General features: G+C 46.6%; 5 protein-coding genes, 4 long non-coding RNA genes and 1 other non-coding gene across 17 annotated transcripts; 6 read left to right on the forward strand and 4 right to left on the reverse strand.

The window, feature by feature from the left end:
• Positions 1 to 402: 402 nt before the first annotated feature.
• On the reverse strand, positions 403 to 170,614 carry HDAC3 (histone deacetylase 3). 2 transcript variants are annotated; one of them, XM_070525397.1, is made up of 8 exons: positions 170,432 to 170,614; positions 169,679 to 169,761; positions 134,873 to 135,015; positions 124,339 to 124,420; positions 114,441 to 114,611; positions 72,482 to 72,649; positions 26,898 to 27,233; positions 403 to 682 (listed from the first exon to the last, which is right to left on the reverse strand). In XM_070525397.1, exons 1-8 carry the CDS (start codon positions 170,487 to 170,489, stop codon positions 464 to 466), a joined length of 1,260 nt encoding a protein of 419 aa, XP_070381498.1. In that variant the 5' UTR covers positions 170,490 to 170,614; the 3' UTR covers positions 403 to 463. The 2 variants fall into 2 exon arrangements, with proteins under 2 accessions (XP_070381498.1, XP_070381499.1); XM_070525398.1 differs by having other exon boundaries at positions 403 to 695.
• On the reverse strand, positions 119,399 to 119,473 carry TRNAF-GAA (transfer RNA phenylalanine (anticodon GAA)). Its single transcript has one exon. It is a non-coding gene; the product is annotated as a tRNA-Phe (tRNA).
• A 13,799-nt stretch (positions 170,615 to 184,413) lies between the features above and the next one.
• LOC139050204 (uncharacterized) lies at positions 184,414 to 186,548 on the forward strand. The gene is made up of 2 exons (XM_070526408.1): positions 184,414 to 186,214; positions 186,534 to 186,548. The coding sequence occupies exons 1-2, from the start codon at positions 184,574 to 184,576 to the stop codon at positions 186,546 to 186,548; spliced, it is 1,656 nt and encodes a 551-aa protein (XP_070382509.1). The 5' UTR covers positions 184,414 to 184,573.
• A 168-nt stretch (positions 186,549 to 186,716) lies between these two features.
• LOC135915568 (uncharacterized) lies at positions 186,717 to 199,787 on the forward strand. 4 transcript variants are annotated; one of them, XM_070525401.1, is made up of 8 exons: positions 186,717 to 186,912; positions 187,498 to 187,687; positions 187,758 to 187,967; positions 188,072 to 188,122; positions 189,309 to 189,428; positions 194,088 to 194,141; positions 194,227 to 194,355; positions 197,190 to 199,787. In XM_070525401.1, exons 2-8 carry the CDS (start codon positions 187,498 to 187,500, stop codon positions 197,192 to 197,194), a joined length of 759 nt encoding a protein of 252 aa, XP_070381502.1. In that variant the 5' UTR covers positions 186,717 to 186,912; the 3' UTR covers positions 197,195 to 199,787. The 4 variants fall into 4 exon arrangements, 3 of the variants coding, with proteins under 3 accessions (XP_070381502.1, XP_070381504.1, XP_070381503.1); XR_011508495.1 differs by lacking the exon at positions 186,717 to 186,912 and having other exon boundaries at positions 187,301 to 187,687; positions 194,207 to 194,355; XM_070525402.1 differs by lacking the exon at positions 186,717 to 186,912 and having other exon boundaries at positions 187,308 to 187,687; positions 189,333 to 189,428.
• A 2,270-nt stretch (positions 199,788 to 202,057) lies between these two features.
• On the reverse strand, positions 202,058 to 203,138 carry LOC135915569 (uncharacterized). Its single transcript, XR_010568656.2, has 3 exons — positions 203,102 to 203,138; positions 202,327 to 202,516; positions 202,058 to 202,256 (listed from the first exon to the last, which is right to left on the reverse strand). It is a non-coding gene; the product is annotated as an uncharacterized lncRNA (long non-coding RNA).
• A 3,629-nt stretch (positions 203,139 to 206,767) lies between these two features.
• LOC135915567 (uncharacterized) lies at positions 206,768 to 215,969 on the forward strand. 2 transcript variants are annotated; one of them, XR_010568651.2, is made up of 3 exons: positions 206,768 to 206,821; positions 210,580 to 210,728; positions 213,569 to 215,969. It is a non-coding gene; the product is annotated as an uncharacterized lncRNA (long non-coding RNA). The 2 variants fall into 2 exon arrangements; XR_011508496.1 differs by lacking the exons at positions 206,768 to 206,821; positions 210,580 to 210,728 and adding an exon at positions 211,081 to 211,175.
• A 6,003-nt stretch (positions 215,970 to 221,972) lies between these two features.
• Positions 221,973 to 223,629, reverse strand: LOC139049404 (uncharacterized). 3 transcript variants are annotated; one of them, XR_011508213.1, is made up of 4 exons: positions 223,526 to 223,629; positions 223,206 to 223,387; positions 222,415 to 222,858; positions 221,973 to 222,283 (listed from the first exon to the last, which is right to left on the reverse strand). It is a non-coding gene; the product is annotated as an uncharacterized lncRNA (long non-coding RNA). The 3 variants fall into 3 exon arrangements; XR_011508214.1 differs by having other exon boundaries at positions 221,974 to 222,283; positions 222,415 to 222,759; positions 223,206 to 223,607; XR_011508212.1 differs by having other exon boundaries at positions 221,975 to 222,283; positions 223,206 to 223,607.
• A 15,599-nt stretch (positions 223,630 to 239,228) lies between these two features.
• Positions 239,229 to 240,647, forward strand: LOC139050205 (uncharacterized). Its single transcript, XM_070526409.1, has 2 exons — positions 239,229 to 239,868; positions 240,001 to 240,647. The coding sequence occupies exons 1-2, from the start codon at positions 239,229 to 239,231 to the stop codon at positions 240,645 to 240,647; spliced, it is 1,287 nt and encodes a 428-aa protein (XP_070382510.1).
• Positions 240,648 to 241,765: 1,118 nt separating this feature from the next.
• LOC139050206 (uncharacterized) lies at positions 241,766 to 244,363 on the forward strand. The gene is made up of 3 exons (XM_070526410.1): positions 241,766 to 241,858; positions 242,273 to 243,166; positions 244,196 to 244,363. The coding sequence occupies exons 1-3, from the start codon at positions 241,766 to 241,768 to the stop codon at positions 244,361 to 244,363; spliced, it is 1,155 nt and encodes a 384-aa protein (XP_070382511.1).
• Positions 244,364 to 271,696: 27,333 nt separating this feature from the next.
• On the forward strand, positions 271,697 to 276,681 carry LOC139049687 (uncharacterized). Its single transcript, XR_011508497.1, has 4 exons — positions 271,697 to 272,079; positions 272,149 to 272,317; positions 274,494 to 274,726; positions 276,510 to 276,681. It is a non-coding gene; the product is annotated as an uncharacterized lncRNA (long non-coding RNA).
• Positions 276,682 to 288,358: the final 11,677 nt, after the last annotated feature.

A 288,358-nucleotide genomic window follows, 5' to 3' on the forward strand; every position in this document is an offset into this window, starting at 1 on the left:
ATGCACAGTTTTACTTCTTCTCGTGATCATTTTTCACTAGGTAATCACTGTTACAATGTCATCGCTCAAAGCAAGATATGTCTTGGTGTATCAGAACTTTTTCGAATGTTGTCGCCGATTCTATAGTGAAAGAATCTTGTCGATAATCAGATTGTTTGTGTGAAATGAAAAGTAGTGTACATTCTGAACGTACATGAGCACCAGTGATTATGCTAGAAAGTACGAGTCCTGTACAAATAGCCAACACTCCTAACCCGCACATCAGATTTCGACAACTGCATTTGATACTATCATTCTTTTTTTTAAGAGACAAGTCTGCCCAATAAAAAGCTAAATTTGTGACTCGGTGTTGGCACTGTGTAATTCTTCATGGTCACCACAACATGACAATATCAACAAAAGGAGGAGCAGACACACATTTATTGCGAAGTCACATGGCGGAAGCCCTGCCAGCCAGCAGCAGTCAGGCCTCAACGGCCAGTGGCGTCGTGTTGCCGGAGCTGCCGCCACTCGGGCTGGTGGCATCCTCGGGGCCAGGTGAGCCGGGCTGCTTACGTGAGCACGGCAGCATGTCCGGCGGCACGTGATGCATCTGCACACTCGGTGCATGCACCAGGCACTTGAGGTTCTCGGCCACGGCGCGCACAATGGCCTCCAGGTACTGCTTGCTGTTGGCGTTCTCCTGCGTGACACCACTGCTTGGCATCAGGCTATCACGAATGCTGCACGGCTGCACACACACTTGCTAACCTTTACAGTTTTATCGTATAATGCCTGATTTTTATACTGATTTACGATTGCTGTATTGACATATTTACCAATTTTTTATTTGCATGTAGTTTAGGGGCAAACTCAATTTAAAAAGTAAACAAATGTAGTCACAGAGTGATTTATTTAGCCCACTTTTTGGGGACTCATTCACTATACAAATGTACAAGGGTGGCAGTAACACCAACTGAAAATACCAGTGTGCAACAGCAACCAAATCACCAACAGTCATAAAGTGAATATTTCATTATCAATTTTCATGAATAGTTCTGCTTGTCTTCGGTGCAAATCATTGTTGCCGAGACTGTATGTAGCACAGTAGCTGTTCACAGTATTCCTAGGGGAGAAAAGTCTCTACCTTCAATAAACAGTACACATATTAAATAACCAAATAATTAGCCAAGCGAGGAAGACAGACATATGGCGCGCCCCCGACTACTGTCGGCTTTGCTATCACTGTGGGGAAGCCGGACATATCTACTGCCGATGCCCATACCGCAAAATAGGACTACGAGGATTCGCCGTTAATGCTCCGTGCTCGCAGCAAGGTGAACGCCCTTGCGATATTGTCGACTACCTCGCCGCTACTCAGTGGAGCTCTCGTCGACAGTCCCATTCGCCAACACCAGGCCGCTACCTGTCGCCGCAGCGCCGTCCATACACTGGCCCAGCCCAGGGACGCTCTGCGAGCCCATATCCGGAAAACTAAAAGCAGCAACGAATGGAGGTGCGGTTGCTGTTAATAGAACTGACGAAGACCCTCCACCACCGATCAAGATGCCGAAGAGACTATCTCGACGACGCAATAACACACCGCCATCCCGACGAAGTCTAGAAGCAAAGATTACGCCGACAAAAGATGACCTGATGATGCCACGCAGCAGCCACAGGTCAACGCGACGCAGCCGTGATTCGACGCCAGGACCTAACTCTAACTCAAGGCAAAGAACCACTGACCTCGATGTGCTTTTCGACGGCCATGCAGTCGTCATGAGTGGACACATTGCTGCCTAGTTGAAGAAAGTTATGGGAAGGTCCTCAAATTCGCACCGCTGGAGGACACCTCATTACGCCGACTGGAATCTGCACGGCAACAATTGTCGTTCATGACCGGACTCACTCTGCCACCTTCATTACCCTCCAACAGTGTTCACGAAACATCATACTCGGCATGGACTTCCTGAAGCAACATGGCGAAGTCATCGACCTGAAGTCAAAATTGATAATGCTGTCGGAAGATAAAGTGTTACCGCCGGAGAGCTCTCGTAGTTACCACGCCTTGAGTGTGCTCGAAGAACAAATGAGCATCCCACCGCGCTCTAGCATTATTATTTCCGTCAACACCGAAACACCCGCTGACGTAGAAGGCATCATCGGGGGTGACCAACGTCTACTACTCGACCGTGAAATTTGTGTCGCAAGAGGGATCACTGCACTGCACGGAGGAAAAACGAAGGTACTGCTGACAAACTTCAGCCAGGAGTTCAAGCACATCAAGAATAGCACGACAATCACGTACATCGAGGAAATTCTGGAAACCAGCAATGCGCTTGTCCTCTCTGATTATGCCGCATCTACCCTAGTTCCATAGTTCTCGAACCAGACTTCGACATAAATCCAAGGCTCCCTATGAGCAAGCAGCAACAGATCAGAAGTCTTCTACGACGATACAAAGAGTGTTTTTCGAATGTCAACGAGGATTCGACAAACACCAGTCGCAAAGCATCGCATAATAACTGAAGAGTTCACTCGACCACTCCGCCAGAGCCCTTACCGAGTTTCACCACAAGAATGTGACGCTATTGAGCAACAAGTAGACGAAATGCAGCGCGACGACATCATCCAGCCGTCGAGAAACCCGTGGGCATCTTTTGTAGTCTTGGTTAAGAAAAAGGACAGAACCCTTCGTTTCTGCGTCGATTCTCGTCGACTGAACAAGATCATGAAGAAGGACGTATACCCCTTTCACGGATAGACCGACGCATTGGATCGCCTCTGCAACGCTAAATACTTCTCCTCGATGGACCTCACGTCTGGCTACTGGCAAATAGAAGTTGACGTGAGAGATCGCGAATAGACCGCCTTCATCACGCCAGACGGCCTCTACGAGTTCAAGGTCATGCCATTCGGACTGTGCTCGACGCCTACGTTTCAGCGTGTCATGGACACGGTGTTAGCAGAATTGAAGTGGCAGACGTGACTTGTTTACTTCGATAACGTGATTGCCTTCGCTGGAAATTACGACGATCACCTTAGGCGGCTTGCGACAGTATCAGAGGCCATCAAGTCATCAGGGCTCACTCTGAAGCCAGAAAAGTGCCGCTTCACTTATGATGAGCTTCTGCTCCTTGGCCACGTCACCAGCAAATCTGGAGTCCGCCCCGACCCGTAGAAGACAGCTGCCATCGTAATGTTCCTGCAGCCCATCGACAAGAAGGCAGTGCGTAGATTCCTTGGCATGTGTGCCTAGTATAAGCTATTTGTCAAGGACTTTTCACACATCGCGGAGCTGCTAACACATCTAACCACGTGTGATGTCGAGTTCAAGTGGGAAACGCCGTAGGCCGATGCATTTCAAGAACTCGAATGACGCATGCAATCGGCGCCGGTACTCTCACACTTCGACGAGGATGCCAATACTGAAATCCACACTGAAACCAGTAGCCTAGGTCTCGGTGCCGTCCTAGTCCAGAAGAAAGAAGGACTTGAACAGATTACAGTCGAACCTCGATATATTGAACAGCACGGTGATCGCAAAATAGTTCGATATAGCCAGAATTCGATATATAAAATCACGTAGAAAACGCGTCAAAAACTAGCACAAATCAATCAATGAACCAATCGTGGCGCAATAGATACTCACATGAAGCTTCAAACAAAGTATTTATTTCGTTCGCTGAAAGTACTGAAGCAGCGTAGTCTGCTTCATATTGGCAACCGCGTGCTTGACCACGGCGTCCTCAACATAGTCCAGAAGAGACGGTCCAGTGCCTTCTATTGCGCCGCAGTAGCGGCGTACAATGGCCAAAGCAGCTACAGCCTCAGTTGCAGTCGGGAGCGGGGCAACATCAGCGCTTGCTGGATCAGCCTCGGCAGCGTCTTCGTTCGGCCGCTCAGCAGTCACTTCTGCCGCAATCTCATGTCTGTTAGGGCCGATTTACGCTCGAGCCGCCCATCGCTGCAAGCCGCACCGCACGCTTGCGGTCGCACGAAAAATTGCACTTATCCAGCACTTGTGCACAAATTACGATTTACACTGTGTGCCCAGTGTATACCTTACACATTGTAAACCGAAATTTGTGCACAAGTGTTTGATACGTGCAATATTTCGCGCGACCGCACGCGTGCTGTGCGGCTCGCGGCGATGGGCGGCTCGAGCAAACTCCGCCACTGTTCCGGTGCTGTCGTCACCGCCAACGAAGTCCTCAATGCACATGCTGTGTGGCTCAGCACCGAAAAAGGGCAAGCGCATGTGATCGAGGCGGCCGTGCTGGCTCCAAGCCGCCGCGTGTGTCCGCCGCTACGTTCAAATGACGCCCTCGGCGCAACCGATGTGTGTGGGCAGCTGTCGTACGCAGTAGTCCGGAACGCCCATCGCGCCGCCGCTATCTTCGAGAGTGTTGCGGGAAAGCTCGCCTCCTGTCAACAGAGCGCACTTGGTCCGGGCGGCGGAGTTCGATATACCCATTTTACATCCGGCCCCGTTCGAAATAAAAAATTAAAAATGCATGCGATTTTCCATGTGATATAGAAAGTGTTCGATATACACAATAATTCGATATATCCGTGTTCGATATATCGAGGTTTGACTGTATATCTTATGCTAGCCGGTCACTGTCGAAAGCGGAAGGCAATTATTCTAGGACTGAAAAGGAATCTCTCCCCATCATTCGGGCTACAGCTAAATTCCTTGGCAGGCCATTCAATGTCGTCAGTGACCATCACACATTGTGTTGGCTAGCTTACTTAAAGGGCCCTTCAGGACGGCTGGCACGGTGGAGCCTCAACTGCAAGAATATGACATCACGGTAATCTACAAGTCCGGACGAAAACACTCTGATACGTACTGTCTATCACGCGCCCCCATCTATCCCCCGCCTCAAGACAACGAGGACGATGACGCCTCCCTTGGAATAATAAGCACGGAAGACTTCACTGAACAGCAATGATCAGACCTGGAGCTAAAAGGCCTCGTCGAGTATTTGGAATGGAACACCGACATTGTCCCTAGGGCATTTAAGCGCGGATTGTCTTCGTTCACACTACAAAACAACCTGCTCGTGAAGAACTTCTCATCAGTCCGCGCCAACTACCTTGTTGTTGTTCCGTCAGTGCTGCATCCGGAAGTACTGCATGCCCTACATGACGATCCAACCACTGGGCACCTAGGATTCTCCCGGACGCTGTCGAGGATACAGGAAAGGTATTACTGGCCACGCCTGACCACCGATGTCACCCGTTACGTCAAGACATGCCAAGACTGTCAGTGACGCAAGACACCACCGACAAGGCCAGCAGGATTACTACAGCCGATCGAAACTCCTTGCCAATCATTTCAGCAGATCGGGAGGGATTTGTTAAGACCGTTTCACCGAGCACATGTCGGTGATAATACTTGTGGGGCAGTGTTGTGAATTTTCATCCTTCGCAACTGTGATGAGCATGTGACACCCCCTTGCACATAACCTTTGTTGGCCCGGTAGGCTCTGTGGCCCACCAGGCTCGGTGGCCAACATTGATCACAGCATCAAATAAAGACCACGAGCAGAGTTGCTCGCGGTCTGTCAACGCTCGCCACTCCCGCACTCTGGAGCGTGCCTCGAGCCCACCCCTCGTACACGAACCCGGGCGAATCGTGACACTGGGGACATGTGCAGTCAACTGATCGACCCACACAGCCACGAGTGGCGAAACACTGCCCCCATTCCTGCCACCATGCCACTGCACGGAAGGCTCGAGCTGTTGGAGGGAGATGGGTCCTCCTGGCCAGTCTACGAAGAGCAAGTTCATATGTTCTTCCGGGCAAACAACAAGCCTGAGGCAGGACAGGGGGGACATTTTCCTGGCCAGCTGTGGAACCCATGCCTTCAGTCTCCTGGGGTGCGATCTTGTACGCGTTCCAAAATAGAACGGAGGCGGTCCGTTCCACCGAGCCGCACACGCTTGGTCAGTTTGAACGGTGTCGAACGCCATGACGTCAATTGTGAAGTGATATCTGCTGTCACTCATTCCGTGTTGTCTGCTATCGGACGAACGCAACGGAACGGACCGCCAATTTCGCGACGGAAAGAACGGACCGCCTCCGTTCGAGTTTGGAACGCGTACAAGATCGCACCCCTGATCGACCTCATCAAGCCAGCCACACTGAATGTTAAGATGCTGCGTGAGCTGCTCACCACACTGCACTCGCATTTCAGCCTGACACTGTCCACACTAATGCAGCAGTTCCACTTCAACAACCGGAACCACGGAGAAGGAGAGACCCTCGGGCAGTTTGTCACTGGGCTACAAGGGTTAGCAAGTGCCTGTGCCTTCAGGAACCAGCTGGACTCGCTGCTCCGGGACCGTTTGGTCTGTGGCATAAACAACCCTGCCATGCAGACATGACTCCTGGAGCTTCCCGACCCCTCGCTGAAGGACGCCGTGAAGGCAGCGCTGGCGATGGACGCTGCAGCCAAGGATGCCTGCGAGAGTGCACGTGCAGCTGACTCACCATTGGCGAAAGCGGTGGTCAGCAAGTTAGCGACAAAGGGCAGTATTTGCAGTCACTGTGGTGGTGCCTAATCCCCCTCACAATGCCAGTTCTCCCAAGCACAGTACTTCGCGTGCAGGAAAGCTGGGTACCTTGCATAGGTATGCTGAGGGTGGAGGACAAACAGTGGAGAGCAGCAGCAGCTTGGATCCAGCCCATGTTCCACACTAGCCTGCAGCCAGGGTGGCCGTCGCAAGGGTACACAGTGGAGACGTGCGGCAGCAGGCTCAAGTTCCTCCGTGGCCAGGCTTCAGGTCATGGCCGAGGACCAGACGATTTTCGACATGCGGTGCACAGACCTTGTTCTGTCGTCTGTGCCACCGTACATGCTTACCGTCGAAGCCTGCGGGCACCCGATTTTCATAGAGCTGGACACAGGGCCCAGCGTGTCGGTCATGGCTGGGAAACTGTTGCAACTGCTCCAGCATGTCTATCAAGGTTTCAGGCGTCATGATGTGCAGCTACTCCAGACAGCTCTCCTAGGTCCAAGGACAGGACCAGGTCAGCGTTCGTCTTGGCGACAGGGAGGCAACTTTCCCCTTTACTTAACCAACTGGTTGTCACTGATGCTGCTGGGCCGAAACTGGATTCACACATAGGGCGTTTGTCTACTGGAATACCAGGAAGCCGTCCTGCATGTGGTGAAAGACATCCCAAGACTCCTCACCGATTTCAAGTCCCTGTTCCTGCCAGAGGTGGGCACATTTTCCAGCACAATAGCCGGCATCTATGTACTTCAAGGAGTCCGGCCTCATTTTTTTCAAGCCTCACTCACTCCCATTCACCCTGAAGGACGAGGTCACCCAGGAGCTGCAGCGGTTACAGCGAGAGAGCATCCTGGTGCCCATCAAAACGTCTGAATGGGCCGCTCCGATCATATCAGTCCAAGAGTGAGACGGCAGGGTCAGGAACGGCAAGGATATGAAGGTTACCATCAACCCCATCGCTATCGTCAAGTACCCGCTGCCCAGGTTTAAAGATCTCTGGTCAGCGTTGTTCGGGGGACACAAGTTCACCAAGCTCAATCTCAGAGACACTTACCAGCAGCTGGTGCTCCAGAATGCCTCCCTGAAGTATGTCACAATAATGTCACATAGTAGTGAAAGTAAACTACACAGTAGCAGAACTGTGAATGACAAAACTAAGTTTTAAAGGGCGAACCTGTGCCCCCAAACTTGCTTTTTTATGTCAGTCATCAAATGTTCGAGTAAGTGCTGGTGCCCGCGTGTGTTCCAGAAAGTTCTACACCCTTCGCGTCGCGCATACTTGAAATCAGACTACACAAGGTTCGGTAACAACAGAAAGTGGATAGAACCATCGATCCCGTTCGAGAAATTTCTAATACATGCAGGCGCGTCCTGCACTGTGTGCTAACATTTGTTAGGTGGTGAAACGTGGTCACCCGATAAACAAGTACACGCGTCAATACCCCCCTCTTAGAAAGCATTGTCTCGATGCATTAACATATCTGCCAACCTGGCGAGATGAAAAATCTGCAGACTTGTTTGTTCGCGCCAATGGGGGGGGGGGGGGGGGTTGAATGCACTGTTTCAACTTCCGGTGAAACCGGGGTGAGGGTGGGGGGGCTTCAAACTTTTAGGCAGTGTTCGATGAGTCCTTTTGCACGGACTTAGCAGTAGCAGACTTTGCTCACTTCAAAAATTTGTCCGAGTAGCTTTGCTCAAAACATGGTCCAGACTGACGGCACTTCACTAGCAGCAGGCGTTGGAGGGTTGTGTTGCACATTGATGAGCGGAAGTCAGTTCTAGTTTTTTGCGCCATGCTAAAATCCTCTCACACTCTGCCTTGCTATGCGGTATCACGAGTAAATCGAACATCACTTTAGCAGCTCGGTGAAACATGTTTTTCATCAGTATTTTTCCTTTTTCCAACCATAGACCACTACACGTGCCACCTTTCTTCATTCAGAATGTGCCCTTGAAGACTGTATGCCTGTAGTGTGGCAAACTCAGCTTCAAGAGCATCTAAAGCGTCTTCAGCAGATTCATTGGAATCGCGGGGCAGCAGCTGAGGGAAACTCTGAATAAAAAAACGAAGACTCGAGAGCGATGCCTGTGAAATAAATTTCAGGTTGGCCACCTCCGCATTCTTCCGAGTTGCATTTCAGGGTTGCGTCGACATTCATAACGCTTCACGTCGTCGCATTTCGGAAACATTTTCCATAGAAGAGGCCCAACATGGTCATTGACATTAAGGGGCAGGTTGTGTTTGATGAGGAATCCCGTAAACAGGCACTCTACACATATGACACTATCATCGCAGTTGTTCCGGAAAACGTTCACTATGTTGTCTTGCTGCTCAGCAGTGCGCCGTGGAAACGTGCAGTTTTATGTCCCTTTGCCACCATGTGCCGACGTCGCATCCACATGTTGTACAAAATGCATAATGTTCTCCTTTTCTTTATGTCAAAAAGCACGGAAATTCAGAAGTATAAGATCGCAAAAACTTCTGCAAATACTTTCTTGGGCTTTGATAGCGCCATGGCATCAAGCACACGAGGATTGTAACATTACACGGTGCACCACATACACACGGCCTAGCCAACACTAATCATACACACAAGCAGCAACGCCTTGCAAGCAGCAGCAACAAGATGCACCGTGCAAGAAGGCCTGCATGAAATGCAAGAACTACATTGGCTCTGGCTTTGGTCGGCTTACTAGGCACCGTAGTCGGCTGCTTACGATGATACCGATGGTGCTAGAGCGGCCGTTGTTGGTGATGCTGATGATTACGATGTGGCTGTAGATTTCGCAGTGCTGGTTTCGAAAAAGCAATTATTGCGCAAACAGAGACCACTTTTCGGGAGATATAGGACAGTGATTGTACAATCGCAAAGTTCAGTAAAAAATCTGGAGTCTCCCGGGCAAATCGGGAGGGTTGGCAGGTATGCATTAACATCAATCTTTTATATGACTGCAGCGCTGCTACTACTGCCTACACTAACAGCTTTTATGAATTTGGCTTCGAATCATTGCTTTCCCTTGCAACTAGGTGTAGTTAAGGGGCTTCCACCACCTTAATAGATCACATATTTTCCAACCTTATGTGCCCTCCAGATTGCGGTGTACTTGAAATTAACATCACTGACCACTTTCCTGTCTTTTATAAACTTTCTTATCAATTATATAAACCTTATGAATTCTATAAACTGTGATTAATAGAGAAGACTTCATCGCTCGTGTTGGTGAGCTAAATTGGTGTTCTGTGTTTTCAGAGTCAAATGCTGAATCTGCATTTATTGACTTTTAGGAGCACAAAAAAAAAAATGCATCACTTATTCTACAAGCTTTGTAAACTGCAGAAGACATGTCCCAGCATTACAGAACCCTTGGTTAAACAATGGTCTACTAACTAGCCTATGTAAAGAAGATAACCTGTACCAAAAAGTTAAACATAGCCGTTTCAAGATTCGACTCAAAACTCCCTATAATATCTATTGTAACTTGCTAAACCGGCTGCTCAGGGTATCCAAAAGAAATTATTATGAATTCAGAACCGCCGAAGCCGGCACAGATTTAACACGACAGTGGAAAATAATAAATTCCTTCTTGAACCAACCCCATCGGGCTAAACCAATGAGTAAGCTTCATTCATCAGACGCCACGTATGAACAAGCAGAAGAAATCGTGAACCCATTTAATGAGTTTTTCTGTGACCATTCCTTTGATCATACCACTGATACTCAACTACCATTTCAGTGATGCTTACAATCACTGTACCATTTCCAACTGGCCCAGATGAAATAATTATTGTCCTACATGATTTCAACAATACAGGAGCAAGCCTGGACGAAATCAGTTCTATTAATATTAAATTAGTAGCTTATCTTATCGCTCGCCTGTTGTCTCGGGTTACCAATTTATTTATTTTTATTCAAAAGAACCTTACAGGCCCTATGGCAGGGCATAAAGTAAGGGGGGCATGTTAAACAGTAAAGGTATAAAAAGTACAAATTTCCAACAGGAACAGTGCTATAAAAAGATTACCATGTTACATAATATTGAAAGCACTAGGGAATACAAAGCAATATCTGAAGGCACACGAACACTTGTTACTGTTAACAGAGCAAAGGAATACCGTTTATGAAAATTATATACAACATCGCAAAAATGCACGCTATTGCTATCGTCAAGAAGTACCCGCTGCCCAGGTTTAAAGATCTCTGGTCATAAAGTAAGGGGGGCATATTAAACAGTAAAGGTATAAAAAGTACAAATTTCCAACAGGAACAGTGCTGTAAAAAGATTACCATGTTACATAATATTGAAAGCACTAGGAATACAAAGCAATATCTGAAGGCACACAAACACTTGTTACTGTTAACAGAGCAAAGGAATACCGTTTATGAAAATGATATACAACATGGCAAAAATGCACGATAACACACACTATATTGGTCACTCGTGAACGGTATTAAATGGGAAAAGCATAATAACTGAGAGCGGAACGTGTCGGGATTAGATATGAAGGCTATGTTATCAGGGACGTCATTCCAGAGACGAATGGCACGTGGTAGTGCAGATAAATTAAATCCATTTGTTTTACCGTGTATGCACATGAAACTGAACTGATTATGTAATTTGCATGAAAAAGAGTGGGGTATTTGTAGTTCTAACCGAGTTTGTTTATTAGTGTAAATATATTTCTGGAATAAGCACAGAAGAGCGATGTTACGATTTGATCTTTAAGACTGGAGTATTTCCAAGTCAACTAAAAAAAAAAGCAAAAATTATTCCAGTATCTAAAAAGGGTGACCGCTCCTACACTTCTAATTATCACCCTATTGCTATTCTTTCTTTCTGTAGCAAGGTTATAGAAAAATGTATTGAAAAGCGCTTAACCAAATACTTCTCAAAATTAAAATTTTTTTCACCAAATCAATTTGGCTTCAGGGTACAATCCTTGACTGACTGTGCGATGCTTCCTTTCACGGATAAAATAAAAAGCTTTATAGATGCCGGTTTCTACGCAGGATCAGTTTTTATCGAATTATACAAAGCATTTGAATCCATAAACCACGTAATCTTACTTACTAAACTACCGGCAGTAGGCATCAATGGCCCAGCATTAGCACTTATAAAAAGTTACTTAACAGATAGACAACAAGCTGTGTATTTTAGTTCCTCATTTTCCAAATTCAATTTAACCGATAAAGAGTCCTACAGGGGTCTGTACTTGGCTCACTACTATTCCTGCTTTATATAAATGATTTACTTGGTTGTTTATCAGAAACTGAGGCCTTCCTTTACGCTGACAACACCACATTACTTGCAACCAATCGTTCACTAACTTCCCTGACTACTAAGCTAAACACCGACCTGAAAAATATTTTAATGTGGTGCCAGCTTAACTCACTAAGAATAAATCCTACCAAAACGCGTTTCATGCTTTTTCATTCGAATCATAGGACACCAGAATTCATTCCCACTGTCAACGTAAACGCTCTTGACATCAGGCGTTAATGAATGCTCATGGTATAATTCTTGACTCAAACTTAAAATTTACGAAGCATATCGCCTATTTGAAATGCAAAATTTCTCCCGGTGTTAGAATATTACTTACTAAATCTAGGTATTATTTTATCAAACCAACATTGCTAATCTTGTATTATTCTTTTATTCACAGCCATCTAAATTATTGCATTACAGCATAGGTTAACCAGGGTGTCTACCAAGTTTACATTTCAATATTCCCCGAGTTTTCTAGGTTTTCCCCGAGTGCTTTTGCAAAATTCCCTGAGTGATGCAGAGCTATGTTTTATGTCAAGACGGGCTGAAACCAGTCGCGCAATGCTGTCACTCTCTAGTAAGCATATGAAAAAAAATTAAAAAAATCTACTTAATCCAATTTCAATACTAAGTAGTGTTTATGTTATTCAAAAAGAGATATTTTTAAAAAACTTCTGCGCAAAACAAACAGGGACAAGGAAAAGGAGCAACAAGGACGAGCGCTTTTTAAAAACAGGTTTCATTTGCAAAGAACCACCTGCTTAAATACCCACAGGTCTGCGTGATCTAGTCAACAGAACATGCCTATAGCGCATATAACAAGACTTGCGATAAAATGCCATGGATCAGCACTACCCGGCCAACACAAACATAGTAAAGCGCATAAAACAAGCACTTAAGATGAAAATGCATTAAAGATATGATGACAGAAGCGAATGCTCTTCATCCAACAATGAAACAGAAGGATGGCTGATGCATTCTTCCTTTAGTTTTGCAATCCACTGAGCTTCCACAACTCCTCTCGCGATTTGATTTGTATGCCTAAACAATATGTCGGTGCTTCTAAGACAAGGTGAGCAAGCATGTTCTTCACAATGGATTGCCAAATGAGTACTAGGGCGACCTTTCAGACTAGACAAGTGTTCCCTTAGTCTCGTGTTAATGCAGCTCGCAGTCTGCCCAACGTACACAGGACCACACGTCATAGGAATCTGACACACTACGTTCTCCGCGCAATCGACAAAATGATTCTTACGCGGATCTTTAGTACTATATTCTTTCTTTGCATTATCCTTACTTTCGAACTTACTTTATACCCTAGAACACACACTACCTATTTTGTTTTTAGCCGAAAACACCACTTTTACTTCGTAACTCCCTGCCACCTTTTTAAGTCTGTATAAAAGGCTGTGCACATACGGAATCACTGAAACCTTGGAAGCTAAATCTTTCTGCCTTTGATTCTTTGTGCATAGTTCTTTATCCTGTTTAATTTTTTTCATTAGTCTAGCGCATGTCGCCAGCATCACAGTGACCGGGTGTTGGCTGGTTCTGGTCGCGGGGTTCCTTCAGAAAATGTCGAATTCCTTAGAAGTACAGGATCCGTACTTAATGAAAAACTCTGAAGGCCTTGTGAATATTCTGGCATCGGACAGTACAAGTTGCAGCTCGGGATTCAACATAGATATTCAAGATCTCTACTATACCTTGCCGCATGGGCCCCTAATGTGCAGTGTTCATGATTGCATAGCAAATGAGAATGACGAGGTGTCTTTCCGCAACACATGCGGGATGAATGATGAATCCTTTCTTGAACTACTACATTTTTATTTAGTGAATACACGTGTAGGATTCTGTGATGAAACGTATATACAGGCAAGGGGTGTGTGCATCGAGTCAAAGGTAGCTCCCATGCTTAGTAGCATTTTTCTGGGAAGCATAGACAGAGAGCTGGCAAAAGAATTAGACGGTGTAGTATATAAGGTATACAGATATGTAGATGACTACTTGATTTTGGGCTGTCGTGTAGAGAAGGATGCTTTCAGGAATAGGGTAGTAGAAGCCTTTAATTCTGTGGCAAGGGCTTGACATTTACTTTGGAAGTACCGGTAGACAATAAGCTACAGTTTCTTTATGTCAAGTTAGAATTTCTACCAGAACATGTGTGTTGGTCGTTATCACCCCGAGCTGGAAAACCACTAATGATCTATGCCTCAAACCATTCCAGGCTTGTGAAGAATGGTATAATTATTTTGTGTTTCCGGTAGGCGTTGTTGAAGTCATGTCACCACACTGTAAACATTGCATTTCTTAAGCAAATTGATCGGTTGTGAAAGGCTGGGTACCCGCTTGCTGTGATGCTGACGGCAGGCGCTAGACTAATGAAAAGCTTAAACGGGATAAAGAACTACGCACAAAGAATTTAGCTTCCAAGGTTTCAGTGATTCCGTATGTGCACAGCCTTTGATACAGACTTAAAAAGGTGGCAGGGAGTTACGAAGTAAATGTGGTGTTTTCGGCTAAAAACAAAATAGGTAGTGTGTGTTCTAGGGTAAAAAGTAAGTTTGAAAGTAAGGATGATGCAAAGAAAGAATGCAGTATTAAACATCCACGTAAGAACCATTTTGTCGACTGCGCGAAGAACATTGTGTATCAGATTCCTACGACGTGTGGTCATGTGTATCTGGGGCAGACTGCGAGCTGCATTAACACGAGACTAAAGGAACACTTGTCTAGTCAAAAAGGTCGCCCTAGTACGCATTTGGCAATGCACTGTCAAGAACATGCTTGCTCACCTTCTCTTAGAAGCACCGACATATTGTTTAGGCATAGAAACCAAACCGCGAGAGAAATTGTGGAAGCTCACTGGATTGCAAAACTAAAGGGCAAATGCATCAGCCATGCTCATTTTCATTGCTGGATAAAGAGAATTCGCTTCTTGTAATATCTTGTGTCAGCTTCCAGTTTAGGTTTCAAATCGGCTACGTCAGGGCGCCACTCAGCGCCAAACGCTGTAAGTACACCTGCTGCATTTCCCCTCACTGGAATAAAGTGATTCTTTGTCTGGTCCCCTACTTGAGCAGTCCAGCTCTTCTCTGCGGCGTTGCGCACCCCGGCCACTTAGGCCTTAGGCAGTAGGTCCTCCGTCCAGCCGCCCCGTCGAAGCTACTACACTTCTGCCATCATGTCTTTAACACATTTTCATCTTAAGTGCAAGTTTTATGCGCTTTGCTGTTGTTACGTTGACCGGCTAGCGCTGATCCGTGGCATTTTATTACAAGCGTTGTTATTAGCGCTATAGGCATGTTCTGTTGATTAGATTGCGCAGATCTGCGAGTATTTAAGCAGGTGGTTTTTCGAAAATAAAACCAGTTAGAAAGCACTCGTCCTTGTTGCTCCTTTTTTTCATGCCTGTTTGTTTTGCGCACAAGTTTTTTAAAAATGAATCTGTTACAACTAGGCCGACTCACAGTTATGCTTCAAAAAGAGAATAGACAGGAGGGGTTAGTAAAATGCAGAGTAAATAAAATGGCTTCGTAAAAAATTGCAAATCGAGTCGGACATTCTCAAATACGAATAAAAAGGAGATGCATACAGAAGCAAATATTTTCGAATATGAGCTATTTCTATCAACTGATTGCCAGCTCAGCAAAATGAGGCCCGAACTTTGTCACAATTAAGATTCTCTCTCAACAGCCCGTAAGTCAACCTCAACTGTCCTGACATACTCTCAGCCCGCGTACGACACCTCAGTGTTGTGTTTCACTGCTTTAAAGAGTTTATTTTGGTTTGGATGAGGGGGGATCTCTGCATCTCGGCATCAGCCAACACTTTGTTTTTTGAGCTCAAGCTCCTTCAAAGAGGCAGCGGCACACTTCCTTTCCCGTTAATTTCTCAATGCATAGGTCCTTTCTGTTCTTGTCCTCATTCTGCCATTCGTTTGACCCACGGGGCATTGGAAGCATTCTTTTGGTCAGTTGCACAGTCCACGTCCGATTTTTCGAACTTCCTAGGGGCTGCGAGGACGTCCGAGAAACCGGTCAGTTGGAAAAAATAATGCATGTTATTTAATGCCCTTAAGGGCTCAAACCACCACAGGCACATTCGAAAACGCTCTGAAGGCCTGTCAGTACACGTACTAGGCATATCGGTTCTCATACTGTGACAGGAGATACTGGGTGCATGCATCTATAATTAAGGAATACATACTGCGTCCCGTGGCAATAGCCCCTTCCCACGCTTGTTATGCTTCACTGCAATACTTTTGTGTATCCTTCACCAAGTAACATTTCTGCAGGGAAGAAGTTTGGGCGTGTTGGTGGGATACATACAAACTGGGATACATAGTGCGAGAATGACACAGGGACAAGCAGGAACACAGGAGGAGTGCTCGTCCCGTGTTCCTGCTTGTCCCTCTGTCATTCTCGCACTATGTATTCCAGTTTGTATATAACATTTCTGTACAGAAGCAAAGCTGAGTTTCGGGAACCGGCATTATGCAAAACACCGTGCTTCCCAAGCTGCTAAGCCAATCGCGAGGACCACAATGGCAGAGTTGGTGCCATTGCTGACAGCAGTGAATTCTTTCAATAAAAAACACGGCATCCAATTGCAAGAAGCTTCATAGCGAACGTCGAAGCAGCTAGGCCCAGCGTTGCTGCAGTGGCGGCTACGGCTGCCAGCTGATCTGCGTGTGAGAGTGCCTGTTCGAGGCGGTGAGGTAATCAAAATGGCAGCGTGGTGGCTTTGATTATAGCTGTTTTGGACCTGCGGTCATGGCAAAAAGTCTGGAAAATCAGACGGCGAAGAGTTCTTGCATCCGAAATTTCAGACGTTCTAATGCATTGTCTCTATGGGGTGGAGCCGCAAAGCCGTCCAAATTATTGGGCATCGGGAAAGTCGGTCATTGACTGTACACTGGCAACTTCTCCAGCCAACGACAGGGCGTCAAAGATGACTCATTGCGATTCCTGTCTGTTACTCGAGCCAGCATTACCACAACTTTTGACCCTTTCAATAAAATTACTGCTAATTTTCCCTGAGAGAGGCACAAGTTCCCCGAGTTTTTCCAGATTACTCAAAATCCCTGAGAACTCCCGGTTTTCAGGCAACCTGGTAACCCATATCCAACTCATATAGCACCACTACAGCATTTACAGAATCAAGCCATCCCGATATTGTTGTTCAGCTCATTCTACTGCAATACTTCAGATATGCTTCTCAACCAAAGAATACTTTCAGTAAAAAATCTTGTTAAATATAAATTAGCCGTAATGTTATTTAAGGTAACACGTAATCGTCCCCCAGTAAATATATTTCCTGAGGCTACTATGGTTAACTTGAACCGCACAAGATTTGCAGCTGACAATTTCTTATTGCCATTAATGCCGTATTTACTCGCATAATGATCGCGCCCCCGAATTTTGTAGTCGAAATTAAATTTTTATTATATTCCCGTGTAATGATCGCACCCCAAACTTGCCGCAGCGATATCTCGTGTGCCAAGTCTAGCTAATAATGATCGCGTTTATCATCTGTCGAATGCTACACGAACGACTCTTCAAGACAAACCAAGTGGTCTGCATGCACCAAACATTCTTAAGCAGATGCACCATTTCATTCCATTCATCACTTGCCGCACTTCCATGCCAAAAAGAAAAGCCGCAACCAAACTTGCCTTTATTATGTGTAGGCTTTATAATGGTTGTGGTTAACAACAACAAAAAAGGCGCCTTTCGATTCTTCTCGTCTGCACTCGTGAGCACGCAACAAACCGCGAGCGGCAACGATAGCAGCCACGCTTACACTGATACGTTAGAAGTGTACCCTAACCATACGCCGACGCTTGTACTACAGCTAAGATATTCACCCAATCTTACTGGAAACGTGCCGTATCAGGATAGTAGTGAAGACAACTGCCACAGTTTCCGCAGCATGCTCGCCATGTGTTTCTGTCACTGGCAGCTAAGCGTGCCCATCTGCTTCTGTCCCCTCAAAGCGGCCATGGCTACGTTATTGCCGCAAACTTGCCGATATTAATGATATTATTCATTACTGATACGGAAGAAACTGTTTCAATGCACGTAATGTACTCGCGAGAAAAAAAAAAAAAAAAAAATCGCGCTCGGCGCATTCGGCTTGCTCCACCGGCTGCCATTTTTGTTTTGGTGTCCCGCACTACATACAGCGGCAGCCACCTATTTGTTGTCCTGTTGTCATCCCGCAGCAAACACAGGTTGAAAAAAAAAGTTTTTTTTTTGCGGAAAATTTAACCCGCGTAATGATTGCACCCCTGAATTTGCGTCAATTGTTCAAAAAAGTGTGATCATTATGCAAGTAAATATGGTACATACTAATTATGGAAGATAATCTGGATATTTCAGAGCATTATCTACTTGGAACAGCCTCCCACTAGATGTCAAGCGCTCTTCACCTTTAGGTTTCTTCAAGAAAACATTATTCACCTTTCTGCTAGATAGCCAAAGTAATCTACATATTTAAGCTATTCACTTCACTCCTGCTCATTTCCTCTCCATTTTTCATTCTTTAGTTTTTTTTTTCATTTGTGGCCTTTATAAATATTTTTAGTTTGTTCTGTTGCGAATGCCTTAAACTACTGTTTTAATTGTAAGACTAGCTATTGGCTTTATATTAATTTGCAGTTTGTACTACATTTACTTTGCATAATCTTCCACTTAGTGACTACTATATTGCTGTTTTATGCTGTGTATTTGCTCTGTGTACATTTTCTGACAGGAGGTCCCCTTTCAGCCACATGCACTGGGACCTCCTTCTGTATACTTGTGTACATGTACATCTACTTAATAAAGAAATAAACTGAAACTGAATGAAAGAGATAAACAAAAACACAAACAGCAAAGAAACAACAAAATGATGAAGTTCGTCAGCGTGCATAAAAAGGCTCAAGACGCACCATGTGGACCACTTCAGATCGTGTGCAGCACTGCTGTGATTGCAAAATGCTGTCTGGCACGACCTCATAGTCCAGTGTGGCAGTACATTGGAAGATCTTGTAGAGTCCGAAATAGCATTGCAATAGTTTCTCACTTAGTCCTCGTTAGCATATCGGGGTCCAAACCCAAACGTGGTCACCGGGCTGATATTCCACGTAGGGTCGTTGAAAATTGTAGCGTCGGCCGTCGGTCCTCTGCTGGTTCTTGATGCGCAGGCGGGCAGGCTGTCAGACTTCTGCGGTGTGCAGGAGATAGGTGGTGACGTTGATATTTTCTTTGTCGGTGATGTGAAGCAGCATGACCTCAAGAGTCCTTGTCACGTTCCTTCTGTAAACCAGCTTGAAGAGTATCATTTTAGTTGTTTCTTGCACTGCCGTGTTACATATAGCAGGACAGCATCCCACATCTTGTGCTTCCCGTAGACGTACATTACTAGCATGTCGGCGAGCGTCTTGTTCAGGTGCTCTGTAAGACCGTTCGTCTGTGGGTGGTAGGCAGTTGTCCTCCTGTGGCTTGTTTGGCTGTACTGCAAAATGGCTTGGGTGAGCTCTGCTGTAAACACTGTTCCTTTTTCGGTGATGAGGACTTCTAGGGCACTATGTCACAGCAGGATGTTCTCGAGAAAGAATTTCGCTACTTCTGCTGCACTGCCCTTCATCGGCAGAGCTTTCATTTCAGTGAAGCAGGTGAAGTAGTCTATCGCCATGATGATCCACTCGTTTCCTGATGTTGGCATTGGAAAGGGTCCCAACAAATCCATCCAGATCTGCTGAAACGGCCGCAAAGGTGGCTCAATCAACTGTAGTAATCCCGCAGGCCTCGCTGGTGGTGTATTGCATCGCTGGCAGTCACAGCAGGTCTTGACATAACAGGCAATGCCGACGGTCAGGCACAGTCAGTGTTACTTCTCTTGTATTCTTGCAAGTGTATGCGAAAACCTGACATTCCCGGCTGTCTGATCATCACGCAGAGCGTGCAGGACTTCTGACCGGAGTGCTGCAGGCACGAGGAGGAGGTAGTTTGCACGGGCTGGAAAAAAGTTATTCTTCACAAGGACGTCAGTCATTTCGCAAAAATGAAGACATCATCATCATCATCAGCCTATTTGATGTCCACTGCAGGACGAAGACCTCTCCCTGCGATCTCCAATTACCCCCGACCTGTGCCAACCGATTCCAACTAGCACCCGCGAATTTCCTAATTTTATCGCACCACCTAGTGTTCTGCCTTTTTCTACTGTGCTTCCTTTCTCTTGGTACCAATTCTGTAGCCCTAACGGTCCAACGGTTATCAAACCTGCCCATTGTATGACCTGCCCAACACCATTTTTTTCTCTTAAAGTCAATTACAATATTGGCTATACCCAACTGCTTTCCAAACCAAACCGCTCTCTTTCTGTCTCTCAAGGTTATGCCTAGCATTCTTTGTTTCATTGACCTTTGTTCGGTCCTTAACATGTTCTCAAGCTTCTTTGTCAATCTCTAAGTCTCTGCCCAATATGTCAGCACCGGTAAAATGCACTGATTATACATCTTCCTTATCAATGATAATGGTAAGCTTCCAGTCAGGAGCTCACGATGTCTGCCGTATGTGATCCAACCCATTTTTATTCTTCTATGAATTTCCTTCTCATGATCAGTGTTTCCTGTGATTAATTGACCTAGGTAATAATTATGCAGAAGACAAAGACAATGATGAATAACCAGACAAAGGAACAAGAGTTCAGGATCGCCAGTCAGCCTCTAGAGTCTGTGAATGAAAACAATCCATGCCTAAATATCCTTGGGGTAAAGTTGGTCTTCCGTTCCAACTTACTTTCACCAGATGTCACGTATTAGTGACGGTAAACACACAGTAGCAAAACTGTGAATGATGAAACTAAGTTTTATTGGGCGAACCTTTGCCCACAAAAACAGGCTACAGTCAAAGAACAATGCTAGCGGCGAACACAGTTGGCGATAGTTGAAAATCTGATCAACACGTCAAGCGCGTCGGCTTTTATAAGTCAGTCAACAAAGGTTCCAGAGTAAGTTCTGGTGCCCACGCGTGTTCCAGAAAGTTCTACACCATTCCCGTCGCACATACATGAACTCATATAAAACAAGGTTGGGTGACAACAGACAGCAGATAGAACCATCCATAACGTTCGAGAAACTTCGGATACATGCAGGTGCGTTCTGCGCTGTGCGATAACATTTGTTAGGCGCTGAAACGTGGTCACTCGATAAAGATAAACCAAGTACACGTGTCAGTATAGACAACCTTCGGGCTCTTCAAGCACACGTGCTTACTGTTCGGCGTGGCTTCAGCCCCAACCATTCTTTAGAGGAAGATGGACAACCTCTTTAGGAGCATGAAGCTCATGGCGGTGTACTTGGGCAACATCCTGGTTACCGGCACCGACGACAAGGACCAGCTGCAGAACCAGCACCACATTCTGGCACGATTACAAGACACCGGTCTCAAGCCCAAGTTAGAAAACTGCGCTTTCCTGGCCCCCAGTGTTGCGTATTTAGGACATATATATAAAAAAAAAAATACCCCGCAAGGGGTCCTTAAGGTAATGAAATGAAATGAAATAATTTCCTAGGCCAGTTTGGTCCCGACCCCCCGCAGGACGTAGACGCAGGAGCAGGACGTGGTCTTCCAACGCAGCAAGGAGCTGACCACCAAGGCTCCAGTGCTGGTACATTTCGACTAGGCCAAGCTTGTCGTCCTTACTGCAGATGCATTGCCATACGGCGTGGGAGCCGTCCTGGTGCATCGGGACAAGGACAGCCAGGAATGCCCTGTGTCATTTGCTTCCCGTCAGCTTCATGCTGCAGAGAAACGTTACAGCCAGCTGGACAAGGAAGGCCTGGCTGTTACGTTGCTCTGCAGCGCTTTCACCAGTATCTGTGGGGCCAGAAACTTGAGGCAGTCGTGGATCGCAAGTTGCTGTTGGGCTGCTGGGCCCTGACAAGGCTGTTCCTGTGTAAGCATCCCCTCGAGAGGTACCCCTGGGCCTTGAGGCTGGCAGACTACAGCTACCAGATGGTCTCCGTCTGGGAGAGGACCTGGAACCTGCTGATGCCCAGAGCCGCTCGTCACTGCCAGAGGTGCCTGCTGCTGTTTCACAGCCTGCTGAAGTGTTCATGCTGGAGCACACGTACCCAGACGTACTCTTCAGATCTGCGGTGTCGCAGGCGACCAGCCGGGATGGACCTAGTCCTGTCTCAGGTGGCCAAGGCAGTGTCCAGAGGGGAGAAGTTAGTTCAGTGGGCCCATAGCCACAAGGTCACCAAACTAAGCCTGCAGCAGGGCTGCCTACTGTGGGGTTCCAGGGTGGTGAGCTCACAACGTCTCCAGCCCAGGGTCCTGCAGTTGTTCCGTGTGGGTCATCCTAGCATGGGAAAGACAAAGATGGTGGCCCGGTCCCACGTTTGGTGGCCTGGCCTGGTTCAGGACATCACTCACATGGTGCAGAGCTTCTAAGTGTGCAAGGAGCATCAGTGGGCCTCACGTCATGTGGAGATCACCCCCTGGCCATTTCTACAGAGACCCTGGTCCCGCCTACATGTGAATTTTGGGGGCCCTTCAAGGGCCATTACTTCCTGGTGGTGGTGTATGCCTTTTCAAAGTGGGTGGAGGTTCTGCCTATCACCGCTCCATCAGCAGGCACAACCAACCATTGTGGCTCTGCAACAGGTCTTCCCTGCCCAGGGGTTGCTGGACATCATCGTGTCTGACAATGTGCTGCTTTCGCCAGCACAGAGTACCTGGCCTGGGTGACGAAGAATGTATTACACGGGATAATGGTTCCGCTGTACCATTCTGCTTCATATGGTGCAGCCGCGCAGGTGGTACAGACCATCAAGGACAAGCTGAAGAGCCAGGCTGGAGATTTCCGGATGTAGGATTTCCGGATGTACAGGGAACTTCCGTCCTGGCCCACCGTGGTCCACCGGACAAGTGGTATCTCCTGCTAGTGCCTCATCGCTGCTCATCCGCATGGGACCACGTGGCACCAGCACACCGAGCATGTTAGGCCTCGCGTCAGGAGCCGGCTTGCACCCTCGGCCGCCACTTCTGAGGTCCAGCCCGCTGTGAGACCAATAGCAACACCAGTCGCAGCCAATGAAGCACCGCCCACCTCGGAGGCGGCAAGTGTTGCCAGCTGTGCGGCGTCCGTTGAGCCGGTGTCAAGTACGGCACCACTCTCAAGACCTGCGACTTGTAACGCGGTTTATTGAGCACTCCGAAAAGCGACCGTCTCAGTCGAGCGACAGACACCAAGAGCGTGAGCCCCTCTTTGTCGGCGGGCTGATGATGATAGTGCGTCCATAGGGCGCGCCAGTCTTCTTCGCTAAAACTGAACCCTGGAGAAGAAGGAGCCATGTTGGCGACTCAAGCAGACGCGTGGACAAGGGGGTCATAATAGGGTTTAAGCTCCTGGAGAGAGAGAGAGAGAGAGAGAGAGAGAGAGAGAGAGAGAGAGAGAGAGAGAGAAAACATTTATTTGTCATCAGATTGGGCGACTTCCCCGCAGGGTGGAGCCCTTAGTTCAGGGCCCCATTGGCCCGCGCCACTCCGCGTGCCCGCCGGATCAGCCGTCGCTGCTCTTGCGGGTCTGAGCTGGTCAGCGCAGTCTCCCAGGAGGAAGGTGAAGGTCGTGCACTGCCTCGCGTCCGCGACACCTCGTCAGTGGATGGCGTTAGCGGCTCGACGACGTAGTCGATTGGCGTCGTCTGTTGTACTACGCGGTAGGGATTGTGGTATTGAGTGAGGAGTTTTGAGGATAGACCAGGGGTGCTTGAAGGTATCCACCACCAGACTAGTGAGTCTGGCTGGTAGGTGCAGGGAGGTTGGTCATCATCGCGATGGAATTTTTGGAGACTTTGGTCTTCTGCCATGAACGAATGGGCCAGCTGACGGCATTCCTTGGCATACTTGCAGGCTTCAGACAGAGGCGTGCCCTCTGATGGGCCAGGCCGGTAGGGGAGAATGGTGTCGAGCGTACAGGTAGGTTCATGGCCATACATGAGAAAAGGGGCTATTAGAGGGTTGAACCTTTCCAGGCTCAAGCATTTCACTTACTTGGTTTTCAATCACACGGCGCTCGGCAGGTGATACACGATAAGGCCTCTGGTGCAATGGTGCGTGGGTGCCAGTGTCGATCTTGTGACATACAGTCAATGGGCGGCGTAGTGGGGCTTGTTGACAGTCGAACGTAGATTGGTATTTCCGTAAAAGGCCGAGAAGCTGCGAACGCTGCGTAGGGCTCAAGAGGGCATCTACTGAGCTATGGAAGACATCTTGCGTAGGCTGGGAACAAGGCAAGCTATAAGACAAGTTCACGCCTGAAGAGGTGTTGTCAAAAGGTGCGTCAAAGATGGTTACTGAGTCGGCAGGCTGAAGACGTCCAAGGCACTCACCACGACGTAAGACGAGGGGCGTGGCCTTAGCGTTGGAAACGAGCAGTCGCATGCAGCCACCGCTGGCAGGATAGCGAAGGGAAGAGAACATCGTCGGCGAACAAAAATGTCCGATGGGACAAAGGGCAGTAGTGTCAGTGGCAAAAGCAGAGCAGGCATTTGCAATCCCAGAGGAGTGCGGAGGGATCGTGGCGTCTTCTGCAACGACCAGTTTGTCACTAAAATCGTCAAGGTCATGTAAACAGGTATCAGGAAGCGGCGAAAATTCAACTTCGGCGCGAGAACAATCAATGATGACCTGATGATTGGAAAGGAAGTCCCACCCCAAGATGACGTCGTATGAACAGGAAGAGAGGACGATGAATTCTACTGTATACGTGTATCCTTGAATGACGATGCGGGCGGTACATGCGGCAACAGAGGTAATGCACAGGGAACTTGCTGTCCGGAGTGACAGCACAGATAAGGGCGTCATTACTTTTCGAAGCTTGCGGCAAAGTTCTTCCGTAACTACTGAAACGGCAGCACCTGTGTTGACTAATGCCAGTGTGACGACTCCTTGTACAGATACTTCAATTACATTCGTCGGAAGAGAGCGAGGCTTTCTGTGGTTCGACTGGAACGCAGTTCTCGCCTCTTGAACTGCGGTAGCCAGTTTTCCTGCTCTGATGGGGCCGGACTCTGCCACATGGGGGAAAGTGAGCGGTGACGAGGGGATGGCAAGCGACGATCATGGGCAGAAGGGATGATGTTGCTCGTAGACAGCAAGTGCGAGTCATTTGGTGGCAAGAAGGACGAAGCTGGCAAAACGTAAGAGTGGACAGGTTGGTCATTACCTTGAAGCCATAAGCGACGGCGACAGTGCCGTGCCAAGTGATGAGGAATTCCACAGAAGAAGCACATGGGGCGATTGTCGAGTGTACGCCAGGTTCCCATGTTAGCTGGTGATCTGGTGGTGTACACTGGAGGGATTGTACGTGGCGGTGCAGCAAACAGTGGTGCAGAAAAAGTCGGTGGAGGTGGTCGTGCTGCAACCTCGGCGTAGCTTAGAGTCACAAGCAATGGTGGTGCTGCATGAGGGGACTGGATAGCTTCGGACACTTGTTCCTGGAGCATCTGACGCAATGAAGGAGCCAAGGACGGCGTAGGCCCTGGGACGGCGGTGAGTAGAGATAGCTGGCGGGCGACTTCAAAGTGTATAAATTACTTCATTTCGCCAAACAGTTGATCTTTGTTAGTCACAGCGGCTAAACTTGCATTGGAAGTATAGGGGATCGAAGAACGTCGAGTGAGTAGACGTTGCCTCCCGAGTTCGTCGTAGCTTTGATAAAGTTCAGCGACTTCGACCACGGTCCGGAGGCTTTTCAAGAGGAGCATTTGGAATGTGTCGTCTTCGATACCCTTCATTACATCACGGATTTTGTCAGACTCAGTCATCGATGGATCGACGTGCTTGCAAAGGTACACAACGTCTTCTATGTACTTGGTGAAGTTTTCACCGGGTTGCTGGGAATGGCTATGCAAGCACTCTTTGGCACGTAGCTTCCGCACCCTAGAACGACTGAAGACTTGCGTAATGCACTTCTTGAAATCTGGCCAGGTGCTGAGGTCAGATTCGTAGTTGTGGTACCACACGCTTGCGACACCCATGAGATAGAAGTTCCCGTAACTGAGCTCCGCAGCATCGTCCCATTTATTGTGGGCACTCACCCGCACATGTATCAAGAGCCAATCTTCTACATCGTATTCGTCGGAACCGCTGAAGATGGGAGGATCGCGTTGACGCACTGAGCCAGGAAAAATCGATGTTGGCGATGCCGGAGGTGTTGTTTGGCTGGCGTCGTCAGGCATGATGGCCGGCAGTGTCCGATTACGTAGTTCCAGGGTGGTTGGGGAAATACTACCCAGCACAGCTCCACCAACTATGTAACGCAGTTTATTGAGCACTCAGAAACGCGACCGTCTCAGTCGAGTGTCAGACACCAAGAGCGTGAGCCCCTCTTCGTCGGCGGGCCGACGATGATAGTGCGTCCATAGGGCACACCAGCCTTCTTCGCTACACATTGCAGACCCTCCAGATGAAGCGAGGCTGGCTCAGGCAGCACCCAGCTGCGTCGCCACACTCGGCCCATCAATAGCGGTGCCCAGGTGGAGTACTCGACCGCGGAGGCCACAGGACCATTACTCACCTGGATAACAGGTGCCGTCGACCCTGCTGGGACAGCGACATAGTCTCGACCAGGTGTGAACCTGTTACATTATTTTTACATAAGCCTTTATGTATTTTGTTTGCATTGAATAAACTGGAAGTAAGGAGTGTGAAGAGCATGTGACACCCCCCTGGGCATAATCTTCATTGGCCCGCCAGGCTTGGTGGCCCACCAGGCTCGGCGGCTCGCCAAGCTCTGTGGCCCACCAGGCTACGTGGCCTGCCAGGCCATACATGGGCAAGTATGTATAATTGACAAGTCCAAAAAATTGAGTCAGAGAACTACTCAGTGCCTGTATTTGTGTGTGGTTTTGCCCTAAAGCAAATGAAAAATTTTGAGTTATTTGTGCCACTACAGTAGTCATAAATAAGCACTGTTAGGTTCAGCATTCAGCATTTACGATAAACATTAGGATTAGCAATATAAGCATTTATAATTTTTAGCATTCAGCATTTTACGATAAAATCATAAAAATTGACAGATATGCATGCCTAAGAAACCATCACACTACCAAAGTGATGACTCACCTGCCGAGTGACTACTTCAGGGTGCAAGGTGAAGTCAGGGGCAAAGTACTCAAAGTATTCATTGTAGGGGATCTCAGCGCTGACCGGCTCATCCAGCAGCAGGGATGTCTCATAAGTCCAGGCGCGTGCGACATTGCGCACCGTATAGCCACCACCTCCGAGCACCAGCAGGGGCAGGCCCAGCTCCCGGATGAATTTGACACACTCGCCATGGCCGCGAATGCTCAGGTTAAAGCAGCCCAGCCGGTCACCTGCCAGCGAGTCGGCTCCACACTGCAGCACAATGCAGCTAGGCTGGAAGAACTCCATCACTCCCTGAATCACGGGCTTGAACACCTGCGCCGAGGCCATCCTCGAAGGCTGAGGGCTTTGACCTAGCAAGTTGATGTCCTTAAAATTTTTCATTAAACATTCATAGAACAGAGACCGAAATTTCAATTGCTGTTTTGACGCCAAAGGTGCATAGACTTTTGTAAAGTAGTACATCGGACCATACAATGAGAGAAGCCAAATCAACACACTATCAGACAAGTCGATAAAGCACGCAGTGAGGTCCGATGAGACGAAGCGTTGTGGTGATTAATTTGTGCCGCCATACAAAAGAATATCAACCTTTTTTTTTTCAACTGCGCCAAAGCATCCATGTCAAGACACTAAAGCCAGCAAAGGTACATGCGTTCTTATTTATTTTTCTACTTGAACTTTATTTGCGAATACACAGTGAGCCGCTTTTTTTTTTTTCCTCCCTACCCACGGGCTGCCGAACCAGTCAGAGCGCATGTGTTTTTCTCGGGTTGCATCGACCCCCGCCCGGCGCACTTCGATGCGCATTTGTTTTTCTCTGACTGAGTGGATTTTCGCCTGGCAGAGTTTTGGATGCTTTCTGGCTAGCAGACGCAAAAAAGAAACAATGCATGTTCGCTCGCCGCCATCACTACGGCGACTCGACGGATTGAAACACATTCACTTGAGCGCAACCTCTCCGGAAAATTTTGTCTCACCAGTGTAGGATACTGAGCAGTATGCGTATGGTTCTCTGTGGACCATGCGTCTCATGCTTTCTTCGATATTCCATCGGTAGCCACACTAGGTGCTCGAAGTAGGCATTCGATTGTAGCCAACATGGTTACCTTTGCGTTATTTCATTTCGGCACCCCCCGCCCCACAAAAGAAAAAAAAAAGACTGTCGCGGTGCAGCAAATTGTCGCATGGTGAAAGTTTAATTTTATTACTTCTTTTGCGGAAAGTAATGGGCCACGGGACGCTTCAGTTGCCAGATACTTTTATGATATTATTGTGACAGCAGTTATATGGACACTCCAGGCACATTCCTGCCATCGCTCTCATTTACCGTATTTACTCGCATAATGATCGCACTTTTTTTGTCAGAAAAATTGATGCATATTCAGGGGTGCGATCATTACGCAGATTAAATTTCCCGCAAAAAAAAAAAGTTTTTTTCGCCCCGCGTTTGCTGCAGGATGCGAGATGGCGGGTGCGGGACACCAAAACAAAAATGGCGGCCGGCGGAACAAGCCGAGCGCGCCGAACGCGATTTTTTTTTCTTCTCGTGAGTACATTACGTGTATTGAAACAGTTTCTTCCGTATCAGAAACAGGTGGGCGCGCTTAGCTGCCAGTGACGTAGAAATGCACGGCCGACGTGCTGCGGAAACTGCGGCATCTGTCTTCACTAATCCTGAACGGCACGTTTCCGCTAAGGGTGGGCGAATATCTTAGCTGTGTTACAAGCGTCGGCGTATGAATAGGGTACACTTTTAACGCTTCAGAGTAAACGTGGCTACTATCATTGCCGCGCGCGATTTGTTGCGTGCTCACGAGTGCAAAAGCAGATGAAAAGAATCGAAATGCGCCTTTATTGTTTTTGTTGACATCAACCATTATAAAGGCAAGTTTGGTTGTACCTCATTTTGTCATAGAAGTGCGGAAAGTGATGAAAGTAATGAAATGAGGCATCTACTTAAGAATGTTTGGTGCGTGCAGGCCGCTTGGCTCGTCTTGAAGAGTCGTTCGCGTAGCATTCGGCAGATGGTAAGCGCGATCATTATTAGCTAGACTTAGCACACGACATATCGCTGCGGCAAGTTCGGGGCGCGATCATTACGCGGGAAAATAAAAAAAATCGAATTTTGACGACAAAATTTAGGGGTGCGATCGTTACGCGAGTGCGATCATTATGCGAGTAAATACGGTATTTATTTATTATTTATTTATTAGAAAAAATTGCGAGCTGCTTTTTGGCAGCCAAAGCAGGAGTGGTACATAGAAAATAAAAAGGGATACTGTACAAGCAAAGAAAATGTCGAAATAAAATTCGAACACAGCAAGCTCACACACAGTGCAACACAGATCATACTTATACGCTACTGCGCAGAACAATATCTCTGAAATGAAAGACACGAGTTGAATAAAAATTCGGTATGAAAGGAATTGTGTGCTTCGCTCACAACTGCGAAATAGCCAATAAGAAAGAGTGGACAGTACACTTATTCGTTACCTCTTGTGGAAGCCTGTTGCATTGTCTTATCGTTCTAGGAAAAAATTAAAATTGATAAGCGATAGTTCTAGCCTGGGGCACAATAAGGGTAAGTTCATGCTTTCCGCGGGTACTTCTACACGAGTTAAACAGTAAGTATTCGTCAAAATTCATTTTAGTTTGGCCGTTGACTATCGTGTAAAGCATCTTCAGACGGTGTAGCTTACGGCATTCCTCCAGTGTTGGAAGACCAGACCTTGAACGGAGATCAGATAGTGACACTTGTCTTCCGTGGGCATTAAAAACAAACCTGAGCGCTCTTTTTTGTACTTTTTCCAGCCTATCTGTATCAGTCTTAGTGTGCGGGTCCCAAATGACATCACCATATTTAAGTAGAGGACGCACCAGTGAAGTATAACCAACTAGTTCTGTCTTGCTTATACAGTGCTTCAGACATTGCCGAAGTAACCATAGTCTTTTTGAGGCTGACAAAACTATGTTTTTAATGTGTGCATTTTATCTTAAATTGCGAGATATTTCAATCCCCAGATATTTAAACGTATTGACAAGAGTAACGCCAATGCCGTTAATTTCGTATGCATGCGATAGTGGACTCTTCTTTTTTGTTACAGTCATTTGGGAGCACTTAGGGATACTTAGGCTCATTTTCCAGGTCTGGCACCAGTTAGAAATTGATGTTAGAGAATTGCTTAAGAGTAATTGATCATCTTTAGTTTGAATGGCATGACAAACAACGCAGTCATCCGCGAAAAATCGGCATTGTACAGCAGTACCATTTTGCAGCATTTAAAGAAACAGCTCAAGGTAACTAGATTCGTGTCGGACGAGGAGGTGAAAGAGTCAGCTACAGACTTTTCGAAGCAGCAACCCAAGGAGTTCTATTAGACGGGAATCACGTGACTCATTAGTCAGTGGGACAAATGACTAAATGGTCATGGAAACCACTTTTAAATAAAGGGCCCCATTTCTAATATATTCGCATTAGCTCACTTTCATTTGATTTGCCCTCGTATATATTACAGAACTCCTGCTTTTTATATGTGCTCTCTGTTGCGACTATAATTTCGGAGCAATAACAATACACGACTGGTGACAGCTGCTCCTGTGCAATACATTCTAACAAAGGACGGCGTCATTGAGATTTTTCCCTGGTCGTTGCATATGTACAAAAATGTAAACAAGGTTCTTGAATGACAGAGAGAGAGCTGCAAATGAGAGAAAGGCAGGGAGGCTAACAAAGTTTTATTCAAATACTTGTCCTCAACTTGTTCATTTCATGGCCCTCACATTTTTTATACCAGCGGCATGCACTGCGTTGCTGGTTTCAAACTGATATAGTTCTAAAGTTTGTGTGATATTTGCTTTACTTGTTAAATATACAGAAAACATGGAAGTACTGATATCGGTTATTTCGGGCTACAATTTTTGAGACATACGAGTCTATTCTTTTACGCAAAAATACATATTTTACTAGTCTTGACAGGGCGTAGCGTTCAAGAATTCGTTTACAGCATTTTTGGCAATGGCAACGCAATTATTATCAATGTTTATTGTATTTGATCCGTCGACGATTTCTATGAGGAGGAGACTGAGCTGCAAAGTGCACCCCCCCCCCCCCCAACGAAATTTCTGGCTACGCCACTGGTCTGAGTGTCTTGCGCTCAGTGTATATACGGTCATAGCTGTCGAGATGTGAATGCGGGCACACGGTGCCGGTGTCTCACCGGCATAAATCCCGAGTGCAGCGTCTTGGACTAGTGGTTTCAGAGCACATTCTTGTGCTCGGTGTATGCACACATAGCTCTCAAGATCTGAACGCAGGCATGTGCTGCCGGTGTCTCACCGGCTTAAACCATGAATGTAGAGGCTTGGGCTACTGGTTCCAGAGCACACTCTCATGCTCGGTGTGTACGCTCATAGCGCTCGAGATCTGAACAGGGGCATGCGATGCCAGCATCTCACTGCTCAAACCATGAGTGCAGCGGCTTTGACTAATGGTTTTAGAGCGCACTCTCGCATTCAGTGTGTACGCTCATAGCTCTTGAAATCTGAATGTGGGCAGGCGCTGCCGGTGTCTCACCGGCTTAAAACCATGCGTGCAGCAGCTTGGGCTAGTGGTTTCGGAGCCTGCTCTCGTGCTCTCATGCTGGCATGCGCTGCTGGCGTCTCACTGGCTTAAACGATGTGTGCAGCAGCTTGGGCTAGTGGTGTCAGAGCGACTTCTTCTTTAGAGCGACACAACCTTCTTCTTTAAATGCCCAGCCATGATGGGCGTGACACACGGTCACGGTCGTTGAGTGCAGATAGCTCTACACCCGGCCACTGGTGATCGAACATCGCAAAAATCACAAGTCCACCCTGTTTCCAAAATATCAAAGCAGAATACAGCCTTCCTCCATCATTCTGACATGACGTAAGATGACTAAACAATGGCAGCTGAATTTCACGCGATCAAACTCGATGGCACAGGTAGCAACAAGGCGATGATAGAAATTGTTTTCCACACAAGTACTCTCGCACCCACCACCCTAAACGCTTCCTCAGGCCTACAGCAGGGGACGCTCACGTTTTTGCAAAGTGTCCATTATTTAAAGGAAGCTAGCATAAGATTAGAACCAGAGGAGATAAACCAAATGGACTGCATATTGAAAACAAGCACATAACATTAAACACAAAACACTACACATATTTACAAGTTTTAAACACATTATCTCACAGAATAAATTTTCTTTTTCTGAGACCCCCTTTAAACCTCGATATAACAAAGTCGGTAAAGCTGCTTGATATTATTCCTGCCGCTCCCTTTGTTTCCGTCAACAAAGGTGCCTGTGATCTTGTATTCACAGTCAATAAAACAGTAAAGAATGTCACAGGAAGTTTGGGAAAATCAAAAACAATTTATCTTATGAAACTTTTTGATACAAAGGGGTCCTTTATGCATGCATAATTTAGTTACAAATGACAAACTCAGTGGGAGGAAAAGCAAAATGATGAAGACAATGTATATTCATACGTAAACGAGATGAGATGCATAACAAAGGTTGGGTAACCTGCAATTGGAATCAGCGGCAGCTTAATTTTATGGTAGGCCATAAATGTCTACAGAAATCTGTTTATTTCGATATCGCCAAACAAAGCATGCAACAGAATTGCAATGCAGGAAATCGGCTGTAATTGCAGGAGCAACCTTGAGTAATGCTGAATGTTTCTATCTCCATTGAATCAAATGCTGAATGCTTGTTTTTTGTTCCTGAATCAATCATGAAACAGAACGTCTTAAACTGTATCATTTATTAGCACTGCATGCATCTCAGAAAGCAGTACGAAAACCTGTGCTCGTTAACCGCCAAACTGATATGCGATGCACATTTGAAAGCATCAGTCTAATAATTACCCCTAAAATACTATTTTGCCACGAGGATGCTCGTTATCATCATCATCACCATCATCATCAGCCTGGTTACGCCCAATGCAGGGCAAAGGCCTCTCCCATACCTATCCAACTACCCCGGTCATGTACTAATTGTGGCCATTTTGTCCCTGCAAACTTCTCAATCAATCCCATCTGCCCACCTAACTTTCTGCCACACCCTGCTACGCTTCCCTTCCCTTGGAATCCAGTCTGTAGCCCTTAAAGGGGTGGAGACATCAAAATTTTCGTTCATGCGTTTGTTGATTCAAACGTTGCGTCATGCTTCAGGGAGCACGATACACACAACGGGATTCATATATATCCGATAAATAATTTAATAATAGCATTATTATACCGAGCGATTTCGGTTTCGGTTTCTGGGCTCCGGGGGATGCTATGACGTCACAGAGGAGGAAACGCAACATGGCTTGGTCACGTGGGCCACAAAAAATGGTGACGTAAAACTATGCTGCGTCGTCTGCTCGCGCATACGCGTGCTCTGCCAGCAGAGGTCAACTGGCGATTCGAAGTGCATGTCGCGATTATTATAATTATTGCGAAGAGCGACAACAACGGTAAGAAAATATTGCGGCTTGTGAGGGTCGGTGATTCATTCCGAAGCGCCGTAAGCTTTAGCTTCGAAGTGAACCGGAAAAGGCCTAGCCACGACATCGGCGGCGCCGAACAATCAGAGGCGGTGAAGCTGCCGTCGGTGCACAGAGTGACCACTCCTCGGACGCTGATTGGCCGCTTCGCCGTACGGCTGCAAATGGGTCCCGGGCCTCTGCTCTCTACGGCTAGGAAATCTCGCCGTTCGCGAGCAAAACCGCCGTCGCACGGGGGCCCGCGAACGGCAAACGGCGTGCGGCGAGTTTCCGTGCCGGTAACGTGGACGGGCCTTCACATTGAGAAAGGCCAAGCGAAGGAGAGACCGCTCCGAGCTGCCGAACTATGCGACTATGCGAGGAGAGAAGCGGACAACACGAACGCCGCATATCCTGGTCCCTTTCGGAGTCGGCCGGCTACTGTTTTACACTAAAACGTGCAAAGGCCCGTCTGCACAGCAACTCGCCGCACGCAGTTTGCCGTTCGCGGGCCGCCGTGCTGCGTTCGTGTTGTCCACTTCTCTCCTCCTGTGTCCGTGTCTGCACGCCTTACCCCTTCTTTGCATTAAGAAAGGATTTCTGTATGCCTGTAGCTCGGTCATAGTGGAGGCTATGCTCGGTCGCTCGGCTCAGCAGACTCCGTAATCGGCATTTCATCGCTACTCATCATACGTCACGTTTTTGTGCTGGTGTGCTATGACGTCAATATTTTCGTTCCTCCTCTGTGACGTAGTAGCTGCCGCGCTAGCGATGGGTCTCGATTACGAGAAGGAGTTTTTAATGACTTTTTGGAGCTGAATTAAAATTATTTTGAAATGTTTGCAGCGTCCGATACCTCGTTCTGGGTGTCCTTGCATACGGAAGCAGCCTACAACATGCTTTTTACAGACTCAAAATTTGGTGTCCCAACCCGGGTTGGGACACCAAATTTTGAGGACACCACTACGGTGTGCCTCATAATCAGAAAGTGGTTTTGGCACGTAAAACCCCAAATATTATTATTGAACTGCGATTCCCGCAACATGATCGTCTACTGCTACACATATTGGCGTAACAGGGAGCCCGAATGCAACGTGGAAGACACAAGCAAATGTGTCATCAAGATGCTCCGTGTCAGCGAATGCACAGTATTCAGGGGGATGCGGGAGGTCAAAACATAGCATTTTTCAGGTGGAAAACTGCCGGCGCCTTCGCGAAAGCACCCACAAAATGCGGAGAAGACACAGTACAAAGCAGAACAGCTTCACATTGTGCAAACTGGGGTCATGCGCACAATTTCCTTCATCACAACAAGATATCAACGGCCGAGAAGATCACTAACGAGTTCTCAAAGCGTATGGATCTCCCATCACTGAAGCAGTACACTGTGCGTCGCCATGGCGGAATCACTACCTTCGTGACTTGGAGCACTACCGGGTGGAAGGCCAAAAGATGTTCCTGGACAAAACATTGACGGCATAACACACTCGGTCGATCTCGTGAACAGACACCGTGGTGCAGAAGAGTGGATGCCTGTATACTCGAGCAATGGGTCTGAAACAACCTTCTGAGAAAGGGTAGCGCCTGATCGTGACGCACATCAGCAGTGAGGATGGCTTCATCAATGGCTTCATCGATGGCTGCTTGGATGTATTCCGAGGCCAAAAAACAAGTGACTACCACGAAGAAACAGACAGCAATCACTTCGAGAGATGGTTCAATGACGTTCTGCAGAAGTTGCCAGCTGGTAGTGTCATTGTTTTGGAGAATGCACCTTAGCACTCCCGGCGAGAAGAGAAATTGCCGACGATGGCCTAGAAGAAGGAAAAAATAGAGGAGTGGCTCAAAAGCAAGAACATCACATACAATGCAAGGATGGTGAAGAAGCAGCTGCTGGAGTTGATGGCATCTGTAAAGTCACGCTTTCTGAGCTACATCGTAGACAACATAGCAGAAAGGGCCAGTTGCATTGTACTCAGGCTCCCACCGTACCACTGCAAATTTAATCCCATTGAGCTCATGTGGGCAAAGGTGGCATTACTGCAGACAACATAGACTTCAAGCCATGAAATACATCTCGAGGAGAAAAATCAAGCATGTAACTGCGGAAGACTGGAGAATGAACATTCACCACATGATGGACCTGGTGGCAAAGCTCAGACTTGACACGTTTAGAGTGACCACATCCAACCCATCGACATCCAACTGGGCAAGATGACACTGAAGAAAGCCACTCCGACTGCGAGCTGTCTGGCATTGAGCCGCACGATGAAGCATAATGGCTTCTTATTAAGGGAACAGCCTTTATTATGGCTACCAAGATTTTGCCAGTGGCTTCGCACCAGCTAACCATCCATCCTGTGACCACTCAAATAAATAAGCAGTTCATTTCATGGCACATTCCTTTTATTGGAAGCTCAATTCTGAAAAAGTAACGTCCTGCATACATCGTGCTCAATTTAATGCTGACATAGAGACATGCTAAAATGCTCGCAAATTCGAATGCAAACACAATTATTAGGCCTGAATAATAACTATGTGGGGCCCCAAATGCTCATTCGGGCAGCCACTGCCCAGCTTGACAGGCCCTGTGGTGAAGTAGCACTAGTTAATGTGAAATTGACAGCCACTGTTGGCAGCCTGCATGCCAAAGCACATCCATGTGGTTGCATTGTTCATTCTGGTTATCTGGCTCAGGCAAGTAATGTGAATATGAGAACAATTATAAAACATCATTAGCTTAGTGAGGCCAAAAATGCTGATTCGGGCAGCCATTGTCGAGTTCACAGGCCTTATGATAAAGTAGCAGCAGCCGAGTCAATAATGACTGCCAATGAAAGCAGCCTGCATGGCAAAACGAAAACAATTTAAGTGGTCACGTTGGAGGCATCGTCAAGCTTTACATGCCCTTAAAGGCCAATAAATGCAGCCAAGCAATAACAAAAACACACCATCGGCTCAGTTTACACAAAAGCACAGTCATTGTTAATTTTATAAAATGAAGCCGACAAACACTGACACCAAGGACAACATAGGGGAAATTACTTGTGCTTAATAAATGAAATAAACAAATGATAAACTAATGGAAATGAAAGTGGAGGAAAAAGCAACTTGCTGCAGGTGGGGAACGATCCCACAACCTTCGCATTTCACATGCATTACATGTGCACTTCTGGCGAGCTGCCGCATGCACTGATGCATAAACATATGAACAGAGGTAAGAGACGAAATTACTGTGCAACCCATGTGATGCTTTTAAGAAAATGTATCCATAAAACTTTCCGTTGCCATAGCTGATTGAACTTTGTTTTGTGCAAGTTGGTTAATCCCACTGTGACAACAACACAAGAAGCAAGGGTAGAAAGCACAGCGAGTAGGCAGATTCAGAAGGTGAGGTAGATGAGAAACGCTTTAACGAGATGGAAGAGGCCTGCCCTGCTGTTTGCAGGACTTGGTAGTTTTAAAGAGACGAGCTAATGAAATTGTGGAAAAAGACCTAGCTGAAAGAAAACTACAAAAACAAATGCTAATATAAAATAAAAGGAGAGAAATAAGAATGAACACAAACACACACTTCCATATGTGTTTGTCACATATACACACACATGCACACAAACATGAGCGCAAAAATGAAGAAAATCTAAAATATAAAGAAATGGGATAGATAATATACACAAACACAAGAACACACGCACGTACACCTATAAACAGATGTGGGTAGAGGTATAGGAGTCGGTTCACAAGCTGTTGTGCTTACCTTGTAGTATGTTTTTATTTATTTATTTTTTATTCTATTTTTATGTAAACATATATATTTATTGCACCATTGCCTGTGACAGGTTCCTGTGACAGTGTAACACTGTCACAGGAACTTTTAGTAGCACGATATTGATGTGAAGTCAGCCGTTCACGCACGCCACGAGCGCATGCGTCAATGCCTGAGTGACATGACGTCACGCCACTGTTGGCTACTTAAACTACTAACTCAATAAACGTGCGTTCATTCCTGTTCCTGCGTCCATTACTACAGTGGCGACGAGGATTAACCCCCACGGCCAGGGTAAAGCATGGCGACGCAAGTTGGGCCGCCTATTTTTGACGAAGGGGACGACAAGTGGGACGCATATCAGGTGCGATTAGAAGCTTTTTTTCGAAGCCCACGAGATTGTCGATCCGAAGAAGCGTCGGGCCTTACTTGTTGCCGCCCTTAGTACCAAGACTGTAGATCTCCTGGCAGGCCGTTGTGCGCCTAACAGAATTCAGGATCTGACGTACGAAGCAGCAGTTCAAAAACTGGCCGAGTATTTTGCACCGAAAGGCAACGAGATAGCGGAGTCTTATCAGTTTTTCACAAGGAATCAGCAAGCTGACGAGTCGACAAGCGACTTCATTGTCGAGCTACGGAAAATGGCTAACAGGTGCAATTTTGGCGAGGCGCTAGAGAGAATGCTGCGTGACAGGCTTGTCTGCGGTCTATGGGATGCTGGAGTGCGGCGTAATCTGCTAGCAAGGCACACGCTTACACTGCAGGAAGCAGAGGATGTGGCGCTAGCCGCTGAGATGGCTGCACGCAACGTACAACAGATGGGAGATGGGCCAAGCAGAGAGGGCGTCCACGCAGTGCGAACGAAGCAAGAGCGGCAGAAGTTCTCCAGAAGACCACAGCCAGACAGGATGAAAAATTCGAACAGTGAAGTACAGACCGGCTGCCTTTGCTGCGGAAGCGACACCCACAAGACCGCCAAATGCAGGTTCCGCCGCGTTGAGTGTTTCTCTTGTCGGAAGAGGGGACACCTGGCTTCAATGTGCAATTCCAAGCCACACCAAGAAAACGTAGCTCACTGTGAGGAACCATCCTCGGACAGCGAGGACTACGGACAGTTCCTGTTACACCTCCGTGAGTCGTCGACAGGACTGGTTCGGCCGATATGGCAAACGTTACAATGGAAAGGGGTGCCTGTGAAGATGCAAGTGGACACAGGGTCACCAGTGTCAATAGTGACATGGCCAACTTATGCCCAGCATCGCCACCGCTGGCCCAGGCTCGACAAGTCGTCGTTGCAACTGAGTTGCTTCCTAGGGAGACTACCAGTTAAAGGGCAGCTGAAAGTTCCTGTCACCTACGATGGAAAAACCGCCAACGCGACGCTAGTAGTGCTCGGCTGCTCAGGCCCAAACCTGTGTGGGCGAGACATCATTCAAGCATTCCAGCTGACTGGAGGCTCAGTGCTCAACGTGGACGTCAACGACGGTAAGCCGCCAGCTCCTGACCAAATTGCCATTGCTGATACGCTGAGGGCGGAATATGCCGATTTGTTTTCGCCAGGGCTAGGATTATTCAAGGGGCCTCCGGTTCATCTACAGTTACGCGAAGGAACCATACCGCGATTCTGCAAGGCCCGTTCTGTACCGTACGCACTACAAGAGCCTGTAAATGCAGAAATCGCAAAGTTGGCTGACACGGGCATACTGACGCAGGTCGCCAGCGCCGAGTGGGCTGCGCCACTCGTTCCCGTCGTCAAGAAGGACGGCTCCATCCGCTTGTGTGGCGATTTTAGAACGACAGTCAACACAGCATGCCACACGGAACAATATCCGCTGCCAAAGATAAGGGACATATTTGCGAAGCTCAGCGGAGGGAAAGTATTCAGTACAATAGATTTGAAGGATGCATACAACCAGCTACCAATAGATGACGCGACAAAGAAGCTGCTGGTAGTAAACACGCCAAAAGGGTTGTATAGCTTCAACCGGCTGCCGTTTGGGGTGGCGTCGGCACCGGCAGTTTTTCAGAAGCGAATGGAAGCACTGTTGCAAGGGCTACCGGGTGTGCAAGTGTACTTAGACGATGTGGTGGTCGCCGAGAAAAGAAGAAATTGTGACACGTTGCGCAAAGTGTTCCAGCGGTTCAGGGAAGCCGGTGTTAAACTTCACCCGCTCAAATGCAGATTCCGTCAGTCGGAGGTGGAATTCCTTGGTCACCGCATTAGCGCAAAAGGCCTAAGACCAAAGACGGAAAACATCGACGCGCTCTTACGAATGCCTCAACCTACGTGTGTAACGGAACTTCGCGCGGTACTGGGTCTCGTTACGTATTACAACGCATTCTTGGGGAACTTGGCTACAGTGCTTGCGCCATTATATGAGTTATTAAGAAAGAACACGCCTTGGCAATGGGAAGCTAAGCAAAAGAATGCATACGAGGCAGTGAAGCGGTTGATAAAGGAGGTGCAGATTTTGACCCACTATGACCCAACAAAACCACTCATCTTGGAGACGGACGCATCCTCATGCGGTATCGGGGCAGTCCTGTACCACAGAGTGGACGGCGGAAACCAGCCAATCGGGTTTCGATCTCCCACCCTCTCTTCAGCCGAGCGGAATTATGCTCAAATTGAGCGCGAAGCCTTAGCAGTGGTATTCGGCGTGACGAAGTTTCGCGAATATTTGCTGGGAAACCAATTCACATTGGTCACAGATCATAAGCCGCTGATGCGTCTTTTTAGTCCCGATAAACCAATACCACCCTTGGCAGCAGCAAGGATACAGCGTTGGGCACTTTTACTCGGTGGTTACAAGTATTCCATTGAGTACAAACCGGGAAAGGACATAATTGTGGCCGACGCATTGAGCCGTCTTCCCGTGCAAGCGCCACATGATGACAAGACAGTGAAGTCAATGTTGAAAGATGAACGGGAGTACGTGCTGCTAACAGACCACCTGAACACAGGGGTGGTGTCGTCGCACAATTTGGCCGAAATGACGGCACGTGATGGCACGCTCATGGCGGTTATGCGTTATGTTCGGGAAGGCTGGCCAAGGAAACTGCCGGCAACACAAGAAGCATTACGACCTATGTTCCAAAAGAAAGACGAGCTGACATGCAGCCATGGTATTGTTTATTGGGGCCATCGGGCCGTGATACCCGCCGCAGCTCGGGAATCAATGCTGCAGCTGCTGCACGACACCCATCAAGGCATGTCGGCGATGAAAAATCTAGCACGGGCACTTTTCTGGTATCCCGGACTTGACAAGGATATCCAGAATATCGTACACGCATGTGCAGTGTGCCAGCAAAACTGCAGCATGCCACCAGCGCAAGAGCCGGTTCCGTGGCCGGACACATTTGAGCGATGGTCTAGAATCCACGTTGATTTCGCAGGACCAGTCGAAGGGCGAATGTTGATGATCGTAGTGGATTCGCATACCAAATGGATAGAGGTTGTTCCGCTTAAAGTAACCAGCGCAGATAACACTGTCGAAGCGTTACGGGGCATTTTCAGCAGATTTGGGTTGCCTCGAACAGTTGTCTCCGACAACGGGGCACAGTTCACAAGTAGACAGTTCCGCCAATTCATGGAAGATAATGGCATAGTACACCTACGATCTCCTCCGTATCATCCGCAATCCAACGGGCTGGCAGAAAGGGCAGTGCGCACTGTTAAAGAAGGTCTGCGCAAAAACGTGCATGGTACCCTTGAAAGACGCTTGGCCCGATGGCTACTGCGTTATCGGCGCACCCCATTCCAAAACGGAAAGACACCTGGCTTCTTGCTGCTTGGTTTCGAACCACGTACTCTGTTGGATAATGTGGTGTCACGACCTTTTTCTGCTGCAGGAGCACTTCCGCGCAGATATTCGCCCGGACAACCGGTGTGGTGCAAGGACTATAGGGCAGGTGCGAGCTGGAGACCCGGAGTGATACAGAATACCAGGGGCGCCCGCCTGAGCACGGTCAAGACGGAGGATGGGGAAGTATGTGAGCGGCATGAAGATCAGCTATGGAACCGCGTGGACGCTCAGCAACCAACATCGCTGGACGAGGAAGGCGCTGAAAGGAACGGAGGATTAGCCCCACCAAACGAAGATGCAGACCCTCTGGCGGGCTTTTCGGGTACCAGCCCCAATTCCTCGGCTAGCGAAGAGCACGAAACGGGAGCTGCCAACACTGGAGTCCCGGAAGAGCACGACACGGGTACTGCCAATGCTGGACCTCTGGCAGTTCCAATTCGCAGATCAAACCGGCGTCGCAAGGCGCCAGACCGTTTCCAGAGCTCCTCCTAAGGGGAAGGAATTGATGTGAAGTCAGCCGTTCACGCACGCCACGAGCGCATGCGTCAATGCCTGAGTGACATGACGTCACGCCACTGTTGGCTACTTAAACTACTAACTCAATAAACGTGCGTTCATTCCTGTTCCTGCGTCCATTACTACAGATATCACGAGAATCAGAAAGCAATGCAGAGTTGTGTTGTTTGAAAGCCTATCAAGTGTTGGCAGCACATCTTATTACGTGACTGTGCCACAGCACGCATTCTACAGCTGGCACATGCAGTGAGCGAAAGAGTGCTAAGCCACACTGCGACACGATACGAAGTTCCCATGTAAAGGCACCAGTCTAACGGTCATAATTTTATCCGACTTGGTACTGCGGCTGACATTAAGGAAACACTGCGACCAAACATCTCATTGTCACTAATTCAATGACATTGGCTAGAGGAGTATGTGTTAGTCACTGATTGTTAACATTGGTATACAACAATCAACTGAGAGAACTTCACAACGCTCGAATGACACTGCTAGGCTATCTTATAAAACTGCTGCCAATGATCATTCACACTGAGCTGGCAACAATGAATCTTTGCATTGGAGGCTGCTTTCGCAAACATTCTCTGCTGAGACACTTGTAGGTTTGTTTTATGCAAGCCCGCTTTTCTTATTTCTCTTGAGAATGGTTTTGCTCCATCACTTCAACATGTCCAACGAAAAACACAGCGACACAGTATACGAACCAACCACTCACAGCAGGTACCAGACTTTGGCAAACTTCCCTCATCGTAGCTTCACTTTGGAGTAAAACAAAACGCCATGTAACAAACACATACGACGTTTGTTTGCAGAGGTGTGTCACCGCTGGATGCTGCAGACGAAGCATAGCACAGCGTCACCAAATGCTTGCTGCAATCTTTCTTCGCCGCATCACGGCTCAGAACAAACGCATGAGGCACAAATGGTGCATCGTAAGCTTGCAATATTTCCGTCACCCACCACAAGCAATTTGGGAATTCACTCTGGTGAGGGGCTGAAGCAACTCAGCCCAGTCATCGCATCCTAGGGGACGCTGCCCTAGTTTGAAGTGCGGGCGGCCATCTTCTCCGTCCAGCTTGTGACGCGATTCTAGTGCAAGTCTATTAGTGGAGGCTCGTGTGCATCCACCTTTGAGGGGCGAATTGCACTTTTTTCTGAAGTTGTAGCCGACTATAGACCTCCATAAACTTTGGTGCGACTGGTCATTGTCAACATTTAAAAAAAAAAAATTCCAAGATTTAACATATTGCTATGCATTAACATATTGTTAACATATGTTACAGGCTACATTTAAAACAGCGGTTGCAGTGCTGACCGATTAGATTCACAGCGAGAGCCCAGTTCGTTCGTCCTCTTTTCTGGGGTGATGACGCCCACGCGCCTTATTCAAGCAATCAAATATCACACGCGTGTAGTGTAATCCCCCAGCAGCAGAAGCAATGTTCTGGAGCGTCTAAATGTCATCTTGAAGGGGCAGCACAATATGACGAAGACAGAAGGCAGGAACACACAGGACAGCTCTGTTCCTGCCTTGTCTTCGTCATATTGCGCTGCCCCTTCAAGATGTTCAACCAGTACCAACTCGCATAAATGTTGAACCTTCTAAATGCCTACACTGGGAGGGTGATACTGCTTCAGTCTTGTAACGTGCACGATATCACTGGACTGGGAAGCAGATGGGGCGTCAGGGGCAATCTCGTAGGTGACAGGAGTCATGGCACGAAGCACTCAGTACGGGCCTGTGTAACGAGACAGCAGTTTTTCTGACAGGCCATCCCGAAGCGACGGAGACCATGGAACCACCAAAGAGCCAAGCGTGAAGTGCACGTCTCGGTGTCGCCGGTCGTACATATGCCTTTGACTCTCTTGGGATTTCAGAAGGTGGTCACGGGCAATTTCCCTTGCGTGGGCGCAGCGGGCGATGGCGTCAAGTGCATATTCACTGGTCGGTGCCGCGTGAACAGGGAGGGTTGTGTTGAGGAGCAGTGCTGCTTCTCGGCCAAACAGAAGGAAAAATGGGGAATAACCGGCGGTGTCATGGTGCAAGGAATTATAAGCAAACGTGACAAACGGTAGAGCGAGGTCCCAGTCAGTGTGGTCTGAAGAGACATATTTCGCGAGCGTGTCTGTAAGAGTGCGATTAAGAGGCTCTGTAAGGCCATTTGTTTGAGGGTGGTATGACGTGGATAGCTTGTGCTTCGTGGCATAGGACTGTAGTATGTCCGTGATAATTTTTGATAGGAATGTCCGGCCACAGTCGTTGAGAAGTTGTTGCGGAGCTCCATGTAATAAAATCACCTCACGCATAAGTAAATCGGCGACATCTGTGGTGCAGCTTCTAGGAAGCGCGTGGGTGATGGCATAGCGCGTGGCATAATCCATGGCCACAGCGATCCACCTGTTCCCACAGGTACAAAGAGGAAAAGGGCCAAGTAAGTCCAAACCAGCCCAATGGAATAGTTCTGCGGAAATGTTGAGTGGCTGAAGGTATCCAGGAGGGAGCGTCGATGGTGTCTTGTGTCGCTGGCATTTCTCACACGCAGTTACGTACCTTCGAACGGAGCGAGCAAGCCCTTGCCAAAAGAAGTGTCGGCAGATCTGGTCATAGGTACGTGACACAGCCAGGTGACCGGCAGTGGGGAGGTCGTGAAGTTCATGGAGAACAGCCGAGCGAAGGTGTTTAGTGATCACAAGGAGTAATGCAGGGCTGTCAAGGTGAACATTGTGGCGGTAGAGTACGCCATCTTGAAGTGTGAATAAGCAAAGCGAACTGTCGGCAAGTGAAGATTCCAGGCGGTCAATGACGATACGCAAGGACGGGTCATGGCACTGCTCGTCGGCGACATGGAGCAGTGGAAAAACAGAGAGAACACAGGCGTCAGTGTCAGTATCAGACGTAGAGGTCGTCGCATCTTCGACTGGGTAGCGAGAGAGGCAATCTGCGTCCTGGTGTTGGCGTCCTGACTTGTAAGTCACTGTGTAGGGATATTCTTGTAGTTGCAGGGCGCAACGACCGAGCCAGCCAGTAGGATCCTTGAGCGATGAAAGCCAACAGAGCGCATCATGGTCTGTGAGGGCTTGCCATATAAGTATGGGCGGAACTTTGAAACAGCCCAGATGAGGGCAAGACATTCGTGCTCGGTAATTGAATAGCTGCACTCTGCAGGTGTCAGAAGCCGGCTAGCGTAGGCTATAACGCAGTCGTGTCCGTGTTCGCGTTGTGATAAGACAGTGCCGATCCCATAACCACTGGAATCGGTTCGGACCTTGGTAGGTGCGCACGGGTCAAAGTGGGCCAAGATCGATGGGTTGGTGAGAATCGTGATAAGGCGTGAAAATGCGGCAGCCTGAGGGGAATCCCACGTAAATGCACGTCTTTCTTCAGAAGTTCAGTGAGAGATCGAACGATTGCTGTGAAATCTTCCATGAACCGTTGGAAATAAGAAAAGAGCCCCACAAAACTCCGGACGTCTTTGACAGACTGAGGTACAGGAAGTCATTACTGCTCGAACCTTCTTTGGGTCGGGTTGTACTCTGGAAGCATCGACTAGATCACCTAGCACTGTAATCTGTCGGCGCCCAAAGTGGCACTTCGATGAGTTTAATTGGAGCCCAGTTTTGCGGAAGATGTCAAGGATAGCTGCGACGTGCACAAGGTGCGTCTCAAATGTAGGAAAAAACACAAGGATGTTGTCGAGCTAACAAAGGCAAATCGACCATTTGAAACCTTGAAGCAGAGAGTGGATCATCTGTTGTATGTGGTGGGGGCATTGCATAAACCGAACAGCATAACCCTGAATTGATAGAGGCCATCTGGAGTGACAAAAGCGGTCTTTTTTTGGTCTTGCTCATCGATGAAAATCGGCCAATAACCAGGTCGAAGGTCGATGGACAGAAAGTATTTGGCACCGTGAAGACAATCAAGATCGTCGTTGATTCGTGGTAAAGGGTAAACGTCCTTTTTACTAATTTGGCTTAAGGGGCGGTAATCAACGCTGAGAGGGGCAGCGGTGGCGTAGAGGTAGAACATTAACCCTTTCGCTGTCGGACCTTTCTGGCCGTGACGCACCCCCAGTGTCGGCTTGGTTTCAGGGAACGAGCATAACAGGGAATGATCATAGCAATTTATTTTTGATTATAATTGGTATACAAATAACATAGTCAATGCAATATGCACATTTCAGTGTTCTGCAGCTGTTAGTAAACATCATCATCATCAGCCTGACTATAAAATCCGTTCATCATCCGAATCTGACGATGCGGAACCCTCTTCCTCGCATGCGACTCTGTCCGAGTCCGAATCTGAGCTCGGCTCGTATTCTGAATCGGAATTGAGCCACCGCTCCAATAAGCAGACGAAGGTCCCGCGCGCTGACCCATCTGAAAGTAACCGCGCGCAGGGAGGATGCGCTTTCAGTCGCCCGCACAACGGAGATAAATGGGACATTGCGTGATCAAGAAGACAGAGGGAGATGGAAAAAGGCTAAACAAAGTTCAGAGGGCTTTACGTTTACTGCTGCAAGTCGGAAGCGAGGGTGCGTCGAGAGAGCGAAAGCAGCAACGAGTCACTCTTTTCGGAGAGGCAACGGCACGTGCGCCTGAACTTGACGCGCCGTAGCAGGCACACCAACAGAAGAAAAATAAAAACCTTCAAACCAGCGAAGATGGCAGAACAACCCTTGAACCCATACCCACACGCGCGCAACACATGATACAGCGAACACCGGAGCCATCGCGCCACTCAGCAAAGAGAAAGTGGGGAGTGGCAGTCGCGCCGTACTCTTCAATACATGGAGTAACACAGGTCGGGGCCAATGTACGAACTTGTAGAAAGAGTCAACAGATCGCGTGGCCAATCCAGGAGCGCCAGCTTTGCGCTGTGGCGCGAAATTTTGAACGCACGATAGAGAATTAACGTACCGGTACGTCAGTGACACTGTGGGGGGGAAGCGCGATGACGTACCGGTACGTCCGTGACAGCGAAAGGGTTAATAAAGGAGAAATCAGACACCCACACATTCGTAGCAAATGCTACAAAGAAAACCATACGGGTTCCTCAAAAAAAAAACCGTATGGGTTTCCTTTGTAGCATTTGCTACGAACAAGTGGATGTCTGATTTTCCCTTAATTAATGACTTCTCTCCACCTTGCGGGTTTCCGCAGAACTATTACGTCAAACTGTTGCCTTTGCTTCAAGTTGTTGACAAAGTCGACTTTGCCCTGCCATCTGCTAGCCGCCTGGTTAGCTCAGATGGTAGAGCGGCTGCCCTGGAAAAGCAGTGGTCCCGGGTTCGAGTCCCAGAGCAGGACGAATTTTTCTTCAAATGCGTGGCTTTTCTTTCGAGGAACCTGTATGGGTTTCCTTTGTAGCATTTGCTACGAACGGGTGGATGTCTGATTCTTCCTTTATTAATTACTTCTCTCCACCTTGCGGGTTTCTGCAGAAATATTACGTCAGAGGTAGAACATGCGCCTCGCGTGCAAGAGGACCGTGGTTCGAAACCCGGTGCCGCGCAATTTTCCATCGGAATAAAAAAGAAACAAAAATCCGCGTGTTGATAAAATTGCATAAACAGGCCTGGTGTGTGGCCTGATCCCAGTGACCAGAACCGGTAACGCACTCCCCCACCAGAGCAGTGTTGGCCACCCTGGTGCAGTACTTGGCCACAACCTCCCATATGAACACAACAATCAAACACGGCCCTCAGTCCCCAGCAACTGCGAAGCAACTGACCACGGTGGCAGTCAGACCTGCGACGCAGCAGAGGGTGCTAAGAATCCCTGGTTTCAGACAGGCCACCATAGGAAACTGAACCTGGCAACGTTTAACGCTAGAATGTAATCTAGTGAGACGAGTCTAGCAGTGCTATTGGAGGAATTAAAGGGCAGTAAATGGGATATTATAGGGCTCAGTGAAGTTAGGAGGACGAAAGAAGCATATACAGTGCTGAAAAGCAGGCACATCCTGTGTTACTGGGGCTTAGCGGAGATACGAGAACCAGGAGTCGGATTCCTGATTAAGAAGAATATAGCTGGTAACATAGAGGAATTCTATAGCATTATCGAGAGGGTGGCAGGTCTTGTTGTGAAACTTAATAAGAGGTACAAATTGAAGGTCGTACAGGTCTACGCCCCTACATCCAGTCATGGTGACCAGGAAGTTGAAAGATTATATGAAAACGTGGAATCGGCGATTTGTAAAGTCAAAACAAAATACAGTCAAACCTCGATATATCGAACACGGATATATCGAATTATTGCGTATATCGAACACTTTTTGTATCACGTGGAAAATCGCATGCATTTTTATTTTTTTATTTCGAACGGGGCCGGATGTAAAATGGATATATCGAACTCCGCCGCCCCAGACCAAGTGCGCTCTGTTGACAGGAGGCGAGCTTTCCCGCAACACTCTCGAAGATAGCGGTGGCGCGATGGGGGTTCCAGACTGCTGCGTACGACAGCTCCCACATCGGTTGCGCCGAGAGCGCCATTTGAACGTAGCGGCGTACACACGCGGCGGCTTGGAGCCAGCCACGGCCGGTCTGGGCCGGTCTCGAGGGTAGCACGCGCGCGCTCCCCGGCCATGAGCCAGCCCGGCCGCCTCAATCACGCGCGCCCGCGCCCCCGCCGTGCGCGCGTGATCGAGGTGGCCGTGGAGCCAGTTCGAGCGCTTTGTCGGTGCTGAGCTACACAGCATGTGCATTGAGGACTTCGTTGGCAGTGACGACAGCACCGGAACAATGGCGGAGTTAACAGACGTGGAGATCGTGGCAGAAGTGACTGCTGAGCGGCCAAACGAAGATGCTGCCGAGGCTGATCCAGCAAGCGCTGATGTTGCCCCGCTCCCGACTGCAACTGAGGCTGTAGCTGCTTTGGCCATTGTACGCCACTACTGCGGCGCAATAGAAGGCACAGGACCGTCTCTTGTGGACCGTTTGGACTATGTTGAAGACGCCGTGGTCAAGCACGCGGTTGCCAATATGAAGCAGGCTACGCTGCTTCAGTGCTTTCAGCGAACGAAATAAATACTTTGTTTGAAGCTTCATGTGAGTATCTATTGCGCCACGATTTGTTCATTGATTGATTTGTGCTAGTTTTTGACGCGTTTTCTACGTGATATTATATATCGAATTCTGGCTATATCGAACTATTTTGCGATCACCGCGCTGTTCGATATATCGAGGTTCGACTGTACACTATACTGATGGGCGACTTCAATGCCAGGGTAGGCAAGAAGCAGGCTGGAGACAAGGCAGTGGGGGAATATAGCATGGGCTCTAGGAATAGCAGAGGAGAGTTATAAGTAGAGTTTACAGAACAGAATAATATGAGGATAATGAATACCTTCTTCTGCAAGTGGGATAGCCGAAAATGGACGTGGAGGAGCCTGAATGGCGAGACTAGAAATGAAATAGACCTTATACTCTGCGCTAACCCTGGCATCATACAAGATGTGGACGTGCACGGCAAGTTGCGCTGCAGTGACGATAGGATGGTAAGATCTCGAATTAGCCTAGACTTGAGGAGAGAACGGAAGAAACTGGTACATAAGAAGCCGATCAATGAGTTAGCGATAAGAGGGAAAATAGAGAAATTCCGGATCAATCTACAGAACACGTGTTTGGCCTTAGCTCAGGAAGAGAACCTTAGTGCTGAAGATAGGAATGACAATTTTATGGGCATCATTAAGGAATGTGCAATAGAAGTCGGTAACTCCGTTAGACAGGATGCCCATAAGCTATCACAGGAGACGAAAGACCTGATCAAGAAACACCAATATATGAAAGCCTCTAACCCTACAGCTAGAATAGAACTGGCAGAACTTTCCAAGTTAATCAACAAGCGTCAGACAGCTGACATAAGGAAGCATAATATGGATAGAACTGAACATGCTCTCAGGAACAGAGGAAGCCTAAAAGCAATGAAGAAGAAACTAGGAATAGGCAAGAACCAGATGTATGCCGGCAATATCAGAACTAATATGGATGAGATCGTTCAAGTGGCTGAGTTCTATAGAGATTTATACAGTACCAGTGGCACCCACGACGATAATGAAAGAGAGAATAGGCTAGAGGAATTTGAAATCTCACAAGTAATGCCGGAAGAAGTAAAGAAAGCCTTAGGAGCTATGCAAAGGGGGAAGGCAGCTGGGGAGGATCAGGTAACAGCGGATTTGTTGAAGGATGGTGGGCAGACAGTTGTAGAACAACTGGCCACCCTGTATGCGCAATGCCTCATGACCTCAAGCATACCGGAATCTTGGAAGACCGCTAACATAATCCTAATCCATAAGAAAGGGAATGCTAAGGACGTGAAAAATTATAGACCGATCAGCTTACTGTCTATTGCCTACAAAAAATTTACTAAGGTAATTGCAAATAGAATCAGGAACACCTTAGGCTTCCGTCAACCAAAGGACCAGGCAGGATTCCATAAAGGCTACTCAACAATAGACCATATTCACACTATCAATCAGGTGATAGAGAAATCTGCGGAATATAACCAACCCTTATATGTATATACAGGGTGTCTACCAAGTTGACATTTCCAAATTCCCTGAGTTTTCCAGGTTTTCCCTGAGTGCTTTTGCAAAATTCCCTGAGTGATGCAGAACTATGTTTTATGACAAGTCGCGCTGAAACCATATCGCCGTATGCTGTCACTCTCTAGTAAGCATATGAAAATTTTTTTAAAGAAAACCCACTTAATCCAATTTGAATACTAAGGAGTAGTGTTTATGTTATTCAAAAAAAGAATATAAGGGAGGAGTTATTAAAATGCACAGCAAATAAAATGTCTTCGAAAAAATTTTCAAATCGAGTTGGACACTCTCTAGTACAAATAAAAAGGAGATGCATACAGAAGCAAATATCTTCGAATATGAGCTATTTCTATCAACTGATAGCATGCTCAGTGTCATGCAACTGTCCTGACATACTCTCAGCTCGCGCAAGACGCCTCAGTGTTGTGTTTCATTGCATTAAAGAGTTTATTTTGGTTTGGATGAGGGACACCTGCATCTCAGCATCAGCCAACAATTTGTTTTTTGAGCGCAGGCTCCTTCAAAGAAGCGGTCACGTACTTAATTCCCCGTTCATTCCTCAGTGCGTCGATTCTTTCTGTTCTCGTCCTCCTTTTGCCGCGCGTTCGCCCCACGGACCATTTGAAGAATGCTCTTGGTCAATTTACAGTCAAAGTCCAATTTTTCGGACCCCCTAGGGGTAGCGAAAACTTCCGAAAAATCAGGCAGTCCGACAAAATAAATTCATGTCTTTTACTGCCCTTAAGGGCTAAAATCGACACATGTACGTGTGAAAAAGCTCTGAATGCCTGTCAGTGCACTTATTAGGCATATCGGTGCTCCTACTGTGACAGGTGAGGGCGAGTGCACATGTGTAAAATTAAGGAATACATACAGTGTCCCGCGACAATTGCCCCTTCCTACGCTTGTTACGCTTCACCGCGTTACACGACTGTAATGAGGCGAAGCAGACTTTCGGGAAAAGGCATTATGCAATGCGCCATGCTTTCCGAGCTTCGAAGACAAAATTATTGCTGTCAGCGGAGAAATGAAGAAACACGGCACCGAACGACACGAAGCTTAACAGCGAACGTCGAAGCAGCTAAACCTAGCGTTGCCGCAGTGGTGGCTACGGCTGCCAGCGGATCTGCGTGCGAGAGCACCGGTTCAAGGCGGCGAGGTAATCAAAATAGCAGCGGTGGTGGCTTTCATTAATGCCGTCTCGGACCTGCGATCACGCAAAACGTTTAAAAAATCGGACGGCGAAGAGTTCTTGCATCTGAAATTTTAGACGTTATGATACATTGACTTTTTGGGGTACGTGGTGGTGCCGCGAAGCCGTCCGAGTTATCGGGAATCCGGAAAGTCGGTCGTTGACTGTACACTGGCAACTCCTCCAGCCGACGACGATTCGTTACGAGTCCTGTCTGTTTCTCGAGCCAGCATTACCGCGACTTCTGACCCTCTAAAAAAATTACAGCTAATTTTCCCTGATAGAAGCGCAAATTCCCTGAGTTTTCCCTGAGTTTTTCCAGACTACTCAAAATCCCTGAGAATTCCCGGTTTTCCCGGTTATCCCGGTTGGTAGACACCCTGATATAGCTTTCGTTGATTACGAAAAAGCGTTTGATTCAGTTAAAACCTCAGCAGTCATGCAGGCATTACGGAATCAGGGTGTAGACGAGCCATATGTAAAAATACTGAAAGATATCTATAGCGGCTCCACAGCCACCGTAGTCCTCCATAAAGAAAGCAACAAAATCCCAATAAAGGAAGGCGTCAGGCAGGGAGATACGATCTTCCCAATACTATTCACAGCGTGATTACAGGAGGTATTCAGAGACCTGCAGTGGGAAGAATTGGGGATAAAAGTTAATGAAGAATACCTTAGTAACTTGCGATTCGCTGATGATATTGCCTTGCGTAGCAACTCAAGGAACCAATTGCAATGCATGCTCACTGACCTGGAGGGGCAAAGCAGAAGAGTGGGTCTAAAAATTAATCTGCAGAAAAGTAAAGTAATGTTTAACAGCCTCTGAAGAGAACAGCAGTTTACTATAGGTAGCGAGGCACTGGAAGTGGTAAGGGAATACATCTACTTAGGGCAGCTAGTGACCACGGATCCGGATCATGAGACTGAAATAATCAGAAGAATAAGAATGGGTTGGGGTGCGTTTGGCAGGCATTCTCAAGTCATGAACAGCAGGTTGCCACTATCCCTCAACAGAAACGTGTATAACAGCTATGTCTTACCAGTACTCATGTATGGGGCAGAAACCTGGAGGCTTACGAAAAGGGTTCTGCTTAAATTGAGGACGACACAACGAGCTATGGAAAGAAGAATGATGGGTGTAACATTAAGGGATAAGAAAAGAGCAGATTGGGTGAGGGAACAAATGCAAGTTAACGACATCTTAGTTGAAATCAAGAAAAAGAAATGGGCATGGGCAGGACATGTAATCACGAGGGAAGATAACCGATGGTCATTAAGGGTTAGGGACTGGATTCCAAGGGAAGGAAAGCGTAGCAGGGGGCGCCAGAAAGTTACGTGGGCGGATGAGATTAAGAAGTTTGCAGCGACAACGTGGCCACAATTATTACATGACCGGTGTAGTTGGAGAAGTATGGAAGAGGCCTCTGCCCTGCAGTGAGCGTAACCAGGCTGATGGTGATGATGATGATACCACACATGCCATAACACTGGCCCTCTTTAAGAGCTACGGAATTGATGTGGCCGATTTTCTTTTTCATGAAGTGATCCTACATCATGGTGACCCACATCAGCTACTCACTGATTGAAGCCGCTGTTTTCTTTTTAAGGTTTTGACAAGCTTTGCTCATGCTCCACGTCCCACAGTTTCACAATGGCTTACCACCCACAGACAAACGGAGCGTCTCAGCCGTACACGCACTGAACCTGCTCTCCATGTACGTGTCTGATGATCACTGGGATTGAGATTGCATCTTACCCTTCGTGAAGTTTGCCTACAATTCATCGCATCACGATATTACTGGTTATTCTCTTTTCTGTCTACTATATGGCCGTGACCCACTCCTGCCTTTTGACTTGCTGCTCCCTTCCAATGTCATCACTACCACGTTCTATGCTCACGACGCCATTGTTCGCGCGAAAGAGCAGATTGGGTGAGGGAACAAATGCGAGTTAATGACATCTTAGTTGAAATCAAGAAAAAGAAATGGGCATGGGCAGGACATGTAATGAGGAGGGAAGATAACCAATGGTTATTAAGGGTTAGGGACTGGATTCCAAGGGAAGGGAAGCGTAGCAGGGGGCGGCAGAAAGTTAGGTGGGCGGATGAGATTAAGAAGTTTGCAGGGACAACGTGGCCACAATTAGTACATGACCAGGGTAGTTGGAGAAGTATGGGAGAAGCCTTTGCCCTGCAGTGGGCGTAACCAGGCTGATGATGATGATGAATGAACACAGAAATGCTATGTGCTATCTTTTTTTTTTTTTTAAAGTACGACCGGCGACGCCCAAGGACTCGATGAGGGCTCAACAATGCCTCTGGTAAGCATCTTGTTTACTTCCTGCTGAATAACTTGCCGCTCTGCCGTGGACACGCAATATGGTCGGTGGTGAATGGGAAAAGCATCACCAGTGTTTATCCGATGCCTAACAAGGGACGTCTGACCAAGTGGTCGATTGCCAGTGTCAAATATGTCGCAGTAGGAAAGCAAATGGCGATATAGGACGGCTGCTTGGTCAAGTGCGAGGTCCAGAGCGACCATGGGACGTAATGGGCCGTCGAGGTTCAAGGCATCCTGAGGGTAATCAGGGGGATCTGGAGACGCATCGCCTGCAAAAGCAGTGCCGTGGACGTCTGTCACTGACCGGAGCGTGGCCACTGCTATGCCTTCAGGTAACACTTGCTTCGTCAAGCCAAAATTGAAAACGGGGAGACACATTCGATTAGCGGCAAGGGTTACGACAGAGTGTGGAACAGAGATGTCACGCGCCAGGAGGACATCACGAACAGGTGCAACGACATAGTTGCCATTAGGCACGGTTGGTGACGAGGCCAATTCGACGAAGGTTAGGCCTTTTCGAGGTAAGCGAACAAACGCTGTAGCGCAGAAGGTGTTCGGTTGTTCAGGGCGAACGTCTGAAAGAAGAGGAAGCTCGAGGCACAGCGTACTGGTGGAGCAGTCGATGAGGGCAGAATGCATCGTCAGAAAGTCGAGCCCGAAGATTAGGTCATGAGGGCAACTGGTGATCACAGTGAACAGGACTGGAACTTGGCGGCCAGCAATTCCTATGCGAGCAGTGCACATACCTGACGGCAACAGTGGCGCCATTGGCGACACGTACGGCTCGAGTGATAGCAGGCGTAAGAACTTTTTTGAGGCAACGACATAGATTAGCACTCATTATGGACACTTGGGTTCCAGTATCAACTAATGCCGTCAACGGAACACTATCTATGTCTACTTCAATTAGGTTCATGTTGGTGAGGAGCGTCAACGGAGAATTTGGACAGGACGAACGTGACACAGCACTACCTCCAAGAGCTGCATGGCCTAGTTTTCTGTTCGGGATGGTCCACAATTGGTCGGCGACGAATAGCCGATCCCCGTTCGGATGACGAGGATTGATGGCGCTGAGGTGATGGCGAGCGAGCAGGACGACCGACATCGACGTATACGTCAGAGGTAGGAGGCATACGGCGAGGCAAGTAATGGTGCGGTTCGGCATATGAGCGAGGAGACGGGGAAAAGGAGTTCGAATCTGGCGATGTCCAGGAGGTGCAGCAATGGCGAGCGACGTGGCCAACGTCAAGGCAACTCAAGCAAATGGGCTTGTTGTCCGGAGTTCTCCACTCGGCAGTGCTGCGGTACCTGGGAAGGGAATACAGATCGCCGTGAGGCGGAGCAGTCGGCACTGGTCGGACATCAGGTTAGGACATTTAGCAGGCAGCAGGAAAACCTAGGTTTACAAATTCTTGCCGTACAACTGCCTGAATAAGGGAGATTGCTGGGGCTGGTTCATCAATGGTGGGTTCAAGTGGGCCTGAATGGAACGGTGCAGGACTTGTAGCCTCGAGTTCGCAGCGAACAATACGTGTGATGTGCTCATTTAAAGGTGGTGAAGCGGTAAGGTCAACGCAAGATGACATCGCAACTGTTTTAGGCAGCTGGGAGAACTGTGGAATGATGGCAAGCTAAAAAAGGCGGCATTCTTTGACAATGACATCAATGGTGGACACATTGTTGAAGACCAACAAGTTTCAAGGCGTCGTCCGTGATCCCTTTAAGTATGTGGCCGACTTTGTCAACCTCGGCCATTTTGTTGTTGACTTTCCGGCAAAGAGCAAGCACGTCTCTTATGTACAAGACATACGATTCATTAGAAGGCTGAACTCGGGTAGTAAGCTCTTTTCTAGCAGCCAGCTGCCGACAAGTAGGATTTCCAAAGAGGTCGACGAGCGTCTCCTTGAAAGCATCCCAGCTACAGATCTTGTCTTCCAGTGTCCGAAACCAGACACGAGGCGTTCCGCCCAAGTAGAATAGGGCATTGGCTAGCATAATAGTAGGGTCCCAGCAGTTGTTTTGGCTAACACGCTCATACAGGTTGAGCCAGTCCTTATTCTTGAGCCAGTCGACATTATCTTGGCCGGAGAATATGCCAGGATCGCGGGGATTTGTAACCGTAACGTACTTTGTTGCCGGGTCGCAGGAGTAGAAGGAGACGAGGTGTCACCGGGAGCCATGGCGGAAAGCGGGACGGTGTGGCCACTGCAGAGCTTCGTGGCGAGGACAGGGAACAACACTCTCCACCACAATGTTACGCGAAGCACGAGTCAGTAAGACGAGCAGCTATTTACAGGTTACATTTACAACAGCAGTTGCAGCGCTGACCGGTAAGATCCACAGCGCGAGCCCAGTTCGTTCTTCCTCTTTTCTCGAGTGATGGCGGCCACGCGCCTTCTTCAAACAATAAATATCACACGTGTGTAGCAATATGTTCGAGGACCTGCATTAGGTTTTTCTCCCATGAAGGCTCAGCGTACTTTATAAAACACACCATTGTAGCTCTTGAAATAATAAATCATAATTTGTGAAATTTACCCAATGCATTTACATTGTGAAAATTTCATTGTGTACCAAAAATTATAAAATCTGACAGATAGATTTCTCTTCAATCTGAAGGGTTTCAAAGGCAACAGGAAGTTGTTCTAGCTGCTGTAAGATGCGCGAGCATGCGTAAAGTGGCCGCATCTTTCATCGCATAAAGAGCAGCCTTGGTTGCAGAAGGATTAACAGCATAAAACAAAGTGTCAGAACTGAGTTGAGGCTAACGGAGTTACTTGAGTCTTGCCTGAATCGTGGAAATCGTTTGCCAATTGACTACGGAAGACTTTGAGCCTTGTTACAACATGACATGCCTCCCTAACAGAGGGTCCATAGGGCCATCTGACCTGTTAGTCAAAGCAGTTCAAAATGATTCCTTTATAAGTTCTAGTTCAGTTCCAAGATGGTGGAAGAATACCGTATTTACTTGCATAATGATCGCACTCGCGCAATGATCGCACTCGCGCAATGATCGCACTCGCGTAATGATTACACTCACGTGATGATCACACCCCTGAATTTTAACATCAAAATTCGATTTTCTTTTTTCTTTCTTGTGTAATGATTGCACCTTGAACTTGCTGCATTGATATGTTGTGTGCCAAGTCTAGCTAATGATGATCAGGCTTACCATCTGTCAAATGCTGTCAAATGCTACGCAAATGACTCTTCAAGACATACCAAGCAGTCTGCATGCACCAAACATTAATTTCATTTTCATTTCATTCATATATTAATACTGCTAGCCCATTTTTGAGCCGTTACAGGGTGGAAAATATTTGTTGCAATGCAGTAAATGCATTCGCAATCACAGCCTTGAAAACATGCAGATACAAAATAAAATTAGTGTGCACAACCTGCAGTTCACAACAAAATACAAATGCGGTAGTAGAAGCACACACAGCAACATTCATATTTCCAAGTAGGTGAAATTCGCTACAAACGAGCTGTCGTGGTTAATTTGGTAGATCAAGGTAAAGGTGTACTGATTTTTCAAACAAACTGACAGAGTCTGTTTTGAGTTATGTGCTGTGGCAACGAGTTCCATTGTTCAACTGTTCGTGGGAAGAATGAATATTTGAATGCGTTGATCCGAGCTTGGAGGGCTGTAAGTTGTTGGTTGTGACTGTTCCTTAATGTTTGGGCCGAGTGCTTCATTATGTACAGTCCGGTGTTTATGTTGAAGAATTTACCCAGCAAAAGATAGAGAAACTTAAGTCTAGCAACTCTTCTCCGCTCTAGCAGTCGGGGTAATTTAAGTTCTGACAACATCCCCGAGACTGAATCCATGGACTTATATCTAGACAGAATAAATCTAGCCGCCCTTCTTTGTACTTTTTCAATCCTTGCTATCCGGTTTTTCGTGTAGGGGTCCTACACGATACAGCCATATTCCAAAGTTGGTATTACAAGTGTCAAATAGGTGGTTAGTTTTGCTGTCATGGTTGCCTGCCCTAGATGCCCCATTTTATTCCTCTCATCACTTTCCAAACTTCCATGAAAAAAAAAAAAGAGCATACAACCAAACTTGCCTTGGCTTTATTATATGTAGGCTTTATAATGGTTGCAGTCAACAATAAAAAAGGCAGCTTTCAATTCTTCCCATCTGCACTTGTGGGCACGCAACAAATCACGAGCAGCAACGATAGTAGCCACGTTTACACTGACACATTAAAAGTGTACCCTATTCATACGTGGACGCTTGTAACTCAGCTGAGATATTCGTCCACCCTCAGCAGAAATGTGCCGTATTAGAACAGTAGTGAAGACAAATGCAGCAGTTTCTGCAGGATACCCGCCATGTGTTTCTATGTCACTGGCAGCTAAGCCCTCCCATCTCCGTTTCTCTCCCCTCAAAACGGACATGGCTACGTTATTGCCACAGGCTTGCCGATATTAATGATATTATTCATTACTGATATGGACGAAGCTGTTTCAATGCACATAATGTACTCACGAAAAGAAACAAAATCACATTCGACGCATTCGTTTGCTCCGCCAGCTGCCATATTTGGTTTGGGTGTCTCGCACTGTTACAGAGGCAGCTGCGTGTTTTTTGACCTGTTGTCATCCCGCAGCAAATGCAGGATGAAATTTTTTTTCTTTTTGTGGGAAATTTAACCCGCCTAATGATAGCACCCCTGAATTTGCGGCAATTTTTCTGAAAAAAAGTGCAATCATTATGCGGGTAGATCAGGTAATGGCTGTTTCGTTTGGCGCCAGTGCAGATGAAAATAATAGTTAAACGTGGATGTAACAAAATCGATGAAAGTCCGCAATATTTCGTTATATACAGGTTTTTGCTATATGCTGTTTCACATGAGAACCAGGAAGTATCATGCAAAAATAAAACTAACATGAGACGGATTTGACTTCAGGTGAGCTCACCTCTCAAACATTTATTCAGGAGAAAAGACAGCATGATTTTTAGCTTGTTTCTTCTGTATGATTGATGACCTCAAGTGGCACTCCAAAGAAGCTAAATCAAGCAATGAAGCTTCATCATCCTGCGTGCCGCTGGTATGATGCGAAACATCCAATGCGTCCACCTCTCTCGCGGCTGGCACGGAAAACAGCAGATCTGCTCCTGAAGCTCCTTCTTCATCACCATAATCTAGTATTTCTTCAGTACATATGGCGTCATTGTCACTATACAAAAATACACCAAGTTCGACGTCGTCAGGCGCCCCACTACTTGCACGTAGCGCATCCCATGCTTTGGTAGCATCAGGTGCATTTTCAGGCTCCTCTTCATTGTCGCAGATTCCAGCTTGAACGAACTTTATTTAGGCCTTGGCGAAGCAATTTGAAATTCTGAGTTTGAACTTCCTGCTACGATGCAGCAAGCATCTCGATCACTCGATATCTGTTCACCTTCGTCTGCTGTTCAGAACGGATGTTCAAAAGACCTTATCTATCACCCGATAGCGGTAGCAGCATTTGAAGCCGTTGATGATTCCTTTGTCCAATGGCTGTATCAAGGATGTGCAATTGGGAGAAAAATATATCAACTCGATGTTCAACAGCTGAAGGCCATCGACGTGGTGCGCAGAGCAATTGTCGTGCAGCAAGCAGATTTGACGGCCTCGTGGCTTTATGCCTTCGTTGAACTCTTTCAACCACTCAGAAAAGATCACTCGCGACATCGCTTTAGAATTGGCCACATATTTGACTGGTATTCGCTTTGTTCCCTTGAAGCAACTGGGCTGGGCACTTTGCCCGATAACTAACAGGATTCGTTTGTCACTGCCATCACTGCTGGCGCAAAGCAAAACCGTGACAAGGAGTTTGCTTTGCTTGCTACTGCGGCAGTCTTCTCCTTTAATCACCAGAGCTATTAAGGTGGGACGTGGCTTTGAAAATCAACTTTCTTGTTTCTTCATGGATTTTGATGAAAATTGGCACAAATGTTTAGAATGTCTTCCTGATGATTCCCTAAACGTTTCAGAGTGATATCTTGAGAATATTTTATTCAAATAAATTTAGCAGTATTTTTCTCCTTCTAACTTTCTGGAGAGCATCGGGAACTTAAAAAAACGTGATAGAAGACTTGTTAAGTATTGACTGCATAGCAAAATGCGTGCTGAAGGTCATGACATTCTTGAATTTTTTTTTTTCGCAACACACATTTTTTGGAGTGCCGTATTTTATATTGCCTTCGCATCAAGCGTACTTTCAGGGTAGACGAACAGCCATATCGTAAACTTACAAAGGGTCAAGATAAGAAAGCGGGAATGTCACGACTTGCACTGTAGCCCAAGGAATGTGACAAAAGAAAAACGGAGTCAAAATATGTTAAATGGTAACAAAGAAATCAGCTCCAGAAACTGAACAGAAAGGCAGAAAAACTGTTTTGAGAAAATGGCTCTCAAAGTTTCAGCTTCTCCTCAGTTCTGTAAAGGGCACCAAATTTGTAGTCTTTGGGGTATTTTGTGATGTGGGGCTTCTTGTGCATGTGGCCTCTGGTCTATTGTGCTCCCCCCTCCCCCTTTTTTTTCTTTTCACTGGGCATTCCTTGCTGCTGCTCTACAAAGAGCATGGTGCCTAAGTTTCAAACCAAGTGACGTGCAGAACTATGTGTGGGCATGAATATAGTTCCAATGTACATTCAGGCAGCCTGTACCTGCAGGCTGCCCGAGTGATAGCAATCTCCAGTACAATCAGTGATACATTTTTTTTTCTTTTGGTAGAATTGACCATGTTACTGAATGAAGGCTCTGAGTGTCAGCAGCTTCCCAAATCATCTTTACTTGACAATACCTGCAGAACTTAAGATCAGAGAGCCAGAAATAGTTTTGCGGCTGCTAGGTGCTTTCCAGAATTGTACTTTTGTATGATGCTTCAATCACTTCTGCAGCCAGGTGTCTGTGCCAGCCCAAGGGGCCTAGTTAACAGAGCTCATGATAAGGTTCTCTTTATGAAGGAGTGGTATGATAGATATTGTTACGAGCTATTGTGACAATATGATAATAGAGTGAACGCACAATATGCTTAGTTGCGGGGCCGAGGTGGTGATGTGCGAAATGCCTAGCCGCAGATACAAGGAGCCAACGCGCGATGTGCTTAGTCGCACTGTTCGAGGTGCCGACGCGTGAAGTACCTAGCCGCGCAGTCCGAGGCGCCGGATGCGCGAAATGCCTAGTTGTGGGCTCGAGGCGTCGACGCTCAATGTGCTTCTTCGTGCAGTCCGACGTAGTGACGCGCGAAATTCCTAGCGGTGGGCTTGAGGAGTCGGCACTCCATGCGCTTATTCGCACAGTCCGAGGTGACGATGCACGATAGGCCTAGTCACGGGCTCGAGGAGTCGACACTCGATGCACTTACTCGCACAGTCCGAGGTGCCGATGCACAATATGCTTAGGCAAGGGTCCGAGCAGTCAGCGCGTGATGTGCTTGATCGCCGAGTTGGAGACTCCCTAGGCACGAAATGCTTAGCCGCGTGTCCGAGGATTGCGTGCGCGATGTGCTTCGTCACGAATTCCGAAACACTGAGTGCTGAAAGGCTTAGCCACATGTCTGAGGATTCCGTGCGTGAATCTTGGTTGCAAAATCCGCGTCGCCGATGCTCGGAATGCTTGGCCGCGAGTCTGCAACGTCCACAAGCATATGGATCGGCCACGCTACTGCGATGTTCGGGTGGCGCCCGTTTTGACACGTCGAGACTATGGTGAGTGGAGACGTCCAGACTCACGAGGTGCAAAGAGCAGAGCAGATGATGCGAGCGCCGGACCAATGGTGAACCGTGCTGGAGTCACATGGCGGGTGCGGCCAATCGGAGACTCCACCACGACCTTCAATCATTTGCTTTTTGTTCGCTTGTTTCTGTATGGAGGAGATAGCGGAAGCAGCAAATTCGAAGACGGAGAAATGCGCTTTCTGAGACCAAGATTACCGTTACCGAAAGAGAAATCAATGGTCTTATGATACGCTTAAAAAATAATGTCGCAAGTGGGTATGATGAAATTAAAGTTGAACCTGTATAGCGAGTGTCATTAATTATCAGCCCTGTCCTAGCCTATCTCATTAGTCTTACATTTTCTACTGGAGTCTTCCCAGATAAATTAAAACTGGCCAAAGTAATTCCAATACACAAAGGAGGTAGAATTGACGATATTACAAATTACCGGCCAATCTCAGTGCTACCGGTGTTTTCAAAGATTTACGAATTGTCAATCAATAACAGGCTGTCAAAATATCTAACCATGTATCATATAATATTACCCTCACAGTATGGTTTTCAGAAAAATAAGACAACTCAGGACGCTCTTCTTGCCGCCAAGCAGCAAATAATCAGAAATATTGAAGATCAGCTCTTCACCTTAGGAATATTTCTCGATCTGCGCAAAGCTTTTGATTCTGTTGACCACGAAATCTTAGCCATAAAATTAGATTGCAATAAAATTCGTGGTATCACATTGGACCTTATTAAGAGCTACTTATCGTTTCGGCGTCAGTTTGTTAAAATAGACTGTGGTTCTTCAAAACAGCTTGACATTAAACTAGCTGCCCCGCAAGGTTCGATATTAGGCCCGTTACTTTTCCTCTTATATGTGAATGACATCACGGAACTACAAAGAACACCCACAATAACCATGTTTGCAGATGACACTAGTTTATTCTTTACAGGTAGAACACTGCATGACATTGAACAATCGGCCAATTTGTATTTAAATGATTTATCCGCATGATTGCAACAAAACAAACTTCAGTTTAATGCAGTAAAAACAAAGTACATGATATTTAAGCCAATCAATAAGCATTAAAAAAATGATTAACTTAGAGTACAGAGGACATAACTTAGAACAAGTAAGTGTGCAAAAGTTCCTTGGGGTATGGTTTAGTGAAGAGTTGTCTTGGGTCCCTCATGTCAGTCATCTGCTCTCCAAACTCGCGAAGTCTGTTGGATGTATTAGAAAAATAGCGCCTCTTCTACCTCTTTGGCTAAAGCAATCACTATATTACTCTCTGTTCTATTCTAAACTTTTGTATGGCATTCTGGTCTGGAGGACAACGACAAAAGGGAATTACGATAGGCTACAACTGCTGCAAAAACGTATCCTCCGGATTTTTGTGAACCACACCGGCCCTATTACTTTGTTGCTGACGCAACCACTTTTTCCTAGATTTGATGTTTTACCTGCAAATAAAGTCTATTTATGGATACTGGCACAGCAAATTTATAAATAGAAACTCCACAGTATTTACACACCTGTCTTGGCGCATATGATATACGTAACCCCAAACGCAGAAATAAAAAAAGTCAGAACGAATTAGGGAAAACAAGATCTGGAATATCAGGTAATAGACGTGTTAAATAACTGTGCTTCTATTTTGGATTTCTGCCTACCCAGAAAAACGTTTAAACGTGAACTGCGGTCAATTTTGTTTCCCGTCGATTTTGTTTTCCGTTGAAATTGTTAAGTTACAGTGATAAATGTAAATTCCGTTTCGGCTGTTGACTTCCTTTTAAGTATTTTTTGTGATAAGAGCGAATGTTCAATGTGATATTTAAAAATAAGCTGTAAATAGTGCTTAGGAACACCCGTATTGTATAGGATGTATGATGTATGTATGGTGTAGGCTGTATGCATGTACTATTTGTAACGCCGCTTCTCTTCTGTTACCAGCTCTGCTGTACTGCTGTAGGCTGCTCCTTTTGTTACGGGGGCAGAGACCTCGTCAGGCAATCATGCCTTTAGTTTCTGCCACCTGCAGAATGATGTGATTTTCCTGCAAATAAAAACTGACTGACCGACTGACTGACTGAAAGATGGCGGCGCTCGGTCATGCCGTTGCGGAGATACTGTGGCTTGAAAAACTGTTTTTTCTTGATTTCTGCGAAATTTTTCGCCACCTTGGCTGATAAAACGAATTTTTTAGAGCACTTTTAAATGGTTCACAGTGATGATATTTGGGTATCAGATAGAAAAAGGCTTATACAAAGTGAAATTGTAATTTTCAGAAAATCGACTTTTTGGCAATTTTTCGCGATGCGAAAGCAGCGTCCCCCCTTAAGCAACATCTGCTAAAACAGAGCCGTCCCAACCGCGTTGTAGACGTCAGCTGCCTTGCAGCAGCTGAACATGCTAGGCAGCTTCTCAGCAAATCACGATGCAGAAGCACCGCTATCGGCAGAGGCAGACTCGCCACTAATTTTCCCAATGACTTCGTTTTGGCTCTAAAATCCTTGCAACTAGCCATTGCTAGCTTTGAAATCCTCATGCCCCAGGATGCATGCACAATCCTTCGCTTTCTGCTGCAAGCGCACGCCACTTACGGGCACGTTTTGTGCCCATGTGTTCGAAAACCACGTAAACATAGCTTTGTCCACATCAAGTCAACAACCTCATCCTTATTTTTTTCTTTGAACTTGTGCCCAACTCCACTGGACTGTGAATGCTTTCTTCCGCATTCAAGATAGTCAACAGGGTGCTGGCTGGGATGTTGAACCGAGCAGTGACATACTTCTTCTTGCCCTCGATAACCATATTCACAATTGAAAGCTTTTCCTTGAAAGACAAAACTTTGTGCTTCCTTGCTGAATTCATTTTCAAAGCGAACAAACACTGTGAGCACAATGCGTTGGCAAGCTAGTTGGTGCGAATCCATGAATACTTTGTTTAGCGCAAAACAACAGACACAAGAAAGACGACCAGGACAAGGCGCTACTCTCAACTGATATCATTTTATTGCATCACTCCTTTATAGACAGCTCAAACTAGAGGAACATGCGCAGTGAGCACCATGTGGTGGAGCCACCAACATCCGATCTCAAGAGCGCACTCATGAGTCAGAATCCAAAAAACCGAATTCAGCGCTGTACAAGGTTAAGGAAGGCACACTAATGCACTGTGACCCCAATGACTGAATGAAAAATGCTTCCGATAACTCTCGGGTGGCGGTGTCATGGCTCTTCTTCAAAATCGTGGTATCACGAAACATGGGCTTGCACTTGCATATTTTACAATGCTGAGCCAAATGGGAACCTGTGCCTGTTGGTATGGATCGCTCATGTTCTCTAAGGCACTCATTACCACAGTGGCCTGACTGCCCTACATACACTTTGCCACATGACAAGGGAATCTTATAAACCACACCGACGCTGCAATATACAAACTTCGCGTGGTTCTTTTCACAATCTGGTTTTTTACTAGAATAGCAGCTTGGGCTTGTTGGTTTTCCATCCTGCTAGTAACAGCGCAAAATGTTGACAAGAGACGAGACAAGAAGACACCACAAGCGCTGACTTTCAACAACATTTATTCCGAAAGAAACACGGCTTCTTATAACCGTTGCCCACACGTGTCGCAGTCACGTGATCGCACATCATGTGAAACATGCACTTTTTCTTTTTTGCACTCAAGATAGTGGTTGCACATGCAAAAGCTCAAGTTCTTTTTTTGTCAGTAACAAGGCTGGCATGCTAACGCATTGGTCACGAAGTCTGGTAATCTCGGCTGCCTCAATTATCTCCCGGACCAGCTGGCCATTGTTTTTCTTCAGCACTTTACAGCGTCTGAATTCTGCGGCGCAATCTTTTGAGGGGCAATCCCTGATATGGATGCCTAAATTCCTGTTCGCCTGCTCGATGCTAAGTTTGTGTTCCTTTAGTCTTTCATTTGTGCATCTCGAAGTTTGCCCTATATACCTTTTTCCACATTTCAGAGGTATTGAATACACCACGGCTTCTGTGCACTCCACAAAACGATTCTGGTGATTTATCGTGCACCCTTCCTGGTTTATCGGCTCTTCACCCTTTTCAATGTTTCACTCTCGACTTCCCAGCACTCATTGCCCTCATTGTCAACGCTGTCTGCCGAGCAAAACCATGTCGTTCTGCGCACGCATGAAGATTCTTCCGCCAGAAGTGCTTGCCCTCTTTAAAGGGCATGCACCCTCTAATAGCCACGGGCGAAGACGTTTGAAGATTTTAAAATCTGAATGAATCTGAATCTGAATTTATTATGAACATTTTTTTCTAATTAGCAGCGAGTACTATACCCGAATGTAATATTCATGACAGTGCAAGAGCAATAAAAATAGCATCACCCCCCAGATCATTTTAATAGGAATAAAATGATACCACCCTGGTCATTTTTGGCCAAAAACAACCCAGATAAAACACCTGTAAGGCTGAGTACGGGGTGCAAAAACATCGAACTGAAACAAACGCATTTGAAGTTTCAAACAAATGTAGCTTTCGCTGAAGTGAATCTACAGCAATACAAATGGCACCGTTTTGAAGCTCTATGTTTTGTTAGAATGGCCATACTAAATGTGTGACTGCACACTCTCAAAATAATAGCACACTGGCCACTGAACTAGCACAAGAAACTTCATTAGGCACCATTCTCTACAAAGAGCACGGTGCCTGGATTTCAAACCGAGGTGCAGAACTCTGTGTGGGCATGAATATAGTTGCAGTGTTGTACCTGCAGGCTGCCTGATTGATAGCAGTCTCCAAAACAATCAGTGAGGCATTTTTGTTTTCATTTTGTAGAATTGACCATGTTACTGAATGAAGACTCTGAATGTCAGCAGCCTCCCAAGTCATCTTCACTTGACAATGGCTGTAGAACTTAGCATCAGAGAGCCAGTGATAGATATGCAGCTGCTAGGTGCTTTCCAGAATTGTACTTTTGTATGATGCCTCGATCACTTCCGCAGCCAGATGTTGTGCCAGCCCAAGGGGCCTAGTGAACCGAGCTCATGATGAGGTTCTCTTTATGAAGGGGGGGTGGTGTATGATAGTTATTGTTACGAGCTATCGTGACAATATGATCATAGAGTGAATGCGCAATATGCTTGGTTGTGGGTCTGAGGTGCCGACGCGCGAAATGCCTAGATGCGAGCTCGAGGAGTCGACACTGGATGCACTTATTCGCACAGTCTGAGGTGCCCACGCGCGAAATGCCTACACGCGGACTCGAGGAGTCGACACTCGATGCTCTTGTTCGCGCAGTCGGAGGCGCCGATGCACAAAATGACTAGGTGAGGGTCCGAGAAGTCCGCGCGCGATGTGCATGATCGCTGAGTAGGAGACTCCCTATGCGCGAAATGTTTAGCCGTGTGTCCAAGGATTGCGGGCGCAACATGCTTCGTCACGAATTCTGAAACACCGAGTGCTGAAAAGCTTAGTCGTATGACCGAGGATTCCGTGCGTGATTCTTGGTCGTGAAGTCCGCGTCGCTGATGCCAAGAATGCTTAGCCGCGAGTCTGAAACGTCCACAAGCGTAGGAATTGGCCACGCTACTGCGATGTCCGCGTAGCACCCGTTTTGACACGTCGAGATTACGGTGAGTGGAGATGTTCAGACTCACGAGGTGCAAAGAGCCGAGCAGACGACGCAAGCGCCGGACCAATGGCAAATCGCTCTGGAGTCACGTGGGGGGCGCGGCCAATCGCAGGCTCAGGCAGGACCTTCAATCATTTGCTTTTTGTGCGCTTGTTACTGTATGGAGGACATCGCTGAAGCGGCAAATTCGAAGACGGAGAAATGCACTTTCCAACAAGACCAAGATGGCAGCGGTCGGGCGCGCCGTTCCGGAGATATTGTGGCGTGAAAAACGCTGTTCTTTCTTGATTTCCGCGAAATTTTTCGGCACCTTGGCCAATAAAACAATCTTTTTTAGAGCACTTCTATGTGGTTTATGTGGATGATATTTCGGAGTCGGATAGAAAAAGAGTTATAGAAACTGAAAATGTGATTTTCAAAAAATCATTTTTTTGCCATTTTTCGCGATGTAAAACCCGCGTCCCCCTTAAAGGGGTTGGGACACCAAATTTTGAGGCTATAAAAAGCATGTTGTAGGCTGCTTCCGTATGCAAGGACACCCATAACAAGGTATTGGATGCTTTAAGCATTTCAAAGTAATTTTAATTCAGCTCCAAAAAGTCATTGAAAACTCCTTCTTGTAGTCGAGACCCATTGCTAGCGCGGCAGTTTCTATGTCACAGAGGAGGAACGAAAATACTGACGTCATAGCACACTAGCACAAAAACGTGACGTATGATGAGTAGCGATGAAATGCCGATTATGGAGCCTGCTGAGCCGAGCGACCGAGCATAGCCTCCACTATGACCGAGCTACAGGCATATAGAAATCCTTTCTTAATGCAAAGGGGTAAGACATCCAGACACGGACACAAGAGGAGAGGAGTGGACAACATGAACGCCGCACGGCGGTCCGCGAACGGCAAACTGCGTGCGGCGAGTTGCCGTGTGGACGGGCCTTTACATGTTTGAATGTAACACTAACCGGCCGACTCCGAAAGGGACCAGGATATGCGGCGTTCGTGTTGTCCGCTTCTCTCCTCGTATAGTCGCATAGTTCGGCAGCTCGGAGCAGTCTCTCGTTCGCTTGGCCTTTCTCAATGTGAGGGCCCATCCACGTTACCGGCACGGAAACTAGCCGCACGCCGTTTGCCGTTCGCGGGCCCCCGTGCGACGGTGGTCTTGCTTGCGAACGGCGAGATTTCCTTACCGCAGAGAGGACGGGCCCAGGACCCATGTGTGCGGCAGCCATACGGCGAAGCGGCCAATCAGCGACCGAGGAGTGGTCACTGTGGCACCGACGGCAGCTTCACCGCCTCTGATCGTTCGGCGCCGCCGACATCGTCCCTAGGCCTTTTCCGGTTCACTTCAAAGCTAAAGCTTACGGCGCTTCGGAATGAATCACCGACTCTCACAAGCCGCAATATTTTCTTACCGTTGTTGCCGCTCTTCGCAATAATTATAATAATTGCGACACGCACTTCGAATCGCCAGTTGTTGACCTCTGCTGGCAGAGCACGCGTATGCGCGAGCAGACGACACAGCATAGTTTTACGTCACTATTTCTTGTGGTCCACGTGACCAAGCCATGTTGCGTTTCCTCCTCTGTGACGTCGTAGCATCCCCCGGAGCCCAGAAACTGAAACCGAAATCGCTCGGTATAGTAATGCTATTATTAAATTATTTATCGGATATATATGAATCCCGCTGTGTGTATCGTGCTCCCTGAAGCATGACGCAACGTTTGAATCAACAAACGCATGAACGAAAATTTTGATGTCTCCACCCCTTTAATCAACCACCATACATTATTCCCGCTGCCCGTATATCACATCGCACTCGGCACGTGTACCAAGTTGGCCGCCCTCGCACTCATACTACCACTTTTTCAGGCTCATTCTTCCTTCGCGCAGCAACAGATTGGAACAACCTGCCCCACAAAATTGCCGCGATAACTTGTGCACCTACATTCATGCAAAAGCTAACAGACCAGTTTTTAGAATTAAAAAATGTAAGGGATATGCTATCTATGTGTGTACTAGATGAAATTATGTACTTAATTTTCCAGGTGTTGTAACTTATGCTCTGTTATTCCAACTTATGCTCCGTTATTTTTAAAATGATGTATAATAAATATATGTATGCACACCCCTTATGTAATGCCCCTATGAGGCTTTTAAAGTAATAAAATGAAATGAAATAGCATTCACTTTCACGTTCACACCTTCCATCGTGCCAAGCCAACACATATAAGCATGAAAAAAAAAAACTAGAACAGGCAGGCACGGTAGTGAAATCCTGGTGTCACAATACGTGAGTGAAAAATGCAGAGGCTGATTTGCTTGTCCCAGGGAGGCGCTACGGGAGCTAGCAGCTTTCATCATCATCATTGCAGCACACTGCATCGATTGCTCTGGCTCGCTGCGACCGCATGCGTTTCCTCTCGCGATCAACCATGTATCATTTATCAATTACAACAGTTACACATTATTTACGCAAAATTTTCGGTACAATAATAAATGATAAGCGTTCAAAATTTGTCACAACAAGGTAAACTGCCATGCCTTCGTTACATAGAGGTCAGAAATACATGGGCTTCTATGGGAGTGGCATCGGGGAATGAAAAAAATTTTTTTAATCCAGGATTACAGAGAGCTTCATTACATCCAGATTTCACTGTAGCTCAGTTCTGGTTTTTGGTTCAGTTCCAGTTTGGTTCAACACCTTGGGAGCACATGCAAATAAGTTACAAACCTCAGTTACAAACCAGTTCTAAGTTTTTTTCCTTCACATTCTTTTTCTCTTTCAATACGACCACTGTGCATTTTGAATGGTATGTTCAACGAGTTTGGATTTTTGATACACCAATGAATGAAATGCAAGCCAGCCCAACACAATCGCCAAACACTATCAGAACAAAGAATGGCACAGCTTGCCGCTGTCCAAATGATTGGACCAGCTATCTGCGCAAGCTAATACGAGTGCTTTTTGTGCAGATGTGGAAGCTGTAAAAAACTCCAATGCTAGCTTTTCCTCTCCTTGCTCACATCTCTTATCATCGCAAATCAAAATATGGCCTCAAAGCTGTCTGATGCTCTCATCTATCCTCATTAACTCTTTCTCCACCATGGGGAAAATTAATGTTTTTGGTAGGTTACGCCAGATACAGTCGCCGACTGATTTTCCGGACTCCAAAAATTCGGACATGCCTGATTATACGGTCAGCTTCGCGGCACCGCCATTCTCCCCATTGACCATAATGTATAACAACTGCCGAAAGTTCGGACACCTTGCAACCTCTCGTCTGATTTTTCGGACACTCCTTGAGCCAACTCGGTCGAGAGCACCATGCACCGACTCTAACCGGTGCATGGTTCGACTTGCTGAACGCCATTTTTGTTTTGAATGGAGCTTCCTTGCTGCCCCACGAAGTGGCGCTACTGGAAATCCCCACTCATCATCATCGTTTCTGCCTAGTTCGATAGAGTGGCTCTGCAGCAGTTCCGGTTTCAGCTTAGTAAGCCAGGTCAAGACAATCCAGCAGCTGATTTGTTTCTTTGCGCACGACGCTGCAAGCAGGCCGCGTTTTTTCGTTTGTGTGACTGGTGTCGGCACAGTGGTGTTTGCTTTGTGTGCTGTGTCGAGGTTTCGGTGATCCAACGCGGCATACGGAAACATAGCGTCAAGTCGCTAATGGCACCGACAGTGCCCGCGCAGACTGCGCTGGGAAATGCCGGCAAGCGGGTGCCAGGAGGCCTAAGATTTGTCGCCTTCCGATGTGCTGCCTACAGACGTGGAAAATATTCTGCCGAGACTTGCGCACTGGTTGCATTGCGATTCCAGACACTGTATGACAGTTTCACAGGTGCTGACACTGCTGTACTGACATGCGTAGAACTCGACGACGGCGAGATCATTCGTCAGGTTTCTGCTGCACCGCCGGACGATGACCGAGTCGGAAGTTGACGCACCATGTGCTACGCTGCCGTCGCATGCGGAGCGTGTACAAGCAGCGACTGTGCTTTCAGCCGCCTATAGTGACCGTACGACCCTCTCCGAGATTCAGGCTTATCTGATTGCACGTAAACTGAACAGCGTGCAACGGCGCATTCACGATTTCTTCAAGCCTACTGCCGAGCCCGAATAAGTGCGTGGAAATAAAGGATTTCATTTTTTTTCTTAATTTGCTTTTTTCTGACACCTGTTTATTCGGACATTTCCGCAGTCCCCGTGAGGTCCGAATAAACGGTCGGCGACTGTATATTTTTCTGAAGGAACTACTGCACTGAACATTTTAAGTAATACAACAACAAAAAGCAGAATGAACGCACTTTTCATGCATAAAGGTTTCATTACCGAGATATATGTCATAAGGGAAATATATAATATATTCTCAGAATAAGATTGTGGGATAACACCGAACAAAGTTTGTAAAAACACGCTTGTACCTAGTAAAAAAAATATATAAAAAACTATAACATATACAAAATGTTTTGCCATCTAATAGCACTACTTCAAAAAAAATTAAAATTTTTCATCGAACAGGTATTTCAATACAAAAACTTAACTGCAAGAACTACAGTTGGGTGCGCCGGGCTGCGGCTGCCAGTGTTCTGGAGTGGTTTTGTCGTCCTCGCTCTCAGAGTCCAAGTTCGACGAAAAGGCAGCATCCTCAGAATAGCTGCCGCTCGAGCCATCGATAAAATGAACCTCAGACACAGCGGAATCACGAGATCTACGATCTTTCGACGAGCGGGCATGCTCCCGGAGGCAACCATTTTTTCTTCCTACTTTGACGATCGTGAAACTTTGGAATAGGTTCGAAAAATTACCACCTCTTGGAAAAAAATAGGACTACTTAGAAAACAAAAATATAGCTCTCCTCCTTCATGCCCGATGGCGAAGTGTGTCCATGAGCAGTGTGGAAAGTGTAGAAAGCGGTGTTTCAAACATTTGATAGCGGGCGGCCATTTTTGTTTGCTACTTTGACATTCGCTAAACTTCAAAGCATGTTTAAAAATCACCACCTGGCGGGAAAAAAAGCAAACTTTTTAGAAAATAAAAATATAGTCTTCTTCTTCACGTCCAATAGGGCAGCGTGTCCATGAGCAGCGCGGAAGGTCCCGAAAGCAGTGTTTCAAACCATCATTAGTGGGCTAACGATGCACAATGGGTGCAGTACGGAAAGAGATGAGATGGTATCAAGATGGAGACTTCGCACCAACAAAAAGCCACACAAGCTGTGATGCAATGGCACTTCCAAATTACCCTACTTTTGCGCATAGGAAAAGTATGATTTTCTCAACTTTTATTTCACATTTATTTTAGTGTTCACTCATGTTTTAAAGGAAAAGCTGGGGATAGCAAAAAGAAAAAACAAATTTGACTATATCAACCTATGTAGTTGACCCTAAGACGGGTGGAGCCGAGGGCAACATTCCTCACACCCTGCAGTTAGGAAAGTTTCACTTTAAGAGCTCTGATGGTGTGCTCACACTCTGCCTGTGATTCATAAACTGTACTAAATGAAAGAAGTCCGCAAAATATATTTTTAAAAAAATGTCAGCGTTCGTGCTTCAAAACAACACTCACCTGAAAGTAGCTGGCATCGTCAATGCCTTCCTTGAGGGGGACATTGACCGAGTAGTAGCGGCCACTCTCGGCGCCAAGCTCGTACATGTCGCCAGTGCCGGGAAAGAAGTAGTTGCCGTACTTGTGGAAGGACACCGTCATCACCCGGTCTGTCAGGTAGAAAGCTTCCTGCAGAAGCAAATAAATGCAAATGTGAATGACGATCTTAAAGGGCCCCTGAAACGGCTCGGACAAATTTTGTATACGCGTAGGGTACAGCTTAAGTAGAACATTCGTACCACAATTTAAGTGAAGCGTTACATATTAATGGAGCTACAAACGATTACAAGTTACCCTCCTGCCTAGCCATGCTTTTCCTCCTCAACTCGTTCGTGGAGCGATTGGGGCTAAGCTCCGCCTTCCCTGGTTCTGTGTCACGATGTGACATCACATCGTCCACTTCCGGTTGTTTTGGAGCCCGCCCCTGCCCGACCACGCCTGCTATCAAAGCAGTGTGTGTTTATTTATTATTTTATTTATTTATACGATACTGCAGGCCCAAATGAGTGCCCAAGCAGGAGGGGCAGAATACATAAATATTTACATATGTACATATATATATACATACACATGCACACATGAAAAAGAAATACAAAAGCAATGCAACATATGTAAATATCAGAAGAAAACTAAAATGAAGGCAATGAATAATAAGATTAAGAGAAGGTACATTGAAGGAAGACAACCCGACAAACATTAGAACAGTATCACACGCATATATGAGCACTTGCAACCACTATCAAGAGAGGAAAAAAAAGAGGAAAAAAAAGAAAGAAAACACCAGAAGTTGAACGAGCGACCATTGCAAAATACTGAAAATAATAGAACAAGGAAGATAAGGAAAGTATCGAACAAAATTCACGTTTAAAAAGAAGGGGGGGGGGGGGGGCAAACAGTAACAAGGCTTGCCGACATGGCAATACCCCTAGTATTCAAGACACATACGTTCAGTAGAATCGGTGTTTATCAATTGTGATAATGGCAGGCTGTTCCAATCTGTTACAGTGCGCGAGAAGAAGGAAAACTTAAAGAGGTTAGTTCGGGTGTTATAAGGTGTTAAAGAATCAGCGTGACGATGCCGTGTTCGGCGCGCTGTAAGTGGTTTAACATAAGCCTGTGGGTCGAGAGACAAACAGTTGTTTTTAAGCAAGAAAAGAAACTTCAATCGTATTTTCCTGCGTATTTGTAGCATTTGAATATTATGTTGTTTCATTAGGCTAGTAGGAGAGTCACTCCGTCGATATTTAGAAAAAATAAACCTGACAGCTTTACGTTGGACCATCTCTAAAGGGTTAATGGTAGTTATCTTATAGGGATCCCACACAATGCATGCATATTCTAGTTTCGGTCGGATGAGTGAAGTGTAAGCCAGTAATCTAGTACCAGAGGGAGCGTGTTTTAGTTTGTGGCTGAGGAGACAAAGCTTCCTGAAAGACGAGTTACATACGTTAGAAATGTGGCTATTCCAGCTGAGGTCACTGGTTATTGTGATTCCAAGATATTTATACTGGCTGACTTTGGTCAGCGGTTCAGAGTCGAGGTTACAGACAAACTACATTTTATTTAATTCTTTTGTTATGGACATGTAAACAGTCTTTTCTCTATTCAATTCCATGCCCCACCGACTGCACCAGGAAAGAATGTTTTGAAGGTCCGAGTTAAGCATTAATAGTCTAACTTGAACAGGATGAGAAATTTCGTTAGTGATGTCGTTTATCTATATTAGAAAAAGTAATGGCCCTAGCACGCTACCTTGAGGTACTCCAGAGGTTACTGAAAGTTCGTTAGAAGAGTAATTATCAATTGAAACAAACTGCTTGCGATTAGAAAGATAAGCCGCCACCCAGTTAATAAGATAGGCTGGAAGGTCTATCGACTGTAGTTTTTCTATAAGTTTATTGTGAGGAACAAGGTCAAACGCTTTCTTAAAGTCTACAAATATTACATCAATTTGGCTTGACTTGTCAAGAGCACTTGCAAAGTTGTGAATAATTGTGGCTAACTGTGTTACAGTAGAGAAACCCTTCCGGAAACCATGCTGATGTGGGGACAGTACGTTGTTGTCACTTAGGAATTTGGTTATTTCATTAGCTATATGTTGCGAGCATTCTGTCGTTGTGCCGAACGTGTCTGGTATTCCGGTATTCAAACACTAACTGAACGTTTCGATGGAACGGTGGAGGCATAAACTCAAGCTGATGAAGGAACTTTAGCGTAGACGTACGTGAGCTGCCTGATCGGTCTCCACGGTCCAGCCACCTGTTGGCACTGAGCTTAACCAGCCAAAGAAAGAGCTAATATTGCTCTAAGTGTAAAACATTTTAAACATTTACAATAACAAAGTGTTAACGATTACACTCCTGTGAAAAAATTACATCAGCAGCAAAGAAGAATACATTTTGTTACTGCTACTGTGTCTGGTTGAGCTCTATGCCTCCAGGTGGCTGCACCATGCAGACCATTCACATTTGCACTTCTGTTCATCCCATGAAACGGCACGCAAGGGGGCACAGCCAGGCCCTATCCCCTTGTGCTTGCGTTTACCCTAATACTGGACTCGCGAAACTCTATTGCGTCAGTAATCTTCCGGTGTAAAGTGACGGCCGCAATCGCGCAAATCCTGGCGCCAATCGGATAGCGGCAGTCCAATGCGCTGCAGCCAGTCCGCTCATCTACTGGCTTGCAGAAGGACACAATGTCGCAGCTTGACATATTGCCAGTCACTACATTTGCAGTCCACAACACAACAAAGTCGAATCGGCGCTCGCGAAAAGACAGAGCACATTGTAACACTAACAGACGACGCTGTGTGCTGGAAGTGCTTAAGTGTACTGAAAAATTGTTCTTGTGCATTCCCTTTATGTTACTTTCTTTTTATAAAAACAAATTAACTAACATTCCAACTATTACGAACATCATTTGTTTACCATAAAGTTGGAAAAATTATCGATCATGCGCCCTGGTCAGCCAATTGGATAGCTCACCCCACTAACGTCATACGGGTAGAAGCAGCTTAAAATTCTGCAGCGCAGTGTGCTGCGATCGGCAGCGATGTGCATTTTTAAAACCTTATAATAAATTACACTCTTTACGCGGAGCACTTAGATGCGTCAATTAATGATCAGAAGGGCCTACTCTAAAGACTCAGTACGTTTGTAGAAAATCGCCAAAATCATTTCAGGGTCCCTTTAAAGCTGCCCCACACTAGCAAAATGTTCAATGCTAATTTTTTCGTGACTGCTAATGATGATTTCTTTCATGCTTCATGAAAGTGACATTGTGTATGACTTGTTTCATGAATTGTAGCCCCTGCTATGATGCCTACAACTAGGTGAAACAGGTACCGAAAAATGAAAAAAAGAAAAGTCCTATCGAAGGCAAAAAACTCATGACAGAAACTTTCTTGTGAAAAAAGAACACAGCTGCAGGTGCTGCCTGCTCCTGAGAAGCCTTCGCACAGGTGCTGCATGGACGAATAAACTGTTTTAGTCATACGTGCACCATGTCCCCCAAGCACGTGAGCAGTGCTTGCCTCTGGATTGCTCAATCAGTGGGAACTGGTCACAAATGGCCCCTGCATTTAGTGTTCGACACACTCAAGTAATTTTCAAATGACATTGACATTTCTGTCAACAGTAGGGTGGTTCAACAGGTGTATAAGCATGAATAATTCTAAATTGCCAATAAACAAGTTAACGAAACCGAAACGAGTAGCTGCTTCCTGTGACGTCGCGATGAGTCAATGACATCAGATCCTACACTGTCGTAATGTAAACACACAGAATGCGTGCTAAACACCCAATACACATTGTGCTAACGCCAAAAAAGCAAAGCTGACAATGTCTTCCAATGACACAGGAAGTTTTTCCAGTCCTTTTGAACTAGGCAGCGGCGATTTCAGTACTGATAGTTGCACGAGATAGGCTTTCCTCACCGGCTACTTGAATGGGAATGATGAAGTGCAAAGTGAAATGCGTGCTCTCCAATTGTCAACCATTTATAGAAGAACATTGTTTTGCCAAGGCCTCGCTTGTGAACTTCGGGACATATATCCGGTGGAGGTGGCAGATACATGATACGATCGCTGAAAATGCAGCCCACTCTTGACTCGATGCCAGTGAGTAGTCTGACAGAGTTCACCCCTGTGCACGTACGTACCCGCCGTAGTCTTCACGAGCTCCAGCCACAGCACAGCCAGGCAAGAATTCAAGCTCCTAATGAGATTCAGAAGCGTAGACTGTTGGGCCAGTTGGTGCATCATCTATATCTTTGAACCCGATTCTACCAGGACAATGCATCAACCATCTACTACTGCAATTGCTGCGCTGGCGCAGATCCTTCTGCATACGCCGCAGACATCCAATGTGTTCCACGGAGGTGCTGTTGAAGATATTGAAGACTGGCTCAACCACTTCGAAAAGGGTAGCCAAATTGAACAGTTGGTCCCAAAAGCGCAAGCTGCATAGTGTGTACTCCGCTCTTGGAGATTCTGCAGATGCAGTTCTCGAACCACGAGGTGACACTGACATCATGGGACCAATTTCATTAGCAGCTCATTGCTGCATACACCAGCGTGGACAAAAAGGAGAAAGCAGAGTTGGCGATCCAGGCAAGAATTCAAGCTCCTAATGAGATTCAGAAGCGTAGACTGTTGGGCCAGTTGGTGCATCATCTATGTCGTTGAACGGAAATACGGGTGGGAGGAAACGGAGCAAACAGGACAGGTGCTCATTTACAATTGAAGTTTAATTAAAGGTTTTCCAGTGGGCGAAGGACCGCACATGCACAATCAAAAGGCTGATACAAAGTTCATGCATAATCCCATGTAAAAATTGTAAAAAATGTGAACACCTAAGGAGATATCACATTTCTTTATCCGTCAAGGCAACTGATGGGACAGTGACACATGTGGCAGATTGTGCGTATATCTGGCCAGCCCCAATAATTTCTCTCGCCATTCTGTCATTAGACTTGTTTCAAATGGCTGCATTTCTATATAGCGGAGTGCAACTGCAATTTTTGATGAGTGCACGTAGGTGAGTACCACCCACAACAGTATTTAAAGATGCCGAGTGCTCCCTGAGTTTATACATCGAACTGTTTGGCCAATGTAAACTTTGCCACAGCGAAGCAGAATCTGGTAAACGATCCCAGTGGTGCAAGTAAAAAAGGGGTTTACGTGTCTCTTCTCGCGTGCATCTTTTTTTTTTTCACTTTTCACTCCAATCATGTATTGGAGAGCACACCCTTGCAAGCTTACAGGGAAGGCTGTGAAAAGTGCGTCCACCTCATGCTTGCATCCTACTTTCTTCAGGTTGTGCGAAACTGCATGTATGTTGTAAGGCGTCAGCACAACCATTTTTTGGTTTCCCCTTTTCCTGTGTGGTTGCGGTGAGCGCCATTTTGAGCTTCTTTAAAAGCAAACCTCCTATGGCCACCAACAGAATGGAGGGGAAAGCCCAGCTTTCGAGACGTGACACAAAGACAAACCACAAAGAAGTCGGTTTCGAGAGGTGCGGATGTGATTACAGAAAGCAGTAATAGCAAAGAAGGAGTAGTGGCTATTCCGTATATTCATTCAGTGTCGCACAGGCTTAAAAAAGTTGCAAGTAGATATGATGTTAATGTTGCTTTCACTGCTCCCAATAAGCTAGGTAAGATATGCGCTGCCGTACAGAGAAAAAAGGAGCAGGTAAAAGGTTAAAAACAAACAGATATTTGTCCAGTGAAGCACAATAGGAACAACAGTTTTACTGACTGTCATATGGGTGTGGTTTATAAAATTCCCCTTAGCTGTGGCCAGTTCTACGTAGGGAAAACGGGATGGTGTATCAATCAGAGGCTAATGGAACATAAAAGGTAGTTAACCGGTGGATTGCCAAGATTGTAACTGCACGCCAGAGAACTGCACGCCAGATGAATGCGCGATATTGTACAGGCATAAGAATGAAGATACGGGTCTTATGGTAGAGGCATGGCATATCTATAATGGTGGAAGTGCGTGCGTAAGTCAGCCTTCGATTACTTTACATAAGGAAGAGATTAATTGCCACGTAGACCGGCACGTGTACCCGAATGACGCGTGGTGTTACCATTCCTGAGCTTGCGCAGGTGAGTTTTGTGTCCTCTTTCTTTTTTTGCCTCAGTGTTCCCTTCAGTTGATAGTTGGCGTTCGTGTTGTGCACTTCTCTACTCTTGTGTCCTGTCTGCACGCCTCACTTCTTTTTTTGCATGATGAACTGATGGTTATTAAGGGTTACAGACTGGATTCCAGGGGAAGAGAAGAGTAGCAGGGGCCGGCGGAAAGTTAAGTGGGCGGATGAGATTAAGAACTTTGCAGGGACAACATGGCCACAATTAGTACGTGACCGGGGTAGTTGGAGAAGTATGGGAGAGGCCTTTGCCCTGCAGTGGGCGTAACCAGGCAGATGATCGACATTTGGGCGAGTTGGTACTAGTTGAACATCTTGAAGGGGCAGCGCAATAAGACGATGACAGAAGGCAGGAAACACACAGGACAGCGCTGAACTCACAACTAACTTTATTCGAAGGCATACACACACTTATGCACACAACCCATCGCCACGTGCTCTCCCGTCCACGGCGTCATTATCAGTGCGCAGGCAAAAAACATGAAACACCATTTAATCTAATGCTACGTTATGAAGCGGCTTAAAAATTCAAATTCACTATCATGCAAGTTTATCGATGGCATGCTTACACAACGCGACCCTTTTTTTCTGATATAGAAGGCCTCAATAATCTCCCTCGTAGTCTGATTTTTGTGCGTGGAAAGTACTGTGGTGTTTTTATATATTGGAGTGCACCCATGCTCAGAGCAATGCCGCGCGACATGCGAGTAGGCATTACCCGTTAGTGAGCGCCCATGTTCAGATAATCTAATATTGAGGCAGCGACCTGTTTGACCTATGTATACGTGACCTCAGGAAAATGGAAGTTGGTAAACGACTCCCATTCGACAGTGCACAAACGGGGAAGTATGCTTAATAGTGCAGCCTTTCCCAGCATGAGAGGCGGCAGCCTGGGCCAATTTCCTATTGATCTTACCACAAATTTTGATCAACTTGTTAGGAGCGGAAAAAACAACCTTTATATCAAATCTGCCTGCTATATTCCTGAGATTATGTGATAGTTTATGTACATATGGAATTACAACCAGTTTTTTCTTCTTGTCGGCATGCTCAGGATTATTCATTCTTGTGGGTGCTGCTAGTTTTACACGTTTGATAAGCTTCTGTACTGTCATGCGGATAGCATCCTCTCGAAAACCTGCCGCTCTCAAACGTTCCAGTTGTGTTAAGAAACTCTTAGACGTCTTGTGAAAACACGATTTAGAGAGTGCGGAAAATAGAACCGAAAACGCAATGCCGTTTTTCACCACCTTGGAATGTGCGGAGTGAAAATTTAAAAGTGGTTTTTCTGACCTTGGGCAATACATCCAGCACACATGCGTATCAGTTAGCTTGAGCCTAGTATCTAAAAATTGTAGTTCATTCTTATCCGGCAGTTCATGTGTGAAAACTAATCCTGAGCCACATTTGTGGAATATTTGAAGTATATTACGAACCATTTGTTGGAAATTAGTACTCTTCGCAAAGATCAGGAAATCATCAACATATCTTAGCACTTTCAATGTTCAGTCATCTATGTTACTTTCTATATTTCTGTCTATGCTACCTAGGAAAATGTTAGTTAGTACTGGTGCAACCTTGGACCCAATGCAAATTCCAGATTTTTGTCGGTATAAATTTCCTTTCCATTCAACAACAGTTGAAGCTAAATAAAAAGAGAGAATCTCGAGAAAACTGCTGACTGATACACCACAGCTGCTAGAAAATTTAAGCTCATCATTGTCCTCGGTGATACAAAGTTTAACGCTTATCATTAGTTCGTCATGTGGAATGTTATAGTACAAGTCTTGAACATCTATGCTGGAAATATTACAATTACCAGGATTAGATTGAATGAGGAAGCTGATAAGATCATCCGAGTTTTTTACCACAAACGGATCTCTGATCACCAATGATTGCAAATGCCTTTGTAAGTATCCCGAGACCACTCGCTGCCAAGTATCCTTTTCCGTGACTATTGCTCGAAATGGAATGTCTGGTTTGTGGGTCTTTGCTGCGAAGAATATGTCCAAATTAAGATTTTTAGCCTTTTTTACTGACGAAGCTATTTGCTCTAGGTTGTGGTTTTGCAGCAGCGACAGTGCGCGCTTCTTAACTTCAGCGGGTTTTAGATCTATCGCTCTGAAATTTTTCTCTATTGCATCTCGCGCTTTTTTACAGAAGATATTCTCTGGCACTACAACAAAAAAGCCTTCCTTATCAGAGGTCAAAATATGAAGGTTTCTACTCACAGCATAATCTACACAATTGTTTACAGTCTTATTTTTCGAGCGCCTCGCTCCTGGTCGTCCCAGCGCGTCCACACACTCTGCTATGAAGCGTGGTCTTTCTTCGTCGGACCCCCGGTGGGTGACTGTCCTAGCCATAGTGACCTTCTCCGCCGGGGTGAAGCTTGGCTCGTAGGCGAATTTTGGGCCGAGACCAAGGGTTCTTCTGTGCTCTTCTGGTAGACTCTCGTCGCCAAGAACCAACACTTTTGCTTCGGGCATCCTCTTCTTTTGTGGTTTTGGATTTTTGTGGTTTGTTTTTTTGAGCGCTGTTCCACAACCAGTCGGCTATATGATAGGATGTCTTACGCCACTCCAGGAAATCCCTTCTGCTCTTGCCTTTGTCTTTTTCCTGCCAGCAGGCTGTGCGGAGACAATCTTTGAGGTATCGGGCTTGATTCATCCATTCTGCGCGCAGGAGTCTGCAAATCCTTTTGGTATGACCGGTCGATGGTTGTAGGTACTTTTAAATTTTCACTCCGCACATTCCAAGGTGCCGAAAAACGGCATTGCGTTTTCGGTTCTATTTTCCGCACTCTCTAAATCGTGTTTTCACAAGACGTCTAAGAGTTTCTTAACACAACTGGAACGTTTGAGAGCGGCAGGTTTTCGAGAGGATGCTATCCGCATGACAGTACAGAAGCTTATCAAACGTGTAAAACTAGCAGCACCCACAAGAATGAATAATCCTGAGCATGCCGACAAGAAGAAAAAACTGGTTGTAATTCCATATGTACATAAACTATCACATAATCTCAGGAATATAGCAGGCAGATTTGATATAAAGGTTGTTTTTTCCGCTCCTAACAAGTTGATCAAAATTTGTGGTAAGATCAATAGGAAATTGGCCCAGGCTGCCGCCTCTCATGCTGGGAAAGGCTGCACTATTAAGCATACTTCCCCGTTTGTGCACTGTCGAATGGGAGTCGTTTACCAACTTCCATTTTCCTGAGGTCACGTATACATAGGTCAAACAGGTCGCTGCCTCAATATTAGATTATCTGAACATGGGCGCTCACTAACGGGTAATGCCTACTCGCATGTCGCGCGGCATTGCTCTGAGCATGGGTGCACTCCAATATATAAAAACACCACAGTACTTTCCACGCACAAAAATCAGACTACGAGGGAGATTATTGAGGCCTTCTATATCAGAAAAAAAGGGTCGCGTTGTATAAGCATGCCATCGATAAACTTGCATGATAGTGAATTTGAATTTTTAAGCCGCTTCATAACGTAGCATTAGATTAAATGGTGTTTCGTGTTTTTTGCCTGCGCACTGATAATGACGCCGTGGACGGGAGAGCACGTGGCGATGGGTTGTGTACATAAGTGTGTGTATGCCTTCGAATAAAGTTAGTTGTGAGTTCAGCGCTGTCCTGTGTGTTTCCTGCCTTCTGTCATCGTCTTATTGCGCTGCCCCTTCAAGATGTTCAGGCTGATGATAATGATGTAGTTACAATGAGTATATATAGCAAAAGTTACGCTTACATCAAACAAAAGTAATAGCGATTCCCAATATATTGCATGTCAAGCAGTGGAAAAGTGCCCTAGAAGTTCACTTTCCCTCGTGGTGGCGAGGAAGCCTGGAGGCGCAGCTCCATCAAATCGCTCGCTGTGTGAAGTGAGCCGTCACACCCCCTGGTAAAAATTATCTTGTTTTCTTTAAAACTGAACGTAGGCTAGAAAGGACGAACACACGGTGAAAAGTGTTCCTTCATCGTTGTGTCGTTTTTTCACCGTGTGTTCGTCCTTTTTAGCGCTACCTTCAGTTTTAAAGAATGCATCACCAACTAGCCCAGCACCAAGTTTTATTGAAGCATATTTCTAGTACAGTAGGCCCATCTTTTTGTGTGTTTTCTACTTCGGCATCTCACGTCAAGTCACCCTCGTTCAAAGCGTTTCTTCGTCATTGTGCCGTCTTTTCACCGTGTGTTCGTCTTTTTTAGCGCTACCTTCAGTTTTAAAGAATGCATCACCAACTAGCCCAGCACCAAGTTTTATTGAAGCATAATTCTAGTACAGTGGGCCCATCTTTTTGTGTTTCCTCCTTCGGCGTCTCACGTCAAGTCACCCTCGTTCAAGCGTTTCTTCGTCGTTTCTTCGTCATTGTGCCGTCTTTTCACCGTGTGTTCGTCTTTTTTAGCGCTACCTTCAGTTTTAAAGAATGCATCACCAACTAGCCCAGCACCAAGTTTTATTGAAGCATAATTCTAGTACAGTGGGCCCATCTTTTTGTGTTTCCTCCTTCGGCGTCTCACGTCAAGTCACCCTCGTTCAAGCGTTTCTTCGTCGTTGTGTTGTCTTTTCACCGTGTGTTCGTCCTTTTTAGTGCTACCTTCAGTTTTAAAGAATGCATCACCAGCTAGCCCAGCACCAACTTTTATTGAAAATGATCTTGGCCCGCCCACAGCACTTGCTCAGACAGCCAATCAGAGGCTCTTGTGCCCTCGTCGTGCAAGATGGCGCAAGTGTGAGTTGTCCTGCTGCTTTTCGGGTTCATTGCGTTTGCGCCTTGTGGACCTTCTCATGAAATGTTGCTGTGATGAAACGGCAGAATTTGCCTTTCGCCGTGAAGCTCGAAATAATAAATCGGGTCGAACGCAGTGAGAAATCGGTTGCCTTGCAGCGTGCAAGATTCCGAGGGGCACCCTCAGCACGATCTTGAAGAATAAGAGGGAGATTAGGGCTAAAGCGGACAAACTCTCGACCCGGTGCCCGTGGTGCTCGACGCGTAGTCACGGCCGTGTACAAGTGGTTCATCTGAAATTGGTTCAGATGTGCCGGCTTCAGCGTGCCCATTGATGACTGTAAATCCTGATGAGTGCGACAAAGCTGTTGCTGGTGCTGTCAAAGTTTGAAGCGAGCTGTCAATTTCCGGGTGCTAAGAATCTCTGGATCTGGACAGGCCACTATTGGAATCTGAACCTGGCAACATTTAACGCTAGGATGTTATCTAGTGAGGTGAGTCTAGTAGTGCTATTGGAGGAATTAGCGGGCATTAAATGGGATATAACAGGACTCAGTGAGGTTAAGAGGACAAATGAAGCATAAACAGTGCTAAAAAGCAGGCACATCCTGTGCTACCGGGGCTTAGCAGAGAGACGAGAACTAGGAGTCAGGTTCCTGATTAGTAATAAGGATATAGCTGGTAAAAAAAGAGGAATTCTATAGCATTAACGAGAGGGTGGCAGGCCTTGTTGTAAAACTTGAGAGGTACAAATTGAAGGTCGTACAGGTCTACGCGTCTACATCCAGCCATGATGACCAGCAAGTCGAAAGCTTCTATGAAGACATGGAATGGGCAATGGGTAAGGTCAAAACAAAATACACTATACTGATGGGTGACTTCAATGCCAGAGTAGGCAAGAAGCAGGCTGGAGATAAGTCAGTGGGGGAATATGGCATGGGTAATAGGAATAGCAGGGGAGAATTACTAGTAGAGTTTGCAGAACGGAACAATTTGCGGATAATGAATACCTTCTTCCGCAAGCGGGATAACCGAAAGTGGACGTGGAGAAGCCCGCACGGCGAGACTAGAAATGAAATAAACTTCATACTCTGCGCTAACCCTGGCATCATACAAGATGTGGACGTGCTCGGCAAGGTGCGCTGCAGTGACCACAGGATGGTAAGAACTCGAATTAGCCTAGACCTGAGGAGGGAACGGAAGAAACTGGTACATAAGAAGCCGATCAATGAGTTAGCGGTAAGAGGGAAAATAGAGGAATTCCAGATCAAGCTACAGAACAGGTATTCAGCTTTAACTCAGGAACAGGACCTTAGTGTTGAAGCAATGAACGACAATCTTGTGGACATCATTAAGAAGTGTGCAATGGAAGTCGGTGGTAACTCCGTTAGGCAGGATACCAGCAAACTATCGCAGGAGACGAAAGATCTGATCAAGAAACGCCAATGTATGAAAGCATCTAACCCTACAGCTAGAATAGAACTGGCAGAACTTTCGAAGTTAATCAACAAGCGTAAGACAGCTGACATGAGGAAGTATAATATGGATAGAATTGAACATGCTCTCAGGAACGGAGGAAGCCTAAAAACAGTGAAGAAGAAACTAGGAATTGGCAAGAATCAGATGTACGCGTTAAGAGACAAAGCCGGCAATATCATTACTAATATGGATGAGATAGTTCAAGTGGCTGAGGAGTTCTATAGAGATTTATACAGTACCAGTGGCACCCACGACGATAAAAGGAAGAGAAAATAGTCTAGAGGAATTCGAAATCCCAAAGGTAACGCCGGAAGAAGTAAAGAAAGCCTTAGGAGATATGCAAAGGGGGAAGGCAGCTGGGGAGGATCAGGTAACAGCAGATTTGTTGAAGGATGGTGGACAGATAGTGCTAGAGAAGCTGGCCACCCTGTATACGCAATGCCTCATGACCTCGAGCGTACCGGAATCTTGGAAGAACGCTAACATAATCCTAATCCATAAGAAAGGGGACGCCAAAGACTTGAAAAATTATAGACCGATCAGCTTACTGTCCGTTGCCTACAAAGTATTTACTAAGGTAATTGCAAATAGAATCAGAAACACCTTAGACTTCTGTCAACCAAAGGACCAGGCAGGATTCCGTAAAGGCTACTCAACAATAGACCATATTCACACTATCAAACAAGTGATAGAGAAATGTGCAGAATATAACCAACCCTTATATATAGCTTTCATTGATTACGAGAAAGCGTTTGATTCAGTCGAAACCTCAGCAGTCATGGAGGCATTACGGAATCAGGGTGTAGATGAGCCATATGTAAAAATATTGGAAGATATCTATAGCGGCTCCACAGCCACCGTAGTCCTCCATAAAGCAAGCAACAAAATCCCAATAAAGAAAGGCGTCAGGCAGGGAGATACGATATCTCCAATGCTATTCACAGCGTGTTTACAGGAGGTATTCAGAGACCTGGATTGGGAAGAATTGGGGATAAAAGTTAATGGAGAATACCTTAGTAACTTGCGATTCACTGATGATATTGCCTTGTTTAGTAACTCAGGGGACCAATTGCAATGCATGCTCACTGACCTGCAGAGGCAAAGGAGAAGAGTGGGTCTAAAAATTAATCTGCAGAAAACTAAAGTAATGCTTAACACTCTCGGGAGAGAACAGCAATTTACAATAGGCAGCGAGGCACTAGAAGTCGTAAGGGAATACATCTACTTAGGGCAGGTATTGACGGCGGATCCGGATCATGAGACGGAAATAATCAGAAGAATAAGAATGGGCTGGGGTGCGTTTGGCAGGCATTCCCAAATCATGAACAGCAGGTTGCCATTATCCCTCAAGAGAAAAGTATATAATAGCTGTGTCTTACCAGTACTCACTTACGGGGCAGAAACCTGGAGGCTTACGAAAAGGGTACTACTCAACTTAAGGACGACACAACAAGCTATGGAAAGAAGAATGATAGGTGTAACGTTAAGGGATAAGAAAAGAGCAGATTGGGTGAGGGAACAAACGTGAGTTAATGACATCTTAGTTGAAATCAAGAAAAAGAAATGGCCATGGGTAGGACATGCAATGAGGAGGGAAGATAACCGATGGTCATTAAGGGTTACGGACTGGATCCCAAGGGAAGGGAAGCGTAGCAGGGGGCGGCAGAAAGTTAGGTGGGCAGATGAGATTAAGAAGTTTACAGGGACGGCATGGCCACATGTAGTACATGACCGGGGTTGTTGGAGAAGTATGGGAGAGGCCTCTGCCCTGCAGTGGGCGCTACCAGGCTGATGATGATGATGATGATGATTCCATGGCCCGGTGCTGGGGATCTGCCACCGCCTTCAGTTTTTATGTGGCAAATGGACACGTGCTTCACTGCACAATCATCGTCTTTCCCGGATATCAACAAAGAGCCGCCCACTTTGGATACATTCATTCATCTGGCCTGGCAACCGCCTATGTCAACTGATGTAAGGGGGGCGGAGGTACTACTTATGCTGTGCTTCGACTGACTGCTGCCAGGGCACGACAACGCTGTCGACATGAGCTTACTTTGTCTTTTTGCACAGGTTAGTTACCGAACCCTTGCATCTTGTTACCGGTGTTCTGACCAATGTGTGATGGCGGTGTCGTGCCCCAACAGCCTATTTCATTTCATTTCATTTCATTTCATTTATTTACTCTCAGGGCCGTTCGGCGTTACAGAGAGGAGTGGGTATACAAAAAATGCAAATGGCTATACACGAATACATTTTAGTAGGAAGGTTAATGAAGGTGATCGTATACAGCAGACTTGAAGACTTCGGGTACTGCGATGGACACGACGGAGGCAGGAAGGTGGTTCCAGTCCGCGCTTGTCTTCGGAACAAACGAATCAAAATAAAGATTAGTCCTGCAGCTTGGCACGCCAACTTTGAACCGGTGGTCCATGCGGGATGAAAAGTAAGTAGGAGTAGTAAAGAGTGATTGCTTAAGAGTGTCAGAGGTGAAATATATTTTGTGAAAGAGGCATAATCGAGAAATACGACGGCGTAAGGAAAGGTCAGGAAGATCTAATGTTTTCTTCATTAGTGTTACACTGGCTGAACGAGAATAGTTAGAGAGTATAAAACGAACAGAACGATTTTGGATGGATTCGAGGGCTTGTATAAGTGATTTAGTGTGAGGATCCCAAACGGAAGCAGCATATTCTAGTTTCGGGCGCACGAGAGTATTATATAGAAGTAGTTTTAGGGACACAGGAGCCAGGGAAAAATTACGGCGAAGGAAACCAAGTGTGCGGTTAGCATTATTAGTGATATGTTCAACGTGCTTTTTCCATGATAGGTTGGCAGTAATGTATACGCCAAGATACTTATAATCAGAGACTGTAGTTAAAGAAGAGTTATTAAGGAAGTATGTGCATGAAGACTGGTTAGGCGTGCGCGTTATTCTCATTGCTTTGCACTTACGAATATTTAGTTTCATAGACCAGGTGTGACACCAAGTGGAGATTTTATCCAGATCAGATTGAAGAATGGCTGCATCAGAAGGTTTAGATATTTGTCTATATATTACGCAATCATCAGCATAGAGTCTAATTTGTGAGTCAATGGAATATTGGAGTATGTGAGAAAATGTATCAGTTTACGTGCGTTTGCCTACCGTGCTTTCTCTGGATTACATTTACTTCTCTCCGGGGATGTCGAATTAAACCCTGGCCCTGATCCAGATGCTGGTAGTGTTGAAGGTACTGAAGGTAGCTGAAGGTAGTATTGAAGGCATTTATGCTGTTGTCCGCAGGCTTGAGCAATGGCAGACTCGTTTTTTCACTGAGCTTGAAGATGTCAAGAGAGAACAGTCTGCTCTCGTTCTTTCGCTACAAGAACTACAGAACACAGTCGCTGTTCTTCAAAGTGCCCTACTTTCAGCCAAAGAAGAGTCCTCAGAAAATCTGTGAAAAATGGTTGAAATTAAAACGACCCTTGAGGATACAAAGAACAGGTCGCACAGAAATAACTTGATAGTTTTTGGCCTACCTGATTGTGAAAATTAAAGCTGGAGAGACTCTGAGAAAAAAGCCATCGCGTTTTTTTAAACTTAGCTCGAACAGACTCACAACAGAAGATATTAAACATGCTCATAGGCTGGGAAAGTTTCGTGAGGGAAAGTACCGGCCAATTATTGTCAATTTCTGTAGATATAAAGTTAAGGAACAACTGTTGTCGTGCAGATACAAGCTGAAAGATACGGAATACACAATTCGAGCGGGTTTCTGTCCTGCTGTCAGATATGCACGATCAATACTGGTTGAATATGCTTTAGCCACAAACCTCTCATTTAACTACGTTTCAATAAACTGCATAAAGCAACAAAATCTTCGGCTATGATAGCGGAAAAAAGGTGGTAACCAAAATAATAAGATAGCTAAAGATCAAGCATTGTGCAGATCCTAAAACCTTGCGTACTGGTGCGAAAAATAACACCTCTTGTTACCTTACACTTAATCTTTTGTTAGTTAACTGCTGAAGCTTGAAAAATAAGGTTGATGAGTTTACAGCTTTGCTTTCCGCTGTCCAACCGCACATAGTGATCGGAACTGAACCCTAGCTTCATGAATCCATTGCCAATAACGAGGTATTTCCGCGTGGTTATGATGTTTACCGGTGTGACAGAAACACACATGGTGGTGGTGTTTTTCTTCTTATTAATGAGTGCCTTCAGAGTACTGAACTCCCTACTTCTTTAAGGGGGGATGCGGGGCTCAAATACCGATTTCGGTGAAAAAAATGCGTTCTTTATTCTGAGTTGTTCTGAACTGCTTATTCAATAAAGAATCTTTTTACCAAGATTGGTAGTTATCTGAGTAGTAGAAAGGAAGAAAATGAATTTGTTTCACATGTTGGTGGTGCGCATTTCCCGTCGAACACGACTCTGAATGCTGTTTTTCCAGACGCGGCCGCGTAGTGGGTAAGAAACAAATCGCAAAGTGAATGCCCACGTTAGGAAGTTTGTTTTTCACGCTTTTTAGAGAAATTGAGAAACTAAAGAAAACGACAAAAGGTCTAGGAGGCAAGGGAAAGCTGACACAAAGTGTTGTAAAAAAACTCACTGCTTACCATGTATCTGCCCTGAAAGACAATGCGCCAGATGTAAAAAAAAGATGCAACGAGGAGTATTTGCGATGCTTTTTCACTCCAACTCAACAGATGAAGTCCCACGACATGACGCTTGCCCATTTAGTGAGGACTCTTGCTGTCACTACAATAGGCACGGAGCCCTAGTTGCAGCGGACAAGCCATCAGTGCAAAGATCCCATCGTCCAGCTTTCAGCAGAGACGTTACCAAAGAGCTGGTGCCTCTGTACAACAGGCTTAGTAAGCCAGAGCTTCTTGCGCGATGTTCAAGGATGCAGACACAGAATGCAAAGGAGTCCTTCAATGCTCTTCAATTAAAAAATTGGAGGACGCTTAAGCTTCGCCTTCAAGAGTGGAACGCGACAGCGTTCCCGTCGACCTGCCAAGGGGTGTAAGACATTGGGCTACGGCGCAGCGACTACGTGCCCCGCATCGGACGCGGTGAGCGTCGAGCAACGCAGCGTTCGGCGCGGCAACGAAATGTGCGCCTGAGCTAGCGACGCACGCCTGAGCCTTAGAAACAGCTCGTTTCTAAGGCAACACCGCATTCACTAGACGCGCTTTTGTACCGCTTTGAAGCATCGAACTCGTGGCTTAGTGGTAGCGTCTCCGTCTCACACTCCGGAGACCCTGGTTCGATTCCCAACACGCCCATCTTGCAAGTTGTTTTTTATTCATAAAGTGCCTGCTGGGATTTATCGCTCACGGCCAACGCCGCCAACGCCAACGACACCGGCTTTTCTGCGACACAAGCTCCTTAGCGCTGTCACATTAAAAGGTGCCCAAAGACAGAATTTGCATCACCGAGAACAGTGGTGACTGCAACAGCCCTGGCTGTGCTAGAATTCAATGAAGGAGCACGTGGCATCAAGAGTTCTCGACAAGCTGTAACTTGAACATGGAGTCCAGATGAATAAGCACGTTCAGGAAGCAACGAAGCAAGCAATTTCACGAGCGCAGGCAAGAGCAGCTCTAAAGTTGAAAAAAAGAGCCGATGCCTTGAAGCGATCGCCACAGAGCAGCGTCGTGTTGAAGAGGAGGGCCGGACATATGCAGCAGGGCACTTTGATTAATTTTTTTTTATCATAAGAATAAATGCCATGCTTTGAAATTTTTGAATTGATTTTTCTCAGCTTGCACTTTTAGCAAAAAAAAAGAGCTTTAGGAAAAGTATCATTTCCAAACTGTTCCACCAAATGCTGCTTCCAACGTTTTTTCTAGACTGAAATATTGTGAGGAACAAGATAAAGTACTTTTCAGATGCCTAATTTTTTTCCAATACACAATATTTAGCAGGTCTTTGACATGTAATGACAGCGAAAAAAATTTACTTCATTATCAGAGTGATGGCATTTTTACAGAAATAACATAAAAAATATGCAACTGACCTTATCCTGCACTATAAACGATCTAGAACGGATCTAATCACAAATAATTTGTATATTTTCATTATTTTATAAACGATAGTTTTCCGAAGTTGACACACAAGATTGCTCAATTTCACAGTTCTAACTTTCTTTCTTGTTGAGCTAGGGTACTGATATTTCGAAGAGAGAGAGAGAAACAACTTTATTGACCAAGAGGTTCGGGCACGTAGGTCCCAGGGTCCCCGCACGACCCCACTGCGCTATATGTTTGTGAGTTCATGGAGTTCCATGACGTGGGCGGCCCGGTCAGTGGCGATCTTCTGCCTGGCCGGGTCCGTCGAGCGCAGAAGGGTCTCCCATTCCTCCCATGTAGTCAGGAGCTCCGGGCCCCGCGGGGGAGGGTCCGCCGGGCATTCAAGGAGAATGTGGGTAAGCGTAGCATGGGGGTGAGTGCATTGAGCACACGAGGGGGTGTATGCTCCCGGGCGGATGCGGGAGAGGAAATAGGGGGAGGGAAGGGTGCGGGTCTGGAGGCGGCGCCATAGTATTTGGTGATAGTTGCCAAGGGATTGGTGGGGCGGGGGGTATAGCTGATGTTCGGCGCGATATGCCTGGGTCAGCTCGCTGAAAGAGTGCATGCGCTCCCGGGAAGAGCTCGACTCCGATTCCGCCGCCGCCTGGTTGATGAGACCTCGGGCGTGGTCATTGGCGGCTTCGTTGCCGGGGTTCCCAGAGTGCGCAGGCACCCAGATCAGTTCCACCTGGCGGGGCGGGTTTGCGGAGGGCGAGCTGAGAATGCGAAAGGCGGTCTCGTGGACTCGTCCTCGTGCAAAATTTAGGAGTGCGGTTTTTGAGTCGGAAAGGACGTACCGAGCATTAGTGTGTGTAAGGGCAAGCGCGATCGCCGCTTCTTCCGAGGATTCCGGGGTGGATGCGCCAGGAAGGTGGAGAGTTGCGATGGGTTGGAGAGTATTGTCGACGGCTACAGCTACCGCGTCGTCGCCAGTGCAGGCCGCATCCACCCATACGGCGTCAGCTTCGTTACCGTAGTATTTGTGTAGAGCCTTTGCGCGGGCTTTGCGGCGGGCCGAATGATAGGTGGCGTGGGTGTTCCGAGGGAGAGGTTTTGCTGTGAGCTGAGTGTGTATGGGGCGGGGAACTGATAGGAGTGTGGGGTCGGCTGCTGGTATGTGAATTCGGAGAGCGTCTAGTATGTAACGTCCTGTGATAGATTGAGCTAAACGAGTGTATTGTGCTTGCCTGTGGGCCTCTATGAGTTCGTGTGTGGTGTTGTGGAGCCCAAGCTGGAGAAGTTTGGTGGTTTGCGTGTTAGGGGGGAGGTGTAGGGCCACCTTGTAGGCTTTGCGAAGCATAGCATCTAGGGTGGCGATTTCTTCTTGTCTAAGTCGAAGATATGGTATTGTGTAGAGGAAACGGCTAAGTATGAAGGCATGAATGAGACGACACAAATCGCGCTCCTTCATGCCATAGTGTTTGCCGGAAACTCTTCGGATGAGGTGCGACAGCGCTTCCGTCACCCGCTTGAGTTTCCGGATAGTGAAAGTGTTCCGGCCGTTGCTCTGGATGTGTAGGCCCAAGATCCGCAGTGTGTCGACTCCGGGATGGAGTGTCCGGCCAGAGTAACGGTGATTGGGGCTGTGGGAAGAGTACGTGGTGAGGGACGCATGAAAATTATCTGAGACTTTTCCGGGGAACAGGATAGACCAATGCTTTGTGCGTGCTGTTGTGTGATGTTTGCAGCGGTTTGTAAGGTTTCCTCTATGTCACCATCACTGCCGTGGGTGGTCCACAGAGTGATGTCATCTGCATAGAGGGTGTGGTGAAGGTGAGGGATATCTTGAAGAGCATGGGCTAAGGGAATGAGTGTGGAATTGAAGAGAAAAGGGGAAAGGACAGAACCTTGCGGAGTACCCACTCCGCTGAGGGTGTACGGAGGGGACGCATGGGAGCCCATATGAACCTCGGCCGTGCGTCCCGAGAGGAACGCTTGTATGTACGCGTACATGCGGACGCCTACATCGAGGGGGGAGAGAGCCGCCATGATCGCTTGGTGTTCTACGCGATCAAAGGCCTTGGACAAGTCCAGGGCCAAGACGGCTTTAGTATGAGCGGGGATGAGAGGGTCAAAGATGTCGTGCGTCAATTGAAGCATTGCATCTTGGGCGGAGAGACCTGGGCGGAAGCCCACCATGCTGTGTGGATATAGGTTGTGGTCGTGCATATGCTGATTGAGTCTGTTCAAAGCAACATGCTCCAGAAGCTTCCCGAGACATGATGTTAGTGATATGGGGCGGAGGTTTGATATGGTGTGGGGTTTGTTCTGTTTCGCGATGAAGATAATTTTGGCATGGCGCCAGGACTGTGGCAGGGTGCCCTCTCTCCAGCATTGATTAAAATATTCTGTAATCTGTCTGATAGATTGATCGTCCAGGTTACGGAGCATAGAGTTTGTTATTCTGTCCTTTCCCGGTGCAGAGCTTGTGCGGATGTTTTGCAGGGCCATGCGGACCTCTTGTTCCGAAATATCGGTGTCAAGGGCCTCATTCGCGGCTCCTGTGTAGGGTGGTAGAGGGGGGGAGGTGCCGGGTGCCGTGTGTTCTGTCCGGAGTTGGTCCAGAAGGGTGTCGGGGGAGAGCGTGGAGTTGTGGATGAGGCGTGTGATGTGATGTTGTGATGCTGTGCGCGAGTGTGTGGGGTCAACAAGATGCCGTAGGAGTTGCCATGCGTTCTTGGTAGAGAGGTTGCCAGATATACTGTTGCACACCTGACCCCAGTTGGAACGGCACAGCTCCTCTGCGTGTGCAGCGATTTGTGTCTGTAGCGTGGCCAGTCTTCGTTTTAGCTTTCTGTTATGTTTTTGGCTTTTCCATCTCTCTAGGATGCTGTGGTGTGCCTCCCAGAGGTGGGCTAGGCGCGTGTCTAGTGTTGGGGTGTCGGGTGACGTGGTAATGTGTTGTGTGTGTGCGGTTATATCGTTTAGGAGAGATGCGACCCACTGATCAATGTCTTGTATCGGGGTGTCTGGGTGTTCTTGTCGTGCGGACCGGATTGCATCCCATTTGATAAGATTGTGGGTGAGGAGTCGAGGGCTGTGTTGTGTGTGAGGGATTTGGATGGCTATCATGTAATGGTCGCTTCCGAGTGTGTGTTGCGTTCGTGACCACGAGATACCTTTGAGGCAACGGCTAAGTGTAAGGTCCGGACTAGTATCCATGGTTACACTGTTGCCAATTCGGGTTGGTGTGTGAAAGTTGTTATGTGTAGTAAGGCGCAGGTCTTGGACAGTAGTCCAAAGCCTGCGACCCCGTGCTGTGGTGTACCGATAACCCCAGTCTGTATGCTGAGAGTTAAGGTCGCCTCCTATGAGTAGGGGATTTTGGCCCGCGATGCTATGAATTTTATGGAGTAGAGTATCGAGAGTGGTCATAGCTTGGCGCGGGGTGTGGTATATGTTGGCAATAAAGATCGGAGGTGTATTACGTTTCGTGGGGATGATTTCAATGAGGACACACGGAGTGGTGGAGGTGATTGTGTGTTCTTGGTAGGTAATAGTGCGATGTATCAGTGTGGATACCCGAGGGTTGGCGGTGGTGTCTGAGTGTACTGCGTGGTAACTGGGAAGTTTGGCTTGGTGTTGTGTGTCCTGCAACAAAAGGATCTTAGGTATGGCAGGGAGGGTAGGTATTAAGAGCTGCAGCGGCGCGCGCTTGCCCCGAAAGCCGCGGCAGTTCCATTGAATTAGTGATAGGTGGGTAGAATTATCCCGGCCCGCCATATTGGAGCGTGGGTGGGGCGAGGATAGGTTCTCGTGGTGGTAGTGGAATAGGAGGAGTAGGTAGGTGTAGGATGGAGGAAGGGGAAACCTCCTGTGAAGAGCTGGTGTTTGTCTCTAGCCTCTGAAGGCACGTCTCAAATTGTGCAAAAGTACGTTCGAGAGTTAGGCTTAAGCGTGTGAAAAGTGTGTCCATCTGTTGCTCAAGGCGAGAAGATAGCTGTTCGGCGAGTGTTGTGAACTTGGTTTCGAGGCGCGTCTCCAGAGCTACCAATTTGGCGTCAAATTTGGATTCCAAGTCTTTAAGATCAGCCTGATAATCGGCATGCGAGTCCGATGTGCGTTTCTTTTTATGGGGGGGTGAAGCGGGTATGGCAGGTGCGGTGGGTGATTCTGCAGTGGGTGGGAGGGTGCGCTCTGGGGAGGGATGCTGGGGTGTGGAGGGGGGAACGGGGTTCTGTGTTAAAAGTGTGGTGAGGCGGCTTACCTCCACACGCAGAGCCCGAAGCTCCTGGTCGCGGGGGTCCGGGGTATGCGGGGTGTTGCTTGCCAGTTTTTTGTTCACGTTGGGCGTCTTCAGCTTGTCCGCCCATGTCGGTCGGTCCGAGCTCTTAGAGCGCCCTGTTTGTTGGCCGGCAGATGGTTCCGAGCGTTGGAATCCTGAACTGCGCGGTGAGTTGTGGTCGTCTTGTCGCCGGGATCGTGCTTCGCGTTCGGGGGTAGGCTTCGTTGTCCTGTGGAGGTGGCGGTGCTCGCATTCCCGGGTTCCGGACAAGTGCGGGCCTTGGCAGATGATGCAAACGGGAGTGCATGTTGGATTTGGTTCCTTCGGGTGTGACTCGCCGCATCTGGGGCACTTGTGTGTCCTAGGTTGGATACAAACATCTGTGCGGTGGCCTATGGTCCGGCAGTTGCTACAGGTCTCGATCCTTGGTGTGTAAGGCGTGCACATATGCAGTCCTCCGCCATAAACAATTTTTCGGGGGACGATGGCTTGACCGAAGGTGATAAGTATCGAGCGTGTAAGACCCATCCGTCGAGCATCTAGTATAGTAGCGTAGGGGTTGCGGGCGATCAGGTCTGCTAGAAGCTCTTGCGGCGATTCTTTCCAGTAGGCATTCGTGATAACTCCCCTAACTGAGCCATCAGGGGGTGCGATATATGCCGCCATGGCATACTCACGTTGGTCGTAGATGATGTGCTGGAGTTGCACAAGCTTGAGAGCGTCATCTTGATTCGCCGCAGACACTATGCAAGTGTTATTGACCGGGTGAATTCGAAGTGTCAGCGTGGAGGGGTCGGTAAGTGCAGCGGCCTGCATGAGAGCGGTGAGGAGGTAGCGTGGCTGGAGCATCGTCAGGTCAAGGCCTCCCTGGGAGCGGAAGACGACTTTATATTCGTCTGGCGGAAGAGCCGGCAGCTGCTTGATCTTTTGTGCAGCTGTACGGAGCACGCGTAGCTGCGTCGAGGAGCTGTGTGGTGCGGGAGTTGTGGCGGTATCCCGCGTTTCCCGCGGCTGACTCTGCGATTCCAGACCGGTAGGATCGGCGCTTGGATCTTGGGTCGCTTTTCTGGTTTTCCGGTGATTCGCCTGTGTTCTCAGGACTTGGGTCCAGTCCCGAGGGTCATACTGGCTCGGGTCCATGTCGGTACCTTGCACCTGAACCTCCATGCTGTATGAAAGCGTTGGTGTAGTCGTGCGCACTCGAGATAGCAGCGGCCGGCAGTTTTCGCCGTCGCGGCGGCCGAGCGTCTCGCCGGAGCTGGGAAGCCGGAGTCACCGGGGTTTCGAGGCGAGCCGTGCCGCTCGCGGTGCCTCGGGGGCCCCCGGCTGGGGGCGGCGGTTGGGGCCGAAGTACGTGCCGTGGAGCGGTGTTTAGGCACGTCTGACCTCGGCAAGCGCTTGTGGTGTTCTCCTCCTGATATTTCGAAGATGTTCTAATGACAACAAGATCAACTACCCCTGAAAATTTCATAAAAATTGGTTGAGCGCTTCAAAAGTTGACCATTCAAGGCTAGCATCCCGCCTTAGATCATTCTGAATCCATATGGTGCATGGTTAGAATAAGCAATGGCAATTACCTTGCTGTTGAGTCTTTTTACCGGTCTCCTAGTTCTTGTAATCCAAATCATTTACCGAGCTATCAAACTTTTTAACTACCGTAAATATTGAGTATATACTTGGGATGCCTACTGTTGACTGGGAAAATGGCAAACCTGTGTTCACACAATCCACTGCCCCATCTCTTGCTTTTTCAGAGTTTATTATAACTAATGACTTAACCCAATTTGTCTCCGAATGCACGCGACGAGATCATTTTTCTGCCAGCATTTTGGATTTGTTTTTTGCTAGCTCCGAGTCATTGATCCAAAATTTAGCTGTCATCCCTGGTATCAGTGATCACGATTGCGTTGTTGTCACGTCTAGTGCCACTTCAGTTAGACCAGCCCATAAATATCCTAGAAAGGTTTTTCTCTACGACTAAGGGGATTAAATGTCTTTATCACAAGAGCTTTCAAATTTCTTCCCTATTTTTGATGAGGTCAGCCAGTCAGTGGACATAGATGAAGCTTGGATTCTTTTTAGAGATAAAGCTTTCATTGAAAAATACATACCTTCCAAACTTTTGACAACTAGGCGCCGGACAGATAAATTTTAAGTAGATAAGAAAATTCGCTCGCCAATTAACAAAAAACGCCGCCTGTATGCTTCGTATTTAAAGACTCGCAATCAGTCAGTTTTCCATGAAATGAATCCCGTGAAGTACAAAATTAAGTATGAAATAAAGGTAAATAAACAAACTTATATTTTATCGCTTGATGCAAAGTTGAGGGATAATCCTAAAGAATTTTGGAAATTTGTTAAAAGAAATGGTAAAGTTGGCACCACTGTCCCTAGTTTATCAGTTGGCGAGAAAACAGTGCCTCATGATTATGAGAAGGCTGGCTGTCTGAATTCCTATTTTAAAAGTGTTTTTTCCGAGACGTACACTGGTGAACTGCCTGAAATACAAGAAATAGTCTACGAGAATATGCCTATGGTTACTGTCACATATAACGGTGTTCTCAAGCTTATTTTCAATCTGAACAACAAATCTGCTGGCGGTCCTGCTGGCATTCCGTCACAGGTATTAAAATCCTGCTCACATGAAATTGCGCATTCTTTAGTAGCTCTGTTTAATAAATCATTAAATACCATATCATTACCTGCAGAGTGGAAGGTAGCCCACGTCGTTCCTATTCATAAAAACGGTCCCAAAAGTGTACTAGAAAACTACAGGCCTATTTCTCTAACATGTGTATGTTGCAAAACAATAGAACACATTATATACAGTGCTGTGATGAAACGCCTTCAAAACAATAATTTCTTTTCGAATGTTCAACATGGATTCAGGCCGGGCTTGTCATGTACGACTCAACTGGTAGAGTTTTCCCATGATCTCTTTTACTTTTTTGACTTTGGATTTCAGGTATACTGCATACTTTTTCATTTCTGGAAAGCTTTTGACACGTTTCTCATGCACTGCTTTTACATAAATTATTTTGTCTCGGTATACACCCTGCAATAGTACATTGGATTGGAAATTACTTGTCTGGATGAACACAGAATGCTTTAATAAACTGCACTAAATCAACACCTGTCAACGTAACCTCTGGCGTGCCCCAAGGGTCTGTCTTGGGGCCTTTATTTTTAGTCCTTATAAATGACATTGTCCAAAATCTAGAATGCAAAGTGAGGCTATATGCTGATGATTGTGCCATATACAGGAATGTAGAAAATGATTGCGATGTTAGTAGTTTGCAGAGTGGTCTAAATAAAATTAATGCTTGGTGCATTAAGTGGGGCAGGCATGTCTTTGAACAGTGCTAAATGTCAACTTGTGTCATTCACCCGTAAACGCTTTCCTGTGGGATCAGTGTATAAATTGGACAGACTACTTCTTGAAAAGCTCCAACACAACAAATACCTCGGGGTCTATTTTGCTGACAATTTAACATGGAACAGACACATTGAATACTTAAACTTAATATCATCTCGTATGCTAAACCTTGTTAGACGTAATTTTTATAAAGCCCCCCAGAAAGTAAAAGAACTGTTTCACATAACAAACGTTCGTCTGGTACTCGAATACACTTGCCAGGTGGTATGGGACCCTCAAAGCTCTAAACTTATAGAAAAGCTTGAACGCGTCCATAACCACGCTGCAAGATTTGTTTCTGGTAATTATAACTTCCGTAGCAGTATTACATTAGTTAAACAGGACCTTGGTTGGAAAACATTAGCACACCACCGATTAACTGCAAAATTAGAACTTTTTTGCCGAATTTACTCTGACCTCACAGGAATAAATAAGAATTTGTACATTTTCCCTCCCCACTTCATCTCTAAACGATGTGATCACGAGCTGAAAGTTCTTGAAATACGCTGTCGTGCTGATGTCTACCGTAATTCATTTTTTTCGCATGCTTCCGCACACTGGAATAGGCTTCCAAAGAGCATTGGTCAGAATGTAAAACGTGTTCACAGTTCTGTCTTTATTGTCACGCAGTCTCCCATAGTATAATATCATCCCGTTTTCTTTATATCATTTCGCTGGCATTGCGCTTCATGCGATAGTCTACCCTTTCCATTTCTGTGTTGCAATTTTGCACCGCAGTTTCACTAAAGACCATTTTGCCGTCGAGATCACTCATCGATGTTATGTATTTTGTTACTTTTACCACCTGTGCTTAGCTGTTTTAAGTTTTTGTCACATGTTCATTTTCCTTCAATTGTCCCCCCTCTGCAATAATAGCCTTGTGGTGCTGCAGGTACTTGTATAAATAAATAAAAAAAATTTATGTCAAGACTAGATGACGCCATGCCACCCGATGCTGTCACTCTTAAGTAAGCATTAAAAAAAGAAACCCAACTTAACCCAGTTTGAATAGTAAGTAGTGTTTATTTTATTCAAAACAGACAACTGAAGGTAAGGGATAGTAAAATGCACAGGAAATAAGATATCCTTGAAAAAGAAAAATGATAAAGCCCATTGTATATCGAGTCGAACATTTTCAAATCGGAATAAAAAGAGATGCATACAGAAGCAAATATTTTCGAAAATGAGCGATTTCTATCAAGTGATAGTAAGATCACTGGTATTAGGCCCAAACTTTGGCACAAGCGAGTCTCTCAGCGGTTGAAAAGTCAACATCAACTGTCCCTAGATACTCTTAGCCCACGCACAATGCCTCCCTTTTGTGTTTCACTGCTTTCAAGACATAATTTTGGTTTGGATGAGGGTCACCTGCATCTTTGCATCAGCCAACACTTTGCGTTTTGAGTTCAAGCCCCGTCAAAGAAGAGATGGCACAGTTCCTTTCCCGATCATTCCTCAATGCCACTGTCATTTCGGTTCTTGTCCTCATTCCGTCGTTCGTTCGCTGCACAGACCATTTGAAGCATCCTCTTGGCCAGTTGTACAGTGAACATCTGACTTTTTGTACTCCCTAAGGGCCACGAAAACGTCTGAAAAATCAAATCGGGCAGTCCAAAAAAGAATGCATGTCTTTTACTGCCCTTAAAGGCTCAAATCCTCACAGGCATGTCCAAAAAAGCTCTGAAGGCCTGGCAGTACACTTATTAGGCACATCAGTGCTTGAACTGTGACAGGAGGAGACGGTAGGTGTACGCATGTATAATTATGGAATACGTACTGTGTGTGTCCCGTGACAATTGGCCTCATCCCAAGCTTGTTAAGCTTCACCGAAATACTTCACATACGCTTCACCATGTAACATCACGGTGCTGAGGCGAAGCTGCCTTTTGGGAACCGACATTATGCAATGCACCATGCTAAGCTTCGAAGCCAATCGCGAGGATTACAGGGGCAGAGTCAGTGCCATTAGTGACAGTGGCGAATTCTTTCAATGAAAAACACGGCACCGAACGGCAAGAACGTTAATAGCAAACGCCGAAGCAGCTAAGCCTAACGTTGCCGCGGCGGTGCTTACGGCTGCCAGCGGATCTGCATACGAGTGTGCTGGTTTCAGGAGGCGAGATAATCGAAACGGCGGAGTTGGCTTTGAATAATGCCGTTTCGGACCTGTGGTCGTGGCAAAAAGTCCAGAAAATTGGACAGCAAAGGCTTCTTGCGCCTCAAATTACAGACCTTCTTATGCATTGACTCTATAGGGCACGTGGTGGTGCCGCGAAATCATTCGCATTATCGGGCATTTCCCAAAAATCAAGTGTCCGGAAAATCTGTCGTTGAATGTACACTGGCAACTGTTTCAGCCGACGACAGGGCATCAAAGACAATTCGTTATGATTCCTTTCTCTTACTCGAGCCAGCAGTAGGGCGACTTTCGTTCCCTTTCAATAAAATGACAGCTAATTTTCCCTAATTGAAGCACAAATTCCCTTAGTTTTCCCAGAGCTTTTCCAGATTATTCAAAATCCCTGAGAATTCCCGGTTTTCCCGGTCGGTAGACACCCTGATTGTGGATCAGCCCAGTCGGTGTGATGAACGCTCGTATGAAGCAAGAGCCATCTCGATGTCAGGCACGTCGCACCGGTTTGGCCGCATCCGGTTATGTTGGCTTTGCAGAGCGTTGAACTACCGTATTTACTTGCATAATGATCACACTCGCATAATGATCGCATCCCTGAATTTTGTCGTAAAAATTCAATTTTTTCTTTCCCGTGTAATGATTGCACCCCGAACTTGCCGCAGGGATATGTCGTGTGCCCAGTCTAGCTAATAATGATCATGCTTACCATCTTTCGAATGCTGTCGAATGCTACACGAACGACTCTTCAAGACATACCGGGCGGTCTGCACGCACAAAACATTCTTAAGCAGATGCCCCATTTCATTCTTGTATCACTTTACATACTTCCATGAAAAAAAAAAAAAACTACAACCAAATTTGCCTAGGCTTTATTATTTATACGCTTTATAATGGTTGTGGTCAACAACAACAAAAAAGGCGCCTTTCGGTTCTTCTATTCTGCACTCGTGGGCACGCAACAAACCAGGAGCAGCAACGATAGTAGCCATGTTTACGCTGATGCGTTAGAAGTGTACCCATTCGTATGCCAAGGCTTGTAACACAGCTAAGATATTCACCAACCCTTAACGGAAAAGTGCCGCATTAGGATAGTAGTGAAGAGAAATGCCGCAGTTTTCGCGGCATGCCCGCCGTGTTTGTAAGCCACTGGCAGCTATGCGCACCCATCTCAGTTTTGGTCCCCTCAAAGTGGACATGGCTATGTTATTGCTGCAAACTTGCTGATATTAACAATATTATTCATTACTGATACGGAAGAAACTGTTTCAATGCACATAATGTACTGCCGAGAAGAAAAATATTTCATTTCGCGCGTTAGGCTTGCACCGCTGGCCACGATTTTTGTTTTCGTGTCCTGCACTGTTACAGCGGCAGTCACCTGTTTGTTGAACTGCTGTCATCCTGCAGCAAATTTATTTTATTTATTTTATTTAGAAATACTGTCAACCCTCAGTTGAGGGTCATAACAGGGAGGGATGTTACATATACGTTCATACAAAACAGCCAGATACAAAAGAAATATGCACATACACTACAGTGTCCTACGGATACAGTACAAGATACTATATACAGACTGTAAGGCATGTATTCAAATGTTCAACCAGCTGCCGCATGCACACAAACAGAAAAAAGGAAAAAGAGAAAACAAGAAAAGAAAAACACTTTACAATATCCACATGGTACAGTTTTAGTAAAGAACATTGATTGCATTTGTAAACAATGCAGTATCAGAACTGCGAACAATTTCTGCAGGCAGCTTGTTCCAAAGCTCTATTGAATCTGGGAAGAACGAACAACGAAAGGCATTGGTTCGGGACAAGTACGGTTTAATAGCTTCACTATGACTTAAGCGGGAGTTCAGTCTGCCTGGAGATTTTAAATACAACTCTTTATTAATTTTTAGTTCGCCATGAATTATTTGAAATAACGTTTTTACTCTCTGCTTCTTGCACCGATCTTCTAACAGTTCAAGACCGCAAGACTTTAACATCGCCGAAACGGAGTCTGTCCTTCTATATTTCGAGCAAATAAAGCGCGCCGCCCGGCATTGCACCTTCTCTATTTTGGCCCACATTATCTTTTGATGGGGCGCCCATGCTACTAACGCATATTCTAGGGATGGTCGAATAAGAGATCTGTAAGCCAGCAGTTTAACATCTTTTGTTGCCCTCCCCAGTTTTGCTCTTAAAAAACCCAATTTCTTCTGTGCCGCAGAGCACACACTTTCTACTTGATTGTGCCATTTTAAATCATGCGAAATAGAGACACCAAGATATTTGAAACAAGGAACATTAACTAGATTGTAGCCTAGAATATCGTACTGAAAAGTAAAAATATTCTTTTTTGCAGTGAAATGCGTGTATGTGGTCTTATCAAAATTGATTCGCATTTCCCACTTGTCACACCAACTCCCAAACGCCTGAAGGTTTCGGTTGAGCTTAATCTGATCCTCTAAACAAGATACCGGCGCAAAAATCAAGCAGTCATCTGCAAAGAGTTTTATCTTAGCAGAACTATTTAAAGCGGTTGCTACATCATTGATGTAAAGCAGAAAAAGTGTTGGCCCTAACACGGACCCCTGTGGTACTCCTGAATATACATCTACAAAACCAGACTCGGAACCATCAACGCGAACTGCCTGCTTGCGGTTAGTTAAATAATTTTCAATCCATTTTAGAGCGTCGCCATTTATACCTGCTTTGTACAGTTTAAAAAGTAATTTACGATGGGGAACCTTATCAAAGGCTTTGGCAAAATCAACGCATATAACATCCATTTGTTCACGGTTGTCCATAGCTTTGTAAAAATCGTGTAATGTCTCAATGAGCTGTGTCACTGTGGAAAGTCCCCGTCGGAACCCATGCTGGCATGCACAAAGGAGGCCATTTGATTCCAGGAAGGTAATTATATGTTTTGCTATGACGTGTTCCATAACCTTGCAGCAAACTGACGTAAGGGATACAGGACGGTAGTTATTCATTAGAGTACGATTGCCACTTTTAAATATGGGGATAACTACTGCACAACGCCAGTCCTGTGGCACGGAATGGGTGCTTAGTGATTTCTGAAAAATAATTACCAAATAAAATGATATCCACTCGGCATACCTTTTCAAAAAGCCAGTAGGTATTCCGTCTGGCCCAGAAGCCTTCTTGTCATCTAACTGTAGCAACTGCTGGAATACGCCCCTCTGAGTAAAGTTGATAGCATCCATGGAACTTTCGCTGAAAGATTCCCCATCATCTACTGGAAATGGTCGATCACTGCGCGTGAATACTGATTGGAAATATTTATTTAATCCATCAGCGATAACACCTTTTTCTTCTACTACACGATTTCCTACCGTCATTTGCTTTATTTTTTCGTTTCTGCGGTCTAAATAACGCCAGAATTTTTCTGGGGAAGTCTTAAGAAAATCACTTAAAGTGCGATTAAAAAATGTTTGCTTCGAACTGAGTAGCAAAGCCTTTATTCTCTGACGTACTGCATGTATTTCCCTAGGATCTGCTTTTCCTTTGCGCAGCCTTTTTAATTTCCGTTTCGCGTGAACAATATCCCTAGTTATCCATGGGTTACTCCGCTTCGTTTTCTTGAGTCGGGTCGGAACAAACTTATCTATGCAGACTTTAATAATAGCTTGAAAGCGCTGCCACAAATCTTCAACTGTTTCGATCTCGGAGACATTTTCAAATTCGTTGAAACACTTTTCTAAATAATCTAGAATAGACGTATCATCGGCCTTAGCATAGTCTTTGATTTCAACACGTACAGTAGGTTTTGTAGGTGGTGGTGTAGAAGTAAGCACATTCAGCAAAATGATTTTGTGATCGGATATACCATCGGTGACTGCCATTTCATAATCGCCTACTTTATGGGAAAGGAACACCAAGTCAAGCAATGACTGCGATTTGGACGTTATACGTGTGTTTTCCTTCACTATTTGCCTCAAGTTATGAAAAAATGCGATATCCAATCGATATGTGGCAAGTTAAAATCACCAGTCATTATTAGCCTGGTGTTCCTGTTTACATGTGAGCAAAGAAACGTATTTAACATATCTAGAAAATCGGGTGAAGTAGTTGGCGGCCTATAGACGACTCCTATGAGATACGATATGCCAGAAAACATGATTTTACACCACACCGATTCCAACATGTCACACATAACACATAACATAACCGTATGAAAAAAGTTTTTTCTTTTCGAAGACAATTTAACCGCGTAATGATCGCAGCCCTGAATTTGCGTCAATTTTTTTTTACAAAAGAGTGCCATCATTATGTGAGTAAATATGGTATAGACGTTGTTCTCGCTAACATGGTGTAGCATGTCCATGCTCACTACGGTGGCTATATGGGTAGGTGTGCCAACCGGCGTAGTTCACTGCTTCTCCGCATCATTACAGCAGAAATAGCACAACAGTCAGAGGTCTGTCGCGAAGCGCGCATTGTCTGTTACATAGTGTTCTGTTATTGTGCACCTGTTATATTTGAAATAATTGGTTTTCGCAGAAAAGACCTGAAAGAATATGGTTATGTTGAGAGCATATATGAAAGGGTGATGCTTCTTGCTGCAATGAGTAATTTTCAAAAGCGGCCATTCATATCGTCTGTTGACATGCTGCTGGCATGGTGTGCTGCGCTCACAGTCAGGATAGTTTTCTGAGCTTTTGTAATTTCTTTAGACCTTTAAGGAGCTAATTGAAGACTGCAGGTGATGTTCCAGGTTTCATGCTGGTGTATATGACAAAAATTCAAGGGTATTCAAGGATTTTAAGGCTCTGTATGTGGATTTTCAAGGACCACATTCTCTGTTAGAAATCTAAATAGACAGATGTTCGGGGGTAGACAGAGGCTGAGACAGAGACATAGGCCACAGAGAGGAAAGAAGAATGGCCTCAAACCATGGCATGCGATATACGAGCACTTCTGCTCTCCGAATGTGAAAGATTGTGCTACCTCACTATCTGGAAACATCCTCTGAAATAATTCATTCACCTGTGACGACGAATGAGATGAATAGTGCGATGTTATAACCTTCAATGTCCACAAAAATTTCTGCGTCAATCACAAGTTCATGCTTCTTGAATGCATCCATCAAGTTTGACGACTGCGATGGCCCTGGCTGTGGTTCATTCGCTTGACATTTAGAGATCGTCAGGAAGCTCCTTATCATGCAGCTACTCCCGGTGGCTTGCATGTGCTCTCTATGCTTTGCACTTCTTAGGTGGCTTTTTAGTGCCGACTCCCTCCCATGGCAGTGAAGTCAAAACACTTACAGCCAACTTTGCATTTTACCTCGTGCCGATTTGACATGTACGGTGCAAGCCACTCTTGATAGTTGCCGTTGTTCAGCCACGACCACTGAAATTTGCATTTTCCGGGCATTGTTGGCATGCACGTTCACTGGTGCACACAACACTGCAGGTGCACAAAATGTCATGATAGCGCTGTACACGCACACCCAAGTGCTACATGTGCACTAAATCTCGTGATACAACCGCACATACACAGATGCGCACTACACGCACACAAAATGGCATGATGGAACCGCACACGCATGCATAAGTGTTACACGTGCACAAAAAGTGACGATACAACCACACACGCACAAAATGTCCCCATTCGACCACGCCACAGGAGGCACTGACCGCGCAAACTGCACACACAGTGGCCACCATTTCTCTGCTCAACTGGAAAGTAGCACAGGAAATGGGCGAGAAGAAATTGTGGGCAAGCTAGTGTCATTGTGGCCAGACATTCACGTGCATCCGATAGGCATGTGCTTACTTGACTTTGTACGAAACTTACCCCATATTTTTAACAAAATCGCAGCGGGAATTCAGGAGGATTGAAATTTTCTCAAATACAATCACTGGAATTTTATTAAAAGCAAGAATTTGGGAAATTCAAGGATTTTCAAGGATCTGCAAAAATTCCAGGACTTTCAAGGCCTTGAAAACGATCTTTTCAAATTCAAGGGTTTTCAAGGGTTTCAAGGGACACCAAGCTTGTGAGGCTCGGGGACAGAGTGAAAGTGTTCCTCCACTGAAGAAAACAAGCCGGAGGGGCACCACTTGCTTTACGCTGAATTTAAGTTCAGCTACAAACATGCAAGCCACAGGTGAAAATATCGTTGGTTTCGATGCACTGAGACCCAGAACTTTCCGAGAGACATGAGAAAGCGATGACAGTGGTCAGAAAGAATTTCGTACGTGTCGACGTAAAAGCTAAAAAGGTGAGGGATAAAGCAGTCACATTACTGGCAAGCAACAATTTTGAGCGACTTGCTTCAGCAGTTAAGCGCTCATGCAACCTACACCTCGAATTGTTTTTCGTGGCAAAAACACATAAGATTGACGTTCCGTTCAGAACCATAGTATCAGAAAGGGACTCGTAGCAGTTGGTTGTCTCTTCATTTCTTCAAAACCACCTTAATGGCTTGATAGTTACCGATCCGTTCGTTTTACCAAACTCTGAAACGTTAGTAACGTACTTAAGCACGTCTAACCCTGGACGATGTGAAGTCTTCAGCATAGCTGTACAGGATCTGTATTACAATATTCCGCATGGTCCCTTATTATCGAGTGTTAGGCATTGTGTAACGGAAGACGACGACGAGATGGAATTTGTCAGCAGATGTGGCGTATCAGTTAATACATTTCTTGAACTATTAACCTTTTACCTTGAGTCCACCTTTGTAATGTGGAACAATGTTATGTACAGACAAAAGTCTGGTATATGTATAGGCTCAAAAGTAGCTCCGGCACTTAGTACAATTTTCTTAGGTAGCATAGACAAAGCGATAGATGCAAACCTTAAAGACCTAGTGGTAAAAGTGTTTCGCTTTGTGGACGATTTTTTGGTTATAGTCGAACATGGTGTTTTGGACGTAAGAGTGAATGAAGTCTTAAAAGTGTTCAAGGACAACAGCCAAGGACTGGCTTTCACTGTTGAGTTGCCGAAGAATGGCAAGCTACAGTTTTTAGATTTGGCGTTAACTTCCACACCGGACCACGTTTGCTGGTCATACAATCCACGATCAGAAAAACCCTTGCTTAGCTATAATTCGGGACACTCTAAAATTGTAAAAAGTGGCATAGCTTTCTCGTGCTTGAGGGTGGCCTTAACTAAGTCTTGCCCGGAAAAAATAAAAGAAACTTTCAGCCAACAGGTTATCAGACTAAAGAATGCAGGATATGAAAAACATGTACTCTGTACATCAGCTTATAAGTTGATTCATTATGTGCGCAATGGCTATCAGAAAGAGCGCAACAGAAAAGAGATTGACAGCAAAAAAATTGTGTCACTACCATATGCACACAAAATTGCGCATACCTTAAAAAATGTAGGTGGCAGATATGGTCTACGAGTAGTTTTTTCAGCGCCTAACGAACTCGGAAAAATAGGTGCCGGACTGGATCGTAGCGTTTCAACAAAAGTAAAAGTAAATGGTCGTAAGTGCACAGTCAAGCATAAAGAAAAACTTGCCGAGTGCAGGTCATCTGTTGTCTACTGTTTGTCCATATCGTGTGGAAAAGTATACATCGGCCAAACGGGTCGGTGTGTAAACACTAGAGTTTGGAGCACAAAAGGTCATTGGGGGGAAACATTCATTCCCACATTAAGGGGCACTGCTCACAACATGGGTGCTGACTGCTTTACAATAATACCACAGTTTTATCACACCATAAGGATCAGCTAACTAGGGAAATAATCTAAGCCTTTCATATCCACGAGAGGGGAGAGGGTTGTATCAGTCAGCCATCTGTACATCTAAGCAATGGTGAGGTTGCCTTTCTGGAAGTACACTAAAAAGAAGAAAAAAATTGTTTAATAAAAATGGTTGTTAGGGTTGCAACAAATTACGATAGGAATGCACACCATGATAGATAGGTGCCATATCTTTGACGCCCGAGCATGCGCGGGCAAATGATTTTTAAAAAATGCCTTTAATCTTGCCTTGATTTTCTTTGACGCCTGAGGGTGCGCAGGTATATAAATTTGAAGTATGTGTTCTGAAATAAAATAGTTGCGAGTGCAGCGAGTGTCGTCTTTTCCTGTTTGTCTTCACTGTGTCTGTGTCAGTGCGCTGCTTCACCGGCAAGGTATGATGATCACTCACCAACTAGCCCAACTTTCCACTTAACTGAACTTCAAGGAGCGTGTGTCATCGGGCATGCGACTGGCAGGAAGATTGTGCAGATTCCGATGGCCTACGTGCAGCTAATGAGAGACACTGTCGCTTTGATGCTACCTGAGGCTTCAGCTTACATAGTGAATCAAATTCATAGAAAAAGTACAAGAAAGGCTCCGACGGGATTGTTGACCGTTGAAATAATCCTGAAGGGCCAGAGAGCCACACTTGCACACACTTCAAGTAAATAGGATGCGAATGAAAATGTCACGCGTTCCACAGGTTGAGAATGAGTATTTGTAGAGTGAAGAAATGAACCTGTTCAGTGACAGGCGACGAAATAATTCTGTGAGTGAAAAATTCAACTTGTAGTGCAGCGGCCACGGTTTACAACAAAACGACTGGCAGATGCCCTGCCACTGGCATTTCTTCTTTTTTTTTTCTTTTCGCCAGCTCAAGCATTCAGGAGTCATCAGTTGTGAGCAGCACAAAATCCAAATTGCAAACAGCATCATCAAGCTAATATATTGCTCGCCTGCACTTCCTTGTGACTTGGCTCCCGAGCGTAATCCAAAAAAAGAAAAAGCACCTTATGCTAAGCTGCATGTATTGTGAGTGCTGTGATGCAGTGCAATGTTTTATGTAAAGCTATAACTGCAGTAAAAGATTGATGTTGCTGGTTTGCGTGTGTGACCGAAGAATTATCTAAATAATTATTGCATTCAAATATACATATATATGATCATCACGATCCTTAAACTACTATTTTTCATGATACAAGCCACTCTTCTAATCAAAGATCATTGAACAATGTAGGAATTTTTTGTTCATCAAGAACAAGTTTATTTGTATTGTCAAAAAATCATTGTTCAATTACATTGATAGGGGGTCTCGATTATAATAGCCCCAGTACGGGCAAGTAAACTGAACCAAAGGATTTTAGTTGCACGAATATCAATATTTATGTCATTGTACTTTATATCCCTTCAAGTCAAACCATTTCTCTTGCGCATTCCGTGATATAAGAATACGAAACCCTGCATGAACTGCCATTCGCATATGGCCCCTACAAACTATATGTCCGTCCTGCAAAGCAAACTTTCACCTTTCTTGCTTTAGAAGAACTGATGAAGGGCGATTTTGTCCCAGCAGAATTTGTGCTTCACTTCGTAAACTCAAACTTAACGTGTTTACCGAACTAAACAGCATTAATAGCTCTTATATTTTTGGAGGTTGGAATGCGCAACATTTTGACGAGACACACAGAAGAGACACACACCACAGAGCGCTACTTGCAACTATCGCTTCATTCCCTTGTCAGTGGAATAAATACAGGAAGATACTCAGGGGGGAGGGCGGTAGCGACAAAAAAACAAACAAAAAACAAAAATAGTTTTGACAAATATTGCCATCTACCAATGCCAAGCCGTATTTGTCATGTGATCGTTTTCGCTGCACTCGACATCACAAAAAAACCCCGGATATGAAATTTCTGATTAGCGCTTGAGGAAATCTAATTCCTTTGCACTAAGGGATACTGAGGGCGTGCTCACGCACATAATACCCAAACGCGCAATCTCAGCAGCTTCGATTATCTCCTGCGTTATTTGGCTGCCATCTTTGCTCACAATCTTACAATTCTTGAATAATGGCCGACATCCGCAATCTCTACAATGTATCCCAAGGTGTTTGGCGACTGTTCTTGAAACGTTATAATCATGTTGCTTTAATCTTTCGTTTAAACATCGTCCAGTCTGTCCGATGTACTTTCTGCCGCACTGAAGTGGAATGGAATATACCACTCCCTCAGTGCAGTCGACGAACTTCTTTCTGTGTTGTGTTTCACAACCTCGTTTCTGTGTGGCACCTGGGTTAACCTTTGCACACATGCTCAGCAATTTCTCCGGTGCGGAAAACACCACTTTTACCTCGCATCTTTTACCAATTTTCTTTACTCGGTGCGCGATCGAATGAATGTACGGCATCACCACTACTTTTTGTCGTGTGCTTGGACCGCAAGGCTCCTTCCCAGATAACGGTGCCCTGGTTCCGATTTCCTTGAACAAACATTGTACCACAGATACTAATAGTTGTAAAGGATAACGTGCTTCCGTGAGCCTGCGCGTTTGCTCTCGAAAGCTGTCAGCAATGCTATGATGGCACGATTTTTGCAACGCGTTTCTGTAACATGACTTAACTATGCCTCATTTTACGATATTGAAATGCACAGATTCGAAGGGCAAAAGAGACTTATTTGCACGCGGTTCGTATTGCCAACAACAATGACTGAAGCCCAGACTTAGTTTTAAGTCAAGAAACCTAATTGCTCCACCGTCTGGCTCTTCACTTGTGATCACCAATGGCTCTAGCCCCTCTCTGAAAATACTTTCAAGGTTTGTCAACAGCGACTGATTGTTGTTATCAACGTTGTCCACTAAAACTAAGTAATCATCAACAAACCTGAACACACGAGCAACCCGTGAATTCATGAGGCGTGCGGCTAGGGATCTGTCAATGTTGGCTAGGAACAGGTCACTCAGAATCGGTGCAATAGACGAACCTATACATATTCCTTGTTTTTAAAGGAAAATGTCTCCATTCCAAGACACGTAGGTGGATGTTAAATACATGGACAACAACTCTAAAAACGCTTCAACATGCATCTGTGAATCATTTTGAAAAGCAACGTTTCCGTATTTGTCAACACATCGTTGAATGCACAGCAAGAGCTCTTTGTGAGGAATGGAGTAAAATGAGTCTTTGACGTCAAAAGAGTAAGCCAAATATCCCTTGTTAGAATTTTCTCATAGGAACGCAATAGCTTGCTCCAAGTTCTTTATTAAAAAGGGGTCGTCCACTTCCAGTAATTATAACCTGCTCTGCAGGAACGAGGCTACCGGCAACTGCCAGGTGTCTTTAGCAGTGACAATTACCCTAAGCGGGCAGTCCACCTTGTGTGTCTTTGCTGTGAAGAACATTTGTAAGCTTAATTTTCTCTTTTTATCAAGAGACTTATTCAGATTATCCAGTTTCCATTTGGCGCACAACTTCCTAGCTTCATTTTTTACTTTAGACAAGCAGACACTGGTGCGGCAGTCAAAAGTCCTTCTGATGGCTTCTGCTGCTTTCATCATCATCATCATCAGCCTGGTTACGCCCACTGCAGGGCAAAGGCCTCTCTCATATTTCTCCAACTACCCCGGTCAAGTACTAATTGTGGCCATGCCGTCCCTGCAAACTTCAATCTCATCCGCCCACCTAACTTTCTGCCGCCCCCTGCTACGCTTCCCTTCCCTTGGAATCCAGTCCGTAACCCTCAATGACCATCGGCTATCTTCCCTCCTCATTACATGTCCTGCCCATGCCCATTTCTTTTTCTTGATTTCAACTAAGATGTCATTAACTCGTGTTTGTTCCCTCACCCAATCTGCTCTTTTCTTATCCCTTAACGTTACACCTATCATTCTTCTTTCCATAGCTCGTTGCGTCGTCCTCAATTTGAGTAGAACCCTTTTCGTAAGCCTCCAGGTTTCTGCCCCGTAGGTGAGTACTGGTAAGACGCAGCTATTATACACTTTCCTCTTGAGGGATAATGGCAACCTGCTGTTCATGATCTGAGAATGCCTGCCAAACGCACCCCAACCCATTTTTGTTCTTCTGATTATTTCTGTCTCATGATCCGGATCTGCCGTCACTACCTGCCCTAAGTAGATCTATTCCCTTACTACTTCCAGTGCCTCGCTGCCTATTGTAAATTGTTGTTCTCTTCCGAGACTGTTAAACATTACTTTAGTTTTCTGCAGATTAATTTTTAAACCCACTCTTCTGCTTTGCCTCTCCAGGTCAGTGAGCATGCATTGCAATTGGTCCCCTGAGTTACTAAGCAAGGCAATATCATCAGCGAATCGCAAGTTATTAAGGTATTCTCCGTTAACTTTTATCCCCAATTCTTCCCAATCCAGGTCTCTGAATAGCTCCTGTAAACACGCGGTGAATCGCATTGGAGAGATCGTATCTCCCTGTCTGACGCCTTTCTTTATTGGGATTTTGTTGCTTTCTTTATGGAGGACTACGGTGGCTGTGAAGCCGCCGTAGATATCTTTCAGTATTTTTACATACGGCTCGTCTACACCCTGATTCCGTAATGCCTCCATGACTGCTGAGGTTTCGACAGAATCAAACGCTTTCTCGTAATCAATGAAAGCTATATATAAGGGTTGGTTATATTCCGCACATTTCTCTATCACCTGATTGATAGTGTGAATATGATCTATTGTTGAGTAGCCTTTACGGAATCCTGCCTGGTCCTTTGCTTGACAGAAGTCTAAGGTGTTCCTGATTCTATCTGCGATTACCTTAGTGAATAGTTTGTAGGCAACGGACAGTAAGCTGATCGGTCTATAATTTTTCAAGTCTTTGGCGTCCCCTTTCTTATGGATTAGGATTATGTTAGCGTTCTTCCAAGATTCCGGTACGCTCGAGGTCATGAGGCATTGCGTATACAGGGTGGCCAGTTTCCCTAGAACAATCTGCCCACCATCCTTCAACAAATCTGCTGTTACCCGATAAATACCTCCTTTAGATAAATACAATTCTCTTAGGTAACACCAAGAAGCCTCCTTCTTTATCCGCGGGAACTAAAGACAGCGAATGCTCCTTTAGGAAGGAGCATTCGCTGTCAATAACGCGGGAGATAATCGAAGCTGCTGAGATTGCACGTTTGGGTATTATGTGCGTGAGCACGCCCTCAGTATCCCTTAGTGCAAAGGAATTAGATTTCCTCAAGCGCTAATCGGAAATTTCGTATCCGGGGTTTTTTTGTGATGTCGAGTGCAGCGAAAACGATCACATGACAAATACGGCTTGGCATTGGTAGATGGCAATATTTGTCAAAACTATTTTTGTTTTTTGTTTGTTTTTTTGTCGCTATCGCCCTCCCCCCTGAATATCTTCCTGTATTTATTCCACTGACAAGGGAATAAAACGATAATTGCAAGTAGCGCTCTGTGGTGTGTGTCTCTTCTGTGTGTCTCGTCAAAATGTTGCGCATTCCAACCTCCAATATGATATACCAACACGCCCCGTCGTCAACCTTGGCAAGTTTCATCTTATATTTTTGCACCTCAAACAGGGAAACAAACAGGTGACAGAAAAGGTAAGCACGTTGCATTCCCAAGTGACAGAGCTCATTCAGAAGTTTCTGACTGTCTATGATGTCACTGTGAAGGCAGTTGTCAGTTTAAACACGATGGTAAATGTGCCGCAGTTCCAATGTAATACAACCGCAGCAGCACATGACGTGCACCGCTTGTGACAGGCCTGTGACCTCAGTGCCACGTTTGCTGTCATGAAGCCGAGAAGCGCTGAACTACGCTTCACGCCGAGTGGGCAGCACACCTACCCATCTAGCCACTGTAGCACTTACGCTTCATCAAACTACATACATGCCTTAATCGAGCGACTTTTCTGCGACTTTCATTAGTTCTAATTTTGTATAATTCAAATTTTCGTAGCTTCCCCTCAGAGTTTGAATTATCAAGCCTTTACTGTATTGCGAAAACACTAAGGAAAGAAGTACTTACCTGGACGCCGTCCCCGTGGTGAATGTCAATGTCAATGTAGAGAACTCGTGGATGGTACTTGAGCAACTCGAGAATAGCGATCACGATGTCGTTGACGTAGCAGAAGCCTGATGCCTCAAACTTCTTGGCATGGTGCAGGCCACCCGACCAGTTGATCGCGATGTCGCAGCACTGCCAAGGCGATAAGCGATAAGTGCACAGCATGGCCTACAAGGATTCAAGTATATGCTGTGCATGTCAGCACACAAAAGCAGACTGCACTTCCAATTACATGTAATTCACATTGATGTGCAAGTCACATGGCCAATCTATACACATTGTGCAGACTGGCCGTGTGGATCATCTCAAATGCTTATTGCAATGCTTACACTGAGCTTACACAGGCAACTTCCATTAATTGGCAGGATCGACAAAATTGATCGAATTATGCAGAAGGTCAAGTTAAACAACATGCTGAAAAAACACCCCCGCATCAAATGCACAGCCACTTTCTATTGTCCAAAGTAGAAGACTAATGTAAAAATGATACTAAATTATCTAAACAAAGTAGAAATCTAATGCCCAATTGATTTTTTTTTTTTTAGCAAGAAATATAGGCAAGGGCATGTGTTGCACAATGGTGGTCGGTACCCTAAAATTAGCTTTCCCACACGTTTTCAAAGTCCACTTTGCTGCAATATAACCAAGTTATGCTGCAAAGCTTACAAATGCCACAAAAGCGATTTTGGTTTAGCATCCAATTTAGAGCACTGCACGGGCAATTTTTTCAGGCCCAGGCCCGGCCTGAGTCTGAAAGTGCCATGCATTGGCCCACCCAAGTACATCCCAGTAATTTCAAACCCCTACCCTGCCCGGGCCCGGGCCTTGGATCTTGACAACCCCCGGCACTTCATCAGGCACCGGGGGTCAAGCTGCATCAAGTAGCTTTTTGCCCTGCATCTCCTCTGCCTGGCTACTCTGTAACTGTGAGAGAAATAAACACTGCATTTCATTTCATTACTAGCACAACGCACACAGATTATTATTCGATATAAGAACACACATATGCAATGGATAGAGAAGGAAACAGGGAGGAAGCAGGCTTGCAAATGCCACTGAGAGTGGCACAATGTCTGCTTACTATTTCTAGAAGGGATATAGAAAAAGAAGTTGGAGATTATTTGCAAGAGGCAGATTTCACTGCATAAGGTTTTGCACTAAAGTTGCTGCTAAGAAAAGAAATTACATCCTTTGTTCACCATGCTCGAGCGTTAAGGTGTGGTATGAACGTCGATACTACAGAACTTCAGTTCGGCCTAGTTGATGTTTACTGCATATCATATTGACCACAAATAAAGACAGGGACAGTGGATGAGAACACAATAACAACACAGGTGGTAACTTTCAACTGGTTTATTCACAGCAACCTGTGGCAATATACAGAAGAATAGAACATGCACAGAACGCAGCAACAAGAACACTGATCAACCTAGCGGGGCAATCATTTATCAGAAACAACCTAATGGAAGTATCACTAACATAGTCTTGGCCTTTCTTTTTTATGTGATACGCCTCCATCAGTTTGTGTGCAGTCTGGTCCTGACTTGGCATGGCATGGCATGGCAAGAATTTTATTTTGGTCCAGAGAAACTAGGGCCCGAGGGCAAAAGCCCCCAGGCTAAGTCGGTGGCTATGCCCAGAATCTCCCAAGAATCTTTAACTTCTTAAAAAGTGGTTCACAGGGCCAGGCATTGCAGTGCGCAGGCAAGTGTGCCAATTCATGTTTCGTTAACTTTTGTTCATGTTCCCTGGCTCAATCATTCAGACACCGTCCTGTCTGCCCTATGTAAGAATTGCCACATGCCAGGGGGATCTCGTACACAACTCCCACATTGCAATTTGCATACGGCTTGGTATGATTCTCGCCACAGACTTGCCTTCCTTTAGGATAACGAGAGGTGCGACGGCAGAGCCGTACCAGCTTAAAAGGGGCTGAAAAGACAAGCAGGACTCCAAACCTGCCTGCCAGCTTCCTTGGTTGTGAGTGACCCTGTGAGCATACGGTTCCACTTCAGTTTTCAAGGCCATAGTAGCCATCCTCATCCTTGCTTTGCTCCTAGATTCTTTTGCCTTCTACAGGATGGTTTCCACCACTGGCCATCGAGTCAGGGATCCCTGCCATCTTAAGACGGGAAATCTGATTGTCAAAAGCAAGCTGCATCCTGTGCTTGCAGAGAGACGATTCTAAACAGAATATCGTGCTACTCCTCGTTTTACACCGCTATTATGCAACACTTTCTTTAGCTACCATAAACACAGTACTTGATGAGGCATTTGGAGGTGTTTTCAAACATTTTAAAAGTTTTTAGATATATGGATGACTTTTTAATTGCTTTTAACAGGCAATGCAGTTTAACTACTTGTGACAGCATTCTAGGAATTTTTAGACAACTCAGTAAAGGGCTTTCTTTTACTCCTGAACTTCCACTAAAAAAGATTCCCTGTGTTTCTTAGACCTAAACATTTCCTTTGTCAAAAGCCACACATGCTGGCAGTGCTTTCCTCGGACACAGAAGGATTTGGTGCCATATGACTCCTCCCAGTCAAAGATTGTAAAACGAGGAGTAGCGATGCTCTGTTAAGGTAAAATTTTAAATCCAGGCCAGAGGTCATGGGGAAAATCGGTGATGCTGAACGCTATTTACGTTTATAATGGCAAAATACAAATTTACTGATGAAGAGTACAATATCTATTTAGCAATGATAATTTTGTACTCTTCTTTATGTAATAAAAATGCTTCAATAAATGTGGGAGAACGTTTGTAAGATAAAGTTGCACTTATTACAGCATCTCTAGCGGGAGGTATTGAACTTACGAAGGCGTACTTCAAGTGGCTTTACTATGCTTCGTTTTATTAGCAGCGGCGTGCGGTCGATTTTTTTTGCCCTCTGTGGCCATTTATTGAACTTGAGAGGGTGCTACTCCTGCATACTACTTGAAGGCATCAATGTTGCCAGATTCGAGACCCTCATTATTTAATGAACAAGAAAGAAGAGGGTAACCGAGGGGCCCGATTTTTATTAGAAGTATCATATAAGGAGCCAACAAGCAATGACACCAAGGACAACATAGGGAAAATTACTTGTATTTACTAAGTGAATTAAAGAAATAATAAATTAGTGGAAATGAAAGTGGGTTTTCATTAATTTATCATTTCTTTAATTCAGTTAGTAACCACAAGTAATTTCCCCTATGTTGTCCTTGGTGTCATTGTTTGTTGGCTTCTAATTTGGCTTCTAAGTGGCATTTCTAATTTTAAAAAATGTTTTGCTTTTGCCTTTCTCTTAGAGATAAAAGACACTGAGGCAGTATTTTGTAAATTTCTCTGTGATGGTAGAAAAGTTCTCTTAGTATGAGTTTATCAGAGCCTGAACTCAGGTGACGAGTGTATCCGTGCCATTCACGAATACATGCGATGTTACGCTCTTGGTTCACTCGTTGCCCTTATAGGTGATTTTAATCCTCTGGACATCAATTGTGTAGTGAAGAAGAGGACGAAGAAAACACTCGTGTCAGCTGTGCGTGCAATCAGCATTCGTGTACTGCCGGTACAACTAGACTGTGCCTAGTGTCTTATAATAAATCCTCATACTACATTTGGTGGAAGGTGCTGCACTCCCCGACCTCACTCTGGAACTTCGCAGCCGAACTTTGACAAGTGCTCCAGCTGCTACCATGAACAAGACCCCCAACAATCCACTTGGAGTATCCACCGCTCTTATCATGTTCAGTGCCGTCCAGCGGCAGTAGGACCCTCCTGTTTTTAGCGACTCAGGTGAGACTGACGTGGATGATTGGCTCTCTACCTACGAATGCGTCAGTAATCACAACAAGTGGGATGACTTGACGAAGCTATGTACCATCATCTTCTATCTTGCTGACCTTGCGAACCTCTGGTTCCACAATCATGAACGGAAACTACAAACTTGGTCTGCTTTCAAAACAGCATTCGCTGAAGTTTCCAGAAGAGGGTTGCAGCACCAAAAAAGACAACACATAACAAGCGAGACGGGACAGGCGCAACTTCCAACTGTTTATTCACCGCATATGCGAATGAGTTTAAGGACAAATCAAGGTGGGTAGAAAGAACCACACAAGCGCGCGAGGGTTTTTACAAAAAAGGCGGATAAAAGATAGGTGAGGCGCACACGTATATCACGCCCGCGTATCTAAAAAAGCAGTTTCATTGTTATAAATGGAGATAGATGGGGCACTAACACAATCGCTACAGTTTCTTTTAATATAGAAGGCCTCCAACAGTTCACGGGCTGTCTGGCCCTTACTTCTGTTTAAAACCTTTGCTTCTTTCAGCCTTGTCACACACTTAATCTTCCTTTCTTCTCCGCAGGCTTTACAACGATGCGGCAGATGAGAACCAGTGCCATTTTGTAAATCCCAGTTATGTTCCGCTAATCGGTCTCTAATACAGCGGCCAGTTAGTCCGATGTACTTCTTTCCGCATGTGAGAAGTATTTGATATACGACTCCCACGGCACATTTACCAAGCGAAGCTGCATGTCTCTTTTTACATTCAGTTCTTTTTTTACCTTGTTGGGATCAGTTTTAATACACAAGCCAGCCAGTTTCCTTGGGGTGGAAAAAACCACAGGAACCTTATATTTTGTTGCCACATGCTTCAAATTGTGCGCTACCTTATGGGTGTACGGGATGACAACTGGCCTACTTTTGCTTTTGGTGACCTCATCTTGGTCACCCTTTTTCTCTCTTGGTCACCAAGGCAAAGCTGCTGTAGGTGCGTCGCTGTGAGGCAGCAATGAGAGCTGCCTGGCCACCTCTTCCCGAATAAAATCATTTATGAATAAAGGGAAAATTGGACATCCACCCGATCGTAGAAATTGCTACAAAGGAAACCCACACAGTTTCCTCGAAAGAAAAGCCTCAGAGTTGAAGAAAAATATGTCCTGGTCCGGGACTCGAACCCGGGACCACCGCCTTTTCGGGGCAGCCACTCTACCATCTGAGCTAACCAGGCGGCTAGCAGATGGCAGGGCGTAGGCGAATTTGTCGACAACACGAACCAAAGGCAAATGTTTGACACTTTCATTTCAAAGGCAAGTGTTTGACACAAATCATTTATATGCTGCGAGAGGGTCGAGTTGGTCATGTCGGTAGAAACCGCAATGCTTGAGACGGAATTGGCATGCTGAATGTTCTGGTGGGCGATGGAACGTTGCCGGCGCAGCTCGTCAAAGCTCTAGCAAAGGTTAACGAGGACGGATACGCTAGTTGGCCATTTGGCCAGCAACATCTGGAATGCGCTGTCCTCGATGCCCTCGAGGATATGGTTGATCTTGTCATCCTCTGACACGCTGTGATTTACCCACTTGCACAAATCGAGAACATCCTCGATGTAGCTGGGGAATGTCTCTCCAGGCTGCTGTACGTGCTGACGTAAACGCTTGTTCAGTGCATAGCTTACGGACAGCTGGGCTATCAAACACTTCGGCAAAAAGAGTTAAATGCAGACCAGCTTGTATAGTCAGATTCGTGGTTGAAGAACCAAAGTTTGGCTGCGTCGGCGAGGTAGAAAGGCATGTGGGTCAGCTTAAGACTGGTTATCCCATTTGTTATGGGCATTTACACGTTTGTACGATGACAGCCAGTCTTCCACGTCATGTTTGGCAGTTCCATTGAGAATGGGTGAGTCGCGCTGACGAGGGACGCCGGCACAGATGACAGTGGCAGCCAGTGGTACAGACAAGTAGGTTGCGGGATCAGGCATAGTGCAGGGCGATCTTGCTGGCAGGGTTCGAGGGCGGAGCTCTAGGATGAGGCGAAGGATCTCGGCAACCTCCACCAAATGTAACTAGGTTTATTATTGTTCACAACGTTGTGGAACGCTAGGTATATAAAGGCACTGCAAGGGCTGTCCGTAGCACAGGGCTCACTCGCGATCACAGCACAGTCCTTCGTCTTCCTCTTCAGTCAACACATACACAGGGGCGCATCTGCTTCATTACAATGTTCATAGTAATGAGTCTGTAGCCAGTAGTGTCGTTAGTAAATATTTCTTCGTATCTCTCTTGAATGTTAACGTTGTGCGGCAGGCTTTAACATGGGGTGGTAGTTTATTCTAGTATTTAATGGCTGCAAAAAAGGGCACTAAATGTTCCATAATTAGTGTTTATTCTAGGGAGTAAGGAGTTGTTGCTAGAGGAAAATCTTGTATAGATACTGTTGGTAAAAGCAGATCTATTGAATGTATCTAAAATGATTTCATGTTTTAGTGTGCAGTATATTAGTAAAAAGCAATTTGAGCTGGAGCATGCAGCGTAATAGTAGTATTTTTAGGGAAGTGAAAATTAGACTTGCGTCTGGCATGTAACTAGAGAAACTGATGATCCTCAAGGCTTGAATTTGTAAAAGTTGCAGATGTGTTATGTGCGTGGAATATTTGTTTCCCCAAACTGAGATGCAGTATTCTAAGTGGCAATGTATGAATAAGCAATAAACTGAAGTTCTTATGTTTTGTGGAAAATGCGAGCGCATTAAAATTTTCTAAAGGCAATCTTTTTCTGAGATTATGTCAGCATGCAAGGTCAACTTAAGGTGGGGGTCAAGTTTGATGCCAAGGTACACAACTTCATGTGCAGGTGAAAGAATATGAGTTTGTAAGATGAGCCATCGTGTGGGCACGATGACATGTTCATGTGTATAAAAAAGCATAAACTGCGTTTTCGAAGGGTTGATGAGAAGTTTATTATTTGTGTACCATGGAGATAAAGTGTCTAGGTTAGAATTTCGTAGATCTATTACAGTATTTATACATTTGCTATTAGTATTGGTGAATGATGTTATCGCTATTTCAGTGGAATTACCTTTATGAAGCACGTGTTGCTCAGGCAAGAGAAGATTAAATTAGTTTGTTAAGCGGTTTTTAAGTAGTTTCTCAATAACTTCACTGAAGAAGGATAGCATGCAGATTAGGTAGCAGTTTGAAATTAGTTCTTTGTCACCTTTTTTGAATATAGGAGTTATTTTGCCATGTTTCAATTTGTCAGGGAAAATGCCTGTTTTAAACCTGCAGTTAATAATGTGCGCGAGTATGTCGGCGATATGAGATGACAGTAATTTGGTTTTGGAGAGTTGTAAATCGTGTAAGCAGGGACCTATAGTTTTCGTAAACTAGCGATTGAATTGGAAACTTCGTTGGGTGATGTAGGGTACAAGTAAAACGAATTTGAACTTTTTATTGCACCTTTCATAGATCAATGCCCGCTAGCTGAGTTTCTATTCACAAAACATGCCGAAGGGTGTGCGACAAATCACGGAAGTGCGACTCACCGCGTCCGGTTAATGAGCGAATATATTCGCCCCATGCTGGACACTAACGCCTAGTCGTTTGTGTGTATGGTCACGCAAACGGTGGTGTGCTCGAACGAACATGTTCGCCCATTCTGGAGTAGCATTCACGAGACGGTCTCACAGAAGCTTGGATCTGCGCGCACGCAGAGCGTTCGCGCCGCTTGCCGATCCCAAGCCAAAGAGGAAGAGCCTTGTCCTTTCTGCGCCCAAGTAACCCCGCTGTTAGGAGGCGTTAGCGAAGTGACACTCGCGCCATCTCTCGCAATGCGCTTCAACCAGACCAACTGCCGCTGGCACCAAGCCATGCGGCAAAGCTGGGTTACAGGAGACGGGAGCTATGCAGGAAAACAACATATCAGGGGACACGTGAGAGTCGCGCATCCCCACAAGCTGTATTCACGCAGCAATAACGAAGTCAAGTCATGGCCACAAAGCAATAATGAAGTCAAGCCATAGCCACGCAGCAATAACAAAGCCAAAGCTTCTAGCCCGAACTTGACTGAAATTTTTGTTCGAATCCGCATATAACATGAGGCTAAAATTTGGGACGCTAATAATAGGAAAGAAACCTTGTATTATACATTATAAAATATAAAGATGCCAAATAAATTGACACACAAGAGAAGAGAACGGGACAGGGCGCCACTCACAACTACTTTATTCACAGAATGCAGGCACATATATACCGTCGGCCAACACATGCGCACAGAGCAAACTTTCATTCACGCATCTAATCAAACATTCATGATGCACAACGCTCAAGAAACCTCTATAATAATAACGAAGTTTCACTAACACACAAGCTGCCTTTCTTGCCTATGTGATAGGCTTCAACTAGTTCCCTTGCTCCAGTATCAGTACTTCGGGCAAGAATCCGCACATCTGAAAAACATGGTTCACAAGAGCGTGAGGGACAGGTCCCGATGTGCTTAAGGTAAATTTGGGCCCTCTTTTATTTGCTCAACATTTCTTTTATGCTCCCTGACATGCTCATTAACACAGCGCTCGGTCTGACCTATATAGGAACGACCGCACGAGAGGGGAATCTCATACACAACCCCTTCGGCACACTTCATGAAAGGTCGGTCATGTTCGGTCCCACAGCCTTTTTTAGTTTTTATTTTTTTTTATTTTTGCGATTTGAGAGCAAAGGCTTCCGAGCTTCCTTGCGGCTGAAAACACAAGCGAGGCGCTATGTCTGCTCGCCACCTTCTTCAGATCGTGGGCCACCTTGTGCACATATGGCACAGACACCAGTCTCACCTCTTGCCCAGTGGCCTCCGTTCCAGCTCTCATTGCCTGTCTCTTTATTTTTTGTAAGAGGCTTTTGGCTACTCCTGTTATGAACGAACCAGGGAACCCAGCTGAAGCCAGGCTAGCCAATTGATTCTTGAAACTCAATGCCATCTTGTGAACACACGACTTCCTGAGCGCGAACTCAAGGCAGAGTGACGCAATTCCTCTCTTCACTAATTTCGAATGCGCTGAGTCAAATGAACAGCTACCAACTAGCCCAACAGGAAGTGCTTTTAAACTTGTATTATATGCGGGTTTTTACGGTAACCAAAATTCACTATGTGGCCTGGTGAGTGGCCCTTTAAGGATTCTATTCCCATTTCATTGTTCCAATGTTGGCCATGACCGGTGCCCTGCCTGCATTTCGCTAGCAGAAGCTAGGCGCTGTTGCAAGCAATTTTACAACTCAAGAGATATCGATGGGTTCATTTATTGGACAGTGCCATTCCAAAGGCAGCTCACTTGTTAAGATATGGACTAACACTACATCACATAAACACAATGTTCATGATTGTGAGATTTATGATACACTAGACTGGCTGCTTTTGAGCACTCTTGTGGTACGGTTTAAATTCGGCTGGTTGAAATCAAGCACTTGAAAGACATTGCCCTGGTCCAATGAAAGCGCCGTGCACCAGCTCGGAGGCGTTTTCACCTTCGAGTGCGAATGACATCCAACAGAGACTGGATCATATGGCTACTCCGATTACTCTGGGAGCACCTGGCATGTTCAGCTGGGGCAGGCTTTCTCTGGCTCTAATCTCTAGAGGGCTTTACATCACCACAAGCCACGTTGGAGAGTGGTAGGAACCAGTCGAATGCACCATTAGTCATCGTTTTAAGTGTCCTGTCTGTGAAACGATTTCACAAGTGCCATTCACTGTCACACCAGAGACATGCATATGATTCAATCCACCTACAGCCCCTTACACACGCTGCACAGCTACCACCTCTCAATCCACGGTCGCATCTTTACATGCAGCTCCTGTTCTCGAGCCAAACTTCAGTGGAAGATTCAGGAACAGTAAATAAAGGAAGGACTGCCCCCATAAGATTTCTCATCACATCACAGCTAGCTCATTGAGCCTACTCGTTAACAATGCTGCCACTTGAATCCTATGCCCCACCTCAAAGCCAGTTGCACAGCTATCATTCTGTGCATCCTGAATCTACCACCAAAAAGATAGCACTAATATCCTGTGATGTGGTCGTACCATATGACTCACACCCACTCACCTCATTGTTCAGTTTGACGGCTCCTTCCAGGGAGGCCCCCGTGTACATCGAGCAGAAATCGTACAGGCCATCAAACACAGGGCTGGAGAGACAAGAAGGCACATCCTGGATTTCTCTATTGCCAATAGTCAACCATTACCTAGATTTTTATTAGTCAAATAAGAATTACGTGCTTGTAATGAAGAAGGAAAGCGGCACTTGGCCGTGGGCACTCACACTGCGGGAGCAAGAATAGAAGAGGCAGAAGTAAGCCAGGCATTTGGCACAATGGCCCTTTGTCTGCTTCTCTCCGCTATAACAGTGCAGCCTACAATAAACCTACCTTAAGACATTTTAACCTTAAGTGTGCCCTCGCAGTTCTCCAGCGTGCTGGGTCCCTCCTGCCAAGGAACGCCGTACACGCTTCCTTGGTTATGGAGCCCGCCACCCTACCAACGTCACAAGTACCCACCACACCATCCAGGGACGACGAGCAAGCCTCCTTGGCACCTCTAGGGCAGGACTGTAGCAGTAACCTTATTCAAGCCATCACCAAGGTGCCACAACAGCTCCAGATTATAACGAGCGCCTTCGCATCAGTTAGCGGTTGCGCCATACTTCAACCTCATACTGAGACGGCACTTTGGCCCCTCCGTCTTGGATCCATCCTGTCTGGGACTCTGTCCACGCTTCCCACGGTGACGTACTGACCCAGGCACTACTTCAACCTTCAAGCGACCAAGGTATGCCATTAATAGTTCCTTGGTGGTAAAACCAGCTGCCGTGACTACCACAACGACCACACTGTCTGTGGACACTGCACTGGTTCCTTGGGCAGCTGGACAGGCATCCAGCTGGAGATGAGGCTGCGACTTTCAGCCACCGGCTTTGGTAAAATATCGGCATTTAATGGCTTTCAAGATGCCACCATCCTTTGGGTTTGAGCTATCAATGCCTGGGGTGATGCAATCACGCAGTCAAAACAAAAGAGATGGCTGGTTACAACAAAACGACTTTGTAGTGTGGCCAATGTATGGGACAACTACGAACTGCTGCACTCCTGAATGAAATGCAGCTCTGATAGCTGCTTTCAGCCAGCTTCTTCATGCCTGCGGTGAGTGCAACCAATGAATGAATGAATATATTATGTTTAAAGGCACAAGGGCCAGATGTCGCCAAAGAGCGCCATGCCAATGATTAATGAGTTCGCAGTGCCTGATGGGTTCTATGATCTTAATGCGCCGTGGCTGTAAAGGGGCCTAAAATAGTTGATGCAAATTCCATAAAATGTACGAGTAATAAAATATGGGAATGACTATTGGCGTGTAATATGAACATTAAAATGTATTGAGAAAGAATGATGCAATATATAAAATATGTGATTGTCTAGATGTATAATATTGTTTAGAGCACTACTGCCTCACCGGGGCCCTTGAGACGCAAGGCCCTAGAGGCATGTGCTATACAGAGAATCTATCCTAGCGATATCCTCTGGAAAGAGGATGCGCTAAGAAATGAATGTGCTGGTAACATGTAGCACAACATCTTTTAAGGAAGCGAGGACTGCTTTGGTCTTAAAAAGCGGTTCTACACCAAGAAACATGGCCGGATGCAGAGGGACGTGATGGCTGTATGCAAAAGGAAGATGTTTTCTCCTGTCTCTTTCGGCTTCCCGGCACTCCAGGAAGGCAACCTGCTGTTCATGATCTGAGAATGCCGGCCAAACGCACCCCAGCCCATTCTTATTCTGCTGATTATTTCCGTCTCATGATCTGGATCCGCCCTCACTACCTGCCCTAAGTAGATGTATTCTCTTACGACTTCCAGTGCCTCACTGCCTATTGTAAATTGCTGTTCTCTTCCGAGACTGTTAAACATTACTTTAGTTTTCTGCAGATTAATTTTTAGACCCACTCTTCTGCTTTGCCTCTCCAGGTCAGTGAGCATGCATTGCAATTGGTCCCCTGAGTTACTAAGCAAGGCAATATCATCAGCGAATCGCAAGTTACTAAGGTATTCTCCATTAACTTTTATCCCCGATTCTTCCCTATCCAGGTCTCTGAATACCTCCTGTAAACACGCTGTGAATAGCATTGGAGAGATCGTATCTCCCTGCCTGACGCCTTTCTTTATTGGGATTTTGCTGCTTGCTTTATGGAGGACTATGGTGGCTGTGGAGCCGCTATAGATATCTTTCAGTATTTTTACATACGGCTCGTCTACACCCTGATTCCGTAATGCCTCCATGACTGCTGAGGCTGAGTTCCAATGTACATTCAGGCAGCCTGTACCTGCAGGATGCCCGAGTGATAGCAATCTCCAGTACAATCAGTGATACATTTTCTTTTTCTTTTGGTAGAATTGACCACGTTACTGAATGAAGACTCTGAATGTCAGCAGCCTCCCAAGTCATCTTCACTTGACAATGGCTGTAGAACTTAGCATCAGAGAGCCAGTGATAGATATGCAGCGTCTAGGTGCTTTCCAGAATTTTACTTTTGTATGATGCCTCGATCACTTCTGCAGACAGGTGTCTGTGCCAGCCCAAGGGGCCTAGTGAACAGAGATCATGAAGAGGTTCTCTTCATGAAGGAGTGGTATGATAGATATTGTTACGAGCTATCGTGACAATATGATAACAGAGTGAAAGCGCAATACGCTTGGTTGAGAGTTCGAAGTGTCGATGTGCGAAATGCATAGCCGCAGATACAAGGAGCTGACGCGCTATGTGCTTAATCGCGCAATTCGAGGTGCCGACGCGCGAAGTACCTAGCCGTGCAGTCCGAGGTGCCGCGCGAAATGCGTAGTCGCGGGCTCGAGGAGTCGAGACTCGACGCACTTATTCGCGCAGTCGGAGGTGCCGATGCACAAAATGATTAGGTGAGGGTCTGAGAAGTCCGTGCGCGATGTGCTTGTTCGCCGAGTCGGAGACTCCCTATGCGCAAAATGTTTAGCCGCGTGTCCGAGGATTGCGTGCGCGATGTGCTTCATCACGAATTCCGAAACACCGAGTGCTGAACGGCTTAGCCGCATGTCCGAGGATTCCGCACGTGAATCTTGGTTGCGAAGTCCGCATCGCCGACGCTCGGAAATATTGCCGCGAATCTGAAACGTCCACAAGCATAGAGATCAGCCACGCTACTGCGATGTCCGCGTAGCGCCCGTTTTGACACGTCGAGATTACAGTGAGTGGAGACGTCCAGACTCATGAGGTGCAAAGAGCCGAGCAGACGACACGACCGCCGGACCAATGGCGAACTGCGCTGGAGTTACGTGGCGGGCATGGCCAATCGCAGACTCCAGCATGACCTTCAATCACTTGCTTTTTGTGGGCTTGCTTCTGTATGGCAGAGATCGATGAAGCGGCAAATTTGAAGATAGAGAAATGCACTTTCCAACGAGACCAAGATGGCGGTGCTCCGTCGCACCGTTCCGGAGATACTTTTTCATGAAAAACACTGTTCTTTCTTGATTTCCGCGCGATTTTTTGCCACCTTGGCTCATAAGACAAATCTTTTAGAGCACTTCTAAATGGTTTACAGTGATGATATTTGGTGGGTATCAGATAGAAAAAGGGTTATAGAAACTGAAAATTTGATATTCACAAAATTGATTTTTTTACAATTGTTTTGCGATGCGAAAACCGTGTCCCCAATGGAAATGAAAGTGGATGAAAAAACTTCCGGCAGGTGGGGAACGAGCCCACAACCTTTGCATTTCGCGTGCGATGCTCTAACCAATTGAGCTACTGCGGCGTCATTTCCCCATCTACTTTGTTGGGTATTTATGTTTCCTAGCAGAACCCTGGGAGTGTTAGCCAGCGCCACCCCTCACAGACCTTGGTGGCAAACGTGGAATGTCCTTTCTGCTGCAGGCGTCATGAGACGTCAGTGTTTCAGCTCTGAAAACCAAATCTGCCTTATCACCTCTCTCAGTTGACCGTCATTTAGCCACCCTATTATTGTACCACAAGTTCTATCACTCATCACTCAATCATGCACCTTGCATCATGCCAGCCTCGTACATTTCTCACCACACCAACCGCAACCTTCAAGTTTTTCGCCCACATGCCCTGAATTTACTTTTTTACCTTCCTTCTTCCCATGTGCAGCTAAAAATTGGAACGGCCTTCCCCAATATATCGTTGATATCACCTGTGCATCATCATGCGTCGAAAATTGAAATAACCTTTTTTGTATATAAATCAGGGTGTCTACCAAGTAGACATCTCTCCAAATTCCCCGACTTTTCCAGGTTTTCCCTGAGTGATGCAGAACTATGTTTTATGTCAGGACGGGCTGAAGCCATATCTCCCGATGCTGTCACTTTAAAGTAAGCACATGAAAACAATTACAAAAAAACTTCACTCAATTTGAATACTAAGGAGTAGTGTTTAGGTTATTCAAAAAGAGAATAGAAGGGAGGGTTTAGTAAGATGCATCACAAATAAAATTTTTCCCGAAAAATTGCAAATCAAGTCGGACATTCTCAAATACGAATAAAAAGGAAATGCTTACAGAAGCAAATATTTTTGAATATGAGCTATTTCTATCAACTGACGTCATGGCGCTCTTTGGCCAAACCTGGCCCTTGCGCCACAAAACACCACACATCAGCATCATCATCATCTATCAACTGATAGCAAGCTCAGTGGTATGAGGCCCGAACTTTGTCACAATTGAGATTCTCTCTCTACAGCTCGTAAGTCAACCTCAACTGTCCTGATATACTTTCGGCCCGCGCATGACGCCTCAGTGTTGTGTTTCACTGCTTTAAAGAGTTTAATTTGGTTTGGATGAGGAGGACACCTGTATCAGGCGTCAGCCAACACATTGTTTTTTGAGCTCAGGCTCCTTCAAAACGGTGGCAGCACGCTTCTTTTTCCGTTCATTCCTCAATGCGCAAGTCCTTTCGGTTCTTGTCCTCCTTCCGCCACTCGTTCGCCCCACAGACTATTTGAAACATCTTCTTGGTCAGTTGCACCATCCTCGTCCGATGTTTCTAACTCCCTAGGGGCCGCAAAAACATTCGAAAAATCGGCGAGTTGGAAAAAATAAGTGCATGTCATGTCATCAGTGCATGTCATTAGGGCTCAAACCACCACAGGCACATTCGAAAACGCTCCGAAGGCCTGTCAGTACATGTATTAGGCATATCGGTTCTCGTACTGTGACAGGAGATACTGGGTGCACGCGTGTATAATTAAGGAATACATACGGAGTCCTGTGGCAATAGCCCCTTGCCACGCTTGTTATACTTCACTGTAACACATTTGCGTATGCTTCACCAATCAACATTTGTGTACAGAGGCAAAGCTGACTTTCAGGAACCGGCATTATGCAACGCATTATGCTTTTCAGGACTTGAGACTGACTCCAACCAAATAACTGAATTTTATTAGCCCGACGTTTCAGAGCCCATTCGGCTCCTCCTTCAGGGGGTTGTTCTTCGGGGGTGGCGGTGTGCCGCTTCTAAAGCGTCTTTTGCAAAGAAAGGAAGGGGGAGCACGGGAGGTGGGGAGACACTTCACAGACGGAAAGGTGGGGGGGAACAAAAGGAAAGGGGGGGGGCGTTGTTGACGGCTTTCGTGGTGCTGGGATGACCGGTGCTGGGGAGAGTGCTCGCGAGGGTACCCTTGATGGGAGGCAGGGGGTGGGGGGGGAGAAAGGTTACAGGGTCGCGCCGACGTTTTCGTGTTGGTGAAACAAGCGAGAGTCTACCTGGCTGTGCGTCCTTTTCTTCTTTTCGTCAGGTCGCCAAGGCCATGGACATACACCGAGGGTAGGTTGCCCTTCACGCAGTTTATGTTATTCCCCGTATTCTGAATGTGCCATGATTCCAGTAGTAGTCTCTTTCGCCAGTTCGTCTCCGTTTGAAGGATTTCAGTTTCCTGGAAAGCAATTTTGTGGTCGGCGTCTTCAGAGTGTTCAGCGACGGCGCTGCGAATACGGTTGAATGTCCTGACGTCGTTCTCACGTTGTCTGATCCTTTCTTTTAGATTTTTGGTTTCCCCGATGTACGACGCCGGACAGTCGGCACAACTGATTTTGTAGACGACGCCTTGAGCTTTTTCTTTAGGTGGACGATCTTTTGGTTTGTGCGCCACTTTGAGGCCTTCTTTTTTTAATATTCGGCTGAGCGCCTCGCTGGTACCTCTGACGTATGGGATGGACACTCGCTTCTGGGGTTGGGAAGAAGTTAACGGCTGAAGGTCCCGCATTTTGCTGCTTCTTTTTTGTTTTCTGGTTGTTTTTCGAATGAAGTCATCTGTGTAGCCGTTCCTCTTAAGTTCGTTGAGAACAGTTTTCTTTTCTTTCTTTTGATCCGATTCCGATGAGGAATGAGTTTCGGCTCGTTTGAATAAAGAATTTACAACAGACGCCTTGTGGTTTGCCAGATGGTCAGAGTGGAAATGAAGATAGCGGCCTGTGTGGGTTGGTTTCCGGTAGACTGAAAATGTTAGAAGGCCGTCTTTTCGTTCAACTTTTACGTCTAAGAATGGGAGTGATCCGTTCTGTTCGCGCTCATATGTGAACTGTATATCCGGGTCTATGGAGTTTAAGCGTTTCTCCAAGTTTTCGACTTGGCTCGTCTTCACGATGCAGAAACAATCATCTACGTACCTGAGGAAGACTTTTGGTTTCGGGGAAAAAGTATTTAAAGCTCTCTCTACTTTTTTCCCGAAACCAAAAGTCTTCCTCAGGTACGTAGATGATTGTTTCTGCATCGTGAAGACGAGCCAAGTCGAAAACTTGCAGAAACGCTTAAACTCCATAGACCCGGATATACAGTTCACATATGAGCGCGAACAGAACGGATCACTCCCATTCTTAGACGTAAAAGTTGCACGAAAAGACGGCCTTCTAACATTTTCAGTCTACCGGAAACCAACCCACACAGGCCGCTATCTTCATTTCCACTCTGACCATCCGGCAAACCACAAGGCGTCTGTTGTAAATTCTTTATTCGAACGAGCCGAAACTCATTCCTCATCGGAATCGGATCAAAAGAAAGAAAAGAAAACTGTTCTCAACGAACTTAAGAGGAACGGCTACACAGATGACTTCATTCGAAAAACAACCAGAAAACAAAAAAGAAGCAGCAAAATGCGGGACCTTCAGCCGTTAACTTCTCCCCAACCCCAGAAGCGAGTGTCCATCCTGTACGTCAGAGGTACCAGCGAGGCGCTCAGCCGAATATTAAAAAAAGAAGGCCTCAAAGTGGCGCACAAACCAATAAACGCTTTCAATATCCTCCTCCCTAAACCAAAAGATCGTCCACCTAAAGAAAAAGCTCAAGGCGTCGTCTACAAAATCAGTTGTGCCGACTGTCCGGCGTCGTACATCGGGGAAACCAAAAATCTAAAAGAAAGGATCAGACAACGCGAGAACGACGTCAGGACATTCAACCGTATTCGCAGCGCCGTCGCTGAACACTCTGAAGACGCCGACCACAAAATTGCTTTCCAGGAAACTGAAATCCTTCAAACGGAGACGAACTGGCGAAAGAGACTACTACTGGAATCATGGCACATTCAGAATACGGGGAATAACATAAACCGCGTGAAGGGCAACCTACCCTCGGTGTATGTCCATGGCCTTGGCGACCTGACGAAAAGAAGAAAAGGACGCACAGCCAGGTAGACTCTCGCTTGTTTCACCAACACGAAAACGTCGGCGCGACCCTGTAACCTTTCTCCCCCCCCACCCCCCGCCTCCCATCAAGGGTACCCTCGCGAGCACTCTCCCCAGCACCGGTCATCCCAGCACCACGAAAGCCGTCAACAACGCCCCCCCCCTTTCCTTTTGTTCCCCCCCACCTTTCCGTCTGTGAAGTGTCTCCCCACCTCCCGTGCTCCCCCTTCCTTTCTTTGCAAAAGACGCTTTAGAAGCGGCACACCGCCACCCCCGAAGAACAACCCCCGAAGAACAACCCCCTGAAGAAGGAACCGAATGGGCTCCGAAACGTCTGGCTAATAAAATTCAGTTATTTGGTTGGAGTCAGTCTCAAGTCCTAATCAATTTCCCAACCAGACAGGCAATTCTGTCGAAATGTTTAGCTTCAAGTCATTATGCTTTTCAAGCTGCTAAACCAATCACGAGGACCACAATGGCAGAGTCAGTGCCATTGCTGACCGCAGTGAATTCTTTCAATAAAAAACACAGCATCCAATGGGAAGAAGCTTCATAGCAAACGTCGAAGCAGCTAGGCCCAGCGTTGCTGCAGTGGCGGCTACGGCTGACAGGTGATCTGCATGTGAGAGCGCCGGTTCGAGGCGGCGAGGTAATCGAAATGGCAGCACGGTGGCTTTGATTTATGCTGTTTTGGACCTGCGGTCATGGCAAAAAGTCCTGAAAATTGGACGGCAAAGGGTTCTTGCGTCCAAAATTTCAGACGTTCTGATACACTGACTTTATGGGGTGGTGCCGCGAAGCCGTCCAAATTATTGGGCATCGGGAAAGTCGGTCGTATACTGTACACTGGGAACTCCTCCAGCCGAAGACAGGGCGTCAAAGACAATTCATTACGACTCCTGTCTGTTACTCGAGCCAGCATTAGCACGACTTTCGACCCTTTCAATATTTCAATAAAATTAAGGCTAATTTTCACTGATAGAGGCACAAAGTCCCTGAGTTTTTCCTGACTTTTTCCAGACTACTCAATATCCCTGAGAATTCCCGATTTCTCCGGTTGGTAGACACCCTGATAAACACATGTGGCATTGTTCATGCTTTTTAGCCGATTCCACCCCTTATGTAATACCACCTTCGTGGGGTACTTAAGGAAATAAAATGAAATGAAATGAGCTTCTTATTTCTGTAAAATGCTTGAGCATATATTAGAAAAATATATAAATTACTTTTTATCGTAAAGAAAAAACTGATGCACGACACAGTTTCTGGCATGGATACTCCACAGTAACTAATCACAACGGTTCAAGAGTTTTCTGAGGTTCTTGACCAAGGCAGCCCGATTGATATTATACTACTCGACTTCTCTAAGTCTTGAAGAAGACAAGCCCACTTGTCAAAACGTAGGCTCCTGCTTTCACCTTGTTCACATTTTGCTCATCGACTTCTCTAAGGCATTTCATAGGGTTGTGCATTCTAAGTTAATATTAAAAATGAAATAAATTGGTTTGCCCTTAGATATTATAACTGGGTTAAAGCATATCTATCCAACCGTAATCAGTAAATTAGCATTGACAGATCCTGTTCCTAGTTTTTAGATGTATGCTTGGGCGCTCTGCAGGGGTCAGTTTTCGGACCAGTCTTGTTTATCATTTATATTGAATGATGATGTGGATGTGCAGACTGTCTGTATCTTTGAAGTTATTCACAGATCACTGCATCCCATTTACCCCTGCCAATCCACATCCGCCGCCAAGGTCTGCGAGTGGTCACACTGGCTAACACTCCCAGGGTTCTACTAGGAAACATAAATACCCAAGAAAGTGGATGGGGAAATGTCGCTGCGGTAGCTCAATTGGTAGAGCATCGCATGCGAAATGCAAAGGTAGCAGGATCGTTCCCCACCTGTGTCAAGTTGTTTTTTCATCCGCTTTCATTTCCAATAATTTATAGTTTCTTCATTTCATTTATTAAGCACAAGTAATTTCCTCTATGTTGTCCTTAGTGTCAGTTTTTGTTGGCTTCTCATGATATGATACATAATACTTTGTGATTTGTTAACATAAATGTTTTCTTTTTTTGTTTGCACCCTCTCCTGCTTAGACTACTGTCCGCCGTATTGTACCAAACAAATAAATAAAATAAAGACCTTTTGTCAGGACATGCGTGAGAAGGCAACAATAGCATTCTCTGGAGACAAAACAGAGCCATACATGCATCTTAACACAGGAATCGATACCCTTCATCACTAAGACGAAGAATTTTATTGACAGTCCTCAGACTTACAATCATTACTGCCACAGTAGAATCCTTCCGCCCTTGAACTATTGAAAAGCTATACCACTCGACCCACAAGGCTTACACTTCTGTGCTCTCACAGAGACATTAATACCAGCACTTCCGACATGATTAACAATCTTGCTAAACAACTGCACCAGTTAGACTTAATCCCTGAATTTTTAAAAGCTTATTTTAAATTATTATTTCTGCCGATTCAATTTATGTAACATTTTTGTGGTGAAGCTTTGAAGATTACCATTGCAGTCTTCTGTTCTTTTTGTTAATACCAACATGGTACCATGTTTGTTAAGTTCAATACCATGACATAGCATGAGAATGTGGCATTTTTGTCAAATAAATTGTCCGTAATTCGTACATTTACCTACCCACTACTACTGCATTTGCAATTAGAAAAACCAGACACAGCATACCATACTGTTTCAACTAAAGCTCCAAGCACCTCTGTTCATCATAACCTTGGCCACACCAAGAGCTGCTCAAGAGCACCTCTTCACTTGGCAGCAATACTGTGCTGCGACTCACCACTGCATTCTTTTCTTGCTGCTAGCTACTAAACAACTAAGCCGACCCCTGCTGTGCTGCCCCACCATGTGGAATGCATACCACTTGTAATAACAACTGACCAGTCATCGCCAACATTGAAGTGGCTCAGGCTTTTGGTGAAGGTCTGGATGTTCTGTGGTGTCACTCGCTCAAGAAAGTCAATGTACTCTTCCGAGTGGAAGCGGCACATGTCGTGCGAGCTGGCATGGTACGGGCGGAACACCTGCAAGAAGGTTGACAAACGTTCCCCTAAGGCACTTGTGCTTAACCGCATCACAGTGTTATAGTTGAACAGTTCCAGTTGTCAGCAGGTTAGCTGATTTAACCAGGTGGTACTCAAACAACCACTGGGACATGCAGCATCATGTGACGAGAGAACAATTCTTCAGGCCATAGGGATGCAACAGCAATGATTTTCACAACAGAATGCTATGGCAGGAACTCTCCTGTCTGCTTTAAAGGGACACTAAAGCAAGATAATAAATCAATTTAGACTGTAAAGTTGACTTTGAAAACTCTGTTGTCATTTTTTACATGACAATAGGTCAATTATTAGAAGCGAAAATTAAGCTCAAAGTTTAATTTTTTTAATGTTACGTCGAAACCCCAACACTGGTACATCAGTGTGATGTCCCAGATTTCTAAGCATCTGTTTGCATTTGGGGTGCGCTGGCTCCATAAATGTTTGCAAAACTTGCCAAATTCAGTCTGTTAGGGCTGAATATGGATAAGAATCAACTGCGCCCTAGAAGACGCTGTCAAGTGCAGGAACTTCACCTGCATTTCGTGTTTTTTGGCTTACCAGGGAGCAGTGTTCTTGATATATATTGTGGAAGAGTAATTTACTGATATAGGAGAAATAATTTTGATCTTTAAAGTCCCTGTAAGCTGCATGAGAAGCCAGCCAGTTGAACAAATATGACCAGAAATGTTTGACAAGTCTTCTCATAACCCAGAAGGATGGATCACTTCTTATGAGGCTCCAGTGAAATACAATGAGTGGCTATCCAACTAAGACTGGGTCACAAACATGAGACCATTTCTCAGTAATATAGTGTGAAATCGGTATGAGCTGCACATCTTAGAGCATGTGTGCGAACCTTGGTGCATGTGGAGTCTACAATTTGAACAAATATTGTTAAACAATAGGACCAGGTGCTGTTCTCATTCCCGCTTTAGTACTTTCTCGAGAAGCAGCAACTGTGACTCGATGAACCAGAGTTGCCATTAAGATAAATCTTAGTGCTTATAATTCACGGTCTCCCGAGAAATTTGTAATCACATGCACAGATAAAAGGTTCCGAAATTCTCAAATCACTGCTAGAGCTGCTACAAGCTTTCCCAGCCATCTCCTTGACCTTCAGGGATCATCACATTCTCAATCCAGCAACTGGAACTTGTTGTCCCGACTAAAAGAAAGTGCAATTACTCGACTTCGAGCGGCCAAGTTAGAGCCTGGTGATGTCCTGCAGTCTTAACATTATTGAAGTGAATGGACAGGCCCTGCGAGCTTTTGTTGGCAATGGAACATCAACATCTATACTAAGATAAGCAAAGTGCTGTGCTGCAGGGAAAGAAGTCTGGCATATTTCACATTTGCACACAATGTTTTTGAGGGCCTTGTCTATTCCAGGCCACGATACTATTCACCTCACTAATGCTTTCATTTGGGTTATTCCCTAGTGCCGTTGAAGCAGAAATTGCAGAAGACCCTTTTGCAATGACTCCGGTACTAACACTCCGTTTATCTATATAACACACATCCCGAATGGCTTTAGCTTCTCAGACACTGCTTTGGGCCATCCATGCCAAATCATGTCACGCACAGCTGAATGTCTCATCAAATTTACGTGACCAGTGCCATGTAGTTCGTTTTTGCAGCAAGTCGTGCATCTAAAAAGGCCTTTAGCATGGTCACGCTAATGGACCTTGGTCCTTTTCTAATGGCTTGCACTCTCTTGTGTGCCAAGTATGTGTTACAATGCTGAAAGAAGCTGCATTTCTTGGCATTCACTTTTATCCCATGCTCACCTAGGCGTCGAAGCACTTGCTCCGCCCTTTCGTAGCATCTGCAATGACTACATCATTTAAGTACATATAAGGGGACATTGCACTAGCGCAACAAAAAGAACACGGACAGGAACACGAAAAAGACACACCGAACGCTAGTTCGGTGCGTCTTTCTGCCTTAAATAATTTAAGTAGCAGGCGGTTCCCGGCATAATTTCCCTACAGCATCGACAGAGCAGAATTAGTGGTGGTTAGGGAATTCATCTCACGCATGATTTGAACCGGTCAGTACATGCTGACAATATTTGTAATAAGTCCATGCGTAAACTTTGGTCATTACGACGAAAACTTCACGACGGTACCCCAGAGGTAAAAACAATAGCTTACAATATGACTGTACTTCCTGCATTGATTTATGCAAGTCATGTGTGGGTGCCACACACTCAACAAAACATGTTAAAATGTTATCGCCTGCAAAATAAGGCAATCCACCAGAACCCAGTTCATGACTGCACTTGGAAGCAGAGCTGGTCTCATGACTGTCAAGCAGAAAATGCAGTTTCACAGGCTGACGTTCTTTTTTCCTGTATTAAGCAGGGGTTACAAAGCACACAAAGAAAAACACATCACATTACAGAATCCTGGTAGCCACAGAACAAAGCATTCAAAACATAGCAAACCACTTAATTTTAGATGTATGCTTAGGCATTCCACAGGGGTGTTTTTGGGACCACTTCTGTTTATTATTTATATTAATGATATTGTGGACGTGCCGGACTCGTCTGTATCTCTGAAGTTATTTGCAGATGACTGCATCCTACCTACCACTGTCAATTCTGTATCTGACCAACTCACCTTGAATAACACTTTAAATAAATTGGCAGAATGGTATGTTAAATGGGAACATGGGAATGTTAATGATCATGACTCTAAATCATGCAATGTAACATCCGGTGTTCCTCATGGATCAGTCTAGGGCCTCTTCTTTTTCTAATTTATATTAATGACCTGCCTGATTCTGTTACTTCTAACATAAGGCTCTTTGCAGACGACTGCGTTTTGTACCGCGTAATTGCTAATGAGTCTGACTTCTTCGTTCTTCAATCTGACTTAAATTATATTTCTTCTTGGTGTGATGCATGGCTTATGAAACTAAATATTAACAAATGTAAAGCAATGAGGGTGTCTCGAAAGATTAACCAGTCCATTTCTCAGGGCTATGATCTTAACGGTTGCCCTCTTCAGTTTGTCGACAGCTACAAGTATCTAGGCGTCCATATCACTATTAATCTGTCATGGCAGAAGCATATCCACCATGTTATTAACAAAGCTAACAGTTCCCTTGGTTTTCTTAGGCGGAATTTCCGCCTCGCTCCCGTTCCGCTGAACCTACTGCTATATAAAACACTCGTGCGCTGTAAACTCGAGCATGCTTTATCGATATGGGACCCGTACACTAGCTCGTTAACACAGTCCATAGAATCGGTTCAGAACCGCTCAGTTAGGTTTATCCTCTCTAATTATTATCGCTTAGCCAGCGTTTCTCACATGAAGCAAATGCTTGAACTACCTCTCCTTTCTACTAGACGTCAAATTTCCCACTTAAGCCTGTTTGCCAAAATATATTACACTAATAATGAGCTGAAAATGACACTTTCTTTGCCACCGAGCCATTTGTCATTCCGTATTGATCATCGAATGAAGGTTGGGGTGCCTCAGTGTAAAAGCAATGTATACCTCGAAGCCTTCATCCCGAAAACAAGTCAAGACTGGAATCGCCTTCCCGCATCCATCGTCACTATCACAGACCATGATGTGTTCAAGTCGGCTATCTGTGACCATGTGCTGCCTCATTAGCTTTTTTTTTTTCTTTTTCTATTGCCACTCCTCTCTGTAATGCCTGTACGGCCTAGGGAGTAAATAAATGAAATGAAATGGTAACTAACCATCTGAAAACTGTGCCCATTGTGCATCAGTAATAAACACAACAAACTTCTCTTTGCCTACCATATAAAAAACAACCCCCTTGAAGACGTTCAGGAGGAGGAATAAACTTTATTTGCGCACCTCAGATTTGAGACCTAGGCCTTTCTACCTAGACGACGACCTCGAGCCCTTGGGCCCTAGCGGCATCTTCAGCCTGCTGGATTGCCTTGAGTTGGCCTTCTGGTGCACAGCTGAGCAACGCGGTCTCCCACTGCTCTCTGGTCTTGTTTATTTTATTGTGTCGGTGTCCGAGGACAAGCTCAAACCATATGTTGTAGGTCTGCCCTTGACAAAATCTACATCTATCCATGTAAAGGTCCGGGTAGTAACGGTGGTAGGCCACCGGGTTCGGATATGTATCTGTTTGTAAGAGGCGCCATGCCGTCACTTTCCGTCTACTCAGTGAGGAGTGTGCCGGGGGAAAATGGGCCCTTCTCAATTTATAGTGTTTGGTGATCTCGTTAAAGCTGGTCATCCGGTCTCTCTCCGTTCCCAGTATTTGCTGCGTGTCACCTGCTTGGCCCGTCAGTTCTCGAGCCAGGTTGTGCACTATTTCATTCCCGGGAAGGGAGGAGTGTGCAGGTGCCCGTATAATGTGAATGTCGCGATCTTCACGAAAGTTGTTTAAAATTCTCAGCGCATCCGGTGACATTCTTCCTTTTGCATAGTGCTTGATGGCTGTCTTGGAGTCGCTTACTACGACATTAGCTTCCGTGGAGGTTATTGGCAGTGCTAAGGGAGCCTCCTCCACCACCTCAGCCTTCCCTGTTTTTACCATGCCACTAACTCTGCAGTCACCCTCTAGACTTGTAACAACCATTGACATATTCTGTCTAGTTGCGTACTCCGCCGCGTCCACATAGACTACATCCTTGACACTACGGAATCTTCTGTGGAGAGCTCTCACTCTTGCGTATCTTCGATCTTGGCGAAACTCCAGGTGCATGTTTCTGGGGATTAAGGGTATTGACAGATGTTCCCTTACTTTTCTTGGGATGTCACTCCGCACTCTGCGCTGTGCTTCGTAGCTTATTCCGATGTCATCTAAGATGTGTCTCCAGTTAAACTCTGTGTAAGCCTTTCATACAGCGCTACTCTCTGGGCCTCAATAAGTTCGTCTAGTGTGTTGTGCACGCCGAGCGCCAAGAATGAAGCTCAGGAATGCAAATGTTTAGAACTGGCATTAACTTCTAGTCTTAACTGGTCTACCCACATGAAAAACGTATGCTCTACAGCCCGAAAGAAATTAGGCATATTGAAACTTAAGTTGGGCGAATCTTCCCCCTCTCTAAGATTGATGACATATAAAACTTTTTATCAGACCCTCTTTGGAATACTGCAGTGCTGTTTGGGACCCTTTTACTCAGGCAAATGCAGAAAAACTTGAAAAAATTCAAAGATTAGCCAACCGCTATGTTTACAGACATTTCAAATGTCTTGACTCGCTATCGGCGATGTTACAATTGGCAGAACTTGAACCACTTGCTCAAAGGAGAAAAACAGCATACTTGAATTGCTTAGCTTCTCTTTATTTTGGTAAACTGGGAATAAAACCTTATGACTACTTGGAGAAACACTGGTCGAGCCTCACATTATACTGACTTGGTAGCAGCGACAGCATATTGACCAGAACTACTAATCGGGCCCTTCCTCACGTTCCAGATCTGCCATCGGCAAGCCAGCAAAAACCTATCCGCATCGCTGCTGAACGGGCCTGCGTAAAGGACTATGGGCGACGAAGCAAGCCCGCTGAGCAAAGCCTGGAGCATTCCAGTCCCAGCGGCGCAACACAGCGGGACCTCATGAACATCGCAAGGCCCATAAATAGACAGTGGTGCTCGCGGACAGATAACTTGGCAGCAGCGACAGCATATCGACCAGAACCACTAATTGGGCCCTGCCTCATGTTGCAGGTTAGCCAATTTTCTTTTTTTTTACCAACTCATTAAATCACTTATAAGTGCGACTGTCGCTGCTGCCACAGTGTGTTGTGAAACATATTTGCACTTTGTCCCGGTAGCTAAGAAATGTCGAAGGAAATGCAAAAGTGCTCCCAGGAATTCAAGGAGGAGCATCGAAATGAATTTCAGAACCTCCGAGAATCTCTGGAAAAAGTATCCTCTAGAAGAAAGAAATGTTTGGGCAGATCTAGAAGAGATGAAACGCAGCACGACTTTCGTTAGCAATGGCCTTGATGAAGCTAATAAGAGGCTTGCAGCCTCCCGGACTGAAAATAAGCAACTACAAAAAGAAAATGAAGCACTTCGGCTGTACGCTATCGCTATCGAAAGCGACCTTGCTACATGCCAAGCTGACCTCGTGAAGTCAGAGCAACACTCCCATAACCGGAACCTGGAAATCAAAACCATCAAAGAAAATGCAAATGAATGTCTTTCAAATATCCTCAGCAAAATTGGCAAGGAAATTGATGAGCCAATTTCAGTCACTGACGTAGACGTATGTCACAGGGTTTCAACAAAAGATAAAAATTAAAGAAAAAACATAGTGCTCCAGTTCGTGAGGCGAGACAAGCGGGACAAGGTTCTTGAGAAAGCACACAAAACAAGGCTCACAAACACTAAGTTAGGCCTGCCGACTGAATCATCTTCGGGCTCATCGACAGGCGAGCTCATTTACATAAATGAGCATCTTTGTCAGTATATGAAGAGACCTTGGGCATGGCTGTAACGCGCAAACGCAAAGCGCAATGGAAATTTGTTTCGGTGAAAAACGGCAACATTTTCACACGTCGTGACGAGAAATCGCAAGTTGCAGCAATAAAGTATGAAATTGATCTCGGCAAGATCTACGCGGACGGCTAGAAATGCCACTTTTTCTTTGGGCAAGCGGCTTTCCATGCCAGTTCTAAGATGGCTGCCGACTGTATTCTTCCTGAGGATATAACAAATCTTGTGCCCTGTGAACTAGACAAACTGTTTAAAATCTTTCACCTTAACAAGAGATCTATTCAGTGGAAATATAATGACATTAATGCTTTGTTAGGATCATTCAAAGCTTTTTTCGATGTAATCATGTTCACTGAGACTTGGTAGAATAACAGCTCTCATCATTTTGTTTTAACTTGTTACAATCATTTCTTCGTCCAGATAGCAGAGGAGGAGGGGTGTTGATACAGGTAGCAGTACCAGGTTTAGCCATCATAAGTGAATTTAGCGTTGTTAATAGAGACTTTGAGATCATCTGCATTAAATGGGGCAGAAGTGTGTTTGCCATGTTGTCAAGTTTCCTCAATTCTCTGCTTACCTGTGCTAACGAGTGTGAATGGCTGCTTATAACTAGGGGTGACCTGAACGTTGACATAATAAAGAATTCTGGCCCCACCACAGAAGTATTACTCTTATTACAACAAAATGGTTTTGAGAACATTATTGTCACTCCAACGTGTGTAACTAAATCAACGGCATCTCTACTGGAACTTTTCATTACTAGTGCTGTTAGTGAAAAAATCGCATCTGGTGCTGTAACATATGACAGTGATCACTCGCCAAATCTTGCATGCTTAAGCGACACAAAGACTTGCAGACACATGTATGGCCAGAGACAACATATCGTAAAATATCGCCACATACATTAGACATATTTAGGCGGATAATTGCCCAGGTGAACTGGAACCAAATATATGCAGCAGGGGATAGCAATAAGAGCAATGACGCCTTCTTGAGCTTTCTAAAAAAACATTACACATGTTCTTTTCCTTTGACGCAGTAGTTCTGCGGAAACCCGCAAGGTGGAGAGAAGTAATGAATAAAGGAAAAATCAGACACCACCCGTTCGTAGCAATTGCTACCAAGAAAACCCAAACAGATTCCTCGAAAGAAAAGCCTCAGAGTTGAAGAAAAATTCGTCCTGGTCCAGGACTCAAGCCCAGGACCACCGCCTTTCCGGGGCAGCCGCTCTACCATCTGAGCTAACCAGGCGGCTAGCAGATAGCAGGGCGAAGTCGAATTTGTTGACAACACGAAGCAAAGGCAAGTGTCTGACGTAGTAGTTCTGCGGAAACCCGCAAGGTTTTCCTTTCTAGCAATTGCTACGAACGGGTGGATGTCTGATTTTCCCTTTATTCGTTCTTTTCCTTTACGCACGTATCACAAGCAAAAAAGGCTGCACAAGCCGTGGATAACGTGCGACCACATCATGCTAATCAAACAAAAAACAAACTTTTGTGTCTCGTCGTTCATCCCGAAGGATCGAACAATTTAAAGAATATAAAATGTTTTGACATAAGCTTAATAAAATTCTAAAGAAAGCCAAAGAGGATTATTACAGCCATATTGTTACAGGCAGAAAATATATGTATTTACAATATATACAGTTAAAAGGCTGTAGCTCAGTAGCCAAGGCAACACCACCAACCGATCATCGAGACAATTCAACCTCCTCTTCACCTCCCAACATCCTTTTGTCCACAGCGGCACAACCTCGTACGTGACATTAACCCCCAGTGGCAGAAGCATCGTCTCAATGCTTCCTAGGGTGTCGAATCAGTTTGCGAGTTATAGGGCTTTAGTCGCGAAACGTGCACGATATCAGTTCTCGGAGGGGTAGAAGACGTCGAAGTCACAGGTGATATCTCATATGTGAGGCTGGTGACTTGGTGAAGAACTTGGTATGGCCCGACGTATCGCGGCAGCAGTTTTTCGCAAAGGTCCACATGAAGGGAGGGTAACCAAGGCAGGAGAAGAGACCCAGGGCTGAAATGAACGTCCCGACGACGCCTGTCGTAACGGTCCTTTTGGATGGTCCAAGACGTCAGAAGATGGTCACGAGCAATACGGCGTGCTGTGGCCGCACGAACAATGGCGTCGTAAGCATAGAATGTGGTAGTGATGACATCGGAAGGGAGCAGCAAGTCAAGAGGCAGGAGTGGGTCACGGCCATATAATAAACAGAACAGAGAATAACCAGTAATATCGTGACACGATGAATTGTAGGCAAATGTCACGAAGGGTAAGATGCAATCTCAATCCCAGTGATCATCAGACACGTACATGGAGAGCAGGTTTGGTGTGTGTACAGCTGAGACGCTCCGTTTGTCTGTGGGTGGTAAACAACTGTGAACCTGTGGGACGTGGAGCATGAGCGAAGGTCGTCAAAACCTTTGAAAGAAAACAGCGGCCTCTATCAGTGAGTAGCTGATGTAGGGCACCATGATGTAGGATCACTTCATGAAGGAGAAAATCAGCCACGTCAGTTGCGTACCCCTTAACGAGGGCCCGTGTTATGGCATGTGTGGTATCATCATCATCACCATCAGCCTGGTTACGCTCACTGCAGGGCAAAGGCCTCTTTCATACTTCTCCAACTACATCGGTCATGTACTAATTGTGGCTACATTGTCCTTGCAAACTTCTTAATCTCATCCGCCCACCTAACTTTCTGCCACCGCCTGCTACGCTTCCCTTCCCTTGGAATCCAGTCCATAACCCTTAATGACCATCGGTTATCTTCTCTCCTCATTACATGTCCTGCCCATGCCCATTTTTTTTTCTTGATTTCAACTAAGATGTCATTAACTGGCGTTTGTTCCCTCACCCAATCTGCTCTTTATTCATGCCTTAAATCAACACCCATCCTTCTTCTTTCCATAGCTTGTTGTGTCGCCCTCAATTTAATTACAACCCTTTTCGTAAGCCTCCAGGTTTCTGCCCCGTACGTAAGTACTGGTAAGACACAGCTGTTATACACTTTTCTCTTGAGGGATAATGGCAACCTGCTGTTCATTATCTGAGAATGCCTGCCAAACGCACCCCAGCCCATTCTTATTCTTTTGATTATTTCAGTCTCACGACCCGGATCCGCGGTCACTACCTGCCCTATGTAAATGTATTCCCTCACCACTTTCAGTGCCTCGCTACCTATCATAAACTGCTGTTCTCTTCCGAGACTGTTAAACATTACTTTAGTTTTCTGCAGATAAATTTTTAGACCCACCCTTCTGCTTTGCCTCTCCAGGTCAGTGAGCATGCTTGGTCCCCTGAGTTACTAAGCAAGGCAATATCATCAGTGAATCGCAAGTTACTAAGGTATTCTCCATTACTCTTATCCTCAATTCTTGCCAATCAAGGTCTCTGAATACCTCCTGTAAACACGCTGTGAATAGCATTGGAGAGATCGTATGTCTCTGCCTGACGTCTTTCTTTATTGGGATTTTGTTGCTTTCTTTATGGAGGACTACGGTGGCTGTGGAGCCGCCATAGATCTCTTTCAGTATTTTACATCAGCTCCTCTACAACCCGATTCCGTAATGCCTCCACAACTGCTGAGGTTTCGACTGAATCAAACGCTTTCTCGTAACCAATGAAAGCTATATATGAGTTGGTTACATTCCGCACATTTCTCAATCGCCTGATTGATAGTGTGAATAGGTCTATAGTTAAGTAGCCTTCGTGGAATCCTGCCTGGTCCTTTGGTTGACAGAAGTCTGAGGTGTTCCTGATTCTATTTGCGATTACCTTAGTAAATACTTTGTAGGCAACGGACCGTAAGCTGATCATTCTATAATTTTACAAGTCTTTGGCGTCCCCTTTCTTATGAATTAGGGTTATGTTAGCGTTCTTCCAAGATTCCAGTACGCTCGAAGTCATGAGGCATGCATATACAGGGTGGCCAGTTTTTCTATAACAGTCTGCCCACCATCCTTCAACAAATCTGTTGTTACCTGATCCTCCCCAGCTGCCTTCCCCCTTTTTGAATTGAATTGAATTGAATTTTATTTCTCGTTCATTCAAACGAGGGTAGACCGAGACTAAAGGCATAAAGCCTGACAAAGGTCTCAGCCCCCACGAACGACAGGTTTGACAGCAGGTCACACACATATGCACAATTTTGCGCGTTACAACAGCGTTGGTTACTGTGAAAGTCTATGGTCATTTGATTCTTCAAATGTATACTACAATGTACAGCAACGGCTAAGTGCAAGCAAGCATTTGGGATGCTAATGGTATGCTAAATTTTGTACAATTATATACGAAATAAACGTCAGCTAATTTATGGAGCAATATAGAGCAACAACATGTGCATAAAAAAAAACATAATAATTGTGTGCCAAAGGCAATAAAACACTGGGAACAGTACGTGGATGCAAACATTTGTGTTAATACAAAACCCAACAATAGATATTAAATGAAATCATGTGAATCCTGAAAAAAGAAAATATGTAATTCATGGCAGAAACATTTTTAATTTTATTACACGCATTTATTCAATCTTAAAGTATATGTCTTCCCTATCTAACCAATCTCTTATTCTTTCTTTAAATGTCTGTAAAGAAGTGTTTAAGGATACAGATGCACTGTAACTGTTCATTATTTTTGTGGACTGATAGAGAAATGTTTGTTTCCCGTAATTGGTCCTTGCTTTTGGTGTGTGTCGTGAGCCGTGTCGCAAGGAGTATCCGGAGAGGTTACATTGACCACTTTGAGCGCTTGGATTTCTCTTTTGGATTTCTAGAATTTTCATATAATATATCCTGTCCGCACGCAGCATATCATATGCTGCATGCGGACAGGATATAGCTCCTTTGCATAGCTCCTGAGGCTTTCTTTTTTTCTTCCAGCGTTACTTGTCAGATTTCAAATTCCTCTAGACTATTCTCTCTTCCATTATCGTCGTGGATGCCACTGGTACTCAATAAATCTCTATAGAACTCCTAAGCCACTTGAAATATCTCATCCATATTAGTAATGATATTGCCGGCTTTGTCTCTTCACGCATACATCCGATTCTTGCCTATTCCTAGTTTCTTCTTCACTGCTTTGAGGCTTCCTCCATTCCTTAGAGCATATTCAATTCTATCCATATTATACTTCCTTATGTCAGCTGTCTTACACTTGTTGATTAACTTGGAAAGTTCTGCCGGTTCTATTCTAGCTGCAGGGTTCAAGGCTTTCATACATTGGCGTTTCTTGATCAGATCTTTCTCTCCTGCGATAGCTTACTGGCATCCTGTCTAACGGAGTTACCATCAACTTCTATTGCACGTTCCTTAATGATGCCCACAAGATTGCCGTTCATATCTTCAACACTAAGGTCCTCTTGCTGAGTTAAGGCCGAATACCTGTTCTGTAGCTTGATCCGGAATTCCTCTATTTTCCCTCTTACTGCTAACTCATTTATCGGCTTCTAATGTACCAGTTTCTTCCGTTCCCTCCTCAAGTCTAGGCTAATTTGAGTTCTTACCATCCTAGGGTCACTGCAGCACACCTTGCCGAGCACGTCCACATCTTGTATGATGCCAGGGTTAGCGCAGAGTATAAAGTATATTTCATTTCTAGTCTCGTCATTCGCGCTCCTCCACGTCCACTTTCGGCGATCCCACTTGCGGAAGAAGGTATTCATTATCCGCATATTATTCTGTTCTGCAAAGTCTACTAATAGCTCTCCTCTGCTATTCCTAGTACCTGTGCCATGTTAGCGGTGGCATAGAAGTAAAATGTGTGGTATAGTCCATCGCAACAGCCACCCACTTGTTGCCCGAGGATGAAGTTGGAAATGGGCCAAGGAGATCCAGGCCGATGCGGTAAAATGGCTCACTAGAGATATCTATAGGCTGAAGGTGCCCAACGGAAAACAATGGAGACTTCTTGAGGCATTGCCAAAGTTTGCATTCAGCGACGTAGCTTCACAGAGAGCGATATAGCCCAGGCCAGAAAAATCACCTGCGCACACAGTTTGTACGGGAGACACCCAAATTACCAGCAGTCGGCACATTTCATTTCATTTTTATTCCTTAAAGATCCTGTAACAGGGTATTACATAAGGGGTGGGTTACACAGAAATAAGCAGTAACCATGCGTTAATCTATGGTGAAAGGTGATTGGCGACGCTTTCTATGAAGGTTGTGGGAGTTCCTTCGGTCTACCGGGGCGCAGTCTTTGCTGTGCCTAAGGCTCCGGACTTATTCGCCATTGCGAGGAAAACCTCTCCCAAATGCCTGCCCCTCGACCCGCGCGCCGTTTTCCCCGGGCGCCGCGGCCGCGTCCCGCGACGTCATGCTACGCGGCCCTGCGATTGGGTCGTGGGGCGTGACGTAGGGAAGAAGCCCCGACTGGGGACGATCGCGGTGCGCGGGGGAGTCGTGCTGCGAGAGGGACGAGCGCCGGTCACGAGAGGCAAGCTGCAAGGTACGTGAGCGACCAGCTATTTGTGTCCCCAACGCCCCGGCCTGGGGACGTTCACGTGCTTTGTTAGCTTGCGTAAGTGTGACTTGCTGAGTGGCTTTGCGTTCCGCCCTTGCGATAGCCGCAGGCGCTCAGTGCATCACATCTTGCGTGTCTGAACCGTCGCAGACCATTGTCGGCGACGGGAAGCGCTAGGTAGCGTTTGCAAACGCATTTCGGCCCGCGCGCGTAAACCATTGTTCCACGCGGCGTGTAACCCGCCTTCCTCGCCATCGGGAACCGCGGGCGCCGAGTGTACTCCGTGTGTTTGGGTGCAGTCTGGTACATGTTGGCCATTGGTGATCAATAAACGCCTTAACTGTCCTGGACGCCGTGTGTTCCTGGGAGAGCGCCCATGCGTACGGCCAGAGCCGTCCAGGTCTTTCGGCTCGGTGCTCGAACCTGCGGTGGGTCTATCGCCGTGCGCCGTCGTGCCGCGTCGTGAGGCTCCACTTCTCGGGGGCCACTTGGCGACGCCGTGCGCGGAGACGGACTGTGAGCCCACAAGGTGGATGGACAAGGGATGGCAGCGGTGCCGCCCGGAAGGCCATTCCACTCAGCAGCTGTACGAGGAAAAAATGACGTAGAAAAGGTAATGGTGCGTGCACATGGGTGCGCGACTTGAAGAGGATGACCAGTGCAGTTAGATATGCGTGTTGGAGGAACAATGTATGGCGGGATACCCATCGAGCTATGAAAAGTTTATAGAATAAAGAAAGACTGGCGATACGGCGGCGACATGACAGAAGGGGTAAATTAGATTCTAATTTCAGTGATGACACACTCACATCGTAAGAATACGAACGATGAATGAATCTAGTGGCACAGTTCTAAAGTGACTCAAGGGCGTGTTGAATATAAGCTTGTCGCGGGTTCCAAATCGGTGAAGCATATTCCAATTTTGTTCGCACGAGAGTTCTATAAGCTAACAATTTTACGTTCTTAGGTGCGTTATGTAGATGGCGTCGCAAAAATCCAAGTGTTTTATTTGCAGATGATACGACGTTAGTGACGTGCAAAGCCCAAGAAAGGTCATGGCAGAAAGTGACTCTCAGATACTTAACGATTGAACTGCTTCGACAGGAACGCTGCTAATCGCATAAGAAGAAACAAGTGGAAAGCGGCGGCAGTTGAAAGATAAAGTTTTGCATTTGTGAGGGTTAAGTTCCACGAGCCAATCATCGCACCATTGCTTTACATGGTTAAGATCACTTTGAAGGGTTAATTGATCAGAGGCGTTGGCAACAATGCGATAAATAATACAGTCATCGGCAAACATTCGGATATTACAAGATACATGAGTTGGTAGGTCGTTAATGTATATAAGAAATAAAAGCGGGCCAAGAAAGGACCCTTGCAGAACGCCTGATGTTACTGGAAGGGAAGCAGAGGTAGAATTGTTCACAAAAACAGCCTGAGAGCGGTTATTCATAAATTCACGGATCCAATTTATGATGTCGGGGTGAAGATCTAACAGTGAAAGTTTGAGTAGAAGGCATTTATGGGGTACTTTGTCAAACGCTTTCGCAAAGTCTAGAAAAATGGCGTCAGTCTAAAAATTGCAGTCTAAGTTTGCATGTAAGTTGTGCGCAAACATGGCCAGTTGTGTTTCGCACGAAAAACCCCTGCGAAATCCATGCTGTGCAGGGTTGAAGAAATTATTCGAATCGAGAAAGTCCATGATACGTGTGTAAATGACATGCTCCATGACTTTGCACGGGACACTGGTTAAAGAAATGGGTCGGTAGTTTAGCGGTGATTCTCTGATACCTGACTTGACAACTGGAATGACCTTTCCGTATTTCCAATCAGCAGGAAGCTGGCCCGTGGAAAGTGACTGTGAGTACAGTAAACACAAAAATGATGCACAAATGTTTTGAGTGTTCCTTCGAAATTTTGAGTTGATGTGGAGAGAAGTAATGAATAAAGGGAAAATCAGACATCCACCCGTTCGTAGCAATTGCCACAATTGCTACAAACTTCCTTTGTAGCAATTGCTACGAACGGGTAGACGTCTGATTTTCCCTTCATTCATTACTTCTCTCCACCTTGCGGGTTTCCGCAGAACTATTATGTCCAACACTTGCCTTTGCTTCGTGTTGTCGACAAATTCGACTTTGCCCTGCCATCTGCTAGCCGCCTGGTTAGCTCAGATGGTAGAGCGGCTGTCCCGGAAAGGCGGTGGTCCCAGGTTCGAGTCCCGGACCAGGACGAATTTTTCTTCAACTATGAGGCTTTTCTTTCGAGGAACCCGTATGGGTTTCCTTTGTAGTAATTGCTACAAATGGGTGGATGTCTGATTTTCCCTTTATTCATTACTTCTCTCCACCTTGCGGCTTTCCGCAGAACTATTATGTTAAACACTTGCCGTTGCTTCGTGTTGTCGACAAATTCGACTTCGCCCTGCCATCTGCTAGCCGCCTGGTTAGCTCAGATGGTAGAGCAGCTGCCCCGGAAAGGCAGTGGTCCCGGGTTCGAGTCCCGAACCAGAACGAATTTTTCTTCAACTATGAGGCTTTTCTTACGAGGAACCCGTATGGGTTTTCTTTGTAGCAATTGCTACAAATGGGTGGATGTCTGATTTTTCCCTTTGGGTTTATAATCTGCCAGAAGTTTCTTGGGTTGGTAGTCAGCATTTTCGGCAAGTCAGCGTGCAAAAAAGAATGTTTAGCGTTGTGAATTGCCGTTAGATATGTTTTTTCAGCTGTATAATATTTCAGTCACGCATTTTCATTATCCCGGAGCTTGGCGGAGCAGAAGAGGCATTTTTTCTTGTTTTCTAGTCTTGTAAGTGTTTTAGTAAACCATGGTTTTTGACAGCAGGCACGGAAACTAAATATAGGGATGAATTTGTCAACTAATATATCTATTTTGTCCTTAAATAACGTCCAGTTTTCATGCACTGAGCGACAATGAAAATTTTCTTGGAATATTGGAAGAAAATGACTTAGTTTGTTGTTTATAGCAGTGTAATTTCCCTTGTCGTAGAGTCGTATGGCCTTTTTGGTGGTTTGTCGTTTTAGTGGAGTAATTATAAAGTCGGCTTGAACTACTTTGTGGTCACTTGTTTCTGGCAATTATGAGATGGATTTTATGGTTTCAGGGATACTGGTCAGTATTAAGTATAAAATGCTTTCACAATCTTGGGTTACACGGGTTGGTTTGGATATGATTTGAGTAAGGTTAAAATTAAGGCAAACATTTATAAACTCGATTGCCGTGCTGTGGCATTCTCCGTCAACAGTTAGGTTAGGCCAATCAATGTTTGGAAAGTTAGTCACCCAACAAGATTATATGTGTATTAGGGTGCTTGGTTGAAAGTTCACTTAGTACGGAATTAAGTTTGCCAGGGAAATCAGGGTTTCTTTGCGGGGGTCTGTAGCACACGCCTAGTAAAATGGATTGGGGTGTAGCTTGACACTTTATCCATAGTGTCTCGAGATCGGATGAAAGATTATTCAATGTGGATGGTAGTTCCTGGCTAACCGCTATGAGCACTCCTCCTCCCTTTCTGACATCGCGGTCCTTGCAGAATACTTGAAAATTCGGCAAGTCAGCCAGGATCTCGTGATCAGTGACGTCACTATTAAGTCATGTTTCTGTTAATACGAGTAAGTTGCTGCAGAGGATGAAACAAGATTAGAGATGAGTTCACATTTTGAAATAAAGCTGCGAATATTCGTAAAAATTGCGGAAAGATATAGGGTAGTTTGCGGTGCTGATTGGGCTGTGTTTGAGAATAATTGACATCGTGGTGATTGCTACGTTACTTCCTTTACTGTCTGGGAGGATTCATCAAATACGTAACGTTTTGAACCGATGAACAATGTTTTGAAGCTCAACTTAAATGCTGTAGATTTTGTTTTGGCGAAGGTTACTAGATGCTTTCGGGCATGCCGGACTGAGGGTGAGAAATCTTCACCAACGCTGTAATTTGTGTCTTTGAATTTCTTTCCTTCCGATAAAATCGACTGTTTGACTTTAAATGAGCTAAATTTTATGATCAAAGGCCGGACACAATCAGATGAATGGCGTCCACGGCGACGTGTGCGCATTCTATATATGAAGGATCAGTGGTTAGTTGAAGGTTTTCGCTGATGTGACGAATGACTATTACTCCAGAATCAGCGAAGGATTCTTTAGGATTGGGATCATGAATGCCACAAAATATCAGATTGTTTGGGCGCGAGTGGTTTTCGCTGTCGTCTATACGGGATTCAAGGTCATGATACTGGCGGGTTATTTTAGCGCTTAAAGTTTTGAGGTCATCTAATCCAGCGCGCATGCTTGAGAGCTGACTGTAATGTGCTTCAAGGTCAGTCAAACACTTGCATATGTCAGTCAATGTTACGTCCGTAGATAGCAGGTGATCTTTAACAGTCTGAAGTTCCGAGATTAGTTTGGTTTGGCCTGTGGACACAATTCTGAGTTCAGCGAGCACAGAATCTAGCGTGGGTCCCGGGTAAGTTTCAATATCCCCTGCCAGAAGTATTAAAGAACGGATCACTTGCGAACATTCGACAATAATAACAACACAGCACTGCGGGCTCGGCAGCTGTACTAAGAAGTAATTGCTTGCTTTTTTATAAAACAGAACCTGCAAGTTACCAATCTGCATGGTAAAGATGAATGGATTAGTAGACTGTGCTTTCACACAGCTACCGAGCCCACAGAGCGGCGCAGATGGGTGGCACTCTCTTATAGCGGCTGAGGTTGACGTTTGTTTCGTTGTGATTGGCCAGGCTGGATCGAAGATTGCAACGTCTGGTGGCGGGACAGTTACGTGCAGAGTGGTCAGTGGATGGCGCCAGTTGTGACGCCCATCTTTGAAGTAGCTGGGGGCGAGATTCGGTGCAGGTACGGCGTAGGCAGGCAGGAGAGCCACCAGGAGCATGCTGGCGAATGGTGAGTGTCTGCATGGTAAAGATGAATGGATTAGTAGACTGTGCTTTCACACAGCTACCGAGCCCACATCGTGTAACTGGGAGAGAACTCTCGAGCGCAGACGCTGGGGAACGACGAGAAGCAGTTCAGGCCTACGTGAATTCATATTGCGTCAGTATAAGGTCCCGTACTGGAGAAAAACATACGGAGAGAAACATCCTGTTGCTCCGAGGTAAGGCTTTCGATGATGGATCACGAATATTGGTCACGGCGTTGCTCGTCGGTGATGCGTGAGAAGTCGGAGGTAGACAAAACACAGGTATCTGTATTGGTTTTGATATCATCAGGAGGGTCGACAGGATTGTGGGAGAGGCAGTCAGCGTCCTTGTGTAGCCGCCCAGATTTGTAGGACACGGAAAAGGTGTACTCTTGCAGGCGTAAAGCCCAGCAGCCAAGACGGCCTGTCGGGTCTCTGAATGAGGATAGCCAACGTAAGGAATGATGATCTGACACAACGGTGAAGCTGACCGAACAAGTAAGGGCAGAACTCAGACCAAACAAGGGCCAAGCATTCCCATTGTGTTATGGAGTAGTTGCGCTCTGGTGCTGAAAGAAAACGGCTAGCATACGCGATCCCTTGATTGGTGTCCTACTGTCGCTGAGACAAGATAGCGCCAATGCCATGGCCTCTGGCATCAGTGCGAACTTCTATGTAGGCATGCGGATCAAAATGACCCAAAACGGGTGGATTGATAAGGTGACTAATAAGCGTTGAAAATGCTGCAGCCTGGTCGGGTCCCCAAAGAAAAGTGGTGTCCTTTTTGAGGAAGTCTGTGAGTGGATGAGCGATTTTGGCAAAGTTCTGGATAAATCGCCGAAAATAGGAACACAGCCCTCGGAAACTGTGGACATCGGTAGAAGAATGTGGAAGAGGAAGCTCACCAACGGCATGAACTTTATCAGGATCAGGCTGGACGCCAGCAGCGTCAACCAAGTGACTAAGTACTCATACTTGGCAGTGGCCGAAATGGCATTTTGCAGAATTGACTTGTAGGCCAACTAGTCAAAAAAACAGCAAGGATAGCTGAGAGTCGGTGTATGTGGCTGTCAAACGTCAGTGAAAAAACAATGACGTCATCAAGGTAGCAGAGGCATGTGGTCCATTTCAATTCGTGCAGAAGAGAGTCAATCATGCGCCCGAAGGTAGCAGGGGGCATTACAGTCTGAAAGGCATCACTTTAAATTGGTAGAGACCATCTGGGGTGACGAAGGCGGTCTTTTCGCAATCGCATCCATCTACTGCAATTTGCCAGTAGCCAGAGCGCAAATCAATCGATGAAAAATAACTGGCACGGTGTAACAGTCCAGCGCATCATCAATACGCAGAAGCGGATACACATCCTTTTCGGTAATCTTATTGAGGTGACGGTAATCGATACAAAATCTCCAGGTATTGTCCATCTTTTTAACCAAAACGACAGGTGACGCCCACGGACTGCAGGAAGGCTCGATAATGTCTTTGGAAAGCATTTTGTCCACCTCTGTTTGGATCACCTGGCGGTCAGCCGCAGACACACGGTAGGGCCGTCGGTGTATAGGAGAAGCGTCACCAGTGTGGATTGGATGTGTCACAACACAGGTTCGACCTAGCGGGTGATTGCCAAAATAAAAAATGTCTTCATAGGTCATCAGAATGCGGCGAAGGGCGTCAGCAGGTCGTAAATCAGTAGCTATCATTGGTGCAAACTTGTCATTGTATGAAGTAGATGGGGTAGAAGCTGCAGCAGTGTCGAATCGTGGTTCGGGTGTAAGAGCAGCTACTCCACAGTCTTCCAAAGGGGACAGCACAGCGAGAGATACACCTGCAGGAAGCACTTGCAGACACGAACCAAAGTTGACAAGAGGAAACCATGCTTGAATGTAGCTTGACAAGAGTTACAATTGAGCTTGGTAGTGCTATTTGATGGGCCAGGAGGACGTCACAAAGTGGGGACACCATCAAAGTGGTGAAGGATGACATCCTGCTGTCTGTCTTATGGGTTGTTGCAGAGGAAGGGTTGCCCGACTCTGCAGTTTCTTTAAGTTTCGGATTTCGGACCGTTGTGATTCGACTATCCCTGTTAATTTTTCAACCATTTTCTTTAATTTCTCAATTTCCTCGTCCCATTTATCTCTCTGATTACTTTCCTGGGTAACCTTGCGCGCAAAATTCACACCCTTACGCTCCTTGCTCCTACCTCGTATCCATGGGTTGGCAGGGTCCCTTGCGCTCGAGCGCCCCCTGGACTGGCTCCTGGCATGGGAACCGGAGCGTCCTCTGGGTGGCGGCGGTGGTCTGTCCTGATTTGTTTCCAGTTTTGGAAAAGAGTCCTCACGAAACCTGAAGTGTTTTCCCCCTTTGGGTTCGCATTGTTGACTCTGATGTCCCCCACCAGTCGTCACTGCTTGTTCCATCTTTTCCCACTGTCGCTCTTAACTTCGTAGGGAGTACGGAAGAGTTCTCGACACTTGGGGTCTCCTAGGGTGTGGCCTTTGCTGCAAAGCTGGCATTTCAACTCACACTTGTGGTCACTTGACGTTCGTCGGGACCGGGTACATGTCAGCGCGATTCCCGAGTCGGCCACAGGTGACGCACACTCCGTATTTTTTACGGTACAGCTGGCAAGTGTGCGGTGCCCCGTTGAGATAAATCAATCTTGGCACTTCTTTCTCCTTGAAGGGAATGAAGATTGACTATACATTTTTGCCCAGTTTGTGAACGCCTCGAATCTCGGGGTTATGCTTGCCGTCTAAGCGGTACAGGATTCAATAGAGTATCTGAGCGGAACCCCGTAGATGACTGCCGCAGTGCTCAGGAGTGGCGATGTAGGCGAAAGTCTCCACTTGTTCATTGTCAAACATGAGGTGTTTCATGCTTGCGTACTTCAGCTTCCTCTCTACACTCGTAGTGATGACGAGAATGAAGTGCTGCTTCATATTTGGAGCTATTATATCCTCCTTCTCTTTGCGTCGGTTGATCTCCGCCGACATTTTGATGGTGTCAGTCAGACATGGTGTTCCATATTTGGTAAGCTTGCAAAAGGATAGAAAGTTGGGCAAGTTGGTACGGTAACATGATCTTGGATTGTAGCTTAACTTTGTAAGCTTGTAAGCTTAACTTATTGTAAGCTTTACCAGGCCGCTACGTGGTCGGAGAACAATTTTCTCGGAGCCGTCTGGAATGCGCATCTGCTGACACTCGATCAACTTGGCTGCCATTTTCCTGCCTGCTTGCCTCTGCTGGGCTTGCTGTTTCGCAGTTTTCTGTCAGCTCTTCGCTAGCGGCACCTATCTTCCTCCTTCACTCGCACACCATTGTCCTGGGACCGAAGATTCCTCGAGTGTAATCGTTCCTTCCAAAATAACCATGATTCACAGCTTTCACGCCACTATGAGCAGCAAACGATCCTCCGGTGAGGACACCGCGGGCCCGGTCGGCCGTGGTAGGCTCAGCGCCTCAGCTACGCGCTGCACTGAGCGCAAAAATGGAGAAAATAAAGTCCCACTTGCACAAAAAATGGTATCTTCGTTGTCCTTTTGAGTTCCGTCGTCAAATGAGCACAAAAACTAGGAAAGCAAGATCGAAAGACTGCGGAAAAAGGCCAAAATTCGCGCATCCGATTGGAAGCGCATCCGCTCGCTTCGGACTTTCCCACGGTCAATAAGCACAAGTAATTTCCGCCATGTTGTCCTTGGTGTCAGTGTTTGCTGGTTTCGTATGATATGACTAATAAAAATCGGGACCCTCGGTTAACCTCCTTTCTTCTTGTTTATTACATAACGAGGGTCTCGAATCCAGCAACGTTGATGCCTTCTGGTAGCATATGTAAGTTTATTGACCAGTTGCCTTAAACCAAAAAGTTCACATTCTCGTGACGCCTGCGGCAGAAAGGATGTTTCACATCCGCCGCCAAGGTCTGACCTAACCTCCCAGAGTTCTACTAGGTAACATAAATACCCAAGAAAGTGGATGGGGAAATAGCGCCATGGTAGCTCAATTGGTAGAGCACCACACGTGAAATACGAAGGTTGTGGGATCATTCCTCGCCTGCGGCAAGTTGTTTTTTTCATCCACTATCATTTCCATTGATTTATCGTTTGATCTATTTCATGTATCAAGAACAAGTAATTTCCCCTATGTTGTCCTTGTGTCAGTCTTTGTTGGCTTCTTATGATATGACTAATAACAATCGGGCCCCTCGGTTAACCCCCTTTCTTCTCGTCAATCATTTATTGTAACTCGTCTTCAGCGCTGCTGAACAGAACATCATCTGCAAACCGAAGGTTGTTGAGGTATTCGCCGTCAATCCTTACTCCTAAGCCTTGCCCAGTTTGACAGCTCGAATACTTCTTCCAAGCACACAAATAGCATTGAAGAGATTGTGTCTCCCTGTCTGACTCCTTTCTTTATAGGTGTCTTCCTACTTTTTCTTGTGTAGAATAGAGGTAGTTGTGGAATCTCCACCACAAGGTGTGGCAAAGCAAGGGGACTGAAGAAGAGGAGAAAGAGGTTCATCTCGTCATTGCGTGTCGCCGCTTACATTTCGTAAAGTGCAAACGCCTGGATCTTCATTGAGCATGTATACTACAGCAGAGTATACACGACAATTTGGTGAAGCTTGCTGGGTACACTCAACTTATGCAAGAGACCCCACTGGGCAGCAAGAAACTCGCTCCAGAATTTGCAAACCTCTAGGAAAAAGTGATGACTACAACCACTGCCACTTTTACGGAAAGGCTGACACCAACTTACCTAACGCTGCTGATCCCCCAAGTGCCGACGGCTCCTCATGGGGACACATTTGAAGACGTGGAAGACTGGCTGGTGGAGTTCAAGCGCATGGCTTCGGTTAATGAGTGGGACAACAACGCCAAACTTGGGAACGTCTACTTCAGCCTCCAGGATGGTGCTCACACATGGTTTATGAACCGCGAAAGTGCCCTGTCATCCTGGCCCGAGCTCGAGCACAAGCTACTGGAGACTTGCTCCAGCCTCGATCGCCGGGAAAAAGCAGAGCGAGCCCTTCAGTCATGCGTTCAAAAGCCCAACGAAAGCGTCACAATGTATGTGTAGGACATGACGCCTCTCTTTCAGCGTAAAGGAACAGTTCTCTGGCAGTCTTGTTCGGAATACGCCCAAGACTGCTGCAGAGTTCCTCACCGAAGCCACCGCGATGGAGAAGACGCTTCAGCAACGGTCGAACATGTACAGCCGCCAAGTAAATGCCGCCTGCCCTCCGGATACGCCAGTAGGCTTCAGGTGCTACGTCGCCTTGCTTTGCAAGCTGATTCGATCAGTGGTTCATGTCGAGCTGCAGAAGCCACCTCCAAGGTACGTCGCCACCTCCAGTTAGCCCCCTCGCCAGCGTCGTACACAACGAAGTACAACAGGCACTGCAGGCATCTCCTTCCAGCAGTGAAGCACCTTCTCTGTCAAGCGAGTCCAGGTGCAAGACTTATGCAGAAACATCACTGAGCCCTGCCCAAGCTTTTGCACCTACTTATGTTGCGTTGCCAGTCGCGTTGCAATCGGCACAAGCCGCTCCGACAACTTCGCTACCGTACTTCGACGACCGCTGAACACCCGCTAGGAAATTGGAGGTTTGGCAAGCACCCGATGGATGACCGCTGTGCTACCATGGAGGCAAAGCTGGCCATGTGTATCGGGAGTTCCCCTACCAATGAGTCGGACTGCAGGGTTTTTCTATCAATTCGCCTTGACCTAGATTCAGCCAAAGGCCTCCCGACATCGCGGAATTCCTCGAACAGTGCAGGCCGGGCACATTGCAGCAGCAGCCACGCTCACCCTCACTGTGGCGATATTTCCCTGTGCTGATACCACCTCAAGGACAACACATGGGAGATCACCAAGTCCACGCTGGAAAAAGTGACATCAGCGACATTCCGAGGCGGGGCCGCTGATACTTGACGCACTGAAGACCTTGTACCGTGCCGACCGCAGAACAACGAAAACTCGATGACGCCAGAACCAGCTTCCGCGAAAGAGATTTCAGTGGACATACATGGGTTGATCGACGGCAGAAAAATGAATGCACATGTAGATACCAGCCCCGATTACTCTATTCTTAGTGGCAAACTGGCGAGCGTTCTGAAAAAAGTTACGTTACCCTGGAATGGGGCACCAGTTCGTACGGCAGGTGGCCACGTCGTCACACCACTTAGCTTATGCACGGCCAGAGCAGAAATTCGCAGTGCTGCTTTTCTCGCCAGTAGTCTGGTTCTACGCTAGGGTTCCCGCGATTAATTCTTGGGATGGACTTTCTCTGGGAATATGGTGCCATTATTGACCTCTGCAACTACTGCATCACTTTGTCTACACAAAGGGCAACAACACAGACCGATGCCACTGGACACAGATCTGCACTTCGCGTTTCGTAAAACAGCATCACAATACCACTGCGTGCGAGTGTTGTGGTTCCAGTCAAGTCCGATGAGCTGCAAGACGGTGAAGCCATTATAGAAGGCAACATTTCTATGTTGCTGACCCAAGGTATTCGTGTAGCGCGAAGCCTTGTGGAACTTCGTGATCTTCCTGAACTTCGAAGCCTTGTCGAACCTCGTTACCAACTTTACCTTTGAGCATCAGCACATTTCTTGTGGCACTTCCGTCACTTACGCCGAACCATCAACAGACATCGTCGAGTGCTTTGCTTTTGAAGTGGACACAGATGACGGTTGGCTCAGAGACATTTATGTAAACTCCGAGGTTATGGACGATCAAAAGAGCACACTACAAGAATTCTTGAACGAATTCCACGCGTGCTTCGCTCAGTCTACTAAGTTCGGCCAAACGCCAATCACAAAGCACTGAATAACGACATCTGCCGACGCACGCCCCATCAAACAACAGCCTTATTGTGTCTTGCCGAAAGAGTGTGAGGCAATTCAAGCCCAAGTCAAGGAGATACTAGATGATGGTGTCATTCAGCCTTCGCACAGTCCATGGTCCTCCCAGGCTATTCTGGTCAAGAAACAGATGGAATGCTTAGTTTCTGTGTTGACTGTCGATGCCTCAACAATGTTACCAAGAAGGACGTGTACCCACTACCACGTATCGATGACTCTTTAGACAGGTTGCGGCAAGCTAAGTATTTTGCATCTCTCAATCTAAAGTGAGGTTACTGGCAAATTGAGGTAGATGAACGAGACCGCAAAAAAACTATTGTTCGCTATTGTACGCGTATGTAAAACTCCCGTGCGCCGGCATATCAATGTATCGAACTCCGTGCTGAGTTGCGCTTCAGCAAGTGTGCTTCTCCCACTATACCCCACCCCTGCAAGTGTGCTTCTCCCATTGCATCCCACCCCCGCAAGTGCGCTTCTCCTCAAGAAGCTCTCGCGATGTTCCCGCGATCTCACGCGCGCCGCCCCGCACTCTGAGAAAGGGGCGTGTGGGCAAAACGCTGGTGACAAGGTGCATTCGGAGTGCGATTGGGTGTGAAAGAAAAGCGGGAGGGAAAAACCACGCTGACCGCAGGTGCCCGTTACTTGTGGTTTCCTGTGTTTTGGTTGGCTGACACCGCTGGCGCAGCGAGACGAACAAGGTAAGTGCAGCTTGGCCTTGTGGTAGTGAGGAGACGCTGTCTCTTTCGATTCACTTTGTTCCTTTTATTCACAAGGCCAACGCGAAGGCTTCAGACTCATGTGGTGCAGTGCATTTTTCTTTCCGCTATTGGCACGTGTCCAGAGCCATGGCCATGAAAACACGCAAGAATTGGGATTTTTCAACAAAGGCGGACATCATTCGACGGGTGGAGGCTGGCGAGAAAAAGTCGGTCGCCACGTCATTTGGAATTCCTCGATACACCCAATGTACGATCCTTATGAACAAAGCCGATGTTATGCTGAGTTGCCCTGGAGCATGTCGTGTGCGCTTCCCAACCTTTGACAAGGTCGAGAAGGCATTGTACGCCTGGTTTTTGGAGACACGTGCCAAGAACATACCTGTTGATGTCCCAATGCTCATGGAGAAGGCCAAATGGTTTGCTGTGGCCTTCGGAGAAGAAACCTTCACTGGTGGCACTGGTTGGCAGCAGCGATTTAAGAGTCGCTACAGCATCGTCGGAAAGACCCTTTCGGGCAAAAGCAAGGCGACTAGCACAGTCACATAGAGAAGTGGTTGTTTGAAGAGTGGCCAAATATTTCTGACAGCTTTTCGCCGTCGCAAATATTCAACGCAGATGAAACGGCACTGTTTTGGCAACTGCTGCCAAACAAGACTCTGCATCTGAAGGGCACTGTATGCCATGGTGGAAAGAACAGCAAAGTGTGCGTATTGATTTTGCTTGCTGCAAATATAGATTGGTCATGCAAACTACGGCCATTTGTTATCACAAAGAGCAGGTAGCCACACTGCTTTAAGAATGCGAAAGGCATCCTGATGTGATATGCGTCCAATAAAAGAGCTCGAAAAGAGCCCCAGTCTGCTGCTGCACTTTTCATTGAAATAAAAGCTGTTTGCGCTTTCTTTCGCTCAATTTTAATGCAATATTCGAATTCTGAGGGTTGAAAACCATTACGTACAGGTCTTCACTCATTTTCCCTGGAAAACCTTTCAGCTTCCCTTTAAGCAGTGGTTCACGCAACATTCCTTTTGGCCAATATGCAGAGGGGGCGGCAAGAACAACACCTCTGAATCACTTAACAAAGGGCTTCTCATGCCTAGTGTGGCAGCCCTGTCTGCTTTCACAGCAAACTCAAAATCTTGTTGGGCACAGAAAAAACGTGGGGTATGCCATGATGGTTCCCAACCTTTTGTGCTGTGTGACACTTTGTGCACACAGGGTATAACTTGTGGCCTCAACTTCAGTTGTTCGACCCCTGCTCTTGCAGAGATCTTTTGACCAATCGGCCGCCTTTTGGCAGCTGATTTCTGTAGTATAGTGTCGCCCCCTGTCAGATCTCTGTGTTATTGTACATGTATGTTTTGTAGTTGTTTAGCTAGATGGCGCACCCCCTTTCTGTCATGTGACGAGCTTGGACCAATCAGGAGGTGTCATCTGGCATGTGAAGTCTTTATTAGCAATAAACAGCCGTGGGTCGGCTGAGTCTTCGTTCCGGTTTTTATCTGGAGCAGTTAGCTCCGAGTCTCCTTCACTGCGTGGGCGTTCGCCGCGCGTACACTGGCCGGGGGCCCCCACTTGCCTGCCGCTGCCGACATAACATCTTTTGGCGACGAGGGTGGGACTCCCGCTGCGGTTCTGACCGAAGCCTCGGGAAACCAACGAGCTTCGTAAGTGAAGCATCCCTTCCTGTGTCTGCACGGCAGGCAAACGCTGTCGACACACTTGGCGTCACGAGGCTTCCGAGCCTAGGCCTTCTCGCCCCCTTTGCTCTGCCCTGCTCCATTCTACTCGAGCTCCGGCTTGTCTTCTGCACTGTCCCCCACACGCTTCCGGGCATGGCTTCTTTTACGGCGAACCTTCCCATTTTTCTTGAATTGCCCAGGCCACCGTTAATTCCATGGTATCGATGGAAAAAACATTTTTCAGGCCCACCTCGAAGCAGCCGGCAGTGGCGGGCACTCTCGGGCGTGAGGGACAACGGAAGTGCTTTGCAGACGAGGAGCAGGAAGCAGCAAGGCAGTTAACCAGCGCAGCGTCAAGCGACGCAGCAAGGCAGTCGACCGGCGCAGCGTCAACGTCAAGTGATGCGGTCCCGCCAGCGTCAGAGTTTCAGAAACTCTTGCAGCTGCTTGACCGGCTGTTCGTCGCGTCAACAAATGTTCTGGCGGAGAGGCACGAATTCACCAGTCGAAGGCAGTTCGAGGGAGAAGGATTCCTGGAATTCGTGACCGCATTGAAGGAGAAGGCGGTACAGTGCAACTTCGGTACAACCTACAACGAGCGCGTCCGAAACCAAATACTAATACATGGCGTAGCAAACGTCAGCGTTCGCGAAAAGTTATTGGCTCATGGCGAAACCCTGTCCCTGGACAAGGCAGAAGCAATTGGACGCTCGTTAGAAGCCTTGCATCGAGCGAACCGCATGTTCGGCTCCGAAAATGTATGAAGAATCGAGGCATCTCAACTTGCCGTTCCGTCGACGGGCCAAGATGGCCGACTTCTTCCGGGAGGCCATGAAGATGGCCGACTTTTTCTGGGGAGCCGCCAAGATGGCCGACTTCTTCCGAGGAGCCGCCAAGATGACTGACTTCTTCCGAGAAGCCGCCAAGATGGCCGACATTTCGCACATGGCTCCTCCGGGAACCATGGTGCATGCGATCAGTGTGGCAGCACGAAACATATTGCAACGCACAGGAATTGTCCAGCAAAGAACCGGCGGTGCAACGCCTGCCACACGTTGGGCCATTTTGCATCAGTGTGCCAAAAAACCCGTACTGTTCAGCACGTCTCTTCCGCAGAGACGTGGTCTTTGTCAACTTCCACAGGACAGCCGTCTGCGTCTGTCTTGACGGTGAGCACTTTGGAAAATAAAAAGGATTTACAAGTTCCGGTCGTAGTTAACGGCGTCTCCATGCGACTGCCAATGGATACGAGAGCATCTGTCTCATTGATGGCGGCCAAAGATTTTAGAGAGCACTTTGGTCAACAGCACAGACTGTCACAAACAACAGTGGACTTGAGAAATTTCTCCAAGCAACGCATCGACATTCAAGGCCTGTTTCAAGCTACTGTCCAGTTTTTCCTAACGTCATGCTCCGTCACGTTCCACGTAACGACTACAGGAACATCACTCCTGGGTTTAGATGCCTTCCAACGCTTGGGCATACAGATCGACGGTACGTCACTGACATGTCGTCTACCATCGCTTCGTTCAGTACAGAGCCCCACAGGTGTGCCTCCGGGTTATGATCACCTCTTCAGCGACGAGTTGGGTCTCGTCAATAACTTTGTGCACCGAATTCATCGGCAGCAAGATGCGAAACCAGTATCTTCAAAGTTGCGCCGACTACCCCTGGCTCTCCGTGACCAGGTAACAAATGAATTGGGACGTCTCGAGGACTGCAACGTCATCGAGCGCGTCGAGGCTTCTGAGTGGGTGTCTCCACTCGTGCTGGTGCGCAAGAAGGATGGAACCATGTGGCTCTGTGTAGATCTACGGGAACAGGACAGTCTTGTGTCTCAAGTTCAAGAAAGGGTCTTGCAGAAACAGTCGCAGACTAAACAGTACGTAGACAAACGTAGAGGTGCGCAGGCAACTCGTATCAAGGTGGAAGACAATGTCAGAATAAGATTTAACAGGAAAGGATTTTTTAAGTACAGTAAACCTCGTAAAGTCAAGGCCCAGATAGGACCATCTACTTTTCTACTCAGTGATGGGAAGATGTGGCATGTGTCTAAGTTAACCCTAGTGATGAAGGATCCAGCAGGTAGTACATTATGTACAAGTGATAAAGATTTTTTGTACTCATATTCAAATTTGGATAGTCATTCCGATGACTTGTCTGTAGTGACAGCGTCTTCTCATAGTCATAAGCTTCAGTTAGGTAGTCCGTCTGACTGTATCACTTCCGAGTTTACACAGTCAGCAGTCGTCTCTGATTCCGTGGGGGAATTGGTTGCCTCCCAGGACTTGTTGGGACGTCGAGAGGAGCTTCCTGGGCAGCCCTCTCCAGCTTTGAGCGACAATCACATTCAATTGTCCAACCAGGGCAAGGGAAATACAGTGGACTCGCGTTAAACGGAACCTCAAGGGACCGGGAAAATATGTTCCGTTTATCAGGAGTTTCGTTTAGAGAGAGAATGTTCAGGATTTCGCAATCCGTTCCAGACTGCTTGGTCCCGACGAGGCAGGCGTACGCGCAATTGGCAGTCTGCGCTGAAGCGGATCTCAGATGCAAAATCTAGGTATTAGAGAGGACGGTACGCTATGGGCACAAACTTTATTGCACAAAAGCGGTAAGCAATGAACTTTTTTTTAGTACTAAAATTTTAAAAAAATCTCAATAGTCCACTTATTTCGCGGAAATCAGTGGGAACTGCAATTTATTGGCTTGTGAAAAGCGCTGTTTTTGTGAAGCGACCACTCTCGAAGTCGTTGATTATCTCCATCTACCTTTCCAACGTAAGGGCGTTGTGAGGTCGCTTCTGCGCTGCCATCAGGTGCTGACTTTGCGACGAAGTGCCGCAGACGACGCTAAACAGCGGATGTAAGGCTTAAGCCTAACAACAGCAAGCGCACCGTGACAGAAAGCAAGCGATGCGGTTACAGTGTGCGAGAAAGAAGAGGAGACAGTGATGCGTACCACGATGGGGCTCTGCGTGAACGTCAAGTTGCGGTTTCAGGTCTGAAAATTGGAGTTCCGATTAACAGGATTTTTTTTACATTGCCCTAATACAAAACCAACCAACTGCGAGGCATTTGTTCCGTTTAAGCGTTGATTCCGTTTAACCGATTTCCGTTTATCGAGATTCTACTGTAGTAGTGGGACGACTGAGTCTTTAAAGTCGACCGATACGCGTCGCAACTCCCTAAGTTCTTCCGAGGTACGCACGCGTCCTCATCGTGACAGAAAACGGCCTCCGTGGCTCGATGATTTTGTTTCTACAGTGTAGAGCGTATTGCTGTCTTCGAAATGCCACGGCTAGGGGCCTCGCTGTGACATTTAGGAGACAGTCCACATGTTTCTTTAACACAGGTATAAAGTGCTCCTTGTTCCGGTGCAGTGAGTTTTGTGCTGTGTTCCTTGTCGGACTTTGAGTGACTGCCTGTGTTTTGGTGCCCAAGACTGGTGCGTGTGTATGTGAACTTGGGCGGAGAGGGATTGAATTTGTTGTGGACTTAAGTGCGTGCTTGGTGTGCGACTGGTGCGCGTTTGTGAATGTGGGGAGGAACAAACTGAAATTGCCTTTGGACTTAAGTAGGCGTCTTGTGTGCGCGTTTCACTGTATGCTTGCTTTGTTTCCAGGGGGGGATGATGTAGTATAGTGTCGCCCCCTGTCAGATCTCTGTGTTATCATACATGTATGTTTTGTAGTTGTTTAGCTAGATGGCGCACCCCCCTTCTGTCATGTGACGAGCTTGGACCAATCAGGAGGTGTCATCTGGCGTGTGAAGTCTTTATTAGCAATAAACGGCCGTGGGTCGGCTGAGTCTTCGCTCCAGTTTTCATCTGGAGCAGTTAGCTCCGAGTCTCCTTCACTGCGTCGGCGTTCGCCACGCGTACGCTGGCCGGAGGCCCCCCCTTGCCTGCCGCTGCCGACAAAACAATTTCCCTTTGCCGGTCGTCAACGCTGTAGCCGAGTCTCTGCAGTGAAAGGTGAAGCTTGGAGCACGATTCTTTTTAACAGATATATGCAGATATAGATAGATATAATACAGATATAACAGATATATGATCTATGCACTGCGATGATATTTTAAACATTTTTAAGAACCACGGCAAAGGGCTTTCATTTAGACATGAACTTCCACAGTGTAACATCCTCCCATTTTCAGATTTAAGATTAACTTTTCATGACGGGAAAGCCGGCTAGTAATATTTTCCACGTGCCAAGAAAGGAGTGCCACTGTACGATTTCTGCCATTCTAAAATTGCCAAGCATGGAACTGCAATGCTCTGCCTGGAGCCTACCAAGAAATTGTGTACACACAAAATACAGGCATCTTTCGATAATCAGATCCAGCGAATTAAGGCAGCACGGTTCCTTGACTCATTGGTGACATCAGTAACGGAAACCTTTTTACAAAGGGTAAAGGGACAAGGAGTGCCACAAGAGAGGCTAGTACCTGCAGTGATTCCTTTTGTTCATAAGGTCACTCATAACCTCAAGAAAGCCGGCACTCATTGCCTTTTCTGCCCCCGTCAAGGTGGTTCAACTCTGCTTGAGAACCACTTGTGGGAAGTCCGGCTGACAAAGCTGTGGCAAGAAATAAGGCCCAACTTGCGGGAAATATGCCACAGGAGTGGTCTATGAAATTCCCCTTACAGCAAGTCCTACATTTGGCAGATCGGGCACTGTATAAATGAACGAACCACGGAACACAACTTAAATCTAATGAAAAATGGCAAGCCTCAATTGCCGGTGCACTGCAAGGCTGTTTCCAAGAGATTCTCAGTAGAAGTAAGAATCACAGACAGCATGTAAGCTAATTATGGAAGCTTACTATATGAAAAAGAAACTCAAGTTGCTGCATTAGTGATATATCAATCATGCCTTACCAGAGACGAGATTGTTTGACCGCTGGATATCCCAAGTTTGTGAATAGCTTGCGCATGCATTTCTATTTATTCCATTTATTCTTGGGTCAGCCCCCAAAATAAATCAGTTGGAAGTGTCACCTATGCCGTCGTGTATGTTTCTTTCTTTTGCGTGTCTTTTAATTTGCAGCAGAAAATATGTTCTCCAGCACTTCACAAAGAAGCAATAAACGCTGCTAAAATTTGGGAAGGCACTCAAGCCCTCCTGCACACAGTAGAGGAGACGGTTGGAGTGCCTCCAGCCCTGGCATCAAAAATCTTGGACCTATATCATAAGAGCGCTCATTCAGATAGACATGACAGATTCTGCAGAACCTACATGAAGCTCACAAAGCGGTTTACATGGCCATACATGAAAGATGTGAAAAGGTATGTGTAGTCATGTCCCGAATGTCGGCTGAATAAGGTGAAATCCAAGCAACCAACACAAGAATGTCATAGCACTCACGGACGCTATTTGAAGTTGCCCACTTGGACTTTTTCTAACTCCAAAAGAAGTCTGAAAGTGTCAAGGAAACACAAGTGTCCGTTGTGTGCGTGGGCGAATGTACAAGAATGTTAGCAGCAAAGCCAAGAAGAGATGATGCCAACAGCATGACCTCTCTGTTCAGCTGCAAAATGTTAGAAGGCATGAAAGTTTTGGCGTCGGATAATGGTCCAGCCTTTCGGAGCTATAAGCTACAAGAATTGGCGGGTTCAATACCCCATGTCACCCAGCAGCTCATGGATTGGGGGAACTATTTGGGACCTGAAGCAGTACATAGTGTGTTTCATGGGAAGGTGGCAGTGGTGCCTTGATGCAGCGAGAGCTCATCACCACTGCTCACACCCAAGGATGTACTCCACTCGTTGCAACTGGAAAGCCAACGTACCTTCCTAATTATGTGTGTCTGCGGTTCGACAAGATGGTTCAGCTCACCAAAACAAAAAGGACGAAAGACAGCCACGCAAACTACCGTAAAAGAATGGAATAAATTTTGACAAGAAACAAAATACAATGCTACCAATGCTGGAGGTAGGAGGCCTTGTCCTCGTGAGAAAGGGGCAACCAAGCAGTGGCTCTGCATATAAAGGACTATATAGTGTCGTGAAAACTTCAAGTGAGCAAAGCAACTTTAATTAAACCTGTCTGGTACATCAATGCGAATAGAATTGATGAATCAGCCTCCATAGCAAATGTTTAAATAGCATCCGAGGAGGGATGAGAACAAAGGTGGCGGGAGTGAAGTGTGCCAAGGCTGGAGAAGACCATAGGAGGAACATTGGACGGTGGCAGTAGGGAGATGGAAGAGGCAAATAACGAAGTTCGTAAAGGCAACATGATGCTTGCTTCGCCTATTTATTATGTGCAGCCTTATTACGATTTTAATATTCCCCAAATAGCATGATGAAGCTGTGCACAGCAGTTTTGAATGAGCAATGCGGAAAGAAATAATTTCATAATAACTACAACATAACTAACAATGTAATACAAGCTCTAAAGGATTCTTGCATTCCTGCTTTCGTCCTACAGTTCATGTTCTTGCTAGAGCAATGACTGATCAAGATTTTCTTTAAACCGATGGTTTATCTCATTTATGAGTCTTGCAAGACCGAGGAACAGTTGCTGTTGCAAACAGTGTGGTCACAAGCCAACAAACTCACAACAGCATGCGCACACTCCCCCCAAAGATGTTTTTTGACAGTGCCCAGACACAGGGGCACCTCTCAGAGGCCTTTGCCATGCCATAGGATGGCTGCAGCGTCGCAACACAAAAACATCATTTGTGCTACCAACTGGCCGAGTTAGCACAATGGCAGCGTCAGTCTCGAAGGGCTTCAAACCAAGGCTCCTTGCAGAAATCAGATGCTTTAGGCTCACAGATTTCATCACTACGATTTCATTAGAAATAACTCTCAATAGTCTACCTATGTCAGCCTTTCCACATAGTGCGTTTTTCGCTTATGTATATTGCACTGTTCCTCACTTTCCAAATTTTTGTTGTCCTGTTTAAGTTGTACCAAATCATGTTTTTGTGGTTGTGCGCTTCATTTGTATTTCCTTTGTTTTTGCAGCTACTTTTGCACGTGTGTGCCTGCTGCCCACTTTCTATAGTAAATGAAACGAAATGGCGAGTACAGCGTGCCCCTCTTGGAGAACCTACTTGAGTTCGAGAGAACGAAATGCACTGAAACAGTAGGAGAGCTTTTAAAGGGAGGAAAACTGGAGTTTACAAGCACTTGAGGCAATATCGATTCCCCAAGCACCACAGCAGAACCAGTGCTATCCCCTTAAGGCCTTTGGAAGCAATCCCTGTTTCACCAGATAACACTTGGCGAGTGCACTTCTAAACTGTGCACTTTTGCCGCTCGATTTGACAGACACTGCAATTTGGCACTGCCGCATAAAATCGAGTTCGCACCAAGGAGTTCCCAGTAAGCCCGGTTTTAGATGATTTACCGGGTGTGCGTGTGTATACGGATTTGGAATTCAACCAAGAGCTAAAAGTAGCCATGAAAGTTTTACTCAATGCACAAAAGTGCAATTTCAGTCAAGTGGAACACGCTTCCCAAATGACGTTACTGGCCGTAAAGGCACGCCCTGCCCGTTACCTGGCACTCACCTGCATTTTTTTGAAGAGGCCGTAGTGCATCACCAGACTGTGCGTCACCGACAGTCGTTGTGGCTTCATCGGGTGACCCGGACCTGCGTTTTGGATATTTGTGCACCAGGTACCCTTTTTGCCCAAGTTGCGCCACACTGACCACTTGAATCGTGAACATTCTGGTCAAAACAGCGCGGCGTCGAGGTGCCTATTTGTTTACGTATTCATTAACGATTGGAGGGCACCGAGTATGGGAGGTAGCATTTTATAGAGAGTTGTAATACACTGAGAGATCATTATTACGAATACATCGTACTCAGATTGTTGCGAAATGTTTCACGGTTCGATAGGAATGCTATGCGGTCTGGAAGATCGTTCCGATGTGAAATAACCCGAGGCAATGAAGTTCAGTTACATGATTGCGTTTGACCGTGCAAGCACGCGAAAGTGAGCGAAGGAGTCGTGACGTGGGTTTTGGTTCATGAAGCACCAGAATGTCAGACCGATTCAACTAAACCCGAGAAAAAGACAAAGGAATGCTAGCGCAGCGCGTTTCGAGCGGCTGAAAGGAAATGCCTTGATTTATCCGGAAATTATGTTCTCTTAATGATATGCAACGGGCCACTGGTGCGTAGGCATGCGAGCTGTCGAACCGACGAAATCGCCTCTGATCCTGCTAGACATGTCATTATTGGTCCCTGGTAAGAAAGCGTCGACACATATCATCCCATTAGGATAAGAATGTACTACAAGCGAGAAATGGGCACGTACCGTAGTGGAAGTTCCCTACGTCCGGGTCCCAAAAGTACATCACATTTTTTTTCGTCATCACAAGTACAACGTGCCCATGGTTAGAGTGTCCACTCTAACCACAGTTTACTTATTCAGGGACCTTAGTTGCCTTAGTTACAACACAACAGCGGCGGGTTATATCATGATGATACAACTGGGAAGCAGTGTTGCCAGGCCGGACAAGGCGGCGTAGCCCGAAGCTAGAGAAACTGTAGCCCAAATGTAGCCAAGTACAAAAAAAGAGCAAAATAAACTTGTAGCCAATATAGCCATTTTAATTTGTATATACATTTTTACATTCGACTACGGTAATCCCTTTTTGCACAAACCGTTGTGAGAAAAAATGGCCAGGCTTAGCTTGGTTAAGCCAAGAATGCGTTGCAGTTGGGGCCCCGGGGCCCAGCTTCATAGAGTTTCCTACGAAATTGCCCAACTTTTCCTCCGGCTGTCGTGGCGTCACGTCACGTGGTTGCGCTAAAGGCCAATGGTGGCTGCCCGGACACCGCCCGAACCATAGAGTTACTATACTGAACTCTATGGCCCGAACTGTAGCAGATACAGTAGTGTAGTAGCAGACGACAGGCGCGAGTCCTTGCCCTGACGTCACGCGAGCGGCGCTCGCAGCGCCCCTGTAGACAAATTTAAACTGGAAGAAAGCGGAAGAGAAAATTCCTAAGCGCACAGCCACAGGGCTAGACGAGGTTCCCGTTAGGCTGATAAATGAACTGGGACCAAAAAGTAAGGAAGCTCTCGTGAAAGCAGTTGAAAAAACTTTAAAAGATAGACGAATACCAGACAGTTGGCGACAAAGTAGAATGAATTTAATTTATAAAGGTAAGGGGGAGAAAGACAGAATTCACTCGTATAGACCATTGACCATTACATCGGTAATATACAGGCTAGCAATCCAGGCAATCAAATTAAAGCTTCAAGCATGGGCAGAAAATAATGACATTTTGGGAGAGCTTCAGAATGGCTTTAGAATAGGTAGGCGTTTGGATGATAACTTGTTTGTTCTTACTCAGTGTATTGAAATATCAAAAGCAGAAAGCAGACCGTTGTATGTGGCCTTTTTGGACATTACTGGAGCATACGACAACGTAGACCGCAGCATTTTGTGGGATATTCTGGAAGGGGAAGGCTTAGGTAACGATTGTATACAGCTTTTGAGAGAGATTTACCTAGAAAATACTGTTTGCGTTGAATGGGAAGGGATGAGGAGCGCGGAGAAAGTTCATATCAACAAGGGACTGAGGCAGGGGTGCCCTTTATCCCCGCTGCTGTTTATGATGTACATGGCGAGGATGGAGAGGGCGCTAGAAGGAAGTAATATCGGGTTTAATCTCTCATACAAACAGGCAGGTACAGTAATAGAGCAGTACGTAACTCCCAGGTTTATTTTATGCGGACGACATATGTGTTGCTCGCAAACAAGCAAAGTGATTTGCAACGTCTGGCTAATATCTGTGGACAGGAAGGCAACAATTTAGGTTTGAAATTTAGTGTTAGAAAATAAGGTGTTATTGTATTCAATGAAAACAGTGAACAGACAGTGGAGATACAGGGCCAAGAAATACCTCGGGTAACAGAATATAAATACCTTGGTATATGGATAAACGAAGGCAACGGATATATGGAAACACAAGAAAAAACCATAACAGTCAAGGGGAAGAGAAATGCAGCCATAATGAAGCACAGAGCGCTATGGGGATACAATAGGTACGAGGTCCTCCGAGGTATGTGGAAAGGGGTAATGGTTCCAGGACTTATACTTTTGCAAATGCGGTTGTTTGCTTTAAATCAGGGGTACAATCAGGACTCGACGGGAACCAAAGGTCAGTGGGTCGCCTCGCATTGGGCGCTCACGGGAAGACTACAAATGAAGCTGTGCAAGGGGATATGGGCTGGACTAGTTTTGAAGTGAGGGAAGCTCGCAGTAAAATTGAGTATGAAGAACGGCTGAGGAATATGGAGGAAAGTAAATGGGCTGGGAGAGTGTTCAGGTATCTGTACAGGCAAAACATTGATTCACAGTGGAGGAAAAGAACTAGGAAGCTTACCAGCAAGTATGCGGCCTGTGGAGTGGGCAACACAGCAACAAAGAAGGTCAAGCGGAAAGTCAGAGAGGCTGAATTAATCTCATGGGTGGCGGCAATGGAAAAGAAACCTGCCATGAGTAACTACTTAAGGGGAAAAACGAAATTAGGAAAGAAACCATTTATGATAACTCAAAGGGAAGCTCGATCGTTACTTTTCGAAGCGAGATCGGGATGCCTTAGAACACGCACGTATAAAGCGAGATATAAGAAGGAAGAAGAAGCATGTGCTTGCTGCGGTAAAGCTGGGGAAACGACGGAGCATATTTTATTAGAATGTGAAGACATCTATCCAGCGGTCGATTTAGGCACCACTGGCCTCCTTGAAGCCCTTGGGTTCAGCGGGAGCAGTGGTAAAGCAAACAGGTCCGCAATAGACATCAGTAAGAGGCGATTGGAGGATTGGTGGAAGAAAAGTAGGGAAACGACAAAGGACGGAGACGTACAAAAGCACAGTTCGCAATAGGGTATCAGAAAATTTGGACGTGGTAGTTCATAGTGTGTTTTTTTTTTCTCATTGGTTAACCTAGGTAGAATATTAGGCAGCATAGTAGCAAGAGCTTGGTGGCGCAAGCCACCACCCCGTTCCAAAGGGGACGCTCATAACATCCATCCACCCAGTTCGTTCTCGGGGCTAAGAGCCCCGTTTCAAAGGGGACGCTGCTACCCAACGTTCTTAGACATACTTCAGTTTCGCAGCTCTCTATGCGAGCCCATTGGCCGACGTGGCCGAAACGGGTGTCACTGAAACTACCGGCGCTGCAGTCGCGTCTTTCGTCATGCGCCGCGCGTTGTCTGCTCCTGCTGCGACGCGTCGTTTGCACCAACAGGCCTGTGAACGCTTATCCGTCGGTAAATGTAGTTTAGATACGCAGTCTGAGTTTTGTGACAAACCTGCCGCGCGTAAGTAACGGGGACTTCACGGTGTCTGTGCACTATCGGCGCTGCAGTGACATGTCTCTCACGCAGCGCGCATCGTCTACTCCTGCGATGTCATCTCTGCGGTGGGTCGTTTTCCCCAACTTGCCTGTGCCGTTTGCTCTTTGACGACTGTGTTTCGACTGCCCGAACAATATTTTATGCCAAGGATCTTTGAATGACATGTCTAGCTAGTCTTTAGAAGCTGCAACTACACCGCAAATGAGAGGTCGTGCACTGCGATTCAGCTTTTCAACCAATTTTTTCCTTATAAAAGCGCCACGGTGCTCCCTTCAGCGGGGCTTTGTTTTTTGCTGCTTATTCTTAAGATGTGTATTAATTAAAGACGGCGAGCGCCTGTGCAGACGTAGGGACATTAACGCATCACGCCCAGCAGTCGCTTGAGACAACGCTGCGGTGAATTGATTCACTGCCGTCAACGCTTCTTCGCCTAATAAATTTAATTGACACATGTACTTTTTATAGTTGTCCGCGGATATTATGGGACGTGCAAATGAGTTGGAAGTGATCTGTGAGCAGTGACAAGGACGAAGTTAAATACTATGAACATATTTATGTCAAAGCTTAATTCATTTTCTTTTTGACGAACAAAACAAACAACAAACACAGGGACACTTTTTATTTACTTTGTGCACAAAAAAGTAATTTTGAGCTACTTTTGCTTAAAGCAACTTTGCCCTCTTTCTGGCTGCTTGCACCTGCTCTGTCAGCGAGTTATCGGTGCCAATCAGCACAGGTTATATATGAAATAAACTACGCTAGCTCACCTGTCCATATCTGTGCTTGAGCAAATGGTTGCATACACACTTCAGGGCGTGTGGCACATCACACAGGAAATAAACGTACGCGCGCTCAGGCAGGCATGTATGTGGAATCTTGTGAGAAGGTGAGGTTACGCTGCCGCTGATTTCCATCTGCTGCCACACCGAGCGATTGTTCCCAGCTCCGTCACTGACTACGGCGATCACCATAGCACCATGTTTATGCAATTGCATTACATCTTGCCACACCAGCTCTGCTAAAATCCTGCCAGGCGCAGCACCTTTCGTGGCAAAGCTATAGGTGGCAATCGGTTGCACCCAGCTCTCCAGAAGTGGTACGAACATCAGCACGAGCGCATGATCTGCAAGTTGGTCAGTTCCTTCATTTGAAATACCATCGTAGTCCACAAAACCATCAAGTTTGAAGGTTGACTTGTTGAAATTGTACGCCTGGTGCGACTTAATTTCATCCAAAATCAGTGTGCTGAATTTCTTCCCATCTGCTCTGTTGCCCAGCTGTTTTCCAACAGCTTCCATGCAGATAGGATTGAAACCATACTTGCATGGTATTCCTTTCAGAATTTGTGTGAGACGGCTTACGGAGGGCAAGGGCAGCATATTCATGTCTGAAGCTTATATGCTCGAGGGCTCAGAAGCCAGTCCGTATTGTACCGCGCGCCACACGGAGGAAGTTCGGCCAACGCTTCCTCGATTCTGTTATCGGGCATTTCAGAAAGCCTTCTTCAGAGGCAAAATTTCATTCTTTTGCTTTTGATGCGCGGCAGCCGCCCTAAGCAGCCTCTTCTTCTCATTGCGTAGTTTCTGATATTGCTTGAGCGTTGCGCTCGGAGCCTCAATGCTCAGTCGAAGTTTCCTCTGTAGACGGAGAAAACGCGCGCAGACTAGTTGCTTTGTAAGTACATTGCACTGCTTGTGGTACATATTATCCGATGTCACCGTGTCACGCTGGCCTGCTTTCACGCGCCCGCACACATGTTCAAGCTCTCTGCTTCTCTCAGGATTCTTTCCACATTTGCAATGCTAGTCGCAGCTCGAAATAGCCTCTTGTGAATTTTGCTGTCGCCGTTTATGCAGCAAGTACCACCCTCTTCAAGTACAACAGTTTTCATTACTCGCAGATGCCTGGCTACCAGTTGCCTCATATAAAATATTCTGCATCGCTTCTGTGTTGCGTCGTCCTCAACAATTTCGAACTTCCAGAGCGTAGAAGGCAGTGTCACGTTCGTGAGCTCGTTGAGCACCAAGTGTGTAGCGCATATTTCTCAAGTTCATTCTTCCAAGCCCAACAGCAGGTTTGGATTAAGTTGAAGCGCTATCACTACAAGCTTCGCCCGATGTACTTGCCGGCACTTGCGCTCGTTCTTTTGGTGGAAGTCGCTTTCGCTTCACATTTTTTGGCTTTGAGATGTGCTCAGGCAGCCCAGGAAAGAGCCGAGGAAGTGCGCCGGGAGCAAGCATCCATTTCCCGTGAGGAATCATTATTTCTTAAATTTGTTACCCACAACATGCTTGTAGTATTTCAAAATGTCGTCGTCCTCAAAGTGGAGTTCACACACTTCTGATTTGTTTGTGAGACGTTTGTCTTTTCGCTGTAGCATGCGTTCCCAACTTTTAAACTCTCCAGCGTCTTGCGGCGGGTCGAAAACATGGTGACCAGCGACATCGTGTCTTAGGCTGCTGGTGCAGCCGAGGGCAAAACAGCACGGCATAGGGAACTTCTTGCTGTCATGAGACGCGGAAACGCTTCTTCAAGAAGCTTTTCAAGAGAGCAAATCACGACGCATCACACAACATCTACAAAACGGAGAAGGATAACGACAGACGATGCAGCGCAACCAACATGAAACCAGAAGTGAAAGCAGAAGTCATGTTTCAAGTTCATTACCAGAAACGCATTTACAATACCTAGCTCAGATATGACAAATTTTCACAAAGAGGTTCAAAATTAAGAACTGTGAAATAACTACTTCTCAAAATTGAAACCGGAAATCTACCAGAAATGGAGCAACTTCTATCAAAAACGAAACAAAAAGTGACGAATGACGCGATCGCAGCGCCGCTAGTTCGCATGACCACCACTTCGGCCATCTCCCAAGCGGAGCTGCGAAACTGAAGTATGTCTAAGAACGTTGGCTCCTACCTTCCATTCATCTATAGTGTACACTATACATCCATCCATCTATCCATATGTTTTTGAATTTGGATTTTGTGGCGGATCACGGAGGTGGCGGATGGACGTGCTTTTCGGGCTATTTGTCTATTTGTCGTACAAAAATTCCTCACGTGACCTGATCCTATGTGCGTAGGGACAGCAAGTTGTTCTTTATTCTATGGGACAGCATCGTTTAGAGCACGACCTACTGTACAGTAGGTCGTGGTTTAGAGATTTTTGAGAAGGCGCGATGCTGGCGCCGAGCGATGCCGTGGCGTGTTCGTGTCTCTGGACCGCGCGTTGTTCAACATTAATTTTTTGCTCATGTGACGGACGGAAAAAACTTTAATGGAAAAAGGACCTGCGAGGTTGCCAGCCCGGGCTCAGGCCACCCGGGCATTGTGTGCGGTGAGGCATAGCCTTTCCACCACTGCCCGGGCCCGCTGGATAGCCCATAATTGGTCGTGTAGTTCTGAGCTAGTCAGAGCGCTTAGCCATCGCTCCTCGAGAAGGTCCGGTTCTATCTTGTCCTCTACGTATACTGAACCGATCTGTGTGCACTTCCACAAGATGTGTGCCATGTCTGCGTGTTCGTGTTTGCAGAGCTTGCAGCTTGCGTCTGGATATTGTGTTGAATTTATTCTGTTTAAGTGTACTGGGTTTCGGAACGTTCTGGTTTGCAATCTTCTCCAATCTGTTTCTTGAGACCTGTCGAGTTGTTTGTGGGGTTGTGGGTATGCTTCTCTTTGTTTCGTGTAGTGTGTCAGTATGTCGTGGTACGTGACCAGTCTGTCCCTGTCGTCTTTTATCGCTTCTTCGTCGTCCTCGCCTCCTCCGTCTTCTCCATCGCCTCCGCCGCAGTCCTTTCCTCTTCCCCAAGGGTTGCGGGGTGTTGGGCCGTCACTGTCCGTGCCGCGGTGGGTTAGTGTTCGCGCGACTCGGTGGGCCTTCTCGTTGAGGTTGGGAGGGGCATTCATGGTAACTTCTCCCATATGTGCCGGGATCCATTTGAGGTATTTGGGTGTAATTGTGCCGTTCTTAAAGTCTTCTGCTCTGTGGTTCAGGATTTTGGCCGCCTCGGTGGAGACCCAGCCCTTTGTGAAATTCCTAATAGCCGTCTTCGAGTCGCTGATTATTGTTCTGTATTGTTGCCGACCGCTGATTATAGCCAATGCGATTGCCGTTTCTTCCGCTGCCTCCGACGATCTAGTCCTTACGGAGCCCGCAGTCACGGTCTTTCCTTTCGTGCATACGACCGCCATTGCGAAGAGGGAGTTACCTTTGTCAGCGCCGACACCACCATTGTCGTCCCTGTTTCGGGGGTACCGCGCGGCGTCTACGAAGAGCACCCCCTCCCGCGCGCCGTGATTTTTGAGAATAGTTTTCGTGCGGCATTTTCTTCTCTCGACGTTGTGCACGGGGTGCATGTTCTTCGGGATATTTTCCGTGTTAATTGCGGCTCGGACGTCTGGGTGAATCTGCATCTTGGGGCCGTTCATTCCGTGGTAGTTTATGCCGATCTTTTCCATGATTTCTCTGCCCGCCTTGGTTCCGGAGAGTCTTTCAAGTTGCGCTATTCTCTGTGCTTCTGCGATCTCCTCCAGCGTGTTATGCACCCCGAGTTGTAGTAACCTTTCGTTTCTTGTGTATTGGGGGAGACCCCCTGTTCTGTACGCTTTTCTAATGAGCGCGTCGATCCTGTCTTTCTCGGCCTTGTTCCAGTGGACGAATGCCGCCACGTACGCGACGTGGCTGATCGCGAAGGCCTGAACGAGCCGTACGACGTTTCTTTCCTTAATGCCCCTCCTGTTGTTGGAGACTCTCTGTATTAGCCGAATGGCCGCCATGACTTTCTTTTCCAGGCGTGTTATAGTTTCCGTGTTTGTTCCCCTGGCTTCTATCCAGAGACCCAGGACTCTAATCTTTTGGACCATGGGTATCTCCGTGCCTTTCCTCGTGGTTAATCTGATTCCCCTTTTGTGTAGTTCCGCTACGTCTCTGGACGGTTTGCCGGACCTCCTGGGGCGGTAGAGCAGCAGTTCCGATTTTTCCGGTGAGCATTCAAGTCCGGTGCCCTCTAGATGATTTTCGATTGCCTCCACCGCCCCTTGAAGTCTGTTCTCCATATCACCCTCGCTTGCGTCTTTCGTGGTACAAATCGTAATGTCGTCTGCATAAACGGTGTGATTAATGCCTTCTATTTGGTCCAGTTTTTCCGATAGTCCGATCATGACGAGGTTGAAGAGCATCGGTGACACGACGGACCCTTGCGGTGTGCCAGCGCTGCCCATGTCCACCTGGATACTCTCCTCCTCGTCCAGTCTGATTCTGGCTGTTCTTCCCGTAAGGAAATCTCGGATAAAATTATACGTTCGTTCGCCCAGGCCGAGTTGCACGATTCTGTCGAGTATGGCCGTGTGCTTGACCCTGTCGAAGGCCTTCTTTAGATCAAGCCCAAGTATTGCTCTCAAGCCCCGCCCCGTGGTATCTATGACTTGCTCCTTTAGTTGTATCATTGCGTCTTGTGTAGAGAGCCCTCTTCTGAAGCCAATCGTGTTGCTGTGGTACAGGTCGTTTGACTCCAGGTAGCCGTTAACTCTACTCAGGCAAGCATGCTCCATCACTTTACCAACGCAGGAAGTGAGAGAGATCGGCCGCATGTTCTGTATTTCTAAGGGTTTACCCGGCTTCGGGATGAGGATCACGTCGGACCTCTTCCATTCGTCGGGTATCCCGCCGTTCCGCCAGCACTCGTTGATGTAGTCTGTCAAGCGGCTCGTTGCCTGGTCGTCCAGGTTCCGGAGCATCTTGTTGGTCACTTTGTCGGGGCCCGGAGCCGACTTGGTCTTGATGGTCTGCAGGACCGCCTTGATTTCTTGCTGGGAGAAATCTCTGTCGAGGTCTTCGTTGGGAGAGCCCGAGTAGTTCCGGTGTTCAACGGCTGGAGGTCTCTCAAGGTAGAGCTTGACGATTTCATCACCCATTTCACGGATGTTTCCTTTGTACTTGTGTCTGAGCTTGGTCATTTCCGCTTTCGCCGCTGTCTTCGTTCCCGACGGGTCGAGCAGGTGCTTGAGGATCTTCCACGTCTTGCCCGTGTTGATGTTGCCGTCCATGGCGTCGCATACCTCGTCCCAATCCTGATTGCATAACTGGGCGCAGTGTGCTTCGATGGTCTTATTTAGTTCCGCGATTTTGCGCCTTAGATTTCTATTGTGTTTTTGCCCTTGCAGCCGTTTCTGGATGGATTTTTTGGCTTGTACGAGGTGCGCGAGCCTGCTGTCCATCCGCGGAGAATGACCACCACCGTTGTCGTCGTCTTCGTGTTCGCGTTGAGCCTCCCAGTCGCCCCACTCCATCTCGGTCGTGGCCTTTTCTACGTCTCGTAGCAGCTCTCCGTTCCATTCCTCTATGTTTCTTATGGGTCCCTGTTCTTTTTCGTCTCTGATTTTGCGGAATTTGTCCCAGTCTACTAGCCGGAACTTATGTTTTATTACCTGCGTGACGCGGGGCTCTCCTAGGGCAATGCTGAGTATCCTGTGATCGCTCCCCAGGTCCTCGAAGGTGTTCTCCCAGGTGATTCTCCCGGCTCTCCTGCATAGCGTTAGGTCTGGTGTGGTGTCCCTATGGGGGCCCGCACCCACTCTGGTGTGTGAGGCCGGCTCGTTGAGAAGGGTTAGGCCGGCCTTTTCTATGAGGTCGGCCAGATTTTTTCCCTTCTTGGACGAGTGTCCATAGCCCCACTGCGTGTGTGGAGCGTTGAAGTCCCCTCCGATGATGAGCCTGTTGTCGCCGGCGATGGTCAACGTTTCGTTTATTAAATCTTCGAAATTGTGTGTTAGGCCCTTTTTGGATGGGCTGCTGTAGACGTTCAGAATGAAAGTGCTGCTCTCCTTCTTGCTGCGGGGTACGACTTCTATGAGGATGTGGCTAATGTCCGTAATTTTTCTCATAATTCTCGGTATCGCGACCAGTCCTTTTTTGACTAATGTGGTCACGACTATGTCCCTTCCCGTCCCTTTTGTGCGTTGTTTGTGGGTGGCGTACCCGGCAATTTTGGCGTGGTCGAATGTTTCCTGGAGAATGATTACGTCGGGCTTTTGTCTTTTTGCGGTCAATTTAATGTGTTGTGTCATTGTTGCTTTTTTGTTCGAGAAGCTGCGGCAGTTCCACTGCCAGATGACGAGTCTTCCCTTTTTGGTGCCCGCCATCTTTACGAGAGCTTCTTCTCCAGCTCTACGAGCCGCCTGTCGTACTTTAGGGCCTGCGCCTTCCTCTCTGCCTCGCTGTCACTAATGCGCGCCGCCAGCATCTCGAACATTTTATCCATTTTGTCAGAGAGTTTGTTTAGCATCTCCTCAAGGACGTCAATTTTTTTTTGTGCTAGGTCGGGGTCTCTTGACCTCCTGTACCGAAGCGACCTGTTCGTTGGTCTTGGTCTCCGGGATTTTTCGCTTGGCGCCCAGTGGGTGTGCTACATCTAACATATCCACTTCCTCCTCCCTGGCTTCGTTGGATGGGGTGGAGATGGAGGCGAAGGTGGCTGACGGGGGCGACGATTGTGTCTGCATTTTGGTAAGTATTTCATTAAGTGTTTTCTGTAGTTCGTCAATTTTTTTGGCTGATTCGCTGTTTTGTTTTTTTGCCTTTTCTAGCTCCTGTCTGAGTAGCTGGTTTTCCGTGCGATATTCCTTCACGCGTTCCTCTATGTGATCATACCTGCCCCTATCGTTACTGGTATTGCCGGACCTTCCCGATTCACGATTGGCCACTACGTCTGACCAGCTCACCTTTGCTGGTGTCGTCTGTTCTTGCTTCTTCCCCTTCGTTTCGGGCTTCGTCCCCCTTGAGGTGGATATGGACCCACTCCCGGTGCTGTCCCTGTTCCTGGACCTGGACCTCGAGGTCGGTCGTCCCCGCGCTCCCGGCCTAGACCTGGATCTGGATCTGTCCCCGGACCTCGAGATCGGTCGTCCCCGCGCTCCCGGCCTGGACGTGGATCTGGATCTGGACCTGGAGCTGGACTTGGATCTGGGTGTGGGAGATGGTTGTGTGTGGTTGCTTTCCCCGCCATCAGGGTCTTGTGAGCCGGCTACTCGCAAGAGTTCCTCCTCGTTTCTTCTCGCTGTCCATCTTCTTAGTTTTACGTACCATGTACGGCGTCTTGTATTTAGCCCTGCAAGTCCGGTCCGCCGTGGGGTGAGCTTCTCCGCAGAGCTTGCATTTAGGTGTGCATTCGTGGTCTTTGGCCGGGTTTTTGCTACCGCACGCCGGGCACAGCTTGTCGTCCGGTCTGGGGCACACATCGGGTCTGTGCCCGAGCCTGCCGCACTCCTTGCAAAAGTCTATTTGTTTCCGATAGAGGGATACTCTCATCATGATGCTGTTGAAGTGCGCCCATGCGGGGACCCTGTTGCCCTCGTACAGTAGTATCTAGTAGTAGCTCATGTGATTCTGCGTGCGTTCCTTGTGTGTTGGTTGTAGGTTCTGTGTTACTTGGCGGAAAGCCGTGGCGGTGCGGCAGTGCGGCTTTGGCCTCGGTGAGCTCTGGCACTACAGAATCTGCGATGTGTGACCCGTGCTTTCTTGAGAACCCGGCGGTGGTGACAATTGTAGTATCGAAGCGCCTCGGCAGCAAGTTCTGCGAACCGCGATGTGGCGTCGCCGTGTCCGACTTTGCTTAACGGACATCGAGGGATGTGCTGCTCGCTACAAGTCATGTAAATGCAACTACGTCGAGCGCCCACTGTTCAGCGCTGAATGTGTGTTTGGTGTGCTGTGCTTGAAACGAGTGGTGCAGCCGTGCAGCGGGGGTGGTGGAGGAACAGAGTGGCTTAGAGGCTGCGTTTGCGCTTTCGCATACATGTGCTCCCGTCTTGGTCTCATTAGCGGCTCTCGCGGGATTGTGGTGTGCTAGCTCCTTGCCTATTATGAAGTTTACGACGCTAACACACAGCATGTTCACGTTTTTCCGCGTTTTATGTCATTTGCATGACGGCCGAGTTGAAAACGAGACATATGTCTGTGTTCTTTGCGTTTGTGTGTTGTAAATTACTTCCTATTGTGGAAATTCTGGGAGTCTTATTACGCAAGAAGTGCGAACGTAAACATAAACACATGTGTGTCTGAAATTTTGAATTACCCATAATACCCTTTACGACTGGTAAGTGGGCTACACGGCCTGTTTGAACCAGCTACCTTATGTTGCGACCACGACCGGCTTTATAGTATAAAGCCGGTCGTGGTTGCGACGCTCTTCCGTGTGGTAGACTGATGCATGGTGCGCGTTTATTTCTGTACTGTTGTAAAAACCATTTGTTTATTCACTCAATACAAATGTACGGCTTCTTCGCCGCAGTACATTTTGGTTAGGCGGTGAAGCATACTAAATGTGGGAGGGGGCGGCTATCAGCCAGCATTGTATGTCCACTTACCTGAGAGGCGCCGGGTGTGCGAGTGTATGATTAAAGAACTCTTATGTCCAGTGACAGTGGCCCCTTTTCGCTTTTAGTATGCTTCACCGCAGTACATTGCTCAAAGAAGGAGATTCTTGTTGATGGGAAGGAAATGGTGGGGCAAAGTGTACATTGCTCAGGCTTCACCGCGAAATGTTAGTGTATTGCGAGAAAGATAATCCTAAAAAGCCTAATTATGCAGTTTTTGTTTAGCTTGCTACACCGCAATGCAGGGGTGTAAATAAGCATCGTGCAGTAAAGCATACTAAGAGTGGAAAGGGCACATAGGTTTACACTGTGCTCATTATTTTCAATTGTGACATAATTTGCAAGTGCATCTGTGCTTGTGGTAAGCTTCATTGACAATTCTTTGTACATTACAAATTTCTATTGCAGGGAAGCTTACTAAAGCACATTCGCCATTATGGTACGTGTTATTCACCATCAGTGCAGGAGCACAATGCGGATTCTGGCCCCTGCTTTTGGCTGGACTGCACATGCTCTTTGAGAATTGATTCATTGTTCATAAGTGCACTGGAACTTTACTCTAAACCAGAGGGCTCAACCCAATGGACCACAGATATCCAGTGGATATCCGATTTAGATCCGAACGTCCACGTCCGGAAAACAATATCCGTGGTACGAACAGGGGACCTAGTTCTTGGGACGTAACATAATGTCCGCATACTTTGATACGGTGGACGTCCAGAGGATGTTTGTTTATGGATTGACCAGCGGTGTACGTCCCCGGATGTCCGCCTAGGAATGCCTTGCAACGTCCATTGATTTATGCCCTGGACATAAGCATGCACAGATGCGAAGCTGCAGGCGATGGTTACGATGATTTAATTCAATATTTATATCTCCCAAATCGAGCTATATATATATACCGCCGCCATAATATTAATCTCCTAGGTAGAACACTCGGGAAAAGACGAAATTCGCTGATTCACTAATTTTTTATTTAAGAACCCGGACTTTGAACACGTGCTAAAGAAAATCTGACCTAGCACTTGCGTGCGGATTTTTACCTTTATGTGCGGCCTCGCGCACCGTCCACAGTGTGGAGTACAAGGGCATCATTCTATAAAAAATAGTATGCTATAGTCCACGCGTTTATTCTGTTCTGTTCTGAGCAAATGAATGTTTGTATTGTTAACAAAACCGATGTTCCTGTTCTATTCACCAAGCCGTATCGTCGTACTAGAACTGTTTTTCATTCTATTTCAGCAACATGAATTATGCGCATTTGTATTCTGCTCAAACTACTAAAATTTTTTGAAGGTATTTTGAATATTTAATAGGCTTTGTGGCATTTCGGTTTCAGTAGTTTACGTTACTCTTTTGTAATATGCACCTTCAATCGTCATAGTCATCAATGTGTGTGAAAAGCGACGAACGTGCCCCATGCGTGCTCCGTCACGAAACGTGCGAGCCGATTCGCTGGCTTCTGCGGGTGCCGTGGCGCGTTTTATATTATTGAATGCAGGTACCTTTCTCGCGCGCCTTTCAACTGACGCACTGCGACCTTGCACTTAGGAAACACGGTGAGAGATCTTTTGTTCCGTGCGTGTGATCCGAGGGCCAGTTTCTGCGCGGGTTGTACCGACTCTCTTCACAAAGTGCGGTTAGGGCTATTGTTAGTAGGCCTATTGCGTACAAGTGAAACTGCTTTGTTCTCGCTTCCTACGCACTGAATGTCGCGACCACCCGACAGGCGTGCTTGCGAGAAGGCAAGCAGGGAGACAAGGAAAGTTATTAATGTTTTTGCGAAAGAAGGAGTTCAGGGGGGTTGTGAAAGTAGCCGGCATGACTCGGAGCAAATAGCATTTGTTCAACCTCTCGAAGCACCACGTAACAGCGGTGGGAACAGCTTAGAAAACTTAAATCGCTCAATCGCGGGATTTGAAGAGCATTGTTACGAAGACCTCACGTCCGTAGACGCAGATGACAGGGAACAGTGGGCAGAAGTCAATCTTGAGTCTGGTAGTAGTGAAAGTGATAGTGAAGAGCGCACAAGCGTACATGACGGACTGCAGGATTCCTTGCGTGAATGGGCAAACGAATATGGTATCAAAAGAAGGGCGTTAACAGCTTTGCTGAAGACGCTAAGGACACAGGGGGGACTTCATCAGTTACCGGAGGATGGTCGTACACTTATGCAGACCCCTCGAAAAAACCTGGATGAATTTCCCATTTGTGCTTTGGCGCCAGGAAAGTATTGTCATTTCGGACTTGCTGTGGGTCTTCAGCGTTCATTGTCTCATGTAGAAAAGCTGCCAGCTGTAATTCCACTCTCATTTAATGTAGATGGCCTCCCCTTGTCAAAGAGCTCCAAAATACAACTGTGGCCCATACAGTGCTTACCCCGTGGTTGCGGCAATGTGCCCCCATTTGTTGTGGGTGCGTTTGCTGGACAGTCTAAGCCATCCTCGTCTAATGATTTCCTGAGGCCTTTTGTTCGAGAGCTGCAAACTTTGCTTGTGCAAGGTGTGAATATCAATGGCGACACTGTTCAGGTGACAGTTGCCTCGGTCATCTGTGATGCTCCAGCGCGAGCTTTCGTTACTATGACAAAAGGCCATGGAGGGTACAGTGGTTGCGCAAAGTGTACAGTCGAGGGATCTTACATCAATGGAAAAGTAGTATTTTGCGACATGGACTGTCCGTTACGAACGGATGAGAGTTTCAGGGAGCAGCATGATGTTGAACATCACAAGGGAGAATCTGGCCTGTTGGACCTGCCCATTGACATTGTAAATGACCTCCCACTTGATTACATGCATCTTGCATTACTGGGTGACATGCGGAAATTGCTCCAGTTGTGGATTTCTGGACCACTGCGGGTTCGTTTGGGACCTCTGGATAGGCACACATTCAATGAGAAGAGCAAGCTGCTAAATCCTCACATCCCTAGTGAATTTCCCCGTAGTCCACGCGGACTCGATGAGCTCGACCGCTGGAAGGCGGTTGAGTTCCGACTTTTTGTATTCTACACAGGCCCGTTGCTTCTCAAGTTCTGCCTTCGAGATGATCTATACCAGCACTTTTCTCTGCTCCATGCGTCGTTATCTATACTTGCAAACAAGGAGCTGTGTCGTGAGCATGCTGGTTATGCCGATGAGCTCTTGAGATGCTTTGTTTCACATTTCCGCGAATTGTATGGTGACGAGCATGTTTCTTTCAACGTGCACAGCCTCATACATCTTGCTTCTGATGTTAAAATACATGGAGAGCTAGACTCCTTCAGTGCCTTCCCATTTGAGAACAACATGCAGGTGCTCAAGAGGCAGTTGCGCAAGCATGGAAAACCCTTGGAGCAGCTGCGCAACAGGATGGTAGAGAGCCAGTCTTGGACACGCAGACAGACATGGGATGAAATTCCTGTACATTTTAGCCGTCCTCACAGTCGAGGAGAACTGCTGCCGGAATGCTGCCCTCCTGAATATGAAAGGCTGTCATGGGATGCATATACAATTGCATTGTCTAAAAGAGACAACTGCTTTGCACAGGATGGCCATGTTGTTCTGGCAAAAAACATAGCCTATATCAGAGGGTCTAAGCAGCCATGCATAATTGGCCAAGAGTTTCTCATCAAGGAAGATTTCTATTCTTTACCCTTTGAGTCTTCCGGAATGGGCATTTATGTTGTATCAGGGCTATCGGGCCTGAAGCCTTGGTCCCTGCACAACCTCCAAAAAATGGTGAAGCTGCCACTGAATGGAAAGTTTCTGGTTATTCCAGAGCTTCACACAATTTAAAGGCCTAGATTTAGCTAGCATTCGCAGAAACTTCAAATAATATCTGCAAATTTATAGAGGTTAGTGTAGTGCAGTTTAATAATCCTGAAGTTTTTGCAGCCCTTAGTGGCTTACCTTACGTAACGTTTAGTTATTTGTGAAACATGCAGTGAAAAGGAGGGTAACAGTGAGCAATGAAAGAAATAAGCCTCAAATAATCCTGTAATTAACCCGTGCACACTCACTGTAGGGCAGTTCACCGCACAGTCCTATTCTGCTCAACCATATTTCCACAGGTTAGTATTGGCAGAATGCTGCCATGTTATGCCTTTATTTTCAAGGTTATTTATTGGCTGTTCATGACAAATGCCTGTCATATGTGGTTTGTGGTCTTGAGCCTGGTGGCTGATTAATGCTTGGCGCAGATAGCTGGTCTATAAGAGTAGCAAAATGAGTGCCAAGGGTAGGACACTTCGACAAAGTAGTAGGATGCCACTAGAAAATTCGCAGGCATAGGATGGAGAGCCAGATCATGTTGGGCAAGGATAATCGGATTTCATTGGGAATGGCCTTTGACTGGCACTAAGATTAAATGGCTTGGTGACACATACCGCTCCCATCACAACTTACTGCTGGGATAGTTGGTCCATAGGTGCAACGATCCATAATGTGGCTTATTACAGCCGACATTCAAACTAGCCAAAGGGCTTGAAATACTTGAACTTTAGTAAAACGGCTGTCCTTGGCTGCAGCCAACATTTAAAGAAGACATGTCATTATGGTGAAGGCAAGTCCCTTGGGAAAATGCTTTTTCACTGGTTCCAGGCAGAGGCTTCCCTTGTTTCGCCACCACTGAATACTTCTGACGCTTCATTTTTCAGATGGCTTATGTGATCGCTGAGTTCGTTGAGGACAAACAGGTGGAGGTGGTGCCAGTGACCTGGGTGGAGGGTGACAAGTGTGCGTGGCCCGACAACCTCAAAGGCAACAGAGTGACATCCTTAGTACAGAAATCTGTACCACCAGACACCTTCTGGAAGTGCTACAGCGTAGCAGTGAAAGGGGTATTTGGTATGTATCGTGTACATAAAAGCCTTTTTTGTTCTATACAAATCAGTTGAATGTTGAATTTTTGTTTTAGCAACATATGAACAAGCAAGGGCCAAACTTAATGACAGCCAGTATACATCAGACCTGGGCACAGGATCGGAAATGTCTCAAGGAAAAAGGACAAGGAGGCCACCAGCTCAGTGGTCTGACTCGGATGAGCCTGACACACCACCGCCACCCAAGAAGGCCAAGCAAAGCTCCAGCAAGCAAATTCCAGCTCCACCAAGCAACTTCCCACTAGGTGAATTCAAAATACTTGTTTCTACTACTTATGGTATCCTGACACTTAGCAGTTAAAAAGTAAATTTAATATATTTTGCTTACTGGTGAGTTATTATTTCCCAGGCCTCTCTTCTGCTTCTGCAGTGCAGCAAGACAGCTGTGAAGAGTCTGAAGGTATGTGACTGACATTTTATAGATAGTGCCTCAATGGTAATACAGTGCAAATCTATTTTAGCTTGAGCTTCCTAATCCACAAAGAATAAAGTGCTTCCCCATTGTGTAATATAAGCCATTAATTGAATTGTTCTTGTCACCTGTGAGGGCTTCGACATACGGGCTGACAAATCAAGGAATGGTCATACGTTTCCTTGTTGATTTTGGTTTGTGTTTCATTTTGCATGGCCACCTAACGTCTACTTTTGGCATAAATTCAAACCTAAGCACTTGTGACAGCAGTGTATTATTTCATTTCTAGGTTCACCCGCATTAAAGAACGTACACTTGTGGCTACTGTTTGCTCATAAACAGACTTGCAAGTCATTGTACATGACACATCTATATAGCAATGTAAAGCAAGCGTTCTGGCCAGTTATTTCCTGTTTGAATTTCAGTTTATGCTGTTAGGGTGTTAAACTTCTGTTCAAGTGAGAAGTAGGCTCTTGGCAGCTATGTTGATAAACCAGCATGATTTAGTTTTGAATTGGATAATGGGTCATGTCATATAGTTAGCTGACTTGCTTCATTATTTATTATGTACATTGAATGTTTTAATGCTAAAGCTTGAGGTTACCTTCTTACAATTCATTTGCAAACTGTCTTGATGTATTAGAGGAGCGATTTGCATAGCTATGCGCAGGTGTGAAATTACACCTTTAGAATGTAAAAAAGAAACTGTTCTGGGCATGAGGTTGCAGGCTCAATTTTGAGCTGCAATATGATTTGGAGCGGGATGCATAAACACATGCATTGCGCATTGGGTGCACATTACAGGACCCTAGGTGGCCCAAGTTCAGAAAACATACTTCAGTGCCTTTGATAGATGGTATGTAGCTTTGGGACATAAAACACCATGAAAAGAAAGAAATGAGTTTATAAAATTGAAATGTCCATGGTGTGTTGCAAGCAAATTGTGAACTCACTAAAACTTTACATCATGCCTGTAAAGTGAGCACAGAGAATGCAAGTCAATGCACTGATGAGTTGGTATGCCAACCTATGATATTGAACATGTAAACAAAATGCAGACTGCAACTGCAATCATTTGCTTAGCACTCTTGCATTTTGGAGCATCCTATGGAATGTCTACCATATATGTGTATCAATAACATGACATATGTTCACTATAGCTATGCATTCACAGGTTCACTGCAATCACTCTCTGCAGATGTGAATGACATGCCGCAAGGTGGTGCAGGTGGCCCTAGTTCACACAGTGCAAATGGCTCCAGATCACACACTGCAGGTGGCTCTAGCTCACACAGTGAGTTTTGATAAATCTTGCTTTTACTTTTTTTTCAGTGAAGGGCTATAATTTTTAATGTGGCAGTTCTGTCATATGTTTAACTTCATGTGTATGTAAGCCAAAAAAGTTTCTAAGATGTATCTGTGGCTTGTTCCTAACTTCACAACTGGAATGCACTTTGCAGCTGCTAGCGACAACCTGGAGATGAGCAGTTCTGGTAGAATGGTAAATGGGCTGTGTACTGGAGCGCAATATCGTGCCTGGAAGTCAACCAGTGCGCATGTGCAACACGCCCCCTACTTATCGCCGCGCTCCTTATATACCCGGCTGCGTTTCGGAATAAAGTGCTTTTTGTTACCTGCTACTCGTCTGGCTTACATGGTGTCAGAAGTGGGCACGGCAGTTAGTTCCTGCCCGTGCGGCAAGTCTTGCCATAGGATGCCAGCTTAACAGCAGTATTGATTCCCATGAACGAGACAAGGACTCATCCGGAACGAGAACCACAAGCCACAACGATGACTTCGACTCTGCTACCACCGCCCAAGCCGTTCGACGTTACTGGCGACATTTTCCACAACTGGAACATCTGGAAAAGTGAGTTCGAACTATTTGCAACAGCGACAAGGCTGAATCTGCAGCCCCAGGATGTTCAGACCGCTACATTTTTAATGACTATCGGTGAAGATGCAAGGCGTGTATTCCGTACCTTCAAGTTTGAAAACGATGAGCAGAAGAATGATCGGAAAGTATTAATGCAGAAGTTCGAAGAACATTACAGACCACTTACAAATCTCACCTACAACGAGTTTCGGTTTGGTTCCAGGAACCAGCGCGAGGGCGAGTCATTTAACGAATGGCTCACAGAACTGAAGACTCTAGCTGCGCACTGTGAATTTGGCGAGATTGAAGATAGACTTCTACGCAGTAGAATAATCCTTGGAATAAGAGACAAAGAACTGCAGCAGAGACTTATTTCTGAAAATCCGAACTACGCAAGAACGGTTGAGATGTGCCGTGCTAAAGAACAGAGCAAAGAACAGGTCGCTGAAATCCGAGGCAGCCAGGGCGGCAGCACTTCTTTTGAATCGGAAATCAACATTGACGCTGTAAAAGCAAAGACTGCCACCTGCCCGAAATGTGGCTTACAACATCAAAAAGCGGCAAGATGCCCAGCAATAGGGAGGTATTGCAAAAATTGTAATGGCCGAAACCATTTTGCTAGCGTATGCCGCACAAGAAGCTCGAAAACACGGCCAGAAAGACGGCACGTGCGACAGGTGGAAATAACTAGTGACGAAGATGGGGCTGGCGACGAGATATACTTCCTTCAAGCGCTGGAAGTTCAAGCGGTCGCGAGTGACGAGCATTGGGTGTCAGTGTTAAATGTGGCTGGTATCATGACCAAATGTAAGATAGACACAGGGGCGAACTGTTGTGTTATGCCAGAAACGGTCTTTCGAAAGTTGTCCGCGGCGCCTGCGCAGAACTGTTACGCAACCCTGCGTACGTTTTTCGGCCACACAGAACAAGCAATCGGAAAGATAAACCTGCTCGTGTCTAATAAGGCTCGAAGTACCGAGGTTACGTTTTTTGTTGTCCTCCAAGATGTACCAGTTACATTAAGCGGACACGTCGCTGAGAAACTGGGCCTGATAAAACGCATAGATGCCGTCAACGAAGTGTCTGAGATCCCCATATCTGGCTTTGAAGACGTCTTCCAGGGTCTAGGACAACTTGAGGGCATCGCCTATCGCCTGCAGCTGAAACCCGATGTACGACCAACCATAAAACCAGCGAGGAGAATTCCCGTCGCCCTCCAAGAGCCCGTGAAAGCGAAGCTCGATGAGATGGAACGCGATGGCGTCATTGCAAAGATGACAGAGCCTTGCTCGTGGTCTAGCTACATGGTCGTAGTACTGAAAAAGGATAAGATACGCATATGCTTGGATCCTTCCGACTTAAACAAGGCGATTTTGCGGGAGCATTACCATATGCCTACATTGGAAGACGTACTGCCGCGGCTGCAAGGAGCCAAATATTTTTCTACCCTCGATGCCGCGTCAGGGTTCTGGCAAATAACCCTCGACGAAGAAAGTTCGCGCGTTTGCACCATGAGCACGACGTTCGGAAGGTACAGATTTCTGCGCATGCCATTCGGCATCACATCAGCACCAGAGGTTTTTCAACGCGCCATGCACGAGGTCGTTGGAAGCTTGGCTGGCGTAGCTGTCGTAATGGACGATATATTGGTCTGGGGAAAGACAAGGCAGGAGCACGACAACAACCTCACCGCCTTGCTTGAACGCTGTAGGGAACGTAATCTAAAGCTCAATAAAAAGAAGTGCCAATTTTTGCAGACTAGTGTACGTTACATGGGCCACCTCCTCACCGCTGAAGGACTGTCACTGGACCCAGACAGAGTTCACGACATCATGCAAGTTCCACCGCCGAAGAACTGTAAGGAGCTTCAAGTGTTCCTTGGAATGATAAACTTTGTGTCTCGGTTCATCCCAAACCTGTCAGTCGCATCTGCACCTATTCGGGAGCTACTTAAGAAGGACGTCGCTTGGACGTGGACAGAAGTACAGGAAAACAGTTTCCAAAAGTTACGAGCTAGTCTTGCCACAGCACCAGTCCTAGCATACTTTGACCAGTCTAAGCCAGTGAAACTGTCCGTGGATGCGAGCCAGTACGGTGTCGGAGCAGTCATCTTGCAAGATGACCACCCCATTGCATATTCGTCCCGCTCCTTAACTGCCACACAACAGCGGTATGCCCAAATTGAAAAGGAAACCCTAGCCATAGTTCATGGCTGCATGAAATTCAAGGACTACATACTCGGTCAACCACTAGTCACGGTAGAATCAGACCACCGCCCCCTGGAATCGATCTTCAAGAAACCACTTTGCGATTGCCCTCTTCGCCTTCAACGCATGCGCCTCACGCTTCAAAGATTCCCTATCAGCGTGATATACAAACCAGGAAAGGAACTGTCTTTGGCCGACGCACTTTCACGCTTTCCTTGCAAAACAGAGCTGGTGGATGAAACAGAGCACTTTCAAGTCAATGTTGTTTCTTCGTTACCTGTTTCAGATCAACAGCTGCTCAGTATCAGAACGGAGACTGATAAGGACGCCCTCATGAACGAACTCTGCCGTTACGCGAGTACAGAGTGGCCCGAAAGCAAGCAGCAGCTCCCGGATGCCTTAAAGCCATACTGGAGCTACCGTGATGAGCTACACGTCGAGGATGGGCTGCTTCTCAGAAGCAACAAGCTTGTAATTCCTCCATCAAAACGCAAGGAAGTTCTCGGCCTGCTCCACGCTGCACATTGCGGCGAAGACAAAATGAAGGCGAGAGCAAGACAGGTAATGTACTGGCCAAACATGAACGCCAACATTTCTGATGTAGTGATGTCATGCGCAGTTTGCGACAAGTACAAAAAAAGAAATGCAAGGCTGCCCATGCTGAGCCACGAACTACCGAGTTTGCCATGGCAGGTTGTCGGGGTCGATCTTTTTCACCACGAAGGCAATGATTACCTCATAGTGGTAGATTCTTATTCGTTTTTCTTCGAGGTTCGCAAGCTTAGCCGGACTACCGCTGCTGCTGTGATCAACGCATGTGCAGAAATTTTCGCGACACATGGCATTCCCGTCAAACTGTGCACTGACAACGGCCCTCCTTTCAACAGTGCAACATTTCAAGCATTCACAGGTCATTTTAATATCAGCCACACCACTTCTAGCCCGTACCATCCGCGCGCCAACGGCTTGGCAGAGCGTGCCGTTCAGGAAGCTAAACATCTGCTAAACAAATGCCCGTTTTCCACCCTTGAATTTTACAGTGCGTTGTTGGAGTGGCGGAATACTCCGAGGGACGAACAGTTGCAGTCGCCAGCTCAAAGGCTCATGGGACGTCACACCAGAAGCCAACTCCCGGTTCTCAACTGTCACCTGGAGCCCAAGACGATACCCACGGGAGCAGTTCGTCAGCGACTACAAGAAATACGACATAAACAGCGTTCCTACTACAACAGAACGACACGGGCTTTGCCAGACCTTCGTAGCGGAAACAGAGTGTCCGTATACGACACGCTAAGCAGAACGTGGGCCCCGGCCATGGTAATTGGTCCTGCAGGGCCACCGCGATCCTACTTAGTGGCTACAGACAGTGGACAGCAGTTACGCCGTACGAGAGAGCATCTCAGGGCCACACATGCTGCTCAGCCTGCTGAATCACAAGCAGAAACCCGAAAACAGGCTATGCCAAGTACCCCAGCAGATGCAATTCAAGCCCCACTTCGAAGAAGTGAACGGGTACGCCAAGTGCCGCAACGTTATCCACTTCCTGAACGTAAATAGCAAAGCAATCCTTGTTTGGAAATGAAAATGTTCATCAATGTTCCTTTTTTTTCTTTCTCTTCTTTTCTTTTCCAAGGAGGGGAAGATGTACTGGAGCGCAATATCGTGCCTGGAAGTCAACCAGTGCGCATGTGCAACACGCCCCCTACTTATCGCCGCGCTCCTTATATACCCGGCTGCGTTTCGGAATAAAGTGCTTTTTGTTACCTGCTACTCGTCTGGCTTACAGGCTGGGGTCCCACAATGTGACAGCCTTTGATATTAGTGCAAAGTACAAGCATGCATTAAATGCTCACTATTCTTTACTGTGCAGGTGACCAACGGACTTGTGTACCCTCAGGTTCCCCTGACGAACTTTCAAACAATAGTAAGCTTTCATTGTACTATAATACTTCACTACAAAATTTTTATATTTGCTATTCTCACCATTAGTGGGAACTTGCTTATTTCAGTTGCTGCAAGACGGATGACAGAAGGCAGCACTAACGATATTGAAGACACCATCAAATCGTGGCTAAGGCATGCTCCAGAAAGGGCCGGCAGCCATAAGAAGCCAAGCGCTGAGGTCTGCCTGCCTCAAGGTATGCTTTTACCTCACCGATTTTCAGCAGCTTGAGAGGCGGTGCCGCATGTTGATTTCTTTAATCGCAGAATGTACCCTTTACTATCCGAATACTCACTTGATAACATTCCTTAGAGAAGAGCGAGTTGTAAGCGTGACTCAAAAATGTTGGTTGACTTCCGGCTAACTTTCGAAGAACATGCTTCAAGCATCGTTAATGCATTCTACAGAAAGTTAGGCCTTATATCAAAGACGACCGTACTTATATAATGATCGCACTTTTTTGTCAAAAAAATTTATGCAAATTCAGGGGTGCAATTCAGGTTAAATTTCCCATGAAAGGAATTCTTTTTTTCATCCCGCATTTGCTGCGGGATGACAAGCAGGCAGCTGCTGCTGTCAGTTCGGGACACCAAAACAAAAATGGTGGCCGGCGGAGGAAGCTGAACGGGATTATTTTTCTTCTTGTGAGTACATTAACGTGCATTGAAACAGTTTCTTCCGTATCAGTAATGAATAATATCGTTAATATTGGCAAGTTTGCGACAGTAGCGTAGCCATGTCCAATTTGAGAGGACAGAAACAGAGGGGCACGCTTAGCTGCCAGTGACATAGAAACACATGGCGGGCACGCTGTGGAAACTGCAGCATTTGTCTTCACTGCTATCCTAATACGGCACGTTTCTGCTAAGGGTGGGCGAATATCTTAGCTGCGTTACGAGCGTCGGTGTATTAATAGGGTACACTTCTAACGTATCAGTGCAAACGTGACCACTATTGTTGCTACTCGCGATTTGTTGCGTGCCTACGAGTGCATACGAGAAGAATCGAAAGGCGCCGTTTGTGTTGTTGTTGACCAAAACCATTATGAAGCCTACAAATAATAAAGCCGAGACAAGTTTGGTTGTAGCTTTTTTTTTTCAAGGAAGTGTGGAAAGTGATGAAAGGAATGAAATGAGGCATCTGTTAAGAAAGAGAAAGGTGGGTGTGTGCAGATCACTTGGTATGTCTTCAAGAGTTGTTCACATAGCATTCGACAGATGGTAAGCGCGATCATCGTTAGCTAGACTTGGCACACAACATATCGCTGTGACAAGTTCAGGGTGCGATCATTACACGGGAAAGAAAAAAATCAAATTTTGACAACAAAATTCAGGGGTGCGATCATTATGCGAGTAAATAGAGTAAAGAGTTTACGAATGTGAGCTGTGTTATTCTTTGTTTGTCCGCTCGAAGCTAAAGTTTAGTTCTGTTGTATGGAACTGTATTAATTTGACTGACTAATGTTGCAAAAATTGTATGTGTTCAGTGATGTTTCATTTGTGTCCTGTACAATCCATTTCTTGGACGCCGTGCATCTTATGCCTACGAGTGTGTACTGTGCATGTATAATATTAGACCCCTACAAATAAGGCGGAAATACCGTGATTACTTCACAAACACTTCTCCTGTCCGCAGTTACTGTGAGCTGTAACGTTATGCATGCCTCGCCCTAAATTGCTTAATCCTAGCATTTTATATGTGAATTCCTCTTGCACCTCTAACGCTATAACAATCTCTTGTAACAAAACATAGTACCTTGCATCGTGATCTTGATATATTAGCTCTACTATTTGCTCATTATCTGGCTCGTGTATTTGATTAATTCAATTTTTTGTTGCACTTTGTACCGCTGTTGTTTGAGATGTTTTATTTTTTGGTTTTGTGTTCTTTGTGTAACAGAAATGCAACAATATTAAGGCATAATAGCTGTTCTTGGGCACTTTTAGAAAAAAACTCAAAAAATGAAATAAGTAAATTAAATTACCACTTAGCAACATGAATTCACATCATAATAGTGGCCACAGTGGCTTTCCACTAGAAATGGACATGGGTTTCTCCAACTGAGTTGCATGGCTCAGTTGGAACTGTTTAATACTTAGCTCAAGCTTCTGCATTGTGATCAAAACTGATGTTTTAAAGCAGCCTAAATGTAGGCCAGTATGACTACACTGCTAGTAGTTAACTGGTTTTCTGAATTAAAAATTTACTGTTGTCTGTACTTCATTTATGTATGTGTACATAGTTCAGTCTCTGCTTTTAGAGGAGCCTTCCATGAATGTAGCTGACATAAAAGACAGCTCTAGTTCAGCATGCATCAGCTGTGATTTTAGGTTAGAAGTGATAAATGGTGTATTAAAGTCAAGCCTGTGCATTTTTGCATTAAGAATGAAAAGAAAAAGACCTAATAGTTGCGTATTACCTAGGATCATGCTGCAGTCATACTCGTAGCACATAAGCCTAACTTGCTGTGTGGGTGGGACGAATACTCACAGCACTAACAGGTTTATCAAAAAGGGATTGGGAGAGGGATTATGTTGAACATACTTCTTAAATATGCCCTTGCCAACTGCTATCCCAAGTGTACATGAATACAGCAGCTTAGATGATGCACCACAGAGGTTTGGCATGCAGGTTTGATCTCTAAATATGGGTACCACTTCTGCTGTATAAACAGGAAGCTCTCCCATGAGTAACAATCTTCATAGCACAGGTGTACCTGAATGAAGTGAATGTAGGGACGTACACTAGATGAGAACAGAGTGGGAGACCAGTGCGATGCATTATAATGCTGTATGCATGCACGTTTCCTATGAGTGCCACTGCATTTTTGCATCTGATTTGACTGCAAAAGTGCGCTTTGAAAGCTAAAACCAGCTGTCTACAGCATGGCTGGCCCCTTCAGGTTGCCACTCATATGAGCAGGATGTTGATTTTGCAATGGCTTGATCATTATCCACAAAGCAGGCTTGTACTCGTTTGTTTCCCCAAACCTCACATTTTTTATCATCCTGCTCTTTTACTTTCATGCAGAATAAGTGGAGGCCATTCCATTGTAAAGCACTGCAGCTATGACCTGAAGACTGCACAGGCATCAGAGGCTGCTTGGTTGTGGGCGTGTGCATCTGGTGGAACTTAGGGGATCTGCTGGGCTACGCCAAGGCATGTTTCGTGGACTAGAGGCAGCTACTCAGGGATTTTTTTTTAACTTTGCACAGTGCAATTGCAGAATTTTTTTTCATGCATTGGAAGGATTCTGCCTGTCATCTGCATTGTCAAATCACTTGCAAAGTCATGCTCTTGCTAGGCTCCATCAATATGGTTTTGTGCAGAATTTGTGTGCGAGAACTTTTTATTGTTTTTGTTTTTTAGTGTCATGGCAGTCTTCTGTATTGGTGAAATTGCTACCATTGCAAAGCCATGGTTTTCTGAAATGCTGTTATTCTGCTACTGTACAAAACTTGTGTGCGAAATACTTACATTAGACGCAAGATCTTTTTTACCTCAATATTTCAGAGTATTTCTGTTTGTTCTGTATGTGCATCTACATGTCCACCCATTGTTAGCATAAACAAACCAGTGCATGGTTCGTGCACAATGCAGTGCACAAGCGGCAAAAACCACATGCATGTGTGAAACGCCAAGGCAGTGTATTCCGTGGGATCGTTGCCCAGATTTCTCTGCACAGAAGCGGTTGGCTTGCCAGGAATAAATTTGACTGTTTTGCAGTCTTGCTCATCTGCCTGAGACCTACCTCGCAAGGAGGATCCTGAATCCTTTGCTCGTATCTGTAGGCCACCGTCGTAAGTGGCACATTCACTGTTGCATAAATGCCACGCTTACTGTAGCCCTGCTGTGAAGTGTCCACAATCTGTCATCTTTGCATGGCTGTGAGAATCCCAGCCATTTCCTGTTTCTGAGCGCAAGGAATGAAAAGACTGCGACGCATGCCTTAGTGGCAATTCAGAGGAACCCTCAAAAGACCAAATAAATATGTTAGCTTTTTTATCCTGCAATTGCAGCTTGGACTGACCCCGACATATACGGGCATCACTGAAGCATGCTGTGCATAAGTATAGCAAACAAGCTGCTCCTGTTGCATTATGCTAGTGTCGTGTTCTGGCGTGCTCTATCTGTGAAATGAACACATACTGGCCTATTGTGTGATAACGTCACTGTGGTGTACTATTGTGGAAACACATCCTGGTGTGTTCATGCTACCAGTGGGCTATACCTTGGACCTTACTGGGAATAGTAAAGGCCAGCCACTCATTGCAAAAAATGCTGGACAGGCCTTTCCCTCTTGCCTTTTTGTGTGCTTGATGGTCTGAGAATCGCCTCCATTGCAAAGAAATGCTTTTGTAAGATGCTATTATTTTTCCTTTGTCCAAAGCACTTTTTGTCACTGGATATTGAGGGTTTTTCTAACCTCTGCCTTTATTATGCATGTTGCTGCCTCTGCAAAGCTACCCCTTCGTGAGACCAATATTGTGCCTGTGTAAAATAACTTGTGAGAGCTTTTTACTTTATATATTTTTTATGTCATGGAAGATTCCTTTTATATTGCTGCTGCTGTAAAGCCATACTTGTGGGACTATTGTTGCGCATATGTATAGACTTTTGTGCAAGATACTTTTAGCAAGACCAACTTTTTTTTAATGTTTTGGTCATCTGTGTCCTACACTATGAGCATCTTGCTTATAAAAGCAAGGATGCACTTTATTGAAGTGCTCTTAGTGTGTTTTAGTACAGAACTTTTGTGCAAGATACTTTTATGACATATTTTGTATTATGGGAGGATTCTAGTCACTTTCGTGCATATGTAAGTTGCTTCCAGTGAAGTGTCATTGTTCTTTGTACAAAAGAACTTTTCTGTGAAGTCTGATGGGTACGTCTACAGTTTTACAAGGTAGAAGTGCTACCACAGTCTATATGCAAGTTTAACATCTAGTCATTGAGCCAATGAAACAGCCAGTTTGTTTTTGCATCATGTGCATTGCTGTTGTTGCAAAGATGCCATTATGTGCCTTTTTGCAAGAAAATGTGTGCATAGTCATTGTGCCAGATATTTCTTGTTCTCTTGTACTGTTTGTTTAGTTATATTTGTGATATCACAGTTCAGGTACCAATGCAGTCAGTTTATTCTAGTCTTTTTCCTTTATAAAGTGTATGTACATCACTGCATTAAGTTGACAATTAGAATTTTTCTGTGTTAAGGTCACTTCAAGAAGCATCTTTAGTTCTCTTCTGTGCCCCTGTACTGATCTTGTCAATGTCAACATATACTCCTGCTGGCATCTTTTGTGATTTTCACTTTCTTGTGGGTCCTTATGGGCATTTCTTTAATGTGTTCAGGCACAGGTTATGTTTTGCTGTGCCAAGCACACAGGCATGTTCTTACAGTATGCTTTTTAAATAAAGATCCAATGTTTCTGCAGTTTATGCGCAAGTCTATGCCTCAGTTAGGCCATCCTAAAAAGCTGAGCAAGTTTTATTAAAAGGCTTATTACATCATTTGAATTCACATTCATGCAGCTTAATATCTACAACTTTGATGACTATTGGAGTTGATACATAATGCATATTCTGGCTTATTCTGTGCATTTGGAAACTGCACATATACATTTCTGATGCCTGTGTCCCAAAGGAACTTACATTAAATATGTTGAATGTGCCAGTTTGCAACATGTGCTTCTGCCGTGGATGTTGTGTCCACGTACATTTTCACCTTTGCAACCTGCACCAGTAAAATGGTCCCAGTTCCTTTAGCGGCACTTAATTATTTGTGGATGCAATTTTCACAGTAAAGGAAGTGCAGCATATCCCTGTAACTGGTACATTAGTTCTTAGGTATAGCACAGCTTCTTAAGCATTGAAAAAGCCGCAGTACCAGCAAGGTGACACCCCAACAAAACCGAACAATGGATAAATCCCGGATTTATCATGGATGTCCTCTGTACATCTCGTGGACGTTTCTGTAATCAATATCCACATTTAAAATCCCACAAATGTCCCTGGGATGTCCATGTCCAGATTGTTTTATCCAGCGGACATTGTTCGGATATTTAGTTTTAAAAACGTCCATTTTTAAGGTCCGACGGATGTCCGAATGTCCGATAAGGGCATACACGGGACGTCCGATTGAACGCCTTTTTTTTGCACGGGACGGTCCCTCAGATATCCGCCGTATGTAATCTGGATTTGTGGGGATATCCGGTGGATGTCCAAACGTCCGGCGCTAAACGTCCATCGGATGTACTGTGGATTATTTGTGGTCCATTGGGAAGCCACAGATACATCTTAGAAACTTTTTTGGCTTACATACACATGAAGTTAAACATATGACAGAACTGCCACATTAAAAATTATAGCCCTTCACTGAAAAAAAAAGTAAAAGCAAGATTTATCAAAACTCACTGTGTGAGCTAGAGCCACCTGCAGTGTGTGATCTTGAGCCATCTGCACTGTGTGAACTAGGGCCACCTGCACCACCTTGCGGCATGTCATTCACATCTGCAGAGAGTGATTGCAGTGAACCTGTGAATGCATAGCTATAGTGAACATATGTCATGTTATTGATACACATATATGGTAGACATTCCATGGGATGCTCCAAAATGCAAGAGTGCTAAGCAAATGATTGCAGTTGCAGTCTGCACTTTGTTTACATGTTCAATATCATAGGTTGGCATACCAACTCATCAGTGCATTGACTTGCATTCTCTGTGCTCACTTTACAGGCATGATGTAAAGTTTTAGTGAGTTCACAATTTGCTTGCAACACACCATGGACATTTCAATTTTATAAACTCATTTCTTTCTTTTCATGGTGTTTTATGTCCCAAAGCTACATACCATCTATCAAAGGCACTGAAGTATGTTTTCTGAACTTGGGCCACCTAGGGTCCTGTAATGTGCACCCAATGCGCAATGCATGTGTTTATGCATCCCGCTCCAAATCATATTGCAGCTCAAAATTGAGCCTGCAACCTCATGCCCAGAACAGTTTCTTTTTTACATTCTAAAGACTAATGTGTCTGTATAATTTCACACCTGCACATAGCTATGCAAATCGCTCCTCTAATACATCAAGACAGTTTGCAAATGAATTGTAAGAAGGTAACCTCAAGCTTTAGCATTAAAACATTCAATGTACATAATAAATAATGAAGCAAGTCAGCTAACTATATGACATGACCCATTATCCAATTCAAAACTAAATCATGCTGGTTTATCAACATAGCTGCCAAGAGCCTACTTCTCACTTGAACAGAAGTTTAACACCCTAACAGCATAAACTGAAATTCAAACAGGAAATAACTGGCCAGAACGCTTGCTTTACATTGCTATATAGATGTGTCATGTACAATGACTTGCAAGACTGTTTATGAGCAAACAGTAGCCACAAGTGTACGTTCTTTAATGCGGGTGAACCTAGAAATGAAATAATACACTGCTGTCACAAGTGCTTAGGTTTGAATTTATGCCAAAAGTAGACGTTAGGTGCCCATGCAAAATGAAACACAAACCAAAATCAACAAGGAAACGTATGACCATTCCTTGATTTGTCAGCCCATATGTCGAAGCCCTCACAGGTGACAAGAACAATTCAATTAATGCCTTATATTACACAATGGGGAAGCACTTTATTCTTTGTGGATTAGGAAGCTCAAGCTAAAATAGATTTGCACTGTATTACCATTGAGGCACTATCTATAAAATGTCAGTCACATTCCTTCAGACTCTTCACAGCTGTCTTGCTGCACTGGAGAAGCAGAAGAGAGGCCTGGGAAATAATAACTCCCCAGTAAGCAAAATATATTAAATTTACTTTTTAACTGCTAAGTGTCAGGATACCATAAGTAGTAGAAACAAGTATTTTGAATTCACCTAGTGGGAAGTTGCTTGGTGGAGCTGGAATTTGCTTGCTGGAGCTTTGCTTGGCCTTCTTGGGTGGCAGTGGTGTGTCAGGCTCATCCGAGTCAGACCACTGAGCTGGTGGCCTCCTTGTCCTTTTTCCTTGAGACATTTCCGATCCTGTGCCCATGTCTGATGTATACTGGCTGTGATTAAGTTTGGCCCTTGCTTGTTCATATGTTGCTAAAACAAAAATTCAACATTCAACTGATTTGTATAGAACAAAAAAGGCTTTTATGTACACGATACATACCAAATACCCCTTTCACTGCTACGCTGTAGCACTTCCAGAAGGTGTCTGGTGGTACAGATTTCTTTACTAAGGATGTCACTCTGTTGCCTTTGAGGTTGTCGGGCCACGCACACTTGTCACCCTCCACCCAGGTCACTGGCACCACCTCCACCTGTTTGTCCTCAACGAACTCAGCGATCACATAAGCCATCTGAAAAATGAAGCGTCAGAAGTATTCAATGGTGGCGAAACAAGGGAAGCCTCTGCCTGGAACCAGTGAAAAAGCATTTTCCCAAGGGACTTGCCTTCACCATAATGACATGTCTTCTTTAAATGTTGGCTGCAGCCAAGGACAGCCGTTTTACTAAAGTTCAAGTATTTCAAGCCCTTTGGCTAGTTTGAATGTCGGCTGTAATAAGCCACATTATGGATCGTTGCACCTATGGACCAACTATCCCAGCAGTAAGTTGTGATGGGAGCGGTATGTGTCACCAAGCCATTTAATCTTAGTGCCAGTCAAAGGCCATTCCCAATGAAATCCGATTATCCTTGCCCAACATGATCTGGCTCTCCATCCTATGCCTGCGAATTTTCTAGTGGCATCCTACTACTTTGTCGAAGTGTCCTACCCTTGGCACTCATTTTGCTACTCTTATAGACCAGCTATCTGCGCCAAGCATTAATCAGCCACCAGGCTCAAGACCACAAACCACATATGACAGGCATTTGTCATGAACAGCCAATAAATAACCTTGAAAATAAAGGCATAACACGGCAGCATTCTGCCAATACTAACCTGTGGAAATATGGTTGAGCAGAATAGGACTGTGCGGCGAACTGCCCTACAGTGAGTGTGCATGGGTTAATTACAGGATTATTTGAGGCTTATTTCTTTCATTGCTCACTGTTACCCTCCTTTTCACTGCATGTTTCACAAATAACTAAACTTTACGTAAGGTAAGCCACTAAGGGCTGCAGAAACTCCAGGATTATTAAACTGCACTACACCAACCTCTATAAATTTGCAGATATTATTTGAAGTTTCCGCGAATGCTAGCTAAATCTAGGCCTTTAAATTGTGTGAAGCTCTGGAATAACCAGAAACTTTCCATTCAGTGGCAGCTTCACCATTTTTTGGAGGTTGTGCAGGGACCAAGGCTTCAGGCCCGATAGCCCTGATACAACATAAATGCCCATTCTGGAAGACTCAAAGGGTAAAGAATAGAAATCTTCCTTGATGAGAAACTCTTGGCCAATTATGCATGGCTGCTTAGACCCTCTGATATAGGCTATGTTTTTTGCCAGAACAACATGGCCATCCTGTGCAAAGCAGTTGTCTCTTTTAGACAATGCAATTGTATATGCATCCCATGACAGCCTTTCATATTCAGGAGGGCAGCATTCCGGCAGCAGTTCTCCTCGACTGTGAGGACGGCTAAAATGTACAGGAATTTCATCCCATGTCTGTCTGCGTGTCCAAGACTGGCTCTCTACCATCCTGTTGCGCAGCTGCTCCAAGGGTTTTCCATGCTTGCGCTACTGCCTCTTGAGCACCTGCATGTTGTTCTCAAATGGGAAGGCACTGAAGGAGTCTAGCTCTCCATGTATTTTAACATCAGAAGCAAGATGTATGAGGCTGTGCACGTTGAAAGAAACATGCTCGTCACCATACAATTCGCGGAAATGTGAAACAAAGCATCTCAAGAGCTCATCGGCATAACCAGCATGCTCACGACACAGCTCCTTGTTTGCAAGTATAGATAACGACGCATGGAGCAGCAAAAAGTGCTGGTATAGATCATCTCGAAGGCAGAACTTGAGAAGCAACGGGCCTGTGTAGAATACAAAAAGTCGGAACTCAACCGCCTTCCAGCGGTCGAGCTCATCGAGTCCGCGTGGCCTACGGGGAAATTCACTAGGGATGTGAGGATTTAGCAGCTTGCTCTTCTCATTGAATGTGTGCCTATCCAGAGGTCCCAAACGAACCCGCAGTGGTCCAGAAATCCACAACTGGAGCAATTTCCGCATGACACCCAGTAATGCAAGATGCATGTAATCAAGTGGGAGGTCATTTACAATGTCAATGGGCAGGTCCAACAGGCCAGATTCTCCCTTGTGATGTTCAACATCATGCTGCTCCCTGAAACTCTTATCCGTTCGTAACGGACAGTCCATGTCGCAAAATACTACTTTTCCATTGATGTAAGATCCCTCGACTGTACACTTTGCGCAACCACTGTACCCTCCATGGCCTTTTGTCATAGTAACGAAAGCTCGCGCTGGAGCATCACAGATGACCGAGGCAACTGTCACCTGAACAGTGTCGCCATTGATATTCACACCTTGCACAAGCAAAGTTTGCAGCTCTCGAACAAAAGGCCTCAGGAAATCATTAGACGAGGATGGCTTAGACTGTCCAGCAAACGCACCCACAACAAATGGGGGCACATTGCCGCAACCACGGGGTAAGCACTGTATGGGCCACAGTTGCATTTTGGAGCTCTTTGACAAGGGGAGGCCATCTACATTAAATGAGAGTGGAATTACAGCTGGCAGCTTTTCTACATGAGACAATGAACGCTGAAGACCCACAGCAAGTCCGAAATGACAATACTTTCCTGGCGCCAAAGCACAAATGGGAAATTCATCCAGGTTTTTTCGAGGGGTCTGCATAAGTGTACGACCATCCTCCGGTAACTGATGAAGTCCCCCCTGTGTCCTTAGCGTCTTCAGCAAAGCTGTTAAGGCCCTTCTTTTGATACCATATTCGTTTGCCCATTCACGCAAGGAATCCTGCAGTCCGTCATGTACGCTTGTGCGCTCTTCACTATCGCTGTCACTACTACTGCAAGCACCAAAGTGAGCAGACTCAAGATTGACTTCTGCCCACTGTTCCCTGTCATCTGCGTCTACGGACGTGAGGTCTTCGCAACAATGCTCTTCAAATCCCGCGATTGAGCGATTTAAGTTTTCTAAGCTGTTCCCACCACTGTCACGTGGTGCTTCGATAGGTTGAACAAATGCTATTTGCTCCGAGTCATGCCGGCTACTTTCACAACCCCCCTGAACTCCTTCTTTCGCAAAAACATTAATAACTTTCCTTGTCTCCCTGCTTGCCTTCTCGCAAGCACGCCTGTCGGGTGGTCGCGACATTCAGTGCGTAGGAAGCGAGAACAAAGCAGTTTCACTTGTACGCATTAGGCCTACTAACAATAGCCCTAACCGCACTTTGTGAAGAGAGTCGGTACAACCCGCGCAGAAACTGGCCCTCGGATCACACGCACGGAACAAAAGATCTCTCACCGCGTTTTCAAAGTGCAAGGTGGCAGTGCGTCAGTTGAAAGGCGCGCGAGAAAGGCACCTGCATTCAATAATATAAAACGCGCCACGGCACCCGCAGAAGCCTGCGAATCGGCGCGCACGTTTAGTGACGGGGCACGTTCGTCGCTTTTCACATACATTGATGACTATGACGATTGAAGGTGCATATTACAAAAGAGTAACGTAAACTACTGAAACCGAAATACCACAAAGCCTATTAAACATACAAAATACCTTCAAAAAATTTTAGTAGTTTGAGCAGAATACAAATGCGCATAATTCATGTTGCTGAAAAAAAAAATGAAAAACAGTTCTAGTACGACGGTACGGCTTGGTGAATCGATGCCCTAATACACAGAACAGGAACATCGGTTTTGTTAACAATACAAACATTCATTTGCTCAGAACAGAACAGAATAAACGCGTGGACTATAGCATACTATTTTTTATAGAATGATGCCCTTGTACTCCACACTGTGGACGGTGCGCGAGGCCGCACATAAAGGTAAAAATCCGCACGCAAGTGCTAGGTCAGATTTTCTTTAGCCCGTGTTCAAAGTCCGGGTTCTTAAATAAAAAATAAGTGAATTAGCGAATTTCGTCTTTTCCCGAGTGTTCCACTTAGGAGATTAATATTATGGTGGCGGTATATATATATAGCTCGATTTGGGAGATATAAATATTGAATTAAATCATCGTAACCATCGCCTGTAGCTTCGCATCTGTGCATGCTTATGTCCAGGGCATAAATCAATGGACGTTGCAAGGCATTCCTAGGCGGACATCCGGGGGATGTACACCGCTGATCAATCCATAAACAAACATCCTCTGGACGTCCACCGTATCAAAGTATGCGGACATTATGTTACGTCCCAAGAACTAGGTCCCCTGTTCGTACCACGGATATTGTTTCCCGGACGTGGACGTTCGGATATAAATCGGATATCCACTGGATATCTGTGGTCCATTGGGTTGTTCCTAACTTCACAACTGGAATGCACTTTGCAGCTGCTAGCGACAACCTGGAGATGAGCAGTTCTGGTAGAATGTTAAATGGGCTGGGGTCCCACATTGTGACAGCCTTTGATATTAGTGCAAAGTACAAGCATGCATTAAATGCTCACTATTCTTTACTGTGCAGGTGACCAACGGACTTATGTACCCTCAGGTTCCCCTGACGAACTTTCAAACAATAGTAAGCTTTCATTGTACTATAATACTTCACTACAAAGTTTTTTAAAGTTGTGAATGTACTTTAACGTGTGATGGCATTACTTACATAAACTTTCAAATACGCAGTTTTTTTTCGCTGTGTGCCTAAACACCCATTGCATGAACACTGTTTTGTTGCATTGAGTCTTGCTCTGAAGTTCGTGTAGTAGCGCATACCTGCAGTCACAAAAGCTTCAAAGGCAATGTGTGCGTGTTCAGACTGTTGTAAAGAGGCTATCTATTGAGACCCCTGTTTCAAATCTATGTTGTTCCATGGCCTCAAGCCATTCAAAGGAAGGGTGCATCTGTCTCATTAGGTTCAATGTAGCAGGCATGGTGCAAAGCATTATAAATTCGTTATATGTTGCAACTTGATTGTGCCTTATTTTGTATTGCTGATGTGTGAGAAGCTGCCAGTTTCTAGGACAATGCAATGTTCTTTGTTTCAGAATAAATTGCTAGCAGTTAGAAAATTGTCTGATATTTTAGTAGCACATCAAAATGTTTTTATGAAAGGGCATTTCTTTACCTAAAGTGTACTAATCAAAGACACTCTTACATTCCAACATACCTTGCAAAAATAATTGCCTGTAATGTGTGATGAGAAAAAAAATGGCCTATGAAATGCCTACCTGGTTTGGTTCCTGACTGCCACATTTCCTTCCTTTTGTGTTTGAAGGCTTCAAGAAGCATGTGCTCCGACTGCTCAACATCGTACGTTTTACGCAACAACACCATGGGGATTTGCTTGAAAAGTTGTGCAACATGTATGCAAAGCAGCCTCTTGGTGGAACTGATCCACTCATCGAGTGCCCCTTCCGCAGCTTGGAAGATTGTATGACTTTTGATGAAAGCCTGGACAAAGAGAAGACTGCGAGTTTGGTACGTAGTTTTCCTGAATTTAGCATAGACAATAGAGAGCACTTGAATGCAAAAAAAAGATATATATTCAGTGGTGTACACCCCTGTTGCTTGTAGTTACAACTGCATGCTGTTGCATGAAACAGGTCAGTGCATATGAGGTTAGTGTAGCCGTACAGAAATAATCTTGCGAACATAACTTGCACAGGGACAATGCACGCTGCAATTGCCGAATGTATGCTTAAGAATGAGATTTCTGTGTCTGTACTGAAAACCATTTGCAGTTACGACTCATGTATGCTGAATGACTTAAAGTATGCACGACAGTATGCGCCAACATAAACCCTACTTGAGATAAGCCCAATGCACAGAATACTTACTGGCAAGGTTGCATTTTACAAACATCTTCCAGCAACTTCTGAGCTTAGATACACTTGAATTCATAATTATGAGCTATTGCTTTGTTGGAATGCTAAAATTTCTACCAGCAAAGGAAGAACATCTCTACATATCTGAAATTAAAATCTGTCACACCCCTCCATTACAGCGCTGGTATTCTTCATTGCACTATTCTACCATCTACTCTGTAAAGCTGATGTCTTGGAACACAGCCACACAGTGAACTGATCACAGGTGGTCTGATTGACCTTATCCAGGTGGTTTCAAAGGGGAAGAAGTGCAAAAACATTCATGTACCTTATGCTAGGTGCACATTAAAGGACTCCAGATGGTCAAAATTAACCTGGAGTCCCCCACTACGGTGTGCCATATAATCATCGTGGTTTTGGCACATAACACTCCAGAATTTAGTTATTTTTTACCCCTGTGTCTTCAGAGTTGCATCTTCCAATTGGCAATTTTTCTTGAAAATTGCTTGGGGAATATGCAGACCTTAAGCCCTGACATGTCGCTTAGCTGCATCAACTGTGTCATCCTACCTATGGCATGGTATTGTTGATTAGGTGTGAGCTGATGCATATGCATAATGCTCTGCATAGAAATGTGGCTACATTAGTGGAAAGTAGCAAACAGGAAGCCGCTGACCAGTCTCTGCCACTGTGGCAGTTGTGTAATAGCCTGATTGTGCAGTGGAATGGTTTCAGCAGCTATTCTTGGCAGAGTGCAAAGAAGACACACCTAGTCTTCTGCACCACAAGGCCATGTTAATGAATACGTAACTTCTTATAGGTCTCTTTGCTTGGAGTTGCTGTATGCTGAAGAAAATAACACTAAGACTTGCTGTTTCTATGGCATGAGAGTGCTGCATGACAGCTTCTTTTGTGAACATGTTTGCCAACGATGCCATGCAGCAGGCGTTTTCCAACTGGCATAGCCATACATTTAGTTTTCATTTTCTGTGATCGAACACATTTACTCGAAATCTGTTTTTTGCAGGTTCACGAGTTCACAGACCTTGGAGGGAGGAATGCCAGTGCAGCTACAAAGCGTATTCTTGCATACACCCTTCATGATGATCTGGCCACACTTTTTTCGTGGGTTGGCCGAAAGGGGAAACTTAGTTTCTCTAGTCTGAAGATACAGCTGCAATTATTGGTGAGTTGAAACTTCTCTTTATATCTTTTAATGAGTACGAGCACTAGGATGAACTTAATTTATGCTTTCGATAGACAGCTATTAAGCCTTTTATTACACCTTGGTTTAGTGCAAACAGTTCAATATAGTACACACCAAGCGCAGTGTGGCTTTGGGTCATCTACAGCATCACTGCTACTGCACCAGGTCCTCGTATATCACTGGCTACTGGGAAGCGATTCATATGAGTGGACACGATGTTAGCGAAGGCTGGTGGTGTTGAGCAATCACCTTTGCTGCCACACAAGTCCTTTTATTCCAGTGCACTGAGCTATTGTAATGATAGCTTTTGGGTGTGTTGTCGATCACCTGGTGGTGGCTGATGAAAATAATATAGTGTCTAGCATGAGGTATTTTAGTAAGGATTAGTTGCATTCTGCTCTCTATTTTGCTACCTGGTCTATAGTTGTCAGTAAGTCTAAAAGATATCACCAGCGTTGCTTGTTGGGATTTCATTAGAGCTTTTCAAGTTCCATTTCTTACACAGTGAAGTCTGCCTTTTATGTGTTTTGTTCTTTTTATGCATTTTTCTTAAAGGGAAGCTTTCGCTCGGGTGCTGCTATCTAACTACATGGAAAAGCAGAAATCATTTTTCTCGCAGTCACTGCAATGAAATTCATGAAGTTAACTTTAAAGGAAAAAGTTAAATTCATGGTGTCAAATGTTTTACAAGAATCCTAAATTTTACAAAATTTGAACTAAACTGTGAAGTTCATAACCGTATCTCAGCAATTCATTTTATTGCAATTCTGTAAGCTGGACCTAACGGTACGCCTAAATCAGACAAAATTGTTACATTTCACATCGATCTCAAATATACTACCTATTAGTGAATAGGACATTTCCAAAACCCGTGTAGACATTCTAACAAGTTCATGTAAGCTGAGCAAATTTCTCCCTCAACTTTGTCTGCTTTAGGTGATCTATGTAAAATAAAATTTACTGAAATGCGATATGTCTGATGCAGAGTTATATATTTGTAAAGCTTTTTTTAAATCTTTGTAAAAAATTACACCCTAAATCAAAATTTTGCTTCCAGCAGTGACTAGGCCTTAATTTTCTCTCGCAAATTCAATAAATCCCATACAAAACAGTCTAGGTGCTGCTTCATAGGTGTTTCTTCACAGCATTAGAGTTGGGCCCGAGCTATAGCTTCGTATGTACAGTTGTGCATAAAGGACATGGACACACAAAAAAACAATGGGACGTACAAGGCGCATACGGTACCTTAGTGAAGTAAAGCTTCATCTTAACATCCCAAGGTATATTTGCTATTCTCACCATTAGTGGGAACTTGCTTATTTCAGTTGCTGCAAGACGGATGACAGAAGGCAGCACTAACGATATTGAAGACACCATCAAATCGTGGCTAAGGCATGCTCCAGAAAGGGCCGGCAGCCATAAGAAGCCAAGCGCTGAGGTCTGCCTGCCTCAAGGTATGCTTTTACCCCACCGATTTTCAGCAGCTTGAGAGGCGGTGCCGCATGTTGATTTCTTTAATCGCAGAATGTACCCTTTACTATCCGAATACTCACTTGATAACATTCCTTAGAGAAGAGCGAGTTGTAAGCGCGACTCAAAAATGTTGGTTAACTTCCGGCTAACTTTCGAAGAACATGCTTCAAGCATCGTTAATGCATTCTACAGAAAGTTAGGCCTTATATCAAAGATGACCGCACTTATATAATGATCGCAGTTTTTTGTCAAAAAAATTTATGCAAATTCAGGGGTGCAATTCAGGTTAAATTTCCCACGAAAAGAATTCTTTTTTCATCCCGCATTTGCTGCGGGATGACAAGCAGGCAGCTGCTGCTGTCAGTTCGGGACACCAAAACAAAAATGGTGGCCGGCGGAGGAAGCTGAACGGGATTATTTTTCTTCTTGTGAGTACATTAACGTGCATTGAAACAGTTTCTTCCGTATCAGTAATGAATAATATCGTTAATATCGGCAAGTTTGCGACAGTAGCGTAGCCATGTCCAATTTGAGAGGACAGAAACAGAGAGGGGCACGCTTAGCTGCCAGTGACATAGAAACACATGGCGGGCACGCTGTGGAAACTGCAGCATTTGTCTTCACTGCTATCCTAATACGGCACGTTTCTGCTAAGGGTGGGCGAATATCTTAGCTGCCTTACGAGCGTCGGTGTATTAATAGGGTACACTTCTAACGTATCAGTGCAAACGTGACCACTATTGTTGCTACTCGCGATTTGTTGCGTGCCTACGAGTGCATACGAGAAGAATCGAAAGGCGCCGTTTGTGTTGTTGTTGACCAAAACCATTATGAAGCCTACAAATAATAAAGCCGAGACAAGTTTGGTTGTAGCTTTTTTTTTTCAAGGAAGTGTGGAAAGTGATGAAAGGAATGAAATGAGGCATCTGTTAAGAAAGAGAAAGTTGGGTGTGTGCAGATCACTTGGTATGTCTTCAAGAGTTGTTCACATAGCATTCGACATATGGTAAGCGCGATCATCGTTAGCTAGACTTGGCACACAACATATCGCTGTGACAAGTTCAGGGTGCGATCATTACACAGGAAAGAAAAAAATCAAATTTTGACAACAAAATTCAGGGGTGCGATCATTATGCGAGTAAATTGAGTAAAGAGTTTACGAATGTGAGCTGTATTATTCTCTCGTATTCTTTGTTTGTCCGCTCGAAGCTAAAGTTTAGTTCTGTTGTATGGAACTGTATTAATTTGACTGACTAATGTTGCAAAAATTGTATGTGTTCAGTGATGTTTCATTTGTGTCCTGTACAATCCATTTCTTGGACGCCGTGTATCTTATGCCTACGAGTGTGTACTGCACATGTATAATATTAGACCCCTACAAATAAGGCGGAAATACCATGATTACTTCACAAACACTTCTCCTGTCCGCAGTTACTGTGAGCTGTAACGTTATGCATGCCTCGCCCTAAATTGCTTAATCCTAGCATTTTATATGTGAATTCCTCTTGCACCTCTAACGCTATAACAATCTCCTGTAACACAACAAAATACCTTGCATCGTGATCTTGATATATTAGCTCTACTATTTGCTCATTATCTGGCTCGTGTATTTGATTAATTCAATTTTTTGTTGCACTTTGTACCGCTGTTGTTTGAGATGTTTTATTTTTTGGTTTTGTGTTCTTTGTGTAACAGAAGTGCAACAATATTAAGGCATAATAGCTGTTCTTGGGCACTTTTAGAAAAAAACTTAAAAAATGAAATAAGTAAATTAAATTACCACTTAGCAACATGAATTCACATCATAATAGTGGCCACAGTGGCTTTCCACTAGAAATGGACATGGGTTTCTCCAACTGAGTTGCATGGCTCAGATGGAACTGTTTAATACTTAGCTCAAGCTTCTGCATTGTGATCAAGACTGATGTTTTAAAGCAGCCTAAATGTAGGCCAGTATGACTACACTGCTAGTAGTTAACTGGTTTTCTGAATTAAAAATTTACTGTTGTCTGTACTTCATTTATGTATGTGTACATAGTTCAGTCTCTGCTTTTAGAGGAGCCTTCCATGAATGTAGCTGACATAAAAGACAGCTCTAGTTCAGCATGCATCAGCTGTGATTTTAGGTTAGAAGTGATAAATGGTGTATTAAAGTCAAGCCTGTGCATTTTTTGCATTAAGAATGAAAAGAAAAAGACCTAATAGTTGCGTATTACCTAGGATCATGTTGCAGTCATAGTCGTAGCACATAAGCCTAACTTGCTGTGTGGGTGGGACGAACACTCACAGCACTAACAGGTTTATCAAAAAGGGATTGGGAGAGGGATTATATTGACCATACTTCTTAAATATGCCCTTGCCAACTGCTATCCCATGTGTACATGAATACAGCAGCTTAGATGATGCACCACAGAGGTTTGGCATGCAGGTTTGATCTCTAAATATGGGTACCACTTCTGCTGTATAAACAGGAAGCTCTCCCATGAGTAACAATCTTCATAGCACAGGTGTACCTGAATGAAGTGAATGTAGGGACGTACACTAGATTAGAACAGAGTGGGAGACCAGTGCGATGCATTATAATGCTGTATGCATGCACGTTTCCTATGAGTGCCACTGCATTTTTGCATCTGATTTGACTGCAAAAGTGCGCTTTGAAAGCTAAAACCAGCTGTCTACAGCATGGCTGGCCCCTTCAGGTTGCCACTCATATGAGCATGATGTTGATTTTGCAATGGCTTGATCATTATCCACAAAGCAGGCTTGTACTCGTTTGTTTCCCCAAACCTCACATTTTTTTATCTCTTTTACTTTCATGCAGAATAAGTGGAGGCCATTCCATTGTAAAGCACTGCAGCTATGACCTGAAGACTGCACAGGCATCAGAGGCTGCTTGGTTGTGGGCGTGTGCATCTGGTGGAACTTAGGGGATCTGCTGGGCTACGCCAAGGCATGTTTCGTGGACTAGAGGCAGCTACTCAGGGATTTTTTTTAACTTTGCACAGTGCAATTGCAGAATTTTTTTTCATGCATTGGAAGGATTCTGCCTGTCATCTGCATTGTCAAATCACTTGCAAAGTCATGCTCTTGCTAGGCTCCATCAATATGGTTTTGTGCAGAATTTGTGTGCGAGAACTTTTTATTGTTTTTGTTTTTTAATGTCATGGCAGTCTTCTGTATTGGTGAAATTGCCACCATTGCAAAGCCATGGTTTTCTGAAATGCTGTTATTCTGCTACTGTACAAAACTTGCGTGCGAAATACTTACATTAGACGCAAGATCTTTTTTACCTCAATATTTCAGAGTATTTCTGTTTGTTCTGTATGTGCATCTACATGTCCACCCATTGTTAGCATAAACACACCAGTGCATGGTTCGTGCACAATGCAGTGCACAAGCGGCAAAAACCACATGCATGTGTGAAACGCTAAGGCAGTGTATTCCGTGGGATCGTTGCCCAGATTTCTCTGCACAGAAGCGGTTGGCTTGCCAGGAATAAATTTGACTGTTTTGCAGTCTTGCTCATCTGCCTGAGACCTAGCTCGCAAGGAGGATCCTGAATCCTTTGCTTGTATCTGTAGGCCACCGTCGTAAGTGGCACATTCACTGTTGCATAAATGCCACGCTTACTGTAGCCCTGCTGTGAAGTGTCCACAATCTGTCATCTTTGCATGGCTGTGAGAATCCCAGCCATTTCCTGTTTTTGAGCGCAAGGAATGAAAAGACTGCGACGCATGCCTTAGTGGCAATTCAGAGGAACCCTCAAAAGACCAAATAAATAAGCTAGCTTTTTTATCCTGCAATTGCAGCTTGGACTGACCCCGACATATACGGGCATCACTGAAGCATGCTGTGCATAAGTATAGCAAACAAGCTGCTCCTGTTGCATTATGCTAGTGTCGTGTTCTGCCGTGCTCTATCTGTGAAATGAACACATACTGGCCTATTGTGTGATAACGTCACTGTGGTGTACTATTGTGGAAACACATGCTGGTGTGTTCATGCTACCAGTGGGCTAAACCTTGCACCTTACTGGAAATAGTAAAGGCCAGCCACTCATTGCAAAAAATTCTGGACAGGCCTTTCCCTCTTGCCTTTCTGTGTGCTTGATGGGCTGAGAATCGCCTCCATTGCAAAGACATGCTTTTGTAAGATGCTATTATTTTTCCTTTGTCCAAAGCACTTTTTGTCACTGGATCTTGAGGGTTTTTCTAACCTCTGCCTTTATTATGAATGTTGCTGCCTCTGCAAAGCTACCCCTTCGTGAGACCAATATTGTGCCTGTGTAAAATAACTTGTGAGAGCTTTTTACTTTATATATTTTTTGTCATGGAAGATTCCTTTTATATTGCTGCTGCTGTAAAGCCATACTTGTGGGACTATTGTTGCGCATATGTATAGACTTTTGTGCACGATACTTTTAGCAAGACCAACTTTTTTTTAATGTTTTGGTCATCTGTGTCCTACACTATGAGCATCTTGCTTATAAAAGCAAGGATGCACTTTATTGAAGTGCTCTTAGTGTGTTTTAGTACAGAACTTTTGTGCAAGATACTTTTATGATATATTTTGTATTATGGGAGGATTCTAGTCACTTTCGTGCATATGTAAGTTGCTTCCAGTGAAGTGTCATTGTTCTTTGTACAAAAGAACTTTTCTGTGAAGTCTGATGGGTACGTCTACAGTTTTACAAGGTAGAAGTGCTACCACAGTCTATATGCAAGTTTAACATCTAGTCATTGAGCCAATGAAACAGCCAGTTTGTTTTTGCATCATGTGCATTGCTGTTGTTGCAAAGATGCCATTATGTGCCTTTTTGCAAGAAAATGTGTGCATAGTCATTGTGCCAGATATTTCTTGTTCTCTTGTACTGTCTGTTTAGTTATATTTGTGATATCACAGTTCAGGTACCAATGCAGTCAGTTTATTCTAGTCTTTTTCCTTTATAAAGTGTATGTACATCACTGCATTAAGTTGACAATTAGAATTTTTCTCTGTTAAGGTGACTTCAAGAAGCATCTTTAGTTCTCTTCTGTGCCCCTGTACTGATCTTGTCAATGTCAACATATACTCCTGCTGGCATCTTTTGTGATTTTCAATTTCTTGTGGGTCCTTATGGGCATTTCTTTAATGTGTTCAGGCACAGGTTATGTTTTGCTGTGCCAAGCACACAGGCATGTTCTTACAGTATGCTTTTTAAATAAAGATCCAATGTTTCTGCAGTTTATGTGCAAGTCTATGCCTCAGTTAGGCCATCCTAAAAAGCTGAGCAAGTTTTATTAAAAGGCTTATTACATCATTTGAATTCACATTCATGCTGCTTAATATCTACAACTTTGATGACTTTTGGAGTTGATACATAATGCATATTCTGGCTTATTCTGTGCATTTGGAAACTGCACATATACATTTCTGATGCCTGTGTACCAATGGAACTTACATTAAATATGTTGAATGTGCCAGTTTGCGACATGTGCTTCTGCCGTGGATGTTGTGTCCACGTACATTTTCACCTTTGCAACCTGCACCAGTAAGATGGTCCCAGTTCCTTTAGCGGCACTTAATTATTTGTGGATGCAATTTTCACAGTAAAGGAAGTGCAGCATATCCCTGTAACTGGTACATTGGTTCTTAGGTATAGCACAGCTTCTAAAGCATTGAAAAAGCCGCAGTACCAGCAAGGTGACACCCCAACAAAACCGAACAATGGATAAATCCCGGATTTATCATGGATGTCCTCTGTACATCTCGTGGACGTTTCTGTAATCAATATCCACATTTAAAATCCCACAAATGTCCCTGGGATGTCCATGTCCAGATTGTTTTATCCAGCGGACATTGTTCGGATATTTAGTTTTAAAAACGTCCGTTTTTAAGGTCCGACGGATGTCCGAATGTCCGATAAGGGCATACACGGGACGTCCGATTGAACGCCTTTTTTTTGCACGGGACGGTCCCTCAGATATCCGCCGTATGTAATCTGGATTTGTGGGGATATCCGGTGGATGTCCAAACGTCCGGCGCTAAACGTCCATCGGATGTACTGTGGATTATTTGTGGTCCATTGGGTAAGTCTTGTGTGGCTTGAAATGGAAAACCTGTCTGTGCTATCTCGACGACATTGTGTTTTCAACCATGTTCTCACAACATTTGCAACATCTTGATGAAGTCCTTGCCTGTCTTGCAAATGCTGGTTTGCAGCTCAACACACGCGTGCACACACACACACACACACACACACACACACACACACACACACACACACACACACACACACACACACACAGACACACACACACACACACACACACACACACACAAATGCAGTTTGGCCAGCAAGGCCATCAAAGTTCTGGGGCACATAGTCTGCAAAGAAGGTATTCGTCCGGACCCCGAGAAGCTTACTGCCATCCTCGAATTTTGTGTCCACTGCGTCAAAAAGACATGCACAGTTTTCTTGGACTTGCTTCTTCCGGCACTTCATATGCAACTTCGCTACACTTACGTCCCCGCTCCATCAACTCCTCCCCAGTAATGCACCCTTTGTTTCGTCCGACGAATGTGAACATGCTTTCCTGCTTTTGCAACATGCCCTGACGTCAGACCCAGTACTGCGCCACTTTGATCCAACCGCGCCCACCATCTTTCACACCGACGCTAGCAGTCAGTCTCGGTGCCATTCTACTACAATGCGACAACACATTCCGCGAACGAGTAATTGCTTAGGCTAGTCGTGCACTAACCAGTGCAGAAAATTACTACACCATAACCAAGCAGGAGTGCTTTGCTGTTGGGCCGTGCAAAAATTTCACCCATGTCTTCATGGCCGCCATTTCACAGTTGTTACCGACCATAACACACTGTGCTGGCTTTCATCGCTAAAGAATTTATCGGGTCACCTGGGTTGCTGTGTGCTTCACCTACAGGAGTACGATTTCAATGTCACCTACAGGGCTGCAAAGAAGCATCAAGACACCAATGCTCTCTCTTGCTACCCTCTGCCGAATCAGGACGATTCACCATAACCTCTCCGCGATTGTGTACGTCCTGAGTCCTCTTCATCGGCTTTACCCATTGTAGCCCTCGAATGGCTAAGACACAACAGCCCATCTGTCCTTGTGTCCCACTAACGCATCGACCCATACTGCTGAACTATTCTCCAACGCATGGAAGATTCTTCGTCACCTCCAAACGCCTGACTTCGTCGACAACTTAATCAATTCAAGCTGCACAATGGGGTTTTACATCGCAACATTTATCACATCGATGGCAACAAATGGGTCCCGGTCATACCATGTTCTCTGCAATGTGAGGTGCTTGAAGCCTTTCACGATCATGCGACGACTGGTCCTCTAGGCTACCACAAGACTTACAACAGAATATGAAGTTGCTGCTCCTGGCCTGGCCCATCTTCAGCCGTTGCGAAGTATGTTGCACCCTGCGTTCATTGTCAAAGCAAACCCAACAGCTTCTTCTGGCTCTTTACAACCTCTGCCTTGTGCCGCTTCGCCTTTTGAAGTAGTTGGAATAGACTTGTACGGTCCTCTTCCCATGACCTCACATGGAAATCGTTGGATTGCAACGGCCATAGACCATCCAACACGCTATGCGGAGACAGCATCTCTACCATCCTGGACTGCTGCTGAAGTCGCCGATTTCTTTCTACACAACATTATCTTACACCGCAGCGCTCCGCGCGTTCTCCTCAGTGACCGCAGCAGTCTTCCTCTCTTCTATCCTTACCGAAGTTCTGTGCGCCTCTAACACAATTCGCAAGACGACTTCCAGTTACCATCCGCAGACCAACAGCTTGATGATTGCGATGTACAGTCACGTGCAATATGAATTGCAACACCGGTGCCCGTGGTCGAAGGGGTTCCAAGGCTGTACGGCTGTGCAGACACATGGTAAGTTCCAGACCGAAACACAGCTTCAATTAGTGGTGTCTATTAAACTGCTATTTCGAATGTCAGAGCTGCTGCGCAGCCGTGGAGCCCCTTCAGCAACGAACAAGAGTGTTGCAAGTCATATTGCATGCGACTGTACATCTACCCAGGCCACACGAACGGGGATGCAATCCTGTCGTTCATGACATTCGCCTATAACATGGCTACGCAACGTACCACTGGATTTTAAAATTTTGTCTTCATCTATGGCTGTTCACCAAGTTTCATTCTTGATGTATCATTCCTTTCGACTCCTGTACCCCCATCAGTTCCTTTCTTGGAACAGTTTGTGTCTCGCCTCGCAGAGTGCAGACGCCTCGCCCCGCTTAACACCGACGTCTCCCAGGACGCTCGCAAGTTTCGTTACGACTCGACCCACTGTGCTGTAACTTTTTCTCCTGGTGACAAAGTTCTTTGGACTCCTGTGTGCGTTCCTGGCTTATGCAAAAAAATTTGCAACACTTCTTGCTTATGCAACACTTCTTGAATGCCCACACCACCGTATTGTCGGGCAGCGAGCACAACCTGCGACACCCATGTGGCCACAGTGACGAGAGGCGGCCTGCGCAGCTGGCCGGTTGGGGTCATCAGGTTTTCGCCGGCCATCCACTGATTATATTGTTCACGGACACGGTCTTTAACAGGCTTGTTGAGCACGACGTCCAGTGGCTGAAGTGTTGACGTCATGCCTCCCGGAAGACGGCGAGCTCCGTCCTCCCGTCGCGGAGTGCCAGCTTCAATCCTGCGGTCAAGTGCCCGCGAAAGGCATCCAAGACGAGCATGCTCGGACACCGCAAGAGTGCCCCTGGTTGCCGATTCCAGACGGTCTTAATCCAATTGAGCATGAGGGCCTCGTCCATATAGCCCTTTTCATTCACGCGAACGACATCCCGTGGGAAAGCCTCTTTCGGCAGCGTCTTCCTCTTGAATATTATGTATGGGGGCAGCTTTCTGCCATCTGCAGTACACGCGAGCATCACCGTGAATGCTCGTTCCCCGTAGAAAGAAGCTCGACTTCTTTTGTGCCGCGTTCGCAAACTGTGGTGAACGACGGCATGTCGAACCACACCGGCATTTCATCAGCGTTGCCGATCTGTACCAACATGTAGCCATGCTGGTGCCGGAGACGGATAACATAGCGCTGGAATTCGACCAACTTGTCCTCGTATGCCTCTGGCTGCTTCTGCCAGATTGATTTGCGGTGTCGAAGTGCGAATCCCTTGCGTTGCATGAAGCGACGAACCCAATAAATGGAGCCCTTGAATTGTTCCTTGGGCAGTCCGGATTCTCGGGCGATCTCAATAGCTTTGATGCAGATGAGTTCTGCTGTGACTGACAAAGATCTGGCACGATGCTCGCGGACAAAATCCGCCACCCTGTCTTTGAGCTCCGGGTGCACTGCACCATAGAATAAAGAACTTCGTCAGAATAAAGAACCGCGCAGCGCCCGCGAGTTGGGCCGCATCGGTCACCAAGGGGGGCGATAACAATGTGGATGCCGAAAGGTCTGCGCTCCTACATGCTGCCAGACGACCATTCATGCTGTGCCAAGGGCCGGTATGTAAGTCAAGGGGTGAACTTTTAGCAATATTTTTGGGAAAAAACCTCAACCTATATTCCGCACTATACGGTACTCGCACTGCTGGAGACATATGCCGTGGACGAGAACCTACGGCTTCCCGACTACTCGGGTGCCACCACCTGTGCCACACGCAGTTGCACTGCGGCACCCTGCCTAGATGGAGTCCATAAGCCAGGAAAGCCACGCACGGCAATCTATGTCCGCAGCACCCTGGCGCGTGCTGTTCTACCTGTTGCTGACATCGCCGGTGGCCCCTTGGAGTCATGCGCCGTTGTGGTACGCCTTGGCAGCCAGGCCACGGCTGTGGCGAGCATCTGCATCCGTCCAGGAAAGCCGTGGGATCCCTCCAGCCTCATCCAGCTGGCTGTTCGCCTTGGTGGGCATGCAGTCCTGTGCAGTGACTTCAACGCACACCACACGGATTGGGGAAGCCGCAGCTGCACCCGCTGGGGCAAAGGCCTCACAGATGCCATCAGCTGAGCTGGCCTGCTGACCTTGGAACACCAGGGAGCCCACCTACGTCTACCGCAAAGCTCGCACGGCCATTGACCTCTCCCTCAACACTGAGCAGTGCTCCTACTCCTGGGCCACAACTTCGGACAAATGGGGGTCTGACCACTTCCCTATTGTGATCAGCCCCAGGTCTGGGAGAAGGCCTAGGTGAAGAACTTACGTCACAGACTGGTCCCTGTTCCGGAAGCACTGCAGCAAGTTGGACGATGGCCGTGACTTCCTGAGCGCCATCGTGGATTGTGCTCAGGCTGCCACCGTTCAGTGCTCTACCCAACCAGATACCCCCGTTCCGGACCTCCACCTGCTCAACATTCGTGCCTCCAGGCCCCGTATGGAGCGTGGAGCAATCCGGACGGGCAAGGCAGAGCATTGGACCGAGTACAGACGTGCAGATGCCCGCTGCAGACGCCAAGCCCGGCGCAGGAGGAGCCTCTGCTCTGCCATCGAGGGCAGGTCCAGGGGACCCCTGGCTTGGAGACTGCTAAAATCCCTCACCAGCAGGAGAGGAAGCCTAGAACCTGTCCTCGCCGTGGCCATCACGCTGAGCATCAGCGAAGAGGCCCTTGCGGAGCTCCTCGCCAACCAGTTTGCGCTGGCTGTACCACGCACTGCAGCCATCCTGAAGGTAGGGCAGCCTTCCGTCAGCCTGCCTAGCTGCCTGCACACCCACCACACAGGGTCTTCGCTTCTGTAAATGGCCTGTCATCCAGTCTTGGGAGCCTGGCCTCACAGTTCATTGGCCCAGAAAGCAGTCCGAGCGCTTTTTCGCTGCCTGAGGGCAACAGACTTGAGTGCCCGACTATAGACATCCTACACCTAAGTTCTCTCTCTTCCTCTTTCACTCCCCATTCCCCTCCCCACGTGTAGGGTAGCAAACTGGACTCAGCCTGGTTAACCTCCCTGCCTTTCCGTCTTCCCTTCTCTCTCACCACCCAGGGTGGCCATCGAGCCAGGTTATGGCTATCTACCAGGACCCGCTGACGCTGAACGAGCTCCAAGCATCGCAGTGCACCAGGAGCCCAGTGCACCAGGAACCCAAATGATTCGCAACCTGGCCGCCAGCGAGCAGCTGCACCTGCTTGACTGCTTAAACATCTCGCAGTCAGGGCAGGTGCCGGAGTCATGGCGCACAGCCTACGTGGCCCCCATCCTGAAGGCCGGCTGAAAAACGTGAGCTCCTATCGGCCAGTCTCACTCACCTCTGCTGCTTGCAAGCTGATGGAGGCCATTGCTTTCTGGCCGATGAGCAAATAGGCTTCCGGCGGAGCTGATGCAGTGCGGACTCCATCGTGGACGTGGTCTCCACGCTGGAAGAGGCCAAGGCCTGCGGTGACGCCGTGCTCCTGGTGCTTATCGGCATGAAGGGGGCCTTTGACGGCCTGCCCTATCCAGTCGTTCAGCAGGCCCTGGACCTATTTGGTAGAGGGCGTCCCACAAGGATCAGTGGTGAGCCCTTTCCTGTTCAACCTGGCCCGACTGCCTGCTGTCCTGCAGACTGACCCCCACAACCACGTGAATACCTCCATCAACGCGGACCACATCGCCCTATGTGTGCGAAATCCACCACACAGCCACAGCAGTGCGCGCTCGGCTCTGCAAAGAGCCCTTGACACCACCGCTGCTTACCTGAGCTGCATTGGCCTTGCCATCTCGGCAAGGAAGACGGAGGCCATGCTGCTCCACCCAAGAGCAACCGCCCGCTGCACAGCTGCAACTGGAAGGCGACCTTGAAGCCCGGCAGTGACGTACCCGGGGCTACACGTTCATCACCGGCTGACCTGGCTGCCTGCTGTCAAGACCCTGCATGTCCAGGTCCTCCGGGTCCACAAGGCAGTCACCCAGCTTGTTGCCCGAGGACAGAGCTGCACCACTAGGTGGGCTCTGCGGCTGTACCATGCAGTAGCCACCTCACGCCTGCGGTACGTCCTCCCACTCGTGGCACTACCACGTGCCCGTCTCAAGAAGCTGGAGCTGCAGCATAGGGCCGAGATTAGGTTCTGCCTGGGCGCTCCCTGCAGCTCTGAAATCGCTGCAACCTTGGCCGAGGCAGGAGCATGGTCCCCATCACTCCTGTGACAGCCCACATTCTACAATCAGCCACAGCTGTGCACATCGCTGAATGACACTGCGTTCAGGAATATCGGTCACATACCGACCGCACACACAACCCCCATCACACCTGCACTATCAGTGAATGGCTACTGACAGCGCAGCGAAATTTTGGTTCTAAAGCAATTTTTCCCGACCGTGCAATGAGGCCGCAATGCGAGACCGCAACGAGGCCGCAATTTGGTGACTTTATTCACTACCGCCCTTAGCCGGCAGATCTGAACCGTGCATCAGGAATGTGCATTTCCATTGGGGAACAATAGAAACTCTTATTTAGGCTAAACAAGCGCGCGTACGTACGTACTTACATGCCGCACTCGGGACATCTGCCATTCAAATATTCTGCCATGTAGCAGCACCGTAACCAAGTAATGTTACTGTTACGTGCTTCTGACAAAGACTCTAAATAACTCTGAAGGAGCGCAGTTCCGTGTAATATACGTTCTCTGCATTAGGACACTGTAGCACTGGCTGGCCGGTGTGGCGGTCCCTGCAATGCATCACAAAAGCTCGTGAGGAACCTGGCTATAAAGTATCATCACAGAACACCTATATATGGCATCATGCAGTCGAAAGATTAGCTACGCGTAGTAGATGCACATCAAACGCAAAGACGAAGTATACTTACGAGAAGCAAAAGCCCGAAAAATAAGCGATCCACCGCTTCGTGCACTCCGAGCCTGCCATATGCCATATTATGCCGCCAAAAAGGCCGGATGTGACATCACCGACGTGAAAAAACAAAGACCGGATGTGGCGTCCCGGACGTGACGTTTGGGTGAACCTAACGCTTGCGCTGCGTTCACCGGGTGAACGCAGACACTTTCGACGTACGTGCAAAGACGCACCGAGACACGAAGGCGGCGAACGCAGATCCCGCCATTGTGGTAGTAAGCCGTCGGCGAAAACACGCAATACAGCCGATGTCACGAAGCACTGATGCAAAACACACGGCACACAGCATCAGCACACCTAAATGGCTCCAGTTAATATCCAGTATAAACGTACAGAACGGCATAGAATGACGCACAGGATGACGAACCCACGACCGAGACATAGCGGGCGGCAGTGGCCGTTTTTTCAAACTTCCTGCCTCCCAGTGTTTCCAGCACAGAATGAGATGTCGGACAAATTTGGATTACACCGCCGAAGTGATCGCAGCGCGGTGGCTCTGACACCGCTGTGCAACACCGGCGTTTCGCTCCTGCAGCTGTAAATACCTGCTGCGCGAGCATAGAATGGTTTACAGGCGTCGTGTGCGCGCCCCGTATGGAAAACAATAACACGCCTTTGATTGTCGAAGTTCTGGTGTAAAATTACTTAATGTTAAAGCCAATTAACTTATGTTGCTTCCAACGAGTTCGATTTGCCTGTGGCGTCTTTTATTCGCTAACGCCGACGGCCGACGGTAACTGCACATTTAACACGTCGTTTAGCATTTATGCACTTTTAGACAAAAAGATCTAGAAAAGTTCTTGAGTTAGACATTCTGAATGCGTTTACCAAAACAGACTCTAGTGACACCAGTAGTGGGTTTTGCCGCAGATAGAATATATACTAACATAGTCCAAGTGCTGAGGTTATGTTTAGAAGAAATTCTATTTTCAGTCTTATCATAGACCAAGACGTCTATAGCCGTTTGTAGCCGTTTCAAGAAGTTTTTAAGAGGTTCTGTGTTTCGTGGGTGGCCAGCTCTGGTCGGGAAAAGTAAACCAGGCGGCTTGGTGGCACGAACAGACGGCGGCGTTCTGGCCGGGCAGCTGGCGTAGAACTCGGGCCCGTAGCCTGACTGTTCTCGTGCTGCCCACGGGCGCAGAAGCTCACCGGCCTTGAGGAGCTGGCGGCCCGCTCAGGTAGACGGGCGACGCACAGGAACAGGTTGGCAGGAGACCCTGGTCGGGTGAAGTCCTGGTGGCTCGGGTCCGGCCGGAACCCGACGGCCCGTCTTGAACGCCCGCTCCGGTGGTTGACCTCCTCCTGCCGTCGCTTCCTGGGACTCTCCTGGCGTCTCCCCTGCGTCTCCTTGCGTGTCCTCTCGTTCTGCCAGCGCACCACGCTTTTTCTTCTGATCTGGCCGATTTGGCATTCTCGGATTGGCTGCCTGACGCCCCGTGGTCTTTTCTAATTGGTTTGCTTTTCTTTTTGTTGTTTTTCATGCGCCGCGCGTTCTCGTGCCGGACGCTCTTCGGCGTCGTTGTTTTCCTTCTTCCAGCATGGAATCCGCCTCGGTGCGCGTGCACTCATTGTCGTCTGCTCCTGACCGTCCCGATCACCGCACCATGTCGCGCACCACACATAACAACATCAGAACAACCAGGGGATTTAGCCCATAGCAGCTATTGCTGGAAAAAAGAAGACTGGCATAAGCACATGAATTGAGATGGGCATACTACATGCCTTTGTTCTGGTAGTGGTCCACTATGGTGCCACAGTTAATGATCTCCACTGTCACTGGACATAAGAGTTCTTTAATTAAACACTCGCGCATCTGCTGCCTCTCAGGTGGCCTAAGTGGTCATACTATGCTGGCTGATAGCGGCCCCCTCCCACTTTTAGTATGCTTCACCGCGTAACTAAGCTGTACTGCGTCGAAGAAGCCATACATTTGTATTGAGTGAATAAACAAATAGTTTTTACAACAGTACAGAAATAAACGCGCACCATCGATCAGTCTACCACACGGAAGAGCGTCGCAATTGACATACGGTCGCTGACTGACACAGGCCGTGTAGCCCATTTATCAGTTGTAAAGGGTATTATGGGTAATTCAAAATTTCAGACACACATATGTGTTCATGTTTACGTTCGCACTCCTTGCGTAATAAAACTCCCAGAACTTTCACAGTAGAAAGTAATTTACAATTCACACAAATGCAAAGAACACAGACATATTGTTGCGTGTGGAAAGACACAGACAGAAGAGGCTATTTACTGGCTATTTACACTGGAGCCAGGCTGACACTCGCTCGCGCTAAGCGCACCGACCAACTTCGTCGTCGTTATCGCGGCGGCTCATTTGCGGACGTGCTTCGCATGGGCTCCCGCTTTGAAACCGTTTTTCGGTGGAACTCCCTGTGCTGTGGACTTGCTTTTGGTGGGATTCTCCACAGGAAGTTGCCCTCTCCCTGGGGACACCTAATTTCGGCAAGTTTGCCCCCTTTTTAGGGGTTTTTCCAAGCTTTTCGTGCTCAACCACCGCGCGGCAAAGTTAGGCCTCATCATTAGGTCGAGCCGCCGCCGACGGCACCGGGCTCCGGGGCGGTGACTTGTGGTTGTGGGCCTCTGTGAGTCTGAAGACCATGGAGTACTCCGTTGCGGGAGAGACTATAACGCCCGAAGAGTTCGAGGCGGGAGAATGGGCCTGGGTTTTGCGGGCTCAAGATAGATTCAAGAAATCTGTATACGGGAACCATCCCGAGAGTAAGCCCAGCGAGAAGCAGGCAGGCAGCGACGGGCGCCAGACGCACGGAGCAGAACAAGTCAAGCGCGGGAAAGCGCCGGTGTGGAAGAAACGGGGACCGTTTCTGAAGATGCCAGTGAAGGACTTCAAGGTTGTGTGCCGACCCAAGAATTGGGACTTGAGTATGGTAACGTCGAGGGAACTCGGATATGCCTTGAGAGCGGCAGCGGAGCTGACGAATGCGACTGCGGTGGAGGAAGACCTGGTGCGGGTCAACGAGACAAATAACACGATGACGGTGAACACGCCGTGTATGCATCGCTGTGGGGCATATGCGAGTGTAAAGACGCTCAAGCTGGGTAGTCATGACCTTGAGATTTCGGCGTACGTGGCGGCGCCGGAGAACTCTGTGCGCGGAGTTATTTACAACGCGTACAACGGATGCCCACTGGCAGAAGTTCGGGCGAGATTCCTGAAGAGGAATGACGGCATAGAAATTTTGGATGCCAGACCTTTGGGGAAGTTGAAGGCGATTCAGATAACGTTCGGGGGGAAGCATGTTCCCTGGCAGGTTATTTACTGGAACTGTTTGTACGCGGTGATTCCGTACAGAGAGTTAGTCGAGACCTGCTATAACTGCAGACGAGTGGGACATCGGGCGGACGTTTGTTATCGTCCGAAGACTAATCTGTGTCGCCGTTGCGGAAAGGATCATCCTGCACCACCGGAAGGAGAGCAGCTGACCTGCACTCCAGACTGCATCGTGTGCCATGGGGCGCACAACACGGGGAGCCGGAACTGCAAGTTTCGTCTAGCCCGTAAGCAGCCGACGGGCCTGCAGCAGGGCAGTGAGGACAACGGCCTAACTGACAAGGAGGAGCGGCGCTCGAGGCCCAGGAAGCGGTCATCCAGCGGTGCGAGAGACGATAACAAGAGCAGGGACCGGTCCACTTCCTTCCCACCACTGCCCGGACCCGAGCGTGGCAAAGGAGAACAGGGTTCCAGTCATGGAAGAAGTCCCAGTGCCACGAGAAAAAAGGTGAGCTGGCCCTACGTGGCCTCCCAGAGTGAGACTGCTCGAGAGAAGGAGCTACAAAGGCAGGTGCAGCAGCAGGCTGAGACGATTAAAAAGATGGAAGTTAGGATGGCAGAGATGGAACGCGCGCTTAAAAGCGACAAAGGACAAAGGGTACAGACGCCGGTGGTCCAGGCCCCACTGAAAGCGGCACAGGCGACTGCTTCTCGCGAGAGCGAGAGCACAGCTATGGAGGTGGACAATCGGGTGAAGCTTAAGAGGCCACCATCGGCGGATGAGGGAGCTAATGCAAAAAGAGTGGCAGAAACTTCAACGGCGGACACGCCGCAGCCAGTCGTTAAAGTCACTAGTCTTAGGGGGGAAATGTCTGCCCTTGCGGACAGAATAGGAAAACTGGAGGAAAGACAGGATAGGTTGGAAGTTCGGGTCGACAGGATCGAAGCCAGACTAGACAAGATTGAGGAGCGTCTTGACGCCTTCACCAATGACATGCGGGCTTTCCAAACACAGGTTATGGGCATGCCAGGCTAGATTGCATGCTCGATTACATACAGGCTAGATTGCCTCCCGTAGTCGGCCAAGCGCCGATGTTAGTAAACCTAGTGCCTAATCATGGCCCCTCGCCAGCAAATTGAGGTTTGGCAGTGGAACTGCAGGGGCTTCCGTCGCAAGCGGGGGAACCTGCAATTGCACATACAAAATCTGGACAGTAAGCCTGACATTATAGCTTTGCAAGAGGCTAGTGGCTGGGTGAAATTACCGGGATTTAAGGCATTTACACCGCCAGAGATTGATCGGGGGGGTGTATCGAGCGTCTTCACGGCCATGCTAGTCCATCGCAACGCCATGGCGATTCAGCATACCATAGATAGCAGCAGAGAGGACTACGTCCTGCTAGAGGTTCTGCCCAAAAGAAAGGACGATAAGAGTCTCTTTTTACTTAATGTATATTCTTCTCCTAAAGATAAAGGGCTGGGCTTGCCAGACCTCTTGATAAAGACGCAACGGCTAGCGGCTAGGGCTCAACTCATTGTGGTTGGAGATTTCAATGCGCCTCATCCGGAGTGGGGCTACATCCGAGCCACTCCAAAGGGAAATAGGCTTTGGCGGGTAGCTCAGGACCTACAATGGACAACCTTGAACAACCCGCTAGATCATACGAGGATAGGCAACAGCGTTAGCGCAGACACCTCTCCGGACCTCACATTTGTAAAGGTATTAGGGATGCAAAGTGGGTAAACACGGGACAGCCACTGGGCAGTGATCACTATATCCTTTCCACGGTATTTAGTGCTGCTAAGCACAAAGACTGGGTAAAAGGAACTAGAGTGACGGATTGGGACAGATTTCGGAAAGTCAGGGAAGACACAGTGAGCGGGGAAATCTAGGACTTGGGAGCCTGGGTTGAGGCGCTCAAGCAGGACGTGAAGGGTACCACAGCAGAGGTTCCGACGGTGGAGGAAGGTTTTACGGTGGACTCTAGACTGTTACACATGTGGGAAGCGCATGCGAGTCTCCTTCGGAGATGGAAGAAACAAAAGCATAATGGGGTCCTCCGTAGGAAGGTGGCCAAGCTAGAACGAGAAATCGAAACCTACACGTTGGACTTGCAGTGCAAACAATGGGGTCAAATTTGTGACAGGATGAATGGGCAATTCGGATGCAAAAAAAACATGGCAGTTGTTGAGGCACCTTTTAGATCCGGCGGCAACCAAATCGGCGCAGAAGGGTCAAATGGCTAGGTTAGTTCATCAGTATCAAGGCACGACTGGGGAGTTCAAGAACTCCGAAGTCGTTACATAAACGGCGAGGCGGGCGGTTTCTTGCCGGATTACTCGGGAGAGGAAAACCTCGAATTAGATGCGGACTTTACGGTGGCGGAGGTGGAGTTTGCAATGGGGCAGCTTCGTACTACGTCGGCAGCGGGTCCAGATGGGGTTACTAATAAAATGCTGAGGAACCTGGATTTCAAGTCAGTGGGGGCGCTCACGGACTTGATGAACAAATATTGGGCGGCCGGGGAGATCCCGGCAGAGTGGAAGCATGCTAGGATTACATTTATTCCTAAACCAGGGAAGAAGATCTGTATTGAGAATCTTCGACCCATCTCGCTGACGTCCTGCTTGGCCAAATTGATGGAGCATGTGGTCCTCAACAGGCTTCAGGGTTATGTGGAGGACAAGGAGTTGATACCTAAAACGATGATTGGCTTCAGGGCTAATTTATCAACGCAGGACGTCATGATACAGCTCAAAAAGGACGTGGTTGATCCTGGGTACGGCACGGGCACGAAGGCTATCTTGGGGCTCGACCTCACAAAGGCCTTTGACAATGTCACCCATGAGGCAATATTAAGGAACCTATCGGACATAGGACCGGGGGGGGGGGGGGGAGAACCTTCCGATACATCAGATCATTTCTGGAGGATAGGACTGCGCAGATTGTAGTCGGAGAATTTAAATCGGATCCTTTCCCGTTGGGGGGCAGGGGGACACCACAAGGGTCGGTTTTATCGCCGTTCTTGTTTAATCTCGCCTTGATCAAGATACCGCCCAGGCTGGCAATGATATCGGGACTTAAACATACATTTTATGCGGATGACATTACTCTATGGGTAACAAAGGGAAGCGACGCACAATTGGAGGAAACTTTACAACAGGCAGTGTATATTGTGGAGGAGCTAGCGGGGGAGGCAGGACTCTCGTGCTCTCAGCCCAAGTCCGAGCTTTTTGTGCTTAGGGATAAACCAAGAGGGATACATGCGAGGCACTATGTGCCGCCACCACCGCTGAAGGTGAAAGTGGGGGGTGCACCGGTCGCTGAGGTCCAAACGATCAGGATCCTGGGTCTGTATCTGCAGACTAACAGGAAGAATAGGGAGGCCTTGGAAAGGCTCAAAAATACAGTCAATGCTACCGTGAGACTTATCAGGAGAATCGCCAATCGTAAACAAGGCGTCAAGGAAAAGGACTTGTGTAAGCTGGTACAGGCGTTTGTGCTCAGTAGAATAGTGTATGCGACGCCTTATATGAAGATGGACGCGACGGAGAAAGGCAAGGTGGAGGCTATGATTAGACAGGCATATAAGGCGGCCCTTGGGTTGCCTAACAATACTTCCACCGAAAGGCTGCTGGGATTAGGGGTGCACAACACCTTGGAAGAACTGCGGGAGGCACACTTGGCGATGCAACTCAGTAGACTTTCCAAAACGATAGTAGGGAGGGATATATTGGAAGGGATCGGCATTGGAGTTGATCCTCCAGCTGGGGACATGAAAATTCAGGTGAAGCGAGAAATGCACAAGGGCTTGTACATAAAACCTTTACCTAAAAATATGCATCCGATACATCATGAGAACCGTAGGAAGGCAAGAGCCAGAGCTTTACATGCTAAGTACGGGAAGTACAACGGGGCGGTCTACGTAGACGTCGCCGAGTATAAGAACAATGACGCATTTGCAGTTGCGGTGGTGGATGGGCGGGGACGCTTAATCACCTCTGGATCAGTCAAAACCCGCTCCTCAGAAACTGCAGAGGAGGCGGCGATAGCGCTAGCTATAGGTAATACAGAAGCTGACCTGATTTTCAGTGACTCTAAAACAGCTATCCGAAATTTGGCGAGGGGCAGAATCTCTGTCACAGCGGCAGGATTACTAAATCGGGCCACGGGGCGAGGGACTACGGAGGTGGAAATTGTCTGGGTACCGGCCCACTCTGGGAACCCTGGGAACGAGGCAGCTCACATGAATGCTCGAGGTTTCGTCAGCCGAGCAGGTGAGCCGGACGTTCCAGGGAGGTCCACGAGAGATGGGCTGGTGTCCTTTCACGACAATACTAACCATTACAAACTTGAGCGGAGAATTTACCCTCCACCGGACAAGCAATTGGTGAAGGCGCAGGAAAGCGTCTGGCGAAGATTGCAGACGAGATCTTTCTGTAACCCATACGTGTTAAACAAAATCTACCCGGACGTTCAGCCGGAATGCAAATGGTGCCAGGAACTGGCCACCTATGACCACATATTATGGAGCTGTAGCATAGCGCCGCCACCGGCGGATATTATGCGTGATCCTTCTCTCGAGCAGTGGGAGGCCGTGTTGGCCAGCTCAGACCCGGTCGTCCAGACCAGGGTCGTGGAGTGGGCCACCCAGGTCGCCGTCAGCCATGAGCTGATGGCCATCTAGCACGGAATCGTCCGCACATGCGTTCTGACGAAAATAAAGTTTTTCCATCCACCATCCATTGAGGATCGCTTGGAGCATATCGTAATACTACCCCCCAGCGGCAAAAGCACCGTCACGGTGCTGTTAGATATCCAAGGCGCGTGGAGAGTTATAGGGCTCGAGTCGGGCGACGTGGACGATGTCACTGGTTGTCACAGCGGAGGACGTAGTGGGCGTGGCTAAAACGATTTTATAGGTGACATCGGTCACTTTGCGGAGCACGCAATATGGGCCTGTGTAACAAGAAAGGAGTTTTTCACATGGGCCAACTTTACGCGAAGGTGACCAAAGCAACACGATACCGGGCACAAAATGGACATCACGGTGATGGAGGTCGTAGCGTTGCTTCTGCTTGTCTTGAGACACTTGTAGACGGCTGCGCGCAAGTTGGCGAGCGTGGTCAGCATGGGCGATTGCATAACGGGCATAAGCGCTAGTTGAAGCTGTGGCGGACGGAAGCACAGTGTCCAGTGGTAGCGTTGGTTCGCGGCCATACAAGAGGTAAAACGGGGAAAAGCCAGCAGTTTCGAGACAGGACGAGTTATATGCAAAGGTAATGTAAGGTAGAGCCAGGTCCCAGTCACGGTGGTCGTCGGAAACGTATTTGGATAGCATGTCTGTAAGGGTGCGGTTCAAGCGCTCAGTGAGGCCGTTCGTTTGGGGATGGTAGGAGGTGGTAAATTTGTGCCGTATTGAGCAGGCACGCATGATGTCGTCGATGACTTTCGCCAAAAACGTACGACCACGGTCTGTTAGCAATTGACGCGGAGCACCATGCATCAAAATAATATCATGTAGGAGGAAGTCCGCAACATCAGTTGCGCAACTGGTCGGAAGAGCACGGGTTACGGCGTAGCGGGTCGCGTAGTCCACCGCGACTGCAACCCACTTGTTTCCTGATGTAGATTCCGGAAATGGTCTAAGCCGACATGATGAAAGGGCTCGGCAGGAATGTCGAGCGGCTGCAGGTAACCAGCGGGGAGCTGGGAAGGCTTGTTGCGTCGTTGGCAAACTTCACAAGCAGCGACGTAACGTCGTACGGAACGGGCAAGACGAGGCCAGAAAAAACGGCGACGTACACGGTCATAGGTTCGAGATACGCCGAGATGTCATGCCGTTGGTGCGTCGTGGAGCTCTTCTATAACAGTAGAGCGGAGGTGTTTAGGTATTACAAGTAGGAACTCAGAGCCGTCCGGATGAAGGTTACGACGGTACAGAGTACCATCGCGGAGGACGAAGAGGCGTAGAGTAGCATCGGCCGGAGAGTGCTCAAAACGGTCGATGAGTGCTCTGATGTAGGCGTCACGGCGTTGCTCGTCGGCGAAATGAAGCAGCTGTGATACAGAGAATACGCAGAAGCACTGGCAATATTAGAGGAGTCAGAGTCGTCAACAGGGTAACGCGACAAGCTGTCAGCGTCTTGAATATGAAATTCTTGTAGCCTCAAAGACCATCGACCAAGCCGACCTGTAGGATCTTTTAGCGAAGAGAGCCAGCAGAGAGCATGATGGTCAGTGACTATGAAAAAATGGCGACCGTAAAGGTAAAGACGGAACTTCGCAACCGCCCAGACGACAGCAAGGCATTCTCGTTCCGTATAAATGGAATAGTTGCGCTCCGATGGTGTGAGGAAGCGGCTCGCATAAGCAATTACGCGATCCTGGCCACGCTGACGCTGGGCTAAGACGGCACCTACGCCATGACCGCTGGCATCTGTACGCAATTCTGTAGGGGCATCAGGGTCGAAGTGGGCGAGAATGGGTGGTGAAGAGAGAAGAGTAACGAGACGACAGAAGGCGGCAGCTTCTTCAGTACCCCACGAGAATTGTGCGCCTTTCTTCAAAAGATTAGTGAGGGGTCTAGCAATTGCCGCAAAATCTTGAATAAAACGACGAAAGTATGAGCATAGCCCTACAAAACTTCGAACGTCTGCGGCTGTCTTCGGAACCGGAAACTCTCTGACAGCGCGAGTTTTGTCGGGATCAGGCTGTACTCCGGAAGCATCAACGAGATGGCCCAGAAGAGAAATTTGCCGGTGGCCAAAACGACATTTGGACGAGTTAAGTTGCAGCTTCGCCTTTCGAAATACATCAAGTATAGTTGTGAGACGTTCAAGGTGAGTGTCGAACGTTGGCGAGAAGACGATGACGTCGTCGAGGTAGCAGAGGCATGTGGACCATTTGAAACCTTGGAGCAAGGAGTCCATAATACGCTCGAAGGTGGCAGGGGCGTTGCATAATCCAAACGGCATTACTTTAAATTGGTATAGGCCGTCAGGTGTGATGAACGCGGTTTTTTCACGGTCCATATTGTCAACAGCAATCTGCCAGTATCCGGAACGAAGATCAATAGACGAGAAATAGCTGGAACCTTGCAGGCAGTCAAGGGCGTCGTCTATACGTGGGAGCGGGTAGACGTCCTTTTTAGTAATGTTGTTCAGATGACGGTAGTCTACACAGAAGCGCCACGTGCCGTCCTTCTTCTTAACCAACACCACAGGTGACGCCCAGGGACTCGATGACGGCTCAATGATGTTTTTATCGAGCATTTTGTTGACTTCGTTTTGAATTACTCGGCGTTCTGACGCTGAAACTCGATACGGTCGTCGGTGAATAGGCGTAGCATCGCCAGTAAGAATACGATGCTTGACCGCGAGCGTCTGGCCTAAAGGGCGATCGTCGATGTCGAAAATATCGTGGTAGGACGATAATACTTCGCAAAGGTCTTCAGCCTGCGTAGAGGACAGGTCCATCGCAACCATTTTCTTTATTGTGGGATCGGCACCCGAGGCTCGCGCGAGGGGCCTGCTAAGCTCGCGAGAATCATCGGTCGATAACGCTGCCACGTATTGGTCACCGAGACAATCAACGGTGGCAAGGCAAATACCTTGCGGTAGAATTTGCTTTGCCAATCCAAAGTTACAGACAGGCATTCGAGTGCGGTTGCCAGTAATATTAAGTATACTGTGAGGCACTGTAACATCATACCTTATTGGAATGTCGGGCAGAGGAGTGACGAGGTACTCGCCATTAGGAACTGGTGGGAAAGACAACAGTTCAATGTATATAGGCTATTGACTTTGGCTGCAGGCGAAGAAAACCGGTGGGACGTAAGCGGCAGTGGGGTGCGTCAGAAGGTTCTGCGAGCATCGGCAACTCAAGGCGAAGGATACCGGAAGAGCAGTCAATAAGAGCAGAATGTGCGGAGAGAAAATCGAGGCCGAGAATGAGGTCGTGGGGGCAACGAGCAATGACGGTGAAGAGGACAGGAGTGTGGCGGCCGGCGATGCTGACGCGCGCCGTACACATGCCGATGATAGGCACAGTACCACCATCCGCAACGCGTACGACGCGGGCCGACGCTGGGGAGAGGAAATTTTTGAGTCGTCGTCGGAAGGCAGCACTCATAATTGAAAGGTGTGCTCCTGTATCGATGAGTGCCGTGACAGGATAGCCGTCAACGTCAACGTCAAGAAGGTTCCGTTCGTGGGTAACGTAAGCAGAGGATTTGAGGGCAGGGTCGATAATGCAGCTTCACCTCCAGAAGCTGCAGTGCCTAGTTTTCCGGCTGGATCCGGGAGGCGATAGGCGGCGAAGAGAAGCGACGGGGTTGGGGCGAACTAGACTGATGGCGTCGAGTTGAGGGCGAGCGGCTGCACGGAAGGTTCGGAGCAGGAGCATCAGTGGCAGTGGATTCATGGCGGCTGGTATAGGGAACGGAAGATCCAAAGGTGCGGGAATAAGCGGCGGTGTATATCCGAGGAGTTGGTGGCCATCGGTTGCGGCAGTGACGAGCGACGTGGCCGATGCGACAGCAGTGGAAGCAGATAGGCCGGTCATCAGGGGTACGCCAATCGGACGGGTCCGGCGAGATGTGGCGGAAAAGGACTGCCGAGGACGAGGAGGGCCGCTAGAGAACTGGGAAACGCTGGGTTGAGACGTGGAACACACAGAGTTCAGACCCATGTTCTGAAATTCCTGTCGGACGACGGCCTGGATCATTGCAATGGTGGTTGCTGGCGGATCGGAAGGCGTCGTGGAGAAAGCTGGTGAACAGGTGGCCTCGAGTTCGCGGCGAACAATACTGGTGACGTCGTCACAGGTGGTGGTCTGACGTGGTCGACCCTCACATGTCGACGTAGCAGCAGTGTTGGGTAGCCGTGTGATGTGGTGTGTAATACGGCGGCTCTTAGCTAGGGCGACGGCATTCTTTGATGATGGCGTCGATAGTCGAGACGTTGCCGAAAACAAGCAAATTGAAAGCGTCGTCGGCGATGCCTTTTAGAATATGTGACACTTTATCGGCTTCCGACATACCATCGTCAGCTTTGCGGCATAGAGCTAAGACGTCGAGGATGTAGGAAACGTACGGTTCCGTAGATGACTGTACACGAGACGCAAGAGTCTTTCTCGCGGCAGCCTTGCGTCCAATGGGGTCGCCCAACAGTTCCCGTAGCTTCTCTTTGAAATTGTCCCAACTGGTTATCTCATCGTCATGCGTTTGGTACGTGCCACACGCGTGGGGTGCCGCCGAGATAAAAGATGACATTGGCGAGCATAATCATTGGGTCCCACCTGTTATTAGCACTGGCGTGTTCATAGAGTTTGATCCAGTCGTCAACATCCTGGCCCTCCAGGCCAGAGAACACACCTGGGTCGCGATGTGGGGCGACCGCGACGATTGGAGCAGTGGGACATGCCGAAGCCGTTGCAGAGGTGGGCGCGTCACCGGGAGGCATGGTGACAAGCTCGGTGTGCCGACCACTTCTGAGTTCCGTGGTGACAGGGATCGCTGACCTCCACCAGAATGTTGCGTGTGGAAAGACACAGACAGAAGAGGCTATTTACACTGGGGCCAGGCAGCCAGGCTGACACTCGCTCGCGCCAAGCGCACCGAGCAACTTCGTCGTCGTTCTCGCGGCGGCTCGTTTCTTGAGCATCGCTTGAGCATATCGTAATAATATGTCTCGTTTTCAACTCGGCCGTCATGCAAATGACATATAGCGCGGAAAAACGTGAACATGCTGAGTGTTAGCGTCGTAAACTTCATAATAAGCAAGGAGCTGGCACACCACAATCCCGCGAGAGCCGCTAATGAGACCAAGACGGGAGCACATATCTGTGAACGCGCAAACCCTAAACCACTCGGCTCCTCCATCAACCCCGCTGCACGGCTGCACCACTCGTTTCAAGCACAGCACACCAAACACACATTCAGCGCTGAACAGTGGGCGGTCGACGTAGTTGCATTTACATGACTTGCAGCGAGCAGCACATCCCTCGATGTCCGTTAAGCAAAGTCGGACACGGCGACGCCACATCGCGGTTCGCAGAACTTGCTGCCGAGGCGCTAGGCCACTTCGATATTTCAATTGTCACCACCGCCGGGTTCTCAAGAAAGCACGGGTCACACATCGCAGATTCTGTAGTGCCACTCACCGAGGCCAAAGCCGCACTGCCGCACCGCCACTACTCACGGCTTTCCGCCAAGACAACCTACAACTAACACACAAGCAACGCACGCACAATCACATGAGCAATGTTAAACAACATTGTTGTTCGACATTGCTCATGTGACTGCTCATGGCGATGTTGTTGTTCGATGAGTTGTCTAGTGACGCCGCGGACGCTCCTGTGTCGATGCTTCAGCGACTTCGTTCGTAGCTAAGTACTCATTTTTCTTATTATTACCTGATGTTTTTGGAGTGTTTTATTTTGCATGGAGCAGGAGCGCAAATTTTGAATTCATGGTAAGCGTGGTAAACGTACTGGCTTTGTCTAGATCTGGCGGTTTCCCTCGTTAGGCCTAGGTGCTAGGCGGGACCTATTTGATAGGCCTATTTAACCATCTCAGCTAGCTCTTCGAAGGGATTTGGCGGACGTGCTCGTTGAGCCTAAGGACGTAGGCCTAGCGATGAAACCAAATAAAGGGAAGGCCGCGGGGGACGCGGAGCAAGTGCAGTGCGACGAGTGCCTGCGCTGGTGCTCCCTCGACGAGACCAGTTTCCACAGCTTAGCAGACGCGGAGGAGTCTAGCTTTACATGCAGGCTGTGCGAAGGGGTCAGGGAAGCAGTCCAAAAACTGGAAGGATATTGGACAGCGAAGTTCGAAAAGCTGAAAGCAGACTCGAGGGAGGAGCGGGAGAGGCGGTTAGCTTTGCAGGCAAAAGTCGCCGAGCTGGTCAAGGTGGAAGCGGTGCCGGCCGCGCAATTAGTAAGAACGAGCAATAAAAACAGCGCTAAACGACAGGACGGGTGAAGGGACACAGACAACAGCGCTGACTAACAACCAAAGTGTCTTTATTCTTTCAGTCAGCATATATATGCTCCGCCGCTATCTGAAACCACATAATCAACAGAATTGGGCATGCACAGGGGGATTGCCATTAATGCGATAGGAAGGCAATCTCCTTCGGAAGGAGAGAAATATAAGGGAGGCGTACACATGCTTCGCCACTAACGTGAATGTGGAAAGCTTGGAGAGGGGAAGTACAGCCTCGGAAGTGATCATAAACGTATTAGTCTACAGTTGGGAGCCCTACTCAAAAGAGATGCAGGGAAGCCAAAAAGAGTACGCAAAATTAAATGACGCGCAAATAGCGGCTGGCATAGAGGAAGCAATAAAGAAACATCCCATGGAAAGGTGGGATTATAATCAGTTTGAACTACTCATTAGAACAAAAATAAAAGAAGTAAAAGGAGTAAACCGCTGGAGAGGAAAGGGGAAGTCACGAAGTTGGTGGAATAAGGAAATTAGAGAGGCCATCAAACAACGACGGTGGGCATCTCGGGAACACAGAGAAGCAAAGAGGGCGCAGTTATCTGAAGAGGAAATAGGCCAAAAATGGGAATATTATCGACAAAGGAAACAACAAGTGCAGGTCCTCGTCCAGGCTAAAATAAAGAAGTCCTCTGATCGCTGGCTGGCTGAAGTTCGCGATGCAACTAAAGGGGGGTCTAGAAAATTCTGGAACCATATAAGCTGACTGGGTAAAGCTAATCACAGAAAAAAGGAACAGATTCACGATGCCGAAGGAAATTGTTCAGATGGAGATGACGCTGTGAACTACATTGGTTCAGTTATAGCAGAGTCATTTAGGAAAGACGATAGGGTTATCGCCCCAAGTGACGGAGCAACACAGAATAGCATAATAGAAAACAGCGTAGAACTGACCAATCTTAACTGGGAAAAGGCGGAAGCAAATTTTCCAAAATGCACGTCTGCAGGGATAGACGAAATTCCAATCAAGTTAATTAATGAACTTGGCCCAAGAAGCAAAGAAACACTGATAAAAGCATTGGAGGCAGTCATGACAAATAAGCGAATTCCGCGCAGCTGGAAACAGAGTAAAATGAATTTGATTTATAAAGGGAAAGGTGAAAAGAACATAAAATCCTTCCGACCAATTACGATAACATCAGTTATATATAGGCTGCATGGCGATGCAGGCGGTGAAATTAAAAATGCAGTCTGTATCGGGAATGACGCACGCACGTGCCATGCCTGGTGCGGCGATTCATCGTTCTCGCCTAGATTAGATATGCGCCTTGGTTGCCACACCCCTTGCGGCCATAAAAGCACTGTACGTTCAGCAATAAAGAGCATTTGGTCGCTGGCCACCTCGACTGATACATGTTGTCAGAAGTGGGATAGCTCACGTCGATGGAAACACGATGGAGCAACTGCTGAAGCTTCCTGAACCACTACTGTTGCCTGGGAATATCACCAAGAACTGGGAATTGTTCCGCCAGAAATTCGAGCTTTTTCTGGAAGCAACGGAATCGCCAAAAGAGCCCCGAACCACGGCCGCCAAAACAGCACTGCTGCTCAGCACTGCCGGAGACGACGCATTGGAGGTATTTAGCAACTTCCTTTGTCTCGGGGGCGAGAACAAGCAAGATTATGCTGCCGTTGTTGAGAAATTCAAGGAGTACTGCCAAGAACAACAGAATGAAGTCTATGAGCGGTACATATTCCGATCCAGAGTGCAAGGCGAAGGGGAGGCATTCGAGCATTTCTTGCGGGACCTCAGAAAACAAGCAAGAAGCTGCAATTTTTCGGGAATAGCTGATTCCTTAATCCGCGACCAAATAGTGTTTGGCACCAGTAGCCCACGACTGCGTGAAAAGCTCCTCAAAGAAAAAGACTTGACACTTGCCAAGGCTGAGCAGATTTTCAAAGCGGAGGAAGCAGCATTGCTGCAAAACAATGCCTGGGCGCAACCCGATAAGCACGTGGCGCTGGTCATGAAGCGGTCTGGGCAGGTTCGCAAAGCGGAGCATGCGGTGCAAAAAGAACCGTCGGCACAGCCCGGTAAGCAAGTGATGCAAGACAAGCAGCAATCTCGGAAATGCGCCAGATGCAATCGTTTACACGCCATACCCGGCAGATGCCCTGCGTTCGGCAAAACGTGTTTCATATGCCAAGGTGTTAACCATTTCGCAGCTTGCTGCAAGAAGGGCCAGCAAATCCGAGAAGTTGGCGAGGAGCAAGACAGCTTCGACATTCTCGATGTGACAGTCTCGAGCATCGACGCGAGAGCGGACTGGGTAGTACATGTGAAAGTGGCTGACCAGATGGTTAACTTCAAAGTGGACACGGGATCTCAGGCCAACTTGCTGCCCTACTCTATCTACCGACGATGCAAGACGGCAGCAGATTTGAAACCGAGCTCTTCGGTGCTTCGATCATACAGCGGTGGTGTCATTCGACATTTCGGTATGGCAAGGCTACCAGTGACCGTGAACGGCCGGTCGAAGGACGTCAACTTCTATGTCGTCAAAAAGGGCAACCAAGCTATACTGGGACTACTAGCATGCGAGTCGCTTGGTCTGGTGTCACGTGCAGTGGATGCTGTAAAAGAAGGAAGCAACACAGCGGGCGGCAGTGAGGACGTTCTAACCGAATTCCGCCAGCTTTTTCAGGGAACAGGCTGCGTGAGTCGCCAGTATAAAATGGTCCTACGCAAGGATGCGACGCCAGTTGTCCAGCCAGCTCGGCGGGTGCCCTTGGCGCTGAGGGAAAGGGAGGAGCTGGAGCGCATGCAGCGAAGTGGCATCATTGAGAGGGTCCAGAAACCGACAGACTGGTGAGCCCTTTGTTTATCGTGCGGAAGAAAGACGCGAAAATACGGGTTTGCATGGACCCTAGAAGTATCAACGAGTGGATACAGCGAGAGCATTATCAGATGCCAAGACGCGAGGATACAGAAGCTGAGCTCGCCGGCGCTAAGTACTTCACGCTCCTCGATGCAAGGGCGGGTTTTCATCAGGTTCCTTTGGATGACTCCACAGCAACTATACGCACGTTCGGTACTCCGTTCAGGCGTTACCGGTTTTTGAGGCTCCCGTTCGGAATCTCATCAGCCCCGGAAGTTTTCCAGAAAATCCTGAGCGAAATATTTGACGGCTGTCAAGGTGTGAGAGTGTACATTGATGATATTCTAATATGGGGCTTGTCTAAGGAAGAACACGATGCGCGCCTGCGGAAAGTGCTGCAAGTGGCAGAAAAAGCAGGCTTAACTTTCAACGCTGAAAAGTGCAAGGTTGGAGTGACTGAAATCAAATTCTTGGGTGACGTCATTAGCCACGATGGAATAAAGCCTAACCCAGCGTTGACGCAGTCGTTAAGGGAGACTCCATGCCTAACGGATAAAGCCGCTGTCCACAGAATGCTAGGAGTAGAAAATTATTTCAGCAAGTACTTGCCTAATCTCGCAGAACGTACTACGCTTCTTCGCAGCCTCATCAAAAAGGACTCTGTCTTTGAGTGGACCGAAAACCACGCTAGTGAGTGGAGGATGATCTGCGACATGCTTAGCAGTGCGCCTCTCCTAGCTATTTTCAACCCAGCCAGAGAAACTAAAATCGTGGCAGATGCATCAAAGAATGGTTTGGGGGCTGCACTTTTACAGCGCCACGGTGAAAACTGGCGGCCAGACGCTTATGCATTGCGTGTAATGGCCAACTCGGAGCAGAGGTACTCGCAGATTGAAAAGGAAGCATTGGGGATAACGTTCGGCTGTGAAAAATTTCATCACTTCGTATACGGACGTAAAACTGTTATCGAGACTGACCACCGTCCACTGCTTGGTGTTGCAGCGAAAGGAATCAGTGATATGCCACCCAGGCTTCAACGTTTTTTCTTGAGGCTAATGGCTTATGATTTTGAACTGCTGTATGTACCAGGAAAGAAATTCTTTCTCGCAGACATGCTATCAAGGGCTCCAGGGACAGCGACTAAGGACTACTCCAACGACACGGAAGATGTGGAGGTCCACGCGGTTGCAGTCATGTCAACCTTGGTAAGCGCTAGAAAACTGGCCCGTCTGGCCAAAGCAACGGCGAATGATCAGGACTTGCAGTCAGTGATGCGCTACATTAATGGCCACGGTGACATTGTGGGAATAATGAAGCCATTCGCGTCCGAGCTCTCATTGATTAAAGGAATTGTATTTAAAGGCAGCAAAGTTGTAGTCCCGATGTCAATGCGAAAGGAAGTTCTCGAACGTATTCATGAGGGACACATGGGCTTGAACAAGTGCCAAGCAAGAGCCAGGGGCCTAGTGTTCTGGCCGGGCCTGAACTCTGATATCAAAAACCTGTTGCAGAGTTGTGCAGTTTGCCGCAAATATACGTACAAACAGCAAAGTGAGCCTTTTATGATCAGACCTACACCGGCTCATGCATGGTACCGCGTGGGCGTTGACATTTTTCAGTACGGAGGCAGCTCGTACCTGTCGGTTTTTGATGCCCATTCGAACTTCCCGGAAGTGGAGAAGCTGACTCGTACAACATCCAGTGCCGTAATTGAGAAGTTGAGCGCCATCTTTTCAAGATACGGCATTCCAATGGAAGTCCGCACGGACAATGGGCCGCAGTTTTCGTCTTATGAATTTGCTCTCTTTGCATCCAGGTACGACTTCAGCCACGTCACGTCAAGCCCCGAGTTCCCGCGATCGAATGGACTCGCTGAGAAGGGGGTTCAGATTGTGAAAAGAATCCTAAAGAAAACGGAAGAAACAAAACAAGACTTCTGGCTCGGGTTGCTCAACTACAGATCCACTCCGCTCGAATATGGCCGCTCCCCTGGTGAACTCTTGCAGGGCAGGAGGCTTCGCACTCTACTCCCAGACTTCAGGCAGCAGCCAAGCATACCAGTATTCAAGCGAGCCCAGGCAGACACTCGGGGGAGAACGTTACCACCTCTCAATACCGGCGATGTCGTGAGAGTACAGGAAAAGACATGGAATCGCCGAGCTCAAGTTACCGAAGCAGTTGCACCGAGGTCTTATCGAGTAGTTACCGAGGACAACAGAGTGCTACGTCGCAACCGACAGCATCTGCTTCCAACTGGTGAGCTGTTCCAGCAAGAAGCCCTCGAATGTGAGGACCGGGAGAGCGAACGAGCGTGTGAAGCACTGCAACCCACGGCACCTGCTGCAACTGGAGACTCGCCTGTGAGCTCCGAGAACATTCCGCAGGCGCCGCCGCCCGTGACTACGACTGGACCGACTGTGAGCTCAACGGCTCCGCAGGCTCTTACATTGCGCCGATCTACCAGAGATAGGAGACCACCGCAGCGCCTGCGGTACGACCGCAATTTCAACCAAGTACTTGGCATCTATTCTCCACAGGAGGGCAGATGTATCGGGAATGACGCACGTGCCAGGCATGGTGCGGCGATTCATCGTGCTCGCCTAGATTAGATATGCGCCTTGGTTGCCACACCCCTTGCGGCTATAAAAGCACTGTACGTTCAGCAATAAAGAGCATTTGGTCGCTGGCCACCTCGACTAATACACATGCAGTCATGGGTAGAAAGTAATAGAATACTCGGAGAACTTCAGAACGGGTTCAGAAGTTGTAGGCGCTTAGATGATAGCCTGTTCGTGCTTACCCAGTGCATAGAAATAGCTAAGGCGGAAAATAGACATCTGCATTTAGCGCTCCTGGACATAAGTGGTGCATACGACAATGTGAACAGGGAACTCCTGTGGAACATATTAAAAGCTGAAGGTATGAGGTATCGGTAATGAGGTAATTGATTTTCTACAGGAATTATTTCGAGAAAATAATGTTGAAATAACATGGGAAGGAATTAAGAGTCCGACCACTGTCGAGGTTCACAAAAGATTAAGGCAAGGTTGTCCTCTATCACCGCTGCTTTTCATGCATTATATGATAAGCATGGGAAGAGGGTTACAACGAAGCAATCTAGGGTATAATATCTGTCGTACAGATTAGGCGAAAAGGTTGTTGAGCAACGACTACCGGGTTTAATGTATGCGGACGATATTGTACAGTTAGCAGATAACCAGGAAGATTTGCAAACTCTGATTAATTAGTGTGGGGACGAAGGAGACAGCTTAGGTTTCAGTTTTAGTGCAGCTAAGTCCGGTGGGATGTTTTTCAACGATACAACTGATCAGGAGCTTACAATACAAGGCCATGGAGACGCCGAGGTGGAACCGAGCGGAGTGGTTGACTCTGCATGGAGCTCCGTGATTTTCTATCTTTTGACCAGTTTTTCCTACGATGTGCTGAATTTCGTGTGGAATACGTGATTCGGGAACATCTAAGGACTCTGCACACACCAGTGTTAGCGGTGAGCCCTTCGTATTTTCGTAAATACGGGCCAGGACGTGCCCGCCACACGTGTGCGGATTGCTAACACTTACGCCGACTACGGCGGCGGCGGCTGCTGCGCGGGAGACGCCGTGCGCGCTGCCGCAACAGATGGCGACGCCGGCTGCGTCCGGAGCTGCGACGCCCACGGGGGCGACGAACGCTACGACGAGCACGCCTAAACCAAACAATATTGAAGCTCCAAGCTCGCACGAACCACTAAAAGTACGAGCGACGTTCTCGGACCTGGACCGGGAACAAATGGAGTACCAAGACACCGTCGAAGAGGATAGTATCATCCTACAAGACACCGATATGCCCGTCACACGCGTCGGGCAGGAGGAGGACAAAGGAGACTGGCAAATGGTGTTAACTGTTCGCCAGAAGAAGGCTCTCGCTAGAGTTGGAAGAAAAACGATGGGAGCAGGGGGTGCCCACGACTCGTCGAGTCAGCACCTCGGACCAGCCAAGAAGCCGCCGATGAAGAAAAAGCCACGAGTAAACAGACTACCTCCGTTACCAAAGGAAGACTTCAAAATAATAGTCCGACCACATCAAGGGCTACCAATTAAAGACTTGACGGCTCCGCAGATTTCCGAAGCGGTCATCATGGCCACACAAAGGAAGGTGAGAGGGGAACACTTCCTTTTACGGCTAAAGCCAGGATCAAACATTTTATCATATCTACCCCCAAACAAGAGGTAGCAGATATAGTGAGGAAGATAACGACGCTCGTTATCAACGGCAAACAACACGCAGTGAACGCTTACGTGACGGCCGGAGAAGACACAAAGAAAGGTGTAGTGCACGGATTGGCACCGCACACGAGTCCGGAAACACCCCAAGCCAACCTGCGCATCAGAACGCGAGGAGTGGAGATACTACGAGCGCGCATGCTTGGGGAAACAGAGACAGCGGTCATTACTTTCTATGGCCCCATGGTACCACGCTTTGTCTACTACATGGGAGGACAAATGCCCTGTTACCCATTCAAGAACACCGTACAATTCTGCAACGCCTGCATGGAAACAGGCCCCAGGACGGACGTGTGCCCTCAACCGCACACCTCAGTATGCAGCAAATGTGGCACTAAGGAGCCAGAGCCAGAGCACGAATGTAAACCAACCTGCTCCACTTGTGGAGAGGAGCATCTTGCCGGTTCGAAGGACTGCAAGAAACGGTACAAACAGCCACGGCAGAACAACAAAACGCATAGGAAGCCTTCCTCCAGACTATTCAAAACTCCGATCAAGGAGTCTGTACCAAGGCCACGGTGGTACGACACGGATGAAACGGACGACGACGGATGGCCACCATTAAAGCGACAAGAAGACCTACCAGCGGTGTCGCCACGACAACAGCGATCCCGATCAAGAGAGCGACGAAGGCGACATAAGGACTCTGACTCTTCAGACCACCCCACTTCCCACCGCCAGCCCATTCTTACAGGGTCCAGGCAAAGATCTCCCACTCCAACAAGGAAGAAGGAACCCACCGACAACAAGGTGAGCTGGGTGGGGATGGTTCGTACCACGGCTCCCATAACATCAAACCCAGAATACCAAAAAATTGTATTAGAAAATAGGCAACTCAAGCGAAGCTTAGAAGAACTTAGGCTGGAGATCGCCGCACTTAAAAGCCAACTCACAGCTAAGGCGGAACAAGCAAAACCCACACATGTGGCACAACAAGAACACACGAAAGCGACACCCACTACGGACAAAACACTACAACTCCTAGTGCAACAGATGCAAAGCATCCAAAACTTCCAAGAACAACCATACGCTGATTTACAGGGACTTAAAGGATACGTGGAAGAAATGCTAGCCCGACAAAGACCACTGCGTAAAAGAGCGAATAGCAACCCCAGCGCACCGTCGGCTAGAAAAGCCAAGAAAGGCATAATCTCGGACTCGACGGACGTCGAAAGCGTGATCAACAATGGCCAGTAAAACGCCCGGAATCGTAGACACCGCTGAGATATGGCATTGGAACTGCCGCTCTTTCCAAAGAAGAGCGGCAGCGCTACAGACTTTCATCGATTCGGCCATCAGCAAACCTGATATTATATGCCTCCAAGAAGTAGGAAAGGGTACAGTCAAGCTAAGGGATTACTACACAGTTACGAATCAGCAGTACCCGCGGGTCGCTACATAAGTGCATAAAGGAATAGCGGTGAGCTCACACTATGTCGCTCAATGCGCAACCGAGCACCAAATCATTGAAATACACACATCGAACAAAAGGAGAGCAAAGACCTTTATTTGCACCGTATACAGCCCTCCCAAAGAACGTCGACCGGACTTTGCGGCAATTATAAAATACGCATTAGGCCACCTGGGAGGAAAAGACAAATTTGTACTCCTAGGCGACTTCAACGCTCTCCACACCCATTGGGGATACCGACGAGATACCCCCAAAGGCAGAAGCCTGGTAGAAATTACAGACAAATATGATCTAGAACTAGTAACTCTCCCACTAACACCCACTAGATTAGGAAATAGCGTGTGCGGGGACACCTACCCCGACCTAACCTTCACGCTAAACATAGCGGATGGGCAATGGAGAAATTTAGACGAAAATCTGGGAAGTGACCATTATATTATTAGCTATTCAATGACCACACCCCGGCTCAAACTTCCACCAAAGCAGGCCAGAATCACAAACTGGACGGCATACAGGAAATATCCAATGTCCACAACACCCCCCAACACAGCTGAAGACTGGGCAAAGGAACTCAAAGTCGCGCACGAAGCCACAACACGAAACATATCCATTAACGCGAAAACACCTGCAGTAGACCCACATCTGCTGCACCTGTGGGAGGGCCGGCGCAGCTTAACCAGGCACTGGAAAACTCAAAGACTCAACACAAAACTTAGGGCAAGAATAGCAACGCTAACAGAACAAGCAAATGAGTATGCCAGAGAGCTGCAAGCGGAAAATTGGCTCCAATTTTGCGATTCACTGAGAGGGACGTTATCCACCGCTAAGACATGGGCTATCTTTCGTAGCATGATAGACCCGGACTCTACAAGGACGGCAACAGCGAGAACGATACGCACCCTAGTAGGTAAATACAAGGGTGACACCGATAAACTGATCCAATCGCTCAGGGAGAAATACATTAAAACAGGGGGCGATAGTGTCGAATCTCTCAGCTACAAAGGGCCGACAAACAAACCTCTAGATGAGCCCGTTACGGTTGCCGAATCGTATGCAGCGGCGCAGGACATCACACGAAACACAGCACCCGGAGCGGACGGCATGAACAATGCAATGCTGCGCAACCCAAGCAATGAGCAACTCGGACGACTAGTCGACTACTTCAACAAGGGCATATGGGAAACTGGTACCATTCCACAGCAGTGGAAGGAAGCCACCATAGTCCTAATCCCTAAACCGGGAAAACAGAAAACTATTCAGAACTTGAGACCAATCTCACTAACGTCATGTCTCGGGAAGCTGTTTGAAAAAGTGATACTCACCAGATTAACTGATTATATCGAAAGTCACAACCTCCTATCGGTGTACATGTATGGTTTCCGCAAAGCATCTGTCAACACAGGATGTTTTCCTTAGGCTAAGAGACGAAGTAATTAAGAGACGAAGTAATAAACAACGTGGCGACTGGTGAAGTAAACATAGCGGTGGCGTTGGACTTAAAGAGCGCATTCGACACTATGTCCCATAAGCTCATCATGGTGGAACTTGAAGAAATGGGATGCGGAAAGAGAATTTTTGACTACGTCAAATCCTTCTTTACTGGTAGGACTGCCACGATAGGTTTAGAAGATATGCGATCACCCAAGCTCAATCTCTCCCGCAAAGGAACTCCACAGGGAGCTATACTCTCACCATTATTGTTTAACGTTGGCATGAACAATTTGGCAAGAAGGTTGCATCAAATCCAAGATCTCAAATTCGTGCTCTATGCGGATGATATCACCTTATGGATGCACAAGGGATCGTTAGGCCACAAAGAAAGCACCCTACAAGAAGCCATCAACACCGTTCAAAACTTCGTGGCAGAACACGGCATGGCCTGTGCTCCAGAAAAGTCGGAATGGGTCAGAGTCCATGGACGAAACTACCGTAACAGGCCAAACCTACACCTCCAACTAGAGAACCGAATGCTTCCAGAAAAGACCAAGCTTCGTGTGTTGGGCCTCTGCATCCAAAGCAACAGGCGAGCGGATCACACTATCGCGACCCTGAAAGCGACAACGAAGCAAATAGCAAGACTAATAGGACGAATCACAAAGGGAGAGGCCCATACGAAAACGAAACGATACGACTCGTTCAAGCTTTTGTCATCAGCCGGATAACATATGCTCTTCCCTATCAAAACTTAAATCGCACAGAAATCAAGATGGGGGACCAGATCATACGGTGCGCGTACAAGGTGGCGCTAGGATTACCGGTGAACACCGGAAATGAAAGACTACACGACACAGGAGTTTACAACACCCTTGAAGAGCTCAAGGCAGTGGTTATGATAAATCAGACCGAGCGCCTGTGTCTCACACAAGCCGGACAACAACTACTGACTGAACTAAGGTATTCCGTGAAACCACAATATTGCACTGACCAAATCCACCAGATACCAGGCCACATCAGGAAGCAAATACAAGCCACACCGATACCAAAGAACATGAATCTCGAATTCCACAAAGGCCGATGACAAGCCCGAGCCAAGCAACTTATCAAAAGCTTTGGGAATAATCAAGAAGTGCAATACACGGACGCCGCCCGGACTGCTAGAAGACACGTCATTGTAGCAGTTCGCAACAAGCAGCGGGAAAGAGCCGGAATAACGGCCTCAATAAATACAACATGCACAGCCACTGCTGAAGCTTCAGCAATCGCGATGGCAATCAAACACAGCGACAGCACCGGGCACTCGGCACTGGTTATCTCCGACTCTCAAGCAGCATGCAGAATGTACGTGCAAGGCAGATTGCCATGAATCGCGCTGAGAATCTTAGGCGACGCGCTCCAAGAAGAACATGCAATCATAGGGTGTCCAGGACACGAGGGCATCCCAGGCAATGATAGGGCACACTCCCTAGCTCGAGAACTTACAAACCGAGCAGGGAACCACAGCCCTTTCCAAGACAGTCCGCTTACAGCCCGAGACATCCTCGAACACCAACGTCGCACGAGAGAGCGCCTTGCCCCCCCCGCATCGGCAACTGGGGATACAAGAAGCCCGCGCATACAGACGAATACAGACGCACACCTATCCCCACTTGGGAAGAGCACACCACATGAATCCCACACTACATTCCAGCGCTTGTCCATGGTGCGGTGCGTGGCCGTCGCTCGCACATGTGACGTGGGAATGTACAAAAAGACCACGGGAAGCGAACTCGCCTGAGATGCTTGCCTACAATAGGGAGCCGTGGGAGATCCTCCTCGCCCGGCCGGGGCTGGGGGCCCAAAGGGGCCTCTTGGACCAGGCGGAGGGAGTAGCCAGGATCACTGGTGTCCTGGAATAGGGACCCACCCAACCGCTTCCCTCCCACCCTACCTTTTCCTTACTCCCCTCTTCTCTCTCAATAATTAATAAAGTTTTTTCACTACCACCACCTACAAGGCCATTAAATACCCCGAGTGGCCGAATACAAATATTTCGGGGTTTGGATAAACAAAGGGCAGATGTACACGGAAAAACACGAGCAGTCTCTCATAGCAAAATGACCAGGCTTAGCTTGGTTAGGCCAAGAATGCGTTGCATATTGCGCGAGTTGGAGCCCAGCTTTTCCTCCGGCTGTCGTGACGTCACGTCACGTGGTTGCGCTAAAGGTCAATGGTGTCTGCCCGGCCGCGCCCAATGGCTGAACTGAGTGATTGCAATATGCAACGCATAAAAATAGAAGCAACTTAATAACAAACATAGCAAACTTAAAAGAGAATAGACCCACACATGAGACGCGCAGCAATGAACAATGGCTCATACCCTCAATGGTGGGGGTACAACAGGTATGAGGTACTGAGAGGCATTTGGAAGAGAGTAATGGTGCCGGGGCTTACTTTCGGGAATGCAGTCCTGTGTTTAAGGGCAGAGGTTCAGTCGAGACTAGAAGTAAATCAGAGAGCTGTGGGAAGGTTAGCACTAGGTGCCCACGGGAAAACCACAAACGAAGCAGTACAGGGAGATATGGGCTGGGCATCGTTCGAAGCACGGGAAGCTCAGAGTAAAATCCTATACGAGAAACGTCTGAGGAAATTGGACGATAACAGGTGGGCAGCTAAGGTGTTTAAATACCTATACAGAAAGAGCGTTGACTCACAATGGCGGAAAAGAACTAGGAAGCTAACCAGTAAGTATGCCAGACACGAGGACGAATAAAGACAGAGCATAAAACGACAGGTTAAAAATGCGGAAGGTAAAAATTGGATAAATTCAATGGAAAAGAAGCATAGTGGGGAACTATATCGATACTGGAAACAGCTGATCAGGAAGGAAGCGTTTTATGATAACTCAAGAGGCAGTGCCCTACTCTTTGAAGCTAGATCAGGATGTCTTAGAACGCGGAGCTATAAAAAGAAATTTAACGAAGACGACAAATGTACTGTGTGTGGTAAATATGTAGAAACAATGGAACACCTCATACTAAGATGTGATGGTATCAATCCCGATGTCGATGCGGCCACAGTCACCCTTCCTGAGGCCCTAGGGTTCAGAGATAGTGATAGTCATGTAAATAAATATGCGGTGGAAATTAGCAAAAGGCGATTGGAGGATTGGTGGCTCAAAAGCAGAGAGGTGACATAAGGTCAAAAGGGTAGGAAGACGTATTTAAAGAAAATCGAGAAATTCAATAACACACAACACAGATAAAAATAAAAGGCAAAATAAAAATCTGAGCATGGTGGCAACTGCCATCACTCCGTTTCAAAGGGGACGCTCCTACCTTCCATCCATCCATACGCTTTGCTTCCCGCTGGTGCCCGCACGCCTGCCAGTGGTATAGACAAAATTCCAATCAAGTTAATCAACTTGGCCCAAGAAACAAGGAAACGCTGATAAAAGCATTGGAGGCAGTGACAACAAATAAGCAAATTCCGCACAGCTGGAGACAGAGTAAAATGAATTTGTTTTATGAAGGGAAAGGTGATAAGAACATAAAATCATTCTGACCAATTACTATAACATCAGTTATATATAGGCTGGCGATGCAGGCGATGAAATTAAAAATGCAGTCATGGGTAGAAAGTAATAGAATACTCGGAGAACTTCAGAACGGGTTCAGAAGTGGCAGGCGCTTAGATGATAGCCTGTTCGTGCTTACCTAGTGCATAGAAATAGCTAAGGCGGAAAATATACCTGTGTATTTAGCCTTCCTGGACATAAGCGATGCATACGACAACGTCAACAGGGAACTCCTGTGGAACATATTAAAGGATGAAGGTATCGGTCATGAGGTAATTGATTTTGTACAGGAAATATGTCGAGAAAATAAAGTTGAAATAACATGGGAAGGAATTAAGAATACGATAACTGTCGAGGAACACAATGGATTGAGGCAAGGTTGTCCTCTATCACCGCTGCTGTTCATGCTTTATATGATGAGTATGGAAAGAAGGTTACAACGAAGCAATCTAGGGTATAATCTGTTGTACAGATTAGGCGGAAAGGTTTTTGAGCGACGACTACCGGGTTTAATGTAGGCGGACGATATTTTACAGTTAGCAGATAGCCAGGAAGATTTGGAAACTCTGGTAATTACTGTGGAGACAGGCGACAGTTTAGGTTTCAGATTTAGTGCAGCTAAGTCCGGGGGGATGTTTTTCAACGAGACAACTGATCAGGAGCTTACAATACAAGGCCTTGAAATACCCCGAGTGGCCGAATACAAATATCTCGGGGTATGGATAAACAAAGGGCAGATGTACATGAAAAAGCACGAACAATCTCTCATAGCAAAAGGGCGAACAGATGCCGGGATAATGAAACATAGGGCATTGTGGCGGTACAACAGGTATGAGGTACTGAGAGGTATTTGGAAGGGAGTAATGGTGCCGGGGCTTACTTTCGGGAAGGCGGTCCTGTGTTTAAGGGCAGAGGTTTATTCGAGTCTAGAAGTAAATCAGAGAGCTGTGGGCAGATTAGCTCTAGGTGCCCACGGGAAAACCACAAACGAAGCAGCACAGGTGGATATGGGCTTGGCATCGTTCGATGCACGGGAAGCTCAGAATAAAATCCTATACGAAAAACGCCTGAGGAAATTGGACGATAACAGGTGGGCAGCTAAGGTGTTTAAATACCTATACAGAAAGAGCGTTGACTCACAATGGCGGAAAAGAACTAGGAAGCTAACCAGTAAGTATGCCAGACACGAGGACGAATAAAGACAGAGCATAAAACGACAGGTTAAAAATGCGGAAGGTAAAAATTGGATAAATTCAATGGAAAAGAAGCGAAGTGTGGAGCTATATCGATACTAGAAACAGCAGATCAGGAAGGAAGCGTTTTATGATAACTCAACAGGCAGTGCCCTACTCTTTGAAGCTAGATCAGGATGTCTTAGAACGCGGAGCTATAAAAAGAAATTTAACGAAGAAGAAGACAAATGTACTGTGTGTGGTAAATATGTAGAAACAATGGAACACTTCATACTAAAATGTGATGGTATCAATCCCGATGTCGATGCGGCCACAGTAACGCTCCCTGAGGCCCTAGGGCTCAGAGATAACAATAGTCATGTAAATAAATATGCGGTGGAAATTAGCAAAAGGCAATTGGAGCATTGGTGGTTCAAAAGCAGAGAGGTGAACGGTTAAAAGGGTAGGAAGACGTATTTAACGAAAATCACGAATTTTAATAACACACAGCACAGGTAAACAAAAATAAAAGGCGAAATAAAAACCTGAGCATGGTGGCAACTACCACCACCCCGTTTCAAAGGGGACGCTCCTACCTTCCATCCATTGTTACGTTTATACGACGCGCGGCATAGAGTTTCTCACTACATTACCTAGAGGGAAATCTGGCGCTGCTGCGCTGTGGTATGCATGGGAATGCCGGTATATTGTGGATTCGGATTGGCATCGTTCTCGTAGAGACAGGACACCTTGAAGACGCGCTTGGCAAGTACCGTTCCGTCTGTCACGATAATTCATTTTCTACTAGAACAGCACGGGAAAAGCTGTTTTAGCTTTATTATTACGCGAAAAGATGTTTTGTTCATCTATGAGAACTTGTTATTGTGCGTACGACTACATGTTACGTAAAAAGTATCAGCAGGCCGCTAAAGTTGGAAGACAGACGACAAGGTTCGCGCTCGCTTTGAAACAGTTGGTCGTCTGTTCTTGCTTTTCTTCGCTTGGTCATGCATCGTGGGTGAGTAAAGATGTAATATGCGTGAATGGAAACATTTTATGAAGATTTTACTTTGAGAACGCGTTATTTGCGTAGCCATATCCACGTTTTAGACGAAGCCTCTTACAACACCAGCCAACACGAGCCTCGCAGACACATATACCGTCATTCCCATGACGGCACGGTGCCCCCTTAAGAAACTCCCATAGACGGTGGCGCCATATTACCCTCTAGGTGTTATAGTGAGAAAGTCTAATGACGCGCGGTATAGCCGGCGCGGATGCAACGGACGCCGGGGCTTCGTTCAAAGCGGCGGACATTTTGGCCCGTTCAGCGCTGCCGCAACGCCTCCTGCCATGCGCGTCCAGGCATGTTTCAATGCAACGTGACTTCGCGCGCGCGCGCGCGCGCGTTTGTGTGTGTGTGTGTGTGTGTGTGTGTGTGTGTGTGTGTGTGTGTGTGTGTGTGTGTGTGTGTGTGTGTGTGTGTGTGTGTGTGTGTGTGTGTGTGCATGTTGGTGCCCACGCTTGTCAAAGCGCGGCAGCCGGGGAGAGGAGCTCCCCAACTGTGACGCGAGGAGGTCTGACCGGCGCCGGCCCGGCGGATGCGTCACTACTCGTCTCAACGTGTCCGGGCCGCGCCGTCACGTGCGCCTCTATCGAGGGTTCCTTCTTGCCCTCAACTCCGAGAGTATAAAAGCAGCTGCCCCCGGACGCCAAGAGAGAGGCTCCGATTTCTTCCGCCGAGTAACGTGCTCTCCCGTCTCTCCACTTCGGTCGACCTGACCGGCCGCTCTTTTGCGATGCTAGAATAAACAAGTTGTTCTGTTAGCAGTGGACTCATCCTTTGCCGGGACCTTCGGATGCTTCCAGCTGTGCCACAGGCCGCCAGGCCAACGCTACCCTTGGGGCTTGCGACCCATATGCAACAACTGGTGCCAGCGGTGAGATTGCAACAACTGTTTGCCAGCGGTGAGATCGCGACAACGGAGGCCAGCAGCGAAGATATGCGGTCGACTGTATGCTGAGCAGCACAACGACCATCCGGGAGCAGTGCAACGAGCCCTGTGTGATGACTGGTTGCCTGCAGCGGAACGACTGCGCTGAATTCTTGGCTGCGAGGTTTGGTGAGTGCGGGACTTTCTTCTTCTGAGCTTTAATTGCCAGGCTTTTGTTAGTGTCAGAAACAGAGCTGGTAATTGTGGTTGTCGTTGCTGCCGGGTTAGTTTGCGGCAAGACAATAGTAGGCAGTAGAGAAAGCAGCATTCAGAGCAGCCATGGATTGGAAGTCGTTGCGCAAACCGAAATTGCTAGAGCTCGCAAGTGAGTTGGGTCTGGATGTCTCAAACAAACTCAGAAAACCAGAACTGCTAAGGGCTATTCTTGACTTAGAAGCTGAGGATGACGAGCTGTCGGAATGCCTTGAGACCATTGAGGAGAGGGAGACGGCAAAAAGACAGGAGCGCGAACGTAAAGAGCAAAAAGAGAAATAAAAAGAAGAGCGCGACCGTCAACACGCTTTGGAAATGAAGCGTCTCGAGGTAGAGATGGAACGCGCTCGTAATAGAAGTCAGGCACACGGTGCAGGAGAACGAGTATCGTTCAAAATGACTGACCTGATGCGGCCGTTTAAGCTTGGAGAGGACATTGGTTTGTTCCTGGTTAACTTTGAGCGAACGTGCGAGAAGCAGGGGTTCCCTCGGGAAATGTGGCCACGGCGCTTGCTCACTTTGTTACCCGGCGAGGCGGCCGACGTAGTCGCTCGCTTGAAGAGAGAGGAGGCTGAGGATTTCGACAAAGTGAAATCGAGTCTGCTAAAGAAGCACAGGCTGTCAGCGGAGGCGTTCCGTCGGAAGTTTCGGGAAAATGAGAAAGGCAGAAGTGAGTCATATACAGAGTTTGCCTACAGGCTTATGTCAAACATGCAGGAGTGGCTCAAAGAAGAGAAAGCGTTTGGTGACCACGAGAAAGTTCTGCAGTGTTTCGGGTTGGAACAGTACTATAGTCGGTTACCTGAGAACGTGCGGTACTGGGTCTTGGATAGGCCAGACGTTAGTACGGTGGCTAAAGCCGCTGAGCTAGCCGAGGAGTTTGTGACGCGTCGGGCTCGCGGAGCTAAGGACGGTCAAAAGGGTGAATTTGGCTCCAAGTTTGAGAGGCCGAAGTTCACACCCACGAGAGCAAGGGGGACACATGTAGTGCGGATGCGAGTGAAAGCAGTCCGACCGAACCTAAGGAGACGGCGGCAGCCGAAGCCGAACGCAGAAAGCGGTTCGAGACGAGGCAAGCGCGCGTGTGTTATACGTGCCAGAAGCCGGGTCACTTTTCGGCGTAGTGTCCGGAAACAAAAACAAAAGTCGTGTTTTTGTCATTATGCAGCCCTGACGAGAACATGAAGCTTATCGAGCCTTACATGCGAGACCTCCTCGTGAACGGGAAAGAGTGCCGAGTGCTACGTGATTCCGCAGCTACAACGGATGTAGTTCACCCCTCTTACGTAGAAGCCGATATGTTCACGGGCGAGTGCGCATGGATCAAGCAAGCCGTGGAAGCTCATAGCGTGTGTTTGCCCGTAGCAAAAGTGCTTATTGAAGGACCTTTCGGAGCGCTTGAGACAGAGGCCCCATCTATGCTGCACCCCCAGTACCCGTACATATATTTTCGAACAGGTCCGATCACCTCCTGCGCGAAAAGGGGCTTTTGTTTGGTGAGGCTAGCGTTCAGGCCTTAACCAGATCGAGAGTTCGGGAGCTCGCTGCAAAGGCGGTAGTTGCGGGGCCGACGTTGTCGAACAATGAGAAAGGGTCGGAGGCGCAGCAAGCTGATATTCAGAGCACGTCCGAACTGAATAAAATAGAGCCTGTAGCGTTGACGGCACCAGATACTGGAGAGGAAATGCCCGACACGGGAAAGTTAGAAGAGCTATCGGCAGATTTGCTAATCGCGCCTACGTCAGATGGACTTAATAGGTTGCTAAAAGTCAGCCGGTCGGCTTTGATAGCCGAGCAAAAAAAGGATGGCAGCCTAGAAAACATGCGCTGCAATGTCAAGGGAGGTATCGCAAAGAAAAATGCTCGTTTAGTGGAAAGAGGTGGGGTTCTGTACCGGAAGTACCTACACCGCAGGGGAGTGGAGTTCGATCAGCTGATCGTGCCTCAGTGCTACCGTCAGGATCTGTTGCGCTTGTCGCATGGAGGTTCGTGGTCCGGACACCTAGGAGTTAAGGAGACTAAGGACCGTCTCTTGCAAGAGTACTATTGGCCAGGGTGTTTTCGGGACGCAGACCACTTTGTGAGGACATGTGACACGTGCCTGTCAGCGGGTGGGCAAACCAGGGGACAAATCGAGGGCGCCATTGATGTTGGTACCTATCATTACGGAGCCTTTTAGACGACTCGTTATTGATACAGTGGGACCTCTGCGGTAGCAGCCACGAGGTACAGACACACTTTGACTGTGATCTGCCCAGCGACAAAGTTCCCCGAAGCAGTGCCGCTTAAAGAACTCAGCTCAGTTGAGATAGTCAATGCACTACTGTCCATATTTGCGCGAGTTGGTTTTCCTGCGGAAATCCAGTCAGATCAGGGCACAGTGTTTACTAGCGCTTTGACGACGGTCTTTCTCGAAAGGTGTGGGCTAAAGCTGTTACACAGCTCAGTGTATAACCCACAGTCGAATTCCGCTGAGAAGCTCCACTCCGTTATGAAGCGCGTGTTGAGAGCATTGTGGTTTGAACAACAAACTGACTGGGAGCTGTGTCTGCCTGGGGTGATGTTTGCATTGAGGACCGCGCCGCATGTGGCTACGGGGTTTTCGCCAGCTGAGCTGAAGTACGGTCGCTCGCTGCGGTCTCCGCTTCGCATGCTTCGAGACGGATCACTGCCCTCTCCAATGGCTGCAGACCATCTCTTCCAAAAATGGCCGCCTCCTGCGCAGGAGCCTCGCTTTGCAACAATATTCCTTTGAGGTGCGTTAAAAAAGGGGAGTCTCAACGGTAATGCCGATGGCTTAAGTCGAGGCCCCTAACGTAGGAATCAGCCTCAAAGTTGCTTGTTACTGATGTTTTTCTTACTGAGGGAGGATTTTTAACATATTGCTTTTGTTCAGTGTTTCAAAGTCATGACGTGCTTTCTAGTGCAATTTCCCAATTTGTGGACGCGTTCTGAGTGCTGCTAGACTACTGTAAAGGAATTAGGCAGTAGTAAAAAAGGGGAAAGAGCCTGGCATGGCTTAGTGAGGGTTGTGTCGTGCTTGCTGACAGAGCGGTTGAGTTTCGGCGTAGTTCCAACGCTTGCTGGGAACGAGAAAAAAAATGGCAACTCTCCCGAACTCACTCTGCAGTGTCCTGTGTGAACCTGAACGTGAGAACGAGGCCTTCTCTGTGCGCTGCGCTCAAGAAACACCGAGGGACGACCGACTTCGGTTATGAGCATCATCGAGCGACATCCCTCCGGACAGCGTCCCCTAACCATCGGGATCTCCTTCTCCCGGCGGGGCGGTCTGTTACGTTTCGCCTACGACGCGCGGTATAGCCGGCGCGGATGCAACGGACGCCGAGGCTTCGTTCAAAGCGGCGGACATTTTGGCCCGTTCAGCGCTGCCGCAACGCCTCCTGCCATGCGCATCCAGGCATGTTTCATTGCCACGTGTCTTCGTGTGTGTGTTGTGTACATGTTGGTACCCACGCTTGTCAAACGCGGCAGCCGGGGAGAGGAGCTCCCCAAGTGTGAAGCGAGGAGGTCTGACCGGCGCCGGCCCGGCGGATGCGTCACTACTCGTCTCAACGTGTCCGGGCCCCGCCGTCACGTGCGCCTCTATCGAGGCGTTCCTTCTTGCCCTCAACTCCGAGAGTATAAAAGCAGCTGCCCCCGGACGCCAAGAGAGAGGCTCCGATTTCTTCCGCCGAGTAACGTGCTCTCCCGTCTCTCCACTTCGGTCAACCTGACCGGCCGCTCTTTGGCGATGCTAGAATAAACAAGTTGTTCTGTTAGCAGTCGACTCATCCTTTGCCGGAACCTTCGGATGCTTCCAGCTGTGCCCCAGGCTGCCAGGCCAACGCTACCTTTGGGGCTTGCGACCCATATGCAACACCATCCATCCACTTTGCTTCCCGCTGGTGCCCGCACCCCTGCCAGCGCCTGCTCTGTTCTGCTGACACCTTCGCTACGAGACAGTCGTATTTGCTTTGTGTGTTAGTAATTTGATCAGCTTTATGCGGCTGTGCGATGGGAAAATGCTTTGTGCCCTTCTTACTTATTTGTAAACTTGAGAAATGAGGTCTCATCATGATGTTCTGCCCGGGACTGTACATACCTTCTTGGTGGTTACATAAAGCAGCTGGTGCATCAATTTCTCTACCAGTGCTACATGGGGTGATTACACTGCTTGAAAACATGCTCGTAAGTAGGTTCCATTAGGTGTACAGAACAGATAAAGGACCGCGGAATCACTCCGTTGAAACTTGCGCAGCCACGTCGGTAAATCGTCTTCGCCTCATGCCACACATGGCTTTGACTGTTCTTTTGAGACGTACACGAAACATATGGAGCCTTTTCGGTAATTCGTGGAAATAGTATTGCACATACAATGTAAGTGAAACCAAAGCGCCCACTGTAACTATGTACTATCGCGCTCGAAATTTTCAGGAACCCGATCGAGTGCTCGGAAAGAATTTATATGCTGCATAGTCTGCAGTCGCCTGTAATGTGTCAAGGTGTGAGGGGTTTGGCATGCGCTATCTGCTTGTAGCAATACCACGCAACTAACGCGGTTTAACTGTAGAGCTACAATAAAAATTTTCCTGAAAATATGTGTCCCGTAAAATTTTGATCGGGACTTCTACGTGCTGCTTTTTAACACAGGCTGAAACAGCGACGATACATGGTTATTTCACCTAGCCCGGCGTTCTTTAAAATGGGCATACAAGAGCCGTCAGTGAACACATATTTGATGGACTTTGCGCGGGCGGCTGGAGTTACAGCTTAAATTGGTACAGGGACTAGCGCGGCAAATTGCGCGCCCGCCGTCTGCTTTCAGGCGCCTACGGAACACCGAGGATGGATGGATGGATGGAAGGTAGGAGCGTCCCCTTTGAAACGGGGCGATGGCAGTTGCCACCATGCTCAGATTTTTATTTTGCCTTTTATTTTTATCTGTGTTGTGTGTTATTGAATTTCTCGATTTTCTTTAAGTACGTCTTCCTACCCTTTACCCCTTATGTCACCTCTCTGCTTTTGAGCCACCAATCCTCCAATCGTCTTTTGCTAATTTCCACCGCATATTTATTTACATGACTATCACTATCTCTGAACCCTAGGGCCTCAGGAAAGGTGACTGTGGCCGCATTGACATCGGGATTGATACCATCACATTTTAGTATGAGGTGTTCTATTGTTTCTACATATTTACCACACACAGTACATTTGTCTTCTTCTTCGTTAAATTTCTGTTTATAGCTCCGCGTTCTAAGACATCCTGATCTAGCTTCAAAGAGTAGGGCACTGCCTCTTGAGTTATCATAAAACGCTTCCTTCCTGATCAGCTGTTTCCAGCATCGATATAGTTCCCCACTATGCTTCTTCTCCATTGAATTTATCCAATTTTTACCTTCCGCATTTTTAACCTGTCGTTTTATGCTCTGTCTTTATTCGTCCTCGTGTCTGGCATACTTACTGGTTAGCTTCCTAGTTCTTTTCCGCCATTGTGAGTCAACGCTCTTTCTGTATAGGTATTTAAACACCTTAGCTGCCCACCTGTTATCGTCCAATTTCCTCAGACGTTTCTCGTATAGGATTTTACTCTGAGCTTCCCGTGCTTCGAACGATGCCCAGCCCATATCTCCCTGTACTGCTTCGTTTGTGGTTTTCCCGTGGGCACCTAGTGCTAACCTTCCCACAGCTCTCTGATTTACTTCTAGTCTCGACTGAACCTCTGCCCTTAAACACCGGACCACATTCCCGAAAGTAAGCCCCGGCACCATTACTCCCTTCCAAATGCCTCTCAGTACCTCATACCTGTTGTACCCCCACAATGCCTTATGTTTCATTATCCCGGCATCTCTTCGCCCTTTTGCTATGAGAGACTGCCCGTGTTTTTCCGTGTACATTGTGGGGTCTGATGTGGGCTTCTCACACCGTACTCTTGGGACAAAGGAACGACAACATAGTAGTGCAAACAATCACAAGGGCATTTATTGCACCTTTCATACATCAATGCCTGCTAGCCGAGTTGCTATCCACAAAACATGCCGATGGGCGCGCGACAAGTCTAGAAGTCTTACTCACCGCGACCGGAAGCGAGCGAATATGTTCGCCCCATGCTGGATCCCAACGCCTGGTCGTTCGCGTGTATAGTCACGCGAATCGTGGCGCGCTCGAAGGCGGCCACGCGAGACGGTCTCGCCGAAGCATCGGTCAGCGCGCGGCACGGCACGTCCGTCCTACTTGCTTCCCGAACCCCCAAGAGAGCAAGCGCCTTCCTTTCGGCGCCCAAGTAACCTCGCGGCGTCAGCAGCGCAACACTCGCGCCATCTCTCGCACTGCGCTTCAACCACATCAACCGCGCGGGCGTCACGCAGGCCACGCGGCGAAGCGGGAGTACAGGAGACGCGCTATGCGGGAAAAACATCAGGGGAGGCGCGAGGGTCGCGCATCCCCACATCCCCCCAACCTTAAATCACTTCTTATTCTGGCGAAACATGTGACACGGTCTAACATTAACCCATGCTTCGCGAACAGGGTGGTACATGCAACAGTGGTCGCGCTGAGGAAATGTCCACACGCCGTCCATAGCATGCGAGCCGACATTGTCCTTGGGTACACCGCTGGCGTCCGCCGGTCACAGCAGCGGCTTTGCAGCCTCGACGGCACGATCCCAGGCCAGGGCTCCGGAGACGACGACGCAGTAGTCGGTACGAGCAAGCGTCGCTCGCGCCGACGCGCCCTGCTGGCAAGAGCCGCCGTAGCTGTCGGTGACCGCCGGCTCTTTTGTCCGCCGCCGAGGCTTGTGAGCTGGATACAGGAGGCCGCCGAAGTCGCCCTGCCGAACTGGTCACAGCATCACCATCGCCCGGGGTGGCTCGATCGTAGTCCGGGGCAGCAGCGCAGACGATGAGCAGGTGACGGCAAACCAGGGGTGACTCTAATCACACTGCGTAAACTCAACACACTTGTCAAACACTAAAGTAGTGCAAGGGAGAGGAAGTCTGCATGCGCATCGCCCACGTGGTACGATGTTCAACTCGGCTAGCAAAAGATCGGGCAGCTACTCAGATGCTAAGTTCACGTGAACGAAGCTCGCTTCCTTGAGTCGAACGAGTAATTTCAATTCGTGCGAGGCTAACTAGAATGAGGTAAGCAAAGTGCAACACCTCAACGCCACGGTCCACCAGGTTGTGTCCCTCCACGTGCGACAGGCAGCTTCCTAAAGCCTTAGGCCTAAAGCGTCGCTACCCTGACAACAACCGGCATCAAAAAAAAACACCCAAGATGGGCGCAAAACCGGCAGCCGCGAGGAGACGTCAGCTCCGTGAGGTGGTCCTACTCCGCTCGGTGCACACAGCATCCGAGTTGACGGCGCCCACCGTCCCAGACGGTGTCGGAGCGCCCGGTGCCAGGCCGCAATACCAGTCAGCCCGTAGTGGCACCCGTGGCCCGCGGCCACCCGGCTCCCAGAGCCGCGACTTCATCCGAGTCAAAGAGATAGAAGAAGCTATTTACATAGGAAATTCGGACCACCCACGAGGCTTCCGTACTCACTCGCTTCAGGCTTGCCACTGCTCCGCGGGCGCTCAGCCTCGCTCTCCCAGGATGCAGACCACGTGGCTCTCGTACCAACGAATGCCATTAAAAAAACACTTGCGAAAAGGCTTAGTATGTTGACATGTTCAAACACACTACAGCCACCACCCCTCAAGAAAGCACGCCGCTGACGCTAGCGATCAAAATCCACGCTAGGCCTACGCTTCGGTTCAAACAAAGGTCTCGAACGAAGCAACACTTAAAATTATCGTCCGATGCCCCGAGAGTCCCACGTTGGGCAGCCAGATGTGGGGTCTGATATGTGGGACTCTCTCACCGTACTCTTGGGGCAAAGGAACGACAACACAGTAGTGCAAACAATCACAAGGGCATTTATTGCACCTTTCATACGTCAATGCCTGCTAGCCGAGTTGCTATCCACAAAACATGCCGATGGGCTCGCGACAAGTCTAGAAGTCCGACTTACCGCGACCGGAAGCGAGCGAATATGTTTGCCCCATGCTGGATCCCAACGCCTGGTCGTTCGCGTGTATAGTCACGCGAATCGTGGCGCGTTCGAAGGCGGCCACGCGAGACGGTCTCGCCGAAGCATCGGTCAGCGCGCGGCACGGCACGTCCGTCCCGCTTGCTTCCCGAACCCCCAAGAGAGCAAGCGCCTTCCTTTCGGCGCCCAAGTAACCTCGCGGCGTCAGCAGCGCAACACTCGCGCCATCTCTCGCACTGCGCTTCAACCACATCAACCGCGCGGGCGTCACGCAGGCCACGCGGCGAAGCGGGAGTACAGGAGACGCGCTATGCGGGAAAAACATCAGGGGAGGCGCGAGGGTCGCACATCCCCACAACATCTGCCCTTTGTTTATCCAAACCCCGAGATATTTGTATTAGGCCACTCGGGGTATTTCATGGCCTTGTATTGTAAGCTCCTGATCAGTTGTATCGTTGAAAAACATCCCACCGGACTTAGCAGCACTAAAACTGAAACCTAAACTGTCTCCTTCGTCCCCACAGTAATTAACCAGAGTTTGCAAATCTTCCTGGCTATCTGCTAAAGGTACAATATCGTCCACATACATTAAACCCGGTAGTCGTTGCTCAACAACCTTTTCGCCTAATCTGTACGACAGATATTATACCCTAGATTGCTTCGTTGTAACCCTCTTTCCATGCTTATCATATAAAGCATGAACAGCATCGGTGATAGAGGACAACCTTGCCTTAATCCTTTGTGAACCTCGACAGTTGTCGTACTCGTAATTCCTTCCCATGTTATTTCAACATTATTTTCTCGATATAGTTCCTGTAGAAAATCAATTACCTCATTACCGATACCTTCAGCTTTTAATATGTTCCACAGGAGTTCCCTGTTCACATTGTCGTATGCACCACTTATGTCCATTAAGGCTAAATACAGAGGTCTATTTTCCGCCTTAGCTATTTATATGCACTGGGTAAGCACGAACAGGCTATCATTTAAGCGCCTACCACTACTGAACTCGTTCTGAAGTTCTCCGAGTATCCTATTACTTTCTACCCATGACTGCATTTTTAATTTCACCGCCTTCATCGCCAGCCTGTATATAACTGATGTTATCGTAATTGTTCGGAAGGATTTTATGTTCTTCTTATCACCTTTCCCTTTATAAATCAAATTCATTTTACTCTGTTTCCAGCTGTGCGGAATTTGCTTATTTGTTATGACTGCCTCCAATGCTTTTATCAGTGTTTCTTTGCTTCTTGGGCCAAGTTCATTAATTAACTTGATTGGAATTTCGTCTATCCCCGCGGACGTGCATTTTGGAACATTTGCTTCCGCCTTTTTCCAGTTAAGATTGGTCAGTTCCAAGCTGTTTTCTAGTTTTCTAGTGGGCTTGGTGACACCGCTGGCAGACGGATGCTTATCCCAATTCTTTTTGTCCACATTGCTTGGTGGGCGCATTTCGCCGTAGGATCGAGGGACCCTGCCATGGAAATTGCTTCCTCTGACGAGCATGCGCCAGCTGACAGGATCATCGCGGCATCGTCAAGCAACTTTCAAGATCCAACGCCCTATGTGCACCAGGCGTGTCATCTTATCAACTCGGTGACATCATCGGATACTGGCGAATTCAAGCATAAATACCGGAGCCTGTTAGAAGATTCTTTCAGTGGGCTTGGTGACACCGCTGGCAGACGGATGCTTATCCCAATTCTTTTTGTCCAGGTTGGTGACAAATGTTTAATTTCTTCTATAAGAGACGATTCAGTCACATTGACGGTGTTGCCAAGCCCCCAGTGTTTACTCTGTTTATTATTTGATTGTGTGCATGTGATCAGATTGTTGCTAGTAACCTCCGGCGATATAGAACTAAACCCTGGTCCTTCTGATTCTGAGTCCGAGACGCTTTTAAACAGTGAATTACTCAAAAAAATTTTGAAAGAGCAAACCAAGACAAATAAGACTCTAGTCGCATTGCCTACAAACTTGAAACAGGTTGAATCAACGGTCGAAGGTATTCAAGCTAAGATTACAACTATTGAGCAAGAACTTTGCCGAATCGAAAAAAGCGAGCATAGGTTGGAAAAGTGTGATGAAGCTTGCAGAAACACTACCAAACTAGTTCTCGAGTTAACTGCAAAGGTCGAAGACCTCGAAAATAGAAGTCGGCGTAACAACATTTTCGTTTATGGCGTAAAAGAACAAGAGGGAGAAGACTCAAAAGAACTGGAACGGAAAGTAAACGAAGAAATTTTCAAGAACGTCCTTGGTGTTGAAATCAATTCCATAGAGCGCATCCATAGAATTGGCGCCAAAAACACACAGCGCCCGCGTCCTATCATTTTGAGGTTTTATAACTACATCGACAAAACTAAGGTTCTATCTTCCTGCTTCAAATTAAAAGGTACGGAAATAGCCATTTCGGAGGACTTTTCTAAAAAGATTCGCGATATACGTGCGAAATAATGGCGGTCTGCCGCTGAGGCAAAGGACAGTGGTTCTAAAGTATCCCTCGTTTTTGATAAGCTGAAAGTCGATGGCAAGCTGTATGTAGGGGACACACTTAGAAATTGCAGAGTAGAGTTATCCCAATCCACTGCGTCTGCGAAATCCCAACAGTTGCCTTCTCAGTCCACTCGTACGACCACCCGTCAGAGCGCTAAGAAATGACAAGTGTCAAGCAAGACGCTCCGGCTTGTTTCACTCAATGCAAGCAGTGTTCTTAATAAGGTACAGTTACTTGACGATGTAATTTTGACTTATCAGCCACATGTTTTAGTGATTACAGAAACCTGGCTACATTCAGATGTGCAAAATACTGAAATAGTTCCATCTTCCTACACGCGAATTCGTAGAGACAGAGGATCACGTGGTGGCGGAGTTGCAATTGCGATAAAAAACAACATTAAATTTACTCGCTTAGATGGCATCAACAATCACGAAAGCATATGGTGCAAATTGAAATTTTTCGATAAGAATATAACTTTGGGTGGTGTCTATCGTCCTCCGAATGCTCCCCCTGAGTATATAGAAGCACTATATGATTACTTGCTGCGAAATACCAATTCACGTTCAAACATCCTTATCACTGGCGATTTCAACTTACCCGACATTAATTGGTCCAGTCTTTCCCATGACGGCAAGGATTCTAAAAATGCTGAGCCTCTACTACTAACTGCGTTTACCTTTTCCTTAAACCAACTTGTTTCCGAAACTACCAGGATTTCCAATTCTTCTTCTATCCTTGACCTTGCGTTTGCGAGCAGTTCGCTCCCAAACTGCTCTGTTAGTATCAGAGATGGGATATCTGATCATAAGTTACTCGTGTTAACATGTCCTATTTCTGGCTGACGATCACCCGTCAAGCCTTCTGACATTTTTATCAGGGACTACACGCATGCGGATGACAATGCAGTAGTCAGCTGTATGGAATCCATGTTCCCATATTTTAATGAAATAAGAGATGTTAAGGAATTATGGTCATGTTTTAAAGAAATTATATTTCATTGTGAGCGCAGTTATGTGCCTTTAAAAAAGAAACGTGTCAACAGGGACTACCCATGGATGAATCCTGATTTGATTCATCTAAAACGCAAGATTAAACGCTGTCGTAAACGTGGTGACAAACAACAGCTTCCAAGTCTTGTACAAACATTTCAGGAAAAAGTGCACGCAGCAAGAAACCAATTTTTTTCCTGCACTCTGTCCTCTTTCATGTTAGAACAACCCAAAAAATTTTGGCGTTATTTGTCCAAAGATAAAAGCAGTATCACAGAAATAAAAGAATCGGGCGTAATCATCGATGACCCCTCCATAATTTCTGAAAAATTCAACGCATTCTTCCAGTCCGTTTTCACGCTGACATTTGCCATCTTATGCACTTCTTGAACCGATGCCTGAAGCAAACTTAAGCAAAGAGGGCATTCTTCACCTTTTGCGTACACTTGACATAAAAAAATTACCCGGTCCTGACGAAATATCAAACGTATTTCTTAACAGATATGCGACCTGGGTAGCAGAGTATTTGTATAAAATATATACAGTCTCGTTAGAATCTTGTGTAATACCCGATGACTGGCGCTCCGCAAGGATAGTCCCAATTCACAAGACTGGATCACCATTAGAATTAAGCAACTACAGACCGTTTCCCTAACATCCACAATTTGTAAGACGTTAGAACATATTATATTTAAGGCGATTATGATACATCTAGAAAATGACCAACTGCTTCATGACAATCAGCATGGCTTTAGGTCAGGTCTGTCCACTGCAACTCAGCTAGCCGAGATAACCGATGATTTCTTAAATTCCCTAAATTTGAAGGGTCAGATTGACGCAGGGTTTTTAGACTTTTCAAAAGCGTTCGACGTTGTTCCACATGGTGATTTAGAAACTAAACTGCATGCTATTGGTGTTGAAGACAACATTGTTCACTGGATAGCATGTTACTTAGCTTCAAGGAAACAATACGTGGCCGTTAACGACTGCATCTCTGATACACTAGATGTACACTCAGGAGTACCACATGGGTCGGTGCTCGGTCCATTGTTGTTTCTGGTCTATATCAACGATATCTATTTTTCAGTGCAACCTCCTGTAAAGATCTGATTGTTTGCGGACGATTGTTTCCTTTATTCCAGCATAAATCAACACGCTGATCAAGTCAGACTAAATGATGCATTGCATTCAATCAGTGCATGGTGTGATAAATGGGGCTTGAAACTCAATACTTCGAAAACGGCAAGCATAACATTTAGTAACAAAAAGGAACCTTTACAATTTGCTTACACCATTAAAAATGCTTATATTAAAAAAAGCTAACCAGGTGAAGTATTTGGGTGTTACACTCACAAGTAATTTGAGTTGGGAACCCCATATAGATAATGTTTGCAGTAACGCACTGAAAAAGCTGGCATTTTTAAAACGAAAACTACGTCATGCGTCACCTGCTGTAAAGTTAACAGCATACAAAGCTCTCATTAGGCCAAAATTAGAATATGCGGACCTAATCTGGAGTCCGTATCAGCAATATTTAATTTAAAAAAAATAGAAAGGGTGCAGAACATGGCCTTGAGGTTCATCTATTCTACCTATTCGCGCTTCTCGAGCGTATCAGTTCTTCGCGATAAAGCGAAGGTGAAAAAACTCTATCATCGCAGAATGGTATCCAGATTAAAATTTATCTATCAGCTTTACCATGGTCACTTTAACATACAGCGTGAACGTCACATAACCGAGCCGTCAATACGCTTTGCCCGTACAAAACACAACAAAACAATTAGGCAACCATTCAGTCACCTTAGCATGCATCAATATTCCCTGTTTCCTCATGCTATTTCATTGTGGAATAAATTACCACAAGGAATAGTTAGCGCTAATACCACACAATCTTTCGTTCATCTTGTGAATGGTTTTTCTTTTGATTAATAGCATGCACATAGGGAAAGAAATTAATTAATCATTGTCTGTGTTTTGTAACAAAATTAGGTGAAAATGCTGAATTGAGTGACCTGTTGTGTGTACATGGTTTGTCAATACTTGTTGAGTTGCAAACTACAACTGTTGTTCCTATATCGTATTTATGTTGATAAGTCTGAATTTCAATGGCTGATGTTCCTGTATATTATATTTATATATCTTTATTGTTGTTCTGTATTCTACTTTTTTATTATTTCCAGCCTTGTTTGTTACTAGTGATGTAACCACTCCTGCTTGGGCCCGAATAGGGCCTGCAGTATTTGTAAATAAATAAAAAAATATGCTATTCTGTGCTGCTCCCTCACTTCGGGCGATGACCCTATCGTCTTTCCTAAATGACTCTGCTATAACTGAACCAATGTAGTTCACAGCGTCATCTCCCTCTAAACAATTTCCTTCGGCATCGTGAATCTATTTCTCTTTTCTGTGATTAGCTTTACCCAGCCAGCTTATATGGTTCCAGAATTTTCTAGACCCCCCTTTAGTTGCATCGCGAACTTCAGCCAGCCAGCGATCAGAGGACTGCTTTATTTTAGCCTGGACAAGGACCTGCACTTCTTGTTTCTTTTGTCGACAATATTCCCATTTCTGGCCTATTTCCTCTTCAGATAACTGCTCCCTCTTTGCTTCTCTGTGTTCCCGAGATGCCCACCGTCGTTGTTCGATGGCCTCTCTAATTTCCTTATTCCACCAACTTCATGGCTTCCCCTTTCCTCTCCAGTGGTTTACTCCTTTTACCTCTTTTATTTTTGTACTAATGAGTAGTTCTAACTGATTATAATCCCACCTTTCCATGAGATGTTTCTTTAATGCTTCCTCTATGCCAGCCGCTATTTGCGCTATTTGCGCGTCACTTAATTTTGCGTACTCTTTTTGGCTTCCCTGCATTTATCTTTTGAGTAGGGCTCCCAACTGTAGACTAATACGCTTATGATCACTTCCGAGGCTGTACTTCCCCTCTTCGTCTATTTCCATTATTGCTAGCTTACTATACAATCCCTGCGACGTTAAGCAGTAGTCAATGGTCGTTTGTCTGTTACGGGACTCCCACGTGATTTGTCCCTCACACTTAGTTTCTCTATTTACTATAACTATAGGGTTGTGTCGTTCACAGAAGTCTAGCATCAACTTTCCATTACAATCTGTGTATCCATCCAGATCCTCTATGTTGTCATTCATGTCACCCAGCAGACAAATTTCGGCACCTTCTCCAAACTCCTTTATATCGTCATCGAGACACTTCACTAGATCTTTGTTCTCTTGACTGCATTTGTCCCCTGTCCCTAAATAAACTACTCCTAGCCATGCCTTTTTACCGGCAATTGTACCTGATACCCAGACATGTTCTTTGCAAGTTAACTTTATTCTTTGCCAATTTGTTCCTTGGCGTATGAGCATACCTATTCCTCCTCCCTTCCTCCCCGTTGTTCTATTGCTCCCTTCCCAGACGTAGCCTTCAATAAACGCTGGGTCTTCTAGATCCCTGAGATGAGTTTCGCATAGCGCGTATACACCTACTTCTTCGTCCTTTAACTGCTGTTCTATTTCTTACCACCTCGCTCTCTTTCTACCGCCTTAATGTTTATGTACCTGATCCTGGTGTTAAATTTCTTCGTAGTTTTCTTCCTGAGACTCCTAGTGGCCATTTTATTGGCGTCAGCCTCTATTGTTGCACTTTCTACACTGTTTCTGCCTACCCCTACGCCCTGAGGCGCAGTGGACCCCCTAAAAAAGCTACTGCCCGACCCACCAGGCGCCAGCCGATCGCGGCTCCTAGCCTTCCATTAAAGTGGATGCCATCTCGTGTAAAGCCTCCGCCAAAGCCTGCTCTATGCACTTCTCTGTTTATGTCTGCCACTTCAAATCCTTTCTCCTGGCTTAGCTTTCTTATTTCACAATTTACAGCCACAACGTCCTTGGCAATTGCTCCGTTCCTTCCTTGCACCTCCGGTACTGTGCATACCACGATCTGGACTTGCTGTGCTATCGCCCTTAAATCGTCAACTCCCTCCGCTAATCTTTCCACTACTTTTGCAGCTTCACCATTCAACACATCATTTAGCCCCGCCGCTACCACCACCAAATTGCGCTCTGCAACATTCTCAGAAAGCTCGCTTTTTGTTTCTCTCAGTACTGCGTCCATTGTCCTGCCTGGGAACGTCCCGACTGCTACCCGCTTATCACCCTTTGCACGCTCCATTATAGCTCTTTTGCACCTCCTCATATTTGAATCACCACCGATAAGTACTAGGGCATTCTTTCCCTCCCTCCTAAATTCCAGGTTGTGCTTATCATTGACTATGAGCTCATTCCTTGGGGTTAGCTTGTTCCCCTCCTCTCCTCGCGCTCGCTGGCGCCCCTGTGGCTGCAGCGTCGCCTCCCGCGGGGCGTGTTGCGCTGCTTCGCTATAACTACGCCGATTCACCGGCGGCGAGCTGACTACCGCTTGCTCTGCCACCCTGCCCCCGACTTCGCATGTAGGGTCTACCCTACTTTCTGTGCTTTTGCCTCCGGCTTGGTGTCCCGACCCATCATTCTCCACTGCGCGCGTCTCAAGCGCATCGAGACGCCTATGCAGTTCTGCTCTCCTTTCCTTCTCTTCTCCAATCTCGGCCACGGTTCTTACTATTTGCGCGGCCTGCACCGCTTCCACCTTGACCAACTCGGCGACTTTTGCCTGCAAAGCTAACCGCCTCTCCCGCTCCTCCCTCAGGTCTGCTTTCAGTTCCTCGAACTTGGCTGTCCAATTTCCTTCCAGTTTTTGGACTGCTTCCCTGACCCCTTCGCACAGCCTGCACGTAAAGCTAGACTCCTCCGCGTCTGCTAAGCTCTGGAAACTGGTCTCGTCGAGGGAGCACCAGCGCAGGCACTCGTCGCACTGCACTTGCTCCGCGTCCCCCGCGGCCTTCCCTTTCTTTGGTTTCATCGCTAGGCCTACGTCCTTAGGCTCATCGAGCACGTCCGCCAAATCACTTCGAAGAGCCAGCTGAGATGGTTAAATAGGCCTATCAAATAGGTCTCGCCTAGCACCTAGGCCTAACGAGGGAAACCGCCAGACCTAGACAAAGCCGGTACGTTTACCACGCTTACCACGAATTCAAAATTTGCGCTCCTGCTCCATGCAAAATAAGACACTTCAAAAACATCAGCTAATAAGAAGAAAAAAGAGTACTTAGCTACGAACGAAGTCGCTGAAGCCTCGACACAGGAGCATCCGCACGCCCAAATACTATCTAAATGCAAAAAAAACAGCAAATAAAAACAGAGGAAAGCTCAAAGCATGCACAAAAACTTATGATTTCGTCGTCGCCATGCAGCCCCGAAAAGGCGTGCGTCTAATTGTCGTACAAAAATCCCTCACGTGACCTGATCCTAGGTATGGTGTCTAGATAGGGGAGGTGTGATGACAGAAGCGTATCCCCGCAGGCCGGCTGTACCCGGTTTAGAGGCAAACCGGATGTGACGTGTGCCAGTGCCGTACTCCCTGCCCCCAGATAGGTACTTGTAAGCCTAGGGAAAGACGCTGCTAGGTGCTGCTGCTAAATCCCTGTGGTTTCTGCCGGCTCACGTAGGTTCGTTCGCGTGGTCTTGTTACGCCTCGCTGGATCGTGTTCACTCATGCCGTCCTTGCGCGGCGTCATTGTCGGCGAGTCAGGTTAAATTCTTTAATAGGTCGCGCCTGCGCCTAATTGAGTCTATTAAAGACTGCACATTCAGTTTTGCTGGCTACAATTCAGTGTGGCTGGCCTGGGCTGTCTCCAGGATGCGCTTCGAGCGTGTCGATTTCGCCGTTCTTTATGTTGGCGGAAATGACCGTGAAAGCAACATGGATCTACAAGAAATATGCAACAACATCAAGGTAAGTCTACTGAAATCACAGAATTTGAAACAATAAGCGCTAATAGTTGTGTTTTCTTTTAAATTTTAGGCCTTGATTGTTCAGCGAGACGGCGCCCGTCGTGCTGGCTTTCAAGGTGCTCTCTCGCTGGCTAGAAGATGCTGATGCGGAACAGAAAATGCAAAAACGTCGCTTGCTCAACCGCAAATTGACGGCTACGCTGAAGCGCATGTCGTGTCTGCGGAATTTGAACCCCGAGGTATGGACCCCTTTTTTCCAGCGGCTTGCCGTTACATACCGTCAGGAACACGCTTGGCTTATTTCTGACTCGGTAAAAAAATGTTTCACTTTTCCTCGCTGCTGAAGAAATGCGGACCGTTTGTCGTAGTTGTCTCCATTACAGGGTGGCATTACTGCGGTGAACAAAGCAAGTGTTGCCGTACATACTGTGCGCACTTCACCCTTTGTTGGGCGGTCGGAAAATATTGGTCCCACTATTCAGGGCAACTTCGCTACTCTGTAGCGGTGAAGTGTAATTTCTACCATTGAACGTTCCTGTGTAGACATGTTTCTGAATCACGTTAAGCAAATTTTTTCGTCAATTTCTTTGTCAAACACGCGATAGAGCGGTTGCGCAGATTGTTTACTTCCCTTTCTACAATGTTTGGTTTATTCTGTCGCCGTCCTTCAAACCACCACAGCGGCAAATGGACTCTTTTGATCGAAATTCCGCGTTTTCATAATAGCTGAATTTTGGTGCGGTTAGGTGTCTAAATTTCTCGTGCCCACAGCTACCAAAACAGGTGATCAAATTATTAGCATCGCGAATAAATCGCATTCCTACATATGCAAGCTGCTACATATTTTTGATTGATTGATTGAATAACTTCAATGAGCGGTTCTTAAAACGAAACCCTCTTTGCCTCTTCCTTGCTTAGTGGGTGGTGGCTGCTGCAGTCCTGCCAATATTGGTCACTGTGTATGGCACTGGATACGTGCTGCTTGGCATGTGTCCAAATGGCAACTTGGATTACCTGTTAAGTGCAGCTCAACATGTACCACTGGGTAGACACGTAGAACAAGAGGCAAGAAATTAAGTATACAACAGGAAATTTAAGAAGTCAGCCACAGAGAAGTTGGAAAGTCAGCATCGAAAGCAACCTAGTATGGACAAAAATGAACTAAACGAGACCAGGTCATGCATTGTGTGCAGAGTTATAGAAGTGAACGAGTGGTTGCATTTTACTGAACATTACAAAGGCTTCACTTATAACCGATTTTCACATATGCATGGGATCTGCTAACTTTTCTGTGCAAAACTCTACCGGAAAGGATATATTGCATCCATCGGTGTTAATATATTTCCTAGCATATTTTCTCTTTTTCAGCCAATATACACATCCCCGTTAAATCAAATAGATCACTGTAGATGGCTGCCACAAGCATATTACAAGAACTGTGAATTGGAAGCTGTTAGCTACCTGTAGCACGAAGTCATGCAAGGGTACATGTAGTCTTTGTGTGCACATTGACTTCATGTTTTACTCATTTGACTGGCTCCTATTGCACTCCGGCTGAATAGCAATAACACACAGGCCACTTTACGCTCGAGCTACTCGAAAGCCTGCGAAAGCTGCAGGTACATTCATAAAAGTTCATAAGTACATAGCATTAGTGAAAAAAATTAAAACCTTTTCTGGTACAGCCGTGCGTTGTCGGAAGCGTCTCAATGCATTGCAGTGATTAAACAGGCACATATTGGCTGTACCACTTGGATTTCAGCGTGCACGCGTTGGCTGGATAAAAAATTCTACCATATTTTAACTCCAAACATTTGCTCACGGGTGGAAAAGCGCTGTTTCTGTTGTAAATAGATGTGGCTTGCACACAAGGTATGCTGCATGAACAGAAGGTGCTGCAGCCACATAACCTGACCTTTGATCTTCATTATGCTCACAGATTGAAGGGATGGAACTAAGTGCGTGTCTTTTAAATGCTTGATTTCAGCCAGTTAAATTTGCCAACACGGGGGATTCAAACCACTGGTGTCCATCTGCTGTTGGGCTGGATTATCAATTTAGTGAGAATACTAACTACTGCGTTCATTGGTGCTGACAGATATCAAGCCAGTTGTAGCTCGGCATTTACTGTATTCCGTTTGTCACCAAAATGCTAGAGAACCACTCGAGATCCTTCGATGTCAGCATCCTCATAATCAGTGGGCACCTCATAAGAAAAATAGGTCAATTTTGGATGGTATCCTTGCAAGTGTGAGAAGGCTAGGCCACAGAAACTCTCGTTTCTGATTTGTGCACTATTCAGCCACGTTAAAATGCGAGGAGCCTAGACATCTAAAAGACGAGGAGCAAGCAAATTGAATGTAGCTACCAAGCAAAAAATGTGGAAGCGTAAGCTGTTGATTTTTTACTCTAAAGGCACGTTCACACTGAAGACGGAGCGGCTAAACCGGGCAAAGCTCTTGGCCAGGCGGATAAAAGCAGGCGTTAAACGAGGCAGCAAGCCCGATCGCTCGCGGACCACTTTTTTTCCTGCCCGCCAGAGCTGTCCGCTTTGCTGCAGCCAATTGGAACACCAGACGACGCTGGCGTGTGCGCGATAAGGATGGACGACCGGTGCTACGAGACGGCGACAAGTGCACCACAAAAACGTAAGATACCCCGCCTCGGTGGTGCGGGCAGCCAGGCAAGCTGTCCAGTATACAGGGTGTTTCAGCTAACTTGTGCCGAGGCTTTAAAAGAGAAAGACCGAAAGAAACTAGGCCTGCAGTACTCAAATGCAATCAATTCAGTAAACTACCCTTTTGAGCAACTTTAGTACTTACGGCTCATTGAGAGACATCTGCTTTATTTTTTCAAGACAAAAGAAAGTGCACAAAATCGAAAAAAAGTACCATGCAACTATGCACTTTTTAGCAGTGATGAACAATGCGGCATGCAGACAGGATGTAAAAAATATGCAGTTCCGACACTGTGAAAATTATGTAAGCAGCTTTCTTTGCTGCTTCTGTTCATTGATGACATTTGGCAGTGATGTGTTAAATGTTACCTTGCATGCACCACTTGTGTTTGTAGTACACAGAGCTCACAGGCAGACGTGCGCTCCGATGCTCAAGGTGGTGTTGTGCACCATCCATATCCTGTGAGAGTAGTGGCACTGTCATTCCCTCACATGGTGCGTCGCATGGTGGGTGAGGTAGAGAAATCCGTTCATTGAATCCTTAGGAGAAATAGTTGCTGCCACGTCCTGTGCCCGACAGAGCAGTGTCTGCTGGCCACCCAGGCTTCTGTCACGCAGCATGGCCTCCCAGTGTTGCAGTGTAGGGACATCGAAGTTTTGATGCTGGACCACCACTTGCATACTGTCGTTTTGACGGCGTGGTGCTGTATTGCAGTTTTGCATCTGCACATCCTGTGTCAATTGTTGGCATGGACACACTTGCCATGTTTATTTTTTTAGAAATAGCATAAACATGCCATACCACACCTTGAACTATCATTATATTTTAGTTTGCCCACAACTGTCACCATGTCTAGTTGTAGTGTTTTTCTTTTAAAGAGACTCCATACGAAAGATGCTTTCTGATGGCATCTTTACCTTCTCGTGTGATCATTCAGCGAGCACAAAGTACTGCAGCTTCTGCAATGCTTTTTTCTATTCCTTCCAGGCACACTACTCTCAATGTATCATTAGCGCTGAAATAGAACACCACCTGTTGCTCAAAGCAGCTTCAATATAGATTCTAATCGGAATAGGCAGACTTGTGGCAGTATACAACTTTCTATAGCCATAAAAGGCAAGCTAGCATAGTGGGGCATCTCAATGCTCGTAAAAGCATTCAACTGCATGTATCTCCAAATAACTAAGCTTAAGCAGACACTGTCAAAATCTGTGCTTGTCACGGTGAGTTGGTGCGGGAACTTGAAGGTGTCGCTTTTCCTTCATTTTTGTGTCTCTTATGTTTTTGCTAAGGCTCTTGCCACAGCAAAGTTGCTCTTGTGGTATTTTAGAAGGGTAATTTACTAATCACCTAGGCGATGTCATTTCCTACATTTGGTTGCACCGTGTGCATCAGTGCAATAAAATGGGTCAAACGGCTCAATACGAGATGTTGCCAGGCCTTTTTGGCACGACACTTGTGGATAACATTTTGGTGTGACTTGGGCGAGACCGAAAGAGAGAAATTTACACATACGAGCACAAAGGCCAGGCACTGTTCCCTTGTGGCCTGCACAACCACTAGAATAGCAGCTAGTCTTATCAATTCATACTGAGTATCACAAAGTGGAACATTGCAAGAACTGTAGCTTGGTTGAGACAAGGTACTTACAGCTGCAGCTGAAACATGTGGTGTGATCATGTACAAGGTTACAATACTCTTCACCCTTTTTGTATTTAAGACTTTTTAAACTTTGCCCACAATTTGATTACAGCTTTCCAGAGTTCCTTGGAAAATCCTCCCATGCACCTGCCATGTACATTGCCCCCGCCCCCTCCTCGATGTGGCATGCAAGATGGCAGCAGCAGCTGTGGAACAGTTGAAGAGGGGAAGAAAGGTCCACATTATAATAGGTTGTATGTAAATAAAACTGATCGAACACAACTGATTCGGCTTTCACTTTTGTCAAGACAATTGTCAGCAAACAAATGGAGTAATTTCAGTAGGGCGATACTTATAGTGCATAGAAATTCTTGGAAGCCTCGACAGCTTTCTTGCTGTTAACAGGCTGTGTTGGTGAGGTGGTTTAGGCAGGGAATGCCAATTCATGAGGGATGGTCATGGCCACCATGTTCAATGTATGTGCAGCATCAATCAGTTCTCTAGACCGAGTGCACTAATATCATGGCAGGCCAGCACTTCGTCGCATGATATATTTTCAAACCTCGCATGCTTTCTTTGGGGCTCTGAGAAAATTAATGAAGCATGAAACTAAAATCAGCATGTTGCAGTTTTCAATACAACCATCACTGCATTTGTCCATTCTTGAAACAAATTTTATTGTACCAAATGCATACAGAATTGTGGAATATCCGAAGTACATTTTGCTTGTTTTGGTCAAGCAGCTGGCAGAACAAAACCACAAAGTTCCAAAGCAGGAAGGTAACACTTCTATTGAAGTACACAACGAGTGCAAAACTTGCCACCAATTAAAGAAAGAAGGGAGCTGCTACACACCATTTCTTGGTTCTTTGACCATTCATTTTTTCTTTTGTGGCTGATGTTTAAAAATCCTTGCTATAGCAAATGCAAAGACATCAAAAATCAACGCACGACAGATATTGGTACTATGGTGTAAAGTAATGAAGATATAATTTTGCATGCACATTATTTCGTCTGAAATAGAGGGATATAGCACAAACGTTGCTCTTCAATCCCAATAAAATATAAGGAACTCGTGAGCTAGGGATGATTGTTGAGGGCCTCGGATTCTGTAATGTGCAGCTATACTTAAGTACACAAGCATTTTTGGAATCTGCCTCTACCTGGGTGCAGCTTTGTGACCTGGAATGAAAAGCCACAGCCATCGAGATCGAGCTGCTGCAGTGGCGACATCACAGTAAAAGGTAATAGCGAAAAATTAAAACAATAATATGGCCATGCAACTTGCAACAAATCAGATAGGTCACCTGAAGCTTCTATTTCCAATTTTTCTGGTGTTGCATAGAAGGGCAAAAATCTTGAAAAGTGATAGTGTACTACTTTCATGCATAAACAATTGTGCATATCTACTTTTTTTTAACCATGCAGATATTTAGCAAAAAGTTTTGAGCACGGAGAGCCCGGCGTTTTTGCAAAGGAGTTTCTAGGTGAGGTGGACACACTATGCTAATAATGCGAGTTTCAGAAAATTAATTTTGAAAAATTCAGTCGCTTCTTTATTAGTAACTTGGCGGCAGCCTTCTAAATGGCATATTTGGAGGCAGTCGCATGTGAACGCACACCCTTTCTTTTTCTAAATCTCGAAAATTGCACTTATTTTGAGATATTCATTATAATCAAAACTTGGTGCATCCTCCTCCACATCAGGCGGCAGTGCCCTGTCAAGAAGTGTGGGACAAAGTTTAAATGATAGCCTGACATGGCACACTGACGCACATGCTTGCCAGGCAAAGTGTGTCGTATCAGCAGCTACAATGACTGGCCAAGATGTTTCCATCTGATGAGATAGCGGGACCTTCTTTTCTGCACTCCCAGCACACTCAGTTCCAATATTACCTCGATTTACCAGTGAAATTCAATGATGAATATCTTGAATTAGGTGCAACTTTAAAGATTTGTAAGAAATGAGAGTGCATTAGAGGAATTCCTCTGCAAGAATGCCACATTTTCCGCGCTCATAACTTGAAAACAAGAAAATCTGTATGGTAATAAAAGACACCCTATACGTATACAGTGTGTATTGGCGCATTTCATGCAACCAATATTCAAGCACCTTCTGTCTACAAAGAATTCATAAAGCAAATTTATGCATTAATACTTGAATCAGTTACGAGCACTGGAAATGCAAACACTGTTACGAACCCTGGTCACATGCCAGGCATTGTGTTGCTGCTCTCTGCGTAGGGCCTATGAATAAAAACCACCTTCAACATCGCACAGTAAGCTACTAATTGCTATGTATAGGAAGACTTACAGTTCTTCAAATGCAATTATGACCTAGACATTCTAAAGCTTTTCTAATAATGTACTTTTAGTGAACAAGTCCCCAAAACTTGGAACAACTCTGAAGCTATAATGCCATTATTATCTGAAAGATGCACTACACATTTTTTTAACGCAGTAAGGAAACATTCATAATCGACAATGCCACCATACACATGAGAGTCGTATAATATTGCACTGCGTGAAGCAAGGATAGCACAATCTCGCACAAAAGATTAGTCTCTCCCGCAGCCTTTGAGGCCCCCTTTATTATGTCTCGCTTATGATGCCGTAACATAGTACGAAACCATGATGACGTAACTTATGATCGTGAGTTACTCTTGAAAGAAAGCTTGTGCACACATGCATATTCCTGCATTGTAACTCTGGAGTGCACTTACAGTAAGGACACTGTGAAAAGAAGAAAAATAAGGCCAACAGCAAGAACCTGGCAGTGCAGTGCTATTTGCACCTTCTTGGCTGTTGTCGGTTTAAGTCACCTTTGCTGCAGCAGAGTCGTGTTATGCGGCGAAGCATATTTATCATCATGCAGTGAAGCATATCTGAAGTTAAAGGAGACACTGTCACGGGGCCCCTGCGGGTGCTTATGGTTATTCGACACTAGCTTAAGTACCTATACTGTGACCTCTTCATGCATTTGGACAACACCAATCGCCATGTGAAAACCTCTGTGTTCACTGCTAATCTCGCCAAGAGCCTAAATTGTTCGAAACTACAAATTTCACCAAGTGGCAAACTTGGCAATGCTTCTGGAACCTCATTCTAAAGTACTTTAATACTACCAGGATGCTTCAATGTCAAACTGGATTAACAACCTGGGATGAAATTGCGCCAGCTTCTAACTTTCTGAATGTTTGCTTCACCTCCTACATCAGTGAGTAGGCAGTGTTCAATTGGCGCTCCCGCTTCACCAAGCAGACGACCGCTGACGAAAGCACAGTGAAGGCGAATAGTGAGAGCGCAAGCAAACATTCAGAATGCGAGATCTCGCCCTTGGATTTAGAGAAAGGAAGGGTAATTTCATTACCAAGGAACCGAAGTATGCATTCAACAACAAAAGCTTCTGAACGGGCCACTTCCACATCAGCACTGTGGAAAGACTCTGATGAGCTTATCAACCAGCAGAAATTTTCACTCGTGGCAGAAATTTTCACTACCACAATCGCAGGTTCAAAGATATTTGCATGATGACATTTTGGTCCAAAAAGAAGATCCGTTTGAGCGATGGTGTAAGCGTGGTGCCCACTGTTGGCTCGGCTTGCGAAGAGCGACCTGCTGATACCAGACACTTAAGCAGCTCTTTTTGATGTCTGAATCGATGGTGACATGCACTAGGTGTCATTGCTCTTCGAACATGTTGAGCTGTTGTCCTTGCTTCATGAAACATTAAGTAACTACAATTATGACATTGTCAAACAAAAGTGTTGTATTAGAGAATTTTGTTAACCACGAAACATAATATCCCTGTACATTATTTGCTATGCAGTCTATGTAGTATAACTATTTTGCACCTCTGGTTGGTGAAAAGAAATGTATTTTTGCAATACCAATAGTATTCATATTCGAAAAATATTCGCTTTGCACTTAGGTTTCATTATTCGAATTAGCTTTGAAATTAAAAAATTGATATTTCCACACCCATAGTTTTTACTCAAATACCTGGAGCATAAGTCATTTGAGGACGTAACTTCAGGAATAGCAACAGTATGCCACCAAAGAGTCAACACAATTCAAATTTTTTTTACATTCTTTTGCAATTGTTTCCTAATGTACATTCATTAAAACCATCTTAAGCCTCAATAATTGACTAAACTAAGCTTTGCTAACAGCTGCATGCTTGGAACGAACGGTGCATGTTCCAGCCACTCTAGGGTAGCAGTTTAGGGTAAAAAATATCTGTTACTTAGGAATGCCACTTGGTGACCTTGTGCAGAGAAACCCCAGCTGGACTTTGCCATCTGAAGCTGCTGCGCATAATGGCTAATCACTGGCTTCTTTGGTCTTCTCGATGGCATCTACTTGCTTGAGAAGCTCGACCTCAATGACGTCTGACCACTGGCAGCACATATTTCTGTTTATCACAGATAAAAATTGCCTATGAGCTCTTATTTCGCCCAAAACACAGACTTTTGCCACATTTAAGAAAGTGGCACTCTCCAAGTCAGTGTGGTCAGCATGTCTGGCATGCACTTTCATCTCCTGCGTCAGAGTGGAGTTACTATCCTAAATTAATGTGCTACAGAGATGACAGAGAGGTTGGCAAAGAAGTTATGTGCCCAGACAGAAAGAATGATAATATTTATGTCTACTGCAATTCAAAGCCATCTATTTGAGCACCTTGCACCACCAGAGAAATCCTAATGGCTTCCTTTTCTTCCATCTCATAATGTGGGCGGTAACACCCCATTAAATGGTCCCTAAGATGGTTTTTGTCAACCCTGAGGAAATCTCTCACAGAAAACTTGTAGACAGTCTTGATAAGTGTTGTCAGATTACCTTTCAATGTGTCCTTTATCATCACTGTGGTGATCGTAATTTCAAATTATGTGCAGCACTCACACAGTGTGCACTCCTTGCGGACATCTGTAACTAGTGGCAGTTTACCAGCATACTTGAAGGGAGGAAAAAAGAGCATGGCCACACCAACCACATCACAGCATGTGCATACATCAGATGACATTGTGGAACCTAATTCTATGTCAGCAGGAAATGCATGGCTGCTGTCGCTATTTCGAGTGCAAATATTTGTCCCACGGGTACAGAGAAGTCATTATGGCAACCACATAATCCAGGCAGCTTAGTGCTGGGCAACTGCAATATTTATGAAGCAGCACACTGCATTCAAAGCCAGGCACTGTCACACTTGTCTGGGAAAATCGGTGCTTGTATACACAGGGGCTGGACCATTTCAAACCACAGTCACATTGGAACTCTGTCCACTCTCGTAGGGTGCATTTTCTGTGTAGTGACTGCCACTGCAGGAATAATTTTCTTCGAACTACACAAACAGAAAATTGTAGCACTGTGCTCTGCAGTGCTTGGTGCAAAGGCAGAACAGCCATGAGCCTTCTCCCATCCACAATTCAGAAATCCGCCAATACATAGATGGCTTACAGTGGCATCTCTACAGGCAGCACACACCACCTATATGCTGCCACTTAGATTGCAACACACTGAGGGTCTCCATGCCTTTATGTAAATGCTCAAATATACTACAGGACAGGATCTTTAGGGAACAAAGGTTGTTTCACGGTCCTCATATCTATGCTATGACAAAGCCAACTCCAACTGCACAGATAGAAATTGCTGTGGAAAATTAAATTTTACAGTTCCATGTACCATATTTTCCATACTGTACTATAGTCTGCAGGATCTAATTTGGGCTGAAAAGCCCCTCTCATTAAGCACCATGGCAAATTTTAGTTATAGGTACATTAGAAGTTGTAAGATGCCGTCAAGGGAGCATTTCCTCAAACAAATATTTCTAATTAGTTCATTATTAAAGGAAATGGAGGAAATTGAAATGTTGCATTGTCACGCTGCCAGGAGGCGAGTGCTAAAAGTGACGGCACTCAACCCCTTTGCCTCCAAGTGATCTTCCTTCTTCATCTTCCCCCATGACGGAGCCAAGGGTTCACGTCACACTCGCATGACGAGCCGTCTTTTCTTTCCTTTTTTTCTTCTCTTCCTTTTTTGCTGTGGGGCACACATCCAGGGATGGCATTTAACATTGGTTGGCTTACAAAAGTCACGTGCCATGGTTGGTGATATTGCAGGCAGCACGTTTTACATAGAGACATTTGTGCATGTAACTTTGACTCTGGCTGAAGCAGGGCTTCGTTGAGACCATGATGGCTTTTGTTTAAAATTTCAGTTGTTTTCCCACTGTGCATAATTTTGATAATTTGGAGACAGGATTGTTAGTGTGTGATCTATGCACTGCACTTGTCGGTTTGCAACTTCCAATCTTGGTGAGACGCCTTTTCATATAACAAAGTGCAACTGAACTTCCTGAAGGCATTTGCCTCCTATGTTCAAGGGAAGCAGCCCACATCCGCATACCTTATTCACAGATGTCAATTCTTTTTTTGCTGCTGCTCCGTATTAAAGATGGGAACCCAAGACTGTGGAAGTAGCGTGGGCTTGGTGGTCTGGAGCTTACCATTGGTTGTCGGATCGTGCCGCTGACTGCATTTTGCAGCGGCTCATGAGTGCCGAGGGGGCCAGGCAGGAGATACGGCAACAATTCAACGAGTAGCAATGAATGTTTACTTCACATTGTTACGGAGTGGTCAACTCTGCAAGTTTCCCGATGGTGAGCGACAGACATGCTAGTTTGCTCAAAAACTGAAGGCTGAAGTCCATTAGCGAAGACATCCTTTATAGTGTTTGGAATACCCTCGCTCAAGAAAAGGAGAGAGAAAACACTCTGCACGCTGGCAGCTGCCGCTCGATACATGCAAGTGTTCAACGAATTTTCTAACCCCCACTGGCTCAGTAGAAGGAAAGGCACTGACATGCGCACACGCACACAACGCTGGCATCTTCCCTGCCGAGGACGCAGAGAAAGAACGAATGCACACACAAAGCTTAATCGTCCCACTTGCTGAAGGGAGACAACACTGTGGAGACTAAGCAGACATCAGGGTGTTGTGCAAGCCGTGGGTAAGCTGGCGAAAATGCCTGCAAAAATGATAAGGTCTTATTGCTATTGGGGCCTCCTAGGCGTTTTCCAACGGTTGCAGGCGGCTCGGCATATCTAAAGGGTCCAGCCTTTCGCTGTTGCTTTGGTGGCGCGACACAAATCGTTGACCACACAGGCCAGTCATAACATCAGTTAGACTAGTTCTTGTGCACGTTCAAGGACACTGAGCTTGAACGACGCCATGAATGCTCTGTCTTTTCAGTGCTATTAGAACTGTTCTTGTATTTTCTGTGTACACGAAGTCGATTATAAATCTCTTGTGCATTTTGCAACGTGGCCTTAAATATCCAAGCACTGAAACGCAGCCACATGATCAGAGTAAGCAGCATTCACTTGCATATCGTGAGTTGCCAGAATAAATTGAAAATATTGTGCTGCGACTATCATTACTGCATCATGAAGCAACCAGAAATGACAGTACCATGCTTCACAATGAGACTTTCATTTCTCCCCTGGTGCGCTTGTACTTCTCTGGTCCCCTTTCCACTGTGTAGAGCTCCCAGAAAAGCTTTTCTCAGGACAGGGGACCATACTGTGCGCTCAACCAGGTGGCACCCATCACCACAACATTGCCCCAATCAGTCTCACCTTGTCATCTCTCGTCCTGTCCAGTGACGTTCTTCACTCAAGGATGAAGGTTTAGCACTGTGCTTCCGATGACTCTTTAGGAGCTCTGGGACAGTGCTTCCGCTGCCAGGGATAATGCTACAGAACAGCGAGTCCACTGACGCAGGTACGCGATGTTTGAAGAGACAAAGACAAAACCTTGTGCAGGCTGTCCGACATGCATATACATCTTTTTCTGCGCCTCTTTCTAAGCAACAATGCTTTCACTGGTGAACAGGAAGGCAGCCTTTGTTTCTTTTTTCCATTATCGTTTCTCAGTTTTACAAGGCCATAAAAAAAATAAGGAAAACAGAAAAGATTGCGAGCCAGCCCTGCAATTTTCTTGTATTGGAAACGAATATGTGCAAACAGAGGATGCCAAATGAAATGAACAGCCAGGTGCAACAACAAGTGACATCATTCAGGTGGTGCAGGCGGTTTGGGAGGCCCATAAAATGCCTTAATAATGGGATTTATTTGAGCGTGAACATGGTGAGAAGGCTGCTTCTGCCTTGCAGTGGTGTAAAGACTGCTGCATGTCTGGAGGTTAAATGCTCATCATTCTATCATACATGGAAGTATTCCGACTATTTAGTGGAGGCATGGGAAAGCCACTCAAGCCTACATTAGCAAAATGTGTGGTACTGATTACAGCGAACGCACTCCCTCCATGTTCATGCAACCGAATGTAAACATACTGAAAGCTGAGGTGTGCCTGACGAGTGTAGCATTGTGATGCTTGCCAACAGCCCATAGGACAGGAAAGGCAAATCCCTGTGCACGCATAGTGAATTCGTCACTACTGTGCATGCTCATTTCGGCAAACTGGCATAACAGATGTATTGCGAGTGCAATATGTGACTGTAAAGCATGTGGCGCGTCTTTGTCACCATAGCTTGAGCTTGGTGAGAATCAAGTGGTTTGATAAATGTACAACAGAGTCAGCAATGGTGGGACAGTTCTTAGAAACTTTACAGCATGCCCGTCTGCCTCTACAATGTAAAAAAAAAATTGACTTTGGTCCAAGAGCCAGATCTTTCTGATCGGGCAACATTCATGCACCAGCTTTGTCAGTTTTTTTATGCTCCCAATACTTGTGCTGAGGTTGTGAGAAAGGCCTGGAGAGAGTATACAATTAGAGAATCATGTACCTCTTACATTGTGGATGTCCTGGAATTGTGCTAACGCATGAACACCACCACGTCTCAAAATGATCGAATGCGACATATTAAAGGCACAAGCACTGTTACCTTATATGCCCTTGGTATGCAGAACCCCAGCACCTTCACCACTTCTAAGGAACCGCTTTATTCTTGCCAAGCTAGAGCTATGGCGAGGAAGAAGCTACACACTACGTACGGATGAGGAAGATGAAGGAAAGCCACATTGCGCTCACAATATCGCTAACGTGGTAGTTTCCCAAAGGAAGCGGTCACACCACTGCGTATAAAGTGTATGCACAGGGATACTCATGTCTTCCCTGTCCAAGGGATTGGTGGCAAGCACCACAGAGCAGCACTGGTCAGGTGCATTCCAGTTAAATTCTTAAGAATTGAGAAAAGGCCGATTCCACACAAAGCAACGACCTGACACCCTTGCCAACAAATATGTTGAACTGGCATTGAGTTTCAGGTATTTGCGGCCACACATAGGTAAACCAATGGGCAAGGTTCTGACTGGTGTTGTAGAAGTCGCGGGGCGCTTTTTTCGTTGCGACGATAGATCGGATTCATTTACAAGTACTGCTCCAGGAGGGCACATGTAACCGGCAAACAGAGGCCTCAGGAGAGCATTAGATTATAATCAAGGTGGCGGCAGGGTACCCAAAGGGTAGCGGAGGGATCGAAACTGGAAGCAGGTTATGTTGCCCCAACCCACGGACCACCCTGACTCCTGCTTTTTTGTCTGCGAAAGCGGACAGCTGATCTTAAAATGCGTCAGTAAATTCGGGAAGTACGACTTACACACAGCCTACGGGCATCATAGATATACTACTAGCACGCGCAAGCCTCGGCGAGCCCCAACCCATGGACCAGTCCGGGTTCTAGCTCTGGTGTCCCCGTTACCGATTTGGTGTCCTGGAGACGCCGCCAATAATATGAAATAGTGACACGTTGTTACTAGTAAAAAAACACGATTTAAGCCGCTAACGCTACGTTCAGCACTGCCGCGCCCAACAACTTCTGCAACGCCTGTGAGAACTTCGCCAATCAATGGTTGTTCTTGGCAGTACTTCGAACTTGTGAATTTTGTGTACCGGTCATGCTTAACTTTGTAGTGCACTGTGGCTTAATGAAGCACTACGCTTGCGTGTAGCATACGTACACATCTTACCTGATAGACGGTGAACGGGGTCTTGTATATATATCCGCTGAAGAAGAAAAGACTACACCTTCACATGTGTTAAAACACATGCCAAACTTGAAAAAACAGACGTACAATGAACCTCCACACGTTAAAATAGCAAAAGAATCACTTAAAAGGCGAAAACTATTGAAAACTTTGCAAGCGCCACGGCATGCGCAAATCCGCCATTGCTGCTGATATTGATGTTGATGAGGCTGTCCCCATATGCTGTCCCCTTGCGATCGAATCGGCAAGCGCGCGTTTCTTTATTCTATGGAAGCGCAATTGGCGCAATGTAGCCAAAATAAGTAAATAAAAAAAACTGCATCAACTCCAAATACACACACGCAAAAGAAAATAGTCGGTATTCTCTATAGCGACGTTTCCAACCCCTTGACTGATATTTCATACAACTCGTTGCATTAATTAAAATACCTGCAGTGCATTGTTTTCATAACGCGAAAAAAAAAATTCTGCGCTTAAGTTTACCCGCACAAACACGCGGCGCAAATTCGTAGAACGCCACCAGTGCAGCCCCCACCCTCCAAGAATATATATAAAAGACTAGTCAATAATAATAGCATATAATTATAACGTGAGCGTCGGTGCAATCAATGGAGAATTCGATTTTATTTGTTATAGAAAATCAAATGCAATGCAGTAAACAATGGATAGAATTAAGCATACGGCTTCCTGGAGTCTAAAAAAAAATCTGCCTTGAAACTTGACATGGTGACGAAGCAAATTGTGGGTATACGATTGAAAATAATTGCTATAATGTGTTCGCGTATGAGTAAGCTTCTCAAAAGGAGTTTCAAGTGTTTCCATGGTATGGCAAGCTTATATCTTTTTTTTATTCATATTTTTTTTCATATTCATAAGTTTTTTTTTATTCATATTGGTCAATTATGTTTAAAAAGAGAATTGCAAATTTCAATGGTTTTGTTTTTTACCGGGGGAACACAGAGTTGAGCCACTGTTTTGAAACAAACTTTTATTTAAAGGCAGTTACAAGTAACGCCGACACCCTCACTCATGACAAAACAACTTTCACTTGCTGTGTCCAGACACTTGGTTCAAGTTGCATGTAATGCTTCATCTCCAAGCTTTGCTTGGTTTCTTAAAGGCATTGTGAAATCTACACGGTGTTTTTATTTTACACCTCCTCATCTCACAGCACAAGATCTGAAATGCGTGATTAAGAAGAATCAGGCCAGCACATATTCACAGAAACGAACTCTTCACAGTGCAGTTGACAAGTGCAAAAATTACAGCAGAAACTGTCAGTCACATGATATGAGCAAAACATAACTGTTCTTTTTGCGGGAAAGCCTCAGTCCCATGCTGACATTAACCCATATGGTGGTCATCACTGGCAATGTTTGAAAGATTTTCATAAATTAGAGACTGAATGTCTGGAGTGTTTATCATAAGGGAAGTAGAAACTCACACGTCTTCTAAACAGCACTTTGCAGTGCTAAATGTATGCTGGCTATTGATAGTAATAAATAGTATGACTGTTACAACTGTTAAACAAGACAAAAGCTCACAGGAATATGAAGGCTTGAAGTGATAAACAGTGTTTGGAGGGGGAATGTAGCTGTAATGAACCTTTTGACAAAGATTTGTCTTCGTCAGTGCTGCAATTAAGTTCTGCACAGCAATCTTTATGCACGCTTAGCTCACTTTCCCACACCGTCAATGTAGGATGAAGAGGAGAATAAGATAGTGCGTACAATGAAGTTGAAGTGTAGAAAAGAAATGGGGAGACAGTGAAAGAGAAGGTAGGAGCATTGTTGTAGATTATTCTTCCAAGGTTGCTCTTCCAAAAGAAAAAAAGAAAAATATTAAATGTGTAAGGAAGCATTGCCAATTATTATTCTGTCACCATAAGCACCATAAGGGATGCAATATAAAACTGATCTGATATGTAGAGTGGCCTAAAGCTTTCTACATAGTCT

The sequence above is a fragment of the Dermacentor albipictus genome, chromosome 9 (assembly GCF_038994185.2).
Source record: "Dermacentor albipictus isolate Rhodes 1998 colony chromosome 9, USDA_Dalb.pri_finalv2, whole genome shotgun sequence".
Lineage (NCBI taxonomy): Eukaryota > Metazoa > Arthropoda > Arachnida > Ixodida > Ixodidae > Dermacentor > Dermacentor albipictus.

Coding starts and splice junctions, on each gene's coding strand:
- LOC135915568 (XM_070525401.1), top strand. CDS start 187,498: ATGGCTTATGTGATCGCTGAGTTCGTTGAGGACAAACAGGTGGAGGTG. Junction 187,968..188,071: donor ACCAAGCAACTTCCCACTAG/GTGAATTCAAAA, acceptor ATTATTTCCCAG/GCCTCTCTTCTGCTTCTGCA. Junction 189,429..194,087: donor AGGTGGCTCTAGCTCACACA/GTGAGTTTTGAT, acceptor TTTACTGTGCAG/GTGACCAACGGACTTGTGTA.
- LOC139050205 (XM_070526409.1), top strand. CDS start 239,229: ATGGAGCAACTGCTGAAGCTTCCTGAACCACTACTGTTGCCTGGGAAT. Junction 239,869..240,000: donor AGAACCGTCGGCACAGCCCG/GTAAGCAAGTGA, acceptor ACCATTTCGCAG/CTTGCTGCAAGAAGGGCCAG.
- LOC139050206 (XM_070526410.1), top strand. CDS start 241,766: ATGCTATCAAGGGCTCCAGGGACAGCGACTAAGGACTACTCCAACGAC. Junction 241,859..242,272: donor TTGCAGTCATGTCAACCTTG/GTAAGCGCTAGA, acceptor GACATTTTTCAG/TACGGAGGCAGCTCGTACCT. Junction 243,167..244,195: donor ACGACCGCAATTTCAACCAA/GTACTTGGCATC, acceptor AATACGGGCCAG/GACGTGCCCGCCACACGTGT.
- HDAC3 (XM_070525397.1), bottom strand. CDS start 170,489: ATGACGAAAAAAAATGTGATGTACTTTTGGGACCCGGACGTAGGGAAC. Junction 169,762..170,431: donor CGTAGGGAACTTCCACTACG/GTACGTGCCCAT, acceptor TCCAAAACGCAG/GTCCGGGTCACCCGATGAAG. Junction 135,016..169,678: donor GCCTCTTCAAAAAAATGCAG/GTGAGTGCCAGG, acceptor ACCTTCTTGCAG/GTGTTCCGCCCGTACCATGC.
- LOC139050204 (XM_070526408.1), top strand. CDS start 184,574: ATGTCGCGACCACCCGACAGGCGTGCTTGCGAGAAGGCAAGCAGGGAG.